At 42.8% G+C, this 288,358-nt stretch overlaps 3 protein-coding genes across 3 annotated transcripts; all 3 read right to left on the bottom strand.

The window, feature by feature from the left end:
* Positions 1-66,498: 66,498 nt before the first annotated feature.
* Positions 66,499-267,138, bottom strand: LOC309385057 (vomeronasal type-2 receptor 1-like; the record flags this gene model as incomplete). Its single annotated transcript, XM_081939130.1, has 6 exons — positions 266,890-267,138; positions 265,754-266,045; positions 182,883-183,101; positions 181,477-181,606; positions 67,020-67,171; positions 66,499-66,543 (listed from the first exon to the last, which is right to left on the bottom strand). Exons 1-6 carry the CDS (start codon positions 267,114-267,116, stop codon positions 66,499-66,501), a joined length of 1,065 nt encoding a protein of 354 aa, XP_081795256.1. The 5' UTR covers positions 267,117-267,138.
* On the bottom strand, positions 155,099-167,366 carry LOC309384028 (uncharacterized protein; the record flags this gene model as incomplete). The annotated part of the gene is made up of 5 exons (XM_081937186.1): positions 166,991-167,366; positions 165,213-165,504; positions 162,043-162,261; positions 161,126-161,255; positions 155,099-155,226 (listed from the first exon to the last, which is right to left on the bottom strand). The coding sequence occupies exons 1-5, from the start codon at positions 167,218-167,220 to the stop codon at positions 155,099-155,101; spliced, it is 999 nt and encodes a 332-aa protein (XP_081793312.1). The 5' UTR covers positions 167,221-167,366.
* Positions 253,549-264,606, bottom strand: LOC309384027 (vomeronasal type-2 receptor 116-like; the record flags this gene model as incomplete). The annotated part of the gene is made up of 5 exons (XM_081937185.1): positions 253,549-253,557; positions 260,685-261,055; positions 262,156-262,285; positions 262,652-262,870; positions 264,472-264,606. 5 exons carry the CDS (start codon positions 264,604-264,606, stop codon positions 253,549-253,551), a joined length of 864 nt encoding a protein of 287 aa, XP_081793311.1.
* Positions 267,139-288,358: the final 21,220 nt, after the last annotated feature.

Genomic DNA, 288,358 nt, shown 5'->3' with positions numbered 1-288,358 from the left:
CAAAGCCAGACTGGTAGCTCAGGGTTTCGCTCAACGTTATCCTGAGGACTACACAAACACTTACTCACCAACAGTCAGAACTGAAAGTGTAAAAATTGCTTTAACCACTGCAACTATTCTTGGTTTAGAAGTTTTTCAATTTGATGTGGACACAGCTTATCTACATGCAGACCTAGATGAAGAGATCTACGTGAGAAGCCCTCCAGGATTCCGAAAGCAAGAAGGGGATACCTGGTTCCTGAACAAAAGTCTTTATGGTCTGAAACAGTCAGGTTTAATGTGGTATTTATGTCTTACTGACAAACTAAATTCAATGGGCTTTATTAAGTCCGAAACTGATGAATGCGTGTTCACAAAAAGATCTAACAATGCATATGAGATAATTCTTGTTTATGTTGATGATATTGTTTATATTGGTCCAAATAAGAAAATGAGTGAGATTTTTGCCAAAAGTTTGCAGAGATACTTCACACTAAAATCTTTAGGACACATTAGCACTTATTTAGGTGTTCAAATTGAAAAGACACAGAAGGGGTTTAGTCTTTCACAAGAGGAGAAAATTGACCACATTCTACATCATTGCAACATGAAAGATGCTAGCACAACAAAGACACCCATGCAAACAGATTTTCACAACTTAACACATGAACCAAGTCCTGAGTTCGAGGATCAAACACTCTATCGTTCAGTCATTGGTTCACTATTATACATTAGTAGTTGGACCAGACCTGACATCGCACTTAGTGTTAATCTTTTATCACGACACGTAGGTAAGGCAACACAATTTCATTGGTCATGCATTAAGAAGTTGTTGAAATACCTAAAACACATTAAACACATGAAGTTATTGCTAGAACCAACACACACTGATCAACCAAAGTTGATTTGTTTTGCCGACGCCGACTGGGCGAGCGACAAGAAGTCACGCAAAAGCACTTCTGGTTACATGATGTTCCTAAATGGTTGTCCTGTTTACTGGCAAGTGAGAAAACAGAGTTTTGTTTCATGTTCATCTACTGAAGCTGAATATGCTTGTGTTTCAGATGCTTGTAATTCTCTAACGTGGTTTGATGCTTTGATCACAGATATCTGGACACGTCCGATTCGACCAATCACCGTGATGGAAGATAATGTATCTGTTGTCTATATTTCTGAGTCACATTTCACAGGTTCTAGGTCCAGACACATTGACATTCGTTATCAAAACACAAAGCAATTAGTTAAGCAAGGTTTTGTTAAATTGCAATATGTTTCTACACATGATCAGATCGCAGACATGCTTAACAAACCACTCGCCGCAAATCAACACGAGTATCTGCGAAAGAAGATGTGCCTTAATTGATGATTTGATGACGTCAGCCCAGACTAGCAAAAGAAGGGGTGTCACGATGTTAAAAAGTTTGCTAGGCCTGAACTGCCTGAATTGACACTCAAGAGTTAAACTAAGAAAGCTTTATTGCGCAGGTCATAAAACAAAAAAAGGGTTCTTATCTGAAAGTGATTTATTGCGCACGCGTTACACATTCCAAAATTCCTCTCTTCTTTGTTCGGCAGCCAATTTTGGCTGACGAAGCTTTCATTATCAAAATGTAACCAATTAGTTACTTCTGTTTTTCATTTACTTTTATTATTTCATTAATTAAAGTTTGTTTATTAATTAGAATATTTTCTTAAAGAGTATTTCTTTTCTAAATATCTCAAAAGATATGCAGAAGGGAATCAGCCACGGTTCATCGATCTCTAACAGGGTGTTTTTCCCCTGACAATGCTATCTCATCTGGCCAAGGGAAAAGTCTTCACCAAACTAGACCTCAGAGAAGCACACTACCGAGTACATATCCAAGAGTGAGATGAGTGGAAAATAGCGTTCAACTACCCCCTAGGGAGATTTCAATTCAAAGTGATTCTTTTCGGACTGCAGGGGCCCCCAGCAGTATTCATGCAGTTAATAAATGAGGTGCTGCATGAGCACCTTTAGAAGGGGGTCCTCATCTTCCTGGTGACATCCTTATCTACACTGACCATGGACGACCACATACCCCTGGTCCGCCAAGTACTGGAAAAACTTCTGGTAGCCAACCTGTACGTTAAGGTATCAAAATGATACAAGCCAGGAGTGTGGTTAGAGCCAGGCGAACAGGTGTGGTCAGGAGGGAAGTGAGTGGAGCGGGGGAAGGGAGGGAAAATAACATTCCTATAGAGGGCTCTGTGATACCTACGGTCGTAGGGAGGGGTGGGCACGAGGACAGTCGAAGAACGTGTAGTCGGTTGGGAGACCGTGGTCGTTGGACGCGCCCGGTCATTTGCACCAACCCCCGCATTCTAGGTGGTCAGGTTCTACAGAGCCAGGGCCTCAGGCTGATGTTGTGTAATGCAAGGTCCGTGGTCAACAAGGCCCCCCTCATTAACGATCTGATTTTAGAGGGGGAGCCAGACCTCGCAGGAATAACGGAAACCTGGTTGGGCCACGAGGGAGGTCTGCCCCTCGTGGAAATGTGCCCACCAGGCTACTGAGTATTCCACCAGCCACGGGCCCAGGGTAGGGGTGGAGGGGTAGCGGAAATTATACGGGAGAATCTGGAGCTGAGAGAATTCACTGTGCCGCAGATATCTGGGTGTGAGTCTCTGGGCGTGAGATGGGGCCCAGGGAGGCAGTTGGGCTTGCTGATTGTATACTTGGCTCCTCGCTATACATCAGCGGCCCTGCCCGAACTCCTCGAGCGGATCACTGAGATGGCGGTTGAGACCCCCAAACTTGTAGTTATGGGGGATTTCAACCTGCCGTCGATGGGAGAAGCATCCGAGGCAGTTCGGGAGTTCATGGCTTCCATGGCAGTGATCTAGGAGTAGGCGATCTAGCCATCACGCCCCTGTCATGGTCAGATCACTCACTTCTCCGGCTCGATTTCCCTGGCGCTACCCCCCTCCACGGGGAGGCGGAACCAGATTATCCTAGATGGTTCCGCCCCAGGCGTCTGATGGAACCGGATAGGTTCCAGGCAGAGCTTGGGCCACTTCCTGTGGACCTGACCCGCTCCCGGATGGAGGACCTGGTGGCCGCATGGAGCAGTGCGGCTGCCGGGGCCTTAAACCGGGTTGCGCCTTTGCGGCCTCTCCGGTGGCAACGAACCGCCCTGGCTCCCTGGTTTAACGAGGAGCTAAGGGCGATGAAACGCCATAGGAGACGCCTAGAGAACAGATGGAGATTTTCTCGCTCTGAATTTGACCGAACACAGGTAAGAACCTACTTAAGGACTTACCTTGTGGCACTAAGAGCAGCCAAATGTCGATATTGCGCCTCCCTTATTGCGTCCGCAGAGAACCGCCCTGCCGCCCTGTTTCGGGTGACCTGCTCCCTCTTGTCACAGAGGCAGCGGGAGCCCCCTTTGCAGGGCAGGGCAGAGGAATTTGGGGAATACCTGCAGGATAAAATCGCTCAAATCCGGAGGGAATGGGCCCCCATCAGTGTTTCAGGGGGGACGTCAGAGGAGAGTCTTGAGAGACCTTGCTGGGAGGAGTTTGACTCTGTTGCCACCGAGGATTTGGACAGGCTGCGCGGGCGACTGCGAGCCATCACATGTTTATTGGACCCGTGTCCCTCCTGGCTTGTACTTGCATCCTGGGAGGTCACACGAGGCTGGCTACTGGGACTTGTGAACACTTCATTGAGTGAGGGGTTCCTGCCAGCCGTCTTGAAAGAGGCGGTTGTGAGGCCCTTGCTCAAGAAGCCTTCTCTGGACCCAATGGAGCTAGCAAATTATCGTCCTGTCTCCAACCTTCCTTTTCTAACGAAGGTTGTAGAGAGTGTGGTGGCTCAGCAGTTCCCACGTCACCTGGAGGAATCTGATTATCTAGGCCTGCGCCAGTCCGGCTTCCGGCCCGGGCACAGCACAGAGATGGCCTTGGTCGCGTTGGTGGATGATCTCTGGAGGGCCAGAAATAGGGGTTGTTCCTCTATCCTGGTCCTATTAGATCTCTCCGCGGCTTTTGATACCATCGACCATGGTATCCCACTGCGCCGGCTAGGGGGGTTGGGGGTAGGGGGCACCGTGTTGCGGTGGGTCTGCTCCTATCTCTCTGACCGGACGCAATGTGTGTTGGTAGGGGAGCAGAGGTCGACCCTGAGGCCGCTCACGTGTGGGGTGCCACAGGGGTCGGTCCAGTCGCCCCTCCAGTTCAACACATATATGAAGCCGCTGGGCGAGATCATCCGTGGTTTTGGGGTGGGATGCCATCTGTACGCTGACGATACACAGCTGTACATTTCCACCCCAAACCACCCCAATGAGGCCGTCGAAGTGATGTCCCGGTGTTTGGAAGCTGTACGGGTCTGGATGGGAGACAACAGACTCAGACTCAACCCCTCCAAGATGGAGTGGCTGTGGCTACCGGCCTCCCGGTTCAACCAGTTTACTCCATCGCTGGCCATTGGGGGCGAGCAACTGGCCCCCGTGGAGCGGGCGCGCAATTTGGGCGTCCTCCTAGACGCCCGGCTGTCGATGGATGACCATGTGGCAGCCGTGGCGAGGGGGGCGTTCTACCAGGTTCGCCTGGTGCGCCAATTGCGCCCCCTATTGGACCGGGATGCTCTTCGCACAGTCACTCACGCGCTGGTGACGTCCCGCCTGGACTACTGTAATGCTCTCTACATGGGGCTTCCCTTGAGATGCAGCCGGAGACTGCAACTGGTCCAGAATGCGGCCGCGCGGGCAATCATGGGGAGAACGAGGTTCTCCCATGTAACACCACTCCTGCGCGAGCTGCACTGGCTCCCTGTGGTCTACCGGGTGCGCTTCAAGGTGTTAGTTACCATCTTTAAAACGCTCCATGGCACAGGACCTAGTTACTTGCGGGATCGCATTCTGCCCCATACATCCCTGCGACCAATTCGCTCTCACAGAGAGGGACTCCTCCGGGTGCCGTCCACCAGGCAGTGTCAGAGGGCTGCGCCCAGGAGTAGGGCCTTCTCTGTGATGGGCCCAGCCCTCTGGAATGACCTCCCCCCAGATATCAGGATAACGACCGATCTCCGCTCCTTCCGCATGAAACTCAAGACCCACCTGTTCCAACTAGCTGGCCTGGCTTAATTAGAACCTCTAACCTCCCTGGCAATTTTAATACTGTAAATATAAATTTTGGGTTTTTTAATTGTTTTAACTGTCTTAACTTATGGCTATTTATTTTAACTTAGTGGCTTGTACTTGCATCTGTATTGTTAAACATTGATGTTACCTCCTCCATGCCACACTTGTATATTTGATTTGATTGTACGTCGCCCCGAGTCCCTTTGCGGAGAGGGGGCGACTGATAAGTCGAATAAATTAATTAAATTAAATTAAAATGCTAATTCCACCAAGCATGGATAGTCTACCTGAGTTATTGAGTGTCAAATGAGGGAATAGAGATGGACCCTGGCAAAGTACAAGCTATTTTAGGCTAGCAACCTCCTCGCACCCCCAGATAGCTACGAAGCTTCCCAGGGTTCGTGAACTTCTACAGACAATTTATCCCCTCCTTTGCAAAAATTGCCAAACCCCTAACAGACCTCCTGAAGAGCCCAGGAATGAAACCTCATCTGGGACAACCCCTACAGTGGGACCTAACCTGCCAAGAGGCATTTGAAACAATAAAAGAAATGTTTGCAAAGGAGCCGGTGCTGAAGCATCCTGACCCCGAACAACACTTTGTGATCCAGACAGATGCCAATGATGTGGCAGTGGGAATTGCTTTTTAAGGTCTATGGGAGACACCAGTTTCTAATTTTCTCCTCTCTGCCATGTGGGTATAAATCAATCAATTATTCCATCAAAAAATTGGTGTTATTGCTCTCACTTATTAGATCACAAGTGACGATTGTGATGTTTCACCACACACTATTAGCATTCATAGTATTCAAACCATCTAAGATATGTGCCAAACTCCATCTTGTATGCAAGTTCTCTTTGCTCCGTTCTCTTCGTTGATGATGTAAAACTATTTAACACCACCCACAATGCTGCTACCCTACAAATACATCTTGGCTATGTGCCAGAATGGTCAAACAATTGGCAACTCCAAATCTCAACCAACTAATGCTCTGTCTTACACATTGGCAACCAAATACACACTAGATGAATATGACCTTGTAGACGGCCCCCACTCTGTCAAGGACCTTGGAGTACTCATCTCAAATGATCTAAGTGCCAGAGCTCACTGTAACAGCATTGCCAACAAGACTTTAAGAGTTGTTAACATAATCTTGTGAAGCTGCTTCTGTTAGATATTAGCATATATCGAGGCAAGTCTCCTCTCTGGTCCGCTGCTACAGCGGGAAACAGGTATCGTTCTGATTGGTCGAGGGGCGTACCCGATCCCTATAAAAGGGGAACCCTCCGACCACAGAGCAAGCTGGATCACTACTACTATTAATAAAGAGCTGATAAGTCACTCCGTGTCCGTAGTCTGTTCTCTCGTTGCCCAGATCCAACATTGGCGACGAGGGTGGGATCGAGAGGCAGATAGGATGAAGAACGCTACTTCCAGAATCTCCGGATTTGATCCAGCCCAGGAATTCGGCAGAAATTCCGGCAGCCATCTCAGGTCACCGCAGCGCGGCAAATTCAAACGAAAGAAGATGGCGATGCACACTCCCCCCGCTCCATTCGACCCAGCAAACGACGAATGGGAAGCCTTCATGATTCGTTTCGAGTGTTTTCTCGAAGCAAACGAATACACGGGGATCACCGACGCCCGGAAGAAAAACATCTTCCTCGGCTACTGCGGGAAAGAAGTCTTCAACACGGCCAGAGACCTCATCGCGCCCACTCCAATACAGGCAGTATCATGGACGGCGTTGCAACAGGCTCTACAGACCCATTACGCGCCAAAACCTTCCTGCCATGTTTGCCGAAAGGAATTCAACACGCGGAACCAGAAGGCGGGAGAATCAATCAATCAATATGTTGCAGCCTACGTAAAGCAGCAACTCACTGCGAGTTCAGGGATCTGGACGAGCACATCTTAGCGCAGCTCATCTGTGGGTTAAGAGACATTTCACTACAAAAGAAGCTGTTGGCAAACCCGAATTTAACCCTACAGATAGCGCTAAACGAAGCAAGAGCGTCAGAGTCAGCAGAGAAATCATCGGTAACCATACAACGAGGCTTCAGCGTAAACCAGCCAGCACCAAGGCAAGCCAGAGTTCACTACGAGGACACAAGCCCCGACTACGAGGATCCCGAGTTCGAGGAGCAGTCACTTGAGGCCTGGGGGGAGACCCGGATTCTGTTTGCCGCCCTGCGCAAGCTGCGGAGGGAATCACCCCAGGTCTACTTGTAGGTTCAGGAACGTTGTTTGTTCGCACTGCAACAAACTTGGGCACATCGCACGAGTGTGCCGGAGCGGAGTCCCTGCCTCAGGGCAGCCACCCATGTACCGCCAACAGAAGCCCAACCCAGGGGCTTGGCGAAATCAAAAAGGGCGCCCAGAGAGAAATCCACAAGTGTTTACCCAGAGAGAAAATTCCCAAAGAGCTGAGCGAGCGTATCCCCAGAGAGATTACTCACAAGGAGCTGAGCGAGCGTATCCCCAGAGAGAATACACACAAAGAGCTGAAAGAGCGTTCTATCAAGACGCTCAACGAGAGTATTTTCAGGACATAGACGATGAGATAGAGTTGACCCAGAGAGAGGAATTGCGAACGTATCTCACAACAATAAGCCAGGTCCGCACCAAGCGGCCTAAAAAGCTGAAAGTCACGGTCCTCTTGGAGGGCTCACCTTGCGAGCTGGAAGTTGACACATCCATGAAACAGGCTATCCCTAGCCTCAAAAAGAGCCAACTACGCGTTCCAGACATCCTGCTACGAGACTACCAGGGGAACCGAGTCCCCATCGTCGGCCAAGACACGTTCCAGATCCGTTTCAAGGACATCATAGCCCAGCTGCCTGTGACCATCGCCAGCGCACCATTACAAAACCTCCTAGGACTGGATTGGTTCGAATCCTTGGGGCTAGAAGTCACCGGAATCAACGCCGTGGAAAACAGCAGTGCTGAACAGATTTTTAAGGAGTTTGAGGATGTGTTCAGCCCCGGTCTTGGTAAGTATGTGGGTAAACCAATATCATTCAATTTAGACCCCAAAGTGGCGCCAATCCGACTTAAACCGAGACGAGTGCCTTTTGCACTCCGCCCAAAAATAGATAAGGAAATAGATAAATTAGTGGAGCAAGGAATCCTTGAGCCGGTGGATCACGCACGCTGGGAAACACCCATCGTGACCCCAGTCAAACCAGATGGATCAGTCCGCATCTGCGCGGACTATAAATGCACAATTAATGTCGCGCTACAACAGAGCGCATATCCTGTGCCTGTAGTACAGCACTTATTGCACTCGTTGGGGCCAGGAAAGGTATTTGCAAAATTAGACATGGCACAAGCTTACCAGCAGCTGCCCGTTGATAGCGCCACAGCGGAGGCCCAAACTATAGTGACGCCTAGAGGAGCATTCAAATGCAACCGGCTACAATTCGGCGTGAGTATTGCTCCAGGATTGTTCCAGAGCGTCATGGAATGACTTTTGCAAGGGATACCGGGCGTCGTCCCCTATTTTGACGACATCTTGGTGTCCGCTGCAAACGAGGAGCAATTAAATAAAAGAGTCAGAACTGTTTTGGCCAGAATCAGAGAAAAGGGTCTCCGCCTCAAAAAGGAAAAATGCCAAATTAACGTGCCTAGCATAGAATTCCTGGGTTATAGAATCGATGGTCAGGGAATACACCCCACTTCAAAGAAAATTAAGGCGATCCAGGACGCCCCCACACCACGAAATCAGACCGAGTTGCAGGCCTTCCTCGGACTACTTAACTTCTACAGCGTTTTTCTGAGGCAGAAGGCGACCGTTGCTGAGCCACTACACCGTCTACTCCAGAGGAACACACCATGGAAATGGGGATGATCCGAAGCTGCAGCTTTCGCCGGAGTAAAGCGCCTGCTCACCACGGACTCACTGCTTGTCCAATACAGCCAGACCGTACCGCTGGTATTGACCTGCGACGCATCACCCTTCGGAGTTGGAGCAGTCCTCAGCCACAGGATGCCCGACAGAAAAGAAGCACCCATCGCCTTCTACTCCAGGACTCTTTCATCGGCCGAGAGGAATTACAGCCAAATGGACAGGGAAGCGCTAGCTGCTGTAGCTGGAGTAAAACGTTTCCACGAATACCTCTACGGCCGCGATTTTGAACTAATTACGGATCACAAACCGCTGTTGGGACTTTTGGCGGGAAACCGCCCCACTCCGGTCTCCCTTTCTCCACGCATGACCAGGTGGACTGTTTTCCTGGCTGCGTACTCCTACAAGTTAATTCATTGACCGGGCTCCACTCTCGGACACGCAGACGCACTCAGCCGTTGCCCATTACCTGACATTCTGCCAGACCCCACTCCAGAAGTACCGGTATTGCTCATTGACTGTTTGGACTCTGGACCGGTTTCTTCATACGACGTTGCAAGGTTCTCCTCTAAAGACAGTTTAATAAAGCAAGTTCAAACTTGGGTTTGGAGTGGGTGGCCGAAGGGAAACGTGGGCCCGGAATTCAAAGTGTTTTGGTCAAAACGGGACAAACTCTCAGTGTTACAAGGTTGCTTATTGTGGGGGGATCGAGTTGTTATTCCGCATGTTTTACGTAGGAATGTATTAGATGCTTTACATGTGGGTCACCCGGGGATTGTTAGGATGAAGGCGTTAGCAAGAAGTTACGTTTGGTGGCCAAACATGGACAAAGAAATAGAGGAGTGGGTGGCCACTTGCGACCCATGTCAGGAATCGAGACCAGCACCCCCAGAAGTGCCCGCTACAGAATGGGAGAAACCTAAAGCACCCTGGTCGCGAATACACATCGACTTCGCAGGGCCATTCCAAGGTCAGACTTTCCTTATAGTTGTGGATGCATACTCGAAATGGCTAGAAGTAGTCCTAATGACTTCAACCACGGCAGAGGCAGTCATTAAGGTTCTACGGCGACTTTTCGCCACTCATGGCCTGCCCGACCTCCTGGTCTCCGATAATGGGCCCCAGTTCGCGGCCATGCAATTTGAGACATATCTAGCAGGTCAGGGAATTCGGCACGCCCTCGTCGCGCCATTCCATCCGGCATCAAATGGACAGGCGGAGAGAATGGTGCGATTCGCAAAAGAGGCCCTCGCTAGGATGGGTCCAGGTGATTGGCAAACACGCATTGATCATTACCTCTTAATTCAGCATATCACCCCAAGTGCAACGACGGGTAGGAGCCCCGCTGAACTACTCATGGGCCGCCGTCTACGGTCTCACCTGGACCGTCTTCACCCAAATTACTCTGCCACAGCTCCCCCAGACTCCACAAGCAAAATTCAGTCTTTTAGCATAGGGGATTCAGTATACGCCCACAACTATGCAGGGGGAACATTGTGGATGCCGGCAAAGATCATTGGCATCACGGGTCCACGATCGTATCTGCTGGAGCTGGAAGATGGGCGGAACTGGAAAAGGCACATCGATCAACTTCGGGGTCGCCTAGCACACTCAGACCTTCGAAACGAAGACGAGAGTTTCCTGCCAACAGAAAGTCAGCCACGCGAGAGCCCCATCATAGAGAACTACGACACCTGCGAACCCAGGTCGGAACAAGAGAGCGAGCACGAAGCAGAGCAAACCCCAGACAAAGCAACCGAGCAGGCTCCGGAACGCCCTAGCAACAAGGGCACGAAACCTTCCGAACGTGAAACAGGAAAAGCATCCGATCCTGCAACCACTTCTAACCAACCAGAACTGCGACGCTCCTCCCGAGTAAGACAAACCCCAACATACCTAAAAGACTATGTTACCAACCGCAACGTTCCGTCTAGGAGGGGAGGGGTGTTAGATATTAGCATATATCGAGGCAAGTCTCCTCTCTGGTCCGCTGCTACAGCGGGAAACAGGTATCGTTCTGATTGGTCGAGGGGCGTACCCGATCCCTATAAAAGGGGAACCCTCCGACCACAGAGCAAGCTGGATCACTACTACTATTAATAAAGAGCTGATAAGTCACTCCGTGTCCGTAGTCTGTTCTCTCGTTGCCCAGATCCAACAGCTTCTCTGGTAATATTGAACTGCAAACTAGGGCATAAAAAACGTTTGCTAGACCAATTCTCGAATACAGCTCATCTGTCTGGAACCTGCACTGCATATCAGACATTAATACAATTGAAGAAGTCCAGAGATATTTCACGAGAAGAGTCCTCCACTCCTCTGCTTGCAGCAGTATCCCTTATGCCACCAGGCTTGAAATTTTGGGCTGAGACACCCTAGAACTTTTCCGACCTTTCGATCCAACCTAAGTGCAGCACCTAAAATTATCTGCTACAATGTCCTACCTGTCAATGAATACTTCAGCTTCAACCACAACAACCCATGAGCACATAATAGATACAAACTTAAGGTAAACCGCTCCAAACTTGATTGCAGAAAATACAACTTCAGCTACAGAGTGGTCAATGCCTGGAATGTTCTACTTGACACTTTGGTTCCTTCCCCAAACCCTCAAAACTTTAACCTTAGGCTGTCCACTGTCAACCTCACCCCATTGCTAAGAGGTCTTTAAGGGGTGTGCATAAGCGCACCAGCATGCCTACCATCCCTGTCCTAATATTCCTTTGTATTTACATTCATTTCATGTATACATAATCATGTTTATACTTATATCTGTTATCTAATTCATGCTTGAGGAAATAAATAAATACATTTTTTAAAAGTGTTCAGTTTCATATAGGTCAGAAACTCAACTTCAACTTGACTGTCAAATCTATCTGGTCTGTGGATTGACAAGAAGAGATACAAACATGTTGCCCCCCACCTGGTGTATGGAGAGTAGCTATTGCAAAGTAGATAGGTCAAATGTTTTTCCATGCAATTATCAGAACAGTATTTTTAATGTATTCCTGGTGGATTTCTACCCACAATAAGTTTTCCAAGATAAAATCTAGTTTAAAAAAATATTTTCTGAGATCTCCCTGCAGAGGTCGAATATGTCACCTGACCTTGTTTGGTGAGACTCAGCTGGTCTTTGTTTTCTCTGTGGCCCAATTCAAATGCAAGGAAGAGGAAGCATGTTTGATATAAATGTGCTTCACCCAGAGGTCATGGCCAGACTCTGCCTACTGTGGCCGACTGTGCTAAAACTCTGCTGAGAGCTTATCTTGGTTCAAATCTTTCAGTCTAGTGGCTGGAGCAATGGGGTTGTGCAGTCAACAGGAACACACAATTGTGGTTGATCAGTTGGAGAGTGCTGGCTCCTGCGGGAGGACATCTGTGTTGTGATTGGTTGTTGTGGGTGTGGAGGACAAGATTCCCTTTCACCCTTTTTCTTCTGTGTGGTCTGTGGGCTCTGTATTTTTCCTCATGATGCTCCTGTTTGCCTGACTGTCTCAATTGCTGTATATACAGATGTTAAATATATTTCTTTATATAAAACTACAAGCGTCTCTGACTTCATTGGGACACCCGCTGGGCAGCTCCTGACAAACTTTGACTGTGCAATTCAGCTTTTGCACAAACCTTGATTTCTCTTCTTGGAGGGAAAGTGACCAGAATGATTGGGCTGTCACACTTGCTACTGCTGCTCTTCTGCCTCCTGCCCCCATTTATTGCTGAGAGGATGCAAACCATTTGTCTGAGGCTACCACATTACAAGATTCAGGAATACTCTTACAGACCTGGCGATCTCCTTATTGGTGGGAATTTGCCTCTGAGAACTGTTACTTTACGCATGAGTGAATTCTTTGTAAAGTATCCACCTCTACTTCCTGATGTAAAATTGTAAGTTTCACCTTGAATGGAAAGATACAGATCATTTTTGCTTTCTTTTTGATTCAGGTACCATGTTCAGAAATATTTGTGGTAGTAATGTTTGAAAATGTGCTAGTTTGTAGTGCTTTTCTCAGTGAAGAACCAAGCTACCAATCTGTCTTCCATTGAGGACCTGTCAAAAAGAGGACTGTGAAAATATCTACAGACCCCTCACATCCTGGACATACATTGTTTCAACTTCTACCCTCAAAATGATGATATAGGGCACTGCACACTAGAACAACGAGACACAAGGGCAGTTTTTTTCCTGAATGCCATCATTCTGCTTAACAACTAATTCCCCCAACATTGCCAATAATTTACTAAGAATGTATTACTATTATTCTTCTCTTCCTTCCTAGCACCTATCTCTTCCCACTTATAACTATAATCATGTTGCTTATATCTTTCAATTTATATTTTTTATTTGTTTCCTAGTATGATTTGATAGCTTATTAGTAAGCTTGACTATCACTAAGTGTTCTATCTTTTTATTCTTGATGAATGTATTTTATTCTCTTATGTTCACTGAGAGCATATGCACCAGAGACAAATTCCTTGTATGTCCAATCACACCAATAAAGAATTCTATTCCATTCCATTCTATTCTATTCTAGATAAGCTAGAATTCTGAATCTTTCCAGCACTCTTTACCAAGAAGAAGATAAAATAAATAAATACAAAGTGAGAAAGGACAATACATTAGAAATTGGGGTAGCCTGGAAAGAGTGCAGAGAAGAGTAAGACAGGTGATTAGGGGACTGGGGGCTAAAGCATATGAAGAACAATTACAGGATTTGGGTATGTCTAGTCTAGTGAAAAGAAGAATTTGGGGAGACATGATAGCAGTCTTCCAATATTTGAGGTGCTACCACAGAGAGGAGGGAGTCAACCTATTTTCCAAAGCACCTGAAGGCCAGACAGGGAATGATGGATGGAAACTGATCAAGGAGAGATTCAACTTAGAAATAAGGAGAAATGTCCTGTCAATGAGAACATTCAACACATGGAACAGAAATTGCCTTCAGAAGTTGTGGGAGCTTCATCACTGGATGTTTTCAAGAAGAATCTGGACTGCCATCTCTCAGAAATGGTGTAGGGTCTCCTGCTTGGGTGAGGGGTGGACTAGATGACCTACAAGGTCCCTTCCAACTCTACCATGTTCTAATCAAGGAGAGCCAGTCTAGATCTAAATAGACATTTCCTGTCAGGGAGAACCATTAATCCATGCAACAGCTTGCTTCCAGAAGTTGTGGGTACTCCAACACTGAAGATTTTTAAAGAGAGACTGAACAGACACTTGTTGTGTCTTTTCTTACTTACTTTCCTTATTTTCCTATAACGTTTCTGAATGCTTTTTTTCCCCACTCTAGTTTTATACCGAAGAACTACCAGAATTTCATGGCCTTGGTGTTTGCAGTCACAGAGGTGAACAAGGATTCCGTTCTCCTCCCAAACATGACACTCGGCTTCCACATGCATAGCAATGACCAGGATGATGGATCCGTTTCCTCAAACAGCCTTTGTCTGCTGTCCACACGAGGCCGAACGGTTCCAGGGTATAAATGTGACAAGCAGGACCTTCTGCTCTCTGCCATTGGAGACCTCACTTCACATTCATCATGGCTGATGGCCTCCATCTTCGGCATCTTCAAGGTCCCACAGGTAAGAGGATTGCCCTGGATACTATTTGGAGCAAGCAAACAGCAGAAATGTGTACAGAAGCTAAAGATGAGACTAAAGGTGTTGAGAGAGGAAGATCCTGAGTTTGTGACTTTGGGAATGCATGTGATAGTTGAATTCATTTTTATGTCTCAAAATAAAATGTTACATAATCCCAAAGAAATTGAGTAATGAGATGATTCTGAAATTAACTGCATTTGCAAAATGGAATCCCTTTGTAACTTATTCTTCTTAAAATTATAGCCATCTTTTCAGTACAGTTTATTCTCTGTATGAGGTTGATTATTTGTTCCCATGGCTTCTTAGAGCAACAACACTTAAATTCACAGTAGTGGCCAAAATTGTGGAAACCTTTTGGGAAAAGTGTATTTTTGAGGTTTGATGGCTAACAACACCACTTTTTGGGGGGAGTTTCAAGATATTTATATTCTATTGCTGGAATGGCCTGGGTGTGGCTCAGACCTTAACCTTATTGAAAATCTATGGAGCCAACTGAAGAAACTTGAAGCAACTAAGCAATAAAACCCAGTTAATAGAAGCCATCATTCAATCTTGGTTCCACATTATAACAGCTGCAGAACTAAAAGACTTGGTTCACTCCATGGGAAGATGTTGTATGGCCGTAATTCATGCTCAAGGTTACAAAACTAAGTATTAACTGACATGGTGATAATTTTTATATATCTCATTTTTTTCTACATGTTTCACTTTTCTTCTTTATACTATAACTGCTATTTTAATTGCAAATCCTTCATAAAAGTTATTGCATTACATTCTTGATTAAATTACCTTTCCTTTGATATATAATTGTATGGAACCACTCCAAAAAAATGGTATTATTAGCTAGTTTTAGAAAATGCACTTTTCCCAAAAGGTTTCCACAGTTTTGGCCACTGCTGTATATACCTCTATTACAAAGCTTCACAGCCCAGTCTAAGCGGTTTTACAGAGTCAGCCTCTTAATCTGACTCTGGGTCCTCATTATACCCACCTCGGGAGGATGGAAGGCTGAGTCAACCTCGAGCCTGGTGAGATTTGAACCGCCCAATTGCAGTCAGCCAGAAGTCAGCAGAAGTAGCCTGCAGTATTCCACTCTAACCACTGCGCCACCACAGCTTATCAATCACAACCAGGCAAAATATGTTATTGGTGGCTCTTCCTAAGAAGCGAAGGCTCTTAAGCTCAAAGTGAATCAGCCTGACTGGTGGGGCAATCAACCAAGCAATCAAGTGGGCCAGCAGAACCTAATCAACCTTTGAGGGAGTTTCGCTTCAAAACTCTGGGTTATTATTTTTGTTCCTAATGGAAGAAAATGTGAGGAAGGCCTCAGTTACAAGCTGTGCAGCTAATATTCAACAGTTAGAGGGGGTTAAAAAAATGTGGAAATTTTCCAGGGAATGGGAGTGTTTCAATAGTGGAGGGGCTGCCACAGAGAGGAGGGGGCCAAGCTGTTTTCCAAGGCACCTGAAGGCCAGGCAAGGAATTATGAATGGAAACTGAACAAGGAGAGACTCAAGCAGGAAAATTTTCTGACAGTGAGAACAATCAACCCATGGAACAGAAGTTGCTTTCAGAAGTTGTGGGAGCTTCATCCCTGGAGGCTTTCAAGAAGAGACTGGATTACCATCTCTTAGAAATGGTGTAGGGTCTCTTGCTTGGGCAGGGGGGTTAGACTAGATGACCTACAAGGTCCCTTCCAATTCTGCTAATCTTTCTGTTAATCACACAATGGTGACCCTTGAAGTCACCATCAAAATGTAGTTTGTCTTTGAAAGATGAATCTCACTTTCTCCAGCTCGGTGTTGGCTCTGAGTTCTCTCAGGAAGACAGGAGAGTTTATCCTTCCTTCTTCAGGATTAATTCCAATGAATTTGCTCAGTATGTGGGTTTAGTCCAGCTGCTCCTGCATTTCCAGTGGAACTGGATTGGTCTTCTGGCCACGGAAGATGAGAGGGGAGGACGTTTCATCTCAACTCTGAAGCCAATGCTCAAGGAGAAGGAGATATGCCTGGCCTTCACTGAAAAGATGAAATCTGATTTTACTATACATATCATCTCAAAATTAGATTATGTTTTGGAAACCTGGTCTAAAACTGAAGTGATTGTTCTGTTTGGAGACTTCAGTAGTATTACAAATGTACAGTATATGTTGTATTTGATTGCATTGAGAAAGACATCACTTTACATCGTTTGGATCTTAACTTCCCACTGGAAAGCTAGTGAACAAGCGCCTGCAAGCTTCTTGGAAATTACAAAGCCCTTCCACGGGGCTTTGCATTTTAGGTACCTCACGGGTGATGTCTCAGAATTCAGCCGTTTTCTCCTGACTTTAGACCCTTTGAATCCACAAGGGGACATCTTTCTGCCCCAGTGGTGGGAAACAGTCTTTCTGTGTAAGATGCACAAGCCAGGCAAAAGGTCTGAAGAGAGGGGGAATACCTGTACAGGAAATGAGGATTTACACAATCTGCCACTTCAGGTGTTTGAAACAAAGATGACAGATGACAGTTACAACATCTACAATGCTGTTTATGCTGTGTCACATGCATTACATGAAATGTGTGGATCAGGATTAAGACCAACCATGATGCGGCTTGGAATGAGGATCTCAAATGTCCAGTCATGGCAGGTAATCTCTGTGACTTTTTATCCAGTCCACAGATCCTGAGAGAGGAAGTTCCTCATATGCAGTTCTTCAATTCCCAATTAAACATTTCTTTGCCATTATATTAAGGTGTACAGTAGTGGCCAAAATTGTGGAAACCTTTGTCGTTTATGTTTAAGCAAGGTAAACCAAATGCACAGGTACAGTATATGTGGTACCTCACTCACTAATAGTAACTGTGAAAGGGATCTTGGAGTCCTAGTGGACAACCATTTAAATAGGAGCTAGCCGTGTGCAGCAGCTGCCACAAAGGCCAACACAGTTCTAGGCTGCATCAACAGAGGGATAGAAACAAGATCACATGAAGTGTTAATACCACTTTATAATGCCTTGGTAAGAACACATTTGGAAAACGGCATCCAGTTTTGGTCGTCATGATGTAAAAAAGATGTTGAGACTCTAGAAATACTCCAGAGAAGAGCAACAAAGATGATTAAAGGACTGGAGGCTAAGGAGGGTTGCGAGAACTGGGTATGTCTAGTTTAATGAAAAGAAGGGCTAGGGGAGACATGCTTGCAGTGTACCAATATCTCAGAGGCTGCCACAAAGAAGAAGGAGGCAAGCTATTCTCCAAAGCACCTGACGATAGGACAAGAAGCAATGGGTGGAAACTAACCAAGAAGAGAAGCAACTTAGAACTAAGGAGAAATTTCCTGACAGAACAATTAATCAGTGGAACAACTTGCCGCCATAAGTTGTTCCAATACTGGAAGTTTTTAAGAAGATGTTGAATAGCCATTTGTCTGAAGTGGTGTAGGGCTTCCTGCCTAGGCAGGGGGTTGGACAGGAAGAACATCAAGGTCTCTTCCAACTCTGTTATTCTAAATTCTAAATTTTTTTTTATTTTTGAATAATTTTTTATTGTTTTTGTCTTTTTATCACATATTACACTCTTTATATCAACAGTTTGTACAATGTTACATCGTCGTATCTATGTATGCTTTCCTCTCTTTACCATATATTACAATCCTTATGTCATTTTATCTATACATTTTTATGATATTTAACATATTTACCTATTTTTATATACAGTTCTATGTTTATTTATGTATATTGTTTTCGGCTTAAATGTTTTTCTTATTATCCAACCATTCATACCACTTATTCCAAATTTCGTAGTATTCCGATTCTTCTTTGTCCTGTAATTTTTGAGTTAGTTTGTCCATCTCTGCGCACTCCAAAGTTTTTTTTATCACTAATTCGACTGGCGGTGTATTGTTTTGCTTCCAGCATTGGGCGAAGGCAATTCTAGCTATAGTTAATATATGTGTTAGTAAATATTTAATTTTTTTTTGTATAGTTCCCTTTAATTATTCCTAATAAAAAGGTTTCAGGTTTATACTTTACTTGTTCCCCCGTAATTTCTTGTGCCCACTTCCAGATTCTTTTCCAGTATTTTTGCGATTCCGGGCATGTCCACCACATGTGGTAGTAGGTCCCTTCTTCTTTTTTACATTTCCAGCATACCGATTTCAGTGTTGGGTACATTTTTGCTAATCTTGTTGGTGGTAGGTGCCAACGATAAAACATTTTATATATATTATCTTTCAGTGCTAAATTCTAAATTTAGTGTTGCTCCTGTTTGATACCTAAGAAACTTCTGTAGGTTCTCAAAAATAGACCCCTCTCCTAAGATGATGGCCATCACTGTAAGAGTGAAGCCATGATGTCTCCTTTGTTACTTTCAGCCAAGTCCTCCAGTCTCTGAACGACTCTTTTCTTCCAGATCCTTCCCTATTTGAAGAATATCCAGTTCAACAACAGTGCTGGAGATGACGTTTCTTTCTCAGGAAATGCACTGGGATTTGATCGTTATGATCTTCTCAACTGGGTTTGGTTCCCCAATCAATCTTTTCTCCCTTTCAAAGTTGGGCGAATAGATCCAAGAGCTCTCCCAGGCCAAGATTTCACCATTAAGTCTGATGCAATCATCTGGGCCACAAAGGTGAGCTGATAGGAAATGTAGATTCAGTGAAAGATTCATTCTCTCCTGAGGATGCAGAATTTCTTTCATGCTGGAAAACACATCTATTTAACCAAAAAACATGCCAGCCATTTGCTGAAAAACCTGCTTTGTATGTAGCACATTTGAGGTCTGGTTTCTAGCAGGTCCATGAAGGGCTGAGGTTGGGAAGAATGTCCTCCAATGTAGGATGCCATTATATGTCATCTCAAGCACTTCTCCTTTCTCTTTCAGAAGGTGCCCTTTGCCAGGTGTGGCAGGAAGAGGTGCCAGGCAGGAGAGAGGAGAAGAGTTCCAGAAGGCAAGCCGGTTTGCTGCTACCATTGTGACCCTTATCCAGAAGGGACCATTTCAAATCAGACAGGTAGCGTTCACTTCTAATGCAGTTCCTTCCTGATTAAGGAAGCCACGTAATAGACCAAAACATTAAAATTATGTTTTGGATTGACATGCCTCAGAGAATCCATAGTTTTCAGCAAAGAGTTTGTGGCTCTTGCCCACACAGGTCACTTCTCTTGATCTTCAGCAATTTAATGCAGGTTACTACCAGGAAACAATTTATGGGTCCCCCTACTAGCCTTTTCAATTCTAATGTCCTAAGAAAATCATGCAACAAGGTTTTCCTAAAGGAATAGGGAGTGAAGTTCAAGCTTCATTTTTAATCATTATTATTATTATTTAGGGTGCACTTCTTCTGTCACCACTAGCAATGTCCCAGGAAATTGATAGACATGCCAGGAAAAGGGAAGATTTGGGTGTTTGTGTTTCTTTTTTCATGCAAAAAGAAAAATAGCTTTTTCCAAAGATATTGGTATACTAAAAAAATAAGTATAAAGCAGAGAAGTTGAGTTCTATTTTGGCTCTGGGTCTTTGTTTCCTTCCTCTCCCTTGGGAACAATTTTCCATAAACCATTTCTGATCAGGAAAATATATATTTCACTCAGTAACATGCAGTGGTCATTTTAATCTCCTCTTCTTTTTTGTGACCCTGTGACCTTTTCAGCACATGACAACAGATAATATACAGAAAGTCGCAGAGTAGCTGTTTCACACAGCAATCTTTCTATCAGGGATTGCAGATAAAGTGTGAAAAAACGGTGTTGGCAATCTCTCTGACACAGAAAGGCACAGCAGTCAAGGAAATGTCCAAAGACTGCAGAGAGATTTTTCCCATAGGCTCTAAGCCTTTTGCAGCTGAACAGATCCTTTTCTCCTGCTAATCTAATCAAAGGATCATCATGAATGGAGCATGACTTGCTCTTTTTGATAGACCATAAAATGCACAATGAATCGTTTTATCAATACATTTGTGGGTTGGTCACAGCAGAAAGGGGAAAGTCACGTAACCTCTGAGGGAGGGATAATGCTCATGGCTCGTGACTCTTAAACGCTGATGTATAGATTCTTCATTTCAGATGCAGCCCAATGTGATCCTTGCCCAGAAGACCAATTTCCCAACAAAGATAAGCACCGCTGCATTGCCAAGAAGCTCCACTTCCTTGCCTATCAGGAGACCCTGGGATATACCATAGTTTTACTGGCACTTTTTCTCTCCATGATACAATACAATACAATAGTAGAGTTGGAAGGGACCTTGGAGGTCTTCTAGTCCAACCCCCTGCCCAGGCAGGAAACCCTATACCGTTTCAGACAAATAGCTATCCAACATCTTCTTGAAGACTTCCAGTGTTGGGGCATTCACAACTTCTGGAGGCAAGCTGTTCCACTGATTAACTGTTCTCACTGTCAGGAAATTCCTCCTCAGTTCTAAATTGCTTCTCTCCTTGATTAGTTTCCACCCATTGCTTCTTGTTCTACCCTCAGGTGCTTTGGAGAATAGTTTGACTCCCTCTTCTTTGTGGCAACCTCTGAGATATTGGAATAATGCTATCATGTCTCCCCTAGTCCTTCTTTCTCTTAAGCTAAACATACCCAGTTCCTGCAACCGTTCTTCATATGTTTTAGTCTCCAGTCCCCTAATCATCTTTGTTGCTCTTCTCTGCACTCTTTCTAGAGTCTCCACATCTTTTTTACATCGTGGCGACCAGAACTGAATGCAGTATTCCAAGTGTGGCCTTACCAAGGCATTATAAAGTGGTATTAACACTTCACGTGATCTTGATTCTATCCCTCTGTTGATGCAGCCTAGAACTGTGTTGGCTTTTTTGGCAGCTGCTGCACACTGCTGGCTCATATTTAAATGGTTGTCCACTAGGACTCCAAGATCCCTTTCACAGTTACTACTACTGAGTATGGTATCACCTATACTGTACCTGTGCATTCCGTTTTTGTTGCCTAAATGTAGAACCTTACTCTTTTCACCATTGAATTTCATTTTATTAGATAGTGCCCAATGTTCAAGTTTGTCAAGATCCTTCTGTATCTTAAGCCTATCTTCTGGAGTGTTGGCTATTCCTGCCAGCTTGGTATCATCTGCAAATTTGATGAGTTCCCCATTTATTCCCTCATCCAAATCATTGATGAAGATGTTGAAGAGTACTGGGCCTAAAACAGAGCCTTGGGGTACTCCACTGCATACTTCCCTCCATGTAGATGCAGTTCCATTGAGAACTACACGTTGAGTGCGGTTGGTCAGCCAGTTACCAATCCATCTGGTGGTGATGCTGTCTAACCCACATTCTTCTACTTTATCTAGTAGTAGGTTATGGTCTACCTTATCAAAAGCCTTACTGAAGTCCAAGTAAACTATATCAACGGCATTCCTCTGGTCCACTAATTTTGTCACATTATCAAAGAATGCAATAAGATTAGTCTGGCATGATCTGTTTTTGACAAATCCATGTTGGCTTTTGGCTATTACTTTGTTTGCTTCTAGGTGTTCGCAAATTCGTTGCTTGATTATTTTTTCCAGAATCTTTCCTGGTATTGAGGTTAGGCTGATAGGTCTGTAGTTTCCTGGATCTAATTTTTTCCCTTTTTTGAAGATGGGAACCACATCAGCTCTTTTCCAGTCCTCTGGTAGTTCCCCGGTGTTCCAGGATCTCTGAAAGATATAATTCAGTGGTTCTGAGATCTCGTCTGCTAGTTCCTTCAGAACTCTGGGGTGTAATCCATCCGGTCCTGGTGATTTGAACTCATCTAGGGTAGACAGGTGCTCACTTACCATTTTCTTCCCTATTTCAATTTGTGTTCCTAATTTTGTGGTGCTGCTTTTGATAGGTTGGACTGTTTTATCCCTTTGTGTAAAGACAGATGCAAAACATGAGTTAAATAGTTCTGCTTTCTCCCTGTTGCTTGTCACCTTCTTGCCACTTTCTCCTAGCAATGGACCAATTGTTTCCTTAACTTTTTTCTTGTTTTTAACATGTTGGAAGAAGCTTTTTTGTTAATTTTTACTTTTGTGGCAAGCCTTTCTTCATTGTGAGCCTTAGCTTTCCTCACTTCATCTTTACAGGCTCGGGCTATTTGCTGATATTCTGCCTTAGTTATGTCCCCCTCCTTCCACTTTTTATACTTACTTTTTTTGTCTTTCAGTTTGTCAGATAGTTGTTTATGCAGCCATGCTGGTTTCTTTTGGGAGCTGTTGTTTTTCTTCTTCATTGGTATTGTGTTAGACTGGGCTTTTCTAATCTCATTTTTCAAAATTTCCCAAGCTTCTTGAGTTGTTTTCCCCTCGAGGATTCTCATCCATGGAATTTTTCCCAAGCTCTCTCTAAGTTTATTGAAATTAGCTTTCTTAAAGTCCAAGACTCTAGTTTGACTTTGTTCTACTACTTGTGTTTGGATAATGTTGAATTCCAATATTGCATGGTCACTTGCCCCCAGGGTTCCTATGGCTTCAACACCTTCTATCATTTCCTCTCTGTTAGTGAGAATTAAGTCCAGTATGGCTGATCCCCTTGTTTCCTTCTCTACTTTTTGGAAAACAAAGTTGTCTGCTAGGTTTGTTAGGAACCTGTTGGATCTTCCACTTGGTGCAGAGTTTGTTTCCCAGTTGATGTCAGGGTAGTTAAAATCTCCCATTACTATTGTGGTGTGCTTCCTACATACCTTAGTTAGCTGACTAGCAAAAAGTTCATCTTCTTCCTCTGCTTGCTTGGGTGGCCTGTAGTATAGACCTATGGCAATGTCATTTCCCCCACAACCTTTAATATTGACCCAAATGCATTCAAGATAGTTCTCATTATTGTTGTGCTCTATTTCTGTAGAGACATAGTTATTTCTTATATATAGTGCAACTCCACCTCCTCTTTTATTTGGTCTATTTCTTTTAAATAATTTAAATCCTTCTAGCTGTATGTTCCATTTGTCAGTTTCATCCCACCAAGTTTCTGTAATGGCAATAATATCATATCTGCCCTCTTTTACTTGAATTTCTAATTCTCCCTGTTTATTCCTCATACTCTGTGCATTGGTATATAGACATTTGAGTCCATTTTGATTGACCTTGTGTTTACTGTCTACATAACCTGTATTATGCCTGACTGCCCCTATTTTCTTGCCACTTGTGTGATTCATGCACATGGTATGACAATCACTATTACATGCTTGGTTTTGCTTGACAGCAGGAGTGATAATCTTACCCACACACACATCTATGTTACATGCATTTATAACCCTATGAATTTTAGTTTGCTGGGGACAGAGATGTTCTGTATCTATTAATTCTCTGTCCCCGCTCTTCAGTTTAAATGTTTATCAAGAAAATCTGTGAATTTAATGCCAAGTAACTCAGTTCCTTTCTTGGATGGGTGCAACCCATCTCTTTTGTACAGTTTTTCATTGGACCAGCTACAGGCTTCATGACTAATAAAACCAAAGCCTTCCCTTTTACACCACTCCTTTAGCCAAACATTAAACTCTGCTACACGCTGGCCCTTCCCTTTTTGTTCCTTATATACAGGTAAAACCTCTGAAAAGATAAGCCTACAACCTATACTATTAAGTTCATACCCCAAGTTCTGGAAATCATTCTGCACAGAAAGTACATCTTTCTGGGATAGATCATTAGTGCCAAGATGTATAATAGCATCAACGTCACAGTCCTTACTTGCATTCTTGACTATCTTAAGAATACGCCTCTTGTCTCTGCTGGCAGTAGCACCTGGCAGACACCTGACCTCTTTTAAAACCTCCTTATCCTCTCCTAAATTAACATCTCTTACGATTGAATCACCAACCAGAAGGTGACTTCTCTTTTTACATACCTTGATCTTCTTCTGCGACTGGTCACATTGGCAGTCCTGGCAATTTTCCTTAAATACTCTGACACACCAATTGTCAAGGCCAGCAATTGAGATCTCACCTACATCCTCCTGATCTCCCTCCTCCTTTGCTTCCTCTGCTCCTTCCTCTTCATTGGTCAACCTGGGAAGTTCACCTGTCTCTTCCGACAAACTGCCTTTGCCATTCTCTTTTCTCTTGCAGTTTCCTCTGTGTTGGCAAAAACAGTGATGGTGGTTCTGGCCTTCATGGCCACCAAGCCAGGGAATAGCAAAAGGAAACTCTTGGGGAAACCTCTGACCAATTCTATAGTCATAGCCTGTCCTCTGGTCCAATCAGTTCTTTGTGTTACCTGGCTGATGATGTCTCCCCCTTTTCCTGACTTGGACTTCCATTCCTTGGTAGGAGAGGCCGTCCTGGAATGCAAGGAAGGCTCAGATTTGATGTTTTACACTGTCCTGGCCTTCCTGGGATTTTTGGCCCTTGTCAGTTTCACTGTAGCCTTTCTGGCTAGGAAATTGCCTGACAGCTTTAATGAAGCCAAGTTCATTACTTTCAGCATGCTGGTCTTTTGCAGTGTTTGGATCTCCTTCCTCCCCACCTACCTGAGCACCAAAGGGAAGTCCATGGTGGCCGTGGAGATCTTCTCCATTTTGGCCTCTGGAGCTGCTCTCTTGGCTTGTATCTTTTTCCCCAAATGCTACATTATCCTACTGAGGCCCCATCTGAATTGTAGAGAGAATATAATGAGGCACAATAATGTCTAATTTATGCATGGTTTGTGAACTTTTATTTTGATTTGAGGGCTTTTGGTATTTGATCTGATTTCTAGAATGTCATGAAATGAGACATGGGCTTGTACATTAAAACACTGGAAATTTCATCATGTGACTAATCAAAAAGTGTCTGTTCATTTCCTGCCCTGTGAATCTTACTATTGATTTAATCTTTCCAACTATTGAGCAGGTGAGGAAGGAATGTGTGATGAGGTCTACTTATTACTGAATAGGTGGGAAAGCACTTTTATATATAGATGGTGTTATGATGTTTAAGGACTCAAATGTTTTGGAACACATGTTCCATAGTCTATCTCTATCTCTATCTCTATCTCTATCTCTATCTCTATCTCTATCTCTATCTCTATCTCTATCTCTATCTCTATCTCTATCTCTATCTCTATCTCTATCTCTATCTCTATCTCTATCTCTATCTCTATCTATCTATCTATCTATCTATCTATCTATCTATCTATCTATCTATCTATCTATCTATCTATCTATCTATCTATCTATCTATCTGTTGTGGCCCAGCAGGAGCCATTGGAGTGGCCACCAGACTCCGACAGCGAGGGTCCCTCTGAGTCGGCTCAGGAGGATGTGGAGGACCCTGGACAGGGCGCAGAGAGGCTGGTTGGCCACCAGGAGGCGCCAGAGGAATGAAGCAGTGATGAAAGCCAAAGGAAGGGGACTCCTGATGTCATGCTTTGGAGCAGTGGGGAAGAGTCACAGGACAGTGAGTCAGACATCAGCAGTGAGCTATTAGATGTTCATTACCAGCGTGCTACCCAGCGTAAGGACCAATTGAGCAATTACAGGAGGTAATTGCTCTCAGCTGCTGATAATTAGACTCCTCTCTAGACTATAAAGGGACTGCTTGTGGACACACCCTTTGCAGGAATCAACTGATCATTGGAGTTGGAGAAGCTCAGATCTGTGTCATACTTTGGCAGGCTGGATTGCTGCCAAAGGTTTTACCTGGATTTCTGCCAATCTGTTCCCTGGACCTTGGCAGGCAGGAGTGCTGCTAAGGTGATTATCTGGAGATAATAATAATAATAATAATAATAATAATAATAATAATAATAATAATAATAATAATAATAATAATAATAATAATAATAATAATAATAATAATAATAATAATAATAATATTTATTTGTTAGCCGCACCCTCTCCCGAAGGACTTGGGGCGTACAATAAAAAACATATAAAATACTAATATGGACAATACATACACAAAATAGACATATACGTGGAGGAGGTAGACAGATGGATGGAACAATTAAAATCACAGTTTAAAATCCCCTAAATAAATCACAAAATTAAAAAACCCGTCAGGAGCGATATCATCAAACTATGGTTGAGCCAGGCCAGCTACTTGGAATAGGTGGGTCTTGGTAGCTGGATTGCTGCCAAGGGGTGTCGCTGTAGCTGGATTGCTGCCCAGAGTGCTATCTTGACCCTGGCAGGCTGGATTACTGCCAAGGTGGAACCTGTATGTCAATAAACATTTTGAAGAGACTTTGTGTGTCTTGGAGTGTCTTGGTGATGAAAGGGGGGGGGGGTCAGAACACTATCTATCGAGAGATAGATGATAGATAGATAGATGATAGATAGATAGATAGATAGATAGATAGATAGATAGATAGATAGATGATAGAGAACATGTATTTGAGTAGATAGATGAATCAGTCAATAAGAATACAGCTTGAAGAGACCTTGGAGGTCCTCTAGTCCATCCCCCTGCTCAAGCAGGAGACCCAATACCATTTCAAAGAAGTGACTGTCTAGTCTCTTTTTAGAAAACCCCCAGTGGTGAAGTACCCACAGTGTCTGAAAGCAAGCTGATCTACTGGTTAATTGTCCTCACTGTTAGGATGCTTCTCCTTACTTCCAGGTTGAAACATCCATTGTTTCTGGTCCTGCTTTCTGGCCCCTTGGTTAATAGATTGACTCACCCCTTTTTCTTTGTGGCAGCCCTTCAAATACTGGAATACTACTATCATGTCCCTGCTAGTCCTTCTTTCCTCAATTCACACTTGTAATGTAATTGATAGAGTGAATTGTCTATGGGGGAGGGGTCTATATAGGGCTATCATTATAGTCCCACCAAAATTGATTGTTTTTGTCTATGGAGATCCTCAGACATCCAGGTCATGGATGTCTGAGAATCTCCATGAAAAAGGCAACTGGACTTTTTGAAGATGTTGCACTTCTAATCCAAGAAGCTTCTTCACTTCTGACTGAATAGTGGAAGATGGAAGAATTTATATTCTTGTGGTCATCTGGTTGTTAGTAATCTTTCTCAGAGTCATTGAGGCAACTTGGAGATTTATCTATGTCCTCAGGGTCCCCTGACTAGTGCAAATTGGTGTGGAATCTTCTTGGAACTGCTGAAAGGATTGGTTGTTGATAAACTATAAAGTCAGTGACAATTCTTAGTGACTACAAAGACAGATTTTCTACCAAAGGATCTGTCCCCAGCCTAGTCCTTGACCTCTTCCAATGAAGCAAAATGTCTTCAAAGAAGAACCGGAAAGTCCAGTTTCCTCTTGAAAAAGCACCCTTGGGGCAACCATGATCTGGTTGACTGAGAATCTCCATTGATATTTAGCTCTTCATTTTGGGATGAACACTCTTCAAATGGAGTGAGGAAATGAATGGATTTCCAGAAAAAATGCAGATTGCAGGAACCATTTGTTCTTCAGGTTGAGATACAGACAACACGGACTCATTCCCAACAGCCTGTGCCTGTCTTCAGCAGGGAAGGGACACAGGGCAGAAAACATCTTGCAGCCAAGAGGACTCTACACACATTTGCACTACTCAGGCGATCCTGATGAGACAGATTAACCTCCAAATGACTCTCACAAAGAATACAAATGACCAGCTGTCTGCAAGGAGTACAAGTCATTCCATTCCCCCCATTCAGTCAGAGCTGAAGAAACCACTTGGATGAGAAGTGAAATGTCTTCAAAAGAAAACAAGAAAGTCCACCTTTGGGACAACCATGACCTGGATGATTGATAATCTCCATAGACATTTCCAGAGTTTAAATTAGGTTTATATCTTGAGTCCCCCACTCACTATTTGTAAGAGGTATAAGAGAAATGAGCTTCTATATCATCCCTAGCCATGTAAGAATAAATAACACATTTCTTCTATAAACACCTGCATTATTGATCACTTATACAAGGCTACAATTCATCACCATGTTTAGCCCTATCTGAAAAAATACTCTGGCACAAGCCAGACTCCATCTTGGATGCAGGTGCTGAGGGGTTTCAGGTAGGCCAAATCCCACCTGGACCCTGAGCCTCAATTCCATCTCCTCTTTGGATGAAGAACAAGAGACACAAACATGTTTTCCCCCTTCTGGTGCATGAAGGAAATTGCTAAGTGGGTAGGATATTACTCTTCCTTGCAATTATCAGAAGTACAGTAATTCATAATGTATCACCCATAGATTTTTACCCACAGAAGTCTTCCAAGATAAAACTTGCTTAAAAGAAATAATGTCTGAACTCTCCCGAGGGAAGCTGGACATGTCACCTTAGGTTGTTTTGCAAACAAGTCATTTCTTTCGATCCATGAAACTGAACTGGGCTCAGTTTTGTCTTCAGTGACAACTCAAGCTAGGTAAGAGAAAGCACACTTGCTATTAATTTGCCTCAAGGCCACCAATGTGGCACAGTCTGCTTCTTCTCTTTTAACGATTTGGTGGGATTTTGTGGGAGTTCTGCTTCTCAACAAAATTTGATATGTAATCTAGGAAGGAAGGTAAGAATTATGAATGGGCTGCCTCTCCTGCTGCTTCTCCTTTGGCTCCTGCCTTCAACAGCTCATAAGATAACGCAAACCGTATGTGTAGCCAAGAACCCTCTGCGAATTGTCAAGGACTACTATAGGTCTGGGGATCTCATTATTGGGGGGAATTTGCTCCTGGAAAAGTTTACTCTCTTTGAAATGATAGAGTTTGACCGTGAGCCATCAAAGACAAGAATTACAAGAAGGTATGTTTCACTTGGAAGGGAATGGATTAAAAGAATTTCTCCTTTGTTTGGGATTCAGGAAACTCCTTTCATAAATTAATACTCTACTGATGTTTGCAGGTTCTGCTACAGTTTAGAAGCCTTGGTGCTTTGATGGATAAAGAAGCATTCTTCTAAAATAGTGTAGAATATTCCAGTTTCTTCAGGAGGTTGATAAACAGCACAATAATTGAGGAAGGGTATACATGTCAGAAACTGCACTGGGTTAGTGAGAAATGTCATTTCCATTATTTATTTGGACAAAAAAGTCCTGTTGGAAAACTCAAAGAAAAGGCAAATCCAGTTACAATGGATAGCTACTCTATGTTGTGGCCTTCAGTGGAGTATTGTGAACTGAGTGGTTTCCAGAGCTGAAACACCCATCAAAGGGTTCATCAAACGGCCAAATCTATTAAAGATATTTCTCATGTGGAGGAGTCATGGCTGTTTAGGGTTGTAAAGGTGTAAATTTCTCAGCCTCTCTCTAATGGACCATGGTTTCAAGTGGATGGTCTATCCATAAAATCTTCTTAATCACATTTGTTTGTCCAAAGGATCATACCAAATATATTCACCACCTCAAAGACTGGGAGAACACACATACAAACGCAATAAAGGAAAGACAACTTCCCTTAGCACACAAAAGCTTCTCTCTAATAGTTCCCAATGTTTTCTCATTATAGCGTTGAATTCAAGAATTATCTGCTATTTCTGGCCTTGGTACATGCAGTCACAAAAATCAACAAGGATTTGGTTCTGCTTCCCAACATCACCCTCGGCTTCCATATTTATGACAATAAGGAGAGTGTTAGGAGGATTTCCTGGAACAGCTTCTCTCTTCTGTCTACGCGAGGTCAAATGGTTCCAGGTTACAAATGTGACAAGCAGGATGCATTGCTCTCTGTTGTTGGAGATGTCAACTCCCAATACTCAAGGCAGATGGCCTCCATCTTCAGCATCTTCAAGGTTCCACAGATAATGTGTGAATTCCGCCCTGTAAATCAACGATGTATGGATCGTGGAATTTCCTTGTAGTATACTTTTGAAATAAGCAAAATAAACCTGAGGCATAATCTAAGAAAAACATTTTAATTGTAAATAAAGTAAAAATACAAACTTACTAAGTTTATTGATTACATCTTGGCAGAGCCCCTTGTCTGCCTAGGACTACAGGAGACATGATAGCAGTCTTCCAATATCTCAGGGTTCGCCACAAAGAAGAGGGAGTCAAACTATTCTCCAAGGCACCTGAGGGTAGAACAAGAAGCAATGGGTGGAAACTAATCAAGGAGAGAAGCAACTTAGAACTGGGGAGAAACTTCCTGACAGTGAGAACAATTAATCAGTGGAACAGTTTGCCTCCAGAAGTTGTGAGTGCCCCAACACTGGAAGTCTTTAAGAAGATGTTGGATGGTATAGGGTTTCCTGCCTAGGCAGAGGGTTGGACTGAAAGACCTCCAAGGTCCCTTCCAACTCTGCTATTGTATTGTATTGTATCGAATCAATCGAACTGGCAGGGCAAAAAGCTACTGATACTGACCCTTAACATCAGTATAAAATATTGTCCTAAAATTATGACAAGGCTCTCCTTTTCTGCAGTTTGGTTTTCACTTCCTCAAGTTCACTCAAGGAGACAAAACTGCTTTTCCTTCCTTTTTCCGGATCAGCCCCAATGAATTTCCTCAGTATGTGGGTTTAGTTCGGCTGCTCCTGTATTTCCAGTGGAACTGGGTTGGGCTGGTGGCCCCTGAAAATGACAATGGAGAACTTTTCATCTCTACTCTGATGCCAATGCTGAAGGAGAAGGAGATCTGCCTGGCCTTCACTCACCTGTTGGAATCTGTATCTGCTTATTTAGCAGCAGAAAAATGTCGTTCTTTAATCCCAACCTGGAATAAAGCTGAGGTGATTATTGTATTTGGAGAATCCAAATGTATTAAAACGATATATCTCTCTCTATATTATTTGGAAAGCAAGTATAGTATCACAGTAAGAGTTGTTTGGATCCTGACTTCCCATTGGGAAATAAGCGCATCTCAAGAAATGTTGGGATTTCTAAAGCCTTTCCATGGTACTTTGCATTTCAGGGATCAAAGCCCTGATATCCCAGAATTCAGGCATGTCCTTCTGTCTTTAGACCCTTTGAACCCTCAAGGAGATGTCTTTCTCCCTCTATGGTGGGAAAGGATATTTGGCTGCAAGATCCACAGACCAGGAGTGATCCTTAAAAAGGGGGGAAAACACTGTACAGGAAAGGAGAATTTAAAAAATGTGCCATCTTACATGTTTGAAACATGCATGACAGGTGAAAGTTACAACATCTACAATGCCATTTATGCTGTGGCACATGCACTACATACAATGCATGGATCAGGATCCCAACCAGCCATGATGAGGTTTGGAAAAAGGATCACAAATGTCCAGACATGGCAGGTAATTTCTCTGAATTTTATCCAGTCCACAGATTTTCCCATAGAATTTCCCATAGACATTTCTTCCTTAATTTATGTCCATGTCATCCAGTTAATTATATCTGAAAATAAAATAAATTTTAAAATAAAACAGCAAACAAGAAGCAATTGTTAAAATATGATAAAAAAACTATAAAGGTTTGATTAAAAAGACAATGCATAACTAAACCAGTTTTCAATAAAATCCACAAAGAAACATTCTTCTTACAAGGTCCTGAAAGATCTTGAATGGTTATCTGATTTTTATGGAATGAAACCCTATTCTAGGTAGGAGGTGTCAACCCAGAGCAAGAGATGTAAGATCTGGCTGCCTTTATGCAAGATGTTTCCATGAAGTCCTGGCCAGATCTGAAGAACCACCAAAGTTTCTTTTTGCATGCTGCCTGCACCGAAGCTGTAATAATATGCAAGGCTCAATTTATTTTGACTTGCTTTGTTTTTAAGGGCTGAGCATCCTATGTGAACAAGGTCCATTTGTTTAGCTGCTTTCTTTGTACTGCTCAGCTTACTGTGTGAATGGAGCCCCTGTGAATCTCAGCACTCACCGAAGGGCTCCACTGTAAAGTGATGAAAAGATCTCCTTTTCCTTTTGAGATTATTAGCAACAGAACTAGCATTTAGACTTATATAAAGCTTCACAGAGAGTTACATCCCTCTCTAAATGGTTTACAGAGTCAATATATTGTCCCCAACAATCTGGGTCTTGGTTTTACCAACCTTGGAAGGAGGGTCAACCTTGAGCCGGTGAGAATCGAACTGTCAAACTGCTGGCAATTGGTGTTCAGGAGAACTAGCCTGCAATACTGCATTCTAACTACTGTGCCACCACATTTCATTAACCTGGGTTCTCTTGTCAATAAATCAGAATAGAGGCGGAAGGCACCTTCCTTGGAGGTCTTCTAGTCCAACCCCCTGGTGAAACATACCATTTCAGATAGGTGGCAGCCCAGTCTCTTCTTAGAAACCTCCAGTAATGAAGCACCCTCAACTTCTGAAAGCAAGCTTTTCCACTGGTTAACCATCCTCACTGTTAGGGGGATCCATCTCTAATTCTCCAATATGAGATTCACATGACTTCATGCTGCTTCGATCACTCAGTTATCCATCAAGCTAACAGGTAAAGCTTCCAAGATTTGTAATTATCTCCTAAAATGATGGTCAGCTGAGAATGATGGAATTCATGATGTCTCATTTTTAATTACTCCATTTTCGAAGTGTCTCTTTTCTTTCAGCTTCTTGCCTATTTGAAGAACATCAGGTTCAATAACAGTGCTGGAAATAAAGTATCTTTCTTAGAAAATGGACCAATGTTTGCTCGTTATGATCTTCTCAACTGGATTTTCCTCCCCAATCAATCTTTTGTCCACATGAAAGTTGGGCAAATGGATTCCAGGGTTTCCCAAGGCCAGGATTTCACCATCAACTCCAATGCAATCATCTGGGCCAAAAAGGTGGGTTGGAGGGAAATGTCCTGAATTCAAAAAAATGGCTCATGTTCTCCTGGACATGCATAAAGCTTTCTTCACAAGGTCACTCATGGTGGTTTACTTCTTGGGAAATAGCCCCATGTAGACAAGAGTTTCCTCCCAAAAGGCCTGGCTGAGATGGCTTCATCCGGAACACAAGTATAGCGAAGGAGCACAGAATTGCAGGGACTTAGACTGCAGGGTGATGATGATGGCTGCAGTTGTGTCTTTGCACCATAATTTTGGCTAGGATGATGGTGGGAAATGCTGGAGCAGAAGGGGCTTCATGCTGCCCTACGATGCTGGGACATCTAAAGCTTTCTGCTGCACTGTAGCTCAAGGGTTAGTGTCTCAATTAGGTTCAGTAAGTGGGGACTACCTTTAGCAATAGCAATACCACTAAGACTTATATACCACTTTGCAGTACTTTACACAGACCTCCAAATGGTTTACAGAGTCAGTATATTGTCCCCAACAATCTGGGTCTTCATTTATCCAACCTTGGAAGGATGGAAGGATGAATCAACCTTGAGCTGGAGAGAATTGAAATGTTGGCAGTCAGCAGAATTAGCCTACAAATTCTAACCTCTGGACCACCAAGGCTCTTTTTTAACTTCTTTACATGAGATAAGTGCCAGTCGCAAACATCAATTGGTTAGCTGGTAATGCCACTGGTCTCAATTCCCCAGGAACTCTTCTGGTTGATGTTTCAGGATGGTGAACCATTTCTCCTAAAGACCTTTTGAAGATGGAGATCTCAGTGTGGAAATTAAATGATGCATGATCTTTGATTAGATCATCTCAAACTTTTCTCTTTTCTCTCTTAGAAGGTGCCCTTTGCCAGGTGTGGCAGGAAGAGGTGCCAGGCAGGTGAGAAGAGAACCATTCCAGAGGGTGAGCAGGTTTGCTGCTACAAATGTGACCCCTGTCCAGAAGGCACCATTTCTAATCAGACAGGTAGAGCAACCTTCAAATGGAGGTCTTCCAGGATCAGGGAAGCCATTGAATACATTAAAATATTAAGAGATTTGGGTGATTTGTGGAAGGTTTGACATGCTTCACAATACAGATGCAAATTGTTGTGAACTCTCTCCCCCCCCCCCAAGTCTAATTTCCCATCTCCGAGGAACTAGGATTGGCAAGATTGCTCTCCTCACCAAATTTTCTACATGGTGCATTCAAGACAAAAAAAAAATAGATTTCCTGCTGTTCTTTCCACTCCTCTTACCTTATGGGAAAACTAACTATGATCATTTCCCTGAATGTATGGTACAACGTGGTTGGGTGTTCAAATTTTGTATTATTCTTAGTGCACTACTTCTATCAAGGTTATCAGTGTCCCTTCAAAATCATATACCTGTCAGAGAAATAAATCATTTTTTCATAATCTCTTAGGCTATCCCTACAAAATAAGTCTGATTGAATGATGGGAGATGCTGGTTTGAAACAGAGAAATTCACTCCCCCAGATCCCATTAAACATGTGTGTTTTTATGTGTGAGGTTGTGTGCATTTGTGTGTCACCTGATGATTTTATAACATTCCAAATGATGATGAAACTAAGAAGCAAAAAGCAGGATTCCTGATTGAGAGAGCCGTCATTCTTCTTAGACTTCCATTAAAAAGTGGAAATAAAATCAGGGGCCAACCCTTCTCTCCAGTGGTGGGTCCCCTACCAATTCAGCCCAGTTTGCCCCATCTTGCTTTTTGCTTCTGCACATATGCAGAGAAATTTTTAGTGCAGTTTGCATGTGTGTGCATGCACACCACCCCAGCTTCTCCCCCTCTTGAAACAATATTGTAACAGGTGATTAGAGAGGCAGAGATCTCAATCTCTGAGCAACTGATCCTCCAGGCTCATTTTGAACAAAGATGTTTTGATTTTTACATTACATAAAAAGTTTCCCAGGGAGTCCTTCCATCCCTTTCTTATTGAATTGACCGATGTGGAAAGGAGTCACGTCTGTGATATGAGGCAGGATGTATAATTCTTACTACGATTGAGCATGAAATATTTAGACAAAGATGCTTCATTTCAGATGCATCTCGCTGTGACCCCTGCCCAGAAGACCAATATCCCAACAAGGCCAAGGACCACTGCATTGCCAAGAAGATCCACTTCCTTTCCTATGAAGATACCCTGGGATACACTTTGGCATCTCTTACTCTTTCTCTCTCTTTAATCACATTGTCAGTCCTAGCAATTTTCCATAGGCATCATGACACACCAATCGTCAAGGCCAACAACCGAGATCTGACCTACATCCTCCTGGTCTCCCTCCTGCTCTGCTTCCTCTGCTCCTTCCTCTTCATTGGTCGACCCGGGAAGCTCGCCTGTCTCTTCCGACAATCTGCCTTTGGGATTATCTTTTCTCTTGCGGTTTCCTCTGTGTTGGCAAAAACTGTCATGGTTGTTCTGGCCTTCATGTCCACCAAGCCAGGAAACAGGGCAAGAAAATTCTTAGGAAAACCATTGACCAATTCCATTGTCTTAGCCTGTCCCCTGCTCCAAGCAGCTCTTTGTGTCACCTGGCTAGCAAATTCTCCCCCATTTCCCAACTTAGATTTCCATTCCTTGGTAGGAGAGACCATCTTGGAATGTAATGAAGGCTCAGCTTCAATGTTTTACACTGTCCTGGCCTACCTGGGATTTTTGGCCCTTGTGAGTTTCACAGTGGCCTTTCTGGCTAGGAAATTACCCGATAGCTTCAATGAAGCCAAGTTCATTACTTTTAGTATGCTGGTCTTTTGCAGTGTTTGGATCAGCTTCCTCCCCACCTACCTGAGTACCAAAGGCAAGTCTATGGTGGCTGTGGAGATCTTCTCTATCTTGGCCTCTGGAGCTGGTCTCTTGGGTTGCATCTTTTTCCCCAAATGCTACATTATCCTATTCAGGCCTCATCTTAATTGTAGGGAAAATATGATAAGGAACAAAAATATTTAATTAATGCATGAATAGGAAACTTTTATCAATTTTAGTATCTGGCAACACTTCTAAAACATGACAGAGGAGGAGTAGCATGTTTATTAAATAATCCCTAATCAAGTTCAAATGGGGGTCACTTGGTTGAATTGGGTGGATATTGAAATTGAATCAATCGGTCAATAAGATTTCCTGTTTTCGGCAACAATCAAGCAATGTTTTTCATCTCTTGTCTTCCAGTTGTCTCCCAAGGAAGCCAGCATCCTATGTAGAAACAAAGCTTGGTGTTAGAGATATGTTCAATATTTCAAGCAGGATATTTTCTCATTTTATTCCTTTTCATTAAATATGTTTCAATTTTCGTGTTTTAAAGGATTTGGCTCCATGTGTTTATTTCCATAGTTTCCTGCTACTTTGTAGAAATCCCTGTTTGTTTGTCTTTTACTGGTAGAATTTAAATTTTCAATTACCCATCAAATGTTGCTGTGCTTCCTCATCAATGTGTTGGATTTTCTAATTAAGTTAAGAAAATAATGTCAGCAGTGTACGTATTGCTTTAACTATTCCTTGTACCATGTCATGTGTGCTCTATGACAGCAGCAACCCCACAGAGTTTGCAGTCAATGAAAGCATAATGGTTATCCCAATTTCTAAGATAAAGGCAGAAGCGTCTCTCAGTCAGAGGTGATACTGCAAATAATTTCAGTCCCTTGACATATATGGACTTTAATAGCCAACATCTGGAATTGCACCTACGTTGAATGTACAAACTGTTGATATAAAGATTGTAATATGTGATAAAAAGACAAAAACAATAAAAAAAATTTACAAAAAAAATGCAGGATTTAAAGTACTTTAATCAAGGCTCACTGCAACATTTATTAGACTCCATCTTCTCCAAGCGGGGGATGTGAAAAAAGATGTGGAGACTGGTTTTGGAGTATTTTTGGCTGGTTTTTAGCTGTTTTCAGGCTGGTTTTTTGGGCCATTTTCAGGCTGGTTTCAGGCTGGTTTTGGCCTAAAAAATGACTTTAAAAGTGGCCTGAGAATGGCCCAAAAAGTGCTTGAAAATGGCACAAAAATAGTCTTTTTCCAGTCCGTTTTCAGGCCATTGTTTGGCACTCCAGCACCCGTGAAGACCAGCAGTCTGGTGCACATGTGCGTGCTGGAAACCAGAAGAGCAGCTGATGCCAGTGTGCTTGCGCACATAGAGGGCTTTGCATGCCAGCTGTGGCACATGTGCCTTTAGTTTGCCATTATGGTTCTAGTCTAATGAAAAGAAAGATTATGGGATACATGATAGCAGCCTTCCAATATTTGAGCAGCTGCCACAGAGAAGAGAGGATCAACCTATTCCACCAGAAATGAAACAATGGATGGAAACTAATTAAGGCAAGCTCCAACCTAGAACTAATAGGGAGAACAATGAACCAGTAGAACAAGTTGCCTCCTGAAATTGGATGCTTTATGAAACGAAGTGGGAAATACTGTCAAGCACTGAATCTCCCTGAAAACCTGATTTCAGGTTCATTGCACACTGACAGGAATCAGATGCAAAGGAAAAGGGAGCTATGTTCCATCATGCCTTCCATCTTGCTCTACACAGGTAGCCTAGAAGAATATCATGATTGATAGCCGCCAGCAGAAAAATTTTCCAGGCTCTAACCAGTTGTTAGGCAAAACTCCTGCAGAGTTTAGGGTTAGGGATGCAAATTGTTCTGCCCTCCCATCCCCCATCTATCTCCCCACTGTGAGAATTGGCAGGACTTCTCTCCTCACCCAAATTGCAACACTGCATTCAAGGCAACAATTTGCAGATTTCTTGCTATCCTTTCCATTCTTTTCCCCCCAAATTTTTCAATTTTATTAACAAACATGTAAAATACACACACACAAAACTTAGACGGACAACATATTTACACAATGCAGTACAAACAGGAGCTTCCTATTCTTTCTAATAGCAATTATCAATGGATACCCTCACCTTAGATTATTTCCCCTTCTATTGTATTTCATTTAGATTTCACCATTCTTAATTCTCGTATTTTACTCATAACTATTATTTTTGAGTTTTGTTATATTCCTTCATTGATTCCTGTTTCTTTCCTCCATCCACCTATACCATTTATCCCATATCTGATACAATTCGGATTCTTCTTTTCCCTGAATTTCTTTAGTTAGTTTGTCCATTTCAGCACAATCCATAAACATTCTTATTCATCTTTGCTTGGAGTTAATTTGTTTTTCCATTTCTGGGCAAAGGCAATCCTTGCCGCTGTAATTATATGTAGTATTAAATAGTGGATTTCTTTTTTGTATTTCGCAAACATTATTCCTAATTAAAAAAACATTCAGGTTTTCATTCTATTTTAACCCCCGTTATTGCCTCCAGCCAATTTTTGATCTTTTTCCAAATTGTTTCCATTCTTATTGTCCTATACATCAATGCTAATTTTTAATTAATCCAGCAAACACCTGCAACATTATGTCTCAATCTTGTACCTCTATATCAACTCTTAATGCTCTTACTGGAGGCCAGATATTCCATAATGTGGGGGAAATAAAAGGAAGAATTTTCTGTTAGCCCTTGCTAGTTTGAATGTTTAATGAACAGGTTCTCTAACAAACCCTTTCTGATATTTGAAAAATATTCAATCTACAATATTTTCTAAAAGAGAGACATTGGTAGTGGATTAAAAATTGCCCAGTATGGTGGGGTCCAGCCACCATTTCTTGAGGAGGGAGCAACCCCAGACTGGGCCATGGTTAGAATGCAGTATTGCAGGCTAAATCACTGCTCACTGTCAGGAGTTCGATGTTGATTGGCTCAAAGTTGACTCAGCCTTCCATCCTCACGAGGTCTGTAAAATGAGGGCCCAGATTGAGCTTCTGGAGGGGAGAATCAGGCTTCAACTAAACCCTAGAAAACTAAATGGATTTGGGGTTTTATCATCTATGGTATTGGATGAGTTTTCACTGCTGCAAACATGCCCAGTGCATAATCTGGGATCCTGTATAACTCCTGATTCCTGCCCAAAAAATACACGGCAGTTGTAGCCAGGAGACCCTTTGTAGATCTGTGTTTTGTGTGCCAGTTGCACCCATTCCTGGTTCATGAGGGTCTCTTCACAGTTCTTCGTGCCCTGGTCACTCCTTGGATGGACCACTGTAATGATGGCTTCCCAGGGCTGATCTTGAACAGCATTTGGACTTTTGAACAGGTCCAAAATGCCCAGCCCACCTCACAGGGTTGTCGTTGTGAGGAAGATAGGAGGAGGAAGATGTGTTGGATATCTTAGCACCTTGCGTTATTTTTGATAAATAATAAACAAATGCATATATAAATATCTATGACAAGCAGAACACCCGATCATCACCCTATGAGACAAATCCTGCATTTTCAGTGACCCAGAGAGATGATAGGTGCCCCATTCTACACCTCCTCCTCCTCCTCCTCCTCCTCCTCCTCCTCCTCCTCCTCCTCCTCCTCCTCCTCCTCCTCCTCCTCCTCCTCCTCCTCCTCCTCATGCATGTGGTGTTCATGCCATCAAGCAGAGCATCCAGCTGGACCACCTAGAAAGGTTCAAGATTGGAGACCTGGCTGTGCTCTGGTTCCACTCAGGGAGAATTTCCGTCTGTGGTGATGGAAGGTGAGAGGTCAGCCCAGGGGGCTCTGCTATGTGGGGTACTTCAGGGTTGACCCTCTTTCCCCCTCTCTATCTCTAAGCATTCTTGTAAGTTCAGGAAACATCTAAGACTATCACACAACATTGTCTTCCTTCCTCTCTGCCCAAGATTGAACAATTTTGTACTATTCCATTAAGTCACACCCATCAATCCATCCCCATAATAATCTGAGAGCATGAAAAATAGCAGGGACAGGAGAACATCCATTAATATCCACTTTGCACGGCCTTGTTTATTTATGGAGCACATTTATCTAATCATAATGAACAGAACACTAGATACAATTTAATCTTTTGCATTCAAACTATACAATGAGAAATACTTGCATGAAAAAAAATGAAAAGAGAATTCTGCAAAGTGTACACGTATGCTGTCAAAATTAGTTTTATTATTTCTGTATGAATTTTCTTTGCCACAGTAACACAACTTGACACTTCTTTTCAAAGATTCTTCATTAAAACAAATAAAGGGACAAAAGTCCTGCTGGAAATCAACGCCCATTTTTTCCCCCAAAATCAATCTGTATTATCAACTTGAGAAGACAGTCTCACTGGGAACAAGTGGCTTTCATGAAAAATAAAAGGGTGGGTGACTTTTGCAGACTCTTTATTTATTATTATTTTATGTTGCCCTACACAAGGTGACTCAGGGCAGCTAACAAATATATTGTGAACAGTCATATCGGTTGAATGTCAGTTGTGAAATGGACAAGTCTCACTTTCTTTTCTTCCCTTTTCCGAAATGGTTTTAAATTCTAAGCAAGCCCAAAGTCAAAACAAAAGTTTCCAATCCTTGCATTAGTCAGAGATATTTTTGTTTTTTGTTACATTTTTTCTGTGATTCTGTTTGGACCTCAGTAGGAAAGGGAACATTTGGGGACCAGATACAAGCCAAAAGGTTGGTTCCCAGGTCAAAAATGCTCGCTGGGGACAATTGACATCCATGAAAAATAAAATAGGGGGTGTTTTTGCTGATCAACAGGCATCCCAAGGATGCTTTCAAGAGGCAACTGGCCTTTTTTCTGTGAAGATGTTTTGCTTCTCATCCAAGAAGCTTCTTCAGCTCTGACTGGATGGTGGGGAATGGAAGGATTTATATTCCTTGCAGACAGCTGGTCATTTGCATCCTTTTAGAAAGTCATTGAGGCCACTTGGAGGCATATCTGTGTCCTCAGGGACACCTGAGTTGTGCAAATGGGTGTGGAGCTTCTTGGAACTGCTTAAAGGACTGTATTGTGGACAGGAGATAAATGATGTCATATCCTTCCCCTCTGTTGAGAGAGGTCTGTTCAATGTTGACATGTTGAAACCAGCAGTCTGAACTGTCCAAAATGTGAGTGTTGCTGTTTTCAAAAGACTGCCCATTGTCTTTCTTCTTCCTTCCACTCCTCACCATCCAGACAGAGCTGAAGAAGCTTCTTTGATGAGAAGCGAAATGTCTTCAAAGGCAAACAAGAAAGTCCAGTTGCCTCTTGAAAAAGCATCTTTGGGACAACTAAAACCTGGATGACTGAAAATATCCATAGACACTAGCAGAGAATTCTCAAAGCCTCAAGAGACTATGGAAACTAATATATATGCTCAAAGCCACTGACACCAAACCTAACTACTTAAAACCCTATAGTAAAAATATAAATTAAATGAATAAACTAACAAAATATCCTGTTTAATATAACAAACATACGTTTAACACCAAGTGTTATTTCCACGGGGGGCACTGGATCTCACTGGGGACAATGGGAAGACATGGGGGATGGGGTGGAAGGCTAGGTGATGGTTGCTGACATCAGATATTTTGTAACCAGTTACAGCACTTTATAAGGTATTATTTAATCAATGTGTTCCTCCTTCTCTGTCATTATTTCTTAGAAATATCATGACATAATAAATATACTCAATATAATTATAAATGTTTTCTATTCCTGCATTACAGATATTTATTCCTTATCATATTTTCCCAACAGTTAAGATGGGATCTCAGTAGGATAATGAATCATTTGGGGAAAAAGATGCAAACCAAGAGGCCAGCCCCAGCGGCCAAAATGGAGAAGATCTCCACAGCCACCATGGACTTCCCTTTGGTGCTCAGGTAGGTGGGAAGGAAGGAGATCCAAACACTGTAGAGACCAGCATGCTGAAAGTAATGAACTTGGCTTCCTTAAAATTTAATTTTACCATAAAAAAGGAATACAAGCAGGAAATTATATAAAGAGTCAGAAGACTATGGAAACAAATATACATACATAAACATTGATACAGCACCTAACTTTTTAAAAGACTAGAATAGCTAATTAAAAGGAATAAAATGGAAAATATACCTTTTGTAATAATGCACTTATCTTTAACAGAAAGCATTTTTCTACATAGGGAATTGGGCCTAACGTAAACAATTGGAAGGCGTGGGATAAAAATGTCTGCATTATTGCTGTTGATAGGAGGTTTATTTGTTTGTTTATTCATTTACTTATTCATTCAATCTCTATGCACCTCAAACAAGCAACTCTTTTTGTAACCAGTTATAGCAATTGATAAGTCATTATTTAATGGACATGTTCCTGTTTCATGGTCATCGTGTTTTAGAAAACTCACAGGATGTGAGTTAATGTGCCTTAAAGATAAATTTAAATCTCTCCCTTTCATGCATCAGACACTTTTGTTCCTTATAATATTTTCCCTACAGTTAAGATGGGGCCTCAGTAGCATAATGAAGCATTTGGGGAAAAAGATGCAAGCCAAGAGACCAGCTCCAGAGGCCAAAATGGAGAAGATCTCCACGGCCACCATGGACTTCCCTTTGGTGCTCAGGTAGGTGGGGAGGAAGCTGATCCAAACACTGCAAAAGACCAACATGCTGAAAGTAATGAACTTGGCTTCGTTAAAGCTATCGGGCAATTTCCTAGCCAGAAAGGCCAATGTGAAACTCACAAGGGCCAGGAAACCCAGGTAGGCGAGGACAGTGTAAAACATTGAAGCTGAGCCTTCGTTACATTCTAAGATGGCCTCTCCTACCAAGGAGTGGAAGTCCAAGTTGGGAAATGGGGGAGAGGTTATCAGCCAGGTGACACAAAGAATTGCTTGGATCATAGGACAGACTAAGACAATGGAGTTGGTCAGTGGTTTTCCTAAGAGTTTCCTTGCCTTGTTCCCTGGTTTGGTAGCCATGAAGGCCAGAACCACCATGACAGTTTTTGCCAACACAGAGGAAACTGCAAGGGAAAAGAGAATGGCAAAGGTAATTTGTCGGAAGAGACAGGTGAGGTTCCCAGGTTGACCAACAAATAGGAAGGAGCAGAGAAAACAGAGCAGGAGGGAGACCAGGAGGATGTAGGAAAGATCTCGGTTGTTGGCCTTGACAATCGGTGTATCGCATTGCTTAAGGAAAATTACCAAAACAGCTAATGTGATCAGAGAAAGGAAGAGAGCCAGAGAAGTTAAAGTGTATCCCAGGATCTCATGATAGGAGAGGAAGTGGATCTTCTTGGCAATGCATTGGTCCTTGTCCTTGTTGGGATATTGGTCTTGTGGGCAGGGGTCACAGCGAGCTGCATCTGAAATCAAGAGTCTTTGTTCTAGTATTTCATGGGCATCCACAGTGCGTTTCATCCTTCCCACTTAGGGTCTCAGGTGGGACTCCCATCTACAGAGGCCAACTCAAAAGGAAAGTGGTGGAAGGACCCCTGGTCAACTTGTGTCCCTGAAAAGGGCAAATCTTCCTGGTTCAAAATAAGCCTGGGCAGCATTTGTCAGAGGTTGTCATTTCTCCCACTCCAATATCTGGGCACTTGCATTGTTATTTTGGCTTTTTTTTGTCAGATTGGCACCTTTTTTCCCCTTTATAGTGGACCTCTCAGTCTGGAATCCTATTTTGTTGACTACTTACTCATTTGGTGCATTATAAGATCATCAGTAGATGCAAATATGTGCAACACAAACAGAGAGAGAGACAGAGAGAAAGAGAGAGAAAGAGAGAGATCTGAAAGGCCTGAATGTTTCCAAGGAGACTGATAGTCCTGACAGAAGCAGCACATGACAAGTAAAACAACTGTCAGGTTCACCATCGTGTCCTGCCCTTCTGCTGGAAGAGGGGGAGAGGAAGCTTGCTGGCATTTTCACTTGCTTTTGCTTTGACTGTAATTGTTTGGGAATTAGGGAGAGGGACTGTCTTTGGAGATGGAGCAGATCCTCTCCCAGCCGGTTAGCAATAGCACTTAGACTTATATACTGCTTTACACTGCTTTATAGCCCTCTCTAAGCAGTTTACAGAATCAGCCTCTGGTCCCGAACAATCTGGGTCCTCATTTTACCCACCTTGGAAGGATGGAAGGCTGAGTCAACCTGGAGCCTGGTGAGTTTGAAATGTCAAATTGCAGGCATCCGGCAGGCGGCAGAAGTAGCCTGTAGTACTACACTCTAACCACTGCCCCACTGTGACTCATTACAGTTTACAGCCTGACTTCAAGGCAGTCATTCCCTAAGAGTGAGCCATTATCTGCCTAACATCTCAGACTTTCCATAACAATCTTGCAACATCACATTGGCTGCCGGTGGACTGGTCAGGGGGGCTGGGTTTGGGGAAACGAATGAATGCTGTGTGCTTTGTGTGGGATTTTTCAGATCTTGCCTTGCTTTTGTGCAATCACTTTCTCTTAGTAAAATTTCTTTTGATTCAACTTAATGGATTCAAGAGCCCTGCTTTCCTGAGGGACTAGCTGAGGGGGGTCTTTACAACAACATCTGAATACTCAACCACCACTTTGTGTCATTCATTCAGAAAAGTGATCAGGAGTTGTCCCCCCATCCCTGGTATGTGACAGGAGGATGGGAAACAGGAACAAGAAATCAGAAAAATGTCTGCCTTGAGTTCACCCTGTGTGAAATTGGGTCAGGAGAGCAGTTCTGCCTATCATTCCTAAGATATGGAGAATTAGACAGGGGTTCAGAATGATTTCCATCCGTGTTTTGAAGCAGGTTATACCTACCCCAATACCAAGAATCCCTTCATATTTGGGTTTATTCCTTGATCCTGGAAGATTTACATTTGATGTACACTCTACCTGTCTGATTAGAAATGGTCCCTTCTGGACAGGGGGCACATTGGTAGCAGCAAACCTCCTTGCCTTCTGGAACACTTTTTTTCTCTCCTGCCTGGCACCTCTTCTTGCCACACCTGGCAAAGGGCACCTTCTAAGAGAGAAAAGAGAAATGCTTGAGATGGTCCATTCAATGATCATGCATCATTCAATTTCCAAAATAACAGAATAACAGCATTAGAAGGAACCTTGGAGATCTTCTAGTCCAACCCCCTGCTCAGGCAGGAAACCCTACACCACTTCATACAAATGGTTCTCCAATCTCTTCTTAAAAACTCCCAGTGTTGGAGCATTCACAACTTCTGGCTGCAACTTGTTCCACTGATTCATTGTTCTAATGCCACAACGGACCTTCCTTCCTGTTCGCCTTGGCAAATTATTATGTCTTTCCTGCCATATGCTGGGCTTTCTAATGTAATAAAGAAGTGTCATCTTGTGCCATGCATCTGGGAAAGCACTGTCATTGCCACAGTGTGCCAAGAGGCTCCTGAGCCACAGCATGTCAAGCAGACCCAGAGCCATAATGCACCCAGATGTCCAAACATTACAGCATGAAGGCTCAGCTATCCCAGCCCAGAAGCATGGTATGTAGGCCCAGTTATAGCCCTGCATTTCACTTGCTGTCATCCAGGACTCCATCACCTCTGCTGACCTTCACCATATTTTGCCTCCTGCTATGGATGAGGCATGTCAGGATGAGCCCTTCACAAGGCAGCTACCCAAGTCCTTATTCCCAAGGTCTCCCGAGTGAACCCCCATGAGCGACTTAGGCAGGCCAGGTGTGTGCATCCTCAGCAGTGGGAGGAAGAAGATGGTGAAGGTCAGCTGGAAGTGGTAGAGCATAATCAAGGGGAGGGTGGGGTTTACCTGATTGGGAGTTATACTATCAGGCAGCTAGTCTGATGTGGATCAAGGAATGGATAATGCTAAGAAATGATAGGCTTTTGAATCTAGAAGGTCATGACTTGCTGTTGGGATGGCATGCATACTTATGGTATAAAGGAACTAAAAAACATGGTTACTTTAGAGACCATTCTATAAGAGAGGCTCTGTTATTAAACTGGCAGAAGGTTAAGAGGTTGCACTACTTGAAAATTCCAGTCTGGATATCAACTATTGAAGCCTTTTCATATCCAATAATATTTAAAAGGGAAGAAGCAGTTAGATATGCTGAATTATTGAATGCAGAGGGTGAACTTAAATCTATACAAGAATTGAAACAAGAAGGTATTGAACTCAATTGGTACTCATATGTGCAAATACATTCTAGATACAATGAAGATCGAAAAAATGAGGGTTTTTATGATAAACTGACTGAATTAGATAAAATTTTAACAGGTAACGATGAAAAATTAATTAAAAAATTTTATGATTATTTATTAGAGGTGAAATTATATGAAGAACAAGTGAAAGGAACTATGTTAGCCTGGGGAAAAAACTTTGGACATGGGATTGATTTAGAAAAATGGCAAAAATTGTGGACTCAAAATTATAAAATGACAATGTCAACTGCATATAAAGAAAATTTGTATAAGATGTTTTATAGGTGGCATTTATCCCCATCGAGAATAGCAAGAATGTCGAAGAATAAGTCTGAAAAATGCTGGAAATGTCAACATACACCCGGCACATATTACCACATGTGGTGGACTTGTCCTGAAGCTAAGAGATACTGGACTAAAATACACATGTGGTTGGAGAAAATGATACATAAACATATAGACTTGAAACCAGAACTTTTCTTATTGGGAATAATACCAGAAACATACAATAAAGACTTGAAATATTTGATCATAAATGTCTTAACAGCTGCTAGAATTGTATTTGCTAAATACTGGAAAAATGAGAAAGTACCAACAGAGGAGGAAATTGTTCGGAAGATAATGAACTGTGCAGAAATGAGTAAACTTACATTTGAAATTAGAGAATTAGAGGATGAGCAATTTTATAAAGTATGGGACTTGTTTTATCAATGGTTGGATAAAAAAACTTGGAAGTGAATCTTTTCTTTTTCTTTACCCTATCTTATATGTAATAATAATAGAAAGTTATACTTAATGTTTTGAAAAAATCTCTCTCTTTTTTCTTTCTTTTTTTTTCTTTTCTCTTTCTATACATATTAAGCCTTTATTATGAAATAGACCATTTACTTATACGAGATAAGAATAATAATGTATTTAATATATAAGAGTGAGATGATTTAAACTGTTAGGTATGATTATGGCTGGTGACTATTTTATAATATAAAATGGAATAATGATGATGTAATGAACAATGGATGTGAATATAGATTAAAATATTTAATGACTACATGGATTGACAAATAATAATGGGAAATTAAATTTGGAGTTGAGGATGATTGGAAACTTTAAGATTAATGGAAAATAGAAATGTCTTATATGAAGTAATGAGTTTCTTTTTTTCTTTGACTTAATCTCCACTTTTATCTTTGAGAGAATGGTGATACAATTTTATAAAGACCTATTGCTACCTAGTACATAATTGTAGAGATAAAGAAATAAGGGTTGTCATAAAAGAAAGAATACTATGGTAACTTGAACATGCAATGCTCAATGAAATATTTAACTATATTTAATGGATAATTAGTGAACGCATCCTTAATTGTAAAAACCATCGCACAAAAACTTGTAACCAAACGACATGCTTGATGAAAATGTGTTTTTTTTTTACTTCCCTGCTCTTGTACCTTATGTGTTGTCTTGTCTTTTTAAAGAAAAATAAATAAACATTTAAAAAAAAAAAAAAAAAAAGAGGCCCCTGAGCCACAGCATGTCAAGCAGGTCCAGAGCCATAATGCACCCAGATGTCCAAACATTACAGCATGAAGTCTCAGCTATCCCAGCCCAGAAGCATGGTACGTAGGCCAGGCCACAGCCCTGCTCTTCACCTGCTGCCATCCAGGACTCCATCACCTCTGCTGACCTTCACCATATTTTGCCTCCTGCTGTGGATGAGGCATGTCAGGATGAGCCCCTCACAAGGCAGCTACCCAAGTCCTTATTCCCAAGGTCTCCTGAGTGAACCCCCATGAGCGACTTAGGCAGGCCAGGTGTGTGCATCCTCAGCAGTGGGAGGAAAAAGATGGTGAAGGTCAGCTGGAAGTGGTAGAACATAATCTCCCTTTGAGCTGCAGCTTTTTCTAAAAGAAAGAATCATAATGCTGCAATCAAACAGGAATGATCCAGGGAGTTTCTTTGTTGCCTTCTCAAATTATACCCTGCATTGCAACCAGGATTCAAGAGGGTTTCAACTAAGATAGAGCCATGGTGCCACAGTTATTAGTATGCACTACTATAGGGAAACTCTGCATTCCACTGCCAGGAGTTTGATCCTGACTGGCTCATTGTTGACTCAGCCTTCCATCCTTCTGAGGCTGGTAAAAGGAGGACCTAAATTGATGGGGACAAGAGGCTGGCTCTGTAAACTGCTTAGAGAGGACTGTAAAGCACCATGAAGCGGTATATAAATCTAAGTGCGAAGGAAAGGAAGGCAGAGAGGGAGAGAGGGAGGGAGGGATGAATGAAGGAAGAAAGAAAGAAATAGCCATGGTGGCTGAGTGGCTAGAATGTATTCCGATTCTGCAAAGTGCCAGCAGCTCAATCCTGACCAACTGTCCTTCCAAAGATGGCAAAAGAAGTACCCAGATTGTTGGGGGCAATAGGCTGACTCTGTAAACCACTCATAGAGGGCTGTAGAGCACTGTGAAGTGGTATATAAGTTTAAATGCTAAGTGGGAAGGAGGGAGGGAGGGAGGGAGGGAGGGAGGAAGGTGGGCTGTGGTGCTATAGTGGTTGGAATGCAGTATGTATGGTGACCCTGCCCACTGCCAGGAGTTCAATCCTGACTGGCTCAAGGTTGACTCAGCCTTCCATCCTTCCGAGATGAGAACCTCCATTGTTGGGGGCAATAGGCTGACTCTGTAAACTACTTACAGAAGGCTGGAAAGCACTGTGAAGCAGTATATAAGTGCTAGTGCTATTTTTTCCTAATCCCAACCCTCCTTGGCCGTGGCACAAATCAGACTTGAATCCATTTCATGAAAAGATCTTTCACCATGTCAGTTTTTCTGGTTCAATCCATCTTTTTTTTCCCCCAATGACAAGGAAATTCTGCATTGCTAGGAGAGAATGAATCATTTCCTGGATTCATAACATTTCCTTCTAGCCTACCGTTCTGGCCCAGGTGATTGCACCAGAATTGATGGTAAAATCCTGGCCAGAGGGAAGCTTGGGATTTTTTTGTCCGACTTTCACGGGGACAAAAGACTGATTGCGGAGGAAAAGCCAGTTGAGAAGATCATACTGAGCTGTTCCAAGCCCATTTTCTGAGATTGTGACTTCATTTCCAAAGCTGTCATTGAATCGGACATTCTTCAAATGGGCAAGAAGCTGAAAGAAAAAATAGATCCTTAGCAACTGGGGTGATTGGAAGTGAGAAACTATGGCTTCTAGCATTCCATGGTGACCATCATTTTAGGAGATAATTGCAATCCTGTGAATCTGGACATCAGGAGCAGTGTCAAATCACAGGAATGTATCATGGGGCATGAGAGAGTGACCCCCATTGCAAAAAGATTCTATTATGGGGTGTTTGTATCATGGTTTCTTAACCCAATTCCAATACAATAATTCGTACAAAGGTTTTCATGCAAAATTCCAAATATTGGTGTTTATCTCAGCTGCTGTCATTCTTGGAGTGCTGCATACAGTTTTGGTCACCACATTACAAAAAAGATGTTGAGACTTTGGAAAAAGTTTGGAGATGAGCAACTAAGATGATTAAAGACATGGAGACTAAAAGATATGAAGAACAGTTGCAGGATTTAGGTTTGGCCGTCTAGAGAAAAGAAGGACTAAGGGGGACATGATAGAAGGATTCCAATATGAGAGGAGCTGCCACAAAGAGGAGGGGGTCAATTTGTTTTCCAAAGCACCAGAGGGCAGGGCAAGAAACAATGGATGGAAACAAAACAAGGAGAAAAGCAACCTGATATTAAGGAGAATCTTCTTAAGGATGAGAACAATTAACCAATGGAACAGGTGGTCTTCAGAAGTAGTAGGCGCTTCGTAACCAGATGTTTTAAGAAGAGACTGGACAGTCACTTGTCTGAAATGGCACAGGGTCTGCAGCTTGAGCAGGGGGTTGGACTAGAAGACCTCCAGGGACTATTCTGATTAATTGATTGATTGATTGGCTACTTTTACAAATGTTTCCCTTGGCCCCAGGTTTTATAAAGGACAAATGCTATTTAAGGTAGGAGTACAGATAGTTCTTGAGTTATGACCATTCATTTAAAGAGTTTTTGAAGTTACAAAGGCACTGCATAACATGACCTCCTACTATTCCAAAAAGATCTGACCCTTATGTCAGCCCCACAGTAAGTCAAAAATATTTGGGAATGCTTATGATTGGTTGTAGCTTTCTGTAGTGATGTGATAACCATTACTGATCTCTGCTGGCTTCCCAAAGAGATCATGCCAGACAAATCCTATTATATATATGTATATTTGACAACATGACTAAATCAGTAGACCAGCCAAAAGCTGTGGACATAATTTACTTGGAATTCAGTAAGGCATTTGATAAAGTAGACCACAACCTACTACTTGCTAAGATAGAAAAAATGTGGATTAGATAGCATCACCACCGGATGTATTAGTAACTGGCTGACCAGCCACACTAAACATGTAGTCCTTAATGGAACTGCATCTACATGGAGGGAAGGATGCAGTGGCTCAAGGCTCTGTCTTAAGTATTCTTCAATACTTTAATAAGTGATTTACTTGAGGAGCCATGGTGGTGCGGTGGTTAGAACACAGTATGGCAGGCTGACTCTGCCCATAGTCTGGAGTTTGATTCTGATAAGCTTAAGATTGACTCAGCCTTCCATCCTTCCAAGGTCAGTAAAATGAGGAGCCTATTGGTCGGGGCAATGTAATGACATTGTAAACCACTCAGAGAGTGCTGTAAAGAACTATGGAGCGATATGTAAGCTGAGTGCTAATGCTAGAAGATGAATTCATCAAATTTGCAGATGGTATCAAGCTGGCAGGAATAGCCAACACTCCAGAAGATTGAATCAAGAGACAGAGGGATCTTGATAGACTTGACCATTGGGCCCTATTTAACAAAATCAAATTCAGGGGTTAGACAAGTAAGTTTCCACACTTAGGCAAGACAAAACAAATGCACAAATATAGAATAGGTGAAACTTTGCAAAAAAGAAGTATCTGTGAGAGAGATCTGAGAGTCCCAATGGACAATTAATTAAATATGAATCAAGAAAGGTAATGGAGTCCTAGGGCTGCATTAATAAAAGGATAGGATCACATGAAATAATACCAACACTCTATAATGTCTTGTTAAGAGTGCATTTGGAATATTACATCCAGTTCTTGTTGCCATGATATACTGTAAACTGATGTTGAGACTCTAGAAAGAGTGCAGAGAAGAGCAATGAAGATGATTAGGCAACTGGAGGCTAAAACATATAAGGAACAGTTGCAGGAACTGGACATATATAATTTAATGAAAACAAGGACTAGAAGTGACATGATAGCAGCATTCCAATATCTAAAGAAGACTGGGTCAATCTATTCTCCAAAGCACCCAAAGGCAGGACAAGGAGCAATGGATGGAAACTAATCAAGGAGAGAACCAACCTAGAACTTAGGAGAAATTTCCTGGCAGTTAGAACAATTAATCAATGGAAAGACTTTCCTCCAGAAGTTGTGGGTGCTCCATCACTGAAGGTTTGAAGAAGAGAAAGGACAGCCACATGTCTGAAATGGTATAGGCTTTCCTACTTGAGCAGTGGGTTGGACTAGAGGACCTCCAAGGTCCCTTTTATTCTGATACTCAAAAAGTACTGAATGTAGCATCTGTGTCTGGTCATCTGCGGTGCAGAGTCTCTGACTTACATATGACATAGTCAGGCGAAAGCAACACCTGGACTGCATTTGTCCCTCCATGACCGAGAAGCAACTCAGGTTAAGCCTTGATGAAGGTCAGAAACCATTTTGCACAAGGGCCCTTTTGTGGGAGCTGAGATTCACAGAGGCTCCTTTCGGCCAGCAGGTTAAGCAGCACGGCAAATACTAAATTAAACAAAAGGTCTGTGCTCACACAGGATGCTAAACCATTAAAAATAAAATGAAAATAAAACGTCCTGCTAGAGATTGGATTCAGGCTACATTCGGAAAGAAACTTTAGTGGTTCTGCAAAAGTGGCCAGAAGGACGGTTTAGTGACCTGCTGAAACAACACCAAGCACTAAGGAACCCATTTTGTCATCTTCCTCCTCCCTGGAATGATGCTTCAGCCCCTAAAACTCAAGCAACCACTGAAGACCTTGTAAGAAGAACTTTCCATTCTGGAACTTACTGACAATTTGTACGGTTACCCTTCCCTTTTTTAAAAAATCAAATCATCAAACTTATTGTGCTTTAATAATTGCTGATTTTGTTTATCTTCATGGGTGGCATGGAATTATTTAAACATCCATGAGGACGTCTAAAAACAAACCTGGATAGAAAGTCCCAGAATTACCTGCCATGACTGCATATGGTGTTAGGGTGTAACCAACAAGTTGGGTAGACAATATATTGTTATATATCTTTAAGAGAGGAGATCTGCTAATTGGTAGATTGCAGCATATAAATTGCAGCTGATGTTCTCTGTCTCTCTCTCTCTTGCCTGATGTATGATAACTGCTGTCTAACTGTTATTACTGTTGCTACTACTTACTGTGTGTAAGTTATTGGACTGTTTTTCTCTGTGTATGACTTTTTGGCTGTGTTTATGGATTATGCTATATTCTTCAGAAAGTAAAGTTTATTTTTGTTACTTTACTATCCATTATTTAGTGTGGTTGCTTTATATATCGCACGCTGCGTATACTTAACAGGGTTGCTCTGTTATAACCTCGACCTGGGGTTCATTGCTAGTGCTTAATCGCACTAGTACCACTAACATATGGGAGATCCTCATCATGGCTGGTCTCCCTCGTGATCCATGCATATTGTGCAGGGCGTGTGCCACAGCATAAACGGCAGTGTAGATATTGTGACTTTCACCTGTCATGCTCGCTTCAAACATATAAGAAGGCAGACTCTGCAAACTCTCCTTTCCGGTACATTCTCTTTTTCCCTTTGCAAGGACCACTCCTAGTCCATGGAACTTGCAGAGAAAGAGCTTTTCCCACCATAAAGGGAGAAAGACGTCTCCTTGGGGGTCCGAGGGGTCTAAAGACAAGAGCAATTGCCTGAATTCTGGGACGTCATGGCTGTGGTCCTTGAAATGCAAAGCTCCATGGAAGGGCTTTAGATGTGGCAAAGCCTTGGGAGATGCACTAATTTCCCAATGGGAAGTCAGGATCCAAACAGTTCTAAATGGACTCGTAGTGCGTTTTTTAAATAACTGCAGACAGGTATATATAGCTTTAATAGATTTGGGTTCTCCAAACAAAATAATCACTTCAGTATTAAACCAAGTTATGATGAAAGGAAACAATTTCCTCACTGCAGTGCTAGCATGTTCATTTTTGAACAGCTGGGTGAAGGCCAGGCAGATCTCCTTCTCCTTCAGCATCGGCATCAGAGTTGAGGTGAAACGTTCTCCACCGTCACTTTGAGGGGCTATAAGGCTGACCCAATTCCACTGGAAGTGCAGGAGCAGCTGGACTAACCCCTCATACTGAGGAAATTCATCGGGATTGATCCGGAAAAAAGAAGGAAAAGCAATTCTGTCTGCCTTAGTGAACTTGAGGAAGTCGAACCCAAGCTGCAGAAAAAGAGAGTCTTGTTTTACAAATGAATTTTTTTCATGAAAAGTTCATACTTTACGCTGAATCTTTATTGACATACTACAAGGCATTTCAGAGGAGAAACCTCTGAAGCTGGTTTGCCAAGAGTTGATACGTCTCAGTGATTCTCTGACTCTGCCTAGCTAACCCTACAGATAGCGCTAAATGAAGCAAGAGCGTCAGAGTCAGCGGAGAAATCATCGGTGACCATACAACGAGGGGCCAACGTAAACCAGCCAGCACCAAGACAAACCAGAGTACACTACGAGGACACAAGCCCCGACTACAAGAATTCCGAGTTCGAGGACAGTCACCTGATGCAGAGCAGTCACTTGAGGCCTGGGGGGAGACTCGGATTCTGTTTGCCGCCCTGCGCAAGCTGCGGAGGGAATCACCCCAGGTCTACTTGTAGGTTCAGGAACGTTGTTTGTTCGCACTGCAACAAACTTGGGCACATCGCACGAGTGTGCCGGAGCGGAGTCCCTGCCTCACGGCAGCCACCCATGTACCGCCAACAGAAGCCCAACCCAGGGGCTTGGCGAAATCAAAAAGGGCGCCCAGAGAGAAATCCACAAGTGTTTACCCAGAGAGAAAATTTCCAAAGAGCTGAACGAGCGTATCCCCAGAGAGATTACTCACAAGGAGCTGAGCGAGCGTATCCCCAGAGAGAATACACACAAAGAGCTGAAAGAGCGTTCTATCAAGACGCTCAACGAGAGTATTTTCAGGATGTAGACGATGAGATAGAGTTGACCCAGAGAGAGGAGTTGCGAACGTATCTCACCACAATACATCAGGTCCGCCCTAAGCGGCCAAAAAGGCTGAGAGTCACAGTCCTCTTGGAGGGCTCACCCTGCGAGCTAGAAGTTGACACAGGATCAACCCTGACGATTATTTCATGGGCATCCATGAAACAGGCTATCCCTAGCCTCAGAAAGAGCCAACTACGCGCTCCAGACGTCCTGCTACGAGACTACCAGGGGAACCAAGTCCCCATCGTGGGCCAAGGCACATTCCACATCCGTTTCAAGGACATCGAAGCCCAGCTGCCCGTGACCATCGCCAGTGCGCCATTGCAGAACCTTCTGGGGCTTGATTGGTTTGAAGCCCTGGGGTTAGAAGTCACCGGAATCAACGCCGTGAGAAACAGCAGCACTGAACAGATTTTTAAGGAGTTCGAGGATGTGTTCAGCCCCGGTCTTGGTAGGTATGTGGGTAAACCAATATCATTCAATTTAGACCCCAAAGTGGCGCCAATCCAACTTAAACCGAGACGAGTGCCTTTTGCACTCCGCCCAAAAATAGATAAGGAAATAGATAAGTTAGTGGAGGAAGGAATCCTTGAGCCAGTAGATCACGTGCGCTGGGAAACACCCATCGTGACCCCAGTCAAACCAGACGGATCAGTCCGCATCTGCGCGGACTATAAATGCACAATTAATGTCGCGCTACAACAGAGCGCATATCCTGTGCCTGTAGTACAGCACTTGCACTCGTTGGGGCCAGGAAAGGTATTTGCTAAGTTAGACATGGCACAAGCTTACCAGCAACTGCCAGTTGATAGTGCCACAGCGGAGGCCCAAACTATAGTGACGCATAGAGGAGCATTCAAATGCAACCGGCTACAATTCGGTGTGAGTATTGCCCCAGGATTGTTCCAGAGCGTCATGGAACGACTTTTGCAAGGGATACCGGGAGTCGTCCCCTATTTTGACGACATCTTGGTGTCCGCTGCAAACGAGGAGCAATTAAATAAAAGAGTCAGAACTGTTTTGGCCAGAATCAGAGAAAAGGGTCTCCGCCTTAAAAAGGAAAAATGCCAAATTAACGTGCCTAGCGTAGAATTCCTGGGTTATAGAATCGATGGTCAGGGAATACACCCCACTTCAAAGAAAATTAAGGCGATCCAGGACGCCCCCACACCACGAAATCAGACCGAGTTGCAGGCTTTCCTCGGACTACTTAACTTCTACAGCGTTTTTCTGAGGCAGAAGGCGACCGTTGCTGAGCCACTACACCGTCTACTCCAGAGGAACGCACCATGGAAATGGGGACGATCCGAAGCTGCAGCTTTCGCAGGGGTAAAGCGCCTGCTCACCACTGACTCACTGCTTGTCCAATACAGCCAGACCCTACCGCTGGTATTGACCTGCGACGCATCACCCTTCGGAGTTGGAGCAGTCCTCAGCCACAGGATGCCCGACGGAAAAGAAGCACCCATCGCCTTCTACTCCAGAACTCTTTCATCGGCCGAAAGGAATTACAGCCAAATGGACAGGGAAGCGCTGGCTGCTGTAGCTGGAGTAAAGCGTTTCCACGAATACCTCTACGGCCGCGATTTTGAACTAATTACAGATCACAAACCGTTGTTGGGACTTTTGGCGGGAAACCGCCCCACTCCGGTCTCCCTTTCTCCACGCATGACCAGGTGGACTGTTTTCCTGGCTGCGTACTCATACAAATTGATTCATCGATCGGGCTCCACTCTCGGACACGCAGACGCACTCAGCCGTTGCCCATTACCTGACATTCTGCCAGACCCCACTCCAGAAGTACCGGTATTGCTCATTGACTGTTTGGACTCTGGACCAGTTTCTTCATACGACGTTGCAAGGTTCTCCTCTAAAGACAATGTAATAAAGCAAGTTCAAACTTGGGTCTGGAGGGGGTCGCCGAAGGGCAACGTGGGCCCGGAATTCAAAATTTTTTTGTCAAAACGGGACGAACTCTCAGTGTTACAAGGCTGTTTATTGTGGGGGGATCGAGTTGTTATTCCGTATGTTTTACGTAGGAATGTATTAGATGCTTTACATGTGGGTCATCCGGGGATTGTTAGAATGAAGGCGTTAGCAAGAAGTTACGTTTGGTGGCCAAACATGGACAAAGAAATAGAGGAGTGGGTGGCCACTTGCGACCCATGCCAGGAATCGAGACCAGCACCCCCGGAAGCGCCCGCCACAGAATGGGAGAAACCTAAAGCACCCTGGTCGCGAATACACATCGACTTCGCAGGGCCATTCCAAGGTCAGACTTTCCTTATAGTTGTGGATGCATACTCAAAGTGGCTAGATGTAGTCCTAATGACTTCAACACGGCAGAGGCAGTCATTAAGGTTCTACGGCGACTTTTCGCCACCCATGGCCTGCCCGACCTCCTGGTCTCCGATAACGGGCCCCAGTTCACGGCCATGCAATTTGAGACATATCTAGCAGGTCAGGGAATTCGGCACGCCCTTGTCGCGCCATTCCATCCGGCATCAAATGGACAGCTGGAGAGAATGGTACGATTCGCAAAAGAGGCCCTCGCTAGGATGGGTCCAGGTGATTGGCAAAAACGCATTGATCATTACCTTTTAATTCAGCATATCACCCCTAGTGCAACGACGGGTAGGAGCCCCGCTGAGCTACTCATGGGCCGCCGTCTACGGTCTCACCTGGACCGTCTTCACCCAAATTACTCTGCCACAGCTCCCCCAGACTCCACAAGCAAAATTCGGTCTTTTAGCATAGGGGATTCAGTATACGCCCACAACTATGCAGGGGGGAACATTGTGGATGCCGGCAAAGGTCATTGGCATCACGGGTCCACGATCGTATCTGCTGGAACTGGAAGATGGGCGGAACTGGAAAAGGCACATCGATCAACTTCGGGGTCGCCTAGCACACTCAGACCTTCGAAACGAAGACGAGATCTTCCTACCTACAGAAAGTCAGCCATGCGAGAGCCCCATCATAGAAAACTACGACACCTGCGAACCAAGCTCGGAACAAGAAAACACACACAAAGCAGAGCATTCCCCAGGCAACGAAACCGAGCAGACTCCGGAACGCCCTATCAACGAGGGCACGAAACCTCCCGAACGTGGAACGGGAAAAGCACCCGATCTGGAAGCCAATGCTGACCAACCAGAACCACGACGTTCCTCCCGAGTAAGGCAACCCCCCACATACCTAAAAGACTATGTTACCTACCGCAACGTTCCGTCTAGGAGGGGAGGGGTGTTAGATATTAGCATATATCGTGGTAAGTCTTCCCTCTGGTCCGCTGCTACAGCGGGAAACAGGTATCGATCTGATTGGTCGAGGGGCGTACCCGATCCCTATAAAAGGGGAACCCTCCGACCACAGAGCAAGCTGGATCACTACTATTACTTATAAAGAGCTGTTAAGTCACTTCGTGTCCGCAGTCTGTCTCTCGTTGCCCAGATCTAACATGAAGGATAACTTAAACTGTGCGGGAGTGTTGCCTAACAACTGGTTAGAGCCCAGGAAATTTGTCTGCTGTCATTGGCAGGGGAAGAACACCATCAAAGACAATATTCTTCTAGGTTTGTTGCGTAGACTGAGATGGAGGACATGATGCAATATAGCTCTCCTTTTTCTCTACCACTGATTCCAGTCAGTGAATATTGAACCTGAAACACAATTTGGGGGATTCCTTAAGGCAGAGCTTGAAGAAGCTTCTTGGATGAGAAGCAAAATGTCTTTAAGGAAAAACCAGAAAGTCCAGTTTCCTCTTGAAAAAAAAAGCAGCTTTGGGAAAACCCTGACCTGGATGACTGAGAATTTCCATAGACATGACAGGGTTCCAATTAAGACCCCCAACCAAAGGAAATGCTGAAGCCAACAATTTCTCAGAATTCTATTTTATTGGAGATGCCACTTTGGACCTTCCCTGCACCCACATGTCCATCACATGGCCTAATCAATAACCATCCCACCCAGAGAGGATCCCCTGTCACGCCTCTCCAGGTGCAGGCCGAATGTCCTTGACTCCCAGGGAAAGGAATGTTATTATGGCTATAGATCTAACTTCATGCAAAACCCCTCCCATTTTCCCACAGCATTGACTGGGGCAGCCCTGATGATTGGTTAGATTAGATTAGATTAACAGAGTTGGAATAGGATAGAATAGAATTCTTTATTGGCCAAGTGTGATTGGACACACAAGGAATTTGTCTTTGGTACAGATGCTCTCAGTGTACATAAAAAGGCAAGATACATTCATCCGGAATCATAAGGTACAACACTTAATGATAGTCTCATAATACAAAAATGCAATCAAGAAACAATCAATATCAATATAAATTGTAAGGATAAAAGCACCAAAGTCTCAGCCTGACACATTTTCTTGGGCGGGGGAGAGCTTGAAATCTCAGGTCAGACATCCACAACTTACTCTCTCGTGAGAACCCAGGTCACCACAACAGGTGCTGGCCAGAGACTGAGAGAAATTACCAAGGAGACCTAATTGGACAATGTGACCTGTGACCAGAAGGAGCTGTCTAATTGTACTGAAAGTATAGGAAATAGCCATTGCTAGTTTTCTTTTATATACATATAAATATTTTTATTGCACATTTTCCATACATGTCTCTATCACATGATTAGCAGATCTGTGACATTATCCATACAACTGGAATCAATATTCAATACATTATATGCATTCTGTTTCCAAACATTGTGACCCTATGTACATTTCCATTTCTTATTTCTATTGTCTATCCATTCACACCATTTCTCCCATGCTGCATAGTATTCTGAATTATCTTTTTCCTTTAACTCTAATGTAAGTTTGTCCATTTCTGCACAATCATATAGTTTTTGGATTACTAATCCCCCTGGCGGAATACTATCATTCTTCCGATACTGCATAAAAGTTATGTAACATCAGGTAGTTTAAGTTTCTCTTGTACTTTGCCTTAATTATTCCCAGGAGAAACATTTCTGGTGTGAATTCTATTTGACACTTAGTTAACTCCTGCAACCTATTCTGTATTTTCAACCAATATCTTTTCTCTTTGGGGCATGACCATCATGAATGAAAGCTTTCTATTTCAACTGTGCCGAAATTATATACTCAATAAAGCAGTTCTTTGAGCAAGTTAAGAGTCTCAGAATTGCTGGATTGGTTGGGTTCATTACTCAGTATCCTGACACTAGAATTAAAAAATGACAACCCTCTAATGCTCAATGACAAAATAGTTGGGAAGTCAGCAAAGACTTAGGAATCTATGTAAACAAACTTGCTTAAAATGCTGGCTATAAACACAGCTTAAGCCATTTATAAAAGCTCTTTTGATTAAAAGAAATAAAATGGGGACTGTCCCACTGTAAACTAATATCCAGATAACTGTTACCAAAGAACAAAGGGAAGGAGATCAAGGGGAGACAAACCCAGCAAAGAATGCAAAATAGAGTAAGAAGACTTTGTGAGGCCTCAGGAGGAAGAAGCTGGACAGAGCTGAAGCCCAGGAGTCAGAGAAAGATGAGAAGAGGCAAACAGGAGGGAGGAAGCAACTGAGAAAAACAGGGAAAGGGAGACATTGATTGCCTCCCCTCAGAACCTGCAGGAGGGAAAAGTCCTTCCAGTAAATGTCTATGGAGATTCTCAGTTATCCAGGTCATGGTTGTCCCAAAGGAGCTTTTTCAGGAGGCCACTGGACTTTCTGGTTTTTCTTTGAAGGCCTTTCACTTCTTATCCAAGAAGCTTCTTCAGTTCTAGCTGGATGGTGGGAAATGGAAGGATTTGAATGGAAGTGGATGGTGGGGAATGAAATCCTTCCATTCCCCACCATCCAGTCACAGCTGAAGAAGCTTCTTGGATGAGAAGCAAAACGGCTTCAAAGAAAAACCAGAAAGTATAGTTGCCTCTTGAAAAAGCGCCTTTGAGTCCTTCCAGTAATTACCCTCAGATGGAGCCAAGAGTTGGAAGAGGAGAATGAAGAAGGAGCAAACAAGTAGAAAAAACAAAGAAAATTAAAGACTTTGACAGAACAGAAATAGAAAATAGAAACCACAAAAAGATTAAAAAAACAGATTGGATTCTGTAGGAAAAAAAGATGATATCTCCCCCCCCAATCAAAATCAATTTACCCAAAGTCAAAATCTTGCCTAAATGGGGGAGTAATGGGATATTTTAATGGGGTTTTATGTTGTGATTTTTAATGTTAAAATCCATCCGGAGTCCCCTATGTGTAAGTTGAGTGGCAATATAACTATGTTTCATAAATAAATAGTATGATCAGAGATTCTTGTGCCTCATTATATTCTCTCTGCAATTCAGATTGGGCTTCAGTAGGATAATGTAGCATTTGGGGGGAAAGATGCAAGCCAGGAGACCAGCCCCAGAGCCAAAATGGAGAAGACCTCCACGGCCACCATGGAGTTCCCTTTTTGGTAATTTGGCAATTCTGACTCAGGGTTTCAAGCAAGAGATCTTCCCAATCTTGCCCCATCTTGGACTTTTCGGAAGTCAAATCTCAAATATGTTAAAATCAAAAGCTGATTTTTCACCAAACCCCTGAATTTAACTGTTTCCCAGTGAAAAGGGTGCTATGCATCCCCTGGAGGAATGAATCTTTTGCTGAATTTACAACTTTTCTTTCCAGCTCACCATTGTGTCCCAGGTGATTGCATCAGAGTTAATGGTGAAATCTTGTCCTGGGGAAGCCTTGGACTCCATCTGCCCAACTTTCCTGGGGACAAAAGATTGATTGGGAAGGAAAAGCCAGTTGAGAAGATCATAACGAGAAGAAACCAATCCGCTTTCTTAGAAGGAGACTTCCTCTCAACACTATTGTTGACTTGGATGTTCCTCGGATAGGGAAGAATCTGAAAGAAAAGACACCTGGATTAATTGACTGAACACCACAAATGAGACATCCTGGTTTCTATCATAATGTGATGGCCATCAACCTAGGAGTCAGGTCTATTTCTGAGAAGGTAAGTGAATTCCCTTGATGGAGGTCTAAGCAATCAGAAGTAACATCCGATATGCAAATCCATCCCCAAAATGATGACACATTCTCTTTATTATTGGACATTTCAATCATGGCTCCTTCAATTCTAGTCTTACAAGAATGATAACTATATACATTTTAATGCCATATTCAAATTACATTGTTTAGTTTTGCTATGTGATACTCGGGAAGTTACATTTTTTTAATTTTATTTGGACTCCTAATTTTGTAAATGGCAAAATGCATTTTAGGAATGATTCAATCACTTTGGAGGGATTCTTGGTGCCCTCTGAGCCTTGTTGTTTTCTTGCAGATATCTCATGACCTAAACTAGGTAACCCTGATAATGATATCACTCAGTTCTAGCATTGATGATACTACCTAGTTGGGTCATGAAAAGTCTGCAAGAAAACAACCAAATTCAAAGAACACCAAGGATCCCTTATTTCAACGCTGAACTATAATATTCTCCTTTATTGGTAAATACTTTCTATCATAACATTCCACTGATTTTCTCTAGCTGATGGTCAAAGAGAACAGAATGAAGAAGGAGATCTGACCAAGAGAGCCATGTGGAAGGTTTGTTGTGCCCTGGTTTGTCACTTCCCTGTTCAGACAGGAATAATTGAGCCTTTGATGTTGAAAAGTCTGAAGAATTTCAGATCAGGATAGGTGCATATATCGAATCTTCTTCTGCATATGCTGAGGTTGACAGAGGATTAACACAACAAACAAAGCAGTAGAAGAAATGGCATAATTTAAAAATGAGGTGGAGTGACAAAAAATTCTAAGACACAGTAACATTGAAATGAATTGAGTATCTTTTTATAGAGTGAATTCAGGCTACTGACTGAGAAAAAAATGAGATTCTGCAAAAAATATTTTAATAGTGCTATCTTAATCTCTTCTTAGATACATTGATAATGTAAAGATATTTAATCGGTAATTGAAGAAATGCATATAGGGAGTTTCCTATCTAGGCATCTGTGGACCAGATAAAAACTCACTGAGATTACCTGACACAACTGGATACTTGAGATCCTCTTTCCAAGCCTCATCATGGTTGGTTGTCCTCTAGATCCATGCATCGCATTTAATGCATGTGCCACAGCATAAATAGCATTGTAGATATTGTAACTTTCACCTTCCACGCTTGTTTCAAAAATGTAAGAAGGTAGATTCTGTAAATTCTTCTTTCCTGTACATGGTTTTACCCACTTTGGAAAGATCCTGCCTGGTTTGTCCACCATGCAGCCAAACAACCATTCCCAACATTGCAGGAGAAAGATGTCCCCTTGTGGCTTCAAGGGGTCTAAAGACAGGAGGAAATGGCTGAATCCTGAGACATCCCCAATGTGGTGTCGAAAATTCAGAGCTCCATGGAAGGGCTTTCTGCTTTCAATGGATCTTGATTCTTTAGCACACTAAGTTTCCAATGGGAAGTTAAGATCCAAACTTTCCAGAATGATGCCTTCCTCAAATGTTCATGGAGACTCTTTGCTGCCTGTACTTTTGTAATACTATTAGAGTCTCCTAATCGTATAATCACTTCAGCTTTTGACCAAGTCTCCAAACTATGAAGTAATTTCACAATTGTAGTACCAAAATAATCTGATTTGAATATTTCAGTGAAGGCCAGGCATATCTCCTTCTCCTTGAGCATTGGCATTAGAGATGAGATGATTCTCTCCCCTCTCATCTTTAGGAGCCAGAAGCCCAACCCAGTTCCACTGGAAATACAGGAGAAGTTGGACTAAACCTTCATACTGAGCAAATTCCTTGGGATTAATCCGGAAGAAGGAAGGATAAACTATTCTGTCTCCTTGAGTGAACTCAAAGCCAACGCCGAGCTGGAGAAAGTGAGATTCTTGATAGAGTAAATTTTAGTGTCACCATTATGTAAATTATTGTCCCGTCAGTGAGATTGAATCACTTTGAGTATCAAATTTAATTTTCTTGCCTTCTTAGGAAGAAGGATGACGTATTAGGAAGAAGAGATTACATATTTTGACTGGTGGTGACATGTCAGAAGACAAGGGAACCATATGTCAACTTAATACAGAGACTACTACACTTTTATGAAGAATAGATTAAAAAGAAATTTTTCTTGTCAAGTACCACATTTCAAAATTATCTCATTATCTATCACTTTGGGCTTCTATAAAAACATATTCTGACACAAAAATTGTTAAGGCTGTTCCTTGATTAATGGCCTTGACAGAAAAGAGAAAATCCTATTTATCCATATCCTAGATCATTTTATACCCCTCCATCCGCCCTCCCTTCACTTTCCTTCAGTGATTGCAATGCTTCCCAATTGGTTTTCTTCCACCCTAATTAATTTGTTTCCCTATTGAAGCAGCTTTTTAGGTCTGAAAACCATTGTTGAGCACAAGACAGATGGATTTTTTTACTCCTCCTCCACACTATAAATGGGTTGACCTCATCATTGAGTTTTTCATCAGGAATTTCTGTTCAAATTAATATTGTATGTCAACTTTTTGCTGGTGCATTTGCTTCCTGATCAAGAGTTCAGGAAAGATGGAGACTTCTAGATTATTTCATGAGTTTGGTTCTTTATTGAGAAAAGCCCAATGATCTGACCTATGCCAGGGCATTGCAAACATCACTAGAACAAGCATTTCTGAAAAGAGTAACTGAACATAAAGCAAACCAAATAATTATTTACATCTTTTCCCTTTGGGTGAAACTTACAAAATATTCTCCAGAAGTAGAGATGTTTTTTTTTTAAAGGACTGGGTGTTGAATTTATGGATAGCTCCCAGGGGGAAATTCCCACCAATAATGAAATCGCCAGGCCTGTAAAAGTCTCTCGCAGTGTGTCCAGCATTTGTCAGCACACACCCAGTTTGCATCCTCTTAGCAGAAGTTGGAGGCAGGAGCCAGAAGAGCAGCAGCAGGAGGAGGAGGGGAGGCAGCCCAGCCATTCTTCTCACCTTCCCTCCTAGATCAGAAATCAAGAGGTTGAATTGCAGGGAGGACTTGAAATCCCAGCAGAGCTTTAGCACAAGAGAGATTATCTGTTCTACCTGGATGGCCCCAAGGCCAAATTATGTGCAACTGTTCTTCCTTTTACCTGTGTTTGGTTTATGACCAAAGAGGATACTAAGGCCAGATGAGTCTCAGAAAACCCTGGAGTTGGATCTTTGTAACACAAGGCAAGGTGACATGTCCTGCCCCCATCAGGAGAACTCCAAGTATCTAATTTAAAGCAGGTTTCATCTTGGAAGATTTTTCTGTGTAGAAATCCATAGGGGATCCATTAGAAATTACTGTTCTTCTGATAATTGCATGGAAAAGCAATTGTCTTATTTACTGAGCAATAGCTACTTTTCATACAGCAGATGGAGAAAAATGAGTTTGAGTCTCCTGTTGTTAGTCAGATGCAGTTGAGAGTCAAGGTGAAGTTGGGTATTTGAGTTGGTGTAACTGAGCATGTGCACACAATGTTGAATAAGGTGGAGCTATATTTGTTCATGGGGCGTGGTGGCACTTGATAGTGTTCATGGGGCATGGTGGCACTTGACAATCAGTTGTCTAACCCTAGATAGCCTGGGCAATCATACCACTGATCAGATGGAAAAAGTACTGTATACTGTAGATACCAATATGGTGGATGATGAAATTAGATTCTAACTTCTCCTATGAAATGTAAAAATTGGCAGGAGGATCTCTGAAGGTATCAGACTAATCTAAAGGTTGTCTAACAACTAGCTGAACCCAACAAATTTTGTCTTCTGTGTTGTGTTGTGAAGCATATCTTCAATATTGTGAACTGGTGTGGGAGGGAAACCATCACCCATAGAAAACCTCTGGACTAACTGGGTTAATAGGAATGTGTACATGGGTGTTCTGTGCTTCTCTCCACTATCTGAAGCTCTTTCCATTCAGTGTTGACTGGAGGGGAGACATTGAACCCAAACTCATTGAGCCCCTCATTTTAAAGTTATCTTAGTGAGGCTTCCTCATTTCAAGGTCAAGTATCACCCTGATAATATTCAATTATACAATCATTGATTGAGCAAGCAATGCTGTCAGGCTTTTGTCCTAGTGCCTGAGGTCTGTTGGATGGAGGAAGAAACTCAATTTTAATGCTAGCAAAATCAAGTAGCTGTGGATGATTGGGCCTCCCAGTACTTGGAACTTTCCTTCATTGGTCCTGCATGACATTGCACTGACTTGCTTTGGACTCCAAATGTCCCTTTGTATATTTATCTCCTCTCAAAAAGCAGATGTTAGTTATGGTAGGTATTTGTAAAGCTTTGGTTTGTTCAACAGGATGAGATTGAGCTGTGGAGAGTCTGAACGTCCAAAGATCAAAGATATTTAACAGAAAGCTTTCTTTCTACACAGAGCAAATAGCAATAGACTTATATACCACTTTATAACCCTCTCTAAGTGGTTTACAGAGTCAGCCTACTGCCCCCACCAATTTGGGTCCTCATTTTACCAACCTTGGAAGGATGGAAGGCTGAGTCAACCTTGAATCTGGTGAGATTTGAACTGCCAATTGCAGGCAGCTGGCAGGCAGCAGAAATAGCCTGCAGTACCACAAACTAACCACTGTTTCACCATGGGAAAATGAGAAAATATCCTCCTTCAAATAATAAACATATATTTAACAAGAAGATGGCTTTCTATCTATTGCACTGGGACTCAATACGGACAACTGGAAGACACAAGATGAAAATGGCTGCATGATTGTTGCGGATAGCAGGTTTATTTATTTAGTTATTAATTGTCTTATTCATTCAATTTCTATATCTGCCCACCTCAAACAAGTGACTCTTATTGCAACCAGTTGCAGCACTTGATGAGGTATCATTTAATGGATATGTTCTTCTTTGTCTCTCAACATGTTTTAGAAATGTCATAACGTATAAACATGCCTCAGTTAGATATTTTTGTGCCTCATAATATTCTCTCGACAATTCAGATGAGGTCTGAATAGAATAATGTAGCATTTTGGAAAAAAGATAAAAGCCAAGAGACCAGCCCCAGAGGCCAAGATGGAGAAGATCTCAACAGCCACCATGGATTTCCCTTTGGTGCTCAGGTAGGTGGGGAGGAAAGTGATCCAAACACTGCAAAAGACCAGCATGCTAAAAGTAATGAACTTTGCTTCATTAAAGCTGTTGGGCAACTTCCTGGCCAGAAAGGCCACTGTGAAGCTGAGGAGAGCCAGGAAACCCAGATAGGAGAGGGCAGCATAAAACATCAAAGCTGAACCTTCATTACATTCCAAGATGGCCTCTCCTACCAAGGAATGAAAGTCCAAGTTGAGAGATGGAGGGGTGGTTACCAGCCAATTGGCACAAAGAATTGCTTGGACCAGGGGACAGCCCACAACAATAGAGTTGGTCAGTGGTTTTCCTAAGAGATTCCTTGCCCTGTTCCCTGGTTTTGTTGCCACAAAGGCCAGAACCACCATGACAGTTTTTGCCAAGACAGAGGAAACCGCAAGGGAAAAGAGAACAACAAAGGCAGTTTGTCGAAAGAGGCAGGTGAGCTTCCTGGGTCGACCAATGAAGAGGAAGGAGCAGAGGAAGCAGAGCAGGAGGGAGACCAGGAGGATGTAGGAGAGATCTCGGTTGTTGGCCTTGACAATTGGTGTGTCATTAAGTTTAAGAAAAAATGCCAAAATAACCAGTGTGGTCATAGCTAGAGAAAGGGTGAGAGATGTTAAAATGTATCCCAGGTTGTCTTGATAGGCAAGGAAGTGGATTTTCTTTGCAATGCAATAGTCTTTGTCCTGGTTAGGATATTGGCCTTCTTGGCAGGGGTCACAGTGGGCTGCATCTGAAATCAAGAATCACCCAAAATAATGGAAATTACCGTTTGAAGCTCACACTCTTTTCCTGCATGAAAAGATTGGTAGCTGGATTTCTGGTAGCTGACTAGTAAGAGAAGAAGTGGAAAGTCTAGTGAGGAACCCATGAATTCTGACCTGAAACTACCCTGTATAAAATTTCTGAGGAACAGGAAAGTGGCCGGGGGAGGGTGGCAGCACAGTTTACATCCATCAACTCAGAGGTTCTGCTGGAAATCATGAATATTTTGAATAATATCAACCCACCAGAATGACAAAATATTTGTTCCTACTTAATGGCTTCCTTGATCCTAGAAGATATAAATTTGACATGAGTTGTACCTGTCTGATTAGAAATGGCCCTTTCTGAACAAGGGGCACATTGGTAGCAGCAAACCTGGTTCCCCTCTGGAACTTTTCTCCTCTCTCTTGCCTGGCATCTCTTCATGCCACACCTGGCAAAAGGCATCTTCTAAAATAGAAAAGACAAATGCTTGAGAGGGCCTCAGCAATGAATATCCTTCATTTATTCATTTCCACATTCTAAGTCCATCTTCTATAATGGTTCACTAAGGTCTACCAGGAACAGCTCCTGGGAAATTCTAAGTGGCAGCCAACCCACTGATGGATGTTGAGATTGGAATTGGGATTGTGGCATGCAAAGGAAGGCTAGTGAAACTGGGCTCCACCTTTTCTAAGGCAAAGAATCATGACAATAGAACTGCACATGAATGATCCATGGAAATTACTGTTATCTTCTCTAATTGCATTCTGGTTTTTTAGGAGACATTTTTCTAAAACCCAACTCTTTGAGAATTGACACAAATCAGACCTCAAGTGTTTTACATACAAACCATTTCATCAAGTGGTTATCATGTTTTCTAATTCAATAGACTTATTGTCAACTGTCCTTGTAGTTAATTCAATACAAGGAAACACATTCGGGAGATTTCAATTCCTCAAAATGAAACATTATTGGATACACCATAGTTGGACTGAAGAAACAAAACCAGTGCTGGTTTTACCATACAAATGCTTGTCTAGTTAAACAGTAACATTCTCTTCCCCCCACTCCTGTGTAATCACATTGTCTAATTATGAGATGTTCTTCTATTATGGAAACAGTCCATCTCTTTCTCAAGACCTGCAATTGTGACCTCTCAATCTCCGCATACATTCTTGGCATTCCCCCTTCCGTTCCCCCCCCCTCCCAGTTCATTGGCAAGTTGAGAAGCATTAGGGTTTGAAAGAAGCAAAGTGATTCAATCTTGAGACCTATTTTCCATGTACAAAGATGTTCTGCATGTCTGGGAGAGAATGAATCTTTGCATAAATTTACAACATTTCCTTCCAGCTGACCTTTGTGGCCCAGATGATTGCATCTGAGTTAATGGCGAAATCCTGGCCTGAGGGGGCCCTGGGATCTATTTGCCCAACTTTCATGGGGATAAAAGATCCATTGGGCAGGAGAACCCAGTTGAGAAGATCATAACCACCAGATCCCAGCCCATTTTCTGAGAAGGAGATTTCATCCCCAGCACTGTTGTTGAACTGGACTTTTCCCAAATAGGAAAGAATCTGAAAGAAACGAGACCTTCAGACATTGGAATACTTGGCTGGAAACCACAAATGAACAGGCAGAGCCATTGAACAAATGGCAAATTAAACGTGGTGTGAAGTCATATGAAATGCTAAGTCATAAAAATATGAACCAAGATTAAAAGGAATTGGGTTGATAATGACAGATTTTACAGGTTGGATTCAGGCTACATAATGAGGGAAACTGAGGTGGTTCTGCAAATGTCTCACTAGGACTTCAATTGACCCGTTGAAGCGCCCAGATTTTCATCTTGCTCAGAGCTGACACCTCCAGTGTGGATTTTTCTCCCTCTCAAACACAGGTAACCACTGAAGGACATTCAGGACCTTGTAGGAAGATCTTTCCTCTAGGGAGCTTATGGACAACTGGTTTTGTTTCCTTTTCTCCTTCTCTCCTCTACCCTTTTTCAACAAAATTTTACACTTCATTGATATTATTTTTTAACAACTGTTCTTTTAACCTGATATGCTTGCGAATGGGAGCAACACATCACAACTGCAAATAAAAATCCAGTCACATATTACAATTACAAATTAGTAATTCGGGAAATACATATGGGACGTTTCCTGTATAAAGATCTGTGGATTTGATTACCTGCCATGATTGGACATTAGAGATCCTCTTTCCAAGCCTCAACTTAGTTGGTTTCCTTCCTGATCCAAACTTTGCATGTAATGCATGTGCCACAGCATAAGCAGCATTGTAGATGTTGTAACTTTCACCTGTCATTCTTGTTTCAAACAGGTAAAGTGGCACATTCTGTAAATTCTCCTTTCCTGTACATTGTTTTTTCTGTACATTCCCATTCCTTGGTATCTGGTGGAGACTGCAGTCAAACACCCATTGCCACCATAGTGGGAGAAAGGTGTTCCCTTCTGGATTCAACGGGTTTAAAGACAGGAGAAAATGACTGAATTCTGGGACATCAGCCGTGCGGTCCCTAAAATGCAGAGACCCATGGAAGCGCTTTATATCTTTCATTATCCCCTGCGATCCTATCACATTAACTTTCCAATGAGAAGTTAAGATCCAAACTTTCAAAAATGGTTTCTTTGTCAATTCTTCATGACAATACAATGCCACCAGTACATTTGCAATACTCTGGGAGTCTCCAAATAGAATAATCACTTCAGCGCTAGAAAACGTTTTGAAAAGATGAAGCATTTTCAATTCTGTTAAAGCATCAATATCAAATTTGTACTTGTCAGTGAAGGCCAGGCAGATCTCCTTCTCCTTGAGCATTGGCACCAGAGATGAGAGGAAACGTTCTCCATCATAATCATTGGGGGCCAGAAGCCCAACCCAGTTCCATTGGAAATATAGAAGGAGCTGGACTAAATCCTCATATTCAGGAAATTCCCTGGGATTAATCTGGAAGAAGGAAGGATAAACTCTTCTTTCTTCGTGAGTGAAGTCAAAACCGACACCAAGCTGGAGAAAGTGAGAATCCTCTTTAAAAGACAAAATAAAGTTTTATGGTGATTTTAGAGGTCACCACTGTGTGGTTGATTGTCATATAACAAGCTGACTCACTTTAAGAGACAACCTGAAGCTTCTTCCCATAATTTCATATTTTGCCTAGTTGTAAGAGATGAGATGCCAAGGGAACAAAGTATCAACCTGATATAGGGAATAAACTGCACTGGAAGGATTGCTAAACTTCAATGAAGAGTAAATTATGAAGGAATTCCTCTTGGCAAGTTCAGCATTTCAGAATTATCTCATTAATCTCTTTGGAGTTATATAAATTAAAACATAAAATATAAAAATGAATTTGACTGTATCATGAATTTTCTAAAACAATGAGTCCTGATGTACACCTGCCCAAGAGACCTCTAGTTCCATCTTTGGCTGCAGTTGTGCTTCAATTATTTGTCTCCTCCATAAGTCTAACCAAAGGAGCCTCCTTACCTGTGGGACCTTGAAGAGGCTGAAGATGGAGGCCATCTGCCTTGAGCATTTGTGGTTGTCACCTCCAATGACAGAGAGCAGAGAGTCTTGCCTGCCACATTTATAACCTGGAAACGTTTGGCGCTGTGTGGAGAGCAGGGAGAGACAGATCCTGGAAATCTCTGTCTCAATTTGGTGATTGTCATAGATGTGGAAGCCAAGGGTGATGTTGGAGGGGAGAACTATATCCTTGTTGACCTCTCTGACTGCAAACACCAAAGCCATGAATTGCTGGTAATTCTTGGTTACGGGTCTACAAGGGGGAAAAATATTGGGGAACATTACAGAAAAGATGGGGTGTGTGTGAGATGGAGTTTGCCTTGCACCTTTTTTTGTTTGGAGCAGCAAGTACAAATGAGTTTTGTTAAAGTTGTTCCTTCATTAAATTTGAACGCCTTTGTCAGAAAGGAGAAGAGCCTGCCCCTCCATACCCCTCTATTGTTCTACCCTTGTACACTTTGCCCAAGTGAATGTAATCCTCCCCAACTGCTCCTCCAGTACCTGAATTAATTTCAGCCTCTCTTGGAGCATCTAGTTCAGCTCGGTTAACTGTTGATGAGCACAAGACTCCAATTGGCATCAGTTTCTTGAAGGCCATCAGTCATGAGCACGGCTGATTCCAAAATGAAGAGACCTTTTACCTGAGTTTTCACTATGATTTTCTCTCCAAATTAACATTATAAGTCAACTTTTTCACTAGGCCAGTGACCGTTTCTCAGGTACCAATAAAGGAGAATATTTGTCGCTCAGGGTTGAAATGAAGGGTCCTTGATGCTCTCAGAGCTTGGTTGCTTTCTTGCAGATTTTTCACTACCCAAACCAGTTCACATTAATAGGGTGTTATCTAGTTTTGGTAATGAAACATCTGCAAGGAAACAACCAAGCTCAGAGAAAATCAAGGATGCCTCAGTTTCTAAGGTTTTGTCCCTCCTTACATTTTATGTTGTTGTGTTGGATGGAAAGAAAGTTTCCTCTGTGGGTTCAGTTTTCCCGGCTGGGAGAGCCTCACTGGTGAGGTGGAAGAATTTAGAACCAAAGCAGCTGCGTTGAAAGCAAGGTGTCTTTATTTTTCCGGAAGGCAAGACCAACAGTGATGTGGACCAGTGAGGGTACATTTTTCCTCTTTGAAGTCCTTTTGTCTTTTTTGTGCTATTGTGCGCTTCCCTTTTGTGTCTGCCCTTGCTAATGGTTCTAATTCTGTCTTGCATTTGTTATTCCTCTGCCCTAAAGTAATCTCCACGGGGCAGGGGTGAGTCCTAGTGTCTTCTGGTGTGTTAATCGTGTGTCCAATGTATTTCCCTCTTAACTGTTTTATGATTAAGTCTTCGCCCTGAGCTAATCAGTTCTTGGTTGACACTCTGACCTTCCGCTATTTCAGAGGTCACTTCTTCCTGCACATCCTAGGCTTTTTGCATCATTTTGTACTCTGCAGCTGTTTCTAGTTATTCTGATACCTTGTAATTCTTCTCAGGAGGTTCTTTTAAAATGTGTTCATCTATTTCTCTGGCTTGGGTATTTGTGAGTCAACGTTTGTATTGCAATTCTAGTGATTTCTAGTCTGGTTCTTGTGACAATACTCTTTCTGAGATTTCTGGCCTGGTCTTCCTGGTACAACACTGTCTTGGCGACGTTCCCTTCCTACAGTTGATTATCTTTCTGATGAAGAGTTGTAGAGAGACGAAAAAGCTTCCCTCTTCATTGAGAAAAGCAAGAAGTAGGAGATTATAAGTATCACTAGAACAAATATTTCTAGAAGGAGACCCTGAACCAAAAACAAACCAAAGAATTATTTACATCTTTCCCACCAGGAGAAACTTACGAAATCTTGAAGGAAAGCTGATATGGGTCTTTTTGAAAGTCTTGGATATTGGATGAAACAATAGTTACCAGGAGCAAATTCCCACCAATAATGAGGTCACCAGACTTGTAATAATCCCATTTTCTCATATTCTGGAAAGGATTTGTGAACAAACATTTGGCTGGCATCCTCTTAGCAGAAGTTGGAGCCAGGAGCCAGAAGAGAAGCAGCAGCAGAAGGAGTTGAGGCAGCCCAGCCATTTTTCACACCTTTCCTCCTAGATCAGAAATCAATTTGTGCAGAAGCTGAACTGCAGGGAACACTCGAAACCTCAGAAGATTTACTTCAAATCACACCCAGATTTCTTCACCACAGGTAGAGAGAGACCAAGCTCTCTCTGATGGCCCCAGGGCAAATTTATATCATCTGTGCTTCCCCTTACCTGTGCTTGTGCTGTGACCAAAGAGGAAACCAAGACCAGCTGAGCTTCACCAAAGCCAGGAGTTGCCTTTTCAGGAGGAGGAAACTCAGAGCATATTTTTAAAAGCTTATTTTACCTCAGAATGTTTTTCTGGGTTGAAATCCATGGGGGTTACATAGAGAATTACTGTTATTCTGATAATTGCAGGGAAGACCAATATCTTACCCACTTAGCAATAGCTTCTCTTCATACACCAGAAGTCTGTTGTTGATCCAAGCAGGAGATGGACTTGAGGGTCAAAGTTCAGGTGTATTTGGCCTCCCTGAAACTGAGCACCTGAGTCCAAGGTGGAGTCTGACCCATAGTTTGCTTGGATAGTATGAATGAGGTAGGGTGGCACATGACAACCAGTTGTACCACAGTAAGTGTGAAAAATCATACCGACATTTGTATTAATTCACTGGTTTATTTAAACCTCATGGCAGGGGATGAAATAAGAAACTAACTTATGTCATAGATATTAAAAAGTAGACGTCAAAGGGATTAGGCTAATTTAAACTTTACAGGAGTTTTGTCTAACAACTACTTGGAGCGAGAAAAGTTTGCTTGCTGTGTTTATCTTGTGAAGTATGACATCAGAAATGGCAGTTGGCATGAAAGGATACCATCTCCCATGGTAAAAATTTGGGCTGGTTGGGGTAACAGAAATGGGTGTATGGTGCTATGTTCTTCTCTCCTTTCTCTGAAGCTGATTCCAGCCAGTGCTGGTTATGAGGAAGAGAAGGAGTTCAAACCCTTGGTATATTAGGATGATTAAGGAATATGGCCAGGACTGCAGATGTCCTCCTACAGAGAGAAAAAGGAGAAGAGTAACTGAAGTGTATTGCATAGTGTCTTGATAGACAAGCAAGGGGATCTTCTTGCAATGCTCTGGTCCTTGCCCTGGTTTGGTTATTGGTCTTCTGTGTAGAAGTCACAGTGAGCTGCAACTGAAATGAAGACTCTTCTTGAAGTGTTTCAGGGGCATCTGCACTTAGCAAGATCCTTCATTGATATGTCTCAATGTGATGTGAATGTTCCATTTTTACAACAGCCAACTCACAAAAAGTTATGCAGTGACCCTTACATGTGGAGCTTATGGTATCCCAAAGAATGTGAATAATTCAAAGAAGTGAAGAAGTCAAGATTTCATCTAGTTCAAAGGGGAGCTACAATCTCAGTTTGTGTTCTGACCCAAGTCTTGCAGAGAAAGGAGGTCTTAGTTAAAGTCAGTTTATTGCTCACTTATACAACATCTAAGAATTCACTAATGGCTCTGGCAAAGCTCCACCTCATTTTCTCTATCTGTAGTCCCATTCCATCATTCCAACTGGGTTCAGGCTGACCCACCAGGCATAAGGACAAGATACACTCCTCCCAAAACTTTAACTCCAAAAACAGAGTCAAAGGTTCCAAAATCCAAAGCACAGCCCAAAATTCCAAAGACAGGAAGGCAGGTCCGAAGTCCACAAGGAAAGTCTGAAGTCAAGAGCCCAAAACAACAGTCCAAAGTTCAAGAAACAGAGTGCCATGGTCAGATCCCTATTGAAATCCCGCTCACAACCAGACATCAGCAATGGGAGGGGAAGGGAAGGCATTGGAATGCAGCGGGGTTAGGGGAGTGTGAAGGAACACAGGTTTTCTGGTTTTAATCCTGAGACAGATCCACCACCTCAAGGTCATCAGCTGCGAAAGTCTAAGGTGAAGAGAGTGTTACCAAAACAATGTGAATATAACTGATTGGCTAGACAAATGGACCTCGGTTGCCCCTCCCCCAGCCCCAGGGTCACCTGATTACTTCTTAGCATGGAGTATCATGCCACATGGGGGGAAGGGTTAATTTCCAGAGCTTCTCCATTCCCAGAGAAGTTTCTTCTGACTTAGAAAACAAACAGACAATAAACCCAAGTAATCATTACCTTCTTTTATTACATCTCTTTCCCTTGTTTTTTCAAGTGTGGATCTCCCTTTTCTAGTGGGGGCAGCATGTCAGGTCCCTATGGAAATGCTGCCATTCTGGAAGGGGGGCAGAGAAGCATCGTGGGCCACATAGTTTGCATGATTTTGCTTTGTTGTTGCTGCAACTGCTTGGGAGATAAAAGGGAAGGGAAAGCTCACACCATCTGCAGTGACTCCCTCTACACCGGTCCGAGCCAGGTATCCGAGGTCGCAGTGCCCTGAAGATGAACTCCTCTCACCATCCATTTTCGAAGATTCTCATAACACCTTTGTGGCATGTTATTGGACACTGATTGACATGGGGTATCAAGGGTTACAAGGGAAACTTTAGCTTTGTGCCTGAATTTCAGACTCCGTTTACTTCACCGTAATCACTATCTTTCAATAAAAATTCGTTTCAAAAAGTAAATGTTTCAAGATTTTTACTTTTTTGAGAAGGTACGTGAGGCAGGTCCTTAAAAAAGGCCTGGCGAGTAAAACATGAGGAATGGTTGCAGGATTTGGGTTTGGCTAGTCTAAAGAAAAGAAGGACTTGTAGGGGGGATGGGACACATGATAGCAGAATTCCAGTATTTGAGAGGCTGCCATAAAGAATGGAATGGAATGGAATAGAATAGAGCTGGAAGGGACCTTGGAGGTCTTCTAGTCCAGCCCCCTGCTCAAGCAGGAGAACCTATACTATGTCAAACAAGTGACTGTCCAGTCTCCTCTTAAAAACCTTTGGTGATGGAGCGCCCACAACTTCTGAAGACAAGCTGTTCCACTGGTTAATTGTCCTTGTTTTAGGACGTTTCTCCTTAATTCCAGGTTGCTTCTGTCTCTGTCAATGGTTCCAACCATTGTTTCTTGTCCTTTCCTCTAGTGCCTTGTAGAATAATACAATAGCAGAGTTGGAAGGGACCTTGGAGGTCTTCTAGTCCAACCCCTTCCTAAGCAGGAAACCCTATAATTTGACTCCCTCTTCTTTGTGGAAGCCACTCAAATACTGGAATACTGCTATCCTGTTGCTCCTAATGAGTCTTTCCTTTAGACTAGCTAAACTGAAATTCTACATCTGTTCTTCATATATTTTGGTCTCCAGGCCTTTGAACAAAATTGGCTGCAGTATTCCAGGTGTGATCTTATTGGGTTTTATAAAGCAGTACTAATATTTCATGTGCTCTTAATTCTATTCCTGAGTTTATACAACCCAGGGTTGTATTAGCTTTTTGGCTACTGCTGCACATGCCTGGCTCATATTCAAGTGATCATCCACTAGGACTCCAAGGTTCCTCTCACAGTTACTCTTTTTGAGCCAGGCCTCACCTAATCTATTCTTATACCTTTGATTTTTCCTGCCTAAATATAAAACTTTGCTTTTCTCCACATTAAAATTCATTTCTTTGGGAGTTCCGGTTCCGGCGGCAGCGGCGACGGGCAGCTCTCTGCCCGCTCCGGCTCTCCGGTGGGCTTCCCCACTCCTTGGGGGGCACAGGACACCCCTCAGAGGGGTCCTGCCGGAGGGGCGGCATCGCGGGGAGCTCCTGCAGCGGCGGCGGCCGGCGGGAGGTCTCTCGCGCGCCCAAGGCACCGGGGAGCAAGATCGGAGGGCGCTTCGCGTTTCTGCGCCTCGCGCCTCGCTAAAGCCGACCGGAGAATGCAACAATAGAAGGAAGCAGCTGCGGTGCGGTGAGGTTGCTTCTCTCTTCATTCCCTATTCTGTAGGAAGAATTATTCAGCTTTTTTAAAAAAAACAACTTTCGGAGTATTCTGGAGGCGCGGCTGGAGGGAGGGGGGTTTCCCCCCCCTTGGACAAGCGGCGAGGAATAATTTTGCTCTCAGCCCCCGGGGAAGGAGGAGGGGGGAGAGCCAACGAATGAAGCCTCACCCAGGTTGAGATGATTTTCTTTTCAACTTAATTTCACTTTTTACTGTGATTTGAGGACTTTTGGAACTTTTTAAAACTTTGTTATGCCTCTGTGCCCAAAACTGGCAGGGCAAGATGGCACACTTCCGTTGTCTTTATGAATTGTGAAACCTGACTCCACCTTTAAAATTCAGGCTTCCGGTCTTTGTCTCCGTGTCTCCCAGAGGAATCTCTTGTGGATTGGTACTTTTTGAACTTTCTAGGGGAAACCTTTCATCTATTGCCAGACTTATTAGAGAGATTCTCTTCTGCCTGGTTCTTCTGCTCCCGGACCTCACCTGCCTACCCTTCTTTTCTAACTGTTTATCTTATATATGGACTGAATTTCTAATGTTATAAAGGATGGCATCCAAAAGACCACCTCCTGGGAAACCTGGCTTTGCCACGTCTGCTCCAACATCTGTAACATCCAGTCCAGCCACACAGTCAAAGATAACAGAACTGATGCAACCTAAGACTATAGAGATGGACTTTCAACAAATGCTTCAACAAATTTTACAGGGCCAGGAGGAAATCAAGAAACAGCTAAGGGAAATGAAAGATGAAATTAAAGAAAATCAAGCCCAAATTTATAAGAACTCACAGAGACTGGATCTTGTGGAAGGGGGGGTGGAGGAGGTGAGGGGGGGGGTGGAAGCTGTGCAGAAAGGGAACAAAGATCTTGACATCCAACAGATGAAATTAGAATTTGAGAGAATGTCCTATTATCTTAGATTTCAAAATGTTATAGAAGAAGATGGGGAAAATATAAGGGACATCATGACAAACATTCTGGCTGACTACACACACAAAGAAAAACAACTGATGGGGTGGGATATAGACCTGGTTTATAGAGTGAACTCAGCTTACGCTAGAACACACAATGTACCCAGGGAGGTTCACATTAAATTCCTTAGAAAAAGCACAAGAGATGAAATTCTGGGTGTACAAAGGGGGCAAGCATTGACATATCATGATATGGAGATAACCATTCTGAAGCAGATCCCTAAGAAGATTAGAGAAAAAAGAAAAAATTATTCGCAATTAGCGAATAAATTATACCAGAAAGGGGTGTGGTTTAGATGGTTGATGCCTGAAGGTATGCTGATATTCTGGGAGGAGACAAGAATTAGAATTAATTCACCCATAGAGGCGCAGGCCTTTATGGAAAAAAATAAAACACTCCTAGAGAAACCACCAGATACTACAACGGGCACGCAGGACACGGGAGGGGCCAGAGCTCTGCCAGTGGAGGGAGATGGGGCAATAGCAAGAAGACTCAGATCACAAAAATAAACAAGAAAATCATATTATTATAAACTGACCGAAAGTGAAAATGGAATTATATTTGGATTTTATACTGTAATGTTTAATTTGATTGAATTTAATAATAGAACTAATATGCTGATTGTAATCAATTATATACTAATGCATTATATATAAATGTATACTATGGGTATGGAGGGAGGGGGGCCACACACACTTTGCAACTGCCAAAATTTGTATACCTGTCCATTTACCCTTTTCCCTATAAATCTTGAAAAACCAATAAAAATTTTATTATAAAAAAAAAAAAAACTGCTCTGGCAGAAAAGAAGAATTGCACATTTCACAGAAGCTGAAGTGGAGGAAGGAAAGAGTGAAGGCAGGATAAGAAGATCTAGTTAGAAGAAAGGAAAAGGGTAGAACCACTTGGGAAACTGAACTCAATGTTAGCCATAAAAATATTTAAATGTTCCCCATTTCAGCAGGAGAAAATCAAGAGGTCAATAATATTTTATTTTGCATCTTATTGTTTCATAAACAAGGTGTACCAAAAGCCATTCCCCTTATAAATTATATAATGTAGTTTGTATAATGAACATATAATGTCTATGGAGCCTGACTTTTTATTTCAAGTACACATTAAACAGGAGAGGAGAAAATACTGAATCCTCTTCCACCCCACACAATGAGGGCCATGGACTTCTCGCTCCCAATTCAACACTGACTGGTATCTTCCTTATAGAAAGGGAAAAATCAGCTCATTACACAGTTGTCCATTCTTGTTCCATGGAACTGATATAGAACGATACTTAGGTTGAACATCTGTAGAGATTCTCCATCCTCCAGGTCATGCTTGTCCCAAAGGTGCTTTTCCCAAGAGGCAACTGGAATTTCTTGTTTTTTCTTTTGAAGATGTTTTGATCTCATCCAAGAAGCTTCTTCGGCTCTGACTGGATGGTGGGGAATGTAAGGATTTATACTCTTTGCAAACAGTTGGTCATTTGCATCATTTTAGAGGGTCTTTGAAGCCATTGGAGGCTTACCTGTGTCCTTAGGGTCATCTGAGTAGTGGTCCTGCAATTTTTCTTCTGGAAATCCATCCCTACTCCCGCACCATTCCAAGGGTGTTCACCCCAAATTGTATAACTAAAAGTCTGTAGACTTTTAAGCAGGTTATGGTTTTCCCAGAGAAAGCAGAACTATTTAACTCATGTTTTGCATCTATCTTTACACAAAGGGATAAAACAGTCCAACCTATCAAAAACAGCACCACAAAAATCAGATTAGGAACACAAGTTGAAATAGGGAAGAAAATGGTAAGTGAGCACCTGTCTACCCTAGATGAGTTCAAATCACCATGACCGGATGGATTACACCCCAGGGTTCTGAAGGAACTGGCAGATGAGATCTCAGAACTACTGAACTATATCTTTCAGAGATTCTGGAGCACCAGGGAACTGCCAGAGGACTGGAAAAGAGCTGATGTGGTTCCCATCTTCAAAAAAGGGGGAAAAAACAGATCCAGGAAACTACAGACCTATCAGCCTGACCTCAATACCAGGAAAGATTCTGGAAAAGATAATCAAGCAACGAATTAGCAAATAGCTAGAAGCAAACAAAGTAATAACCAAAAGCCAACATGGGTTTGTCAAAAACAGATCATGCCAGACTAATCTTATTGCATTCTTTGACAAAGTGACAAAATAAGTGGACCAGAGGAATGCCATCAATATAGTTTACTTAGACTTCAGTAAGGCATTTGATAAGGTAGACCATAACCTCTGATGAGGAAGCAGGATCAGAGGTAGGTGCAGAGCTGGGGTCTTCCATCCACCCCCAGGTGGAGACCAGGCTGTCTTCGAGGCCTTGTTTCTTGTGGTTGGCTTGAACTGACATCCCAATCTCCCCTCCCCTCCCCCCATGTTTCGTGGCAAGCTGAGAAACAGTAATGGCTGTGACCAGGGGTGGGTTCTGGCAGTCACTACTGCCAGTTTGCTCATGGGCGTGCCATGCCCACATGCACAATGAAATAAAATTTGTTCTGTGCATGTGCAGAAGCAAAAAACTGGATGGCGGAGCCTATGGCGGCACCCAGAGAACCAGTTTGAGGGTGTGGCAGGCCTGGGTCGCTGTCGGTTCCAGTGACCCAGACTGCCAATCCACTACCACTTTGGCCAAACCGGGCCAAACCGGTAGGAACCCACCACTGGCTGCGATACTATAAGCACGCTTCAAAACCTGACAAGCAGATTCTGGGGAATATTGAGCAATAGAACATTCATGCTACACGCCAAGTCTAGAAGACTTTGCAGAATGGGGTCGAAATGGTTAGATTAACCTTTAAAATTAAAGATCAGGAAGATACAGATTATGATGGGATTTGGAATAAATTCTATGAACGGATAGAAGCAAGGGGTGGGAATTAGAGAAAAATAAGATCATAAATGTTAGTCCTGAAGGTAAGAAAGTAAATAATGGTAAAACTTTAGTGTAAAAAGAAATTTAGCCAAAAGCTTGTTGGTTATATTGTTACTATTGTTACTATATCAGTATTATTGTTATTAGTTTGTACATCAATATTACCCTGACAATGCACTGTTTTTCAAAAAAGTGTTTATGAATAAAATTTATTTAAAAAAGAAAAGAAACTAACTTTTCCCGTAGAACTTAAAAATAGGTGGGAAGGTCTCCCAAGATGTTACACTAATTTAAAGTAGTTGGACCCAGAAAATCTGTTCTGCTATATTTTGCTGACCAAGCAATGCTGGGAAGGTCCTGTCCCAGTGCTTGAAGGATGTTGGATGCAAAGGAACTCTCACATTTAATCCTAGCACAAACCAAAACAAAGCAACGATGGATGTTTGGTTCTTCCAATATGGGGACTTTTCCTATTTGGTCCTGGATAACGGAATAACAGAGTTGGAAGGGATCTTGGAGGTCATCTAGTCCAATCCGATGCTCAAGCAGGAAACCAATACCACTCCAGTGGCTATCCGATCTCTTCTTAAAAACCTCCAGTATTGGAAAACCCACAACTTCTGGAGCCAAGACGTTCCACTGATTAATTGTTCTAACTATCGATGATTTTGCAGTGCCATGATTAGGATTGCTGTGTATTCTGGATTCTCAGTTCCTGCGTAGGCACATATATTGGCCACAGCACGTAAGGTCTTTATAAAGGCTCAATCTGTTAAGCAAGATGATACTGAGGACTTTCTTTTTCACAGACTGCCATTGCTTCTACCAAAACCATGCAACACCAAATAATTGCCGTTGCTTCTTTCCGATTCCTTTAGAAGACAACCATAATCTCCTTCCAACCATGACTTTCTCAGACTCCCCTTAATCACTTTCAATTCTTCATCAAAGTTCATTTTTTAAAATAGATTGTCCACAATGTTTCTACACACATTTGCACACCTCACAATTCTTCCACCCCTTTCTCAATCTTTACACTCTACCATGATACAAATATTCATCCACCTAATCTTAGACTGAATTTCTCCAGACAGTCATGGGAATAGAGGTTCTGCAGCTCTCTGATAAGGGCTTCTTCTAAATTGGCTGCTTTATTTGAGGGGTCATCGAATTGAATAGAATCAAATAGAATAGAATAGAATAGAATAGAATAGAATCGAACAGAATTGAATAGAGTAGAATAACAGAGTTGTGAGGGACTTTGGAGGCCTTGTTGTCCAACCCTCTGGTTAGGCAGGATATCCTATACCACTTCAGACAAATGGTTATCCAACATCTTCTTTTTTTTTGCAAAAAGTTTTATTGGTTTTAAAAACATTTATAGGGAAAAGGTAATAAGGTACATAGAAAATTTTAGTAGCTCCCATGTTGGCAGTAGAAATCCCCCCAAATCTCACACTTTTACAATTTTAAAAAATAACATGTAAAGGATAGCATAAACAGAATTCTTACTTTATGTCAACAACATGTTCAATCATTTCTTTCTTTGTCACTTTCTAGTATATCAATAATTACAATAATATTTCAGATATGTTTATTTTTGTGACCTGAGGCCTTTTCGATATTGCTTCCTTCTCCCTGCCCCCGGGTGGAGCCGTGCCCCCCCTCCATATCTTGCACATTGCTGCCTTTTTCCCCACCTCTGCTGTCTTCGTCCTCTGGGAGGGAAAGATGTTTTTTAATAAAGGCCTCTGCCTCGTCCACTGTCTTAATTCTAACTCGACTTCCATCCCAGAAAATCAACATTCCTTCTGGCAATAACTATCTGAACCAAATTCCTCTATTATATAGTTTCTTTGATAAGGAAGAGTACTTCCTCCTTTTTTCTCTAATCTTTTTTGGAATTTGCTTTAGAATGGTAATTTCTTTGTCTTGGTATTTTAAAGGTCTCTCCCTTTGGGCGCCTAGTACCTCATCTCTCGCGGTCCTCCTGAGAAATTTAACGTGTACCTCTCTTGGAACATTATGAATTCTGGCATATGCTGAATTGATTCTATAGACCAGGTCCATATCCCCCCACATCTGCTCTTTGTTTCTCTTAAGGTATTCTGCTAAAATTGTGCTCATAATATCTTTAAGATCTTCACTTTCTGTCTCTGGTAGGTTCTGGAACCTGAGAAAAAAAGACATTCTTTCCAATTCTATTTTGGCCATAAAGTTTTCCAGTTCTAAATTTCCCTTTTGGATCTCCTTAACTCTTTCCTCCATCCCAGCTGCACCTTCCTCAAGTACTACAATTCTCTGTTTATTCTCTGCTGTGTTATGTTGTACCCCTGAGTTCATTTTTGAGGTCTGCCACATCCTTCCTCAGTTCGTTTTGACCTCTCATGATTTCCTGAAACATTTGGTTGACAGATAGTTCTTTTGAACTCTCTCCAGCAGCTTCTGATTGAAGCAATGAAGTAATCTTCGGCTGCTGGACACTTGGACTGGAAGCCGTTGAAGCCGGGGCTGAAAGTGACTTGCCCATTGGGGGTTTCTTAGGTTCCATTGTCTAAGTTCAGAGATGGTAAATCTTATGCAAAGAAAATGGCATCGCCAGGGCACGCAGCTGGGCTGGTCCAGGGCAACAGGCAAATCCAAAAGTAAAAAGTCAGTTCTCCTTCACTGTTCCAAGACACAGAGGTACAGCAGGAAGGGAAAAACCAAATAATCAAATCCAGAAGGTCCACGGAGCAGAAGAGGTCCGGAGCACCCTCGGGGGAGGTATTAAAAGATGCCAGAAATCATTTCTTTTTTCCCCAGGGTGGTTTCAAAAAGCAGACTTCATTTATAAGTACAGAAATGAGAGCGGAGGGGAGCCATTTTGACTCCTCCTTTCCACAGGGAGAAGAGCAAAGGTTTTAATTGTTTTAAAAAACAGCTCAGCAAACACTCTTGCAACTGTGATTTTAGTCTTTCTCACATAGTTAATTCGAGTGGCAAGTCAGCCTTTGTTCTCTTTCCATTACGGAGTGGAGAGAGAAAGTTTGAATGTCGCTTTGTCCGAGGGGGGGTTAGAAATGAAAAACTCCCCCCTCCAATCTTCAGTTTAAAATAGATTGAACAAAAACTTATGATAGCCTGCTGCTTATCCGCTCCCAATAATTGAAGAGATTAGGAAGGATCCTCCACAGCCAACTTTTCAGCCACATTCCCTTTGAATAATTTGTTTCCTCCAGAATCCATTAGGCGAAGAGGCAAGCATGCCCCCCCTTCTGCTCCCCGGCTCCTGGGGCAAAGCTGGAAAAAGCCCTGCAGGCTGCTGCCGAGTCTGGGGGGCTCCAGCAAGCCGCCCCTATAGCAGGAGTCCTCTCCAAGGTCTCCTGTGCTCCAAAAGGAGCCCACCGAGAAGACAAGCGGCAGATGAAACGTCCGTCGCCTGCAGGGACCGGAAGTGATCTTGTTATCCAACATCTTCTTAAAAACTTCCAGTGTTGCAGCATTCACAATTTCTGGAGGAAAGTTGTTCCACTGATTATTTGTTCTAACTCTTACAAATTTCTCCTTAGTTCTAGGTTGCTTCTCTCCTTGATTAGTTTCTACCTGTTGCTTCTTGTCCTGCCCTCAGGTGCTTTGGAGAATAGCTTGACTCCCTCTTCTTAGATACTCTCTGAGCTTGACTGTTTTCTTGCAGACATTTCATTACCTAAACCAGGTAACATCATCAGTGCTAGCTCATCAGCCATAGCACTGATGATCTTACCTAGTTTGTGTAATGAAATGTCTACAAGAAAACAGCCAAGATCAGAGAGCACCAACGATCCTTCTTTTCAACCCTAAGCTGCAAATGTTCTCCTTTATTGGTCATTCCAATTCTCTGTCAAACATGACTTTCTTGATGTTTGATTGATTAGATTTCAAATACTTACCACAAGCCTGTATATATATTGCAGTCCCCCTCCTCCCTACAAACTGCACTCCCCCTAACACAGAAGAAGTTACCTAGTTTGAGGAATGGAAAATCTGCAAGAAAACCACCAAGCTCAGAGAGCAGCAAAGACCCCTCATTTCAACCCTAAAAGTGCAAATATTATTCAATTTCTGTCTCAAAGATGACTACCTTGATTTTTGATATGCTAGCTTACAAATGCATCCAATAAAACAAGTATATGTGTATCAAATCAATACAATACAAGAATACAATACAATACAATAGTAGAGTTGGAAGGGACCTTGGAGGCCTTCTAGTCCAACCCCCTGCTTAGGCAGGAAACCCTATACCGTTTCAGACAGATGGCTATCCAACATCTTCTTAAAGACTTCCAGTGTTGGGGCATTCACAACTTCTGGAGGCAACTTCTGTTCCACTGATTAATTGTTGTCACTGTCAGGAAATTTCTCCTCAGTTCTAAGTTGCTTCTCTCCTTGATTAGTTTCCATCCATTGCTTCTTGTTCTACCCTCAGGTCCCTTGGAGAATAGTTTGACTCCTTCTTCTTTGTGGCAACCCCTGAGATATTGGAAGACTGCTATCATGTCTCCGCTAGTCCTTCTTTCTCTTAAACTAAACATACCCAGTTATTGCAACCGTTCTTCATATGTTTTAGTCTCCAGTCCCCTAATCATCTTTGTTGTTTCTCTCTGCACTCTTTCTAGAGTCTCCACATCTTTTTTACATCGTGGCGACAAGAACTGAATGCAGTATTCCAAGTGTGGCCTTACCAAGGCATTATAAAGTGGTATTAACACTTCACGTGATCTTGATTCTATCCCTCTGTTGATGCAGCCTAGAACTGTGTTGGCTTTTTTGGCAGCTGCTGCACACTGCTGGCTCATATTTAAATGGTTGTCCACTGCCCTGTTCTGACCCCCCCTTCCTCCGTTGCCCACACAGTACACACACTCCGGAACAGTACAAGGGAACAAGGTTTATTACACCAAAAGACAAGAGGCTTTGTGGCAGCAAGCCACCAAGACAGAACTCACAAAGACAGAACACACAAAAGCAGCAATCCAGCTTGCCAGGATCCCAGACTAGAGTTGCTGTCCAAAGTCCTTTGTTGATTGCTACGCAGAGCCTGTCCAGAGTCAACCCTTTTATAACCTAAAAAGGGCGTCTCCCAACAGCACCTGAGAGCTCTTTACTGCCTATAATTACGCCCACGCTCCTGGCGTTTGTGGGCACGCCGGAAACGAGCATCCCGAAACGCCCTACTAAGTGCTGAGTCACTATCCTCTCCGCTGCTCCAAGGCAGGGCAACGGGAGTCCTCCTCCTCTCGCTCTCACCGCTGCTCCATGCCTCTGGCGCCACCTGGTGGCCGACCAGACTCTCGGATTCCTGCTCAGCCTCCGAATCCTGTCCAGGATCGCACATTTCTTCTGTAGCTGACTCGTATGGAGTATCACTCTCGGAGTCTGGTGACAGCGGCACCGGCTGGGCCACAACACTATCCCTCACCGCAGGGCCCTTCCCCCGGGCCTGACGCTCAGGATGCGGTCGAGAAGGAAATTGTCCATGATAGGCCCGCACCAAAGCTGGAGCATGCACAGCCGTCGCATCGGTCCAGGACCCCCCGTCCGAGTCCTCGTCCGCCCAGTCGACCAAATACTGGAACCGACCCTTGAGCCATCTCGAGTCACGGATCCGGGTCACTCTGTGCGATGGCCGTGCGTGCATGTCAGGCGACGACGGCAGGGGTGAAGAGGGACGTCGGAGAGGACAATCCGACCGCTCAGGGATCAGGAGCGAGCGATGGAACACCGGGTGTACTCGCATCGAGCGCGGGAGGGTCAGGCGATAGGCCACCGGATTGATAACGGCCTCCACAGGGAACGGTGGTCCAACTTCCTCGTAGGCCGGTGGGATGGAAGATGCCGCGTGGACAACCACACGCGATCACCCACGGCCAATTCCGGCACCGCACGGCGAGACCTGTCCGCCACCCACTTGTAATCCTCCTTCGCCTGATTCAAGTAGCGGCGCACCATCTGGTGAACCGCCTAAAGTTCAGAGAGGAAATCCTGCGCTGCGGGGACCGGAGAGTCCACGGGGGTGAGAGGGAAAAAACGAGGGTGGTACCCGACGTTCGCCATGAAAGGCGTCGTCCGTGTGGAGGAGTGCTGCGAGTTGTTGAACGCAAACTCCGCCACGGCGAGGTACTCCGCCCAATTGTTCTGCTGCTGGTTCACGAAGCAGCGCAGATATTGTTCCAGAATCCCAATCACCTTCTCCGTCCCTCCATCGGTTTCGGGATGGTGCGCCGAGGACAGACAAACTTGAACGTCAAGAGCGGCCATCAGCCCTTTCCAGAACTGGGCCGTGAATTGTGTACCACGATCGGAGACGACCCGGTCAGGTAGGTCGTGCAGCCGGAACACGTGCTGGATGAACATGCGGGCGGTGGCGCGGGCTGTCGGCAATCTCCGGCAGGGGATGAAATGCGCCATCTTGGTGAGCATGTCCACCACCACTAGGACCGTAGTGAAACCGGACGACGGAGGCAGTTCCGTCAAGAAGTCCATGGACACGGCTCCCCAGGGTCTGTCTGGGGTCGGCAATGGTTGTAGCAAGCCTGGAGGAGCTCCCGTCGCTGATTTGGCCTGTCGACACTGCACACATGACATGACGTACGTGTGCACGTCGTGTCGCAGGCGAGGCCACCAAAACGTACGGGAAACCAGGTGCAAAGTTTTGAACAGGCCAAAGTGTCCCGCTGCCGGAGTGTCATGACATTGGGAGAGAACCAATCCACGGAGCGGTCCTGCAGGCACGTAGAGCCGATCCCAATACCTCAAAAGGTCCTCGTCAAAGGTCCACGGGGATGTCGGCCCTACCTCTGCCCGCCGTTGTTCCACCCACTCGTCGTTTCACTGTGCATTCCGTATCAACGACCGTAAATCCACGGGTTCCTGGATTGCAGCGAAGGACTCGACGGGTAGGACCGTCCGGGGGGGCAGGGAGTCAGCAGGGTCTGAGTACTCCGGCTTTCTAGATAGGGCATCCGCCCTCTGGTTCAAGGCACTGGGGATATACGTGACCTTGAAGTGGAACCGGGCAAAAAACAGAGACCACTGGATCTGGCGCTGATTGAGCTTCCGCGCTGTTGTCAAAAACTCCAGATTCCGATGGTCTGTCTGGACTTCGACCTGATGCCTGGCCCCCACCAGGTGATGTCGCCAGGCTTCGAACGCCGCCTTGATAGCCAGCAACTCCTTCTCCCAGATGGTATAATTGCGCTCGGAAGGATTGAGTTTCCGAGAGTAATAGGCGCAAGGGAAAAGGGTGCCATCAGGGGCGTGAGCCTGCAATAACACCGCCCCCACCGCGATGTCGGACGCATCCGCCTCGACTACAAAGGGGCGATGGGGATCAGGGTGTTTCAAGATCGGCTCCTTTGTAAAAGCGCGCTTCAAGGCCACGAACGCTTGTTGTTCTGTGGACCCCCAGTGAAACGGCACTTTCTTTTGCAGGAGTCGAGTGAGGGGCGCGGTCAAGAAAGCAAAGCCGGGGATGAAGGACCGGTAGTAGTTGGCAAACCCGAGGAGTCTCTGAACGTCTTTCATCCGTCAAGGAGATTGCCAACTTCGTAATGCCTCCACCTTGCCTGGCTCCATCGCAATTCCTTCAGGGGATATACGGTGCCCCAGGAACTTGATGGTGGTCTGCCAGAACTGACACTTCTCCAGCTTGGCAAACAAGCGATGCTTTCGAAGGCGCTGCAAGACCTGACGCAAGTGCTGTTGATGATCCTTCCGGGACGTAGAGTAGATCAAGATGTCGTCCAGGTAGATGACGACAAACTGATCCAAAAGGTCCCGAAAGATATCGTTCATAAAATGTTGGAAGACAGCTGGGGCATTGGTCAACCCGAACGGCATGACCGTATACTCAAAATGTCCGTATCGGGTGCCAAAGGCTGTCTTCCATTCGTCCCCCGCCCTGACTCGGACCAGATTGTAAGCTCCACGTAAGTCCAGTTTTGTAAACACCACGGCCTCCCGGAGCCGCTCCAACAACTCGGGAATCAGAGGCAACGGGTAGCGATTATGGATCGTGATGGCGTTCAAGCGCCGGTAATCGCAACAAAGTCTTAGATCCCCGGTCTTCTTTTTGACGAACAAAACCGGGGCAGACAAGGGCGAAGACGAAGGCCGGATAAACCCCCGGGCCAGGTTCTTGTCAAGGAAGTCCCGCAATGCGGCCAACTCCGGTTCAGACATGGAGTATAGGCGGCCCGTCGGGAGTTTCGCATCAGGTACCAGGTCAATGGGACAGTCGTAAGGCCGGTGCGGTGGCAGTTGATCCGCCTCCTGCTCGCTAAACACGTCGGCGAACTCCGCTAAATCCGGCGGCACTGTCACCTCGGCCGAACTGGGCACCTGAGCCGCGCAAACATGACGGGTATGGTCCACGCATTGCAAGGACGGGAACGAGATGCGGTTCTGCGACCAGTGGATCTGGGGATCGTGCACCCGCAGCCAAGCCAAGCCCAACACCACTGGGAAATGCAGACCCGAAGCCACGTAAAATTGAATGGCCTCCTCATGCTCCCCGAGGATCAGGCACAAAGGCTGCGTGGCGTTCTTGATGGGCCCAGACAGAAGCACCCGGCCGTCAATGGTCTCCACTCGCATCGGAGGGTCTACCGGGCACAGAGGGACGTGATATTTCGTGACAAACGCTGCATCCATAAAATTCGTGGTAGCCCCGGAATCGACCAAGGCATGGGCTGGTATTCCCTGCGGACTACCCGACAAGAGAATGTGCGCTGCAAGAATCAGATGTCGTGGAGGCCCCTCCGCCTCTGTTCCAGCCTGTGCCCGACCCAAAGTCTCCCTCAGATCGGGCTTTCCCCGTTTCCCGAGACGGAGGTCCGTCGTTGAGGGGAGGCCGTACACCGTGCAGCCCCTCTACCTCCCTTCTTGGGGCAACCCGTAGCCAGATGTCCCGGATCCCCACAGTAAAAACACAACCCCCCTGCACGCCGTCAATCCATCTCCGTGCGTGACAAGCGGGGTCTGGCTGCACCCAACTCCATGGGCTCCTCTCGTGGGACAGGAGTCTCTTGTGGAACTGGCACTCTCAGCACCTCCCGGGACGCTCGGCGAGGCCTCCGCCTCTGCAGCCGGCCGTCAATCCGGAGGCATAGATGAACCAACGCGTCAAACGTTGGAGGCCTGTCCACTCTCACCAGCTCATCCTGCAGGTCCTCTGACAGGCCATCCTGAAAAGCATCCATAAGGGCTGGCTCATTCCACTCAGAGTCCTGACTGAGCAGCCGAAACTCAGTAATGTAGTCCAGTAAAGAACCACGCCCTTGGTGCAACTCTTTCAGGAGTCTGGTGGCTGTTTCTCCTTTGATGGGGTCTTCGAACGTCAGCCGAAGATGAGTGCAAAAACCCTGGAAGTCATCCAGCAGGGGGCTCGGCTGAGTCAGCAAAGGCGTAGCCCACCGTGCTGCTGTGCCTGAGAGCAAGCTTATCACAAAGCCCACCTTCGTCTGGTCGGTGGGAAAGTCCTCCGCTCTCAAGGCAATGAACAACCGGCATTGGCCCAGGAACGCCGGGAAAAGTTTCGGACTGCCATCAAACTTATCCGGCATGGCCACTGGGCATTTCCTTCGTTGCTGCTGGGGGGGTGGGGGGTTGGCAGGAGCAGACAGCTGTGCAACCTGCGCTGTTAGCAAGGCAAGTTGCTGTGCGAAGAGAGCATTCTCCGCCTGAAGTTGCTCCATCATAGCTGAATGGAGATACGTTTGGGGTAGCAATCAATCTGTTCTGACCCCCCCTTCCTCCGTTGCCCACACAGTACACACACTCCGGAACAGTACAAGGGAACAAGGTTTATTACACCAACAGACAAGAGGCTTTGTGGCAGCAAGCCACCAAGACAGAACTCACAAAGACAGAACACACAAAAGCAGCAATCCAGCTTGCCAGGATCCCAGACTAGAGTTGCTGTCCAAAGTCCTTTGTTGATTGCTACGCAGAGCCTGTCCAGAGTCAACCCTTTTATAACCTAAAAAGGGCGTCTCCCAACAGCACCTGAGAGCTCTTTACTGCCTATAATTACGCCCACGCTCCTTGCGTTTGTGGGCGTGCCGGAAACGAGCATCCCAAAACGCCCTACTAAGTGCTGAGTCACTATCCTCTCCGCTGCTCCAAGGCAGGGCAACGGGAGTCCTCCTCCTCTCGCTCTCACCGCTGCTCCATGCCTCTGGCGCCACCTGGTGGCTGACCAGACTCTCGGATTCCTGCTCAGCCTCCGAATCCTGTCCAGGATCGCACATCTCTTCTGTAGCTGACTCGTATGGAGTATCACTCTCGGAGTCTGGTGACAGCGGCACCGGCTGGGCCACAACAGTGCCCAATGTTCAAGTTTGTCAAGATCCTTCTGTATCTTAAGCCTGTTTTCTGGAGTGTTGGCTATTCCTGCCAGTTTGGTGTCATCTGCAAATTTGATGAGTTCCCCATTTATTCCCTCATCCAAATCATTGATGAAGATGTTGAAGAGTACTGGGCCTAAAACAGAGCCTTGGGGTACTCCACTGCATACTTCCCTCCATATAGATGCAGTTCCATTGAGAACTACATGTTGAGTGCGGTTGGTCAGCCAGTTACGTATCCATCTGGTGGTGATGCTGTCTAACCCACATTCTTCTACTTTATCTAGTAGTAGGTTATGGTCTACCTTATCAAAAGCCTTACTGAAGTCCAAGTAAACTATATCAACGGCATTCCTCTGGTCCACTAATTTTGTCACTTTGTCAAAGAATGCAATAAGATTAGTCTGGCATGATCTGTTTTTGACAAATCCATGTTGACTGTTGACATGTTGATCCATGTTGAAATCTATGAAAATGATTTGAGTTGTATTCTAGTAAATTTGAGCAATCATTCCAAAATGCATACCAAATAACTGATTAACTTTTACTTGTTAGGGGGTGAAATTAGAAATTAATTTCTCCCATAGAAATTAAAAACAGACAGGAAGATCTCTCCAGAGGTTACATTAATTTAAACTAGTTGGACCCAGAAAATGTCTTCTGCTATCTTTTGCTGATCAAGTAGGGCTGCCAAAGGTTTCTCCTAGTGCCTGAAGGTTGGTGGATATGAAGCAACTCTCATATTTAATCCTAGAAAAAAAAAACCCAAAGGACCTGTGGATGCTTGATCCTCCCTCATGGCCCAACCAGGTCTCCATAATGCATGCCAGGTCCGCTCTACCCTCTTGTATGAGGTTGTAAATGAGGGGAGCCTTATGTACCACGGACCTGGCGTTAAGCGACACCGGCCGGGGGCCAGGGTCCTGTAATCCCGAGCATCCGGGGGTGCAAGAAGGGCGATGAGGGTCGGAACGCGCGATCGCTCTTAAACAGCAAACCCGCATCCTCCGAACATCATTTGGCCCTCGGCCCCCACCATATCTGCCTCTCCCACAAACAGTAGAGATGGTGAACCCCCCAAAGGAATGGCTTAATGTCTCCCCCGGAATCCCAACCCTTCCTAGCCCTCCCAACCCACGCCCATTAGTTAGCTCTGGCCTGTGCCCTGGCAGACTCCCCCCCAAGCCTGTCTGAGCCACCCGAATCAACCCCCCCTCCCCCCCTTAAAATTTGGTTTTAAAACCCCTGTAAAAAACCCATATGAAGCAACTCCCATATTTAATCCTAGGGGAAAAAAACCCAAAGGACCTGTGGGTCCTCCCAATATTGGGACTTAACCAGTTTCAAAGTAAATAAACAGAAAGAAAATGCTGCTTTAAAATATGAGCACTTATGAAATTTTGATGAAGTCAGGTTTTAAGGTGGAGAAAAGGGTCAAATACCTTGAGGTGACACTAACCAATGCAAACTCTAATCTTTCCTTAAAAAATTGTGCCTCTTTAGAATGACATGCAAAAAGACTTACTAAAGTGGAATAAACTGTGATTGTCCTTTTTGAGTACAATTCCTGTAATTACAATGAAGGTATTTCCAAAGATGTTTTTTTTATTCCAGGAACTACCAATACTGATGACCGGCATTTCATTGAAGCAATACAAAATGATATTTTTAAGTTTATATGGCAAGGAAAACAAAAATTAAATTGTTGCAAGACGCTAAAGAAAGAGGAAGTTTGAGTAACCAGGTTTAAAACCATATTTTCATCCTTATTTTTTGATCTGGTTGAAAGACGGAGCGGCCCTTAAAAATACAACTCAGGAAACTTTATGTCAGCGTTCCTGAAAACCCCCAACTCCAATGAAAAACTCAGAGACAGACGTTTTCTCAAAGCTCCCATTTATTAGAGTAGGTATACAGGCACATCTGGGAAAAGCAGAATCGGACAGTTCCAGATTTTCCCTCAGTAAGACAAAAGCCCAAACCCAGCTGCTTCACCCATCGGTCCATTCACATGGTCCAACCCCAATCCGTCCCAACTCGAGACATCACTCCAACCACTCCTCCTCCAGGTGCAGGAATGTCATGACCTTGACCGAAAAGAAGAATGCTATTAATATCTAACTACATCCCCTCTAATAAATCCCCCCTCCCAATTTCCCAAGCACAAGAATGTGGCAGCATGGAAGCTTCCGGTGTTAATATGGCTTCCAATGCTGACACTTTATTTGGCAAAGAAATAATGGTGAGATCAAAGTAAAGGACTTATAGAAAGATAATATCTTTTAACCAGCTTAACGTAACCTCAAGTCAAAAGAATTGGAATAAGAATAATGTTCTTGTTACAGACTCACATACTTACAAAGAAAATATTTCAAAAAGGCAGAGAAGTTTAGTGGATTTGAGTCTGTAAAAAAATAAGTTGAAACTGCTATGAACATGATATTGCCAAGGTCTGTAAAATGCTGTTGTAACTGAATATGGAAAACAATTATATTAAACAATATATGATTCATTAGGCAAGAAACTTTGGATATAACAATGTTCTAGCAATGAGAAAATATGTGGATGAATAGTTTAAAATTTGCATTGAATTATAATTTGAAAGAAAACATTCATAAAGATGTAGTGTTGGTATTTAACAGCTGATAAACTGTTATGATGTACATAAGCATTTCACAGTTATGTGGGAAACATAATTCTAAAGAAGGTCCTTTTTACCATTTCTGGGACTTGTGGTAAAGGAGAAATGGTGGGACCAGATCCATGGAGTGCCAGTTTAAACCATGAAAGCCCTGCTGTCATATCTGCCATCAAACCACTTCAGTCCTTCTTCTCTTTGCGTTGATGACAGCCTGCTATAAAGTCTGGGGAGGGGGAATGGGGGATAAGGAATGGGGGTGACAGGAACCAGAGGTGCCAATCCAGAGACAACGGTTGAAAGATCCAAGGACACAAACCTGGGAATGGAATGTGGATCGTCCATCCAATGAGTTGCCCAAATGTGGAACTGTTACCAAAACACCTAATTTGAAATTTATTGCATATCTCCAGGATGACTGTGGGAGGGAGGGAGGACATGGGAGGAGGGGAAATTACTGGGAATAAGAAGACTAAAATCTTCAGATCAGACTTTGCTATGTTGTATCCACTTGGCTTCAGTAAAAGTAAAACTATACATGGAATTGAGGGTTTTTCTTTCCTGAGCACCCAAGCTGAGACAGGTCTCACATTAAGCCATATCTGCAATAGAAGTTCACTTTTGGCCACAATTGAAGAATGTAAAGTGCACAGACCCTGTTTTCCTCATGTGGACCCTATCAGAGGTGGCATTCAGCAGGTTCTGACCTGTTCTTGAGAACCAGTAATGGAAACTTTGAGTAGTTCAGAGAAAATATCACTTGTGACTTGCCCCGCCCCCATCTATTCTCTGCCTTCCGAGTCCTAGCTGATCGGGCGGAAATGGGGATTTTGCTGTAACCTTCCGCTGGAGTGGGGAGGGAATAGAGATTTTACAGTATCCTTCCCCTGCCATGACCACCAATCCACACCCACCAAGCCATGCCCAAAGAACCAGTAGTAAAAAAAATTGAATCCCACCACTGGGTCCTATACTGTAAAATAGCTTCCATCCAAAAATTGAGATCTCCCACGTTCCTCAAGCTATTTGCAGAAGAATTTCTCTGAAATGTATTTGCTCTCAATTTTATTGATACTGTAATTGTTTTTCTAGTTAACTGCAGACTGTTTTGAATTGCAAATGAGCAAAGGAAGCATGGCAAAAACTAATATCCACCATCCCCATTCAGTCTAGTTCTCCATAACTTTCCTTCCTTTAGATGACCATTATTTCAAAAATATCCAAATACTTGTTTTTCCTCCTTTCAGCTCCTTTGAGAGAAAAAATCATCAATTCCCTTTAAGCAAATGTCCTTAGTGACATGTGCTTTTTCTCCAAAATTCATTCCTCACCGAATGTTATCCACAATGTTTCTACATATGTTTGCACATCTCATAATTCTTGCAGCCATTTTTCGATCTTTAGAATTCTGTCCGTCTACAAATTCATCCACCTACTGTCTCCAGAAGTTGTGCCTCCAGAAGTTGTGAATGCCCCAACACTGGAAGTCTTTAAGAAGATGTTGGACAGCCATTTGTCTGAAACAGTATATGGTTTCCTGCCTAGGCAGGGGGTTGGACTAGAAGACCTCCAAGGTCCCTTCCAACTCTACTATTGTATTGTACTCTTAGCATGAATTATTCTAAGCAGACATTGGGAATAGATGTTCTGCAGTTCTTTCTGACAAGGGTTTCTTATAAATTGGTCATTCCATTTGAGGGTCCTTGGTGCTCTCTGAGCTTGCTTGTTTTCTTCCAGACATTTCATTACCCAAAGTAGGTAATGTTATCAGTGCTAGCTCATCAGCCACAGCACTGATGGTGTTTCCTAGTTCAGATAACAAAATGCCTGCATGAAATCAACCAAGCTCAGAAAGCACCAAGAACCACACGTATCAACCCTGAGCTACAGATATTCTCCCTTGGTGGGCACTCCACTTCTCTGTCAAACATGATTATCTTGGTGTTTGATGTCTTGGTATTCAAATACATAAAACAAGTCTGCATATATCACATCAATGGAACATTGGTGGAAATTATTTGAGTCCTTAGATAACATACTATCATCTTTATAGAGAAGTACATGGACAATTGCCTTCCCAAATAGCACATGTCTAAGCATTTTCTGTACTTTTATCTATGTTGTTAAACAACAGGAGAACAACATGTAATCTTGACTTCCTCCCTATTTAATAATAAACAAGTCATGATTTATTCTATTTATTCTCGCACATTCTTCCTTGCTTTCCTCCATCCATTCCTCTTTCCATCCTTCCTTCTTCATAATATTTAGAATGGATAAAATCATTAATAATACCAATGATGAGAAAATATCTATTGATATCTATTTCACATGATCATCTTTATTAATAAACTTCAATTAAGACTTCAACTGTCCTGGAGGCATCTGACACAAATGCACCGAGATTATCCTCTTGTTCCAGGCTGACATTTCCTCCCTGGTCACCCCATGAATCTCAGAGAACTTTCAGAACCATATATGAAGACATTTACTATACTGTTGATATGTATAACTGGTTTAGGTTACTTCTCTTTTGCTCCCTCTTTCAACAAAACATTATAATTAATTCACACTTTTTTTAAAAAAAATGCTGTTTTAATTTGTTCTGTGATGCAATGATTTAGAGACAGTATAGAGATAGTTGATCAGTAATTCAAGAAATATACATGAGAAGCGTCCTCTCTTTTGATCTGTGGACTGGATAAAATATTGCAGAGTTTGCCTGCCATGGCTGGACATTTGAGATCCTCTTTCCAAGCTTCAGCATGGCTGGTCATCCTCCTGATCCATAAATTGCATGTAATGAATGTGCCACAGCATAAATGGCATTGTAGATGTTGTAACTTTCACCTGTCAGGCTCATTTCAAAAACAAAATCTGGAAGATCCTGTAAATTCTCCTTTCCTGTACATTGTTGTTCCCCTTTTGGAGGGACCTTGCCTGGTTTGGGGATACTGCAGTCAAAGAGTGTTTCCCACCAATTCAGGAGAAAGCTGGCCCCTTTTTTGATCAACTGGTATAAAGACAGGAGGAAGTGGCTGAATTCTGAGACATCACCAGTCTGGTCCTTAAACTGCAAAGCTCCTTGCAAATTCTTTAAACCTTCAGAAGGATCCCCAACCAGAGTAAATTTCCAGTGAGAGGTTAGGATCCAAACATTTTGAAGTGCTATCTTTTCATATTTTACACAAAGATTCAGTATTGTCAAAAAATTTGCAATATCAGTGGAGTCTCCAAATAAAAGAATTACTTCAGCTTTAAACAAAATATTGGAAATTAATTCCTTTATTAAAGCAATAATTTCATCAGATTTCAACCTTTCAGTGAAGGCCAGGCAGATCTCCTTCTCCTTGAGCATTGGCACCAGAGTCGAGATGAACTGTCCTCCAGTGTCATCTTCGGAGGTCACAAGCCCAACCCAGTTCCACTGGAAATGCAGGAGCAGCTGGACTAAACCCACACACTCTGGAAAGTCACTGGGATTAATCCGGAAGAAGGAAGGATAAACTGGTCTGTATTCCCGAGGAAGCTCAAAGCCAACACCGAGCTGGAGGAAGAGAGATTCCTCTTTCAAGACAAAGTAAAGTTTGTGATGATTTTAGGGGTCATCATTGGATGGGTTTTTTTTCTTACCCACCATTCAGGCTCATTTCAATTAACAAGCTTAAGCTTTTTCCCTTCCTAGGAAGGCCTGCTAGCTATATAATTTGCCTGGTTTGGACATGTCAGAAGCCAAAGGAAGAAGTTGTCAACCTGATACAGGTAATAAATTGCAGGGAAATTGTGGCTAGACTTTTATGAAAGTCAGGAATTAATTCTCCTTGGCAAGTACAATATTTCAGGATTATTTCATTATTTGTCTGTTGGGGTTATATATCTTGAAACATAAACTATAAAAATGAATTAAACTATAAAATATCCCCTTCAACAACATCATTTTCACCCTTGACTTCTGTGCATGTTTCTGTTGTTTCTCTACTCCACCCTGCATCCTGTGAAGCCCCCTTACCTGTGGGATCTTGTAGATGCTGAAGATGGGGGCCATCTGCCTTGAGGATTTGGGGTTGTCACCTCCAATGACAGAGAGCAGAGGGTCCTGCCTGTCACATTTGTACCCTGGAACCATTTGGCCCCATGTGGAGAGAAAGGAGTGGCTGATTTGAGAAATCCTCCTCTCAAACTGATCATTGTTACAAATGTGGAAGCCAAGTGTGATGTTGGGGAGGAGAACGAAATCTTTGTTGATCTCTGTGACTGCAAACACCAAGGCCAGGAACTGCTCATAATTCTTGAGTATGGGTCTATAGTAAAGACGACATAGGGAACATTACAAGGAAAATGTGTATGTGGTTTAAATTTTCCTAGCCATATTTGATGCTGTTTGGAATAACAAATCCCAGATTTTATTGAGGTTTTTTTTTTAAATAGCTGCTCTTGGATTAAAATTGTATGGCTTAGTGACAAAGGAGAAAGGCAAGCAGTTCCATTGGTTAATTGCTCTCACCATTAGCAGATTTCTTCTTTGTTCCAAGTTGCTTCTCTCCTTGTTAGTTTCCAACCATTGTTTCTCATCTTGCTGCTTTGGGAAATAGTTTGCTGCCCTTGTCTTTGTAGGAGCCCCTCAAATATTAGAACAGTGTTATCATGTCCCCCCAGTCCTTCTTTTCATTAGACTAGACATAACCCAATTCCTGAAACCGTTCTTCATACATTTCAGCATCCAGGCCCCTAATCATCTTTGTGGCTCTTCTCTGCCTGCTTTCCAGAATCTCACAATCTTTTTTTTTATTGTGATGATTAGAACTGGTCACCACAATACAAACTTGGTCTTATTACAATACCATACAATAAAAAGCTTTTCTTTGAGTTTTATATTATGCTTTTCTGTCCAAGTTAACATTATCTCAACTTTGTTTTAGGCCAGGACATTTTCAAATGTGTTGTTTCTTCCTTGGTTTTTTATGTGGTCTATCATCTTCCTGATATCAAGTTCTAGAATGATTGAGAATTCTAGCCTGTTTTATGATCAAAGACAGGAGATACCCTAGGACATTACAAAAGTAGACCAAGGATTTCTGAAAGGAATCCCTGAATCCAGAATACAGGAAATAATTCATGCATCTTTCCCTGCCAGGTAAAACTTACAAACTAGGATAACGAAGTTTGAATGGTTCTTTCTGAAAATCAGGGTTATTGGAGGAAGAGGTTCTCAAGGGTAAATTCCCACCAATAATGAGATCACCAGGCCTGTAATAGTGGTTACCTCCTTGAGGCTTAAACAAGTTCCTCAACACACATTGCCTCCTCTTAGCAGTAGTTGGAAGAAAGAGGCAGAAGAGCAGCAGAAGGAGAGGCAGCCCAGTCATTCTTGTCCCTCTTAAATTAGAAGTCAAGATTTGTGCAGAGGCTGAATTGCAGGCGTAAGCAAAGAGAAAAGTGAGGACAGCTGAGTCTCAACCAACCCAAGAATGAGCTCTTTTCAAGTCCCCTTTGTAAACAAATTACGAGTCTACATAGGCAGATTACCTATCTAGAATCTGTAATCTGTGCTCTCCAAGCAGAAACTAGGTGTCTACGTCAGCCATTCCACTCTATGGTGAAGCCACACTATCAGCCCCCTCTGCCACAAAGATCTTGCAGGAGAAGAGCTGTCTGGACAACTGTGGGATCTGGCAGGTTGAGAGCTGTGAACCATAAACCCAAAGCTTTTGCTGTGACCCAGCAAAACAGACATAGTGCCCTTGCTGACCTTAATGGGGACACTAAAGAGATAGGTCAAGGCAGTTGTGATAATGATGACTCAAATAAGCAGGGGATCGTGGTCCAAAACGAAGAACTTTCTTCGGAAAGGCGAAAAGGGGAACCAGGTATCACACATCAGTCGCAGAAGAAGATCAAGGTATGTAAAAAGAGAAGTCACCTTCTGGTTGGTGATTCAATCGTAAGAGATGTTAATTTAGGAGAGGATAAGGAGGTTTTAAAAGAGGTCAGGTGTCTGCCAGGTGCTACTGCCAGCAGAGACAAGAGGCGTATTCTTAAGATAGTCAAGAATGCAAGTAAGGACTGTGACGTTGATGCTATTATACATCTTGGCACTAATGATCTATCCCAGAAAGATGTACTTTCTGTGCAGAATGATTTCCAGAACTTGGGGTATGAACTTAATAGTATAGGTTGTAGGCTTATCTTTTCAGAGGTTTTACCTGTATATAAGGAACAAAAAGGGAAGGGCCAGCGTGTAGCAGAGTTTAATGTTTGGCTAAAGGAGTGGTGTAAAAGGGAAGGCTTTGGTTTTATTAGTCATGAAGCCTGTAGCTGGTCCAATGAAAAACTGTACAAAAGAGATGGGTTGTACCCATCCAAGAAAGGAACTGAGTTACTTGGCATTAAATTCACAGATTTTCTTGATAAACATTTAAACTGAAGAGCGGGGACAGAGAATTAATAGATACAGAACATCTCTGTCCCCAGCAAACTAAAATTCATAGGGTTATAAATGCATGTAACATAGATGTGTGTGTGGGTAAGATTATCACTCCTGCTGTCAAGCAAAACCAAGCATGTAATAGTGATTGTCATACCATGTGCATGAATCACACAAGTGGCAAGAAAATAGGGGCAGTCAGGCATAATACAGGTTATGTAGACAGTAAACACAAGGTCAATCAAAATGGACTCAAATGTCTATATACCAATGCACAGAGTATGAGGAATAAACAGGGAGAATTAGAAATTCAAGTAAAAGAGGGCAGATATGATATTATTGCCATTACAGAAACTTGGTGGGATGAAACTGACAAATGGAACATACAGCTAGAAGGATTTAAATTATTTAAAAGAAATAGACCAAATAAAAGAGGAGGTGGAGTTGCACTATATATAAGAAATAACTATGTCTCTACAGAAATAGAGCACAACAATAATGAGAACTATCTTGAATGCATTTGGGTCAATATTAAAGGTTGTGGGGGAAATGACATTGCCATAGGTCTATACTACAGGCCACCCAAGCAAGCAGAGGAAGAAGATGAACTTTTTGCTAGTCAGCTAACTAAGGTATGTAGGAAGCACACCACAATAGTAATGGGAGATTTTAACTACCCTGACATCAACTGGGAAACAAACTCTGCACCAAGTGGAAGATCCAACAGGTTCCTAACAAACCTAGCAGACAACTTTGTTTTCCAAAAAGTAGAGAAGGAAACAAGGGGATCAGCCATACTGGACTTAATTCTCACTAACAGAGAGGAAATGATAGAAGGTGTTGAAGCCATAGGAACCCTGGGGGCAAGTGACCATGCAATATTGGAATTCAACATTATCCAAACACAAGTAGTAGAACAAAGTCAAACTAGAGTCTTGGACTTTAAGAAAGCTAACTTCAATAAACTTAGAGAGAGCTTGGGAAAAATTCCATGGATGAGAATCCTCGAGGGGAAAACAACTCAAGAAGCTTGGGAAATTTTGAAAAATGAGATTAGAAAAGCCCAGTCTAACACAATACCAATGAAGAAGAAAAACAACAGCTCCCAAAAGAAACCAGCATGGCTGCATAAACAACTATCTGACAAACCGAAAGACAAAAAAAGTAAGTATAAAAAGTGGAAGGAGGGGGACATAACTAAGGCAGAATATCAGCAAATAGCCCGAGCCTGTAAAGATGAAGTGAGGAAAGCTAAGGCTCACAATGAAGAAAGGCTTGCCACAAAAGTAAAAATTAACAAAAAAAGCTTCTTCCAACATGTTAAAAACAAGAAAAAAGTTAAGGAAACAATTGGTCCATTGCTAGGAGAAAGTGGCAAGAAGGTGACAAGCAACAGGGAGAAAGCAGAACTATTTAACTCATGTTTTGCATCTGTCTTTACACAAAGGGATAAAACAGTCCAACCTATCAAAAGCAGCACCACAAAATTAGGAACACAAATTGAAATAGGGAAGAAAATGGTAAGTGAGCACCTGTCTACCCTAGATGAGTTCAAATCACCAGGACCGGATGGATTACACCCCAGAGTTCTGAAGGAACTAGCAGACGAGATCTCAGAACCACTGAATTATATCTTTCAGAGATCCTGGAACACCGGGGAACTACCAGAGGACTGGAAAAGAGCTGATGTGGTTCCCATCTTCAAAAAAGGGAAAAAACTAGATCCAGGAAACTACAGACCTATCAGCCTAACCTCAATACCAGGAAAGATTCTGGAAAAAATAATCAAGCAACGAATTTGCGAACACCTAGAAGCAAACAAAGTAATAGCCAAAAGCCAACATGGATTTGTCAAAAACAGATCATGCCAGACTAATCTTATTGCATTCTTTGATAATGTGACAAAATTAGTGGACCAGAGGAATGCCGTTGATATAGTTTACTTGGACTTCAGTAAGGCTTTTGATAAGGTAGACCATAACCTACTACTAGATAAAGTAGAAGAATGTGGGTTAGACAGCATCACCACCAGATGGATTGGTAACTGGCTGACCAACCGCACTCAACGTGTAGTTCTCAATGGAACTGCATCTACATGGAGGGAAGTATGCAGTGGAGTACCCCAAGGCTCTGTTTTAGGCCCAGTACTCTTCAACATCTTCATCAATGATTTGGATGAGGGAATAAATGGGGAACTCATCAAATTTGCAGATGATACCAAGCTGGCAGGAATAGCCAACACTCCAGAAGATAGGCTTAAGATACAGAAGGATCTTGACAAACTTGAACATTGGGCACTATCTAATAAAATGAAATTCAATGGTGAAAAGAGTAAGGTTCTACATTTAGGCAACAAAAACGGAATGCACAGGTACAGTATAGGTGATACCATACTCAGTAGTAGTAACTGTGAAAGGGATCTTGGAGTCCTAGTGGACAACCATTTAAATATGAGCCAGCAGTGTGCAGCAGCTGCCAAAAAAGCCAACACAGTTCTAGGCTGCATCAACAGAGGGATAGAATCAAGATCACGTGAAGTGTTAATACCACTTTATAATGCCTTGGTAAGGCCACACTTGGAATACTGCATTCAGTTCTGGTCGCCACGATGTAAAAAAGATGTGGAGACTCTAGAAAGAGTGCAGAGAAGAGCAACAAAGATGATTAGGGGACTGGAGACTAAAACATATGAAGAACGGTTGCAGGAACTGGGTATGTTTAGCTTAAGAGAAAGAAGGACTAGGGGAGACATGATAGCATTATTCCAATATCTCAGAGGTTGCCACAAAGAAGAGGGAGTCAAACTATTCTCCAAAGCACCTGAGGGTAGAACAAGAATCAATGGGTGGAAACTAATCAAGGAGAGAAGCAATTTAGAACTGAGGAGGAATTTCCTGACAGTGAGAACAATTAATCAGTGGAACAGCTTGCCTCCAGAAGTTGTGAATGCCCCAACACTGGAAGTCTTTAAGAAGATGTTAGATAATCATTTGTCTGAAAGGGTATAGGGTTTCCTGCCTAGGCAGGGGGTTGGACTAGAAGACCTCCAAGGTCCCTTCCAACTCTACTATTGTATTGTATTATTGTATTGTATTGTAAGACAGGATGACAGATTCTGCCCCTGGTGGAAGACCTTGGAACGTATCTTCAAAGCAGGTTTTATCTTGGAATAATTTGAGGGACAGAAATCCAGAGGGATACATTAACAACTGTTCTTATGATAATTGCAAAGAAAAGGAATTATCCTATCCACTCAGCAACAGATTTTAACTACACAACAGAGTTTAAGTGAGCCTGACATCTTGAGAAATCTTCCTCTCTTTGTCCGTTAAATAATTGAAGATGACAAGATGTGACTAATCAGAAAATATTTAGTAACAATCACCCTTCTTTTATTCTTCATTCTTTCTTGCTGTACCCAGTATGGCCCCGGTAATAACAATAAAAGTAAACTTTTTCTTAAATATGTGGATATTAGTTCCCAAGAGGACAGTTCCTTGTTTCATTTCTTTTAATCCAGAGAGTCCTGAATTTTTTTTTTCTAATTGGGTTCATTATCCACATTGATAAGCATGTTCCCTAAGAATGTTCTGAATAAGATGCTGAAATGAATGAATATATGAATGAATGAATGAATGAATAAAGGAAGGAAAGAAGGAAAGAAGGAAGGAAGGAAGATGGGATACAAAGATCAATTTGGAGGAAAGGAAAAGAGTAGAACTACTCTTGGAAACTTAACTGGATGTTAGCAAAAAGATATTGCCCATTTCAGGAAGAGAAAATCAAAATTATTTTATTTTTTTCATATACAGGGTATCCCCAAAACTACTTCCCTTTTGATTGTTTCATATAATGTACACAACAAATTATATAAGGGGCCAGACTTTGGAATTGTACAGAAACACAGAGACACATTAAAACACACTGTACATGCAACACTCCATATTTCTATTCTGTTTATGTGCTCCCCTTCCTTTGGGTATTTATTTTCCTTACAGAGTTTTAAAACTCATCTGCACCCTAACCCTACAGAAATTGAATTATTGGATGTCCACCTCAATTACAACACATCCTCTTCCTGTGTCACACAGAACAGATAAACCTTTTCCACTTTGATGAAGCCCAAGAGGGTCTCATCTGATTGAAAGTCTTCTAGGAAATGGGCCAAAGGGTGGCCATGGAAATTGTACATCTGTTATGTGCCAAATATCACTTCTCAGTCAAGTGCAATAAATTAAAACAAATAGAGATTTAGAGGCTTAATGACACAGACTATTATCTTAGTACAACAATCCTATATATTTGCAATAGCAACACCAATAACACCTAGACTTACAGTGCTTTACAGACTTCTCTAAGCAATTTACAGAGTCAGCATGTTTCCCCCAGCAATCTAAGTCCTCATTTTATCAACCCCAAAAGGATGGAAAGCTAAGGCAACCTTGAGCCGGTCAGGATCAAACAACTGACAGTCAGCAAAATTAGCCTGAAATACTGCAGTGTAATCACTATGCCACCTCAACTAAGCTAACTCTGGGCAGCTTACAGACATTAAAAAAAACATATACATTAAAATCTGAATAAATATAAAGCCAAATATTTTAAAAAATTCGAGGACATCTGGAGATGGAGGTGACTATATATGTATTTTGTAACCTGTTACAGCACTTTATAACGTATTATTTAATCAATGCGTTCCTCCTTCTCTGTCATTATCTCTTAGAAATATCATGATATAATAAACATACCTCAATATAATTATAAATGTTTTCTATTCCTGCATTACAGATATTTATTCCTTATCATATTTTCCCTACAGTTAAGCTGGGACCTCAGTAGGATAATGAATCATTTGGGGAAAAACATGCAAGCCAAGAGACCAGCCCCAGCGGCCAAAATGGAGAAGATCTCCACAGCCACCATGGACTTCCCTTTGGTGCTCAGGTAGGTGGGAAGGAAGGAGATCCAAACACTGTAGATACCAGCATGCTGAAAGTAATGAGCTTGGCTTCCTTAAAATTTAATTTTACTATAAAAAAAGGAATACAAGCAGGAAATTATATAAAGAGTCAGAAGACTATGGAAACAAATATACATACATACATACACATTGATACGGCACCTAACTTTTTAAAAGGCTAGAATAGCTAATTAAAAGGAATAAAATGGAAACATATACTTTTTGAAATAATGAACTTATCTTTAACAGAAAGCATTTTTCTACATAGGGAACTGGGCCTAGACATAGACAACTGGAAGGCATGGGATAAAAATGCCTGTATTATTGCTGTTGATAGGAGGTTTATTTGTTTATTTATTCATTTACTTATTCATTCAATCTCTATATCTGTGCACCTCAAACAAGCAACTCTTTTTGTAACCAGCTATAGCAATTGATAAGGCATTATTTAATGGACATGTTCCTGTTTCATGGTCAGCAAATTTTAGAAAACTCACAGGATGTGAGTTAATGTGCCTTAAAGATAAATTTAAATCTCTCCCTTGTGTGCATCAGACACTTTTGTTCCTTATCATATTTTCCCTACAGTTAAGATGGGGCCTCAGTAGCATAATGAAGCATTTGGGGAAAAAGATGCAAGCCAAGAGACCAGCCCCAGAGGCCAATATGGAAAAGACCTCCACGGCCACCATGGACTTTCCTTTGGTGCTCAGATAGGTGGGGAGGAAGCTGATCCAAACACTGCAAAAGACCAGCATACTGAAAGTTATGAACTTTGCTTCGTTAAAGCTATCGGGCAATTTCCTTGCCAGAAAGGCCACTGTGAAACTCACAAGGGCCAGGAAACCCAGGTAGGCGAGGACAGTGTAAAACATTGAAGCTGAGCCTTCGTTACATTCTAAGATGGCCTCTCCTACCAAGGAGTGGAAGTCCAAGTTGGGAAATGGGGGAGAGGTTATCAGCCAGGTGACACAAAAAATTGCTTGGATCATAGGACAGACTAAGACAATGGAGTTGGTCAGTGGTTTTCCTAAGAGTTTCCTTGCCTTGTTCCCTGGTTTGGTAGCCATGAAGGCCAGAACCACCATGACAGTTTTTGCCAACACAGAGGACACTGCAAGGGAAAAGAGAATGGAAAAGGCAGTTTGTCGGAAGAGACAGAGGACCTTCATGGGCCGACCAATGAAGAGGAAGGAGCAGAGGAAGCAGAGAAGGAGGGAGACCAGGAGGATGTAGGAGAGATCTCGGTTGTTGGCCTTGACAATCGGTGTATCACATTGCTTAAGGAAAATTGCCAAAACAGCTAATGTGATCAGAGAAAGGAAGAGAGCCAGAGAAGTTAAAGTGTATCCCAGGGTCTCATGATAGGAGAGGAAGTGGAGCTTCTTGGCAATGCATTGGTCCTTGTCCTTGATGGGATATTGGTCTTCTGGGCAGGGGTCACAGCGAGCTGCATCTGAAATGAAGAGTCTATGTTCTAGTATTTCATGGGCATCCACAGTGAGTTTTATCCTTCCCATTTAGGGTCTCAGGTGGGACTCCCATCTATAGGGGCCAACTCAAAAGGAAAGTGGTGGAAGGACCCCTGGTCAACTTGTGTCCCTGAAAAGGGCAAATCTTCCTGGTTCAAAATAAGCCTGGGCAGCATTTGTCAGAGATTGTCATTTCTCCCACTCCAATATCTGGGCACTTCCACTGTTATTTTGGCTTTTTTGTCAGATTGGCACCTTTTTCCCCCTTTATAGTGGAGGTTGAAGAAGATTGACCTCTCAGTCTGGAGTCCTAGTTTTTGTTGATTACTTACTCATTTGGTGCATTATAAGATCATCAGTAGATGCAAATATGTGCGAGAGAGAGAGGGGGGATCTGAAAGGCCTGAATGTTTCCAAGGAGACTGATAGTCCTGACAGAAGCAGCACATGACAAGTAACACAACTGTCAGGTTCACCATTGTGTCCTGCCCTTCTGCTGGAAGAGGGGGAGAGGAAGCTTGCTTGCATTTTCACTTGCTTTTGCTTTGACTGTAATTGTTTGGGAATTAGGGAGAGGGACTGTCTTTTGAGATGGAGCAGATCCTCTCCCAGCCAGTTAGCAATAGCACTTATATACTGCTTTACAGTACTTTACAGCCCTCTCTAAGCAGTTTACAGAGTCAGCCTCTGGTCCTGAACAATGTGGGTCCTCATTTTACCCACCTTGGAAGGATGGAAGGCTGAGTCAACCTGGAGCCTGGTGAGTTCAAACTGTCAAATTGCAGGCAGCCGTCAGGCAGCAGAAGTAGCCTGTAGTACTGCACTCTAACCACTGCCCCACTGTGACTCATTACAGTTTACAGCCTGACTTCAAGGCAGTCATTCCCTAAGAGTGAGCCATTATCTGCCTAACATCTCAGACTTTCCGTAACAATCTTGTGACATCACATTGGCTGCCGGTGGACTGGTCAGGGGGGCTGGGTTTGGGGAAACGAATGAATGCTGTGTGGTTTGTGTGGGATTTTTCAGATCTTGCCTTGCTTTTGTGCAATCACTTTCTCTCAGTAAAATTTCTTTTCATTCAACTTAATGGATTCAAGAGCCCTGCTTTCCTGAGGGACTAGCTGAGGGGGGTCCTTACAACAACATTTGAATACTCAACCACCACTTTGTGTCATTCATTCAGAAAAGTGATCAGGAGTCATCCCCCCACCCCCAGTATGTGACAGGAGGATGGGAAACAAGCAAGAAATCAGAAAAAATGTCTGCCTTGAGTTCACCCTGTGTGAAATTGGGTCAGGAGAGCAGTTCTGCCTATCATTCCTAAGATATGGAGAATTAGACAGGGGTTCAGAATGATTTCCATCCGTGTTGTGAAGCAGGTTATACCTACCACACATGACCAAGAATCCCTTCATATTTGGGTTTATTTTATGATCCTACAAGATTTACATTTGATGTACACTCTACCTGTCTGATTAGAAATGGTCCCTTCTGGACAGGGAGCACATTGGTAGCAGCAAACCTCCTTGCCTTCTGGAACACTTTTTTTCTCTCCTGCCTGGCACCTCTTCTTGCCACACCTGGCAAAGGGCACCTCCTAAGACAGAACAGAGAAATGCTTGAGATGGTCCACTCAATGATCATGCATCATTCAATTTCCAAAATAAGAGAACAACAGCGTTAGAAGGGACCTTGGAGATCTTCTAGTCCAACCCCCTGCTCAGGCAGAAAACCCTGGTTCTCCAATCTCTTCTTAAAAACTTCCAGTGTTGGAGCACCCACAACTTCTGGCTGCAACTTGTTCCACTGATTCATTGTTCTAATGCCACAACGGACCTTCCTTCCTGTTCTCCTTGGCAAATCATTATGTTTTTCCTGCCATATGCTGGGCTTTCTAATGTAATAAAGAAGTGTCACCTTGTGCCATGCATCTGGGAAAGCACTGTCATTGCCACAGTGTGCCAAGAGGCTCCTGAGCCACAGCATGTCAAGCAGACCCAGAGCCATAATGCACCCAGATGTCCAAACATTACAGCATGAAGGCTCAGCTATCCCAGCCCAGAAGCATGGTATGTAGGCCCAGTTATAGCCCTGCATTTCACTTGCTGTCATCCAGGACTCCATCACCTCTGCTGACCTTCACCATATTTTGCCTCCTGCTATGGATGAGGCATGTCAGGATGAGCCCTTCACAAGGCAGCTACCCAAGTCCTTATTCCCAAGGTCTCCCGAGTGAACCCCCATGAGCGACTTAGGCAGGCCAGGTGTGTGCATCCTCAGCAGTGGGAGGAAGAAGATGGTGAAGGTCAGCTGGAAGTGGTAGAGCATAATCTCCCTTTGAGCTGCAGCTTTTTCTAAAAGAAAGAATCATAATGCTGCTATCAAACAGGAATGATCCAGGGAGTTTCTCTGTTGCCTTCTTGAATTATACCCTGCATTTCAACCAGGATTCAAGAGGGTTTCAACTAAGATAGAGCCATGGTGCCACAGTTATTAGAATGCACTACTATAGGGAAACTCTGCATTCCACTGCCAGGAGTTTGATCCTGACTGGCTCATTGTTGACTCAGCCTTCCATCCTTCTGAGGCTGGTAAAAGGAGGGCCTAAATTGTTGGGGGCAAGAGGCTGACTCTGTAAACTGCTTAGAGAGGACTGTAAAGCACCATGAAGCAGTATATAAATCTAAGTGCGAAGGAAAGGGAGGGAGGGAGGGAGGGGGGAGTGAAGGAAGAAAGAAATAGCCATGGTGGCTCAGTGGCTAGAATGCATTCTGATTCTGCAAAGTGCCAGCAGCTCAATCCTGACCAACTGTCCTTCCAAAGACAGTAAAAGAAAGACCCAGATTGTTGGGGGCAATAGGCTGACTCTGTAAACCACTCATAGAGGGCTGTAGAGCACTGTGAAGTGGTATATGAGTTTAAGTGCTAAGTGGGAAGGAGGGAAGGAGGGAAGGAAGGAAGGAAGGAGGGAGGGAAGGAAGGAAGGAAGGAAGGAGCGAGGGAGGGAGGAGGTAGCTGTGGTGCCATAGTGGTTGGAATGCAGTATCTATGGTGACCCTGCTCACTGCCAGGAGTTCAATCCTGACTGGCTCCAGGTTGACTCAGCCTTCCATCCTTCCGATGTCAGTAAGATGAGAACCTCCATTGTTGGGGGCAATAGGCTGACTCTGTAAACCACTTACAGAAGGCTGGAAAGCACTGTGAAGCAGTATATACAGTAAGAGCTAGTCCTAATTTTTCCTAATCGCAACCCACCTTGGCCGTGGGACAAATCAGACTTGAATCCATTTCATCAAAAGATCTTTCACCATGTCAATTTTTCTGGTTCAATCCATCTCCCCCCCCCCCCCCAATGACAAGGAAATTCTGCATCGCTGGGAGAGAATGAATCATTTCCTGGATTCATAACATTTCCTTCTAGCCTACCTTTCTGGCCCAGGTGATTGCACCAGAGTTGATGGTAAAATCCTGGCCTGAGGGAAGCCTGGGATTTTTTTGCCCGACTTTCACGGGGACAAAAGTCTGATTGCGGAGGAAAAGCCAGTTGAGAAGGTCATACTGAGCTGTTCCAAGCCCATTTTCTGAGATTGTGACTTCATTTCCAAAGCTGTCATTGAATCGGGCATTCTTCAAATAGGCAAGAAGCTGAAAGAAAAAATAGATCCTTAGCAACTGGGGTGATTGGAAATGAGAAACTATGGCTTCTAGCATTCCATGGTGACCATCATTTTAGGAGATAATTGCAAGCCTGTGAATCTGGACATCAGGAGCCGTGTCAAATCATAGGAATGTATCATGGGGCATGAGAGAGTGACCCCCATTGCAAAAGAGATTCTATTATGGGGTGTTTGTATCATGGTTTCTTCACCCAATTCCAATAGACTAATTCTTACAAAAGTGTTCATGCAAAATTCCAAATATTGGTATTTATCTCAGCTGCTGTCATTCTTGGAATGCTGCATACAGTTTTGGTCACCACATTACAAAAAAAGATGTTGAGACTTTGGAAAAAGTTTGGAGAGGAGCAACTAAGATGATTAAAGACCTGGAGACTAAAACATATGAAGAACAGTTGCAGGATTCAGGTTTGGCCAGTCTAGAGAAAAGAAGGACTAAGGGGGACATGATAGAAGTATTCCAATATGAGAGGAGCTGCCACAAAGAGGAGGGGGTCAATTTGTTTTCCAAAGCACCAGAGGGCAGGGCAAGAAACAATGGATGGAAACAAAACAAGGAGAAAAGCAACATAAAATTAAGGAGAATGTTCCTAACAATGAGAACAATTAACCAGTGGAAGAGTTGTCTTCAAAAGTAGTAGGCACTTCATAACCAGATGTTTTAAAGAATATATATATATATATATATATATATATATATATATATATATATATATATATATATATATATATATATATATATATATATATACATACATACATACATACATACATACATACATACATACATACATACATACATACATACATACATACATATATATATATATATATATATATATATATATATATATATGCTGGTTTTGTTGTATTCGGGCCTTTTCCCGTGTACGATTGAGATTGTCTTTGCAACATTTCGGCAAGATCTCACCTGCCATCTTCAAGCTTGGGATTAAAATAGGAACGGAGCTGCCGTCTTTCTGTAAATCTTGGTGGGAGGGGCGGCAGCTCCGTTCCCATTTTAAGCCCAAGCTTGAAGATGGCAGGTGGGATCTTGCCGAAACGTTGCAAAGACAATCTCAATCTTAGACGGGAAAAGACCCGAATATAACAAAACCAGCATACCTACACCCGTGAAAATCTACGAAAACAAACATAGATAGATAGATAGATAGATAGATAGATAGATAGATAGATAGATAGATAGATAGATAGATATAGATATGTATTTGTGTTACAACCCCTGGTATGACTAAATATGGGAGGAAGGTCACTACTCCCTCTTTCTGTCCTTCGGCTTATCACAAAGACCATGCAGGCAGAAAACCATATTTTTATTTTTACTGTTGCCTTTATATTGTTGCCTTTATATTGTTGCTTTTATATATACTGTTGAGAGCTAATTAGCTCAAAATAGATCTATCCTAGTCTCCCTTTATTTATTTATCAGTACAATTACAACATATATATATATATATATATATATATATATATATATATATATATATATATATATATATATATATATATATATATATATATATATATATATATATATATATATATATATATATATATATATATATATATATATATATATATATATACACACACACACATACATACATACATGTACGTCTTTGGTTGTTCGGGTTTTCTCTCGCGTAGAATTGGAAGTATCTTCACGACGTTTCAATGAAGTCTCATTCATCATCTTCAGGCTGGTGCTTCCGGCTTGGTGCTTCCAGGAGCAAAGCACCAAGCCGGAAGCACAAGCCTGAAGATGATGAATGAGACTTCATTGAAACGTCGTGAAGATACTTCCAATTCTACGCGGGAGAAAACCCGAACAACCAAAGTCTTACATACAAACACCCGCGAAAACCTCAGAAAACATATATATATGTTTATAGTATTTGTGCTGATATATATATATATATATATATATATATATATATATATATATATATATATATATATATATATATATATATATATATATATATATATATATATATATATATATATATATATATGCTGGTTTTGTTGTATTCGGGTCTTTTCCCGTGTAAGGTTGAGATTGATCACACCTGCCATCTTCAAGCTGTGGGCTTAAAATGGGAACGGAGCTGCCGTCTTTCTGTAAGTCTTGGTGGGAGGGGATGGGGTGGTGGCTTTGTTTCAGTAAGTGGAATGATTGGTTGTGTGGTTGTATCATGATTGGTAGATTGGTGCTGATTGGTGCAGGTTGTGTGTGCATTGTTGTTTTGTATTTTAACGGCTTGGGTGGTGGGTGGTGTTCGTTTGTTGGCTAGGGCTGGTTTCCAGATGTTTGGTAGGCGGGAGGTATCATCACGTTTGTTCATGCTGTGGGGGTGTTTCTCTATTTCGATGGCTTCCATGATAATTCTCTTGTGGAGGTGCTCTGTTTTGGAGATTAACCTGGCTCCTTCAAAGTTGATTTCGTGTCCTGTAGCTTTAAGGTGCTGGAAAAGGGAAGAAGTTTTTTCTTTTTTTCTTACTGCATTTTTGTGTTCTGTGATGCGTGCATTTATTCTCCTGTTTGTTTGCCCTATGTATATTGCTGGGCAGATTTTGCATGGTATTTTGTAGACTCCTTGGTTTTCTAGCTGGATTTTGTCTTTGGGGTTTCTTAAGATGTTGGCTATTTTTTGGTCAGTGGTGAAGGCTGTCCTGATATTGTGCTTGTGGAGAATTTTGCTGATTTTATCTGTGGTGCCTTTGATGTAAGGGAGGAGGGCGATGCCATTTTCCTGTTCTGTATCTTGGTTTTTTGGGGGAGTCTCCTTTTGGATTAGGTTGGTGATTGTTTTTCTTTGGAATCCATTGGAGATTAATACATTTGTGAGTTTGTGTAATTCAGTTTTCAGGTGGTCTTTGTCGGCTAGGCGTTTGGTTCTGGAGATGAGGGTCTTGGCTACAGAGTTGATCTGTGCAGGGTGGTGATGGGATTGTGCATTTAAGTAGCGGTTGGTGTGTGTTTTTTTCTGGTAGATGGTGTGTCCTAGGGAGCCATTGGGTTTTTTGTAGATTAGGACATCCAGAAAGGGAAGTTGGTTGTTTGCTTCTATTTCCATGGTGAATTGTATTTTGGGGTGTAGGTTGTTGAGATGTGTGAGGAAGTTGTCCAGTTTTTCTTTTCCATGTGGCCAAATCACGAAAGTGTCATCAACATATCTAAGCCAGAGTTTGGGTTTGTGTTCAGATTTGTCTAAGGCATTGGTTTCAAAATGTTCCATGTATAAGTTTGCAATGACAGGAGAGAGGGGTGATCCCATGGGTGCTCCTTCTATCTGTTTGTATCTTTGTCCATTATGGATGAAATATGTGTTGGTTAGGCAGTGGTTGGTCAGGTCTAGGATGTGTTTAGGGGGGTTGTGTTTCTTCTGGATGGCTGTCAAGGCTTCTTTTATGGGCACCTGGGTGAAGAGGGATATGACGTCGAAACTCACAAGTAGGTCACTGGGTTGTAAGTTTTGTTTCTTTATTGTTTCTATGAAGTGGAGTGAGTTTTGTACGTTTGAGGTGATGGATTCTGTGTAGGGTTGGAGTTGTTTGGCGAGGAATTTGGCAAGGTTCTGGAGAGGTGAGCCTATGGAGCTGACTATGGGTCTGAGTGGTGTTCCTTCTTTGTGTATCTTGGGGAGTCCATAGAGTTTGGGGCATCTGGAAGATTTCTCTCTGGGGATGATTCTTTGCTGGATCTCTTCACTGATGGCAGAGGCTTTTATTTTGGATTTGGTGGTTTTTTCCAGGTAGGTGGTGGGGTCTGTGTTTATAGGTTTGTAAGCAGGGTCTTGGAGTAGGTTGGATAGTTTGACTTGGTAGTCAGATGTGTTCATCACCACTGTGGCGTTTCCTTTGTCTGCTGGGAGAATGATTATGTTGTTGTCTTTCTTCAGGTTGGAGAGTGCTTTTTCTTCTTGTTGCTGTAAGTTGCTTCTGGGTGGAATGCTGGAGCAAAGGACGTTGCTGACTGCAAGTCTGATTTTATTGGCTTCATCTGCGTTGATTTTGATGAGTGTAGCTTCAACTCCGCATATGATGTCTTCAGTGGGGATGCGTTTGGGGGCAACTGCAAAGTTGAATCCTCTGGAAAGGACATTGGTTTCAGCTGTGGTGAGGGTTCTGTCTGATATGTTGTGTACTGTTTGTTTCATGAGTTGCTGAGGAGGGGGGTTAGGCTTCTGTCGTTTTTCTAGTCTGTAGAGTTTGTTGGAGTGTTTTTCTGTCTTATAGAAGGTTTCTTTTTCTGCTCTCCAAAGGGCTAGTTGTTTGAATTTGTCCCAGAGTGCTGGGTGGATTTTGTTGCTGAGTTTGAGGTGAAGAGTGAGTAGGTCCCGGTTGGTTTGGTCTAGTAGGAATCTTTTCCTGTGGAGTTCGTTTCTGATTAGAGCTAATTCAGTTCTTTTCAGGATCCTTTCGGTGGCTGAGGTTTGTGAATGGAATTTTAGTTGGAAGCATGTGGGGATCAGGCTTTTGTCTCGGCAGTTGCGTAGGAATGTTAGGTCACATAAGATGGTGGCTCTCCGGACTTCAAGCCTCTCGTAGGATCTGGTGAGCAAGAAGGTTTCCTCCCCGTAGAGGTAAGATATTTGTTTTCGTAGATTTTCACGGGTGTAGGTATGCTGGTTTTGTTGTATTCGGGTCTTTTCCCGTGTAAGGTTGAGATTGTCTTCTTCCCTTTTCCAGCACCTTAAAGCTACAGGACACGAAATCAACTTTGAAGGAGCCAGGTTAATCTCCAAAACAGAGCACCTCCACAAGAGAATTATCATGGAAGCCATCGAAATAGAGAAACACCCCCACAGCATGAACAAACGTGATGATACCTCCCGCCTACCAAACATCTGGAAACCAGCCCTAGCCAACAAACGAACACCACCCACCACCCAAGCCGTTAAAATACAAAACAACAATGCACACACAACCTGCACCAATCAGCACCAATCTACCAATCATGATACAACCACACAACCAATCATTCCACTTACTGAAACAAAGCCACCACCCCATCCCCTCCCACCAAGACTTACAGAAAGACGGCAGCTCCGTTCCCATTTTAAGCCCACAGCTTGAAGATGGCAGGTGTGATCCTGCCGAAACGTTGCAAAGACAATCTCAACCTTACACGGGAAAAGACCCGAATACAACAAAACCAGCATACCTACACCCGTGAAAATCTACGAAAACAAATATATATATATATATATATATATATATATATATATATATATATATATATATATATATATATATGTGTGTGTGTGTGTGTGTGTGTGTGTGTGTGTGTGTGTGTGTGTGTGTGTGTGTGTGTGTGTGTTGCAATCCCTGGTATGCTCAAATATGGGAGGGAGCTCACTACTCCCCCTTTCTGTCCTTCGGCTCATTGAACCAGGGCTCAAATCCCAGTAAGGGTATGGCTAGCTGATGAGAGCTGAATAGCTTGAAATAGATCTATACTAGTCTCCCTTTATTATCAGCACAAATAGAACACACACACACACACACACACACACACACATATATATATATACACACACACACATTATACATACACACACACACACACACACACACACACACACACACATATATATATATATATATATATATATATATATATATATATATATATATATATATATATATGTTGTATTTGTGCTGATAAATAAATAATTTATCATTTATTTGGGCATACCAGGGGTTGTAACACAAATACATATATACATATACATATACATATACATATACATATACATATACATATACATATACATATACATATACATATACATACATACATACATACATATATATATGACAATGTTTCCTTTTAACTTTTGGGATGTGTGTTTTTTAATGTTGTACGCCGCCATGAGACCTTTGGGAGAAGGGTGGCATATAAATCCAATAAAAACAAAACAAACAAACAAACAATGTGATTAAATCAGTAGACCAGCCAAAAGCTGTGGACATAATTTACTTGGAATTCAGTAAGGCATTTGATAAAGTAGACCACAACCTACTACTTGCTAAAATAGAAAAAATGTGGATTAGATAGCATCACCACCAGATGCATTAGTAACTGGCTGACCAACCACACTAAACATGTAGTCCTTAATGGAACTGCATCTACATGGAGGGAAGGATGCAGTGGCTCAAGGCTCTGCCTTAAGTATTCTTCAATACCTTAATAAGTGATTTACTTGAGGAGCCATGATAGTGCTGTGGTTAGAACACAGTATGGCAGGCTGACTCTGTCCATAGTCTGGAGTTTGATTCTGATAAGCTTAAGATTGACTCAGCCTTCCATCCTTCCAAGGTCAGTAAAATGAGGAGCCTGTTGGTTGGGGCAATGTAATGACATTGTAAACCACTCAGAGAGTGCTGTAAAGAACTATGGAGCGATATGTAAGCTGAGTGCTAATGCAAGAAGATGAATTCATCAAATTAGCAGATGGTATCAAGCTGGCAGGAATAGCCAACACTCCAGAAGATTGAATCAAGAGACAGAGGGATCTTGCTAGACTTGACCATTGGGCCCTATTTAACAAAATCAAGTTCAGGGGTTAGACAAGTAAGGTTCCACACTTAGGCAAGAAAAAACAAATGCACAAATATGGAATAGGTGAAACTTTGCTCAAAAGAAGTATCTGTGAGACAGATATGAGAGTCCCAATGGACAATTAATTAAATATGAATCAAGAAAGGTAACGGAGTCCTAGGGCTGCATTAATAAAAGGATAGGATCACATGAAATAATAGCAACACTCTATAATGTCTTGTTAAGACTGCATTTGGAATATTACATCCAGTTCTGGTTGCCATGATATAAACTGATGTTGAGACTCTAGAAAGAGTGCAGAGAAGAGCAATGAAGATGATTAGGCAACTGGAGGCTAAAACATATAAGGAACAGTTGCAGGAACTGGACATATATAATTTAATGAAAACAAGGACTAGAGGTGACATGATAGCAGCATTCCAATGTCTAAAGAAGACTGGGTCCATCTATTCCCCAAAGCACCCAAAGGCAGAACAAGGAGCAATGGATGGAAACTAATCAAAGAGAGAACCAACCTAGAACTTAGGAGAAATTTCCTGGCAGTTAGAACAATTAATCAATGGAAAGACTTTCCTCCAGAAGTTGTGGGTGCTCCATCACTGAAGGTTTTAAGAAGAGAAAGGACAGCCACATGTCTGAAATGGTATAGGTTTTCCTACTTGAGCAGTGGGTTGGACTAGAGGACCTCCAAGGTCCCTTTTATTCTGATACTCAAAAAGTACTGAATGTAGCATCTGGGTCTGGTCGTCTGCGGTGCAGAGTCTCTGGACTTACATATGACATAGTCAGGCGAAAGCAACACCTGGACTGCATTTGTCCCTCCATGACCGAGAAGCAACTCAGGTTAAGCCCTGATGAAGGTCAGAAACCATTTTGCACAAGGGCCCTTTTGTGGGAGCTGAGATTCACAGATGCTCCTTTCGGCCAGCAAGCTAAGCAGCACAACAAATACTAAATTAAACAAATGGTCTCTGCTCACACAGGATGCTAAACCATTAAAAATAAAATGAAAATAAAATGTCCTGCTAGAGATTGGATTCAGGCTGCATTCTGAAAGAAACTTTAGTGGTTCTGCAAAAGTGGCCAGAAGGATGGCTTAGTGACCTGTTGAAACAACACCAAGCACTAAGGAACCCATTTTGTCATCTTCCTCCTCCCCGGAATGATGCTTTAGCCCCTAAAACTCAAACAACTGAAGACCTTGTAAGAAGAACTTTCCATTCTGGAACTTACTGACAATTTGTACGGTTACCCTTCCCTTTTTAAAAAAAATCAAATCATCAAACTTATTGTGCTTTAATAATTGCTGATTTTGTTTATCTTCATGGGTGGCATGGAATTATTTAAACACCCACGAGGATGTCTAAAAATAAACCTGGATATAAAGTTTCAGAATTACCTGCCATGACTGCATATGGGAGATCCTCTTTCCAAGCCTCATCATGGCTGGTCTCCCTCCTGATCCATGCATGTTGTGCAGGGCATGTGCCACAGCATAAACGGCAGTGTAGATATTGTGACTTTCCCCTGTCATGCTCGCTTCAAACATATAAGAAGGCAGACTCTGCAAACTCTCCTTTCCAGTACATTCTCTATCCCCCTTTGCAAGGACCACTCCTGGTCCATGGAACTTGCAGCCAAAGAGCCTTTCCCACCATAAAGGGAGAAAGATGTCTCCTTGGGGGTTTGAGGGGTCTGAAGACAGGAGCAATTGCCTGAATTCTGGGACATCGTGGCTGTGGTCCTTGAAATGCAAAGCTCCATGGAAGGGCATTAGGAGTTCCAAACCCTTGGGAGATGTACTGGTTTCCCAATGGGAAGTCAGGATCCAAACAGTTCTAAATGGAATCCAAATGCGTTTTTTAAATAACTGTAGAGAGATATGTATAGTTTTAATAGATTTGGGTTCTCCAAACAAAATAATCACTTCAGCATTAAACCAAGTTATGATGAAAGGAACTAATTTCAAAGCTGAAATTAAAGCATGTTCAGATTTGAACAGATGGGTGAAAGCCAGGCAGATCTCCTTCTCCTTCAGCATCGGCATCAGAGTTGAGGTGAAACGTTCTCCATTGTCACTTTGAGGGGCTATAAGGCCGACCCAATTCCACTGGAAGTGCAGGAGCAGCTGGACTAAACCCTCATACTGAGGAAATTCATCGGGATTGATCCGGAAAAAAGAAGGAAAAGCAATTCTGTCTGCCTGAGTGAACTTGAGGAAGTCGAACCCAAGCTGCAGAAAGAGAGAGTCTTGTTTTACAAATGATTTTTTTTCATGAAAAGGTCATACTTTATACTGAATCTTTATTGACATATTACAAGGCATTTTGGGGGAGAAACCTCTGAACTTGGTTTGCCAAGAGTTGATACGTCCCAGTGATTCTCTGACTCTGCCTAGCTAATTTTGCTCTGACTGATGAAGTTGCTTGGATGAGCAATGAAACATCTCAGATGAACAAAGTTTGGTCCGGTTGCCATAATTCAAGACAGACACTTTGGCCTGGATGATTGAATCCTCACTGATATATTAACAGAGGGATAGACTCAAGATCATGGTAAGAGTTAGTACACTTTGCAATGCATTAGTAAGACCACATTTGGAACATTGCATCCAGTTTTGGTTGCCATGATGTAAGAAAGATGTGGAGACTCTAGAAAGAGTCCAGAGAAGAACAACCAGAATGATGAGGGGACTGGAGGCTAAAACATGCGGTGAACGGTTGCAGGAACTGGGTATGTCTAGTCTAATGAAAAGAAGAACTAGGGAGACATGATAGCAGTCTTCCAGTATTTGAGGGCCTCCTACATAGAAAATGGAGTCAAACTAGTTTCCAAAGCACCTAAAGGCAAGATGAGAGACAATGGATGGAAAATAGCCAAGGAGAGATGCAATCTAGAACTAAGGAGAACTTTCCATGGTTAGAGCAATCAACCAATGGGAGAACTTTCACCCAAAAGTTGCAGGTGTTTCATCACTGAGGTTTTCAAGAAGAGATTGGACAACCAATTATTTGAAATTATATAGTGTTTCCTACCTGAACAGGAAGACCTGAAAGATCCCTTCCAACTCTGTTATTCTGTTGTTGTTATTATTATTATTCTATTATGAAGAGCCACTACTGGCATAGTTTGCCTGGCTCTGCATGTGAGAAGCTAAGAGAACAACCATCAACCTGATTCACACAATAAACCACACTGAAGCCTGGTTACAATTAGGTAAGAATTTATCCAGGAAAGCATTTCCCAAATACGTTATCACTTTCGGATGGCAGCATAAAGTAACATAACCTGAGACATAAAATATAAAAATAAATGCCACTCTCGCATGAGTTCTGTGTGTGCTTCTGTTCTGTTCTTACCTGGGGGACCTTGAAGGTGCTGAAGATGGAGGCCATCTGCCTTGAGGGTTGGGAGCTGAGTTCTCCGATGACAGAGAGCAGAGGGTCCTGATTGTCACATTTGTAACCTGGAACCATCTGGCCTCGTGTAGACAGAAGAGAGAGGCTGTTCCAGGAAACCCTCCGAACAAACTCTTTATTGTCATAAATATGGAAGCCGAGGGTGAGGTTGGGAAGCAGAAACGATTCCTTTTTGATGTTTCTTACTGCAAGTCCCAAGGCCTGGAAGAGCTGGTAATTCTTGAATGTAACGCTATAAAGAAAAAGAAAACATTTTGAAATATTACAGGGAACCTTTTGAATGCGGGTGGAGTTTGCTTTTCCTGAGTGTGTGTGTGTGTGTGTGTGTGTGTTTGTGTGTGTTCTCCTGGACTTTGAAGTGGTGAATCCATTTGTTGTGAGTCATTGGACAAGAACATGCGATTAAGGAGGTTGTGTGGATGGCGCTGCCTTAAAACCCTGGTCAGTGTGGAGAGAGGTTGAAAGGTACCACATCTGCAACTCTAAGCAGCCATGGCTCATCCATGGGAGAAATATCTAAGGAAGCTTTAGCAGTTTGTTTGTCCTTTTGAAAAGGTGTCTCAGCTCTAGGAACCACTGCTGTTCACAGGACTCCACTGGAGGCTACAAGATAGAGTTGCAAAAGAGGATAACTAAAGACCATTAATAATTCCAAAACACAGTTTGCTCTTTTTTGTACACCAAACCCTGTAAATGAATCAGCCTTTGGAATTTTCCACCATGACTTTCTATCCAAATCAATGTTATGAGTAAACTTCTTCACCCACACCAGTTTCTAAAATGTAAACACAGTTTCTAACAAGACTTGCTCACTTTATGATGAAACTGATGATTTTCCTGATGAAACTGCAACATGGTAGTCTATTTTATTAAAATGGTTCTTTATCTTGCAAAGCACCAAAGTTGCTGAACAGCAGCAGAATCTGCAAACATCACCAGAAGAAGAATTTCTGAAAGGAGTCCCTGAATCCCAAATAAAGCAGATAATCATCTAACACCATCCCCTCCCAGGTGAAACATACCTACTTGTATATAGCGTCTTTGATGGCTCACGGTCAAATTTCAACTCTCCAAACTCATACATCTTTTCCAGGAGCAAATTGCCCCCAATAATGAGATCGCCAGGCCTGTAGTGGTCCTCCATAGTTCGCAAAGGGTTCCTCAGTACACATACAGTCTGCATTTCATTGTGAGTTGTTGAAGGCAGGAGCCAAAAGAGAAGCAGCAGGAGAGGAAGCCCCTTCATTATTTTCACCTTCCTCCATTGACCAAAAATCAATGCTTGTTGAGAAGCCTAACTTCAGCTGCCTCCCATGCAATATCACCAGGGCTTTAGCACAGAAGAAGCAGATGGTGGCACCTGGGTGGCCTTGGGGGCAAATTAATATCAAGTGTGCTTTCTCTTATCTGGCTTGTTGCAGGAGAAAACATTGAGGCCAGTTAAGATTTGTTGATTGCAAGAAGTTACTTCTTTGCCAAGCAACCTAAGGTGGCATGTCTAGCTCCCCTTGGGAGAGCTCAGACCTTACATCATTTAAGCAAGTTTTGTCTTGAAAGGTATTCTTGGCAGAAATCTATGGAAGATACAAGAAGAATTACTGTTCTTCTGATAATTGCAAGGCTGACTGCCATCTGACCCATTTAGGAATATTCTCTCTTCCTATCCCTGAAGGGGAATACATGTTTGTGTCTTTTGTTGTTGATCCAAGGAGCAGGTGGACCTGAGGGTCAAGGTGCAGGTGGCACTTGGTCTACCTGAAACTGAGCACCTGCATCCAAGATGGAGTTCAGCCTGAGCCAGAGTTTGTTCAGATAGAGGGGGGGAGGGGGATAACCATGGTGATCAGCTGTAGCCTTGTAAGAGTGGTCAATAATGCAAATGTGTTTCTTGAAGAAATAGATTATTTATTCCTGCTTGGTTAGGGATGATATAGAAGCTCATTTCTCTTGTGCCACTTAAAAACAGAGAGGTGAAGGCTAACTTAAAATATGTGGAAGTGTTGCCTAGCAACTGGTTACAGCCCAGGAAGTTTGTCTGCTGTCACTTGGTAGGGGAAGAACATCATCAAGCACAATATTCTTCTAGCCTTGTTGCATAGAGTGAGATGGAGGACATGATGCAATATAGCTCTCCTGTTTCTCTACCTCTGAGTCCAGTCGGTGAATATTGAACCTGAAACACGATTTGGGGGATTCCCCAAGGCAGAGCTTGAAGAAGCTTCTTGAATGAGAAGTGAAACTTCTTCAAAGAAAATCCAGGAGGTCCAGTTGCCTCTTGGGAAAAAAAAAGTACCTTTGGTGACAACCCTGACCTGAATGACTGAGAATCTCCATAGACATGTCAGGGTTCCAATTAACACCCCCAACCAAAGGAAACACTGAAGCCAACAAATCCCCAGAATTCCATTTTATTCAAGATGCCATCTTGGCACATCTGGGAAAGCCCAAATCTGAAAGCCCTCAGGTTTCTCCCACCCAAAGGAAAGTCAAAGCTCAATCCCTGCACCCATATTTCCATCATATGGCCCAATCAATAACCATCCCACCCAGAGATGATCCCCTGTCACGCCTCTCCATGTGCAGGCCAAACGTCCTTGACCCCAAGGGAAAGGAATGTTGTTATGGCTATATATCTCTTCTAACTGTGCAAACCCCCTCCTGTTTTCCCACAGCATTGACTGGGGCAGCCCTGATGATTGATTAGATTAAGAGAGTTGGAATAGGATAGGATAGGATAGGATAGGATAGGATAGGATAGGATAGGATAGGATAGAATTATTTTATTGGCCAAGTGTGATTGGACACACAAGGAATTTGTCTTTGGTGCAGATGCTCTCAGTGTACATAAAAAGAGAAGATACATTCATCAGGAAACATAAGGTACAACAGTTAATGATAGTCAAAGAGTACAAATAAGCAATTTGAAAACAATCAATATAAATTGTAAGGATACAAGCAACAAAGTTAGAGTCCTGCAGTTGTAAGTGGGAGGAGATGGGTGATAGGAATGATGAGAAGACTAATAGTAATAGTAATGCAGCTTTAGTGAATGGTTTGACAGTGGGGAGGGAATTATATGTTTAGCAGAGTGATGGCGTTTGAGAAAAAAAAACTGTTCTTGTGTCTAGTTGTCTTGGTGTGCAGTGCTCTATAATGTCATTTTGAGGGTAGCAGTTGAAGGGACCTTATAGGTCATCTAGTCCAACCCCCCCACTCAAGCAGGAGACTCTACACCATTTCTGACAAATGACAGTCCAATCTCTTCTTGAATTTCTCAAGTGATGAAACTCCTACAAGTTCTGAAGGCACATTGTTCCATTAGTTGATTATTTTCACTGTCAGAAAGTTTCTCCTTATTTCTAGGTTGAATCTCTCCTTGGTCAGTTCCCATCCATTATTCCTTCTCTGGCCTTCAGGTGCTTTGGAAAATAGCTTGACCCCCTCCTCTCTGTGGCAGCCCCTCAAATATTGGAAGACGGCTGTCATGTCTCCCTTGGTCCTTCTCTTCATTAGACTAGCCATGCCCCGTTCCTGCAACCGTTCATCCTATGTTTTAGTCTCCAGTCCTCTAATCATCCTGCTTGCTCTCCTCTGCACTTTTTCTAGAGTCTCAGCATCTTTTGTATAGCGTTGTGACCAAAACTGGATGCAGTTCTCTAGGTGTGGTCTTACTAAGCCTTTATACAGTGTATGGAAGCTAAAGATGGCTTCAAGGGCTGACAAGACATTTCCCCCATCTAGGTTCTTCTCTTTCCTTTTAATTTAATTTATATATGTAGCCATCATGTAGATCCTGTTTTGGTTTGAGGTCAGTTATCATGGCTATGTTGCTCACTTGTATGTGTTTGTTCTTCCTTTTTCATCTTTTCTTATTTTAACCTGTTTTATATTTATCATACTTTTGATATTTTCCTTATGTTTGTTGCAAATGACATACAGGATGTCCACAGAAGGAGACTCTGGGAGGGAATTGCCAGCATGGCTGGAGGGAGGAGTCAAGGGAGGGCTGGGCTTGGAGCCATCATTCTGCCATAATCATGACTTCCCCCAGAATCCATGAAACCTTATCTGGGCTTTCCCAGAGGAAGGCAAGGAGGGTGGTGTGATTCTTGTAATGTAGGCGATAAACAATAAAGTTCGGCTATTCACAAGTGGTTCTGGTTGCTTGTGCCTGATCTTAATCTCACCAGATTCATCTCTCGTACTCCAAGGGAAGACAAAATGATACCCCGATGGCAGCAGACCCACAGGCAACTGCTAGGCCTGCCCAGGACATGGTGGAAGCCTCGGTCCAGCATCTGCAGGAGATGGAAAAAGGAACCTGATCTTCATGGAACTTGAATCAGTTCAGCAACAAGCTCCAAATATTCAGTAGCTAGTCTCCAATCTACTGTTTACTATACCATGATACACAAATTCATTCACCTATTGTTAGAAATTGTCCCCCTCCCCAAAGCTCACTTGGGAACATAGGTTTTGGGAATTTCTGAAAGACTTTATTTCATTTCTTCACTCCATTTCTCTGTCAATCCCAACTATATTGGTGTTTATATATTAAATTGGTTATATATTAAATGGTTATCCAATCCCCTCTTAAAAACTTCCAGTGTTGGAGCATTCACAACTTCTCGAGGCAAAATGTACTTTCAAAGACAAAGTACCATTTAATGCTGAGTTTAATGGCCCCCATTGTGTGGTTGATTGCCCCACCAGTCAGGTTCATCCACTTTGAGTGGCAGACTTCATCTTCCTCCCTTCTTAGGAAGAGCCGCCAGCTCCCTATTTTACCTGGTTGTGATACATCAGAAGTCAAAGGAACAAACCATCCACCTGATATAAAGAATAAACTGCATTGAAAGGCGGAGAAAGATGATAAATTTCTATGAATGTCAGGAAGGAATTCCTTTTTCAGAATTGTATCAATATCTCTTTGTGGTATATAAAAATATGTCTTGACATATAAAATCCATAAATCAATTCAACTATAGGGTGGATTATCAAACTCATATACTTTGATATGTCATCCCCCACAACACCATTGTTTTCATCCTTGGGTTCTTTGTGTGCTTCTGTTGTTTTTCTACTCCATACTGTATCCATTGAAGCCCCTTACCCTTACTTCGGGTAATAAGAATGGGAGCAATGTGTTATGTGCTTCTCTCCTTTCTCCAAAGATGGCTCCAGTCAGTGTTGGTTGGAAGAGAGAGATTGAACCCAAACTGCAGATTCTTTAGGTGGCTCAGTGAGGCCTTCTCAGTTCCAGCTCAGAGGTCAACTGTAGGTTGATGATATTCAGTTCTAAAAGCATTGTGTCAACTTCTAAAGTGTTGCCATGACTATTATCAGGTTGGCACTGGAGGGAGGATTCCATGCATACTGGAATATTGCATACTGGTTGCTAAGCTGGCAGCCCCCTCGCACCTGCAGACAGTTGCACAGCTTCCTAGGATTCGCAATCTTCTACAGGCAATTCATCCCCTCCTTTGCGAAGATTGATGAACCCCTGACAGTCCTCCTGAAGACAGGGAGCCCAGGAACGAAACCTCATCTGGGACAACCCCTACAGTGGGACCTAACTTCCAAGAGGCGTTTGAAACACTAAAAGAAATGTTTGCAAAGGAGCTGGTGCTGAAGCATCCTGACCCTGAACAGCCCTTTGTGATCCAGACAGATAGCAGCGATGTGGCAGTGGGAACAGTGCTACTCCAAAGAAACAACCAAGCAAACTTACAACCCTGTGCCTACACCACCTGCAAGGTCACAGACACAGAGAGACAATGGGCCACATGGGAAAAGGAGGCTTTCGCAGTGAGATGGGCACTGCTAACCTGGAGACACCTGTTGGATGGGAGCAAGAAACAGTTTGAAGTTTGGACCAACCACAGAAATCTGGAGGTGCTTAGGACCCCATGGAAACTATCACCCAAACAAGTCCGATGGGCTCAATGCCTTTTGATTTTGTCTTAAAGCACATTCCCGGCAGCAGGAACTTTCTGGCTGATGCCCTTTCCCGCATGCCTCAAACAAATGAGGAGAGCACGTAGTGGATGCCATCATTTCCTCTACTCAAACATCTGCCCAAGTGACCACCAGGAGGCAATGCCATGACCGGCAAGACCAACCTGCAAGTGACCTAACCACAAGACTCAAAACTGAACTGCTATCAGACCCCTAGTTCCAAAACACCCAACACATCTTGATGAAAAGAGATGACCTTGCATGAAAGGGGATGAAACTCTACGTCCCAGAATCCCTAGGTACCCTAGTTCTCCAGAGGAGTCATGATGCCAAACCGGCAGGCACTTTGGGTTCCTAAACACTTTACTCTTAGCCTGGAAGCAATTCTGGTGGCCTGGCATGAAGAAAGATGTGGATAGGTACATGAAAAGTTGCACCATCTGTTCCACAATGAATGGACGACCGGGAAAACCCCCTGGACTGCTGAAAACAGTAGAAGAGCCAATGAGGCCATGGGAGGAGATTGCAATGGACTTTATAGTAGAGTTGCCAAAAAGTGGGGGAAACACGATGATTTGGACTGTAATAGATCTCTTCTCCAAACAGGCACACTTCATACCCCTGTAGCGGACTACCCTCAGCCGACAAGCTGGCTAAACTGTTCGTGAAGCATATCTACCAACTGCATGGAGTACCTCGAAGAATTATCTCAGACAGAGGGGTCCATTTCATGGCTAAGTTCTGGAGGGAGTTCCTGTGGTCCATTGGGTCATCTCAGGGTTGAGTTCAGCTTTTCATCGGAGCACCAATGGGGCAGCAGAGAGACTGAATGCCATGAAAGAGCAGTACCTGAGGTGTTAGGTGAACTATCAGCAGTCCAATTGGGCAGACCTTTTATCTTTTGCTGCAGTCACGTACAATAATGCTGTTCACAGTAGCACTGGACTCACGCCATTCAAAATAGTGAGCGGTATGGACTTTTTCCCAATGCCTGAGTATCCAAGGAATCCCCCCTCCTCAGTTAGCTTGACTGATTGGATGTCGATCCTGAACCTGGGAAAATGTCAAAAAGGCACTGGCTAAAGCGGCACAAACCTATAAAAAACAGGCAGATAAACACCGGGCTCCGCAATGGCCATCCCGGGTGGGGGAGAAGGTTTACCTCTCCACAAAATATTTGAGATTAAAACTGCCTAGCAAGAAACTGGGGCCAAAGTTTATGGGACCATTCCCCATAGTAAAGATCATCAACCCAGTCACAGTGCAATTGAAACTACCTCGATTGTTGGGGAAGATACACCCAGCATTTCATAGTAGTAGCCTCTTAAAACCTGTGATCGGATCCACTCTGAGACCACTACCCCAGGAGTCCTCGAGCCCTATGGTCATAGGGGTCCAAACCCATTATGAAGTTCAACGAAACCTCAATTCACGGTGGCACAGGAGACAATTCCAATACTTAATCAAGGGGAAGGGCTACCCCTTATCAGAGGCATCTTGGGTGAAAAGTAGAAATATCCAGGCTGATCGCCTTATAGCAAAATTCCATGCAGAAAATCCAAGCAAGCTTGGGGGAGGGACTCATGCCTAAGTTATACACCTGTACTCAAATTGTCTTTGCATCACACAGATCGGTTTTGGGAAGTGAGGGGAGCCAAATGTCAACTTCTAAAGCATTGCCATGACTATTATCAAGCTGGCAAAGGAGGGAAAATTCCATGCATGCCTTCGGCAAGAGTAGACTTCTGAAACCTAGTTGGAGAATATGAGTTATGATGCATGACAGAAGAGAAGGGATACAGGGGTAAAGTTCAAACGCAATTAAGCAAAAGCAGTTTTGGCTCCACCGGAGCTCAAGCTAGAATGTTGATCCTAATAAATGATTGGATTTCTTTTTAACTTTGTCTCGAGGCTCGTAAATTAATTAGGTCATCTTCTGGGAACTTCACTCCAGGAGCAGCTCCTGAGGGATTCAGACCAGTGACATTTCCACCCACCATTGGATGCTGGAGATTGAAACCGGGACATTGACCTGCAGTAAAAGGCTTGTGACTCTGAGCTACAGGGTTTCTAAAACAAAAAGTAATGATGATCCAACTGAATCAGTCATTGCTGTATCTCCTGACTGCATCCTGGGTTTCAAGCAGAAATTCTTCACAATCCAAACTCTTTATGGATTGACACAAATTAGACCTCAAATGCGCAACACGCAAAGCAGTTTCTTCAACAAATGACTATCATATTTTCTGACTCAACTGACCATTTTTCAAGTTAGGAAGATGTTGTGCATCTGCTGGAGAGAATGAATCTGTCAACTCTGAATCGAACATGGCTGAAGGTGAGTGGTACTGTGGGCAGGGAAAGTGGAGTGGAGCTTTACCAGCCCCCTTGGTAGGTCTCTGGGTGCTGTGTGAGTTGCATAAAAAGCTGACTTTAATTTACATCTGCTTTGCCAGTGTGACTCCGATCAGAAGAACTGGACTAATGTTATCTCACCCAGCAGCAATGGATTTCTCACCCAGCAACTTCAAGTAGATGTTAAAAAGGAAAGAATATCAAAACCTTTGCTACCCCCATAACAGGGGCCAAAAGTGGAACTCTCACTCCCAACCCACAGGGACAGGTAACTGCCCTATAAAAGGAAAAAGAAACCACAGAATACAGTGCCTCCCACTCCATGGAGTTTATGCAGAGGGATATGATTGTTGATGGTATTGAAGGACACTAAGAGACAATACAGAGATAGGATGGATGCACCACCCCTATCCTGCTCCTGCCAAACTTCATCCAATGGTGCAACCAATTCATCCTTAAGGGGTGGAGGAACAACACTTCCCTCAAGGACGAATCCCTGCTGGCTCCATCTCCACTCCTTGATCTGATCCCAATTAATGGTAGGTTTTCTGCCTCTATTCTTGATAAAACTCCTACCACTCTCCTCTCTGTGTTCCTCATGGGTGTTCAGACTCTCCACAGCTCAATATCTCACTTAACATACTAAACCTTTACAAAGACCTTCTAGATCATAGCTAGTCTCTTTGAGCAGGAGCTGGGAGTTCAGGAAGTCATCAGTGTTGGAAGAAATGTCCATCTGGGTTCAGTCCAAGTGGAGAGAAAGACACTGGAAACATGGAGGCTGCTTGGAAGGATGGTTCAATGGAGCAGACCCATTAAGCACATGACCCTGGTGCAGCTAAACACATGGAGTGGAGAGTGAGAGATATTTATACCCACTACTCCAGACCTTAAACGCAAACTACTTAACGCAAGAAGCCTCGCAAACAAAATGCATGAATTCTTCCTCTTACTAAACACGGTTGCATTTGACATGATATTTGTCTGTGAGATGTGGTTGAATGCATCCTTCCCAGACGCCATTACCACAACAAGAGTCTATCTTGTTTATCGGTCAGATCATGAAATCCATAGAGAAAAAGTCTCTAAATCTAAAAAATATTCAAATTACGCAGAAGCTTGCTCTTCCAGAGACCATCATCTGTGAACTGTCCTTAAAGACCACATTTTGCTTCTTACTTTGCTGCAGAGCCCCTGATTATGACCTCATTCATGCGAAGAAACTAACTTCACTCCTAACGTGGGCAGCCTCCTGCCCACACCTGCTTATTTTCCTTCCGTGACTCTGTGTTTCACCACAGTTTATTGAAACCTGAAACTGTGTCACCCCTTCACCCTGCACATGACCTGCCTCCTGTACCCACTTTGATTGAAGGGGAGCAGCATCTTGAAGTTAAAGGTATTTTAGATTCCAGGAAACATAGAGGGAAAGTCCAATACCTCATTGCCTGGAAACATTCTCCCCCTGCGCAGTCTTTATGGGTGGATGCAAAATATGTCCAGGCACCTAAACACCGCCAGGTTTTTCATAGACAATACCCCTACAAACCCTGAAGAACCCTCACTGTTCTTCATGTGATGTACTGTGTGTTTTTGTATAGATTTCCTCTGTATAGCTAAAGCCTTTATTAGGAGGGGAGGAATATCAGCTAGTCTACTGCTAGCTGCCGGAGAAAAGAGGGAAGGGATCAGGGAGGAATTTTTCATTGCAGGTTTGTAACTACGGCCTGGATTTTGTTCTTCAAGGCCATTCTTGCTGGCTCTGGTATATGATAGCCTTGGGTTGCCTAGCTACAAGGCAGTGGTGAAATTCAAATTTTTGTACTACTGGTTCTGTGGCTTAGTGGGCACAGCAGGGGAAGGATACTGCAAAATCTCCATTCCCACCCCACTCCAGGGACAGCCAGAGGTGGTATTTGCCAGTTCTCTGAACTACTCAAAATTGTGCTACCAGTTTTCCAGAACCTGTCAGAACCTGCTGAATTTCACCAGTGCTACAAGGGGGATTTGGCTGTACAGTTTGTTTCATGTTGATGTTTTCCCATGCTTTGCCTCAGAGCTTGCTTTCAGTGTTATTCCTAGTAAAAATACTTTAAATCCATGGAGTTAAGGATTTTTCCTTCCTAGGAAATGGACAGAGGGAGCCCTGAAGTAAGTATAGAGTCCTGTGGTTGTGTAGAAATCTCTACTATTCAATTTTCTTGAAATGAAAGAGTTTGAATCCTCTACCCATGATATTCAGCTATTGTCCCTCATCAATGTGGATTGTTGGATGAACAAGTAACAGCAATAGCGTGTGCAGTATTATGGTCAACTTTTGTGCTATGTCATCTATTGGCGATCCTCTATCAGTCCTGCATGCATAATTCAGTCCAGGCCCCCACATCACATTCAAGTTTCATTTCTAAGTATGTGTTCCCACCAAGGTCCAATGATTAAAATGATGACTGTTCCTCCCCATTCAATAGGCTTCAGATGCTAGGACAGCATTGCTTGGTCAACCAATTATTGTATAATTGAATAATGTGAGGGTAAGGATGACACTTGACCTTGAAATGAGAAGTCCTCACTGAGATACCTTGAGAATCAGAGGTTTGGGCTCAGTGCCTCTCCTCCAACTAACACTGAATGGAAAGAGCTACAGAGAATGGAGAGAACCACATAACATCATGTGCACATTCCTATTACCTCAGCCAATCGAGAGGTTTGTCATTTGGTGATGGTGTCTTTCCCACATCAGTTCACAATTCTGAAGACCTGCTTCCCAAGACAAACACAGGAGACAAACCTTTATGATTCCACCTCATTTTGGAAGCTCTCCTATAGAGTTTAAATTTGCCTAATACAGTGAGAGATTCTTGTGCCGACTTTTAAGTTCTATGGGAAGAGTTAGTGTCCAATTTCATCACCCACCATGTTGGTATCTATAAACCACTTATTACATCCAAGCGTTGGAATGATTGCCCAGATTTACTATGGCACAACCGATTGTCAAGTGTCACCGTGTCCCATGAAAACTTATACTATCCAAACAAACTATGGAAGAGGCCAAACTTCACCTTGTGTGTACATGTTCAGTTTCACATAACTGAAATACCCAACTTCACCTTGATTATCAAGTGCATCTCATCTGTGGAATAATCATAAGAGACACAAAGTCATTTTTCTCTATCTGGTGTATTGCTCAGTAAATAGGAAAATTGCTTTTCCTTGCGATTATCAGAAGAACAGTAATTTTAAACATATCCTTATGGATTTCTACCCATAAACATATCCTGAGATAAAGCTTGCTATATACTCAGAGTTCTCCCAGTGGAGGTAGGATATGTCACCTTGCCTTGTGTTGTGCAGAGACAACTTCAGGGTTGGGTGAGACTTGTCTGCCATTAGTATCCTCTTTGATCATAAACCAAACCCAGGTGAGAGGAATTTGCCTTGGGGCCATCCAGGTGGGCACATACTGTCTCTCTTTTGCTAAAGCTCTGCTGAGATTTCAAGGGCTCCCTGCCATTCATCTTCTGCACACACAAAAGAGCCTTTTGATTTTTGATCCAGGAGGAAAGGTAAGAAGAATGACTGGGCTGCCTCTCCTGCTGCTGCTGCTTTTCTGGCTCTTGCCTCCAACATCTGCTAAGAGGATGCAAACTGGGTGTGTGTTGACAAAGACTGGACACACTGCGAGAGACTTTTACAGGCCTGGTGATTTCATTATTGGTGCAAATTTTCCCCTGGGAACTACACAAAAATTCTACTTCAAATCCTTTAAAAAAGACCCATCTTTATTTCTGGAGGATGTTTTGTAAGTTTCAACCTAAAGGGGAAACATAGTAAATAATTATTTGATTTGTTCAAGGACTCTTTTCTTAAATATTTGTTCTAGTGATGCTTGCAATGCCCTAGCATAGTTCATTTATTTGTACTTTTCTCAGTAAAGAACCAAACTCATAAAATATGGTAGAATTCTCAATGTTTCCAGAACTCTTGATCAGGAAGCTAATACACCAGCAAAAAAGTGAGGAAGGACAACACCTTAGAAACTATGCTGGCCTAGTGAAGAAGTTGACTTACAATATTAATTTGGACAGAAACTCCTGATGCAAAACTCAAAGATGAGGTCAATCTATTTACAGTGTGGAGGAGTTGTAAAATATCCACCTGCTTTGGAATCATAATTGCTCATCAATGAAGGGCTTCAGGAAAAGTATGCTGTCACCCCTTATTGTTGTCTTGTGCTCAACAATGGCTTCCAGACCTGAAGAGGCTTCTTCAAGAGGGAAACAAATTAATTAGGGCAGAAGAGAAGCAATTGGGAAGGATTACTGAAGCGAGATGAAGAAGGGAGGGATGATGGAGGGAGATAAAATGATTTGTGATATGGAGAAATAGGATTTTCTCCTTTCTGTCAAGGTCATTAATCAAGGAAAAGCCTTAACAATGAAACAACCCCAATGGAATTTGGGACTTCCTGCTACAAAGGACATTCTAAAAAAGACATGACAAACTCCACCAGCACACACAATCTTTCCTTACAATTCCCCAACGATTTTCTCACTGTAGAGTCGTACCCAAGAATTACCAGCAGTTCATGGCCTTGGTGTTTGCAGTCACAGAGGTCAACACTGATTTGGTTCTCCTCCCCAACATCACCCTTGGCTTCCACATCTATAGCAATGCTCAGACTGAGATGGAGATTTCCTCAAATAGCCTCTCCCTGCTTTCTACTCGAGGCCGAATGGTTCCAGGTTACAAATGTGACAGAAAGCCCCCTCTGCTCTCTGTCATTGGAGATCTCAACCCCAGTTCCTCAAGGCAGATGGCCTCCATCTTCAGCATCTACAAGGTCCCACAGGTAAGAGGGGCTCTTTGGATAGAGTAACAACAAAGCACACAGAGAAGCCAAAGGGGGGGAAGGTGTTTTTTGGGGGGTGGGCATAGATTTAGATTGTTTGTGTCAAGATGTGTTTCTATAGAAGCCAAAATTGATATATAATGAGATAATTTTGAAATCTGGTCCTTGCCAAGAGGAATTCATTCCTAATCTATTTTTCATAAAAGTAGTGTAGTTAGTATATTCTCTGTATTAATTTGACATTCCTTTGGCTTTTGACACATCAATACTAGGCAAAATACATAACCTCTTCTTCCTAATATCTAATCGTTCTTCCTGAGAAGGTCAGAAAATTAAGCTTGGCACTCAAAGGGAGCCAGCCAAATAGGTGGGGCAATAATCTACATGATAGTGACCCTTAATATTTACTCTATCAAGAATCTCACTTTCTCCAGCTAGGCATTGGCTTTGACTTCACTCAGGGAGACAGAATGGTTTATCCTTCCTTCTTCTGGATTAATCCCAGTGAATTTGCTCAGTATGTGGGTTTAGTCCAGCTCCTCCGGTATTTCCAGTGGAACTGGGTTGGGCTTTTGGCCCCTGAAGATGACAGGGGAGAACATTTCATCTCATCTCTGACACCAATGCTCAAGGAGAAGGAGATCTGCCTCGCCTTCACTGATAAGTTGAAATCAAATTTTCTTACTACTCCAATGTTGAAAATACTGCATATTTTGGACATTTGGTCTAAAGCTGAAGTGATTGTTCTATTTGGAGACCCCAATAGTATTACAAATATCCAGATAGCAATGGCTGTCCATGAACATTTGAGAAAGACATCATTCTGGAAAGTTTGGGTCTTAACTTCTCATTGGAAACTTAGTGTGCTGAGGAGTCATGACATCTTGAAAGTAGTAAAGCCCTTCCATGGGGCTTTGAATTTTAGGCACCACATAGGGGATGTCTCAGATTTCAATCATTTCCTCCTGTCTTTAGACCCCCTGAAGCCACAAGGGGACGTCTTTCTCCTGCTATGTTGGGAAAGGTTGTTTGGCTGCGTGATGGACAATCCAGGCAGGATCATTCCAAAGGGGGAGAAAAAATGTACAGGAAAGGAGAATTTACAAAATCTACCTTCTTACATTTTTGAAACAAGGATGGAAGGTGAGAGTTACAATATCTACAATGCCATTTATGCTGTGGCACATGCATTACACACAATATATGGATCTGGAGCACAACCAGCCAGGATGAGGCTTGGAAAGAGGATCTCAAATATTCAGTCATGGCAGGTAATCTTGGTCTTTTTATTTGATCCACAGATCAGATTAATGGTAGTTGTCTAGGTAAAAACAATGCATTTCTTGTTTTACTGATTAAATATCTATATATAAAGTATATCTAAGATAGCAATTATTGAAAACTGTCATTTGAATTAATTGAGAGGTTTTTGTTGAAAAGGGACAGATGGAGGAAAAAGAAAATTAAACCAAACTGATTGCTCCTAAGAGCAAAGATCTTCCTAGAAGTTCCTGGAAGGACATCAATGGTTGCCTGAGAAGATGTCATTTCTTGTACTGCTTTGTTTGTTGGGTAAAGCTTCTGTCTCAGAAAAACCTCAGCATATGCAAAAGAGCCCAACACAGTCCTAATCTGAGTCAGTCTCTCTCTCTCTCTCTCTCTCTCTCTCTCTCTCTCTCTCTCTCTCTCTCTCTCTCTCTCTCTCTCTCCCTCCCTCCCTCCCTCCCTCCCTCCCTCCCTCCCTCCTTCCCTCCCTCCCTCCCTACTGTATTTCTCTATCTCTCTTCAAGCGTGGGCTCAAAATGTGGGCTTAAAATGGGAATGAATCCTCTGGAAAGGACATTGGTTTCAGCTGTGATGAGGGTTCTGTCTGATATGTTGTGTACTGTTTGTTTCATGAGTTGCTGAGGAGGGGGGTTAGGCTTCTGTTGTTTTTCTAGTCTGTAGAGTTTGTTGGAGTGTTTTTCTGTCTTATAGAAGGTTTCTTTTTCTGCTCTCCAAAGGGCTAGTTGTTTGAATTTGTCCCAGAGTGCTGGGTGGATTTTGTTGCTGAGTTTGAGGTGAAGAGTGAGTAGGTCCCGGTTGGTCTGGTCTAGTAGGACAAAGACCACCTGAAAACTGAATTACACAAACTCACAAATGTATTAATCTCCAATGGATTCCAAAGAAAAACAATCACCAACCTAATCCAAAAGGAGACTCCCCCAAAAAACCAAGATACAGAACAGGACCATGGCATCGCCCTACTCCCTTACATCAAAGGCACCACAGATAAAATCAGCAAAATTCTCCACAAGCACAATATCAGGACAGCCTTCACCACTGACCAAAAAATAGCCAACATCTTAAGAAACCCCAAAGACAAAATCCAGCTAGAAAACCAAGGAGTCTACGAAATACCATGCAAAATCTGCCCAGCAATATACATAGGACAAACAAACAGGAGAATAAATGCACGCATCACAGAACACAAAAATGCAGTAAGAAAAAAAGAAAAAACTTCTTCCCTTTTCCAGCACCTTAAAGCTACAGGACATGAAATCAACTTTGAAGGAGCCAGGTTAATCTCCAAAACAGAACACCTCCACAAGAGAATAATCATGGAAGCCATTGAAATAGAGAAACACCCCCACAGCATGAACAAACGTGATGATACCTCCCGCCTACCAAACATCTGGAAACCAGCCCTAGCTAACAAACGAACCCCACCCACCACCCAAGCCGTTATAATACAAAACAACAATGCACACGCAGCCTGCACCAATCAGCACCAATCTACCAATCATGATACAACCACACAACCAATCATTCCACTTACTGAAACAAAGCCAGCACCCCATCCCCTCCCACCAAGACTTACAGAAAGACGGCAGCTCCGTTCCCATTTTAAGCACACATTTTGAGCCCACGCTTGAAGATGGCAGGTGCGATCCTGCCGAAACGTTGCAAAGACATTCTCAACTTTAGACGGGAAAAGACCCGAATACAACAAAACCAGCATATATATGCAACGTTTCGGCAGGATCGCACCATATCTCCTTTTATCTACCTACCTACTTACCAAACTTTTAGTAATGGGGGACTTTAACCTGCCGTCGGTGGGAGAAGCATCAGAGGGGGTTCGGGAGTTCATGGCTTCCATGACAGCCATGGACCTGACTCAAATGATTCAGGGCCCGACACACGAGGGAGGTCACACCTTGGACCTCGTTTTTGTCTCTCGCCAGTGGTTGAGTGATCTGGGAGGAGTGAATTTAACCATCACTCCTCTATCATGGTCAGATCACTCACTCCTCCGACTTGACTTCCCTGGTGCTATCCCTCGCTGCGGGGAGGCGGAACCGGAAAACACTAGATGGTTCCGCCCCAGGCGCTTGATGGAACCAGACACAGGTACGAGCCCATTTAAGGACGTACCTAGTGGCATTGAGAACGGCCAAACGTCGATATTGTGCCGCTCTCATTGCATCCGCAGAGAACCGCCCTGCCGCCCTGTTTCGGGTGTCCCGCTCCCTTCTGTTTCAGAGGCCGCGGGAGGCCCCTCTACAGGGTAGAGCAGAGGAGTTTGGGAAATATCTGCTGGATAAAGTCGCTCAAATCCGGAAGGATTGGGTCCCCTTCAGTGGCCCAGTCGAGACGCCAGTGGCGAGTCTTGAGAAACCTTTTTGGGAGGAGTTTGACTTGGTTGCCATCGAGGATTTGGACAGATTGCGTGGACGACTGCGACCTACCACATGTTTGCTGGACCCGTGTCCCTCCTGGCTTGTACTGGCTTCCTGGGAGGTTACGCGCGACTGGCTCCTGGGCCTAGTGAACGCTTCGTTGGGTGAGGGGTCTCTCCCGGCCGCCTTGAAAGAGGCGGTGGTGAGACCCTTGCTCAAGAAGCCTTCCCTGGACCCTACGGAGCTGGCCAATTATCGTCCTGTCTCCAACCTTCCCTTTTTGGCGAAGGTTGTAGAGAGTGTGGTGGCTTCTCAGTTCCCACGACATCTGGAGGAGAATGATTATCTAGACCCGCGCCAGTCCGGCTTTCGCCCTGGGCACAGCACTGAGACGGCCTTGGTCGCGTTGGTAGATGATCTCTGGAGGGCCAGAGATAGGGGTTGCTCCTCTATCCTGGGCCTATTAGACCTCTCGGCGGCTTTTGATACCATCGACCATGGTATCCTGTTGCACCGACTGGAGGGGTTGGGGGTCCGGGGCACCGTTTTGCGGTGGTTCGGCTCCTACCTCTCCGGCCGGACGCAACGTGTGTTGGCAGGGGAGCAGAGGTCGACCCTAAGCCCCCTTACTTGTGGGGTGCCACAGGGGTCGGTCCTCTCGCCGCTCCTGTTCAACACATACATGAAGCCGCTGGGTGAGATCATCCGTGGTTTCGGGGTGGGATATCATCTGTACGCTGATGATACTCAGCTGTACATTTCCACCCCGAACCACCCCAACGAGGCCATCGAAGTGATGTCCCGGTGTGTGGAAGCCGTACGGGTCTGGATGGATGACAACCGACTCAGGCTCAACCCTTCCAAGACGGAGTGGCTGTGGGTTCCGGCCCCCCAGTTCAACCAGATAATTCCATCTCTGGCAATTGGGGGCATTCAACTTGCCCCCGTGGAGCGGGCGCGCAATTTGGGCGTCCTCCTGGATGCCAGGCTGTCCATGGATGAACATGTGACAGCCGTGGCCAGGGGGGCGTTCCACCAGGTTCGCCTGGTGCACCAATTGCGCCCCCTATTGGACCGGGACGCCTTACGCACAGTCACCCATGCGCTGGTGACGTCTCGCCTGGACTACTGTAACGCTCTCTACATGGGGCTTCCCTTGAAATGCACTCGGAGACTGCAGTTGGTCCAGAATGCGGCCGCGCGGGTGATTATGGGGAGTACCAAGTACTCCCATGTGACACCTCTCCTGCGTGAGCTGCACTGGCTTCCTGTGGTCTATCGAGTGCGTTTCAAGGTTTTGATTACGATCTTTAAAGCGCTCCATGGCTCAGGACCTAGTTACCTGCGGGATCGTATTCTGCCCCATACATCCCTACGACCCATCCGCTCGCACAGAGAGGGACTTCTCCAGGTGCCGTCTACCAGACAGTGCCATGGGGCGGCGCCTAGGAGCAGAGCCTTCTCTGTGGCGGGCCCAGCCCTGTGGAATGACCTCCCCCCGGATATTAGGACTACTACTGACCTCCGCTCCTTCCGTGTCAAGCTCAAGACCCACCTTTTCCAAATAGCTGGCCTGGCCCGACCATAACTTCGTAATGCTCCTGATGGGTTTTTTAATTTGGTAATTTTATTAGGGGATTTTAAATTGTATTTTTAACTGTCTTTCACTTAAGTCCATCCTCCTCCATGCACATATGTATATGTCTCTGTTCTCTTGTATATATGTTTGTCTTATGTGTATTTTTTATCTGTTTGATTGTACGCCGCCCCGAGTCCTTCGGGAGAGGGTTGCGGCTAATCAAATAAAATTATTATTATTATTATTATTATTATTATTATTATTATTATTATTATTATTATTATTATTATTATTATTATTACCTACCTACCTAACTACTCTCCCTCCCTCCCTATCTACTGCATTTCTCTCTCTCTCTCTCTCTCTCTCTCCCACTACCTACCATCCTACCTACTCTCTTTCTCTCTCTCCCTCCCTTCTCTCTCTCTCTTTCTATTTCCATCTCTCTATCCCTCTATCTACCTAGCTACACACACAAACACACTCCCTACCTACCTACCTACTGTATTTCTCTCTCTCTATTTCTCTCTCTATCCCTTTATCTACCTACCTACCTAACTACTCTTTCTCTCTCTCCCTCCCTACCTACTGTATTTATCTCTCTTTCTGTCCCTGCCTATCCCTCTATCTACCTACCTACTTTTTTTTAAATTTGCCTCTTCAAAACCTTGGTGCGTCTTATACTCCGAAAATATGGTAATCTGGTGTTTTTTCTTTCAGATTCTTCCTCATCTGAGGAACATCCAGTTCAATAACAGTGCTGGAGAGGAAGTCTCCTTCTCAGAAAGTGGATTGGTGTCTGCTCGTTATGACCTTCTAAACTGGCTTTTCCTCCCCAATCAATCTTTTGTCCCCATGAAAGTTGGGCAAATGGATTCCACGGCTTCCCCGGGACAAGATTTCACCATTAACGCCGATGTGATCATCTGGGCCACAAAGGTGAGCTGGAAGGAAAAATTGTAAATTCTGCAAAGGATTCATTCACTTCAGGGGATGCATAGCACCCTTTTCACTGGGAAACAGTTAAATTCAGGGATTTGATGAAAAAACTGGTTTTGAGTTTAACACATTTCAGATTTGACTTCTGAAATGTCCAAGATGGGGTAAGATTGGGAAGACCTCCTGCTTGAAACCCAGGATGCCATTAAAGCAGGCAAGAATGATTTCCATGGACAGTTTCCATTCAGTTGGATCCTCACAATTCTTTCTTTTAGAAACGCTCCATGTCACTTTGCATTTTGAGGTCTCACGATCTCCACATCCATTCATGGGTCAGGATTGCCACTGGCCTGAATCTCCCCTGGAGCCTATCACTCTGGTAGGCCCTGGTAAACCATTTCTTTTGAAGACATTTTAAAGATGAAAACAGAAATGTAGAAATAGATAAATGAAGCACATTCGATGCTTGGGTCACCTACTGTATTTCTCTTTTTTTAGAAGGTGCCCTTTGCCAGGTGCGGCATGAAGAGGTGCCAGGCAGGAGAGAGGAAAAGAGTTCCAGAGGGAGAGCAGGTTTGCTGCTACCAATGTGATGCTTGTCCAGAAGGAACCATTTCTAATCAGACAGGTAGGGCATTCAAATGTTGACCTTCCAGCCATTCAGTGGGGAAAAGGTGATTAATTTTATTATCATTTGTGTTAGAATTTATCTACTTCAATATATTCATATTTTTCAGCAAATCCTCTTATTCATGAATCTAAACTATTATCTCTACAGGCCACATTTCTTGTTCTTAGAAATTTAATAAATGTTAGTTTGAGGGCACAATTCAAGGGGGATCCCAACTAGACTCTCTACTCCTACTTTTACATCCCATCAGGAAAACCACCTCTCAATCTTTTTGTGAAAGAATGGGATGTATGATTCCAGCTTTAATTTCTAATGAGGATGAAGGATAGTTCTTCTTTCAGAGCTATCAATCTCCCAAGATATTCAAAGGCTTGTTGGAGAAACAGTAGATCCATCTACCCGTGTCTGCTAATCCTTCCCTGCAAAATAATAATAATGAATGATTGGACTTGAAGCAGAAAGTAGAGATAATGAGCCAGAGAACGTTTTTCTCGCTAACATATTCCCAGCATTGTCAATATGGATGGGATGATTTGCCTTTGTTACTTCACCATGAAATTCACAACGAGTCTTGATTTCAGATGCTGCTCAATGTGACCCCTGCCCAGAAGACCAATATCCCAACAAAGACAAGGACCAATGCATTGCCAAGAAGATCCACTTCCTTACCTATCAGGAGACCCTGGGATATACTTTGGCTTCTCTAGCGCTTTTTCTCTGTGTGACCACATCTTCAATCCTGGTGATTTTTCATAAACATCATGATACACCAATCGTCAAGGCCAACAACAGAGATCTCAGCTACATCCTTCTGGTCTCTCTCCTTCTCTGCTTCCTCTGCTCCTTCCTCTTCATTGGTCAACCCAGGAAGCTCACCTGTCTGTTCCGACAAATTACCTTTGGCATTCTCTTTGCCCTTGCAGTTTCCTCTGTGTTGGCAAAAACTGTCATGGTGGTTCTAGCCTTCATGGCCACTAAACCAGGGAATAAGACAAGGAAACTCTTAGGAAAACCACTGACCAACTCCATTGTTATAGCCTGCCCCATGGTCCAAGCAGTTCTTTGTGCCTCCTGGCTAATATCTTCTCCCCCATTTCCTAACTTGGACTTCCACTCCTTGGTAGGAGAGGCCATCTTGGAATGTAATGAAGGATCGGTTTCAATGTTTTACACTGTCCTAGCTTACCTGGGTTTCCTGGCCTTCATCAGTTTCACAGTGGCATTTCTGGCTAGGAAATTGCCTGATAGTTTTAATGAAGCCAAGTTCATTACTTTTAGCATGCTGGTCTTTTGCAGTGTTTGGATCTCCTTCCTCCCCACCTACCTTAGCACCAAAGGGAAATCCATGGTGGCTGTGGAGATCTTCTCCATCTTGGCCTCTGGGGCTGGTCTCTTGGCTTGCATCTTTTTCCCCAAATGCTACATTATCCTATTTAAGCCAACTCTGAATAGTAGAAGGAATATAATGAGGCCCAAATGATCTTTGATTATATTATGTATTTATGAGACATACTTCCATTACCATCTACTTTATACACCAGTAATTCCAACTGGTTTACAACATTAAAAACCACAACATTAAAACCATTAAAATGCCATACTCCACCCACATTTTTGCAGGTATTGAGAGGTATTATTTTGATTTGGAACATTTTTCAATTTGATCTTAATACTAAGAAATGAGAGATGGCCTTCTCCAATTGGAAACCAAGTGGCATGAGTAATCACAGAACATTTATTAATCTGCAATAATCACTCACTTTTTTTATTAATGCTAGCTCTCCCATAGGTCCAAAGATCAACTTGATAATAAATGTTGATATTATATATTTAGATATTAGTTTCCCACCTTATTCAATCAAAGGGATTTTTAAGAATATGTTGGCATTGTTTCACTATTAGTGTTTTAAGCCTATTTCTTTCCATCTTTCTTTCTTGATTCCTGAGGTGTTGCTGAATTCCCTACTAACATTTTCTTTCAATTGATTATTAGAGGGTTTTAAAAAAACCTTCACTGTTGACCTGAACTGAGGACCTGGTGGTTATTTTCTGTCTCCTTGGTTTCTGTCTCCTTGGTTTACTTGGTTGCTGCCTCCTTTTCAGTTGCTTCTTCTAATCAGGAAGTCTTTCTTTTAGTTTGCTTCTTTCTCTGGCCCCTGAGCTTTGGCTCTGTTTATTCAGCCTCTTCCTCACAAGGCCTCACAAACCTTCCTCATTTTGTTTTTATTTCGTCTTGAGCTCCTTCTCTTCATGCTCAATCCTCCTAAGATGCTGACTTAAAGCAAATTTCATGGATGTTTGTGAAGGAACCGTGGTTACTATTGTGGTTGAACAAAAGGACTAGCGAGTTGTGCCAAAACCTCACTAATATCATCAGATTGTAAGAAGAATGAAATATTTTGAAAATATTATATTTCCCCAAAGGGAGAAAAGAAGAAACCTGTTTTTAGTTGCAGGAAGCAGCCACCAAGTCTTTCTTAAAAGCTCCCCCTCCTTGCCCAGCAGATAATTGTTGCCCATTAAGAAAGATTGGGCCAGCCTGATGGGCTGGCTGCTAAAGCAAGGTCGTGGCACACACTTGAAGGTAAATCAAGAAGACTGCAATTGAGGGGTCTGTCTGGCAAGAACAAAGAATGCTTATCAACAGGAAATATGCATGTGTAAAGCTTGTACAAATTATGGATAGTTAGACCACCTGCAGACCTCAGCTAAAAGTTGGGGGTGGCCTGCAGCAAATGAAATGTGAATTAGATAACTCCTGGGGCCCTAATTATCCAAGGCTTAGGAATAGGGACAGCTAGAGACCAATAGAACAAATTGTAGAATTATTACTAAAATGTTTATTAGATGATATTTCTTGTTATCTCACCTTGCCCCACCTTCTCCTTTAGTGAAAATGTATAAAGCTCACTTCATCCTTTGTTCTTGGTTTTTCTTGGCATTTTGACCAGGAACCCTTTTCCTTGGAGTACTCCAATAAAAAGCAATCAGAAAACCTGCCCCTCGTGTCTGGCGTCCATCATTGGCTTTGGCACCAGGCTCAGACCCAAATTGGGGACAAGAAGCCTATCTACAAAACAAAAAGACCTTCAGCTCCAGGATGAAGAACAGGACATGCTCCTTCAGGACATAATAGGATTAACCCACAACCATTTAGAAGAAGAGACAGAGCTCACTCCATTTAACGGGCATTTCAGACATTGTACAACCCCCCTAGCAGCATCTCTAGACTAATAAAATCCATCCACTCATTCAACCATTTTGTCAGCTGCCCCAGAACCATTAAATCTGGCAGTTCTGCTTCATCAATGTTGGAAGAAATGTCCTTCTGGGTTCAGTTCCAAGTGGGAAGAAAGACACTGGAAACATGGAGGCTGCTTGGAAAGATGGTGTAGTGGTGGACAGGGCCACGTGGCTTGAGCTCCTGAAGGGAAAGGGGGGAATCACATGCTTCCAGATGTTGGGTGAAGAAGAAAAGAGAGCGAGATGCTGAAAGTTCCTGATTTTATGCTCTCTCTGGGCTCTGATCTTGATCTTGCATTTGGGTTGGTTATCAGACTCCCATGGAGCCATGCAGGGGCAACTCTGTAGGCTGAGAGTCCAAGTTTGGTTGAGCATTGCTTCTTCCCAGATGCCCTGTGGTGAGATGGGTAAATACTATCATCCCTTAATCCCATCACTCTGGAGCTGAAGTGGGGAGATCCTTGTTATGTAGAATAGACTGACCCAGGCCTTTAATGGCCCATTGACAAATGTGGGGGTTATTAAGAGTGAGTCTGTTTCCTACCTAAAAACATGTTTCCCCATTTCTTATCCAGGGAAATATAATATTCTGCCTTTTTCAATATTTCCCAAGATATTTCATTTTTCTAGGAGAGGGGTGGGTGCGAACTTCTTCCCTCAATAAATGGACCCTTCTTTCCAATCAGCCTCCAGCCTCCATTTTATCTCCAGCACTTTTCTCCCAGCTAGGAACTGAACCAGATGGATTTTTATTTCCAACACTATGTCCTGGCCTTGAACAAAGAAGGCCTCCTGAGGCACCTTGAAGATCAGGGATTTGGGCTCAGTTTGTTCCCTCCAACAAACACCGACCAGAACCAGCTTCAGAGAAAGGAGAAAACCACGTATTTCTGTGGACTCATTCTTCTTATCCTAGCTAGGGCAGAGATATACCATACTTCATAACACAAATAGAAGCACACTTCATAAGACAAACACAACATCATGCCTGCAAGCCATCTTTTCTTTTTGGACTTCAGGCCTGCCATCTTTTCACTGTGGGAAAATGGGAGGGGGGATTATATGGAGTTGGGTGATATGTAGCCATAATAACATTCTTCTTAGAAAGTCAAGGTCATCTTTGTCTCTGCACCTGGCTGGAACTGGATGGGTGGAATCTGTTTTGGTGGCAGTGGGAGTTTGGACCATGTGATGAACTTGTGGGTGTTGGGGCAGGAACTTGAACTTTCAACTAGATGTAAGCTTTCAGATTGTGTTTTCCCAGATGTGCCAACATGGCTCTTTTAACAAATTGCAACTTGGAGGAACTTCTAGCCTTGGAGTGTAATTTGTTTGAGGATGCCATTTGGAACCCTGATGCACAACACACAAACTTGTATAACTTCAGCTAGTTGTTAGACAATATTCCAGTTGGACTGCCTAGTATCTTCATGGATCTCTACAGAGAGGAGGTCAGGGTTGTCCCAAAGGTGCTTTTTTTCCCCCAAGAGACAAGTGGACTTTATCTGGCTTTTCTTTGAAGACATTTTGCTTCTCATATGGACAATAAAGTCTATATTTTGGACAGAAAGGATTATTTAAAAGAGGATCAAAGAGGCCATCTATATCAAAATTGAACAACCATCTCTCAACAGAGGAAGAGGGATATGGCATCATGTATCTCCAATCTACAACACAGTACTTGCAACTGTTCCAACAAGGCTCCACACCAATTTGCACCTCAAAATGGACATAAGGGGTGACCAGCCTGAAATCCATCAGACTTTTCAAAGGATTTGAAACATTGGGCCTCTCTTGACAGTGGCTGAAAAACCAGAGGAGGATTTTCCTTACACAAACATCTACTTGGTCAGGTTCCTGCCTTCTTCTCTCTTTAACCATCAGCTGGAAAAAGTCAATGTGACTGTCAACTGTTGGGATGAAAAATATTTCATCATTCCTGAAAAGCATTTCTCACTTATAGCACTGTGAGGCAAAGCAAATTTTTAAATGTATATAATTAAAATATATAAGCCATTTTGTGCAGCAAAACAATACAATGAAATTCTGAATGTGGGATTAAAATATTTGTATGTAGGAATCATTTGGTAAAACTGGGGTTGAAGAAGCCACAATAGAAATGCCCAGAAACAAAGAGAATCTGTCGTGTTGGAAAATAAATGAAATATTTGGTGTTATTCTTGATTGTTCGGACCTCCACCAAGGGAAATTCTGTAGTTTCTCAGATATAAAAACATCTGCTAAGGTGATGTCCATCACAGAATGATAGAAGCATATGATGTCTCATTTGTGGCTTCCAGTCAATCTCTCCAATGTCTGAAGGTCTCGTTTCTTTCAGATTCTTCCCTCTTTGAGAAAAGTCCAATTCAACAATAGTGCTGAGGATGAAATCTCCTTCTCAGAAAATGGACTGGGATCTGGTGGTTATGATCTTCTCAACTGGGTTCTCCTGCCCAATGGATCTTTTGTCCTCATGAAAGGTGGGCAAATAGCTCCTGGGTCTTCCCCAGGGCAGGATTTCACCATTAACTCTGATGCAATCATCTGGGCCACAAAGGTGAGCTGGAAAGAAATCTTGTAATTCAGAGAAAGATTCATCCTCTCCTGGGGACATCCAACATCCTCCTAACTCGAAAACAGGTCTACTGAATCAGAGAATGTAGCTGATGTTTCATGAAAAACCTGGTTTGAATGTAACACTTTTGAGGTCTCATTTGTGGTAGATAGACATATTTTATATATTATATGTCACCAATGTCACCCATAAGGCAATTCTGACAGCTTAAAAATGACAAAATGATAAATATTAAAAAGAATTAGAATTAAACCAGTGGAATTGCTGGTCTTAGAATAGAATAGAATAACAAAGTTGGAAGGGACCTTGAAGGTCTTCTAGACCAACCCCCTGCTTAGGCAGGAAACCCTACACCCCTTCAGACAAATGGATATCCAACATCTTTTTAAAAACTTTCAGTGTTTGAGCATTCACAACTGGAAGCAAGTTGTTCCACTGATTAATTGTTTTACCTGTCAGGAAATTTCTCATTTGTTCTAAGTTGCTTCTCTCCTTGATTAGTTTCTGCCATTGCTTCTTGTTCTACACTCAGATGCCTTGGAGAATCGTATGTGTTTCTTGCCCAAATGGGACCATCACTAATCAAACAGGCAAGTTGTTCAAGAAGTCCCTCAAAGCCGAATGAGGAGGTCTAGCAAGGCTGAATGGAGAGGGTTGAAGGAGAACCTGAGAGATCAAATCAGTTTAGCCAAATCAAGATGATGCAATGTAAAGAGTGGCCCATTGAACTCAGCCTTATTTAAGGGTCTTCTGCTTGAATGGGGGTTGGACTAGAAGACCTCCGAGGTCCCTTCCAACTATATTATTCTTTATTCTGTACATTATTAGCAGCAGTTTTTTCAAGATTATGGGGGTAAATTTTCCATGTCTTTTAGGGGAATGGCCAGTCTTAGCCCTAAATGAAGGACTGAGTGAATGAATGAACCAGCAATCACATATGACCCCAAGGTGGAAGGAAGTTGACTCTGCAAATCAGAAGAATTGCATTGCTCTTCTGAGTTTTCTGCCTTGCAAGCTTTCTTTGCTAAGAAAAAAGAAACAATTATAACCATCTTGCAAAAGGAGAAGTGATGGGAAAGTTTTAAACAGCTTTTGATAGTTTCTAGGGTTTCCACAGTAGGCTTTGGAAAGAACCCAAAATAACTTTGATCAAAGTTAATCAACCTAGTTAATTTACTTAATTTACCTAATCAAACTTTATCAGCCTTAATCAACCTGTTCATAGGTCTCAGCAGAACTTTTAGTTTATGGTTCTGACCCGTCTTAACTCCAAGGACCATCTTCCCCACCTCTCAGCTATTTATGCAGGGTAGTTTCATGCCAAAATCTTTAGTTTCCCTACTAGAATTCCCAGTCCTGCTGTCACATCACATTGAAAAAAAATTCAACTACCCATCTTTTCCTGAAGGTGTGTGGTATGGGGTTTAAGCTTCAAGTTTTGCTGGGTGGGAGTTGCTTGTTCTTTCAGTATTATGAATTTGCCAGGAAATTGTTAGAAGTTTTGGAGAAAATCGAAGGCCCCACTATCTATGTCTGCTAAACTTTCCTGAAAAAATCTCTGAAGGTGAACCAGATAATGCACATATAAACAAATTAGCAGGATTGCTGGCTGACAGGACTATTGGTCTTTTGTGGGTTCCAGTAGAAACTGGGGAAAACAACAGTTGGCAATCTGTCTCCCAGTAAAAGCCACAGGAATCATAGAAGTGTCTAAAGACTGGAGGGAGCTTTTATTTTGCTCCACCAAATTGACCAGCTGGAGCTGAATAGATCCTTGTCTCTTCCCAGCGTAACCCCAGGGTCATCCTGAGTGAAGTTTAATTTGCCCTTTATAATGCAATACAGTTAGCACAATGGGTCATTCCATCTTTATCTTTGAGGGTTGGCCATTGCAAAGAGGGGGAAATCATGTTAGATGCTTCTGAACTGCTCAGACAAAGACTTTTGATTTCAGATGCAGCCCACTGTGACCCTTGCCCAGAAGACGAATATCCAAACAAGGAGAAGAATTGCTGTGTTGTGAAGAAGGTGCACTTCCTTGGCTATCAAGATAAATTGGGATATGCTTTAGTTTCTCTCACTATTTTTGTCTTTGTGATCACATCTGCAGTCCTTATGGTTTTCCTTAAACATTGTGACACCCCAATCGTCAAGGCCAACAACCGAGACCTCACCTACATCCTCCTCGTGTCTCTGCTGCTCTGCTTCCTCTGCTCCTTCCTCTTCATTGGTCGACCTGGGAAGCTCACCTGTCTCTTCTGACAAACTTCCTTTGCCATTCTCTTTTCCCTTCTGCTTTCCTCTGTGTTGGCCAAAACTTTCACGGTGGTTCTGGCCTTCATGGCCACAAAGCCAGGGAATATGGAAAATAAACTCTTAGGAAAACCTCTGACCAACTCTATTGTCTCAGTCTGTCCCCTGGTCCAAACAGTTCTTTGTGCAACCTGGCTGGTAACCTTTCCCCCATTTCCCAACTTGGACTTCCACTCCTTGGTAGGAGAGGCCATCTTGGAATGTAATGAAGGATCAGCTTCAATGTATTGTGCTGTCCTTGCCTTCCTAGATTTCCTGGTTCTCATCAGTTTCACTGTGGACTTTCTGGCTAGGAAATTGCCTGACAGCTTTAATGAAACCAAATTCATTACTTTTAGCATGCTGGTCTTTTGCTGTGTTTGGATCATCTTCCTCCCTACCTACATTGCCAGTTGTCCGGTTTGTGCTGCCGCGAAGCACCCACCAGGAAAACCCCAAGGCCTTCTCCAAGGTGTGGCCCATCTGGAAGCTCCGCGGAAGGAGATATCAATGGATTTCATTGTTGAATTGCCGGAAAGTCTGGGAAATACCATGATTTGGGTTATCGCAGACCTGTTTTCCTAACAAGTTCATTTTGTACCCTGTTCCAAAATCCCTTGGGCTAAGGCTTTAGCCAAAATGTTTATTTCATATGTCTACCGGCTGCATGGAGTCCCTGAACACATAATTTCGGATAGAGGGGTCCAGTTCCCACCTCTTCTGGAAGGAATTTCTCAAGTTAATTGGCTCCGCCCAGGGATTAAGCTCCACCCACCATCCTCAAACTGACAGAACTTGCGAACGGACTAATTCTGTTCTGGAACAGTATCTCCGGTGTTTCATTAATTATCAGCAAGATAACTGGGCTGAACTGTTACCACATGCTGAAGTGACGTACAAGAACTCTGTGCACAGCAGTACCAGCTTGACCCCTTTTAGGGTTGTGTATGGACAGGACTTTGTACCAATTCCTGAATTATCTCAGGAAAAACCGAAAATATTGTCCCTCTCCGAGTGGAGTGACTGGCTCAGCCAAATTTGACCCCTGACCCGCAAAGCATTGGAGGCTGCTCACTGGGCGCACAAGAAACAGGCTGACAAGAAAAGGGCATTGCAGAGAGACTACAAAGTGGGAGATTGAGTGTTTTTGTCCACCAAGTTTCTCCAAGCTACCCAGAAATCAAAGAAGCTCGGGCCGAAATACGTCGGTCCGTTCCCTATAGTGAAAATTATTAACCCTGTTTCTGTTCGATTGGAGTTACCGAAGCATCTTAACTGGATTTATCTGGTATTTCATGTAAACCTCTTGAAACCAGAACACACTTCTTCTTTCCGTGCGCCCCTACCTCCCTACCCTGCCCCTCTTCTGTTTGAGGGGGAACAACATTTTGAGGTTAAGGAAATTTTGGACTCCAGGAAACACAGAAATCGAATCCAGTATCTCGTCTCCTGGAAGCATTTCCCCCTCTCCCATGCTGAATGGGTTGATAAATCCCATGTCAGGGCTCCTAGACTCTTGCAGAAGTTCTATGCTGCATACCCTGATAAGCCTTGAGCACAAATGAATTTTGCATTTCTTATGTTGTCTTGTTTTATTATTCTGTTTCCTTGCAGGGATGATTTCCTTGCCTGAAGGAGGGCCGGATGTCAGCCTCTGTATTGCTATTGTTTTCGGCTGCCATTGAAACGGGGGGGGGGGGAGCATGGCATTTGGGAAGGGAAGTTTTAAGTACAGGAGGGAGTTTTGTTCTCACCATCTACTGCGCATGCTGGAGATAGTGGAGGAGCCCGCCAAGGCCAACTGTCCTGCATACCAACATGATGATGTTTTTTGAAGATGGATCCCACATGACACCTGAGGGATTTTCACATTGGACAAGGGATGGGGGTTACCAAGGGGAGGGGGTTGGGTTATACATTGATATCAGTGATTATGTGCACTTTTGCCTCAGATCTTGCTTTGCTTAGCTGCTATCTTTTCATAACCAGTAAAAGTTCTCTTAATTCTGAAACATGGAGTTAAGTGTTTTCTTTCTTGGTTACTGATGGAGGCTGCCGTGATATCCAGGCTGTGGGCAGAGTTTGCCTGCAATGCTGCATTCTAATCACTGTGTCACCAGGTTTCGGGAGCACCTGCACTCAAGTCTGGCCTGCACCATAGTTTGTTCAGTGAGGGCTAAGGAGCAAAGTGCTAGCACAGTAATCTGTTGTAGCCTTGTACAGTTAGTGTGATCAGTAATGCAGGTATTTGTTTGAAAACACTGTTTTATTTATTCTTGCATGGTCACAATTGAAATTAGCTCATTTTTGCTACAGCCCTTAAAAAGTTGTTTTTCGTGAGATGGACATCAAATAAATTCAATAAATAGAGAGGTCATGTGAGGTTAATTTAAACTCTACAGGAGTGTTGCCTAACAACTGGTTAATATCTGAGAAATGTTTCTGCTTTCAGCTGATGGGGGAGGGATACCATCAACCGTGGTGTTCCCGACTCTGTGTGTAGGGCAAGATGGGGGACATCTTGCCTTTCCAGATAATTTCAGCCACTATGGGTAAAGATCACTTGGGGGTGAGAGATTCTTCCAATGTAATTTACTGAATCCCCTGCATGGATTACCCCTGTGGCTATGTAAGATAGGCAGAGATGAAGCTAACCACCAGATTGCAAGAACGCAAGCAAGTGGTTAGATAAGAAAGCTCAAACTCATTGGTAGCCTCCTACAGCAATGAACAAGGATACACATTCAATTTTGCAGCTACTAAGATTGTTGGGTGAGCAGGCACAAAAACAGCCAGAGAAGTGATTGAAGCCTGGGAAAGGGGCCCCTCGTCAGTCAACAGGAGTGCTGATTTACCACCAGCCTATCAAGTATTTCGAAGTCAAGGGATGGGCAGTACAAACAAGAGACAGTCAGTGACTTAATAGCCAGACAACAACACAACCCAATAAACATCTAAAAAGTGACATAAAACAGATACCATACAAATACCACTGACAGCACAGCACACACTCTGCTAGAGAGAAGTTCCCTGAAGAAGGCTCCAGCATGAGTCTGAAAACTCAAAAGACAAAACCTCTGGTCCTGGTGACTGACCCAGATTGGGTCCTACAATATGGGTTGACCCTGAAACACCATTCTGGGGATCTTTGAAAGCTTGACATTCTCTCCACTCCTGTTTAAATTCTACATGTCATCACTGGGCTAGGTCATTTCCATTAGAAGTCACATATCAGCAAGCTGCTCTCTTGTGCATGTCAACACAAGGCCAACCAAGTGATCCTGACAAGGTCTCCATTGCCTAGAAGTGGTTGGCATCCAGATGGGGAGGAAAAGGCTCAGTCTCAAACCTTCCAAAGGATGGGTGTCCATCCACAGGGGGGGAGAAAGTGTTTCCTATTTTACATGCTGATTTTGTGAATATTACCTTCACTTACTACTAGATCAAATCACTCTGTATAAATGTCAGCCCTGAAGCCAATTTCCCTGGATTCTGTTGGATATGTTACTTGGAACTCTGACAATACATTTCATTGGGCTCAAATAAAATCACACATTTGCTTAATTACTGTCTTTGCATATATGTTTCAACATCAACACACACCCTCTGAAGCAATGCCTGGCAAGGCAATATCAGCATTGATCCAGAATGACGTCAGTGTCATTGATTGATGTATTAATGTGATTGATTCTCAACTGAATTGCAATTCCCTAAAAGAAGCAGATTCACAGTCTGGGGTTTTTTCTGGTCTCCACTGGAACAATTGGTGGATTCAGTACCCAGGAGATGCTTTGTCCAACTTGTAGTGCTGTTGGAGTTTGCAAATGCCTTTCTTTCTTTCTTTCTTTCTTTCTTTCTTTCTTTCTTTCTTTCTTTCTTTCTTTCTTTCTTTCTTTCTTTCTTTCTTTCTTTCCTTCCTTCCTTCCTTCTTTCTTTCTTTCCTTTCTTTCTTTCATTTCTTTCTTTCTTCCTTTACTCCATTCCTTTCTGTCTGTCTGTCTGTCTGTCTGTCTGTCTGTCTGTCTGTCTTTCTTTCTTTTCTTTCTTTCCTTTCTTTCTTTCCTTTCTTTCTTTCTTTCTTTCTTTCTTTCTTTCTTTCTTTCTTTCATTTCTTTCTTTCTTTCTTCCTTTACTCCATTCCTGTCTGTCTGTCTGTCTGTCTGTCTGTCTGTCTGTCTGTCTGTCTGTCTTTCTCTTTCTTTCTTTCTTTCTTTCTTTCTTTCTTTCTTTCTTTCTTTCTTCCTTCCTTCCTTCCTTCCTTCCTTCCTTCCTTTTTTTGCTAACTTTTATCTTTTGGAGCCTTGAATACATGTGTTTTCTTGCCTCATAAGACTTGACTTTAAGCCTAATTTGGTTTTCAAAGACTCTTACAGTTAGCCTGTTAAGTTTCTTTTTCTCGAATCCTTTGCCAGAATAGACTGCTGTTTTACAAGATGCTAAGGATGTGTTGATTGCAGAAGAAGAAGATATAGTGAATTCAGAACAAATTACAGCTTGCTTACCTTCAAGTTAAAGCCATGTAATAACTCATGGATATAGAGCTATTAATCCAGTGCAGATTCAAGATAGCTAAGGTCTTTGATTGAAAAAGTGAACTACTGTAGGTGACTACAGAATTCCAGCCACTTTATTAAGCTGAAACATTTCGATTCTGCCAAGCCCAACCACAGGCATTTGAGCAATTGAAGGCAGTTCCTTATTTATGTGCAACAGCAACCACAAATTACTCACTGATCCATGTACATCATGCCTCTTTTCAAAATTCAAATATTTGGATTTTTCCTGCCTCACTTGACAGATCATCAATATTTTTTTAATGATAATAGCAACAAAGCCCAAAGAGGTTTTTAAAAAATACATCTTATTCCATGTAAAACTACATGTAAAACACATACTAAAATCTTATTAAATTCAAAATATTCCGCAATAGTAAATATAAATGTGGTCTATCCCTGCGTTAATTAGAAATTTTTATTTCTTATGATATTTTCTCTGCAATTCAGATGGGGCCTCAGTAGGATAATGTAGCATTTGGGGAAAAAGATACAAGCCAAGAGACCAGCCCCAGAGGCCAAGATGGAGAAGATCTCCACAGCCACCATGGACTTCCCTTTGGTGCTCAGGTAGGTGGGGAGGAAGGAGATCCAAACACTGCAAAAGACCAGCATGCTAAAAGTAATGAACTTTGCTTCATTGAAGCTGTTGGGCAATTTTCTAGCCACAAAGGCGACTATGAAACTGATGAGGGCCAGGAAACCCAAGTAGGCAAGAACAATATAAAACATTGAAGCTGAGCCCTCCTTACATTCCAAGATGGCCTCTCCTACCAAGGAGCGGAAGTCCAAGTTAGGAAATGGGGGAGATGTTCCCAGCCATGTGGCACAAAGAACTGCTTGAATGAGGGGACAGGCTATGATAATGGAGTTGGTCAGCAGCTTTCCTAAGAATATCCTTGCTTTGTTCCCTGGCTTGGTGGCCATGAAGGCCAGAACCACCATGACTGTTTTTGCCAACACAGAGGAAACTGCAAGAGAAAAGAGAATGGCAAAGGTAGTTTGTTGGAAGAGACAGGTGAGCTTCCCAGGTTGACCAATGAAGAGGAAGGAACAGAGGAAGCAAAGCAGGAGGGACACCAGGAGGATGTAGGTGAGATCTCGGTTGTTGGCCTTGACGATTGGAGTATCACGATGTTTAAGGAAAGTTGCCAGTACTGCAGATGTTATCATAGAGAGAGACAGAGTTAAAGATACTAAAGTGTATCCCAGAGGCTCTTGATAGGCAAGGAAGTGGATCTTCTTGGCAATGCAGTGGTCCTTATGCTTGTTGGGGTATTCGTCTTCTGGGCAAGGATCACAGTGGGCTGCATCTGAAATCAAGACTCGTTATCTAAAGGTTTTCAAGCACATCTGCCATGAGTATCATTCATGAATGTCCACTTTCTACTGTGGCCAACCCACAAATATAATGATGGAATGACCCATTGTGCACTTTATGGTGCATCAAAAAGTAATGATGACCTTGCTAGAGATCACTATCTGTTCAATCTGAGCTGACTTGGTCAGTTTGCTTTGGGGGAAAGAATACCCTCTCCAATGACTAGGAAGTTTCTTAATTACTGTATTGAGATTGTCTACTGTAAACCATAACCATGAGTAGTTATGTGTATGTATACTGGAACCCCCAAAGGAATCATAGATATGTCATCCAGAGAGCCTGCTACAGTGGTACCTTGGTACTTAACTGGTTTGAAACTCAGCAAATTTGGTACTCAACACATTTTGATGCAAAACTTTTGTCTCAGTACTCATTGTTTGTTTGGTACTCAACACATAAGCTTGATGTCAGGCCTGCAATTATATTCCTTTTAGAATCTTTGGCCTGCCACACTTTCTATTATTTCATTATGCTGTTTCATTAGTGTACTAATTGGGAGGGGAAATAGAAAGGAGTAGAATTGTAGAATGGGTTGTTGTCATTCCTTTCTAGAAGCCCAAGGTCATCTTTTGTCTCCGCACCTCGACACCTGACCAGAACCAGCGAGGTGGAGATGCCAGCGTGGAAGAAGAAGATTGGACCATGTGATGGATTTATGGGTGTGGGGACAAGATCATTAACTTTCAACTGGGTGGATTCCCTGGAAGCTTTTAGATTTGGGATTTCCACAGATGTACCAACATGTCTGTCTTATTAAAGTCTGTCTTATTAAATTGGAACTTTGATTAAAGTTATGTCTTCAACTCTGATTTAATTCTGCATGATATATGGAACGCTGACACGTGAACCTATCAGTTTCAGTTGCCTTATCGCTCACTACATGGCGGTCGCCTTCCTAAGCTCCTAAGCTTACCATGGAGCGTCCCGACTGGGTAGGAGGTTGCTGCCGGCCCTCATGTCATCGGAGGGCCGAGAATTGGGTAGCCCGACCACCCTGGCTTGTTTTGGGCTCGTTTTAGCCCACCAGGGTTGGTCGGAGAAGAACGGAGAGTGGAAGGAGCGGAGCGGCTGTGAGCAGCTGAGGAGGAAGCCGGGAGGCAATGGCGGCGGTGCGCGCAGCGGCGCGAAGGCGCGAAATTTGAACTGTGTTGCGAAAAAAATGCAAAAAAATGGGAAAAAAGCAAGAGAATGGCACCAAAGAGAACAAGGTTCTCCCTACGACTCCAGAGAAGACAACGAGGCACTGGAGGCTCCGGAGAGGTGAGCAGATCAGGGAGACAGTCAGGAACGGCAAAGGGAGATGGCTGCAGCGTTGGAGGTGTGGAAAGAGCTGCAGCCAGGGACTCCTCTAGGACATTTGGCTGTAGCCTGGCTGCTCCCATGCTCTCAGGAACCTGGAGAACCTGGAGAATGTTCCTATAATTTTTGAGAGCTTCACCAAAATTGCAATGATTACTGAGGCGCCGGATGGGGACCAAGATGAATGTGTTGGGGAACCAGAAGTGAGGAGAGGAACTAAAATAATGGCTGGGGATGGCCTAGAACTTCAGAGGCCACTGGAGGCCCGTTTCAGGGCTATGGATGGGCCTGACTGATTGCCTAGATTAAAAACAGCTGGGCTCAGAATGCCCCCCCCCACCCACTAAGGATCCCACATCTGAAATTATATCTATCCTCAACCACCTTAGACTGTTTCCCATTTTTTATGACATCTCTGCCTTGCTCCACTTTGGGAATATTTGAACATTTCCCCCCCGCCCTCTTTCCAAGTACTATCTGGATACTAAAGCCTCCAGCTTTAGTATCCCATTAAGACCTTAGTCCTCCGGCTATTGACTTTTACTACCCGCACCCTTACCCAATTGGGCTTTAATATTCTATCAATTTATTCAAGGTTAGACCTGCTCCGCCTGCGGGAGGCCCCTCTCTCGCAGGTATGGCCCTTGGCTCTTACAAGGGCCTGCCTTGATGACGGGTTTGTGAACCCCGAGAGGTGGAAGAAACGGAAGCTGAGGGGATTTTTAGTCAAATGTTTTACATTGTTTTTAGGGGGTTCCAGGGAGGGGGGGTGGGTGGGTCAGACCAGGAGCGATGTGAGAGCCGGGCCTCCAGGTGTGGTCACGAGCAGAAGGGGCGGAAGGGAGGAGGAGGGGGAGGACACCATTCCTATACAGGGCTCTTTAATCCCAACGGTCGCAGGGAGGGGCAGATACGAGGACAGCTTAAGAACTTACAGTCGGTTGGGAGACCGTGGTTGCTGGTTACACCCGGTCGCTTGTACCAACCCCCGCGTTCTAGGTGGTCAAGAGTTACAGACCCAAGGCCTGAGGCTGTTGTTATGCAATGCGAGGTCCGTTGTTAACAAGGCCCCCCTCATTCACGATCTAATTTTAGAGGGGGAGCCGGACCTCGCGGGAATAACGGAGACCTGGTTGGGCCACGAGGGAGGTCTTCCCCTCGTCGAAATGTGCCCACCAGGCTACCGAGCATTTCACCAGCCCCGGGCCCAGGGAAGGGGAGGTGGGGTGGCAGCAATTATTCGGGAGGACTTAGAGCCGAGGGAGTCTACTGTGCCACAGACGTCCGGATGTGAATCCCTTGTTGTGAAATGGGGGCCTGGGAGACAGTTGGGCCTGCTGATAGTATACCTGGCTCCTCGCTATACATCAGCGGCCCTGCCCGAACTCCTCGAGCTGATCGCATCGGTGGCGGTTGAGACCCCCAAACTTTTAGTGATGGGGGATTTTAACCTGCCATCGATGGGAGAAGCATCAGAGGGGGTTCGGGAGTTCATGGCTTCCATGACAGCCATGGACCTGACTCAAATGATTCAGGGCCCGACACACGAGGGAGGACACACTCTGGACCTTGTTTTTGTCTCTGGCCAGTGGCTGAGTGATCTGGGAGGAGTGGACTTAACCATCACTCCCCTGTCATGGTCAGATCACTCACTCCTTCATCTTGACTTCCCTGGTGCTACCTCTCGCTGCAGGGAGGCGGAACCGGAAAGTTCCAGATGGTTCCGCCCCAGGCGCCTGATGGAACCTGATAGGTTCCAGACGGAGCTTGGGCCACCTCCTGTAACCTTGACCCGCCCCCGGGTAGAGGACCTGGTAGTTGCGTGGAATAATGCAACTGCCGGGGCCTTGAACCGGGTGGCGCCTTTGCGGCCTCTCCGGCGGCAACGATCCACCCTAGCCCCTTGGTTTACCGAGGAGCTAAGGGTGATGAAGTGCCGCAAGAGACGTCTAGAGAGTCGTTGGAGATCCTCTCGCTCCGAATTTGATCGAACACAGGCACGAGCCCATTTAAGGACGTACCTTGTGGCATTGAGAGTGGCCAAACGCCAATATTGTGCCACTCTCATTGCATCCGCGGAAAACCGCCCTGCCGCCCTGTTTCAGGTGTCCCGCTCCCTCTTGTTTCAGAGGCCGCGGGAGGCCCCCCTACAGGGCAGGGCAGAGGAATTTGGTAAATATCTGCAGGATAAAATCGCTCAAATCCGGAAAGATTGGGTTCCTGTCAGTGATCCAATGGAGACGTCCATGGCGAGTCTTGAGGTATCGATCTGGGAGGAGTTTGACTTGGTTGCCATCGAGGATTTGGACAGATTGCGTGGACGACTGCGACCCACCACATGTTTATTGGACCCGTGCCCCTCCTGGCTTGTACTGGCATCCTGGGAGGTTACACGAGACTGGCTCCTGGGCCTAGTGAATGCTTCGCTGAGCGAGGGGTCTCTCCCGGCCGCCTTGAAAGAGGCGGTGGTGAGACCCTTGCTCAAGAAGCCTTCCCTGGACCCTTTGGAGCTGGCCAATTATCGTCCTGTCTCCAACCTTCCCTTTTTGGCGAAGGTTGTAGAGAGTGTGGTGGCCTACCAGTTTCCACGACATCTGGAGGAAAATGATTATCTAGACCCGCGCCAGTCCGGCTTCCACCCCGGTCACAGCACGGAGACGGCCTTGGTCGCGTTGGTGGATGATCTCTGGAGGGCCAGAGATAGAGGTTGTTCCTCTATCCTGGTCCTATTAGACCTCTCGGCGGCTTTTGATACCATCGACCATGGTATCCTGCTGCGCCGGCTGGAGGGGTTGGGGGTCCGGGGCACCGTTTTGCGGTGGTTCGGCTCCTACCTTTCTGACCGGACGCAGCGTGTGTTGGCAGGAGAAGAGAGGTCGACCCTACGCCCCCTTACTTGTGGGGTGCCACAGGGGTCGGTCCTCTCGCCACTCCTGTTCAACACATATATGAAGCCGCTGGGTGAGATCATCCGTGGTTTCGGGGTGGGATACCATCTGTACGCTGATGATACTCAGCTGTACTTTTCCACCCCGAACCACCCCAACGAGGCCATCGAAGTGATGTCCCGGTGTGTGGAAGCCATACGTATCTGGATGGATGACAACCGACTCAAGCTCAACCCCTCCAAGACGGAGTGGCTGTGGGTACCAGCTCCCCGGTTCAGCCAATTAATTCCATCATTGGCCATTGGGGGCATTCAACTTGCCCCCGTGGAGCGGGCGCGCAATTTGGGCGTCCTCCTGGATGCCCGGCTGTCCATGGATGACCATGTGACAGCCGTGGCAAGGGGGGCGTTCCACCAGGTTCGCCTGGTGCGCCAATTGCGCCCCCTACTGGACCGGGACGCTTTACGCACAGTCACTCATGCGCTGGTGACGTCCCGCTTGGACTACTGTAACGCTCTCTACATGGGGCTTCCCTTGAAATGCACCCGGAGGCTACAGTTGGTCCAGAACGCAGCCGCACGGGTAATTATGGGGAGTACTAGGTACTCCCATGTGACACCGTTCCTGCGCGAGCTGCACTGGCTTCCTGTGGTCTATCGGGTGCGTTTCAAGGTTTTGATAATAATCTTTAAAGCGCTCCATGGCTCAGGACCTAGTTACTTGCGGGATCGTATTCTGCCCCATACATCCCTGCGACCACTCCGCTCGCACAGAGAGGGCCTCCTCCAGGTGCCGTCCACTAGACAGTGTCGGGGGGCGGCGCCTAGGAGTAGAGCCTTCTCTGTGGCGGGCCCAGCCCTGTGGAATGACCTCCCTCCGGATATTAGGAATACCTCTGACCTCCGCTCCTTTCGTATTAAGCTTAAGACCCACCTATTCCAAGCAGCTGGCCTGGCTCAACTTTGATCTAACCATATCGCTCCTGACGGGTTTTTACTGGGTATTTTAATTATATTTACTTATCTAGGGGTTTTTAAATACTGTATTTTAATTGTTTTATTTATCAGCCGACCTCCTCCTTGTGTATGTCTCGGTATATGTCTCTGCTATATGTTTGTTTTGTCCACATATTTATTTCATATGTTTCATTGTACGCCGCCCCGAGTCCTTCGGGAGAGGGTGCGGCTAAGAAATAAATATTTATTATTATTATTATTATTATCATTCCTAATGGAAAAAAACATTGGTTTGGTACTCATCATTTTTAGTACTCATCACGCCTCCTGGAACCAATTAATGATGAGTACCACTGTATTTCGTTTGTTTGTACATTATATTTTGATTATCTCTGGGTCAATTTCTCTGCTTTGTACTTCACTTCCAGTCTTTTTTATTTACAATACAATACAATAGTAGAGTTGGAAGGGACCTTGGAGGTCTTCTAGTCCAACCCCCTGCCTAGGCAGGAAACCCTATACCGTTTCAGACCAATAGCTATCCAACATCTTCTTAAAGACTTCCAGTGTTGGGGCATTCACAACTTCTGGAGGCAAGCTGTTCCACTGATTAATTGTTCTCACTGTCAGGAAATTCCTCCTGTGAGAACAATTAATCAGTGGAACAGCTTGCCTCCAGAAGTTGTGAATTTTATTTATTTATTTATTTATTTTTTGTAGGGAAGAGTTAAGAGATTGGAATGGGACAACTCACCCACAGCCAACTTTCTGTGGGACAACTTGCCATGGACAGCTCACCATTCAACAATTCAATTTAATTATTTTAAATAATTAAAAAAATATTTTAATTTTTGCCATTCACATTTCATTTTGTCCCTCCTTTGGCATCCTTTCTTTAATTATTCTATTTCACTATTTCTTTGATATTTCTCATCTCACTGTGAGTTGTCCTGTGATGAGTTGGCCATGGTGAGTTGGCCGTGGCCAGTTGTGGCCAGTTGTTGATGACCCTAGGAGATTTAGACAGACAGATCTTCTTTCTCAGATAAGTCTAATAATTTCCTGGAAAATAATAATTTTCTCGGAAGACAAAAGAAACACATCTGAAAAGCTTGAAGCACAAACTTCACTTCTTTGGGAAAAGACTGTTAATTTGTTTCCCCAATTTGATTTGACAACAAACAGACTAGTAGGGAACCAATGAATTCTGCCCTCAAATTACCCTGCATTGAATTCTAGTTGAGACTCTGGAAAGAGTGCAGAGAAGAGCAAAAAAGATGATTAGGGGAAAGGAGGCTAAAGCATAGGAAGAATGGTTGCTGGAATTGGGTATGTCTACTTTGATTGAAACAAGGACTAGGGGAGACATGGTAGCAGTCTTCCAATATCTCAGGGGCTGCCACAAAGAAGAGGGAGTCAAGCTATTCTCCAAGGCACCTGAGGGTAGAACAAGAAGCAACGGGTGGAAACTAATCAAGGAGAGAAGCAACTTAGAACTAAGGAGAAATTTCCTGACAGTTAGAACAATTAATCAGTGGAACAGCTTGCCTCCAGAAGTTGTGAATGCCCCAACACTGGAAGTCTTTAAGAAGATGTTGGATAAGCATTTGTCTGAAGTGGATTATGGTATACTGCTTAAGCAGGGGGTTGGACTAGAAGACCTCCAATGTCCCTTCCAATTATGTTATCCTATTCTATTCTAAATTGATGAGAGATGAGAAAGTGACCTGGGGAAAGGGAGAGGAGAGTTTAGATAAATAAACTGATAGGTTCTGCTCAAAAATATGAATACTTTGAACCATGTCAATCTTACCAAAATGACAAGAAAAGCAATAAATATTTTGATCTATTGAATGGATTGCTTAGTTCTGAAAGATCCACATTTAAGGTCTGCTTTACCTGTCTGATTAGAAATTGTCCCTTCTGGACAAGGGTTACATTGGTAGCAGCAAACCTGCTCTCCTTCTGGAACTTTTCTCATCTCTCCTGCCTGACACCTCTTCCTGCCACACCTGGCAAAGGGCACCTTCTGAAAGAGAAAGCAGAAATTCTTAAGATGACTAAGCGATTTGAAAGGGTTTATTTATTGCTCTCCACAATCCTATTTCCATATTCAGAATGTCTTCAAAAGAAGACAGTTCACCAGGGTCTACCAGAAGCCAAGAACAGCTCATGCAGGACTATGGCCAGTGCCACTCCTAATCCACAAATGGATGATGGCAATTGGAACTGGGACCTCCACATACAAAGGAAAGCTTGTAACGCTTCAGCTACAGCTAAGACAAAGAATTTTGAGGATCTGTTTCAACAGGAACAGTCCCTAGAAATCACTGTTTCTGTCTCTGATTACATTTTGAGCTTCAAGCATAAATTCTTCCAAATCTGAAACGTTTGTGCATTGATATAAGTCAGAATTCAAATATGTTACATGCAAAGCAGTTTTTATTCACCCAATAGCCATCATTATTTCCTGAGTCAATAGACCTGTTGTCCAGTTGATAGGATGTTCTGCATCCCCAGGAGAGAATGAATCTTTCCATGAAATTATATCTCCTTACAGTCAGGGGTGAAATTCAGCAGGTTCTGACAGGTTTTGGAGAACCGATAGCGGAAATTTTGAGTAGTTTGGAGAACCGGCAAATTCCACCTCTGGCTGGCCCCAGAGTAGGGAGGGAATGGGGATTTTACAGTATCCTTCCCCTGGAATGGGGTGGGAATGGAGATTTTGCAATATCCTTCCCCTGCCACGCCCACCAAGCCATGCTCACAGAACCAAAGGTATAAAAAAATGAATTTCACCACTGCTTCCAGCTCACCTTTGTGGCCCAGATGATTGCATCTTTGTTAATGGTGAAATCCTGGCCTGAGGGAGCCCTGGGATTGATTTCCCCAACTTTTATGGGGAAAAAAGATTGATTGGGGCAGAGAATCCAGTTGAGAAGATCATATTGAGCTGATCCCAATCCATTTTCTGAGAACGAGACTTCATCTCCAGCACTGTTGTTGAATTGGACCTTCCTCAAGTAGTAAAGAATCTGAAAGAAAAGAGACCTTCAGAAATTGGAATACTTTCCTGAAGGACATCCTGGCTTCTGTCATTCTGTGCTGGCCAACATATTAGGAGATATGTGTATGTCTAAGAAGCAAGAGTTGCCTTGGTGGAGATCTGAGTAATCAGGACTAACAACAAATATTTGACTCTTTCCTTAACAGTACAAAATTGTCCCTGTACACTGGTCATTTGTATGATGGTTTCTTCAAGTCCACTTTTACTGAAACCTAAACATGAAAATTGAAATGCATGCTACAAAATTCATTGTATGGTTTTATTCCTGGGATAATTGGCTATGTACATTTTTAAATGTTTACTTTGGACCAAGGACTTGGGAAATGATTAAATAATTTCTATCAGAACAGTGATAGAATTGGAACTGTTCCAATTTGACTGACTTTCCCTATCTGACAATCAGGTCTGACCGGAGTGTGTGACGGGGGAGGGGGGGAGGGCACGTGAAAGGAAGTGCCTGCCTTGATTTGTCACTTCTCTGCCCATAGAGGTTCAATGTCCAATGTTTAGCCTTTGTCTGACAAACGTCTGATGAATTTCAGACCAGGAACCCCAGTGGACCTGTTCAATTCTCCCCGTGTGTATTGAAGTTGTTTTCACACAATCAAAAGAGAAGCACTACAAATGGCAAACTGAACAAATGTGGTTTTATGCAATTTCTTTCTTTTTGTATATCCAAACTTTTTTGGATGCCCTATTTGGATATGCTGACATTTTCTGGATATACCACTTCTGCCACCATTTTGTCAGGGGTTCTGTTAAATATACCTAAGTGAGTGGGCTCCAAAATCCAAAAGAGCCAACGCAACCACGCAAGTCCCTTGGCATCCATACAAGCACTCAAGGGAGAATACTCACTGCCCACTACTCCATTCTTTCCCACTTCAGCTATAACTCTTTCACTATTCCTACAACTATTGCTTTTTGTGAGTCTTACTGCTGAAGAACAGTTTCTCTACCTGATTCAAGCTGCTTTATTTCCCCAGACAGTCATGCACCAACCACAACACCTAACCCTTAGCTGCCTCTCCACTCAGTTTTATAGCCACTGTCAGGGTTCCAAGTTCCAAGTAACAGACCCAATGTAATCAAAACTCTGAGGATTGGAGTTTCCTCAAAGTAAGACTTTATTAGGAATGTGATATTGGCACAGCTGGTGAAAACTTGACTCTGAAGGGCCTGAAGTTTTCCCCACTCAAATCAAACCCCAAAGTTCTTGCCCCCAGGTCACACGTCCATCACGTAGTTCAGATTACAGTCCAAACTCCAGCTGGCTTTAATCCAGGCATTTCCAGCACCTGGTGAGAAGATCCTTGGCTCCCACGGGAAAGAATGCTGTTTTGGCTACACATCCCACAGCTTTCTATCTCCCCCCTCACAACACAACAGCAGCAACCGGCCTCATTGTGGCAGCCCTAAAGATGCTGCAAAATAGCTTCTGGGCTGATGGCCACCAGTTGCTCTGCTGGTTAGGGAGAGACCTTTAAAAGCTGTTATAGGCAATCTGCCTTCTCATAATAACTTCTCATAGTACAGATATTTAATCAGTAATTCAAGAAATCCATATAGGAAGGGCCTGGGGACTGGATAAAAGCCATAGAAATTACCTGCCAAGACTGGAGATTTGAGATCTTCTTTCCAAACTTATTCACAATTTGTTGGGTTACTGATCCATATCTTGCATGCAACGCATGCGCCACAGCATAAATGGCATTATAGATATTATAACTTTCACCTGTCATGCTGGTCTCAAAGATGTAAGCCGGCACATTCTCTAAATTCTCCTTTCCCGAGCATGTTTTTTTCCCCCTTTTAGGGCTCTCTCCTGGTTTGTGAATCATGCAGCCAAAGAGCCTTTCCCACCATGGAGACAGGAAAAGATCCCCTCGTGGGTTCAAAGGGTCTAAAGACAGGAGGAAGTGGCTGAATTCGGAGACATCTCCAGTGTGATGCCTAAAATGCAAAGCCCCATGGAAGGGCTTTAGAAGTTGCAATATGTTTTTAGATCCCACCACATTCAGTTTCCAATGGGAAGTCAGGATCCAAACTTTCTGAAATGGTGTGTTTCTCATGACTTCATGGCCATACACAGCCACCTGCACGTTTGCACTGCTACTGGAATCTCCAAACAGAATAATCACTTCAGCTTTAGACCAAGTCTTGAAGACATGAAGCAATTTTGACTGTGTAGTAGCAAAGATGTTGGATTTCAACTTTTCAGTGAAGGCCAGGCAGATCTCCTTCTCCTTGAGCATTGGCACCAGAGACGAGATGAAATGTTCTCCCTGGTCATCTTCAGGGGCCAGAAGCCCAACCCAGTTCCACTGGAAATGCAGGAGCAGCTGGACTAAGCCCACATACTGAGGAAATTCACTGGGGTTAATCCGGAAGAAGGAAGGATGAACTGTGCTGTCTTCATGTGAGAACTTAAAGTCAACACCAAGCTGAAAGTGTTTAGGGAGATTTAAGGGGAAATCACTGTGTCCTGTCTTGCCCCATGAGTCAGGTTCAATGATTTTGTGAGTTTTAGGTTGTTCCTTTCTAAGGAAGAACCACAAGTTACATATTTTGTCTAGTTGTGACATGACAGAAGTCTAGGGAACAAATGCATTCAAATTGACTCAAATCAATCTGGCTGAATCAAATTCATTTAAAAAGTTTCACTTTTATGAAGAATAATTTAGGAAAGAATTCCTGTTGTCAAGTGCAGCATTTCAAAAACATATCAGTACCTTTTGGGGTTAAATAAAAATATGTCTTGACAAATAAAGTACAAAAATGAATTCAACTATGGTGTAGATTTGTCTGAGTCACGTACTCTTCAAATATCCACCCCAATGCTTTTGTTTTTATTGTTGGCTTCTGTGTCTGTTTCTGTTGTTTGTCTACACTAAATTGCATCCAATGGAGCCTCCTTACCTTTGGGACTTTGAAGATGCTGAAGATGGAGGCCATCAGCCTTGAGGATTTGGAGTTGAGACCTCCAACGACAGAGAGCAGAGGGTCCTGCCTGTCACATTTGAAACCTGGAATCATTTTCCTTCGAGTGGAGAGCAGGGAGAGGCTGGTTGAGGAAATTGACATCTCAATCTGGAAATTGCTGTAGATATTGAAGCCAAGGGTGATGTTGGGCAGCAGAACCAAATCCTTGTTGATCTCGGAGACTGCAAAGACTAAGGCCATGAAGTGCTGATAGTTCTTGGCTATAAATCTACAGTAGGGAAGAAAAATACCCACGAGAGAAAGCATTACAGGGAAGTGTGTTTACTAGCAGAGGTTGCCTTTTGAATGTACTATGGAGCAGGAAGCCTTCAATTGATTGAACTTGCCTGATTTTTACACAAAGGTCCTTGATTGAACTTGGATGGTTTTGTGAAAACTCAAAAAAGAAACCAGTCTATATCCCAGACCATTTTATACCCCTGTGTCATTCCTCACTTCTTTATTTTGCCTCTGTGTTGGCAAGAAGGACTAGGGGTGCCATGATAGTAGTATTCCAGGATTTGAGGGGCTGCCACAAAGAGGAGGGGCTCAACTTATTTTCCAAAGCTCCAAAAGGTAAGACAAGAAACAATGGATGGGAACTAATCAAGGAGAGAAGCAACCTGGAATTAAGGAGATACTTTCTAACAGTGAGGACTATTAACCAGTGGAACGGAAGTTGCCTTCAGACGTTGTGGGTGCTCCATCACTGGAGGTTTTTAAGAGGAGACTGGACAGCCACATGTCTGAAATGGGGGAGGGTCCTGCTTGTGCAGGGGGCTGGACTAGAAGACCTTCAAGGTCCTTTCCGGTTCTATTCTGAGTAATCCTTCCCAATTGTTGAACATCCAAACCAATGCCGAGCACAAACTGGAGTTGCAGCATAAATTTCCTGAAAGCCATTATTCATGAGCTGATTCCAAAAACTGAGTTTTGTCCTTTTTTTCACATTGGAAAAGAATTGAGCTTTCATTTTACTTTTCCAGTGGATTTTTAATCTATTATTATAAGTATTATTTTTAAAGTAATATTATAAGTCAATTTTTTAAGGAAACCAGCATAATTTCTAAGCTGTTGTCCTGCCTCACTTTTTACCTGATTTATCATCGTTCCATTGTAGAGTTCTGGAAAGATTGAGAATTATATCCCTATTTTATGAACTTGGCAGGCTATAGAGAAAATCACAAAGATTTGAAGTATGCTAGGATAGAATAAAAGCAGGAGAAAAAGCAGTGGATAGAAACTAATCCAGGAGAGAAGCAGCCTAGAACTAAGGAGGAATTTCCTGACAGAACAATTAATCATTGAAATGACTTTCCTCCAGAAGTTGTAGAGACTCCAATACAGGGAGGTTTTAAGAAGAGATTGGACGACCATTAGTCTGAAATGGTATTGGGCTTTCTGCCTGGGTAGGGGGTTGGACTAGAAGACCTCCAAGATCCCTTCCAACTCTGTTATTCTGTTATTCTGCTAACTGAGTTGGGAGGGAGCCTTGGAGGTCTTCTAGCCCAACCCACTGCACAAACAAGGGACCCTACACTATTCCAGACAAGTGGCTGTCCAGTCTCTCCTTAAACCCCTCCAGTGATGGAGGCTCTTAAGGATATTCATGGAGGACATTAGAAACATCCCCAGAACAAGGATTTCTGAAAGTAGGCCCTGAGTCCAAAACAAAGAGTTATTTATATATTTTCTCTCCATATAAAAAAACTTACACAAGTTGAAGATGAAGCAAAGTTGGCCTTTTTTGAAAGTCTGGGATGTTGGATGAAATCATGGTTGTCAGAAGAAAATTCCCACCAATAATGAGTTCACCAGACCTGTAATAGTTCAATTTTTCCTGTATCTGGAAAGGGGTTGTCAGCACACATTCAGCCGGTATCCTCTTAGCAGCAGGTGGGGCCAGGATCCAGAAGAGCATCAGCAAGAGAAGAAGCCCAGTCATTATTGTCACTTTCCCTCCTAGATCAGAAATCCAGGTTTGTGCAGAAACTGAATTGCAGATAGCACTGAAAATCTTACAAAAGCTTTAGCACAATGGATGCTGGCTATGCCACCTGGGTGGCCTCAGGACAAATTTATATCAACCATTTTTCCTCTTATCTCTGTTTGGGCTGCGACCAATGAGAAAACTGAGGCCAGCTGAGTCTGGTCAAACCCAGGAATTGGCTGTTTGCAAGACATGCTAAGATTACCTGTCCTGCTCCCACTTTAAGAACTTAGAGCATATTGTTTAAAGCAGGTTTTATCTTTGAAGGTTTGTGGGGGTAGAAATCCACAGGGGATACATTAAGAATTATTGCTCTTATGATAATTGCAAGGAAAAGCAATTGTCCTCCCTATTTAGCACTAGGTTGTTTTTTTTTAACACACCAGAAGGGGAAAATTATGTATGTGTCTCTTGTTGTCAATTCACAGAACAACTTTACTTTAGAGACAAGGTGAAATTGGGTTTTGGGCCTACAGAAAACTGAGCAACTACATGCAAGATGGAGTTTGGCCTGGGTGTTAATGGGGATGGTGGCACGTGACAATCAGTTCTTCCCCACTATGTGCGAATAATCGTATCAATTTTCAATGGGAAAACTGTCTTATTTACAACTACATGGCAGGGAAAGGAATTAAAAACTAACTTCTCACATAGATCATAAAAATAGGTAGGAAGATCTCCCAAGATGTCAGGCTAATATGAATTATATAGTGTTGTCTAACAACTAGTTGGAGCCAGAAAATGGAGTCTTCTATGTTTGTCTTGTGAAGTACTCATGGTAAACCGTTGAACTGGCTGAGATAATAGGAATGAGTATTTCATTTTATGTGATTCTCTCCATTCTCTGAAGGTCTTTCCATTCAGTGTTGGTTGGACCCCAAATCCTTCATGTTTTTCATTTCGAGGCCATGTATCATCCATATCCTGAGGACGTTCAATTGTACAACCAGTGTTTGACCACTCAATGCTGTCAATGTTTTTGTTTTCAGGGCTGAAGACCATTGGATGGGGAGGAACAGTCTCGATTTTAATCCTAGTAAAGTCAAGCACCTATGGATGGTTGCAGAGGTGGCATTCAGCCGGTTCAGACCAGTTTGGGTGAACTGGGAGCAGGGATTTTGAGTAGTTTGGAGAGCCGGCCAATACCACTTCTGGCTGGCCCCACCCTCCCGCCTCCATTGTTCCCTGCCCTATATTCCCTTGTTTTTTTTTTAGCTCAGCTGATTCGCATGGCAGAGTGGATTGTCATGCCTCATCTGAGCTTAAACAGCTCAGCTCACAAGCGCTGACACTGAGATTGGTCACGTGTGCAAAGCACGCTCTCATGGAACCAGTAGGAAAAGATTTGGAATCCCACCGCTGGATGGTTGGTTTTTTCAGTTCCCTCTTTGGTCAAGAAGAGACTGAAGAGTCACTTGTCAGAAATGAAACAGGATCACCTGCTTGAGCAGGTGTTGGACTGGATGACTTACCAGGTCTTACTCTGTCATTCTCAGGACATAAATGTCATTATATGACATTTTGCCTCAGGACATTATGGAAACAAACACATATTCTCAAAACCACTGAAACGGAATCAAACATGGAAATTCTAAGATATTTAATTAAAAGGAATAAAACGAGAAAATATCCTTGAAATAATGAACACATCTTTAACACCAAGCTTTATTTTTACTCAGGGCACTGGACTTCACTGGGGACAATTGGAAGACAAGAGATGGAAAACACTGCATGATTGCTTTTGAAAACGGGAACATTTATTTATTTGTTTACTTATGTATTTCTATTATTTACTTATTTATTTATATTATATTATTTATTGGATGTTTCAATTTCAATATCTGCCCAACTCAGCCAAGTGACTCTTACTATTACCAGTTATAGCATTATTAAATTGATGTGTTCCTTCTTCTCTGTCTTGTTTTAGAAATGTCATCAGATACAAAACATGCCTCAAAAATGTTTCCCATTCATGCATTAGTTAGAAATTTTTGTTTCTTGCTATATTTTCTCTACAATTTGGTCCTCAGCAGAATAATGTAGCATTTGGGGAAAGAGATACAAGCCAAGAGAGAAGCTCCAGAGGCCAAAAGATCTCCACGGCCACCATGGACATCCCTTTGGTGCTCAGATAGGTAGGGAGGAAGGTGATCCAAACACTGCAAAAGACCAGCATGCTAAAAGTAATGAACTTGGTTTCATTAAAACTGTCAGAAAACTTCCTTTTAAGATATAAAGTGGAAGAAGAAGCTGTAAAAGAGACAATGATAATCTGGGCCAGAAACTTTGGAAATAACATAGAATTAGAAGACTGGGACAAATTGTGGGAAAGAAACTATAAGCTCATGATGGCAGTAAGCTATAAGGAGAATTTATATAAAATGTTCTACTGATGGCACTTATCACCAGCAAGATTGGCCAAGATGTTCCCAAACCTATATTTTGAATGTTGGAGATGTAGACATAAATCTGGAATGTTCTATCATATGTGGTGGATATGCCAAAAATATTTGCCATGTCTGGACTAGACATACCCAGGTGCTTTGGAGAATAGTTTGACTCCATCTTCTTTGTGGCAACCCCTGAGATGTTAGAACACTGTTATCATGTCTCCATTAATCCTTCTTTTCATTAAACTAGACATACCCAATTCCAGCAACCATTCTTCATATGTTTTAGCCTCCATTCCCCTAATCATCCTTGTTGCTCTTCTCTGAACTTTTTTTAGGGTCTCCACATCTTTTTTCACATTTTTTTCCCCTTGGAGAAGATGGAGTTTAATAAACGTTGCAGTGAGCCTTGATTAAAGTATTTTAAATCCTGAATTTTGATTCAACATGGGTGCAATTCCAGATGCTGGTTATTAAAATGCATACATGTCAAGGGACTGAAATTATTTGCAATATCACCTCTGACTGAGAGACCCTTCTAGGATAACCATTATGCTTTCATTGACTATGCAAACTCTATGGGGTTGCAGCTGTCAAAGAGCACACATTACATGGTACAAGGAGTAGTTAAAACAATGCGTACACTGCTGACATTATTTTCTCATCTTAAGTAGAAAATCCAACACATTGATGAGGAAGCACAGCAGCATTTGATGGGTCATTGAGAATTTAAATTCTACCAGTAAAAAACAAACAAACAGGGAATTCTACAAAGTAACAGGAGACTATGGAAACAAACATATGGAACCAAATCCTTTAAAACATGAAAATTGTAAAATATTTAATGAAAAGCAATAAAATGAGAAAATATCCTGCTTGAAATATTGCTTTGTTTCTACATAGAATGCTGGCTTCCTTGTGAGACAACTGGAAGACAAGAGATGAAAAAACATTGCTTGATTGTTGCTGAAAACAGGAAATCCTATTGATTGATTGATTCAATTTCAAAATGCACCCAATTCAACCAAGTGACCCTCATTTGAACTTGATAAGGGATTATTTAATAAACATGCTCCTCCTTCTCTGTCATGTTTTAGAAGTATTGCCAGATACTAAAATTGATAAATGTTTCCTATGCATGCATTAATTAAAGATTTTTGTTCCTTATCATATTTTCCCTACAATTAAGATGAGGCCTGAATAGGATAATGTAGCATTTGGGGGAAAAGATACAAGCCATGAGACCAGACCCAGAGGCCAAGATGGAGAAGATCTCCACGGCCACCATGGACTTCCCTTTGATGCTCAGGTAGGTGGGGAGGAAACTGATGCAAACACTGCAAAAGACCCCGGGAGAGAACAAATCTTTCCCTGTCTTTGACTGAACAAGCCTTTCCCTGAATTCAGAACATTTCTATCTAGCCCACCTTTCTGGGCCAAATGATTGCATCAGAGTTGATGGTCAAATCCTGGCCTGGGGGAGCTCCGAAATCTATTTGCCCAACTTTCATGGAGACAAAAGATTGATTGGGGAGGAAAATCCAGTTGAGAAGATCATACTGAACTGATCCCAGTCCATCTTCTGAGAAAAAGATTTCCTTTCCAACACTGTTGTTGAACCGGACATTCTTCAAATAGGCAAGAAGTTCTAAGTTCCTTAGAAAGTGGAGCAAGTAGCAATGAGACATCCTGGCTTGTATCATTCTCGGGTGACCATCATTTTAGAAGATAACTAGCTGATAACCCAGTGTTGCCTAGGTATTTATTTATAGGGGGAAAATGTCTGGACCAAATGTAATTTCTAATGTTGGATTTTCCCCCTTACCAGAGGGAGCCCCTTGTGGAGTACTGTGAAGCAATTACCATGGCAACTCCACTGTGCTGCACATTAGAAGCCATTTTAAGGCACAACATGCTGCATCTTAACCGAACACACACCCTTGGGGGTTTAGGGGTGTCCTGCCCCCACAGTATTTGTTTCCAGAGAGTAATTCATCTGTGTACCAAGTTTGGTTGAAATTGCGTGAGGCGTTCCAGAGTTATGTTGAAATATACACACCCACAGCCATTTTTATATATACGTATATAAAAGATTACAAATATTTAAAGCTAGGCATGGTTGGTGGATATCTGAGTGATCAGGAGCAGCATCAAATCAGAAGAATCTATTCATGGGGCATGAGAGATTGACCCCCAACACCCTAAGATATTTTGTCATCTAGTGTTTTTATCATGGCTTCTTTAATAAATGTTTAATAGAATACACATATTTCACAGAGTACACAAATGTTTAATAGAATACACATATGTAGGCCATATAAAAAAACCGAGGAAGGAAAAACACATTTGAAACTGTGCTAGCCTAAAACAAAGTTGAGATAATGTTAACTTGGACAGAAAAGCATAGTAGAAAACTCAAAGAAAAGCTTTTTATTGTATGGTATCATAATGAGACCAAGTTTGTATTGTGGTGACCAGTTGTGATCATCAAAATAAAAAAAAAGATTTTGAGATTCTGGAAAGCATGCAGAGAAGATCCACAGAGATGATTAGGGGCCTGGATGCTAAAATGTATGAAGAACGGTTACAGGAATTGATTTATGTCTAGTCTATTGAAGAGTAGGACTATGGGAGGGGCATGATATCATTGTTCTAATATTTGAGGGGCTCCTACAAAGACAAGGGCAGCAAACTATTTCCCAAAGCAGCAAGATGAGAAACAATGGTTGGAAACTAACAAGGAGAGAAGCAACTTAGAACAAAGGAGAAATGTCCTAATGGTGAGAGCAATTAACCAATGGAACAGCTTGCCTTTCTCCTTTGTCACTAAGCCATAAAATTTTAATCCAAGAGCAGCTATGAAAAAATAAACCTCAATAAAATCTGGGATTTGTTATTCCAAACAGCCTCAAATATGGCTAGGCAAATTTAAACCACATACACATTTTCCCTGTAATGTTCCCAATGTTTTCTTTACTATAGATTCCTACCCAAGAAGTACCAGCAGTTCCTGGCCTTAGTGTTCTCCTATCCACTTAGCAATAGATTTTATCTACATACCAGAATGGGAAAAACATGTTTGTGTCTTTTGTTGTTAATCCCTAATGCAGATAGACTTGAGAGTCAAGGTGAAACTGAACCCCTGGAAACAAGATGGAGTTTGGCTTGAGGCATAGTTTTTAGGATAGTATTGAGTCCTAATAGGGCATTGTGGCACAGGACAATTGGTTGAATTCTAGTAAATTTGAAAAATCATTCCAAAGTTTATGCCAAATAACTGGTTTACTTATACTTGTTAGCGGGTGAAATTATAAATTACTTACTCCCATAGAAGAAGGTAGATTGGAAGAACTCTCCAGATTTTATGCTAATTTAATAGAGTAACAGCGATAGAGTTGGAAGGGACCTTGGAGGTCATCTCATCCAACCCCTTATTCTTGTAGGAGACCTATACTATTTCTGATGGATTGCTCTCCAGACTCTTGGCATATTAAGAGTTGGAAGTGACCTTGTGGGTCATCGACTCCAATCCCCTGCCCAATTAGGAGACCTTACCCCATTTCTGACAGATGGCAGTCCAGTCTCTTCTTGAAAGCCTCCAGTCATGAAGGTCCCACATCCTCTGAAGGCAACTTCTCTTCCATTGCTTGATTGTTGATTGCTGTCCTTAAAAGGCTTTAGCAAATTGTTCCATTGGTTAATTGTTAAGTAATTTGTCCTTAGTTCTAACTTGCTTCTAGTTTCCATCCATTGTTTCTTGTCCTCCCTTCTGGTACTTTAGTAAATAATTTGCCCCCCTCTTCCTTGCCCTTCAAGTATTGGAAGACTGCTATCATGTCATCCCGGGTTCTTCCTTTCACTAGACCAGGTATACCTCCAGTTATCCCCTGATCATCTTTGTTGGTTTTTCCAGAACATTTTCAAAAATTGGGCAACCAAATACAAAAAAGATGTTGAGACTTTGGAAAGAGTTTCAACTAGTTTCAACTAATTTAAAATTAGTTTAAAATAACTTAAACTATTTGGAGCCATAAAAAGTGTTCTGCTATATTTTGAAGTCGAAGCAATGCTGTGAAGGTTTTGTCTTAGTGCCTGAAGATTGTTGGATATGAAGAAACTCTCATATTTAATCCCAGCAAAAACCCAAACAAGGGATCTGTGGAAGCTTGGTCCTCCCAATATTGGGACATAGCCAGTTTTAAAATAAACAGAAAGAAACATGCTGGTTTTAAAAAGGGCTAAGGATTATGAAATTTTAGCATAGAATAGAATAGAATAGAATAGAATAACAGAATTGGAAGGGACCTTGGAGGTCTTCTAGTCCAACCTCCTGCCTTGGCAGGAAACCCTGCATTACTAAAAAAACTAAAGCCATCTCTATCTATTGGCCCTAAAGGATTATGTTCCTACTTCTTAAAAAAACTGCCATAGCTGAACCTCTATGCACAATCTGTGAGGTGTCTTTCAGAACCAGCTCCTTGCCTGACCTATGATAATTAGCTAAGGTCATACCTATCTTTTAAAAGGGAGACCCTAGTCTAGTAGAGAATTACAGAGCAATCTCCTTGTGCTGCGTCACCTGTAAAGTCATGGAATCAATCCTAAACCAATCCATCACCCTCCATCTAGGGACAAAAAAACCCTGCTCTCTAACAAGCCATTTCGTTTCAGAAAACAATTGTCCTGTAATCTGCAATTCCTACAGAAACATTTGGACTGCACATCTTGACCAGGGTAAAACAATAGATACAATTTACATAGACTTCTGCAAAGCCTTTGATTCAGTGGTGCACAGCAAATTACTGTTAAAACTAAGTTCTTACGACATTTCTGTATCCCTACACAAATGGATATCTGCATACCTGACAAATAGGCAGCAAGTAGTCAAAATAGGGAGGGCCCTAACAAATCTGGCACAAGTTAACAAAATAGAATAGAAAAAATAGAATAGAATAACAGAATTGGAAGGGACCTTGGAGGTCTTCTAATCGAACCCCCTGCCTAGGCAGGAAACCCTATACAGTTTCAGACAAATGGCTATCCAACATCTTCTTAAAAACTTCCAGTGTTAGAGCATTCACAACTCCTGGAGGGAAGTTGTTCCACTGATTAATTGTTCTAACTGTTGGGAAATTTCTCCTCAGTTCTAAGTTGCTCCTCTCCTTGATTAGTTTCCACCCATTGCTTCTTGTTATACACCCAGGTGCTTTGGAGAATAGTTTGACTCCATCTTCTTTGTGGCAACCCCTGAGATGTTAGAACACTGTTATCATGTCTCCATTAATCCTTCTTTTCATTAAACTAGACATACCCAGTTCCTGCAACTGTTCTTCATATGTTTTAGACTCCAGTCCCCTAATCATCTTTGTTGCTGTTCTCTGCACTCTTTCCAGAGTCTCCACATCTTTTTTACACCATGGTGACCAAAACTGAATGCAGTATTCCAAGTGTGGCCTTACCAAGGCATTATAAAGTGGTATTAACCCTTCACGTGATCTTGATTCTCTCCCTCTGTTGATGCAGCCTAGAACTATGTTGACTTTTTTGGCAACTGCTGCACACGGCTGACTCATATTTAAACGGTTGTCCACTAGGATACCAAGATCAAAAAGGCAGCATTCTATGACCCACACTCTTTTTCTTTACATCCATGACATATGCGGTCATATTAAAAGCAGCTTCATCCTCTTCACTGGTGACGTAAAATTATACAACACCACTGACAACAACACTACTCCACAAAGTGACCTTGACCATGTGTCTGAATGGTTGCGAGACTGGCAACTCCAAATCTCAACCAATAAATGCTCTGTCCTACACACTGGCAATAAAAATCAGAACACCAAATGCAAACTGGGTGGATACAACCTCGTAGATGACCCTCATTCTGTCAAGGACCTAGGAGTACTCATCTCAAGTGATGTAAGCCCCAGAACCCACTGTAACAGCATTGCCAAAAAGGCATTAAGAGTTGTTAACCTAATTTTGCAAAGCTTCTTCTCCAGTAACATTATATTGCTAACTAGGGCATACAAAACCTTTGCCAGCCCAATTCTTGAATACGGTTCAATTGCCTGGAATCCACAATGTATATCGGACATTAACATGATTGAGCGGGTACAGAGGTACTTCATAAGAAGAGTATTCCACTCCTCTACTCACAATATAATTCCCTAAGCCACCAGGCTTGAAATTTTGGGCTTGGACAATCTGGAATTGTGCCACCTGTGGTATGATCTAAGCACAGTAGACACAATTGTCTACTACATTGTCTTGCCTGTCAATGACTTCTTCAGCTTCAACCGCAATAATACATGGGCAAACAATTGATACAAACTCAAGGTAAACCATTCCAAACTTGATTGCAAAAAATACGACTTTAGCAACAGAGTGGTCAACGCCTGGAATGCTCTACCTGACTCCATAGTTGCACCCTCTGACACTCACAGCTTCAACCTTAAACTGTCTACTGTGGCCCTCACCCCATTCCTAAGAGGTCCCTAAAGGGGGCATGCACCAGCGTACCTACAATTCCTGTCCTACTGTCCCCATTGATTTGTATTCACCTCTTTCATTCATGTCCATGTTTATATTAATACCTGCTATCTTGTACATGTTTGACAAACTAATAAAATACAAAAAAATAGGCAGCAAAGTTGGATTTGAGTCAGTAAAAAATAATTTGAAAATGCTAACGAGGTCTGTAAAATATTGTTGAAACTGAATCTGGAAAACAATTACGTTAAACAATGTGTGATTTATCGGACAAGGAACTTTGAATATAACAATGGTAGAGAAATGGAAAAATAGGCAGAAAAATGGTTTAAAATTTGCATTGAAATATTATTTGACATAAAACATTCATAAATATGTATTGTTGGTATCTAAGAGCTGATATACTGTTATACATACATACATACAAGTTTAGCTAATGGTTGCTGATTAAGAGATTGTGATTAGTCAATTCACTTGATTTCAATTTAATGGCGAAACCATGCCCTCATTTCATCTCATTTGTTTAGAAATCAGATCAAACATACAGACAAAAATCAAATTTAAAGTCCAAAAATCAAAATAAAATTCACAATTCCCACATCAATCAGAGGTTCTTGTGCCTCATTATATTCTCTTTACAATTCAGATCAGGCCTCAGTAGAATAATGTAGCATTTGGGGAAAAAGATGCAAGCCAAGAGACCAGCCCCAGAGGCCAAGATGGAGAAGATCTCCACAGCCACCATGGACTTCCCTTTAGTGCTCAGGTAGGTGGGGAGGAATGAGATCCAAACACTGCAAAAGACCAGCATGCTGAAAGTAATGAACTTGGCTTCATTAAAGCTGTCAGGCAATTTCCTGGCCAGAAAAGCCACCATGAAACTGACAAAGGCCAAAAAACCCAGGTAGGAAAGGACAGTGTAAAACATCAAATCTGAGCCTTCCTTGCATTCCAAGACAGCCTCTCCTACTAAGGAGTGGAAGTCAAAGTTGGGAAATGGGGGAGAAGTTAGCAGCCAGGTGGCACAAAGAATTGCTTGGATTAGGGGACAGGCAAAGACAATGGAGTTGGTGAGAGGTTTTCCTAAGAGTTTCCTTGACTTGTTCCCTGGTTTTGTGGCCATGAAGGCCAAGACCACCATGACTGTTTTTGCCAACACAGAGGAAACTGCAAGTGAAAAGAGAATGGCAAAGGCAGTTTGTCGGAAGAGACAAGTGAGCTTCCCAGGATGACCAATGAAGAAAAAGGAGCAAAGGAAGCAGAGCAGGAGGGAGACCAGGAGGATGTAGGTGAGATTTCGGTTGTTAGCCTTGACTATCGGTGTGTCATGATGTTTACGGAAAATCACCAGTACTGCAGATGTAATCAGAGAAAGGAAAAGAGCTAGAGAAGTCAAAGTGTATCCCAGGGTCTCTTGATAGCTGAGGAAGTGGATCTTCTTTGCAATGCATTGGTCCTTCTCCTTATTGGGATACTGGTCTTCTGGGCAGGGGTCACAGAGGGCTGCATCTGAAAATAAGAATTTTTGTGTAAGGATTTTAGCATCATCTGCCATGATCATTATGCCTCTGCAAGGATTGACATAACTGTCTCCTTTTTGCTCTGGCCAACCCACTAATGATATTGGTAGTGATACAGTGTAATTGATGGTGCATCAAAAAAAAACCCATCCTTCATTCAGGATGATTCTAGGGCAAGGTAAGCCAGAGAATAGAATCTGTTCAGTTCCAACTGGCCTGGTCAATTTTTGTGAGAAAGAAAAGGCCATCTCCTGTCATTGCTAAAATATGACTGCTGTGGCTTTCAGTGTGAGAGACGTTGCAAACTCTTCTTTTCCACTTTAAACTGGAACTCCAAGAAGATGAATGGATCTATCAGCCAGGAATCCTGTATTTTATGTGTGCACATTGTTTATTGGCTTAGGTCTAGGCTGAGGTAGGGATAAATGCATCATCAGTCTTTTTTTAATTTTTATGTTTAACCACTTACACACATCAACAAAGATAGACATGTAACTAAAAACAACACAGGAACTAAACGTTACATCTTAAAGCAGATACCGTATTTTTGGAGTATAAGATGCACCATTTTCCCTCTAAAAAGAGGTTAAAAATCTGGGTGCATCTTATACACTGAATACAGCATTTTTGACTTCCTCAAACCCCACCCCCTTTGCAAAAATTGCCATTTATAGCCTTTAGGAGGCTGGGGAGGGCAAAAATGTGTGAAAAATGGGCCATGTTGTGCTCATTTTTGCCCCCTCCAGCCCCCAGGAAAAACAATAAAAAAACAGCTCCTTTTTGTTTGTTTTGGGGGGCTCCCAGCCCCCAGGAGCACTTTACAAGCCTCCCAAAGGCTATGCATGTCACTTTTTCTTACAATACACGGGGCCGTTTTCACGAGAAATGGGCTGTTTTTAGGAGGTCTGCAGACTGCAAAAACTTTTTTTAAAATTTGCCTCTTTAAAATCTTGGTGCGTCTTATACTCCAATGCGTCTTATATTCCAAAAATATGATACATATCAGTGAATCTTTACAGTTATTGTTTCCCCTCCTATACATTCCAAATTTTACGTTTGTGGTTTCTTACTCATTTTTGTGTACAATTTCTTAATTATTCATTTTTAACCATTTATATCAGATTCTCATACTACCTACATTGTATTGTATATACTTTTCTTACATTGATATATCTTAACTTATTTTCCTACCCCCCATTTTATCTCTATATCCTAATTACTCTACTATACCTTAATTTTACAGTTCCTAATTTCTTGTTTCTATTCTCTAGCCATTTGTACCATTTTTCCCAAACTAAATAACATTCTGACTCCTCCTTTCCTTGTATTTCCTTTGTCAATTTGTCCATCTCCGTACATTCTAAGATCTTCCTTACCTCCTTGTCTTTTTTCGGTACTATATTGTTTTTCCATTTCTGTGCATATGATATTCTGGCCACAGTTGTAATATGTAGGATTAGGTATAATATTTCTCTACTGTACTGTGTTGTGGTTAAACCTAATAAAAATAGTTCTGGTTTCCAATCAATGCAGTTCCCGTTATTTCCTCAAGCCACTTTTTAATTTTGGTCCAGTATTTTTTGGCTGCCTCGCATATCCACCATGTGTGATAGTAAGTCAGTAAGAGAGGGCTGGGCTGAGGTTGGGATGAAATGCATCATCAGTCTTGAGTCCCTTCACACCCACAAGAGATCTAAATCCAGCCCACCTTGAATTCCATTGACTCTTATCCACCACCAATTCACTTTGACTGCTAGTAGTTCAGATTCTTGAATGGAATTTAAGATTAAAATAATCCTTTAAATTTATTTGAAATTCCTCAAATTTCTGATTTCCTCATTCTTGATAGGGTTAGGGTTAAGGAGACAGAAAATGCTAACAGAAGAAGGATCCCTAAAGAATGTGTGCTAAACCTTGACTCTCAGAAGCCATTCTTTCAGAGATTTGGCAAAAGTTTTTCCTGATGAGATATGACAATAGGTAATAGACAATAGGTATAGGGTTTCCTGCCTAGGCAGGGGGTTGCACTAGAAGACCTCCAAGGTCCCTTCCAACTCGTATTGTATTGTATTGTATTTGTATTATTTGCATTATTGGTATTATTTGCATTATTGGTATTATTGGCATTATTGGTATTATTGGCATTATTGGTATTATTGGCATTATTGGTATTGGTGGCGTTATTGGTATTGGTGGCATTATTGGTATTGGTATTGGTATTGGTATTGGTATTGGTATGGTATGGTATGGTATGGTATGGTATTGTATTGTATTGTATTGTATTGTATTGTATTGTATTGTATTGTATTGTATTGTATTGTATTGTATTTATTGTATTGTATGGCTGGTAGGGGGCCCATACACTGTGTCCTTATCCTGCATCAAATTATTGAGGAGCAGAAAAATGGCTTGTCAGGGCAGGATCCATAAACAGACAGTCTCTGCTGAAAAGTATGAATACTCTGATGTAGTGTATTCCCAACAAAAATAATAAAATTAACATCTTTATCTACTCAATGACCTCTTAGATCCTGGAAGATTTGCATTTGAAAAGTGCTCTACCTGAAGGAGGAGCCAATGTCACGACGAGACGACGTGCAATCTCAATGCTCTGAGATCGCAGTCGATACTTTTGCTGCTGGGTGGTCCAAACGGATCTAAAGCATCCCGCAGAGACGGTGAACAGGAAGAACACGTCTTGCTGATCTCAGGGACATCGCAAAGTCCCTGATTGATCCAAGAGAAGTTCTTCAATCCGATGACAAAAAATCCAGCCGTTAGGCTGATGAAGTCGGGGTAGCTCCAAAATGAAAGTATACGGAAAGAGAAAGTGTTTCCAGCTGGTGAGGAATTTTTACCATTTTAAAAGAGACTGCCTATAAAAAACTTAAAATTAATTTAAATTGGAGAACAGAAGAAATAAGCAGCGGAATTAAGTTTGGAATGGTTTTGGACAGTGGATTATCTTACTTTTTAAATGCTATCTTCACGGACGGAATTTATGGAAGCCTTTTAAAATGAATGGATTAAGTTTTGTTCTATTTTTTTTCTTTTACTATTCTTTGTAACCTATGGACTAAAATTCATCTCTTTCATTACTGTGGGTGTTCTTCTAACTCATTCAAGAATCAGACTTTTTAAAACTTGAAATACAAAAAAGATACAAAAAGAAACAAAGAAAATTGCAACACTGCAACAATAGCACTGCTACTCAGAGGCTGGAGGTTTGTGTGAAACGAAACACTTTTACTTTTCTCACTGATTATCCTGGTTTGGCACTTCAAGGTCTCACTGCTTGTTTATAGAGAGTGATAAGAAGAAAAGCATAAAGATGTCCCTTTGAAGTATATCTTTAACCAGAGAAAGGTGAAAATAAAACGTTATTGTGAATCTATGCTTAATCTTGTTAAAACCTTCTAAGATAGAGGAGCAGTGTTTGTTAGCTGGAGATAATGGCACAATTTCAACAGCAGAAAGAAGTTTTAAGTCTGCAAAAGATATTCTCAGAAATGCAGAAATTATCAAACACACATGAGAGGATAGAGAAGAAGTTGGAAGACTTAGTGGATCTAACAGCAAAATATGATGAAAAAATTGAAGATGTTTATCAAGTGGAAAAATGGTGGTTAAAATCCAAAAAACCGAACAGGAAAATGAATATAAAGAAATTAAAATTGCTGATATTTATGGTTTTTGTAACCAACTGATACACTTTCTACAGTATCTAAAGAAGGATGTGTTGTGTTTGTTTTGAAAATAGAAAATTTAAAAAAAAATATTTAAAAAAGAAAAGAAAACTGTTCTACCTGTCTGATTTGAGATGGTTCCTTCAGGGCAAGGGTGACATTGGTAGCAGCAAACTGGCTCTCCCTCTGGAACTCTTTTCCTCTCTCCTGCCTGGCACCTCTTCTTGCCACACCTGGCAAAGGGCACCTTCTAAAAGAGAAAAGAGAAATATTTGAAGTGCCTTGGGCAATGAACACAATTAATTTATTCATTTCCACTTTCCCATTTTCCTGTTGAGAATGTCTGCATAAAAAGGTGTTCACCAAGTTCTAATAGAAAAAGAAGGAAAAAGAAACACTCCTGGGGGGATCAGTGCCGTTAGTAATACACCAAGGGATGCTAAAATTTGGATCTTGAACTTCAAAGTTGCTACATTGAACTATGGTTTTTCTAAAAGAAAGAATGATGACAATCCAACTGAACAGAAACAGTCCATGGAAATCACAGCCTGATCCAATCTAATTTAGGCAACAAAAACGGAATGCACAGGTACAGTATAGGTGGTACCGTGCTCAATAGTAGTAACTGTGAGAGGGATCTTGGAGTTCTAGTGGACAACCATTTAAATATGAGCCAGCCGTGTGCAGCAGCTGCCAAAAAAGCCAACACCGTCCTAGGCTGCATCAACAGAGGGATAGAATCAAGATCACGTGAAGTGTTAATACCACTTTATAATGCCTTGGTAAGGCCACACTTGGAATCCTGCATTCAGTTTTGGTCGCCACGATGTAAAAAAGATGTGGAGACTCTAGAAAGAGTGCAGAGAAGAGCAACAAAGATGATTAGGGGACTGGAGACTAAAACATATGAAGAACGGTTGCAGGAACTAGGTATGTCTAGCTTAAGAGAAAGAAGGACTAGGGGAGACATGATAGCACTGTTCCAATATCTCAGGGGTTGCCACAAAGAAGAGGGAGTCAAGCTATTCTCCAAGGCACCTGAGGACAGAACAAGAAGCAATGGGTGGAAACTAATCAAGGAGAGAAGCAACTTAGAACTGAGGAGAAACTTCCTGACAGTTAGAACAATTAATCAGTGGAACAGCTTGCCTCCAGAAGTTGTGAATGCCCCAACACTGGAAGTCTTTAAGAAGATGTTGGATAGCCATTTGTCTGGAACGGTATAGGGTTTCCTGCCTAGGCAGGGGGTTGGACTAGAAGACCTCCAAGGTCCCTTCCAACTCTACTCTTGTATTGTATTGTATAATAGCATCCTGGTTTTAAAGAGAAGTTCTTCCTACTCCCACCCATTGTTGGACCTTTCACAAATTAGACTTCAAATTTGTTAACCTCAAATGCAAATAATTCACCAAATACCAAAGTGCTTTTCTACATATTTAGACCTCTTTTCATCTGAGAAGGATGTTCAGCATCCCCAGGAGAGAGTGATTCTTTTCCTGAATTTACAACATTTCCTTCCTGCTCACCTTTGAGGCCCAGATGATCGCATCAGAGTTAATGGTGAAATCCTGGCCTGGGGCAGCCCTGGGATCCTTGTGCCCAACTTTCACAGGTACTAAAATTTTAATGGGGTGGACAACCCAGTTGACGATATCATAACGAGCAGTTCTCAGTCCAGTTTCTGAGAAGGAGACTTTATCTCCGGCACTGTTGTTGAAGTGGACATTCCTCAAATTGTCAAGTATCTGAAAGAAAAGAGATCTTCAGAAATTGAAGCAATTAGCTGAAAGGCAGAAACGAAACATCATGGCATCTATCATTTTGTGGTGGCCATCATCATAGGAAACAGGTATAAATCTGAAAAATTAGAGTTGGGTCTTGGTTGAGATATGAGCAATGAGGAGTAACACCAATATTTGGATCCTTTGACATAACAATGCAAAAAGTTCTCTTTATCACTGGGCATTTGTATTTTGACTTCCACAACTGCACTTTTAACCAAATGGCAGAATTACAGGTAGCCCTCAATTTACGACCACAAGAGAACCCAAACATTCTGTTGCTAAGTGAGATATTGGTTAAGTGAGTTTCGCCCTTTCTTGCCACAGCTGTTAAGTGAATCAGTTCAGTTGTTAACTTAGTATCATGGTTGTTAAGTCAATCTGGATTCCCCATTGATTTAGTTTGTCAGATAGTCACAAAATGAAATCATGTTGTTGTGTACTGAGCCGATCCACCAGTAGGTGGCGCGGGTAGACCTTCCTTTAATTGGTTCCCCGACTGTCGGCGTTTGTATAAATTGCTGTCAGCCGCAGATTGTGTATCTTGGCTTAGTCAGTTACTGTTGTTTTTAAATAAAGATTAACGTCTAGCAGCCGTCTTTTACTCCCTGCCTTGGAACACAAAACTGGCGACGAAGGTGAGCGAACCTGAACCTCACACCATAAGAACTATGGCTAATACAGCTTTCTTCGCTTCATTCCGCATTGAGGCCGAATCCTGGGAGGCGTTTATGGAACGGTTTGAATGTTTTCTTCAAGCCCATGACCTGCTGAATCTCTCGCTTGAACATAAGAGGGGTATTTTCTTGAATTACTGTGGCCCAGAAATGTTTGCCACGGCAAAGGCACAATCTGCCCCCACCCCTGTTCATATCATGCCATGGGAGCTTCTCATGGCAAAACTTAAAACACACTATGAGCCAGCGCCCTCACGTTTTGCCAGGCGCCAAGACGTTCGCCACTGCGTTCAACGAGATGGACAATCTATAAGTCAGTACGTAGCCGCGCTTAGAGCTGCCGCTATTACTTGTGAATTTGCCGACCTAGACGAAGCGCTCCTCGAGCAATTCATCTATGGTTTAAAGGATGTTAATCTCCACCGGCGCATTCTCTCCCACTCGGACCTCACATTGAAGAATGCTGTCGATGAGGCTCGCGCTTACGAAATGGCAGGTCAATCCACTCCTGACCAGAGGCATTTTCCTCCAGCTATTTCTTCAGCCACCAACCAGCTTGTCGCCTCTAACTCTTTTCAAACTGACTTAGATTTGGTGATTGACCGCCTGCAATCTTTGAGCCATAAAGATACACGGAATTGCCTCAGCTGCGGCGGCCACCATTTGCGCTCAGCCTGCCGTTTCTGCACTGCTGTGTGCCGAAAGTGCGGTAAACGGGGCCATTTAGCAAATGTTTGCCGCTCTACTGTTCCTGGTTCCCGTCCTGCTACGGTGCCTTCTATCTACCGGCCAGCGCCGCCGCCTCTCCCTGCCAGGCGCCAAAATTTTCTCTCCCTAGGTGACATTGACGACTCTTGTCCGGAATGGGTCGTCGACGCTTCCTCCTCCTCCCAGGGAGAACGTGGTAAGATCCATCTCTCGCTTCAGATCGAAGGCAGCCCGTGCTCCATGGAACTGGACACCGGATCTGCCCGTTCTATCATGTCCTGGAGCACCTTCTCTTCTCTTCTGCCTAACTTCCGAACACATGACCTAACTCCTGCCTGCTGCCGTCTTCGAGACTACCAGGGCAACCCAATTCCGCTGCTGGGTTGCGCGACGCCTACTGTTACCTACGGTTCTTTCAATGGGCGTCTGCCATTATTAATTGTAAAAAAAAAACCTAGCTTCTCTACTAGGGATGGACTGGTTCCGTGCTCTCGGTCTATTTGTTTCGGGGATCCACTCTACCCGGTGTTCTTCTTCCCTTGGGGATGACCTTTCTTCCCTTCTTTCTGAATTTTCTGATGTTTTCTCTTCTTCTCTGGGCTGCTATACGGGCTCTCCTATTTCCCTCAACCTTGATCCTACTGTTGCTCCTATCCGTCTCAAAGCCCGACGTCTGCCTTTTGCCTTAAGGGCAAAGGTAGACGCTGAAATTGATAAGCTTCTTGCCCAGGGGGTGCTTCAACCTGTGGACTTTTCTTCGTGGGAGACTCCTATAGTAGTCCCCTTGAAGTCCGATGGATCCGTAAGGATCTGCGCGGACTTTAAGTCAACTGTCTATAAGGCCCTTCAAGCCCATCCCTATCCTGTTCCAGTTGTGCAACACGTCCTGCACACACTCGGCCAGGGCAAGATTTTTGCTAAATTGGACCTTGCGCAAGCGTATCAGCAGCTCCCTGTTGACGACGCCACGGCGCTTGCGCAAACAATCGTGACCCACCGCGGCGCTTTTAAATGCAAAAAGCTCCAGTTTGGCATTAGTGTTGCTCCTGGCATATTTCAAAGTCTCATGGAGCGGTTGCTCCATGGGATCCCTGGCGTCACTCCCTACTTCAATGATGTCCTGATCGCTGCTCAGGATTGATCAGGACTCGCCAAAGTTCTTCGCTCCGTCCTACAGCGTTTCCGTAAAGCTGGCCTCCGCCTTAAACCCTCCAAATGCCAGCTTGGTGTTCCCTCTGTTGAATTCTTAGGTTTCCTCATTGACCGGCATGGCGTCCATCCCTCCCCTTCCAAAATAGACGCCATTCTCTCCGCCCCCACTCCCTCTAACAAGGTTGAGTTGCAGGCCTTTCTTGGCCTCCTCAACTTCTATTCCTCTTTCATGCCTCATAAAGCTTCCCTCACAGAGCCTCTCCATAGGCTTTTAGATAGCTCTGCCGCCTGGACATGGACTAGCCGCAAAGCACAGGCGCTCATGGCTGTCAAGGAATCTCTCACGCGCCCACCTGTCCTGGTACAATACGATCAGTCCCTTCCTCTGCTCCTTGCTTGCAACACCTCCCCCTTCGGCGTCGGGGCTGTTCTGAGCCACGCTTACCCTGATGGCTCGGAAGCCCCTATTGCCTTTTACTCCCGCACTTTGTCCAAGCCTGAGCGAAATTACAGCCAGCTGGACAAAGAGGCGCTGGCCGCCGTTGCGGGGGTAAAACGTTTCCACCACTATCTCTACGGCCGTCCTTTCTCCCTCCTTACGGATCACAAGCCTCTTTTGGGCATCCTCACAGGGGATAGCCCTACTCCTCCCATCCTCTCCACTCGCATGTCGCGCTGGGCGGAATTTCTCTCTGCTTACAATTACTCCCTCATTCATAAGCCCGGCCGCCACATGGGCCACGCGGACGCTCTTAGCCGCTGCCCGCTTCCCCTGCTTCTTTCCGACCCAGCTCCCATTGAGTCCATCCACCTCCTGGACGAACTCCATCTGCCCATTACCGCCTCCAGTATAGCCCTGTCCTCTCTCTCTGATTCCACCATTTCTGCTGTCCTTAACTATGTTCGCAGGGGATGCCTCCCTCCTCTGTCGAACCCCGTTTTCTCCCTTTTTACCGGCGCTGCACAGAGCTCTCCGCGCTTCAGGGTTGCCTCCTATGGGGCCATCGCGTGGTCATTCCTGACCGTTTGCGCCAGTCTGTGCTTGCACGCCTCCATGAAGGGCACCCAGGCATAGTCCGGATGAAATCCCTGGGCAGGGGGTATGTCTGGTGGCCCTCGATGGATGCAGACATTACGGCTTGGGTGCAGCGCTGCACCCCATGCCAACAGGTCCGTCCCGCCCCTCCCTCCGCCCCTGCTCACGAGTGGGAACATCCTAGGGCTCCGTGGAATCGTCTCCATATAGATTTCATGGGCCCCCTCGCAGGCACTTCCTTTTTCCTTGTCATAGATGCCTGGTCTAAGTGGGTGGAACTTTTTCCTATGCCCTCTACCACCTCCGCAGCCACTATCCGCATCCTTAATTCACTGTTCAACACCCATGGGTTGCCGGACATCATTGTCTCGGACAATGGCCCCCAGTTCACTTCCCAGGAATTCCAACAATTCCTTGCAGTTTTGGGTATTCGCCATGCCCCAGTCGCTCCCTTTCACCCTGCGGGGAATGGCCTGGCTGAACGTGCTGTGCGTTCCGCCAAGGAATCACTTGCCCGCATGGTTAATCTTCCTTTATCCTCCCGGATTACTACCTATCTGCGTTCCCAGCATTCCACCCCGTGCCCCCTCACAGGCAAAAGTCCTGCTGAACTCCTCTTGGGCAGGAAAATCCGGACCACCCTGGACCGTTTACACCCTCTGTATTTCTCTTCCCCTCTTCCTACCTCTCCCCCTCCTAGGGCTTTTCGGGTGGGTGAGAGGGTTTTTGCACGGAACTTCGCGGGTGATCCGAAGTGGGTACCTGGAAGTATTGCGGACATAACGGGGCCCTGCTCTTACAGGGTCCTACTCGGCGACGGACGAATGTGGCGGCGCCACATAGATCAGCTGCGGTGGCGAATTGACGATGGGTCTCCGGATAGACCATCAACTCCGAGTAGACTAGGCCCTAGCGACGTCGCCTGCCGGCCCAACGACAACAACGCAGCTAGCTCCGAACCCGTGTCCCCCACCACGTTTAGATCTGCAGACTTATCTTGTAACTTTGGTGCACCTCCCGGGGCGGGGCCTCTGGAACCGCTCCACCTGCCTTCTGGACCGAGCCATCCTCCTACGTCAACCACAGACACTCCTCCCCTGCGAAGATCTCTGCGCGTGCGCCAGCGTCCCGGGTATTTACGGGACTACGTCTGCACGAACCAGGGGAAAGGGGTGTTGTGTACTGAGCCGATCCACCAGTAGGTGGCGCGGGTAGACCTTCCTTTTATTGGTTCCCCGACTGTCGGCGTTTGTATAAATTGCTGTCAGCCGGAGATTGTGTTTCTTGGCTTAGTCAGTTACTGTTGTTTTTAAATAAAGATTAACGTCTAGCAGCTGTCTTTTATTCCCTGCCTTGGAACACAAAACATGTGATCAAAAATATGAGTCAGTTGCCAAGCATCTGACTTTGATGACATGTCCATTTGGATACTGAATGGTTGCAAGTGTGAAAAATGCTGTTGTAACTTTGAATGGTCACTAAATGAATTGTTGTAACTCGAGGACTACCTGTACTTACACACAAAAGTTTTAACACCACATTCTAAATTTTTATTTTATGGTTTTCCTCACATGACATTTGGAAGGCAGGACAAGAAGCAATGGATGGAAACTAACCAAGGAGAGAAGCAACGTAGAGCTAAGGAGAAATTTCCTGACAGCTAGAACAATGAATCAGTAGAACAACTTGCCTCTAGAAGTTGTGAAGCACTGGAAGATTTTAAGAAGATGTTGGATAACCATTTGTCTGGTGTAGGGTTTCCTGCCTAAGAAGTGGGTTGGAAGACTTCCTTGGTTCCTTTCAACTCTGTTATTCTATTCCATTCTAAATTATTGAGGGGCAGAAAAATGGCCTTTTGGGGCAGGACTGCTCAGATCCATAAATTGACAGTTTCTGCTGAAAAGTATGAATACTCTGTGTATTCTCAACAAAAAATGACAAAATTGACATCATTATTTACAGAAGATATTCTTGAAAGGGCACTATGCAACATAAAGCCATCTCTATCTATTGGCTCTGATGGATTATGTGCCTACATTCTGAAAAAGCTTTCCACTGCCATAGCTGAACCTCTAAATACCATCTACGAGGTATCTTTCAGAACCAGCTCCTTACCTATGGACATTAGCAACAGTCATTCCAATCTTCAAAAAAGGAGACCCCAGCCTAGTTGAAAATTACTGACCAATCTCACTTCCTTGCATCATCTGTAAAGCCATGGAATCAATCATAAACCAATTCATCACCCTCCAGTTAGAGACAAACAACCTACTCTCTAACAAGCAATTTGGATTTAGAAAAAATGGCTGGTGATTGGAGCTGCTGGCTGGAAGGGGGGAAGCAGAGAGAAAAAGAGGAGCAGGTAGTGGCCCTTTAACTCCATTTCATTTGAACTTTCCTGTGGCTGGTGATTGGAGCTGCTGGCTGGAAGGGGAGAAGCAGAGAGAAAAAGAGGAGCAGATAGTGGCCCTTTAACTCCATTTCATTGGAACCTTCCTGTGGCTGGTGATTGGAGCTGCTGGCTGGAAGGGGGGAAGCAGAGAGAAAAAGAGGAGCAGATAGTGGCCCTTTAACTCCATTTCATTGGAACCTTCCTGTGGCTGGTGATTGGAGCTGCTGGCTGGAAGGGGGGAAGCAGAGAGACAAAGAGGAGCAGCAAGTGGCCCTTTAACTCCATTTCATTTGAACTTTCCTGTGGCTGGTGATTGGAGCTGCTGGCTGGAAGGGGGGAAGCAGAGAGAAAAAGAGGAGCAGGTAGTGGCCCTTTAACTCCATTTCATTGGAACCTTCCTGTGGCTGGTGATTGGAGCTGCTGGCTGGAAGTGGGGAAACAGAGAGAAAAAGAGGAGTAGGTAGAGAGGGGAGGAGCCACGTTGCGATGACACCTGAAATAGTGAAAGTGAAAAGTAGCAACATGGCCACTCGGAAGTCGGAAGCTGGAGATTTTGAAACAATGTATCTCTTATTTTTTTCTCTCCGTTTTCACTGACTTTGTAGTTGAAGGGTTTGTAATTTGTTTATACAAACTGAAAAAGAGCCAAGGGCACGAATTGTTTTTACAGGTGCCTGTGAGAACTATTTTGGCAGGGGAAAGAAAGGGGGAAAAAAACAAAACAGAACAGAATTCTTCTCTTTTGAAGAGCACAAAAAAAAACCCTTGTGCTTAAATCAACCTAAAATTAAAAAATAAAAGAGGCTTGAAAGGCTAGAGTGGCAGTGGCTATTTGTTTTTTTCTCTTTCTTTCTTTCTTTCTTTCTTTCTTTCTTTCTTTCTTTCTTTCTTTCTTTCTTTCTTTCTGAAACATGGATCAATATTCAGATGAGGAAACCTTAAGATTTGAAAATATTTTGCTGGATTCAAAATTTGTTGGAAGGGTATGGGAGAATTGAGAAGTTGGAAAAACTAGTATTCTTCATAGCAAAACATGAAGGGGTTGGAGCCCCAAAAACTAAAGTGGAGAATGAAGATATAGAAGATAAAGACAAGACAACCGATGAATTTATTAATGGAGCAAATGTGGGTGAAAGTGGAATGAAGGGAACATGAAAGAGGGATTTCGACGAATTGGAGCTCTACCCCAGATTTCAAGATACAGAAGAAGAAAAAAGGGTAATGATGATGGATTTAAGAAGAGAAACTCTTTCAGAAACACGATTGATAACCAAAAACAAGCTAACTTTAAAAATAATTGGAGGGCAACGAGATTACCTGAGAAATCCTTCAAGCAGCAAAGTGCGGAGAGAAATCTATAAAAACCTTATAAAGGTGATAAAAAGAAGACTGACACCACAATTGGCAAGAGAGATAAGACTGTTTTGTTACTGGAAAGATACAGGTTGACAATGAAAGTTGATAATAAAAAATTAGTTAATTTTGGTTGAGCAATAAGTAGGAATTTAGTAATTTTAGATTGTTTTAGATTGTTATTAAATGTTTATTGGTCAACAATTAAATAACTATAATTAACAATAATGGAATGATAATGGATACAACTTAATGATATATACTATGTACTCTTAAACTAGTAAAAGAAATCTGGATATAGATTGCGACCTGGGAAAAAGACCTATAAATTTTAGTAACAAATTTCTATTTAGGTTTTGTCATAAAAGTGTAATGTTTTTTTTTTGGGGGGGGGGGTTGACAAGAGGAGTTGGGATATAAATAGTAAATGACTTTTAGCTAATTATAATAACAACAAGGAAATGTTAATGGATATTGTTTAATCATATATACATGCTCTGGTGTTGGTAAAAGCAACTTGGATATAAATTCTAAACAGTGAATTTGGGGGAAGGGGGGAGGCTTAGCTACTTTATTAATTGACTTTTACTCAGAATATGTTATAAAAGTGTAATGTTATTGGAGGATTTTTGAAATAGCTAACAAATGCCATTATGTGTTTGTGTTTTTAAGTATGAATAAATTCAGGTAGAAGCACGTTCAAATAATTGTAGTCAAATGAGAATTGTGGTATATTGATAGTAAGATACATAAAGATTTTTGATTTAAAGTGTATAATCTAATATGAACTACAAGTAATGACTATGGAAGAAATGCACGAAAGTTATTGTAAACAATCGACACGCTTTCTACAAGATGTAATGAAGGATGATTCTTTTTTGTGTTTTTGTTCAATTAAAATAAAAAAAAATCTTTTTTAAAAAAGAGGAGTAGGTAGAATCATATGTCCATAAACCAAAATAGTAATAATACATTCTGGGTTACTGTGCTTGAAATTGTGATTTTATTTTATTTCAAAATGACCGGTTTAGTTCAATGTAATAGCTATCTTGCACCTGTCTTTTGCAGTACTCTTTTCAAATTTGGATACTGTCCCCTTTGAAAACAAATTAATAGTCTGTCAGGCCTGCAAATATATTCCTCTTTAGGATCTTTGGCCTGCCACACTTTCTATTATTTTCCTATGCTGTTTAATTAGTGTAGTAGTTGGGAGGGGGGAATAGAAAGGAGTAGATTTGTGGAATGGGTTGTTGTCATTCTTTTCTAGAAGCCCAAGGTCATCTTTTGTCTCCGCACCTCGACACCTGACCAGAAGCAGCTGGGTGGAGATTCCAGCGTGGAAGAAGAAGATTGGGCCATGTGATGGATTTATGGGAGTGGGCATAAGATTATGAACTTTCGACTGGGTGGAATTCCAGGAAGCAAATCAGAGTTGGGATTTTTCACAGAGGTACTAAGATGTCTGATTTATTAAATTGGAACTTTAAGGAAAGTTTTGCCTTTGATTCTGATTTAATTCTGCATGATACTTGGAACGCTGACATTATTCCAACTCTGATTTGAAAATAAATATTCCAACTCTCCCTTTAAAATAAAACACCAGCAACCCCCCTCACACGGGTGGTGGTGGTGAGGGAGTGCTGAATTCCCAATGCTGAGTGGGACAGCATAAAATATCAGCGAACAATTATGAGAAAGCTTTTTGAGATAAGAAGCTGAGATGAGATGCTTCTCTGCAAATCTTCAAAGAAGGAATTCCTGTTTAAAATTTATAGCATCTGGAGGGGGGGAAAGATTCTGCACACAGCTGGAAACGACAAGATGTTTGGAATCCCAGACCAACTTCTTCAGCCAAACGTGAGTCAATCTCCCCCCCCCCCTTCACTAATAAATGCTGCAATGGACTGGAGGACTGGAGTGGAGATAATTACTTCTTCCATACAGCGATAAATGAAATGACTTATTACAATGCAACTGAGTTGAAGACAGATTCCCTATCAAAATGGGAAATTCAACCCAGACAGCAAGAAGGGATTTGGCCAGCATCTTTCACTTGCAGGCCACAAGAAATTGGGCTGCAGCTTGTGAATGAAGCACCACCAAAGTGGGCATACTTCCCTGGGCATGGATGGAAAAGATTCCAGTGGGCAAATCCGTGGCCATCAGAAATGGGAAAAGTCTCCAAGCCAGCGGAGGGCACCTACTTGGCCCATAACTCCTCCAAGCCAGCAGAGGTGTCCTTGGCACATAACCCCCCCTAGCCAGCCATCATTGGTTGAACTGCAACCTGTGAATCAGGCAACCCTGGGATGGGTCTTAACCCCAGGTCATGGATGGAAGAGATGCCAGTGGGCACCTGTCCTCCCTCAGCAGATGGCACCATGGCAGATAACTGGGCAGTGGCCAACCGAGGGATTGACCTCCCCACCGGTTCCAGTCTCCCCTGTAATGCTGTAGGAGGTTCTTACCCCACCTTCCTACAGAGAAGCAATCTCCACAATGGAAGAAGGGAATACCAAAGGGAAGGCTGCAGGATGGGAGGCAGGACCATGTGCACCTGAAATGCCCCAACAGGTTCTTACCCACTTTCCTACAGAGAATCAATCTGCACAATGGAAGAAGGGTTTACCAATGGGGAAGCTGCAGGATGGATAGCAGAACAACGTGAAGTGGTGGTTCCTAAGTTTAGAGATGTAACTAGGTTCCTTCCTTCGTGGGGGCCAATAAAATGCCACCGTTGCTGTCAACTTGGCCACAGAGCATCGGAGTGCTTGGCTCCAGCCCCAATGCCACAAAGGTGCACACCAACCACCACGGCGGTAAAGAGAAAGCCCCAGATGCCACCAGAAAAAAGTCATCTGGGCCAACAACCTCTGGAAGAGGACCCCCAACTTAAGGTGACGAAGAGTCCTACCAAGGGGGAGGCCTCGGAGGAGGAAAAGGGCCAACAACCTCTGGAAGAGGATCCCCAACTTAAGGTGACAAAGAGTCCTACGAAGGGGGAGGCCTCGGAGGAGGAAAAGGCCAAACAGCTGCTGGAGAAGTCCCCTGGACTGCTACAAAGAGTGGCCAGCCCTAACCGACCATGGGAAGAGGTCGCAATGGACTTCATCGTGGAACTCCCAGACAGCAGTGGGAACAGAGTAATCTGGACAGTCATTGATTTGGTTTCCAAGCAGACGCACTTCATTGCTTGCTCAGGATTGCCATCTGCAAACAAATTAGCGGAAATGTTTATGAAGCACATTTATCGCCTGCACGAAGTACCCAAGAGGATCATTTCAGACCGTGGAGTCCAGTTCACAGCCAGGTTGTGGAGAGAGGTCCTGAGATCAATTGGGTCCACACAAGAACTGAGCTCAGCAGTTCATCCCAGCATGAACTGCGCAGCAGAGAGAGCCAATGCGGTGGTGGAATCCGGTATTATGTGGACTATCAGCAAGACAACTGGTCGGACTTGCTACCCTTCGCCAAAGTGGCGTACAACGATGCAGTCTACAGCAGCACTGAATTAATTCCTTTCCAGATTACCAGCGGCATGGAATTTGTTGCCATGCCTGAGTTGCCTAGAGAACCTCCTTTCTCCATGTCTTTGAATGAATGGATGGACATGCTAAAGAAAGGATGGGAGAATACGAAAAAGGCTCTAGCAGATGCGGCAGACGCCTACAAGAAGCAAGCTAAGAAACATCGCTCGCTTCAAACCCCCTTCCGTGTGGGGGACAATGTTTTTGTATCTACCAAATACATAAGATTAAGAATGCCTAGCAAGGAATTTGGTCCAAATTTCTAGGTCCATTCCCAATAGTGAGGATAGCTAACCAAGTTACAGTTCGACTCAGTCTACCCAGAAGTCTAGGGAAAATTGACCCAGAATTTCATTGTAGCTTGTTGAAACCAGTAATTTGGTCTAACATAAGAGCATCCACCCAACCTTTCTCTCCTCCTGTAGTGTAGTGATAGAAGGGGAAACACAATCTGAGGTGGAAAAAATTGTAGACTCCAGGCTGAATAGGGGTCACTTGCAGTACTTAGTGCATTGGAAAGGTTACCCTTGGTCTGAAGCTACGGGGGTGAAAAGTTGGAACCTAAAAGTGGAGAGGTTAGTAAAACAATTCCATGAGAAGTTTCCCGATAGGCCTGGGTGAGGAAGAGGTGGTTAATTTTTGTTATGTTAACTTTTATGTTGTTCTTTTTTCAGGAAACATTTTTCTTCCTCTTTAGGATCTTTGGCCTGCCACACTTTCTATTATTTTCCTATGCTGTTTAATTAGTGTAGTAGTTGGGAGGGGGGGAATAGAAAGGAGTAGATTTGTGGAATGGGTTGTTGTCATTCTTTTCTAGAAGCCCAAGGTCATCTTTTGTCTCCGCACCTCGACACCTGACCGGAAGCAGCTGGTTAGAGATGTCAGCGTGGAAGAAGAAGATTGGGCCATGTGATGGATTTATGGGAGTGGGCATAAGATTATGAACTTTCGACTGGGTGGAATTCCAGGAAGCAAATCAGAGTTGGGATTTTTCACAGAGGTACTAAGATGTCTGATTTATTAAATTGGAACTTTAAGGAAAGTTTTGCCTTTGATTCTGATTTAATTCTGCATGATAATTGGAACGCTGAAATAGTCTACATAGACAGATTACCTATCTAGAATCTCTAATCTGTGCTCTCCAAGCAAAAATTAGGTGTCCAATTCGGCCATTCCACTCTATGGAGATACCACGCTATCAGCCCCCACCCCCGGAAAGATTCTGCAGGAGAAGAGCAGTCTGGACAACCGTGGGATCTGGCAGGGTAAGAACTGAGAACCATAAACACAAAGCTTTTGCTGTGACCCAGCATAATAGATATAGCGGCCTTGCTGACCCTACTGGGGACACTAAAGAGACAGGTCAAGGTAGTTGTGATAATGATGACTCAAATAAGCAGGGGATCGTGGTCCAAAATGAAGAACTTACTTTGGAAAGGTGAAATAGGGAACCAGGTATCACACATCAGTCGCACAAGAAGAGCAGGGTATGCAAAAAGAGAAGTCACATTCTGGTTGGTGATTCAATCATAACGGATGTAAATTTAGTAAAGGATATGGAGGTTTTAAAAGAGGTCAGGTGTCTGCCAGGTGCTACTGCCAGCAGAGATAAGAGGCATATTCTTAAGATAGTCAAGAATGCAAGTAAGAACTGTGATATCGATGCTATTATATATCTTGGCACAAATGATCTGTCCTAAAAAGATGTACTTTCTGTGAAGAATGATTTCCAGAGCTTGGGGTATGAACTTAGTAGTATAGGTTGTAGGCTTATCTTTTCAGAGGTTTTTCCAGTATATAAGGAACAAAAAGGGAAGGGCCAGTCTGTAGCAGAGTTTAATGTGTGGCTAAAGGAGTGGTGTAAAAGGGAAGGCTTTGGTTTTATTAGTCATGATGTCTGCAGCTGGTCCAATGAAAAACTGTACAAAAGAGATGGTTTGCACCCAACCAAGAAAGGGACTGAGTTACTTGGCATTAAATTCACAGATTTTCTGGATAAACATTTGAACTGAACAAATGTTTGACAGAGAATTAATTGATACAGAACATTTCTGTCCCAAGCAATCTAAAATTCATAGGGTTATCAGTGCATGTAACACAGATGTTTGTGCGGGTAAGCTTATCACTTCCACTGTCAAGCAAAACCAAGCATTTAATAGTGAGTGCCATACCATCTGCATGAATCATACAAGTGGCAAGAAAATAGGGGCAGTCAGGCATAACACAGGTTATGTAGACAGTAAACACAGGGTCAATCAAAATGGACTCAAATGTCTATACACTAATGCACAGAGTATGAGGAATAAACAGGGTGAATTAGAAATTCAAGTAAAAGAGCGCAGATACGATATTATTGCCATTACAGAAACTTGGTGGGATGAAACCGACAAATGGAACATACAGCTAGAAGGATTTAAATTATTTAAAAGAAATAGACCAAATAAAAGAGGAGGTGGAGTTGCACTATATATAAGAAATAACTACGTCTCTACAGAAATAGAGCACAACAATGATGAGAACTATTTTGAATGTGTTTGGGTCAATATTAAAGGTTGGGGGAGAAATGACATTGCCATAGGTCTATACTACAGGCCATGCAACCAAGCAGAGGAAGTAGATGAACTTTTTGCTAGTCAGCTAACTAAGGTATGTAGGAAGCACACCACAATAGTAGTGGGGGATTTTAATTACCCTGACATCAACTGGGAAATAAACTCTGCACCAAGTGGAAGATCCAACAGGTTCCTAACAAACCTAGCAGACAACTTTGTTTCCCAAAAAGTAGAGAAGGGAACAAGGGGATCAGCCATATTGGACTTAATTCTCACTAACAGAGAAGAAATGATAGAAGGTGTTGAAGCCACAGGAACCATGGGGGCAAGTGACCATGCAATATTGGAATTCAACATTATGCAAACACAAGTAGTAGAACAAAGTGAAACTAGAGTCTTGGACTTTAAGAGAGCTAATTTCAATAAACTTAAAGAGAGCTTGGGAAAAATTCCATGGATGAGAATCCTCAAGAGGAAAACAACTCAAGAAGCTTGGGAAATTTTGAAAAGTGGGATTACAAAAGCCCAGTCTAGCACAATACCAATGAAGAAGAAAAATAACAGCTCCAAAAGAAACCAGCATGGCTGCATAAAGAACTCTCTGACAAATTGAAAGACAAAAAAGATAAGTATAAAAAGTGGAAAGAGAGGGGGCATAACTATGGCAGAACATCAGCAAATAGCTGATATTTTACACACACACACACACACACACACACACACACACACACTTTGCTGCCGCGTGAGGCGAGCGCTGCCAGGGAGAGATCTGGGGGAGAGGGGGGAAGAAGACATCCCTAGCAGAAGTTTGTGTTCTTCTCCCCCTCCTGCTGATTTCTCCCCAGCAGCTCTAGTCTTGCGCCAGGGCAAGCATGGTGGCTCCCAAAGAGAATGAAACGGGCGCAGCGCTCTTCCAACAGCCAAGGAAGGAAGAGGCTGGAGAGGACAAAAAAAGGTCCCAAAGGATCTGTTTCTGGCTTCCAGAGGGCATCAAGGAGGGCGGGGGAGGCCATTTTTGCCGTCCCCAGGCTTCAGGAAAGACTCTGGAGCATGGGGGAAGGGGTGCATGCGGTGTGTGTCTGTGTGTGTGTGTGTGTGTCACGTGCGCATGCGCAGTTGGGTGGGGAATTGAGTGGGCACGTGGGGGGGGTGCAGTAGCGAGCATGCACGCAATTCTGGCACACGGTAAAAAAAAGGTTCGCCATCACTGGTATAGGTGGTACCTTGCTCAACAGTAGTAACTGTGAAAGGGATAATACAATACAATACAATAGTAGAGTTGGAAGGGACCTTGGAGGTCTTCTAGTCCAACCCCCTGCCTAGGCAGGAAACCCTATACCGTTTCAGACAAATAGCTATCCAACATCTTCTTAAAGACTTCCAGTGTTGGGGCATTCACAACTTCTGGAGGCAAGCTGTTCCACTGATTAATTGTTCTCACTGTCAGGAAATTTCTCCTCAGTTCTAAGTTGCTTCTCTCCTTGATTAGTTTCCACCCATTGCTTCTTGTTCTACCCTCAGGTGCTTTGGAGAATAGTTTGACTCCCTCTTCTTTGTGGCAACCTCTGAGATATTGGAACAATGCTATCATGTCTCCCCTAGTCCTTCTTTCTCTTAAGCTAAACATACCCAGTTCCTGCAACCGTTCTTCATATGTTTTAGTCTCCAGTCCCCTAATCATCTTTGTTGCTCTTCTCTGCACTCTTTCTAGAGTCTCCACATCTTTTTTACATCGTGGCGACCAGAACTGAATGCAGTATTCCAAGTGTGGCCTTACCAAGGCATTATAAAGTGGTATTAACACTTCACGTGATCTTGATTCTATCCCTCTGTTGATGCAGCCTAGAACTGTGTTGGCTTTTTTGGCAGCTGCTGCACACGGCTGGCTCATATTTAAATGGTTGTCCACTAGGACTCCAAGATCCCTTTCACAGTTACTACTACTGAGCAAGGTATCACCTATACTGTACCTGTGCATTCCGTTTTTGTTGCCTAAATGTAGAACCTTACTCTTTTCACCATTGAATTTCATTTTATTAGATAGTGCCCAATGTTCAAGTTTGTCAAGATCCTTCTGTATCTTAAGCCTATCTTCTGGAGTGTTGGCTATTCCTGCCAGCTTGGTATCATCTGCAAATTTGATGAGTTCCCCATTTATTCCCTCATCCAAATCATTGATGAAGATGTTGAAGAGTACTGGGCCTAAAACAGAGCCTTGGGGTACTCCACTGCATACTTCCCTCCATATAGATGCAATTCCATTGAGGACTACACGTTGAGTACGGTTGGTCAGCCAGTTACGAATCCATCTGGTGGTGATGCTGTCTAACCCACATTCTTCTACTTTATCTAGTAGTAGGTTATGGTCTACCTTATCAAAAGCCTTACTGAAGTCCAAGTAAACTATATCAACGGCATTCCTCTGGTCCACTAATTTTGTCACTTTATCAAAGAATGCAATAAGATTAGTCTGGCATGATCTGTTTTTGACAAATCCATGTTGGCTTTTGGCTATTACTTTGTTTGCTTCTAGGTGTTCGCAAATTCGTTGCTTGATTATTTTTTCCAGAATCTTTCCTGGTATTGAGGTCAGGCTGATAGGTCTGTAGTTTCCTGGATCTAATTTTTTCCCTTTTTTGAAGATGGGAACCACATCAGCTCTTTTCCAGTCCTCTGGTAGTTCCCCGGTGTTCCAGGATCTCTGAAAGATATAATTCAGTGGTTCTGAGATCTCGTCTGCTAGTTCCTTCAGAACTCTGGGGTGTAATCCATCCGGTCCTGGTGATTTGAACTCATCTAGGGTAGACAGGTGCTCACTTACCATTTTCTTCCCTATTTCAATTTGTGTTCCTAATTTTGTGGTGCTGCTTTTGATAGGTTGGACTGTTTTATCCCTTTGTGTAAAGACAGATGCAAAACATGAGTTAAATAGTTCTGCTTTCTCCCTGTTGCTTGTCACCTTCTTGCCACTTTCTCCTAGCAATGGACCAATTGTTTCCTTAACTTTTTTCTTGTTTTTAACATGTTGGAAGAAGCTTTTTTTGTTAATTTTTACTTTTGTGGCAAGCCTTTCTTCATTGTGAGCCTTCGCTTTCCTCACTTCATCTTTACAGGCTCGGGCTATTTGCTGATATTCTGCCTTAGTTATGTCCCCCTCCTTCCACTTTTTATACTTACTTTTTTTGTCTTTCAGGTTGTCAGATAGTTGTTTATGCAGCCATGCTGGTTTCTTTTGGGAGCTGTTATTTTTCTTCTTCATTGGTATTGTGTTAGACTGGGCTTTTGTAATCTCATTTTTCAAAATTTCCCAAGCTTCTTGAGTTGTTTTCCCCTTGAGGATTCTCATCCATGGAATTTTTCCCAAGCTCTCTCTAAGTTTATTGAAATTAGCTTTCTTAAAGTTCAAGACTCTAGTTTGACTTTGTTCTACTACTTGTGTTTGGATAATATTGAATTCCAATATTGCATGGTCACTTGCCCCCAGGGTTCCTATGGCTTCAACACCTTCTATCATTTCCTCTCTGTTAGTGAGAATTAAGTCCAGTATGGCTGATCCCCTTGTTTCCTTCTCTACTTTTTGGAAAACAAAGTTGTCTGCTAGGTTTGTTAGGAACCTGTTGGATCTTCCACTTGGTGCAGAGTTTGTTTCCCAGTTGATGTCAGGGTAGTTAAAATCTCCCATTACTATTGTGGTGTGCTTCCTACATACCTTAGTTAGCTGACTAGCAAAAAGTTCATCTTCTTCCTCTGCTTGGTTGGGTGGCCTGTAGTATAGACCTATGGCAATGTCATTTCCCCCACAACCTTTAATATTGACCCAAATGCATTCAAGATAGTTCTCATTATTGTTGTGCTCTATTTCTGTAGAGACGTAGTTATTTCTTATATATAGTGCAACTCCACCTCCTCTTTTATTTGGTCTATTTCTTTTAAATAATTTAAATCCTTCTAGCTGTATGTTCCATTTGTCAGTTTCATCCCACCAAGTTTCTGTAATGGCAATAATATCATATCTGCCCTCTTTTACTTGAATTTCTAATTCTCCCTGTTTATTCCTCATACTCTGTGCATTGGTATATAGACATTTGAGTCCATTTTGATTGACCTTGTGTTTACTGTCTACATAACCTGTGTTATGCCTGACTGCCCCTATTTTCTTGCCACTTGTGTGATTCATGCACATGGTATGGCAATCACTATTACATGCTTGGTTTTGCTTGACAGCAGGAGTGATAATCTTACCCACACACACATCTATGTTACATGCATTTATAACCCTATGAATTTTAGTTTGCTGGGGACAGAGATGTTCTGTATCTATTAATTCTCTGTCCCCGCTCTTCAGTTTAAATGTTTATCAAGAAAATCTGTGAATTTAATGCCAAGTAACTCAGTCCCTTTCTTGGATGGGTGCAACCCATCTCTTTTGTACAGTTTTTCATTGGACCAGCTACAGGCTTCATGACTAATAAAACCAAAGCCTTCCCTTTTACACCACTCCTTTAGCCACACATTAAACTCTGCTACACGCTGGCCCTTCCCTTTTTGTTCCTTATATACAGGTAAAACCTCTGAAAAGATAAGCCTACAACCTATACTATTAAGTTCATACCCCAAGTTCTGGAAATCATTCTGCACAGAAAGTACATCTTTCTGGGATAGATCATTAGTGCCAAGATGTATAATAGCATCAACGTCACAGTCCTTACTTGCATTCTTGACTATCTTAAGAATACGCCTCTTGTCTCTGCTGGCAGTAGCACCTGGCAGACACCTGACCTCTTTTAAAACCTCCATATCCTCTCCTAAATTATCTTGGAGTCCTAGTGGACAACCATTTAAATATGAGCCAGCCGTGTGCAGCAGCTGCCAAAAAAGCCAACACATTTCTAGGCTGCATCAACAGAGGGATAGAATCAAGATCAGGTTAAGAGTTAATACCACTTTATAATGCCTTGGTAAGGCCACACTTGGAATACTGCATTCAGTTTTGGTCGCCACAATGTAGAAAAGATGTGGAGACTCTAGAAAGAGTGCAGAGAAGAGCAACAAAGGATTAGAGGGTGAAACCTATGAAGAACGGTTGCAGGAACTGGGTATGTCTAGTTTAATAGAAAGAAGGACATGGGGAGACATGATAGCAGTGTTCCAATATCTCAGGGGTTGTCACAAAGAAGAGGGAGTCAAACTATTCTCCAAGGCACCTGAGGGTAGAACAAGAAGCAATGGGTGGAAACTAATCAAAGAGAGAAACAACTTAGAACTGAGGAGAAACTTTCTGACAGTTAGAACAATTAAGAAGATGTTGGATAGCTATTTGTCTGAAACGGTATAGGGTTTCCTGCCTAGGCAGGGGGTTGGACTAGAAGACCTCCAAGGTCCCTTCTAACTCTGCTATTGTATTGTATTGTATTGATATACCCATTAGGACTTCAACTGTCCTGCTGAAGCATCTTGCATGTTGCACAAATCCCCCAATTTTATCAATTTGTTCTGAGATGTCACCTCCTCCCTGTTCAGCTGATGAATATCAAGGAACTGTTGGAGATCTCCCAGAACCATATATGAAGATGTTCTCTGTATGGATATTATGCTCAAATCGTTTGGGTTACATTTTTTGCCGTTTCTTTCAACAAATTAATTCATATTATTGGTTTTTTTTTTAAAAAAGTCATTGCTGTTTTATCCTGTTCTGAGATGCAATGATATGATACCCTTTCATATGATATCAAGAAATGCATATGAGAATCTTCCTTTCTATTGATCTGTGGACTGGATAAAATATCGCAGAGATTACCTGCCATGGCTGGACATTTGAGATCCTCTTTCCAAGCTTCAGCATGGCTGGTCGTCCTCCTGATCCATAAATTGCATGTAATGAATGTGCCACAGCATAAATGGCATTGTAGATGTTGTAACTTTCACCTGTCATGCTCATTTCGAAAATAAAATCTGGAAGATTCTGTAAATTCTCCTTTCCTGTGCATTGTTTTTTTCTTTTTGGAGGGACCTTGCCTGGTTTGGGGATACTGCAGCCAAAGAGTGTTTCCCACCAATCCAGGAGAAAGCTGGCCCCTTCTTTGATCAACTGGTATAAAGACAGGAGGAAGTGGCTGAATTCTGAGACATCGCCAGTCTGGTCCTTAAACTGCAAAGCTCCATGCAAATTCTTTAAACCTTGAGTAGGATCCCCAACCAGAGTAAATTTCCAGTGAGAAGTTAGGATCCAAATAATTTGAAGTGGTATCTTCCCATATTTTACAGAAATATTCAAAACTGATAAAAAATTTGCAATAGCAGTGGAGTCTCCAAATAGAATAATTACTTCAGCTTTAAACAAAATTTTGTAAATTAATTTGTTCATTAAAACAGTAAATTGATCAGATTTCATGGTTTCAGTGAAGGCCAGGCAGATCTCCTTCTCCTTCAGCATTGGCACCAGAGTCGAGATGAACTGTCCTCCAGTGTCATCTTCAGAGGTCACAAGCCCAACCCAGTTCCACTGGAAATGCAGGAGCAGCTGGACTAAACCCACACACTCTGGAAAGTCACTGGGATTAATCCGGAAGAAGGAAGGATAAACTGGTCGGTATTCCCGAGGAAGCTCAAAGCCAACACCGAGCTGGAGAAAGAGAGATTTCTCTTTCAAAGACAAAGTAAAGTGTGTGATGACTTTAGGAGATAACGTCACATGATTTTTTTTTAACCTACCAGTAAGGCACACTTACTTTGATTAAAGTAAGAAGCTTCTTTTCTTCCTAAAAGAACTGATAATTATATATTTTGTCTGGTTGTGACATGTCAGAAGCCAAGAAATTATCAACCTGATACAGGTAATAAATTGCAGTGAAATGGTGGCTAAACTTTTATGAAAGTTAGAAATTAATTCTTCTCGGCAACTACAGCATTTCAGAATTATTTCATTATCTGTATGTTGGGGTTCTATATCCTGAAGTATAAAAATGAATTCAACTGTAGGATATCCCCTTTAACAACATTGTTTTCATCCTTGATTTTTCTGTGTGCTTCTGTTCTTTGTCTACTCCATATTGTATCCTTACCTGTGGGATCTTATAGATGCTGAAGATGGGGGCCATTTGCTTTGAGGATTTGGGGTTGTCACCTCCAATGACAGAGAGCAGAGGGTCCCGCCTGTCACATTTATAACCTGGAACCATTTGGCCCCATGTGGAGAGAAAGGAGTGGCTGATTTGAGAAATCATCCTCTCAAACTGATCATTGTTACAAATGTGGAAGCCAAGTGTGATGTTGGGGAGGAGAACCAAATCTTTGTTGATCTATGTGACTGCAAAAACTAAGGCCAGGAACTGCTGATACTTCTTGAGTATGGGTCTATAGGAGAGAAAACATTGGGGACATTACAGGGAAAATGTTTATGTCTATGTGGTTTAAATTTGCCTAGCCATATTTTTGATGTTGTTTGGAATAGCAAATCTCAGATTTCATTGAGATTTTTAAAAATATACTCTTTGATTAAAATTGCATGGCTTGGTGACAAAGGAGAAAGGCAAGCTGATCCATTGGTTAATTGCTCTCACCATTAGGTAATTTCTCCTTAGTTTTAAGTTGCTTCTCTCCTTCTTAGTTTCCAACATTGTTTCTTATCTTGATGCTTTGGAAAATAGTTTGCCCCCCTAGTCTTTGTAGAAGCCCTTCAAATATTGGAACAGTACTATCATGCCCCCCCCTACTTTTCATTAGACTAGAATAACAGAGTTGGAAGGGATCTGGGAGGTCTTCTAATCCAACCCCCTGCTTAGGCAGGATACCCTACACCACTTCAGAGAAATGGTTTTCTAATCCCTTCTTTACAACATATAGTGTTGGAGCATTTACAACTTCTGGAGGCAAGTTGTTTCACTGATTCATTGTTCTAACTGTCAGGGAATTTATCCTCAGTTCTAGGTTGCTTCTCTCCTTGATTAGTTTCCACCCATTGCTGCTTCTCCTGCCCTCAGGAGCTTTGGAGAACAGCTTGACTCCATCTTCCTTGTGGCAGCCTCTGAGATACTGGAAGACTGCTATTATGTCTCTGCTAGTCCTTTTCATTAAACTAGACATATCCAATTCCTGTAATTGCTCTTTGTAGGTTTCAGCTTCCAGCCCCCTAATCATCTTTGTGGCTCTTCTCTGTATGCTTTCCAGAGCCTCAAAATCTTTTTTATAAGGTGATGACCAGATCTGGTCACCACAATACAAAACTGGTATTATTACAGTACCAGACAGTTAGGCCAGCACAATTTCAAGTTTGTTGTCCCTTCCTCACTTTTTATATGGTCTATCATCTCCCTGATATAGAATTTTAAAATAATTGAGAATTCATCCTGTGTTATGATCAAAGACAAGAACTACACTAGGACATTAGAACAGTAGAACAATGATTTCTGAACAACAAATAATTCATGCATCTTTCCCTGCCAGGTGAAACTTACAAAGTATAAAAACCAAGCCTGAATGGTTCCTTCTGAAAATTTGGGACACTGGAAGACATAAGAGTTCCCAAAGGTAAATTCCCACCAATAATGAGATCACCAGGCCTGTAATAGTGCTGTTTTCCTTGAGGCTTGAAGAAATTCCTCAACACACATTGCCTCCTCTTAGCAGTAGTTGGAGGCAAGAGGCAGAAGAGCAGCAGCAGGAGAGGCAGCCCAGTCATTCTTGTCCCTCTTAAACCAGAAACCAAGATTCATGCAGAAGCAGAATTGCAGGCATGAACAAAGAGAAAAGTGAGGACATCTGAGTCTCAACAAACCCAAGAATGATTCTTTTCAAGACAAGGCAAGCTAATTTGACAGATCCTGCCCCTAGTGGAAGATTTTGGAACATGTTTTCAAAGTAGGTTTTCTCCTGGAATAATTTGTGGGATGGAAATCCAGAGGGATACATTAAGAATTACTCTTATGATAATTGCAAAGGGAAGGACTTCTCCTATCCACATAGCAATAGATTTTATTTACCCACCAGAATGGAAAAAAACTTGGCATTAAATTCACAGATTTTCTTGATAAACATTTAAACTGAAGAGCGGGGACAGAGAATTAATAGATACAGAACATCTCTGTCCCCAGCAAACTAAAATTCATAGGGTTATAAATGCATGTAACATAGATGTGTGTGTGGGTAAGATTATCACTCCTGCTGTCAAGCAAAACCAAGCATGTAATAGTGATTGTCATACCATGTGCATGAATCACACAAGTGGCAAGAAAATAGGGGCAGTCAGGCATAATACAGGTTATGTAGACAGTAAACACAAGGTCAATCAAAATGGACTCAAATGTCTATATACCAATGCACAGAGTATGAGGAATAAACAGGGAGAATTAGAAATTCAAGTAAAAGAGGGCAGATATGATATTATTGCCATTACAGAAACTTGGTGGGATGAAACTGACAAATGGAACATACAGCTAGAAGGATTTAAATTATTTAAAAGAAATAGACCAAATAAAAGAGGAGGTGGAGTTGCACTATATATAAGAAATAACTATGTCTCTACAGAAATACAGCACAACAATAATGAGAACTATCTTGAATGCATTTGGGTCAATATTAAAGGTTGTGGGGGAAATGACATTGCCATAGGTCTATACTACAGGCCACCCAACCAAGCAGAGGAAGAAGATGAACTTTTTGCTAGTCAGCTAACTAAGGTATGTAGGAAGCACACCACAATAGTAATGGGAGATTTTAACTACCCTGACATCAACTGGGAAACAAACTCTGCACCAAGTGGAAGATCCAACAGGTTCCTAACAAACCTAGCAGACAACTTTGTTTTCCAAAAAGTAGAGAAGGAAACAAGGGGATCAGCCATACTGGACTTAATTCTCACTAACAGAGAGGAAATGATAGAAGGTGTTGAAGCCATAGGAACCCTGGGGGCAAGTGACCATGCAATATTGGAATTCAACATTATCCAAACACAAGTAGTAGAACAAAGTCAAACTAGAGTCTTGGACTTTAAGAAAGCTAATTTCAATAAACTTAGAGAGAGCTTGGGAAAAATTCCATGGATGAGAATCCTCGAGGGGAAAACAACTCAAGAAGCTTGGGAAATTTTGAAAAATGAGATTACAAAAGCCCAGTCTAACACAATACCAATGAAGAAGAAAAATAACAGCTCCCAAAAGAAACCAGCATGGCTGCATAAACAACTATCTGACAAACTGAAAGACAAAAAAAGTAAGTATAAAAAGTGGAAGGAGGGGGACATAACTAAGGCAGAATATCAGCAAATAGCCCGAGCCTGTAAAGATGAAGTGAGGAAAGCTAAGGCTCACAATGAAGAAAGGCTTGCCACAAAAGTAAAAATTAACAAAAAAAGCTTCTTCCAACATGTTAAAAACAAGAAAAAAGTTAAGGAAACAATTGGTCCATTGCTAGGAGAAAGTGGCAAGAAGGTGACAAGCAACAGGGAGAAAGCAGAACTATTTAACTCATGTTTTGCATCTGTCTTTACACAAAGGGATAAAACAGTCCAACCTATCAAAAGCAGCACCACAAAATTAGGAACACAAATTGAAATAGGGAAGAAAATGGTAAGTGAGCACCTGTCTACCCTAGATGAGTTCAAATCACCAGGACCGGATGGATTACACCCCAGAGTTCTGAAGGAACTAGCAGACGAGATCTCAGAACCACTGAATTATATCTTTCAGAGATCCTGGAACACTGGGGAACTACCAGAGGACTGGAAAAGAGCTGATGTGGTTCCCATCTTCAAAAAAGGGAAAAAATTAGATCCAGGAAACTACAGACCTATCAGCCTAACCTCAATACCAGGAAAGATTCTGGAAAAAATAATCAAGCAACGAATTTGCGAACACCTAGAAGCAAACAAAGTAATAGCCAAAAGCCAACATGGATTTGTCAAAAACAGATCATGCCAGACTAATCTTATTGCATTCTTTGATAATGTGACAAAATTAGTGGACCAGAGGAATGCCGTTGATATAGTTTACTTGGACTTCAGTAAGGCTTTTGATAAGGTAGACCATAACCTACTACTAGATAAAGTAGAAGAATGTGGGTTAGACAGCATCACCACCAGATGGATTGGTAACTGGCTGACCAACCGCACTCAACGTGTAGTTCTCAATGGAACTGCATCTACATGGAGGGAAGTATGCAGTGGAGTACCCCAAGGCTCTGTTTTAGGCCCAGTACTCTTCAACATCTTCATCAATGATTTGGATGAGGGAATAAATGGGGAACTCATCAAATTTGCAGATGATACCAAGCTGGCAGGAATAGCCAACACTCCAGAAGATAGGCTTAAGATACAGAAGGATCTTGACAAACTTGAACATTGGGCACTATCTAATAAAATGAAATTCAATGGTGAAAAGAGTAAGGTTCTACATTTAGGCAACAAAAACGGAATGCACAGGTACAGTATAGGTGATACCATACTCAGTAGTAGTAACTGTGAAAGGGATCTTGGAGTCCTAGTGGACAACCATTTAAATATGAGCCAGCAGTGTGCAGCAGCTGCCAAAAAAGCCAACACAGTTCTAGGCTGCATCAACAGAGGGATAGAATCAAGATCACGTGAAGTGTTAATACCACTTTATAATGCCTTGGTAAGGCCACACTTGGAATACTGCATTCAGTTCTGGTCGCCACGATGTAAAAAAGATGTGGAGACTCTAGAAAGAGTGCAGAGAAGAGCAACAAAGATGATTAGGGGACTGGAGACTAAAACATATGAAGAACGGTTGCAGGAACTGGGTATGTTTAGCTTAAGAGAAAGAAGGACTAGGGGAGACATGATAGCATTATTCCAATATCTCAGAGGTTGCCACAAAGAAGAGGGAGTCAAACTATTCTCCAAAGCACCTGAGGGTAGAACAAGAAGCAATGGGTGGAAACTAATCAAGGAGAGAAGCAATTTAGAACTGAGGAGGAATTTCCTGACAGTGAGAACAATTAATCAGTGGAACAGCTTGCCTCCAGAAGTTGTGAATGCCCCAACACTGGAAGTCTTTAAGAAGATGTTGGATAGCTATTTGTCTGAAACGGTATAGGGTTTCCTGCCTAGGCAGGGGGTTGGACTAGAAGACCTCCAAGGTCCCTTCCAACTCTACTATTGTATTATTGTAAAACATGTTTGTGTCTGTTCTGCCTCAAGAGTTTTAGGCTTGCTCGGGGCATGCAGTTAACTCCACGCTTAGGAATCTCTTTCAGATCAAGTTTATTATCAGGCACTCTTAATAGCAAAACTTACAGTGTTAAGATAGTTCTGACTTTCCATGCTCTGACCCATCACGTAGTGTAAAAAGAGGATGATTTATCCCCATGCTGAGCGGAGATGTAGAAAGAGATCCAGTTCACAAAATCATTTAAACTGCCCGGCTATAAACTTTGCACGTGGGCAAGATGCTCCAGTGGCCAATCACAAACAGAGATGTGATCACATGTCATGGAACTACATTTCCCATAAGGGGAGTCTCTGCCTACATTTCCCATGAGGTAGTTTCTTAAAGGAGACAGTTCTTAATTCCTACACTAGCTATATACTGTGGGGCAGCACAGTGTCTTTTGTTGTTGATCCCTAATGCAGATGGATTTGAGAGTCAAGGTCAGTGGTGGGTTTCAAAAATTTTTGGAACCTACTCTGTGGGTGTGGCCTCCTTTGTGGGAGTGGCTTGCCAGCCATGTGACCTGGTGGGAGTGGCTTGCTGGCCATGTGACCGGGTGGGAGTGGCTTGCCGGCCATGTGACCAGGTGGGAGTGGCTTGGCAGTCATGTGACCGGATGGGAGTGGCCAAGACAATGTCACTGAATTTTTTGCCCCAATGAATGATCTACAAAAAGAAGATATCAAAAAGGAAATTTATTATTTTGTGCACTTACTACTTAAATAAGATTAAAATAAGTACACAAAACAATAAAAGAGATACTTACAGAAGGTAAGTAGCTTACTACTTACTACTTGCATTTCAAAGGAAATAAATACATATTTAATTTTACACATGTTAACAGCTGTTGGAATTGTGTTTGCACAACAGTGGAAAAAACAAAGATATGAAAATGAATAAATATTAGAATGTGCAAGAATGAATAAATTGACAATTAAAACCAAGAAGGCTTTGAATACTTTTTCATGTGGAATTTGTTTTATCAATTGCTAACTAACAGAAACAGCAATTAGAAATCTAAAAGTATGAAAGAAAACACCAATTATGAAAGGAAAGGTCATTAAAATGTATAAGGAAATATTATTAGTACTTGATCATTATTAATATGTAGATAACTGCAGGACATTACATACCCACAAACACAAACTATGACAGTGCCAGGAAAACACACACACACAAACAATTTCCCCCCAAAAGACTGCAGATGAAACCAGTTTTTTTCCCTAACCCTAAGAACAGGAAAGACAAAGCCACAGGAATAAAAACCATCAAGGCATTGTGGGAAATTATAAAGGACAGTGCCAGGAAGCTCACAGAACCAGCAACCACTTCTCCTCCTCCTCCTTTCCCCACAACCCCATCTAGCACTGATGATGTTACCTAGTTTGGTAGTGAAATGTCTGTAAAAAAAACCACCAAGCTCAGAAAGCAGCAAGGATCCCACTTTCCCCCACCTCCTCCCTCTTTCTCCTTTTTGTCCCCCCCCCCCAAAGACTGCAAATGAAACCAGTGTTTTTTCCCCCCTAACCCTAAGGACAGGAAAGACAAAGCCACTGGAATAAAAACCATCAAGGCATTGTGGGAAATTATAAAGGACAGTGCCAGGAAGCTCACAGAAACAGCAACCACCTCACAATTACCTAAACAACCAGGGTGAAACACATTAAATGTGGCAAAGCTGCCTTGCACCAACCTGGCCTGCCCATAGAAAAGCACCCACTTTGAGATATATAAACCTGGTCTGGACACTTTTAAGCAACATATTGCACCACAAATAAAACATTTGCAAAAAGGAATAACATTTCTTGTAGTAAATATATTTTATAAACAATTAAAACATAAAAATTCCCAAACAATAATTTAAAAAATTTCATTCATTTCATTTCATTTATTAGCACTTATATACCGCCCCCTCTCCCGAAAGGGACTCGGGGCGGTGTACAGTCCATATTAAAAAACACCAAATAAAATACATGTATGCATAGGAGGAGGATAAAATAGGCCAAAACTGTACAGCTAATAAATAAACAATATAAGAATTTAAAATATCATACAATTTATGCACTATCCCTCTAAAAACCCGTAAAAAATATATGCCAGGGGGGCAGACGTTGTAAATTATGCCAAACCAGCCAGTCGGAACAGGTGTGTCTTCAGTTTCTGTCGGAAGGAGCGGAGGTCAGTAGTGGTTCTAATGTCGGGGGGGAGGTCATTCCAGAGGGTTGGGCCCATCACAGAGAAGGCCCTACTCCTCGGTGTCGCCCGTTGGCATTGCCTCGTGGACGGCACCAGGAGAAGGCCCTCCCTGTGAGAGCGGATTGGCCGCAGGGATGTGTGCGGGAGGATGCGATCCCGCAGGTAACTAGGCCCTATGCCATGGAGCGCTTTAAAGATGGTAATCAGAACCTTGAACCGCACCCGAAAGACCACAGGTAGCCAGTGCAGCTCGCGCAGGAGAGGTGTTACGTGGGAGTACCTAGTACTCCCCATGACTACCCGCGCGGCTGCGTTCTGGACTAGCTGCAGTCTTCGGGCGCGACCCAAGGGAAGCCCCATGTAGAGAGCGTTACAGTAGTCCAGGCGAGACGTCACCAGCGCATGAGTGACTGTGCGTAGGGCATCGCGGTCCAGAAGGGGGCGCAATTGGCGCACCAGGCGAACCTGGTGGAACGCCCCCCTTGCCACGGCTGCCACATGATCATCCATTGACAGCCGGGCATCTAGGAGGACGCCCAAATTGCGCGCCCGTTCCACAGGGGGCAATTGCTCGCCCCCTATGGCCAGTGATGGAATTAACTGGCTGAACCGAGGTGCCGGTAGCCACAGCCACTCAGTCTTGGAGGGGTTGAGTTTGAGTCTGTTGTCCCCCATCCAGACCCCGACGGCTTCCAAACACCGGGACATCACTTCGACAGCCTCGTTGGGGTGGCTTGGGGTTGAAATGTACAGCTGCGTATCATCAGCGTACAGATGGTACTCAACCCCAAAGCCACGGATGATCTCACCCAGCGGCTTCACATATGCGTTGAACAAAAGGGGCGAGAGGACCGACCCCTGCGGCACCCCACAAGAGAGTGGCCTCGGGGTCGACCTCTGCCCCCCAGTCAACACATATTGCATCCGGCCGGAGAGGTAGGAGCCGAACCACCGTAAAACGGTGCCTCCGACTCCCATCCCCTCCAGCCGGCGCAATAGGATACCATGGTCGATGGTATCAAAAGCCGCTGAGAGATCTAATAGGACCAGGATAGAGGAACAACCTCTATCTCTGGCCCTCCAGAGATCATCCACCAACGCGACCAAGGCTGTCTCGGTGCTGTGCCCGGGTCGGAAGCCGGACTGGCGTGGGTCTAGATATACGGATTCGTCGAGGTGCCGTGGAAATTGCTGCGCCACCACATTCTCAACAACCTTCGCTAAAAAGGGAAGGTTGGAGACTGGACGATAATTAGCTAGCTCCATTGGGTCAAGTGAAGGCCTCTTGAGCAGGGGCTTCACCACCGCCTCTTTCAAGGCAGCCGGTAAGAAGCCCTCACCCAACGAGGCGTTCACCAGGCCCAGAAGCCAGCTTCGCGTCACCTCCCAGGATGCCAGTACCAACCAGGAGGGGCACGGGTCCATTGAACATGTGGTGGGTCGTAGCCGTCCCCGTAACCCGTCTAAATCCTCGGGGGCAACAGAGTCAAACTCCTCCCAGAGTGGACTCACAAGACTCACTGATGTCGGCTCGTCCGGACCACTGGGGGGGGCCCATCCGCTCCGGATCTGAGCGACTTTGTCTTGCAGATATTCTCCAAACTCCTCTGCTCTTCCCTGCAAGGGCGCCTCCCGCGTCTCCTGCAACAGGAGAGAGCGGGTCACCCTAAACAGGGCGGCAGGGCGGTTATCCGCAGACGCAATGAGAGCGGCACAATGCCTACGTTTGGCCGCTTTCAATGCCACAAGGTAAGTCCGTAAAAAGGCTCTTACCTGTGTTCGGTCAGATTCGGAGCGTGAGGACCTCCACCTGCTCTCTAGACGTCTCCTATGGCGCTTCATCACCCTGAGCTCCTCGGTATACCAAGGGGCCCGGGTGGCTCGCTGCCGCAGGAGAGGTCGCAGAGGCGCGACCCGGTCTAAGGCCCCCGCCGTCGCCCTATTCCAGGCGTCGACTAGGTCCTCCGACCGAGCGCGGGTTAGGGCTACAGGTAACGGCCCAAGCTCCGCCTGGAACCTATCCGGTTCCATCAAGTGCTTGGGGCGGTACCAGCTTGAACATACTGGTTCCGCCTCCTCGCGGTGGAGGGTAGCGCCAGGGAAGTCGAGCCGGAGATATGAGTGATCTGACCATGACAGGGGCATAATCTCTAAATCCCCTATTCCCAGATCACTCGTCCACTGTTCAGATACAAAGATAAGGTCCAGTGTGTGGCCGCCTTCATGTGTGGGGCCCTGAATTAGTTGGGTCAGGCCCATGGCTGTCATGGAAGCCATGAACTCCCGAGCCACCTCAGACGCTGCTCCCGTCGACGGCAGGTTGAAATCCCCCATAACCAAGAGTCTGGGAATCTCAACCGCCGTCTCCGAGACCAGCTCGAGGAGCTCGGGCAGGGCCGCTGACGTATAGCGAGGAGCCAAGTATACAATCAGCAGACCCCACTGCCTCCCTGGGCCCCATTTCATACCCAGCGACTCACACCCGGGTATCTGAGGAACAGTGAACTCCCTCGGCTCTAGACGGTCCCGTATAACTACCGCCACCCCACCACCCTTACCGAGGGCCCGAGGCTGATGGAATGCACGGAAACCCGGTGGGCACATTTCCACGAGGGGTAAACCACCCTCGTGGCCCAACCAGGTTTCCGTTATCCCTGCAAGGTCTAGCTCCCCCTCCGAGATCAACTCGTTAATGAGGGGGGCCTTGTTGGTCACAGACCTTGCATTGCAGAGCATCAGCCTAAGGCCCTGGCTCTGTAGTTCCCGACCACCTAGGCTGCGGGGGTTGGTACAAGCGACCGGGCGTAGCCAGCAGCCACGGTCTCCCAACCGACCTTGCGATCTTTTCTTGTCCTCGCATCCCCCCCTCCCCGCGACCGTTGTAATAAAACAACCCTCTACTGGAATTACTTGTTCCCTCTCCCCCCTCACCCCGCTCACTTCCTTCGTAGACTCACCTGTTCGTCTGGCGTTGGCTTCCCTCCTGGCCTGGTTATCCCCCCTCCCTTTCCTAGAACCCCCTAAAAACACAATAAAACATTTTGATAAAAAGCCCCTCAGCTTCCTTTTCTTCCACCTCTCGAAGATATTCTATAAATAAAAAAAAATCCTTAAAAACCATTGTTAAGTATTCCACCAGCAATAATTTATACTATAACTATTTTAAGGTATTGTACCAACTGTAACCATTATTCCACCAGCAATAATTTATACTGTAACCATTTCAAACTATTCCACATACAATAATTTAAAATGAAACCATTAAAAACATTCAATACACAATAAATTACAATAAAACGATTTAAAACAATTCTACACACAATACATTTTAAAGTATTGAGTATAGAATATTTTAAAATGGTTTATTTTAATTTATTTTGGATAGAATCTTTTTTAAAATAGTCTGAGACAATTTAAAAAAAGAATCCATACACAATAAATTGAAGTAAACCATTTTAAAATATTCTATACTCAATACTTTTAAGTAAAATTATTTAAAAAAATTCTATGCACAATAAATAAAATATTATTTTAAAATACATTAAAAAAATAAAAGAAAAAAAACCAGGTTACTTACCAGCAGGCAGAATCAGCAGCTCTCCGATGCGATGGATGGATGCAACAGGCAGCAGACAGGCAGAGAGGCAGGAGGACAGGTAAGACTGTTTAAGACTGCTTAGGGCTTAGCCAGCCAGGCGAGGCTGGAGAGGGGAGGGTGGGGGGCTTTTGGCCTAGCCTCGCAGAGGCTTGCTGCCCACGCCAGCCCGGTGCTTCATCGAGGAAAGGCCCAGGGGCCTTTCCTGGCCGAAGCTAGCTTCCCGGCGGCCGTGCGTTCCACGCGACGCCGGTGCTTCATCCCGGAAAGGCCCAGAGGCCTTTCCTGGGTGAAGCTAGCTGCCCGCCGCCCGCACGGCCCACACCAGCCCGACGCTTCAGCGAGGGAAGGCCTAGAGGCCTTTCCTCGCCAAAGCTAGCCTCCTGCCCCCCCTCGCGCTTAGTTGCTTACCTGAGGGAAGCAGCAAGCTCCTGGAAGGCGAAGAGAAGGGAGTTTTGAAATGGAGGACCCGCTTTTAAACGGGTCGCCTCCAGCCCGCTCACTGATTGGCTGGACTCCAGCCAATAAGTGAGCGGCTGGCTGGGCTAGCTAGTTTAGTGCGGATGGGCGGAAGAGCGAGCGAGCTGCATTGGGACGGCAAGGGCGATTGAGCGACAGGACCGGTGCCGGTTATTACATCCTTTTTATGTAAAATATTCTAAATTTAAAATAAATTTATATTATGGCATTTCATTACCTCATCCTGAATTCATCCAATAGTATTACATCTTTATATTCTATTCTATGTAGAATTGTTTCTTTTATAACAAAGCTTTTCAACATCCTCTCCATAGTCCTTGCTTACAATTTGTATAAAATTTCATATTATCCATCTAGTGTATATATGCATTATTTACCATTGTTAATCATTTTTTAGCTATAACTATTATTACTTTATTTTATACATAATACTCCAAATTTAATTAAATTTAAGTTATTTTTTATTCTAACATTTCATTTCATCTTCCTGTATCCTTCCAATAGTAGTGCAGTCCTATATCTCTTGCCATTTGTGGTATTTGCATTCTAATTGTTTTCTTGATAGGTCTTATGTGGACTTTTCTTGGCACCTTGTTGTTCATTGCATATCTTGTAAAGATTCGAAACTCTCCATCTGTTCCTTCCATCCACTTATCTTTAGTTATCACCGATGCTTCTGCCAGAATTTCTCTTATTGTTTCTGCCACATTTTCTCCCTTTTCTTCTTCCATGTTTTGAAATTTGAGGCGAAGTTCCAGTTCATTAATCATTCCTTTCAACATTTCACTCCTGTCATTTCCAACCACGCTTGATTTACTGTCAATATCAACAATTTTCTTATCACTTTGTTCATATTTTTCTTCAATTTTTTGAACTCTATCCTCAAATTTCATCATCATTTTGTAAATATTCTCAACTCTTCCCTCCATTTTTTCTTTTTTTGTTCTATGTTCTCCATTCTCTTTTCAATGTTTTCTTAACTTATTTGTACTTTTTGAATTTCTATCATAATGATATGCAACGTTAATTCTTTTTCTTTTTCAACAAGAAGAAAAATTTTACAAGTTGCTTCATACCAAATTCATACAATGGAATTATAGATTGTATATATTACTGGGTGATTGGAACGGAGTATTGGACACCATGAAGGACAAGAAGAGACTTTTGCAAAATACTCAAACATGAGGAAGATTGCCTAAGTCTTTTTTGACATAATAGATGATAAGGAATTGAGAGATATTTGGAGAGAATGGAATCTTAAAGAACGGGACTTTAGATTTTTTCCAATAGGCATCAATCCTTCTCTAGAATTGATTTTATACTAATTACAAATGATTTCCTTTCCAGGGTGAAGAAGACGAAGATATGCCTGAGAACTCTAACAGATCATAATCCGGTTTGGATGGAATTGGAATATGGAGAGGGATCTAGAAGGTCTTGGAGGTTAAATGAAAATTTACTTAGATACGAGAGAAATGTTACAGAATGCAAAAAAACAATTGAAAGAATATTTTGCTTTTAACATGCATAAGGGGACATCAATGGAAATGGTTTGGGACACAAGTAAAGCATATATGAGAGGTGTTTTAATACACTTAAATAACCTATATAGATGTAGACAGGGAGAAAAATGAAGGGAATTGGAAGAGGAGATAAAAAAAGAAAGAGTAGGTGCTAATATCTAACCCAGATGATAAGAAGACAAAGGAAGCAATCACTTTACTGTGAGGGCAGTTTAACATGTTGATGTCAGATCAAGTAGCCACTAATCTGCTATACGCTAAACATAATACTTTTTGTAATGCAAATAAACCAGGCAGGTGGTTAGCATACATGTTAAGGAAGAAACAAAAGTTTCGTACTATAGAGAAAATAGAATACAAAGGTAAAGAAGCCTATCAACAGGACATGATTAAAAAGGCTTTTTTAGAATTCTATACTAGACTGTATGCTGGTGATAAAATACAAGGTTTAGATATAGATAGATATTTGGAGAAAGGGAAAATCCCTATAGTTACAGATGAGCAAAGGGAAAGACTGAATCAACTGGTAATCACGGAAGAAATTCTCCTGGCTATTAAGCAGTTAAAAATTGGCAAGGCCCCTGGTACAGATGGATTGACAGCGGTTTATTACAAAAAGTTACAATTAGAAATGGTAGAACCTCTTAAGGAATTACCGTATTTATCGGCGTATAACACGCACTTTCCCCCCCGAAAAATAGGGGGCAAATGATGTATGCGTGTTATACGCCGATACTGGTTTTACAGTAGCCTGAGGCTGCCTCAGCCTCAAGCACACGTGACCCCATTACCCCGCCTTCCTGAGCGCGCTTCGCCGGTTCGCGTTCTGCGATCCCCAACAGCAGCTGCTTTTCTGTGTGCCTGTTTTATCATACAATCTTTAACTAACTCTGTTTCAGACTCTATTTCTATCAGTATATTATACAACCTTTTTATATGCATTTGACCCTGGTCCCTAATTTGTTTTACCAAATTATCCTCATTTTGCATGATACCAATTTTCTGATCTTTTTTCCATCTTGCCTGTAACTGTTCCTACTGAAACCATGTTTGAATTACCCTTTCCTCTCTTAGTACATTCAAAGGCTTTAGCTGTAATACACTTTAGCTGTTCATTCTCTTCACTCCTGCACTTTCTTAGGTGCTTCGGCTGGCCCCAGCTTCACGGCAGCCATGTTGACTTCTGCTGCTCCTCATCTTCAGATGTAATTACATATAGAGAGCTTCTTAACATAGAGAGAGGTGTATTACAGCTAAAGCCTTTGAATGTACTAAGAGAGGAAAGGGTAATTCAAACCTGGTTTCAGTAGGAACAGTTACAGGCAAGATGGAAAAAAGATCAGAAAATTGGTATCATGCAAAATGAGGATAATTTGGTAAAACAAATTAGGGACCAGGGTCAAATGCATATAAAAAGGTTGTATAATATACTGATAGAAATAGATTCTGAAACAGAGTTAGTTAAAGATTGTATGATAAAATAGGCACAAAATTTTTCCAGCAGATATTAATTTCAATCAAAAGCCATTTATTTAAAAGCAAAGTCATTTATGGGCCAGTTCCAACATTTACTCCATATTCTAATAATCCAAGCTATTTTCCAAGTTCTTTGAATCTGCTCTGTGATTTTGGTCTTTTATTCTGGTTTCCCAGAGTTTCTTTTATAAAATGCCTTTCTTATTTCCACCTCTGGTAAGTGTAAGGCAATAATCGGTTAACAATCACATCCCTCCACTGGATATCAGATATTCCTTTCCTCCTCTGTATATTTCCAGGAGTCTAGTAGTCACTTTTCCTTTCAAGAGTAGATGGTGCTCATGACTTACTTTTCAATTATCTTTTTAGATTCTCTTAGCACAGATTTTTTTTATTTTCCTTGGGGTTAATTTTTAAGTAGAAGAAGAATTCTCTCACCCAGAAACAAGTATTGTTCATTCTCTTCACTCCTGCACTTTCTTAGGTGCTTCGGCTGGCCCCAGCTTCAGGGCAGCCATGTTGACTTCTGCTGCTCCTCATCTTCAGATGAGGGGGATTTTCCAAGCTAGGGAGGAGAGATGCGGCTCTCCTCAACCTGCAACCCCCTTTGTTTCACCACACCTACAGGGTGGCTATTGCTCCTTTTGGAGCCCTCCGATGGGGAGAGCTCAAAGTGGGGCTGCAGAGCTTGCAGTCCTTGACTCTGATGCCACTGGAAACACAGCCGGAAGTCCATGTGCCACAGATTAAGATGGATGCTTCCTTGTGCTTCTGCATTCTCCAAATGCTAAAGGAAATAGAGTTCTGGCTTCCCAACATGCACTTGTTTGAGAGTGTGAGCTGATGGGTAAATGGGTGTAGTTAGCTTCAAATAATATACTTGGGCCATATTTGTCTCTCTGGCCACTAGATCAGACTAGTGAGCAACAACAGTAGATAAAGATTGTATGGTGTGGCATGATAATTCCTCTATTGAAACTCCATCTTGTCTGTAGAAGCTCAGTTATATGTAAGTCAAAATATCCAACTTCACGACTTCTGGTTCCAGCGGCTGACCATGACGGGCAGGCTCTGCTCGCCCCGCAATTTCCCAGTGGGCCCCTCACTCCTTGGGGGACACAGGACGCCCCGTAGAGGCTCCTGCCGAAGGGGCGGCACCGTGGGGATCCCCTGAATTGGCGGCGGCCGGGGGGCCCCCGCATCACCCTAGGCATCGGGGAGCATGATGGGGAGGTGCTCTGGTGTCTTCGCAGCGAGGCAGCTGGAAGAATGAGCAATCAGAAGGACGCAGCTGCGGTGCGGTGAGGCGGAGACTTCTCTCCATTCCCTTTGCTTGCTTGGGGAAAAAAATTGCCAGCTTTAAAACTTTTTTTTTGACGTGCTTTGGAGAAGCGCGGCTGGAGGGAGGGGGATTCCCCCCCCTCGGACAGGCGGCTGTAAACTATTTCTGCTCTTGGCCCTAGGGGAGGAGGCAGGGACAGAGCCAACTAATGACGCCACGCTTATAGCAAAGGTGAATTTCGGATTTAACCTTACAATGGAATGATGATCTGGAAACTTTAGAAACTTTGAAATTTTTTGTTATGCCTCCTAAACCCGAAGCTGGCAGGGCAAGATGGCACATTTCCGTTGTCTTTATAAACAGTGAAAATTGACTCCACCTATAAAACTTCAGGCTTCCGGTCTTTGTCTCCATGCTACTCAGATAAATCTCTTGTTGATTGAGACTTTTTGGACTCCCTGGAGTGAAAAACTTTACTCTGCTGCCAGTGTGATTAGAAAAACCTCCTTCTGCCTGGACCTTTAGTCTCCTGGACTCTCTTGGAGGTTCTACCTCTCTGTCTGATCATTCTCTGCATTGACTGAACTCTTTATTGCATATACAATGTCACGTAAAAAAACCACCTCCTGGGAAGCCTGGCTTTGCTGCCTCTGCCCTGACATCTACAACATCCAGTCCCAGTACACAATCAATGATAACAGCTCTGATGCAGCCTAAAGCAACTGACACTGAATTCTAACAAATGTTTCAACAAATTCTACAGGGACAAGAGTAGATAAAAAGACAATTAAAAGAGATGAAAGAAGAAATTAAAGAGAACCAGGACCAGATCAGTAAAAATTCACAGAGACTGGATCTTTTGGAGGGGGGGACAGCTGAGATGAGGGGGGAGATGGAAGGGGTGCAGAAGGGGAACAAAGAACTTGAGACCCAACAGATGAAAACAGAATTTGAGAGAATGTCCTTTTATCTTAGATTTCAAAATGTGGTAGAGACAGATGATGAAGACATAAGGGACATTATGACAAGCATTTTGGCTGAATACACTCAGAAAGAGAAGCAACAGATGGGGTGGGAACTAGATATGGTTTACAGAGTGAATTCAGCATATGCTAGAACACACAATGTACCCAGGGAGGTACACATTAAATTTCTCAGAAAAACCACAAGAGATGAAATTCTGAGTGCACAAAGGGGGCAAGCTTTGAAATACCAAGATAGGGAAATAACCATTCTGAAACAGATCCCCAAGAAAGTGAGGGAGAAAAGGAAAAATTATTCGCAATTAGCGAAGAAACTTTACCAGAAGGGGGTGTGGTTCAGATGGCTGATGCCTGAAGGTATGTTAATATTCTGGAAGGACACAAGAGTTAGAATTAATACACCTATAGAGGCGCAGGTCTTTAAGGAAAAAAATAAAGCACTCCTAGATAAACCAGATGATCTCGCAACAGACACACAGGACACGGGAGGGGCCGGAGCTCTGCTGGTGGGGGGAGAAGGGGCAATACCAAGAAAACTCAGATCACAAAAATGAGTAAGAAATCTGCTTGACATAAATTGATTGAAATTATTAACTTAATTTATATGCTGACTATATATTGCTTTTTAGTACTGAACTTTGTGTAAATGTATACTATGAGTATGGAGGGAGGGGACACCTGCCGCACACTGCAACTGCCAAAATTTGTAACCTTTCCACTACCCCTTTCCTTTTTTATTTCCTAAAAAAACCAATAAAACTTTGTTCAAAAAAAAAGATAATATCCAACTTCACCTTCATGTCCACGTCCATCTCTGGGGATTACAAGAAGAGACACAAAAATGTTTTTCCCTTTCTAGTATGCAAACCTAATAATAATTGGGTAGGACAATTGCTCTTCTTTGCAATTATCCATGAAACTGCAATTCTTATTCCCTGTGAGTTTCTATCCACAAAAAGCTTCCAAGAGAAAATTGCTTTTAAAAAATCATGCCTGGAGTTCTCCCAATGGGGCCAGACGTGTCACTTCACCTTGTCTTGCAAAGAGCTCACTCCTGGGTTTGATGAGACTCAGCTGGCCTTATCTTTGCCCTTGATCACAACCAAAACATAAGGGGAAGGATGGATGATGTAAATTTGCCACAAAGCCATCCAGGTGGAAAGGCCAGTCTCTATTGTGCTAAAGCTGTGATGAGGTTTCAAGTGCTACCTGCAATTCACCTTTTGCACAAACCGAGATTTCTGATCTAGGAGGGAAGGTGAGAAGAATGGCTGGGCTGCCTCTCCTGCTTCTGCTGCTGCTCTTCTGGCTCCTGCTTCCAACTTCTGCTAAGAGGATGCAAACCGTATGTGTGTTGACAAGGTCTTTGCAGCTTCTGCAGGACTATTACAGGCCTGGTGATCTCATTATTGGTGGGAATTTGCCCCTGGCAACCATTGTTGTATCCTTCAACAGCTTACATTTTCAGAAAGACCCATTCCAGCATCGTTTACCAATTCTGTAAGTTTTACATGGAAGCAAAAGATACAGAATGAATGTTTGCTTTCTTTGGGATTCAGGAACTCCTTTTAGAAATAATGGTCCTGATAAGGTTTGCAATGTCCTAAATAAATCTTTGCACTTTTTCAATAAAGAACCAAGTTAATAAAAGAGGATAGAATCCTTACTCTTTCCAGAATTCCACCTGATGAAATGGATGAAGCATAAAAATGAGGAGGGACAATACCTTAGAAATTGTGATGGTCTAGTTATTAATTTGGATAGAAATTCATGGTGGAAAAGTCAAATAAAAATCCTTATCCAGTATGAGATACGAGTCATTGGATACAAGAGGGTTGGCCAATAAATTTCCTAAATAAATTAAAATGATTAAAAATACAAAAGCAAAACTCAGTGTTGGAATCAGTAGTGCTCATAAACAATGGCTTTTAAGAAATCTATGGTGTGACCCCTCCCACCGGAGTTTTGGGCTCAGCAATAGTTACTTGTCCTGAAGAAACTTCTCCAGGAGAGAACAAAATAGATTACCTGCTAGAGGTCAAATTGGGAAGGATTACAGTCACTGGAGCAAAGTAAGGAAGGGAGGGATGATAGAAGGGTATTAAATTATCTGTGATTGGGATAGATAGTTTAACTAAGGGAAATTCTTTTTAAAAATCCAAAGCCAATGAAACTTGAGTGTTGCTCCAAAGAACAACACAAAAGACAAGACAAATTCCAACAGCATATATGAAATTTCCTATAATGTTCCTCAATGTTTTTCTCACCATAGAGTCAGGCCCAAGAAATACCAGCAATTTCTGGCCTTGGTGTTTGCAGTCACAGAGGTCAACAAGGATCTGCTTCTCCTCCCCAACATCACCCTTGGCTTCCACATCTATGACAATCACCAGATTGAGAGGGAGATTTCCTTAATCAGCCTCTCCCTGTTCTCCACAAGAGGCCAAATGATTCCAGGTTACAAATGTGACAGGCAGGACCCTCTGCTCTCTGTCATTGGAGGTGACAACCCCAAATCCTCAAGGCAGATGGCCTCCATCTTCAGCATCTTCAAGGTCCCACAGGTAAGGGGGCCTCTTTACATATAGTTATGGAGTAGACAAAGATCAGAAGCATACACAGAACCCAAACACGAAAGTAAAGATATTTTGGGGGGACAAATCATGAGCTTGTGATTCTTAGGTTATTCTTCATGAAAGGTAGCCATTCTTTTAGTGCCATTTATTCTCTACATCAGATTGATGGTTTCTCCTCTTCTGACATATCACAATCAGTCAAAATGTGTAACTGGTGGCTCTTCCTAAGAAGGGAAGAAGCTTAAAGCTCAGTGACAGAGTGGTTAAAGTGCAGTGCCACAAGCTACTTCTCCTGGCTGCCGGTTTTCATGCAATTTGACAGTAAAATCCAAGCAGGCTCAAGGTTGACTCAGCCTTCCGTCTTCTGAGGTGGGTGAAATGAGGACCCAAATTGTTGGGGGCAATATGTTGACTCTGTAAAGCACTGTTAGGCAGCATATAAATCTAAGTGCTATTGCTATTAAACCTACCACTCAGAGTGTGTCAGCCTGACTAGTGGAGCAAAAGCCACACAGTGGTGACTCCTAAAGTCAGCATAATACTTTACTTTGTCTTTGAAAAAAGATTTTATTTTTCTCCAGCTTGGTGTTGGCTTTGAGTTCTCTCAGGGAGAGAGAAGAGTTTATCCTTCTTTCTTCCGGATTAATCCCAAGGAATCTCCTCAGTATGTGGGTTTAGTCCAGCTGCTCCTGCATTTCCAGTGGAACTGGGTTGGGCTTATAGCTTCTGAAGATGACAATGGAGAACGTTTCATCTCTACTCTCATGCCAATGCTCCAGGAGAAGGAGATCTGCCTGGCCTTCACTGAAAAGTTGAAATTCGATTTTCTCGTTTCTACAAAGTTGCAATTTTTTCATATTTTCAAGACTTGGTCAAAAGCTGAAGTAATTATTCTCTTTGGAGACTCCAGTAGCATTACAAATGTACTGGTGGTAATGGATGTTCATGAACGATGGACAAAGACAAGATTTTGCAAAGTTTGGATCTTAACTTCCCATTGGAAAGTTAGTATGATGGGATCTCAAGACATATTGAAAGATATAAATCCCTTCCATGGGTCTTTGCATTTTAGGGACCACACCGGGGATATCTCAGAATTCACCCATTTCCTCCTGTCTCTAGATCCTTTCAACCCAGAAGGGGACGTCTTTCTCCCACAATGGTGGGAAAGGGTCTTTGAATGCAACTTTTACAAACCAGGTGAAATTTCTCCAGCCCAGCAAAAACCATGTACTGGAAAGGAGAATTTGCAGAATCTGCCAATATATGTATTTGAAACAGGCATGACAGGAGAAAGTTACAATATTTACAATGCTGTTTATGCTCTGGCACACGCATTACATGTAATGTATGGTTCAGGACCACAACCAGCCCTGATGAGGCTTGGAAAGAAGATCTCAAAAGTCCAGTTATGGCAGGTAATTTCTGTGACTTTTTATCTAGTCCATAGATCTTTAGACAGGAAGCTTCCAATATGCATTTCTTCAATTGCTGATTCAATGTCCACATGTTGCCATCTCAGTACAGATGAAAAGAGCATTTGCAAACCATAATACAAATTAAGTGTTTCTTGAAAGGGGGCAGAAGAGAGAAATGACCCATGGAGGAAAGATTTTCCTATAAAACCCTGAAAGTCTTTCTTGGGTGTCCAGGAGTGGACATTTCAGAGAGGACTTGTCATTCCAGAGCAAAATGACAATATGTGTGCATTTGTGTGAGATGCTTCATGATGTCAGTTGAAGTCCTAGTGGATATATTTGCAGGAATGACTCTGTTTCCCTCAGTACATTGCCTGAATCCCATCTGTAAACATAAACTCAACTCTATTCCTTTTAACTGTGGTTTATGTTTCTATGGCTTATCATCCCATATGACCTCACCCCATTTGTTTAGTCTGCCATTTATTCTATTGTTCAGCTTGATGTGTGAAAACACCCTCTGTCAACCTCAGCACATACAGTAGGACACGACATGATCCAAAAGGGCTCCTGATTTTAAATTCATCAGAGGTTTTTTTTTTTTTTGCATCAAAGAATAAAGGTTGAATCTCTCTGGACAGTGAAGTGACAAACCAGGACAGGTGCTTCCTTCCACATGGCCTCACCTGGTCAGACCTGCTTCCTGCATTCTGCTGTCTTTGACTATGAACTAGAGAGAGTTAGTGGGGTTTTAATGTATTTGTGATAGGAATTATTTAATCACTCCTAATCTGTCATTTACAAGAACTGGAGCCAAAGGAAACGTTTAAAAATGCATGTAGCCAAGTATCACAGGAGCAAAAACATGCAATAAAATTTGGCATTAAAATCTTTCAATGAGGGATCATTGTGGTAAAACTAGAGTGGAAGAAGCCATGATCAAAAGGCCCAATCATAATGCTTCCTCTTTCATGGAGAAGGAGTAAAAAATTTAAATTGGAACTCCTCTAGTTTCTAAGCAGATGTCCTCAGCCAGTGGTCGGCAAGCCGTGGCTCACAAGCCACATGCGGCTCTTTACACCCTTTAATGCGGCTCTTCTGTGTGCCGGGCGCCCGCTCCCCTCCCTCCTCTCGGGCTTCGGAGGGAAGCTTCTGCAAAAGCCCGGGCGAGTGACAACAAGTCCCTGCCGTTACGAAGTCTCCGAGGCTGTAATTTTCTGAGCTGTGCGCGCGCGCCTGTTTTCCATGGCGTGGAGCAGCAGCGAGGTTCTGCGTGGCCAGCAATGACTCCGGATGCCATCCGGGAAGACGAGGAACGTGAGGGGGGACCGTTGACGGCCTCCATAATCATCGCTCGCTGCGCAGAGCCTCGCTGCTGCTCCACGCCTTGGAAAACAGGCGCCCGCGCACAGCTCAGAAAATTACAGCCTCCGAGACTTCGTAACGGCGGGAACTTGTTGTCACTCGCCCAGGCTTTTGCAGAAGCTTCCCTCCGAAGCGTTCTGAGGGAGGAAGGGCCAGTTGGGAAAGGGGCTTTGCTGTAAGCTTCCCTCCGAAGTCTTGGGATTTTCTGAGGAGCCCCCCAAGGCAAAACGCCGCTGCCAGGTAGTTAAAAGTACCTCTCTGATTCTGTCAGACTCTGTCAGTCTCTCTCTGATTCCGTCTCTCACTCCCTCTCTCTGTTCCTCTGTCTGTCTGTCTGTCTGTCTCACTCACACACACACACACTGTGGTCACCTTGTTGAGTGTTCCAATCCCATTTGAAACACTCAACAACTGGCCTGCATTTATGGTATTTTGCAGCATTCTGCAGTTGGTCCTATGACTGCAGAATGCTGCAAAATACCATAAATGCAGGCCAGTTGTTGAGTGTTTCAAATGTGATTGGAACACTCAACAAGGTGACCACAGTATGTGTTTGTGTGTGAGTGAGACAGACAGACAGAGAGAGGAACAGAGAGAGGGAGTGAGTGAGGGAATCAAAGATAGACTGACAGACACACACACAGAGAGAGACAGAGACAGAGAGGGGGAGGGAGGGAGAGAAAGATAGACAGACAGAGAGAGACACACACACAGAGTGAGTGATTAAGTGAATTAGTGAGAGACAGACACACCCACATACACAGAGTGACCGAGAGAGAGGAAGGGAGGGGAGAGAGACAGAGGGAGAGACAGACACACACACACACAGAGTGAGTGAGAGACAGACAGACAGACACACACACACACAGAGTGACAGAGATGGGGGAAGGAGGAGAGAGAGACAGAGATACAGAGAGAGAGACAGACAGATAGACACCCAGAGAAAATGACAGAGGGAGACAGAGAGGGAGGGAGGGAGAGAGAGACAAAGAGCCAGAGAGAGAGAGAGAGAGAAAAAAAAAGAAAAAAAGAAAGAAAGTGGGAGAGAGAGATGAAATTAAAAACAACAACATACAAACCTGACTTACTCAAACTATCCAAGGAAATGCAAGGCCAATGTTCACATTAGTGGTTGTGACTTTGTCAGTCATTGTCAGGATGTAATTTTCTCTACATTGTAAGGCAAATTTTACGGAATTTAACGTTATCGATAAATAATATCGTTCTAAAGTTTTTGTTTTATTAGTTGTGTTATTTGTATCCTCCCGACCTATGTGGATACTTGCATGCAGAATATTCTCAATAAAAACTTATTGAAACTAAAAACAGTGTACCATCCTATGTATTTTCGGTTTTAAAAATGTGGCTCTCAAAATAAATTTCAATCGTGGTTTTGGCGAGATTTGGCTCAGTTGAAAAAAAAGGTTGCCCACCACTGTCCTAAGCTGGTGGCCAACAAAGAACGATAGAAGCCAATGATATTTCATGTTAAGCTTTCAGCCAATTTTTCCAATTTCTGAAGACTTCTTTTCTTTCAGATTCTTTACTATCTGAGGACTGTTCAGTTTAACAACAGTGCTGGAGATGAAATCTCTTTCTCAGAAAATCAACTGGGTTCTGCTAATTTTGATCTTCTCAACTGGGTTTTTCTCCCCAATAAATCTTTTGTGCCCATGAAAATAGGGAAAATAGATCCCAGGGCTCCCCCAGGCAAGGAGTTCACCATAAACACTGATGACCTCCTCTGGGCCACAAAGGTGAGCAGGGAGGAAATGTTGTAAGTTTAGGTCAACATTGATTCTCTCCTAGGGATGTAGAACATCCTTCTAACTTGAAAAATGGTCAGTTGAGTCAGAAAATATGGCAGTAATTTGGTGAATAACCTGCTTTGCATGTAAGACACTTGACGTCTGATTTGTGTCAAGCCACAAATGGTTGCGATTGGGAAGAATATCTGCTTGAAACCCAGGACACAGTTAGAAGATGAGTCGCTCCAAAGAAGAGGGAGTCAAGCTATTCTCCAAAGCACCTGAAGGCAGGACAAGAAGCAATGGTTGGAAACTAATCAAGGAGAGAAGCAAACTAGAACTAGGGAGCAATTTCCTGATAGTTAGAAGAAATAATCAGAGGAATAACTTGACTCCAGAAGTTGTGAATTCTCCAACACTGGAAGTTTTTAAGAAGAGGTTGGACAACCATTTGTCTGAAGGGGTATAGGGTTTCCTGGCTAAACAGCGGGTTGGACTAGAAGACCTCCAAAGTCCCTTCCAACTCTGTTGTTTTAGATTCTAGATTCAAGATGCAACAATAAGTTCCCAAGACCATTCCCATTCAGTTGGAGCCTCATGACTCTTTGTTTTACAAATGCTGTAGCTCAATGTCACAATATTTCTTTTGTAGGTCCCACTTCCAATCTCCAGCATCTATTCATGGGTCAGGAGTGCCACTGGCCTTAATCACCAGGGGCTGCTGCTGGTTTCTGGTAGACAATGTTGGACTATTTCATTGGAAAAACATAGATATAGGAATAGGGAAAGGAAATAGGAATTTGGAACCAATAAAAGAGACTATTTGTAGTTCAGGGTTAACATGAGGAGTCCTTGGTGCTCTCTGAGCCTTGTTTACTTGCCAACGTTTCATGACCCAAACTTGGTAACATTTAGCAGTGATGATGTTACCTAATTTGGATAATGAAACATCTGCAAGGAAACAAGGAAGCTCAGAGAGTACCAAGGACCCCTTAATTAGGAAATGAATTAATGAAGCATGTTCATTGCTTAGGTCATCTCAAGAATTTCTCTATTCTCTTTCAGACCATCCCCTTTGCCAGGTGTGGCAGGAAGAGGTGCCATGCAGGAGAGAGGAGAAGAGTTCCAGAGGGCGAGCCGGTTTGCTGCTACCAGTGTGATGCTTGTCCAGAAGGGACCATTTCTAATCAGACAGGTAGACCAGATTTCAAATGTGGACCTTTCTTTCTGCCAGAGCAGAAAGAGGACAGTCATATCATATCTGCAGGAAGGATAATCTCATGGCAGATGTCCCTGAAATCCTTAGACAAATGTTCTTGATTTCAGATGCAGCTCACTGTGAACCCTGCCCAGAAGACCAATATCCCAACAAGGACAAGGACCAATGCATTGCCAAGAAGATCCACTTCCTTGCCTATCAAGACACACTAGGATGCACTTTAATTTCTCTCACACTTTTTCTCTCGGTGACCACATCTGCAGTCGTGCTGATTTTCTATAAACACCATAATACACCAATTGTCAAGGCCAACAACCGAGATCTCACCTACATCCTCCTGGTCTCCCTCCTGTTCTGCTTCCTCTGCTCCTTCCTCTTCATTGGTCGACCTGGGAAGATCACCTGTCTCTTCCAACAATCTGCCTTTGCCATTCTCTTTTCCCTTGCGGTTTCCTCTGTTTTGGCAAAAACTGTCATGGTGGTTCTGGCCTTCATGGCCACCAAACCAGGGAACAGGACAAGGAAATTCTTAGGAAAATCCCTGACCAACTCCATTGTTATAGCCTGCCCCCTGCTCCAAGCAGTCATTTGTGTCACCTGGTTGGCAACTTCTCCTCCATTTCCCAACATGGACTTCCACTCCTTGGTAGGAGAGGCCATCTTGGAATGTAATGTAGGCTCAGCTTTAATGTTTTACACTGTCCTCGCTTATTTGTGTTTCCTGGCCCTGGTCAGTTTCATGGTGGCCTTTCTGGCTAGGAAATTGCCTGACAGCTTTAACGAAGCCAAGTTCATTACTTTCAGCATGTTGGTCTTTTGCAGTGTTTGGATCTCCTTCCTCCCCACCTACCTCAGCGCCAAAGGGAAATCCATGGTGGCCGTGGAGATCTTCTCTATTTTGGCCTCTGGAGCAGCTCTCTTGGCTTGTATCTTTTTACCCAAATGCTACATTATTCTTCTGAGGCCCCATCTGAATTGTAGAGAAAATATAATAAGAAACAAAAATCTCTAGCTAATGTAAGGATTGGCCTCATTAGATTTGTTTGAGGTAGGTCAGGATGTTCTAACCTAGGTTTCACAGAATAACAAAACAGACTCCTTTTCCCGCAAAAATCCATTTTTATTTGGTTAATGTAAATCCCTAGCATTCACATCAGGGATGGGTTCTAGCCAGCATTACTGCCAGTTTGCTCATGGGCATGCTCATGGGCATGCTTCACATGTGCGTGCTGGATGCACGTTGCACTCTGATGCGCAGTTCAATAGAAATTGTTTTGGGCATCCTGCAGAACTCAAAAACAAGATGGCGGTGGTGACTGAGTTGACTGGGGAACCAGTTTGGAGGCATGGCTAACCTGGGTTGCTGCCAGTTCTGTGACCCAGGCTGGCATACCACTACCGGTTCAGGCGAAGCAGGCTGAACCGGTAGGAACCCACCTCTAATTCACATCCAGAAATGTCCTGGCGATAAGCCTTTCAAGGTTTAAATGCAACAACAGACCTTATCAGTCTTTGGATAGTTGCCAGGCCGAGAGCTTCTAGTAACAATGCTGTACAACAAAATACCTGGGAAAGAATCTCTGTGAGGCACAAACTCAGATAAGCAAAACTTCACAATAATAAGCAGACTAATTGTCTTGTGCCAACACCAATCCCCTTTTGCTCCTATTTATTTCCTATGGGAGGAGCCATTCAGCATCCAATTGTGCCTTTAATCCTGAGTCGACCCCAGTTCCTTAATTGTTCTCTTCTCCTGACCGTTCTGCACATGTGCACATCTGGAACAGGCTCCAGCTATTATTCTGCCCCACTTATCTCTGACTCCGAAGGTAGCTGATAAAGGTCAGATGGCCCTGGCCCCCTCTCTGCCTACGACACATAGCACTCATAAGAGCCTTCTCCAAACTCCAGGACTGGCCCAAGTTACTCCACAACCTTCTTCTTGTCCGAGTCTGCTGCCAGTGGAGCTGGCAGATTGCAGGCCACAATAAAGGAGACACCTGCAAATCACCCACTCCTTTGACATGTAGTGGTTTTAAAGCAATAAACAGCACATTGAATTGTTTTGCTTCTCATCCAAGAAGCTTCTTCAGAACCGAAAAAGCTTATTGGATGAGAAAGTGAACTGAAGAAGTCTCTTGGATGAAAAGTGAAACGTCTTCAAGGAAAAACCAAGGAAGTCTGAACTAGGTAAAATCTTAACAGGTAACGATGAAAAAGAAATTAAAGAACTCTATGCCTACCTATTAGAGGTGAAATTACAGGAAGAACAAGTCAAAGAAACTATGTTAGCTTGGAGAAAAAACTTTGGGCATGGGATTGATTTAGAAAAATGGCAAAAACTGTGGACTCAAAACTATAAAATGACAATGTCAACTGCATATAAAGAGAATTTGTATAAGATGTTTTACAGGTGGCACTTATCCCCATCGAGAATAGCAAGAATGTCTAAGAATAAATCCGAAAAATGCAGGAAATGTCATCAGACGCCGGGCACATATTACCACATGTGGTGGACTTGTACTGAAGCTAAAAGATACTGGACAAAAATCCACATGTGGCTGGAAAAAATGATACATAAACACATAGACTTAAAACCAGAACTTTTCTTATTGGGAATAATACCAGAAACATACAACAAGGCCTTGAAATATCTGATTATAAATGTTTTAACAGCTGCTAGAATTGTATTTGCCAAAAATTGGAAAAATGAGAAATTACCAACACAGGAGGAAATTATTCGGAAAATAATGGAATATGCTGAAATGAGTAAGCTTACATTTGAAATTAGAGAATTAGAGGATGAGCAATTTTATAGAGTATGGGATTTGTTTTATCAATGGTTAGATAAAAGAAACCTGGAAATGAAATTGTTTTCTTATGCAATAATAGAAAGTTATATTTACTGTTACGAAAGTTTTTTTTTTACTTTTTTATTCTTTATTTTTTATTATGCAATAGAGTACTTGTTTACACAATATATGAAGAACAATAATGAACCTAATGTATAAGAGTGGGATGATTTGAACCTCTAGGTATAACTGTAGATAGTGATCATTCTATACTATAAAGATTTTTGCTATACTAAATGGACTAATGATGATGTAATGAACAATGGATACATATACGAATTGAAATACCTAAAGACTATATGGATTAATAATCAATAATGGAAATTTATATTTGGAGTTGTGGATGATTGATGACATTATGGTTCATTGAAAGTATAAATGTGCAATATGAATTAATGGGAATCTTTTGTTTTAATCTTTGTTTTTACTCTCTAGAGATAGGCGATATTATAATTCTATAAAGACTTATTGTTACTTAGTAGATAATTATGGATTTAAGGAAATAAGGGCTGTCACAAATGAAAGAATATTAATGGTAATTTGAACACATAATGCTCAATGAAATATTTAGTTATGTTTAATGGATAACCAGTGACTTTATTTTTAATTGTAAAAACTGTTGCACAAAAACTTGTAACCAAACGACATGCTTGATGAAATTGAGGAAAGTTGTTTTTTTTTCTCCTTGCTTTTGTATGTGTTGTCTTTGTTTTTTAAAGAAAAAATAAATAAATAAATAAATATTTTTTTTTAAAAAAAGGAAAAACCAAAGAAGTCCAGTTGCCTTTTGAAAAAGCACTTCTGGGACAACCATGACCTCTGAAAATCTCCACAGACACTTTGCAAAATTGCGGCACATTGTGAAACTTGAGAAACACCCTTCTGGTCTTGGCTGCTACTTAATCCTTGAACACTAGCCACAAGTCTAGAAGGTCCCCAAAATTGGAGTCCTGGTTTTAATTAGGCTATAATAATAATATCATAATATTTAATGCTTCTAGACCGCCCCCTCTCCCGCAAGGGACTCGGGGCGGTGTACAGTTCATACAAAATATAACAAGATACAATAAAATTAAATTAAATATGTACAGTTGACAATTGACATGGAGGAGGTTAAAATGTAGTTAAAAGAACTGTACAAAGCAGATATAAAATAAATTCAAACCCCTAAAAACAAATACAGTAAATTAAAAAACCCCTAAAATAACCAGATATAATACATTTGCCAGGAGGGACAGTTGAATTATGCCAGGCCTGCCAGTCGGAACAGGTGGGTCTTCAGTTTTTGCCGGAAGGAGCGGAGGTCAGAAGTGGTTCTAATGTCGGGGGGGAGGTCATTCCAGAGGGTTGGGCCCATCACAGAGAAGGCCCTACTCCTCGGTGTCGCCCGCTGGCATTGCCTAGTGGACGGCACCAGGAGAAGCCCCTCCCTGTGTGAGCGTATTGGCCGCAGGGATGTATGTGGGAGGATGCGATCCCGCAAGTAACTAGGTCCCGTGCCATGGAGCGCTTTAAAGATGGTAATCAGCACCTTAACCTATCACTAGCACTTAGACTTATATACCACTTCACAGCACTTTCTAGCCCTCTCTAATTGATTTACAGAGTCAGCACATTGCCCCCAACAATTTGGGTCCTCATTTTACCCACCACGGAAGGATGGAAGGCTGAGTCAACCTTGAGCCTGGTGGGATTTGAACTGCCAGATAGCAGGCAGCCGGCAGTTAGCAGAGGTAGCCTGCATTACTGCACTCTAGCCACTGCCCCATCGAGGCTTTAGAGCCCCCTCTAAGAGGTTTATAGAGTCAGCATATTGCATATGCTTTAGGCAAGAAAACCTCAATGTAGAGATATAGATTAGGTGAAACATGGCTCAATAGCAGTAACTGTGAGAGGGAGTCCTAGTGGAAAATCACTTAAACATGAACCAGCAGTGTGCAGCAGCAGCCAAATGAAGTGTAGAAAGTTAGCACCCAGTCCTATCATAAAGAATGAAATATTCTTTGTTGTTGCTAGTCACAAAGTTGTGTCCAACCCATCGCAACCCCATGGACAACGTTCCTCCAGGCCTTCCTGTCCTCTACCATCCTCTGAAGTCCATTTAAGCTCATGCCAACTGCTTCGTGATTCCATCCAGCCACCTCCTCTCTGTCATCCCCTTCTTTTGTCCTCAATCATTCTGAGATATTCTAGGAAACATTAAGAAAGGCAGAATATTCTATTTCCCTTGATGAGAAAAGCAGCAAACATGTTTTTAAAGACAAAAAAAACAGCTCCTTGCCCCCAACAGATATTTGGTGCCCATTGAGCAGGATTGGGCCAGCCTATTTACAAGACAATTAGACCTTCTGCTCCAGTGTGAAGGGATTAAGATATGACCTTCCAGGACATACCGTATTTTTCGGAGCATAAGACGCATCATGGCTTTGAAGAGGCAGATTAAAAAAAAAGATTTTGCACTCTGCAAACCTCCCCAAAATGGCCAGTTTTTTGCGAAAATGGGTCTGTTTTTTTTAAAAAGGGCATGAATAGCCCTTAGGAGACTTGTAGTGTTTGGTGGGGGGGGGGGACCGACACAAACATGTTTTCCATTCTGCTGCATGAAGAGAGGCTGTTGCTAAGGGGGTGGAATATGGCTTTTCCCTGCAATTATCAGAAGAGCAGTCATTCTTCATGTGTCCCCTGAGGATTTCTAGACCCAAAGATCTTCCAGGATAAAACCTGCTTTAAAAAATATCTCTGAGTTCACCAGCTGGGGGGCAGAACATGTCACCTGAGCCTATCTTGCAAAGAGCTGACTCCTGGGTTAGAAGAGACTCATATGCCTTTTTCCCCTCTATGGTCACAGCCCAAACACAGGTAAGAGGAAATATTGTCTCTATAAGTTTGTCCTGGTGCCATCCAGGTGGCACAGGTGGCGTCTGCTCTGCTAAAGTTCCAATGAGATTTCCGAAGGAACCTTGAAATCAGTTTCTGCATAAACCTTGATTTCTGTCCTAGGAGGGAAAGTGAAAAGAATGACAGGATTCATGCCACTATTGATGTTTATGCTGCTCTCCTGGATCCAGGTTCCAACTACAGCGAAGAGGCTGCAAACTATATGTTTGTTCAGGGATTATATTGAATTAAAGGACAGCCATTATAGGCCTGGTGATTACATTATTGCTGGGAATTTGCCCTTGGGAACCATTTCAAAATCTCCTGTCCTAGATTTTAATAAGGTGAATCGTCATCTACATAATACGTAAGTTTCAGCTGGAGGGGAAACATAAATTTGGGATTTTTTTCAGAAAAAATCTTCTAGTAACTTGTGGTAGAAAATTTAAATAAAATCTCAACACTCTTCAAGTGTTCAGAAATTACAAAAATTCCTCTCAGTGTTGGAATCAGAATTGCTCATGATTAATGGCCTTCAGTAAATCTATGAGGTGACCCCAACTGTAGTCCTGTGCTCAGCAATCCTTACCCCACCCCCCAACCCCGAAGAAGCTGTTCCAAGAAAGACCTTAAATAACTACATTGAAAGGGGAGTAGTTGGAAAGGATTACAGTCACTGAAGCAAAGTGAATATGGCAGGGATGATAGAGAGGATAAACGGTCCATGAGATCTATGGACATGCTTGTCTCCTTTCTCACAAAGTCATCCAAGTTTAGCCAACGGAAATCCTTTGTAAAAAAAAGACAAACCCAATGAAATTTGGGACTCTCTGCCCCCAAAAGTGGTCCCCTCAAACAGTGAAACAAATTCTGCAGCCATGCACAAATTTTCCTATAATTTTCTCTGATGTTTTTCTCACTACAGAGTCACTACCAGTAACTACCAGCAGTTCCTTGCATTGATGTTTGCTGTCTCCAAAGTCAATAAGGATTTTCATCTTCTCCCCAACATCACCCTTGGCTTCTACATCCATGGGCATTACCAGAGGGAGATATTTATTTACTTAAACAGTTTCTCCATGCTCTCTTCACGAGGCCAAGTTGTTCCAGGTTACAAATGTAACCTGCAGGACACTCTGCTGTCCATCATTGGTGGTCTCAGTGCCAAGTCCTCAAGGCAGATGGCCTCCATCTTCAGCATCTTTAAGGTCCCACAGGTAAGAGAGCTCTCTTGGATACAGTATGGAATAGGCAAAGATCAAAACCACAGACAGAAGCCAAGAGGAAGATAAAACTATTTTTGTGGGGTGGGGGGAATATAATGAGCTTGCGACTCTTAGATTACTCTTTATTAAAGGGTAGCTACCATTTATTCTTTGTATCAGGTTAATGATCTTACTTACAATAGCAGAGTTGGAAGGGACCTTGGAGGTCTTCTAGTCAAACCCCCTGCCTAGGCAGGAAACCCTATACCGTTTCAGACAGATGGCTATCCAACATCTTCTTAAAGACTTCCAGTGTTGGGGCATTCACAAGTTCTGGAGGCAACTTCTGTTCCACTGATTAATTGTTCTCACTGTCAGGAAATTTCTCCTCAGTTCTAAATTGCTTCTCTCCTTGATTAGTTTCCACCCATTGCTTCTTGTTCTACCCTCAGGTGCCTTGGAAAATAGTTTGACTCCCTCTTCTTTGTGGCAACCCCTGAGATATTGGAAGACTGCTATCATGTCTCCCCTAGTCCTTCTTTTCATTAAACTAGGCTCTTCTCTTCTGATTTATCACAACCATTCAAAATGAATAACTGGTGGCCATCAACCACACAATGGTCACTACTAAAGTCAGCATAAAATGTTTACTTTGTCTTTGAAAAAAGAATCTCTTTTTCTCCAGCTCGGTGTTGGCTTTGAGTTCTCTCCAGGAGAGAGAAGACTTTATCCTTCCTTCTTCCGGATCAATCCCAAGGAATCTCCTCAGTATCTGGGTTTAGTCCAGCTGCTCCTGTATTTCCAGTGGAACTGGGTTGGGCTTCTGGCCCCTGAAGATGAGAGAGGAGAACGTTTCATCTCAACTCTGATGCCAATACTCCAGGAATAGGAGATCTGTCTGGCTTTTACTAAAAGATTGAAATTAGAAGAAACTCAGATTACACCGAAAAAGATTTTTCGCAATTTCCTTGCCTTCCAGAAAACAGAAGTGTTTATTCTGTTTGGGGACTACACTGTTATTAACAGTGTAGTAGGGACAGTACTTTTGTCTGAAAAAATCACGAAAGTATCATTTAGGAAAGTTTGTATTTTCACTTCCCATTGGAAATTTGGCGTGAAAGAATCTGAACACACATTGCAATGTATAAAGCTTTTGCATGGGGCCTTGCATTTTAGGGACCACTCCGGGGATGTCTCTGAATTCAGTCACTTCCTCCTGTCCTTAGACCCCTTGAAGCCCCAAGGAGATGTCTTTCTCCCTCTATGGTGGGAATATGCCTTTGGCTGCAAGATCCATAAATCAGGAAAGATCCTTCCAAAAGGGGAAAAACAATGTACAGGAAAGGAGAAGGTGCAGAATCTACCCAACTACACATTTGAAAAAAGAATGACAGGTGAAAGTTACAATATCTACAATGCTGTTTATGCTATGGCACATGCTTTGCATGCAATGCATGGATCCAGAGCTCGACCAACCATGATGAGGCTTGGAAAGAGGATCTCAGATGTCCAGTCATGGCAGGTAATTTCTGTGGCTTTTGACTCAGTCCACTTAGTTCGGAAGCTTCCCATATGAATTTATTCATTTCTTGATTAAATGTCTGTATACTCTCAAATCAATTCATCTGAGACCCTGCCCTTTTTTTAGTTTACCATTTGTTGTGCTACTCAGCTTGATGTGTGAAAACAGCTTCCGATTAATAATGGATGGAAGCTAACCAAGGAGAGAAGCAACCTAGAACTAAGGATAAATTTCTTAAGGAACGGTTTACCTTGAGAAGTCTTGGATGCTCCATTGCTGGAGTCATTTAAGAAGAGACAGGACGGTCACTTGTTTAAAACTGTAGTCTGTTGCTTGAGCAGGGGGTTGGACTTGAAGACCTCCAATGTCCCTTCCAATACCATGATTCTGTTTCTATGACAACCATAGCACAGAGCAAGATTCAAAGTGGTCCTAATGGGTTCCTGGTCTGAAATTCATCAGAATTTTCTTTGATCAAAGGCTAAAATTTTGGACCTCTCTGAATAGTGAAAGTGACCAACTAGGTCAGAATCTTCCTTCCACGTGGCCCAGTTGATCAAACCTGGTTCTTGCATTCTGATGTCTTTGACAATGAGCCAGGGTAAATCAGTGGAATTTTCCATGGTTCCGGTAGAAATCATTAATTCATTTCAAACATTCATTTATCAGGTAACAAGAATTTGGGCCAAAGTAGCTGTTGGAAAGTGCATGTAGCCAAGTAGCACAAGAGGAAAATCCTAAAATTAAATTTAGATTGTGGAACTAAAATTCTTGTGTTTTGGTGAAATTGGAGTGGGAAGCCCAGTGACAAAGGGAAAACGTTTAGTTTCAGAATTAAATACACCTGATTCCTCAGATCACCACCAAGAGATAGAACTAGTTTCTTAAATATAAAGCCATCTTCTCAAGATGGCCATTATTGATGATAGAAGCCATTATGTCTCATTTGTAGTTGTAGCCCAAATACTCCAATGTCTGAAGGTTTCCTTTCTTTCAGACTCTTGCCTATTTGAGCAATGTTCAGTTCAATAGCAGTGCTGGAGATGAAGTCTCCTTCTCAGAAGATGGACTGGGATCTGCTCGTTATGAACTTTTCAACTGGGTTCTCTTCCCCAATCGATCTTTTGTCCCCATAAAAGTTGGGCAAGTAAATCCTGAGGCTCCCCCAGGCCAAGATTTTACCCTTAACTCTGATGGAATCGTCTGGGCCACAAAGGTGAGCTGAAAGGAAATGTTGCAAGTTCAGGGAAAGATTCATTCTCTTCCTGAGATGCAGAACATCTTCCTAACTTGAAAATAATCGAGTCAGAAATTATGGCAGTCATTTGGTGAAAAATCTGCTTTGCATGTAACACATTTGAAGAATGGTTTGTGTCATTAGACAAAGGGTTAGGCTTGGGAACAACATCTGCTTGAAACACAAATGCCATTAGACCAAGCAAGGGTGATTTCAATGGATCATTTCCATTCAGTTGTATCCTCATGGTTCTTTCTTTTAAAAATGTTCTAATCCCATCACAATTCTTCCTCTGCAGGATGAGATTCCAGATCCAGTCTCCCACATCCATGGCTGTGTCCAGAATGCCTCAGGACTGTTCCTGATTTCTGATAGACGATTTCAATAGGAATAGGAAGTAGAAATAAGGATGGGAAATAGGAGGGAGGAGAAGAGTGAATGCAGCAGTTTTCTTAGGTCATCTCAAGAATTTCTCTTTTCTCTTTCAGAAGGTGCCCTTTGCCAGGTGTGGCAGGAAGAGGTGCCATGCAGGAGAGAGGAAAAGAGTTCCAGAGGGCGAGCAGGTTTGCTGCTACCAGTGTGATGCTTGCCCAGAAGGAACCTTTTCTAATCAGACAGGCAAGACTTCAAATGTTAACCTTCCAGGATCAAAGAAGACATTCATTAAGTCATTTTTTGTTATTGTTGTTATTTTTTATAAGATTAACATGAAATCATATTTTTCAGCAAAACCTTTCTGCTCTGTCCACAGAGGCCACCTTTCCTGATCCTCAGAAGTTCCATGCAGCTTTAGGGCAGAATTTATGAATGTCCAAGTAGGATTTTCACTGCTACTCTATTCTAACCCAATTGCAAAAACCACCTTCCAATCTTTCCTGAATAAATGGAGTGTGTGGTCCAAGCTTTAATTTTTATTATTCAGAATATTTATTTTACTTTTTATTTATTTAGTTTGTCAAAGATTACGAGATAACAGGTATAAGTATAAACATGGACAGGAACACAGGAATGGGTATGAATAAATGGTGGCTCTGTGGTTAAGACACTGAACTTCTTGATCAGAAAGGTTGGCAGTTCAGCAGTTCAAATACCTAGCCCCGTATAATGGAGTGAGCTCCCGTTACTTGTCCCAGCTTCTGCCAAACTAGCAGTTCCAAAGCACATAAAAATGCAAGTAGAAAAATAGGAACCACCTTTGGTCGGAAGGTAACAGTGTTCCATGTGCCTTCGGTATTTAGTCATGCCGGCCACATGACCATAGAGACATCTTCGGACAGTGCTGGCTCTTTGGCTTTGAAATGGAGATGAGCACTGTCCCCTAGAGTTGGGAATGACTAGCCCAGATGTGCGAGGGGAACCTTTACCTTTACCTAAACGGGGACAATAGGATAGGGACGGTAGGCACACTGGTGCAGTTATGCACACCCCCTACAGACCTCTTTAAAAAGGGGTGAGGTCCACGGTAGACAGTTTAAGGTTAATGTTACGGGAGGTTTGAGGCTGTAACAACAGAGTGGGGTAGTGCATTCCATGCATTGAGCACTCTGTTGCTGAATTCATATTTTCTGCAATCGAGTTTGGAGCTGTTTACCTTTAGTTTGTACCTATTGATTGCCTGTGTATTATTGTAGTTAGTTTGTATCTATTATTTGCCTGTGCATTATTGCGGTTGAAGCCTAAGTAGTCATTGACAGGTTGTATTTGTGTATTACGCTTAGGTCAGACGTTAGTCCCTTCGGGGAGAGGAGGTGGTCTAGAAATCTAATTAATTAATTAAATAAATAAATAGTCGACATAGTTCTAGGTTGTCCAAGCCCAAAATTTCAAGCCTGGTGGCATAAGGGATTCTATTGCGAGCAGAGGAGTGGAGGACTCCTCTCATGAAATACCTCTGACCTTGTTCGATTGTATCTATATATACAGTGTGGATAATAGGCAGACAAGCTGTATTCAAGAATTGGTCTGGCAAAAGTTTTGTATGCCCTATTTTGCAGTACAATGTTACCAGAGAAGAAGCTTCACACAATTAGGTTAACAATTCCTAATGCCTTCTTGGCAATGCTTTTACAGTGAGCTCTGGGCCTTAGATCATTTGAGATGAGTACTCCCAGGTCTTTGACTGAGTGAGGATCGTCTACAAGGTCATATCCACCCAGCTTGTATTTGGTTTTCTGATTGTTGTTACCAATAAGTAAGACAAAGCATTTGTTGGTTGAGACTTGGAGTTAACAATTGTTTCACCATTCTGACACATAACCAAGGTCGCTTTGTAGGACAGAAGTATTGTCAGTGGTTTTAAATAGTTTCATGTCATCAGTGAAGAAGACACAGCTGCTTATAATATGATTGCAAAGGTTATTTATGTAAAGCAGAACGAGTGTGGGTCCTAAAATACTGCTTTGGGGGACACCACTGTTAACTGGGGCAGGGCGCTCATTATTTTGACTACTTGTTGCCTGTTTGACTAGAACCTATCTATCCACTTGTGCAGGGATCCAGAAATGCTGTAAGAGCTTAGTTTTAACAGTAGTTTGTTGTGTGCCACTGAATCAAAGGCTTTGCAGAAGTCTATGTAAATTGCATCTATTGCTTTACCCCGGTCGAGTTGTGTAGGCCTTTTTTTTTTTTTTTTTTTTTTGCAGTGTAGGAGTTATACATTACAAAAAAAAATCTGAAACCAAACTGCTTGTTAGAGGGTAGGTTGTTTGTCTCTAAGTGGAGGGTGATGGATTGGTTTATCATTGATTCCATGACTTTCCAGGTGATGCAACATAGTGAGATTGGTCTGTAATTTAACTAGGCTGGGGTCTCCTTTTTTGAAGAGGAATGACCATGGCTAATGACCATAGGTTGGGCAGGGAGCTGGTTCTGAAAGATACCTCATAGATAGTGAATAGAGGTTTGGCTATGGCAGTAGGAAGCTTTTTCAGGAAGTACGCACTAATCCATCAGGGCCAATAGATAGAGATGGTTTTAGCTTGCGCAGTGCCTTTTCAACATTATCTTCTGTAAAATCAATATGTAGCAGATTGTTGCAATTAGTTGTGGTATGACTAGGAAATGTGGGACATGAGCCATTGCTGTTAACAAAAGACTGAACTGAAGAACATGTTGAAGAAGTTGGCCTTAATGGCTTCATCATTACAGTCTTCCCCATTGGGACCTTTCAGGGTTGGTATGGTTTTGGAGTCTTTAAGTTTGGTATTTACGAAATAATGGAATGTTTGAGTGGATTTCATGTGTAACAGCTCTTCCTCCTGTTTCCAGTGGTAATTGGTACATTCTGCTTTTATTTGGCAGCATAAAGTTTTGTATCGGCTTTTAAAGTTAACCACATAGCTAGTTTTGTTTTTTTCGCCAAAGGGATTTTTTATTGTAGTTTCCTTAGGTCTCACTTGCCATCTTCAGGCTGGTGTTTTCAGCTTAAAACGTGGTCGGAGCTGCCGTCTTTCTATAAATCTTGGTGTGTGTGTGTGGAGTGCTGGCTTTGTTTCAGTAAATGGATTGATTGGCTGTGTGGTTGTATTATGATTGGTAGATTGCTTTGGTACATATAGTTTAATGACTCTTTTGACTTCAAGCAAAAAAGTGTTATAATGGTTTTCTGTAGTATTACAGCCAGTGAATAGAAGGTGCCAATCAAGAGAAGATAGGTCGGCAGCTATGAGATCATAGTTTGCTTTTTTAAAGTTATAATTTGGTGTCCCATCATTATGACCCTCTTTGTAGAGGCATAAATTGAGACAAAAGTCAATCATGCTGTGGTCACTGTGGGAAAAGAGTTCTCTTATTTGTAGACCATAAATTGAGTTTAAGCTGTGGTGGAAGATGGGATCAAGGCAGTTGTTGAGCCTAGTGTTGTTCATTACCAATTGATGCAGTCCCAGAGTGGTAATGGTATTGCACCCTGTTGTACGTATAGGTTCAGTTGTACATTCATGTAGGGTCCAGTTAATAAGTGGTAAATTGAGGTCACCAATAAGGATAAGAGGGTGAGGGCAGGAGGCTGCTCACATTAGTAATGAAGTTAGCTTGTTCGCATGAATGAGTTTGTAATCAGGGGCTCTATAACATAGTAAGAAAGGAAATGTGGTGTTTAGGAACAGTTCTCAGGTGATGGTTTCAGGAAGAGCAAACTCCTGTGTAACTTGAATCTTTTTTTTAGCTCTAGGGACTTTTTATGGAAGATGGCAACACCACCCCCTCTACGGATTTCACAGTTCGACCAATAAACATGATAGTCACTTACTGTGTGGTAATGGAGTCAGGGAAGGATGCATTCAACCATGTCTCGCAGACAAATATAAGATCAAATAAATCTGTATTTAGTAAGAGAAGAAATTCAGATATTCTGTACATGCCTAGTTTTGGTTCAATAATCACATGGGGAGTCCACAGCTGCTTATTGGCTTTAGGGTGGCATGTCGTACAAACGCCACTGCTTCCTTGTTGGCCTGGGAGGAGTGTGTGTGTATGTGATCGCCGCTGCTACGCTCTCCTCCAAAGGACAGCTCCTGGCTTTTTAGTGTGCCAGAGCGGAATGGTCATTTATGCGGGAGACATAATGTGCATGGTAGTTGCTCAAGTAATCCTTAGACAAAGACTTTTGATTTCAGATGCAGCTCACTGTGAACCCTGCCCAGAACACCAATTTCCCAACAAGGACAAGGACCAATGCATTGCCAAGAAGGTCCACTTCCTTGCCTATCAAGACACCCTGGGATACATCTTAGTTTTTCTTGCTGTCTTTTTCTCTGTGATCACTTCTGTAGTCCTGGTGATTTTCTATAACCATCATGACACCCCGATTGTCAAGGCCAACAACAGAGATCTCACCTACATCCTGCTAGTCTCCCTCATGCTCTGCTTCCTTTGCTCCTTCCTCTTCATTGGTCGAACTAGGAAAATCACCTGTCTCTTCCAACAATCCACCTTTGCCATTCTCTTTTCCCTTGCGGTTTCCTCTGTGTTGGCAAAAACTGTCATGGTGGTTCTGGCCTTCATGGCCACCAAGCCAGGGAACAGGACAAGGAAACTCTTGGGAAAACCACTGACCAACTCCATTGTCATAGCCTGTCCCCTGATCCAAGCAGTTCTTTGTGCCACCTGGCTGGGAACCTCTCCCCCATTTCTTAACTTGGACTTCCACTCCTTGTTTGGAGAGACCATCTTGGAATGTAAGCAAGGCTCAGCGGTAATGTTTTACGGTGTCCTCTCTTACCTAGGTCTTTTGGCCCTTGTCAGTTTCACAGTGGCGTTTCTAGCTAGGAAATTGCCTGATAGTTTTAATGAAGCCAAGTTCATTACTTTCAGCATGCTGGTCTTTTGCAGTGTTTGGATCTCCTTCCTCCCTACCTACCTGAGCACCAAAGGGAAGTCCATGGTGGCTGTGGAGATCTTCTCCATTTTGGCCTCTGCGGCTGCTCTCTTGGTTTGTATCTTTTCCCCCAAATGCTACATTATTCTGCTGAGGCCTGATCTGAATTGTAGAGAAAATATAGTAAGAAACAAAAAATTTTAACTCATGCAAGGACTTTCCTCATTTATATTTGTCTTTGTGGCATGTTTAGAATGTGATAAGTTTTCTAATAAATGATGATGTGAAGGAGGAATTTGTCCATAAAAGAATTACTTATCAAGTTCTGCAAATACTTACAATATTCCTATGGTCAGTTTTTTGTTTTTCATGTTTTCAAAATGCCTTATGAGGTCCAATGCCCTGTACGGATGGAAAATTTGTTATTAAAGGTATGTTTATTATCTCCGATATCTCTAAGTTTATATGGTAAAGGAAAAAAAACCAAGAATTAGATAAAAACAACTGCAAGATGCTAAGGAAAAAGGGGAGTTGGATTTATCAGACCTGAAATTGTATTTTGAGGCATGTTGTCTAGCCTGGTTAAAAGAGTCGGTGAACCTCCAGAATAAGAGGCTACTTGAATTAGAGGGCCACAAATTAAGGTTTGGGTGGCAAAGTTATTTATGGTATGATAGAGAAACATTGTATGATTCAGTTGGATATAATATGATGCTTGAACAATGAAAAAATATGTGGATGAAAGGTTTAAAACGTACACCAACTTATAATCTAAAAGAAAAATTGTATAAGATGATGTATCCCTAGCATTTAACACCAGATAAGTTATCCAGAATGTATAAAGATATTTAAATGAATGTTGTAAAAGAAAGAAGGAACTTTTTACCATTTGTGGTGGATATGTGATAAAGCAAATACATTTTGGAGTAAGATTCATATTATAATAAAGAATAGTCTTAATATGAAAATAAAAATGTAACTAGAAACTTTTTGTTTGGGTTTAATGGAAAAAGACTTGGAGAAAAATTTTGTTCTTATATATGTTGACAGCAGGAAGACTATACGCACAAAAATGGAAGGACTCTTAGGTTCCCACTATGGATGAATGGCTACAGAAGCTGATGGAGTTGGCAGAAGTGGCAAAATTGATTGTTTTGGTTAAAGGAAAAAATATAAGTTTCCACATGGAGAACACTAGTGGCCTCATTCCATGTGGGGTCACATGGAATATGGGGGCCGCTTCTGTAATTGCACCATGTGGCCGTGTGAGAAAGTCATTCGTTCTGCTTCCCTCTTGCTCTTTGTTCAGCATTGCAGAAAACTCTGGAGCTCCAGGGAAGATGAAGTTTCAGGTGGAAGTCAACAACAGTGATTTCATTTAACAAAGATGGTTAGGGGACTGGAGGCTAAAATGTATGAAGAACAGTTGCAGGAACTGAGTATCTTTAGTTGGATCAAAAGGAGAACTAGGGGTGACATGATAGCAGTGTTCCAATATCTCAGGGGCTGCCAGAAAGAAGAGGGAGTCAAACTATTCTCCAAAGTTTTTTTTAACTTTCCTGTGGCTGGTGATTGGAGCTGCTGGCTGAAAGTGGGGGAAGCAGAGAGACAAAGAGGAGCAGGTAGTGGCCCTTTAACTCCATTTCATTTGAACTTTCCTATGGCTGGTGATTGGAGCTGCTGGCTGGAATGGGGGAAGCAGAGAGACAAAGAGGAGCAGGTAGTGGCCCTTTAACTCGATTTCATTTGAACTTTCCTGTGGCTGGTGATTGGAGCTGCTGGCTGGAATGGGGGAAGCAGAGAGACAAAGAGGAGTAGGTAGAATCATATGTCCATAAACCAAAATACTAATAATACATTCTGGATTAGTGCGCTTGAAATTGTGATTTTATTTATTTCAAAATGACTGGTTTAGTTCAATGTAATAGCTGTCTTGCACCTGTCTTTCGCAGTACTCTTTTCAAATTTAGTTATTGTCCCCTTTGTAAACAAATTTCTAGTCTACATAGACAGATTACCTATCTAGAATCTCTAATCTGGGCTCTCCAAACAGAAATTAGGTCTCCAATTTGTCCATTCAGCTCTGCGGAGATGCCACGCTATCAGCCCCCCCCCCCACCTCAAAGATCCTTCAGGAGAAGAGCAGTCTGGACAACCATGGGATCTGGCAGGGTGAGAATTGTGAACCATAAACACAAAGCTTTTGCTGTGACCCAGCAAAACAGATATAGCTCCCTTGCTGACCCTAATGGGGACACTAAAGAGACAGGCCAAGGTAGTTGTGATAATGATGACTCAAATAAGCAGGGGATCGTGGTCCAAAATGAAGAACTTACTTCGGAAAGGCGAAATGGGGACCCAGGTATCACACATTAGTCGCACAAGAAGAGCAAGGTATGCAAAAAGAGAAGCCACCTTCTGGTTGGTGGTTCAATCGTAAGGGATGTAAATTTAGGAGAGGATATGGAGGTTTTAAAAGAGGTCAGGTGTCTGTCAGGTGCTACTGCCAGCAGAGACAAGAGGCGTATTCTTAAGATAGTCAAGAATGCAAGTAAGAACTATGATGTTAATGCTATTATACATCTTGGCACAAATGATCTGTCCCAAAAAAATGTACTTTCTGTGAACAATGATTTCTAGAGCTTGGGGTATGAACTTAGTAGTATAGGTTGTAGGCTTATCTTTTCAGAGGTTTTACCAGTATATAAGGAACAAAAAGGGAAGGGCCAGCGTGTAGCAGAGTTTAATGTGTGGCTAAAGGAGTGGTGTAAAAGGGAAGGCTTTGGTTTTATTAGTCATGATGCCTGAAGCTGGTCCAATGAAAAACTGTACAATACAATACAGGAAAGCCTATACCGTTTCAGACAGATGGCTATCCAACATCTTCTTAAAGACTTCCAGTGTTGGGGCATTCACAACTTCTGGAGGCAAGCTGTTCCACTGATTAATTGTTCTAACTGTCAGGAAGTTTCTCCTCAGTTCTAAGTTCAGAAACTTCCTGACAGTTAGAACAATCAATCAGTGGAACAGAAGTTGCCTCCAGAAGTTATGAATGCTCCAACACTAGAGGTTTTTAAGAAGATGTTGGATAACCATTTGTCTGAAGTGGTGTAGGGTTTCCTGCCTAAACAGGGAGTTGGACTAGAAGACATCCAAAGTCCCTTCCAACTCTGTTATTCTATTCTATTCTATTCTATTCCATTCTATTTATTTTATTTTTATTTATTTTATCATCTTACATTAAAAGGAGAAAATATGTTATTTCAAATTAGTTATTATTGTCTCTCTCAGGAAATTAATCCCTACATTCTACGTTGGGTCTCTGATAAGTTTCCAGCCATTACTTCTTGTCATTCCTTCAAGCGTTGTGGAGAATAGGCTGATCCCTTCTTCTCTGTGACAATCCCTCAAATATTGGAGGACTAAAATCCATGCACTTTTGTGGTCTAGGCATAATGGCCACATCACCATGGAAATTGTTTTCAGACAACATTGGTTCCCTTGGCCAAGAAACAGGGATGAACGCCATTCGCAAGAGTGGAACACAACCTGGTAACAGCTCTCCTGGTCCAAGACCATGGAGGACTTTCCATGCGATAACCCAAACCTTCAGTTGGAGACGGATGCAAAGCATAAACCAAGGCAGCTTGTAAAACAGGGCTGTTACATGGGCCATTCTAGGGGAAGATGACATTGTCCACCCTGCTTCGTTCAGCATCAACTGCAGCTTCCAAATACTCTTCAAAGGGAGCCCTATGGAGAGCACATGGTATGGATTCAAAGGGAAGAGTGACTGAGTATTGAGACTCCTGATTCAGGAAAAGGTCCAACTGGTATAATATAATTAACGCAAATGACCACTGAGTCACAACTAGAAAGAGGGCTTCCCTGAGTCCTGCTAGGCCCAAATCGGGGAATGGGGGAAGTCTGTTTTTGCTCCCAGGAGGCTTATCTGAGGCCTGATATGCCTCAGAAAGAGAGAGAGAGAGGAAGTAAGTGAGTGATGGGAGAAAAAAGGGAGTGAACGAATAAATAAATAAATGAATAAAGAAGAAAGAAAGAAAGAAAGAAAGAAAGAAAGAAAGAAAGAAAGAAAGAAAGAAAGAAAGAAAGAAAGAAAGAAAGAAAGAAAGAAAGATGGGAGAAGGGAAAATAAAGACAGAAGGAAGGAAGGAAGGAAGGAAGGAAGGAAGGAAGGAAGGAAGGAAGGAAGGAAGATGGGAGAAGGGAAAGTAAAGAAAGGAGGAAGGAAGGAAGGAAGGAAGGAATAGGGAGGGAGGGAGGGGAAAAGGAGAGGGAGGAAGCACAGCAATCCAGGGCTGGAAGGCACCAATGCTTTGGCAAGAAGATCTTCCTTGACTATCAAGACACCCTGGGATACATTTTAGTTTTTCTTGCTGCCTTTTTCTCTGCAATCACTTCTTCAGTCCTGGTGATTTTCTATAAACATCATAACACAGCAATTGTGAAGGCCAAAAACCGAGATTTCACTTACATCCTCCTGTCTCCCTCCTACTCTGCTTCCTCTGCTCCTTTATTTCCATTGGTAAACCTGGGAAGATCACCTGTCTCTTCCAACAATGGCAGTTTCTTCTGTATTGGCAAAAACTGTCATGGTGGTCCTAGCTTTCATGGCCACCAAGCCAGTGAACAGGACAAGGAAACTCTTGGGAAAACCACTGACCAACTCCATTGTCTTAGCCTGACCCCTGATCCAAGCACTTATTTGTGGCACCTGGCTGGGAACCTCTCCTCTGTTTCCCAGCTGGGACTTTCAGTCTTTGTTTGGAGTGAAATACCTTGAATCGCACCTGGAAAACAACCGGCAACCAGTGCAGGCCGCCTAAAAGGGGTGTAACATAGGAGCACCTAGGTACCCCCATGATAACCTGCATGGCCGCATTCTGGACCAGCTGAAGCCTCCGGGTGCTCTTCAAGGGCAGCCCCATGTAGAGAGCATTGCAGTAGTCCAGGCGAGAAAGGACGAGGGCATGAGGGACTGTGCACAGAGCATCCCAATCCAGGAAGGGGCGCAACTGACGTACCAGGCGAACCTGGTAAAAGGCCCCCCTGGTCACGGCCGTCAGGTGTTCTTCTAAACTAAGCCGAGTATCCAGGAGGACTCCCAGATTGCGAGCCTTCTCTGAGGGGGCTAAAATTTCTCCCCTATCGTCAAAGATGGAACAAGATGTACAAATCGGGATGACGGAAACCACAGTCACTCAGTCTTGGAGGGATTGAGCTTGAGCCTGTTCCTCCCCATTCAAATCCGCACAGCCTCCAGGCATTGGGACATCATGTCGAGGGCATCGTTTGGGTGGTTTGGGGTAGAGATGAAAAGTTGGGTATCATCAGCATATTGATGATACCATACCCCAAAACCACGGATGATCTCGCCCAGCGGTTTCATGTATATGTTGAACAGGAGGGGTGAGATAACCGACCCCTGGGGCACCCCACAAGTGATGCACCTGGGGGTCGATCTCTGCCCTCCAGTCAACACAAACTGCGACCGATCCGACAGGTAGGAGGGCAACCACCGTAAAATGGCAGCCCCCACTCCCAACCCCCCGAGTTGTCGCAGTAGGATACCATGGTCGATGGTATCGAAAGCCACCGAGAGGTCTAATAGGACCAGGACAGAGGAACAGCCCCTGTCCCGGGCCCGCCAGAGATCATCGACCAACGCGACCAATGCCGTCTCCGTGCTGTACCCGGCCCTGAAACCCGACTGAAACAGATCCAGGTAGACAGCTTCATCCAGGAACTGGGGAAGCTGACATGCTACCACACTCTCGACAACCGTTGCTACAAAGTGAAGGTTGGAGACCGGACGATAGTTGGCTAAAGAAGCTGGGTCCAGGGAAGGCTTCTTGAGGAGGGGCCTCACCACTGCCTCCTTCAAGGCGGTGGGAAAGAACCCCTCTCTCAATGAAGCATTGGTAATCGCCTGGAGCCAGCCTCGTGTCACCTCCCGGGAAGCCGAAACTAACCAAGAGGGACACGGGTCCAGCACACAAGTGGCAGCACTGAGTCTCCCCATAATCCTGTCCATGCCTTCGGGGGTCACAGAGTCAAACCCATACCAGATTGTCTCCTCAAGATTCATCTCTGTCGGCTCGCCCGAATCTACCCAGTCAGAGTCCAAGCCTCTCCGGATCTGAGCGATTTTATCCTGCAGATACTGAACAAAGTATTCAGCCCTACCCTGCAAGGGGTCTTCCCCAGTTCCTTGGTTAAGTAAGGAGCAGCTCACCCTAAGCAGGGCGGCTCAGCGGTTATCGGCGGACGCGATAAGAGCGGAAAAATATTGCCATTTTGCCACTTCTATCGCCACTAAGTAGGATTTAATATGAATTCTTACTAGTGTTCAATCAGATTCGGACTGGCTGGCCCTCCAGCCACTCTCTAGGCATCTTTTCTGGCGTTTCATCTCCCGGAGCTCCTCGATAAACCAGGGAGCCACCCAGGATCGACACCGGGTCAGAGGCCGCAAAGGCACAATGCGATCCAAGACCCCAGTGGCAGCCCTATCCCAGGCTTCCACTAGGGCTTCGGTCAAGTTCTGAGCAAGGGATTCAGGAAAAGTCCCAAGCTCGATCAGGAACCATTCGGGGTCCATCAGGTGCCTGGGGTGGAACCATCTAGTCGGTTCCGCCTCCCTGCGGCGAGGGGTAGCGGTATGGAAGTCAAGCCGGATGAGGAAATGATCAGACCATGACATGGGTTGAATATAAATATCCCCTAAATCTAGATCATTCATCCACTGCCAATGGAAGGCAGATTGAAATCCCCCAGGACCATGGGGAAATCAACTGCCAGTCCGGCTAATACAGCCAGCAGCTCCGGCAGGGCTGATGACACGTAGCGGGGAGACAGGTACATAACAAAAAGGCCCACCTGAGCTCCAAGGCCCCACTTCACAAAGAGGGACTCACACCCGCCTATCTGAGGCACAGTGACCTCCTGAGGTCTGAGACTTTCCCTGATAACCACCGCCACACACACACACCACCCCTGCCCTGGGCTCTCAGCTGGTGAAACGCCCAGAAGCCTGGTGGGCATAGTTTGCTAAGGGGCACACCCCCCTCATGGCTCAACCAGATCTCCACAATGCACGCCAGGTCCACTCTACCCTCTTGTATGAGGTCGTAAATGAGGGAAGCCTTATGTAGCCCGGACCTGGCGTTAAGCGACACCAGCCGGGGGCCAGGGTCCTGTAATCCCGAGCATCCGGGGGAGCGAGAAGGGCGATGAGGGTCGGAACGCGCGATCGCTCTTAAACAGCAAACCCGCATCCTCCGAACATCATTTGGCCCTCGGCCCCCACCATATCTGCCTCTCCCACAAACAGTAGAGATGGTGAACCCCCCAATGGAATGGCTTAATGTCTCCCCCGGAATCCCAGCCCTTCCTAGCCCTCCCAACCCACGCCCATTAGTTAGCTCTGGCCTGTGCCCTGGCAGACTCCCCCCCCAAGCCTGCCTGAGCCACCCAAATCAACCCCCCCCCTCCCCCCTTAAAATTTGGTTTAAAAACCCCTGTAAAAAACCCAAAAAGACCCACTCGCTCACACAGGGAGGGGCTACTCCGGGTGCCGTCCTCTAGAGAGTGCCTGGGGACGGTGCCCAGGAGTAGGGCCTTCTCTGTGGTGGGCCCTACCCTTTGGAATGACCTCCCCCCAGACATCCGGACAACAACCGATCTTCGCTCCTTCCGTATGAAGCTGAAGACCTACCTGTTTTGTCAAGCCGGCCTGGCATAACGTTACTATCTTGCCACCCCAGGTCATTTTACAATGGGAAATTTTGTTTTTAATATTTTTGGGGTTTTAAACTTTGTAAGTATGCTTATTTATGGACTTATTTTTACCTCCTCTGCACGATTTTATGGTGCTATCTTGATTATTGCTCTGTACGTCGCCCCGAGTCCCTGTGGGGAGAGGGGGCGACTAATAAGTTCAATAAAATAAATAAATAATAATAAATATGAAGCAACTCCCATATTTTATCCTAGGAAAAAAAAACCAAAGGACCTGTGGATCCTCCCAATATTGGGACTTAACCAGTTTTAAAGTAAATAAACAGAAATAAAATGCTGCTTTAAAATATGAGCACTTATGAAATTTTGATGAAGTCAAGTTTTAAGGTGGAGAAAAGGGTCAAATACCTTGAGGCGACACTAACCAATGCAAACTCTAACCTTTCCTAAAAAAAAAATGTGCCTCTTTAGAATGACATGTAAAAAGACTTACTAAAGTGGAATAAATTGTGATTATCTTTTTTGAGTACAATTCTTGTAATTACAATGAAGGTATTTCCAAAGATGTTCTTTTTATTCCAGGAACTACCAATACTGATGACCGGCATTTCATTGAAGCAATACAAAATGATATTTTTAAGTTTATATGGCAAGGAAAACAAAAATTAAATTGTTGCAAGACGCTAAAGAAAGAGGAAGTTTGAGTAACCAGGTTTAAAACCATATTTTCATCCTTATTTTTTGATCTGGTTGAAAGACAGAGTGGCCCTTAAAAATGCAGCTTAGGAAACTTTATGTCAACGTTCCTGAAAACCCCGAACTCCAATGAAAAACTCAGAGACAGACATTTTCTCAAAGCTCCCATTTATTAGAGTAGGTATACAGCAGTGCTTCTCAATTATTTTCTGTCATGCCCCCCCTAGGAAGAAGAAAACATTTCGCGCCCCCCGCGCGACTGTAAATAGTATCATTTGTCTATAAAATTGTTATAAGTACACCTCTGCATAACACTGTATCCTTATTAACGTATAAGAGAATAAAAAAAGAAAGAAATGTGGATCAATTTACAACAAAGAATAGCTTTATTAACTGTAGCAGAAAAGATTTAAAGGAGCACAGGATTTAAAGGAACACAATATAAAAAAAAACTTTAACCTGCAAAACAAAAATATATAAAATAATTTGAGCTGAGCCCCCCTTTACGGAGCCTCGCGCCCCCCCTGGGGGGCCCGCCCCACTATTTGAGAAGCACTGGCATACAGGCACATCTGGGAAAAGCAGAATCGGATAGTTCCAGATTTTCCCTCAGTAAGACAAAAGCCCAAACCCAGCTGCTTCACCCATCGGTCCATTCACATGGTGCAACCCCAATCCGTCCCAACTCGAGACATCACTCCAACCACTCCTCCTCCAGGTGCAGGAATGTCATGACCTTGACCGAAAAGAAGAATGCTATTATGTCTAACTACATCCCCTCTACTAAATCCCCCCTCCCAATTTCCCAAGCACAAGAATGTGGCAGCATGGAAGCTTCCGGTGTTAATATGGCTTCCAATGCTGACACTTTATTTAGAAAAGAAATAATGGTGAGATCAAAGTAATGGACTTATAGTCAGATAATATCTTTTAATATCTTTTAACCAGCTTAACGTAACCTCAAGTCAAAAGAATTGGAATAAGAATAATATTCTTGTTACAGACTCACATACTTACAAAGTAAGAAAATATTTCAAAAAGGCAGAGAAGTTTAGTGGATTTGAGTCTGTAAAAAAATAATTTGAAACTGCTAACTATGAACATGATATTGCCAAGGTCTATAAAATGCTGTTGTAATATGGAATATGAAAAAAAATTATGTTAAACAACGTGTGATTCATTAGGCAAGAAACTTTGGACATAACAATGTTCTATCAATGAGAAAATATGTGGATGAATAGTTTAAAATTTGCATTGAATTATAATCTGAAGGAAAACATTCATAAAGATGTAGTGTTGGTATTTAACAGCTGATAAACTGTTATGATGTACGTAAGTGTTTCACAGTTATGTGGGAAATATAATTCTAAAGAAGGTCCTTTTTACCATTTCTGGGACTTGTGGTAAAGGAGAAATGGTGGACTAGATCCATGGAGTGCCAGTTTAAACCATGAAAGCCCTGCTGTCAGATCTGCCATCAAACCTCTTCAGTCCTGCTTCTCTTTGCATTGATGACAGCCTGCTATAAAGTCTGGGGAGGGGGAATGGGGGATAAGGAACGGGGGTGACAGGAACCAGAGTGTCAGCATTCCAAATATCATGCAGAATTATTTATTTATTTATTTATTTTATTTTATTTCTAGACCGCCCCCTCTCCCCGGAGGGACTCGGGGCGGTGTACAGGTACCAAATTAAAACCATACAAATAATAATAAATCTAATTAAAATCGAATTAAACTTTAAACCCCTGTACAAGTTTATAAAAATTAAAAACTTAGCCTTAAGACCAACCCGTGAAATTAAATCATTGTCCAAGGCAAAGTTATCCTTAAAGCTCTAATTTAATAAGACAGACATGTTGGCATTATGCTATGAAATTTCAACTCTAATGTACATCCTGTGGGTTCACCCAGTTGAAAGTTCATGATCTATCCCCACACCCCAAAATTCATCACATGTTCTAATCATCATCTTCCACGCTGGCATCTACACCCCTCTGCGTCCGGTCAGGTGTGGAGGTGCGGAGACAAAAGATGACCTTGAGCTTCTAGGAAGAATCACAACAATACATTCCAAAAATCCTACTCCTTTCTATTCCCCCCTCCCAACTACTACACTAATGAAACACATAGGAAATTATAAGAAAGTGTGGCAGGCCAAAGATTCTTAAAGGAACCTCTGCAGGCCTGACACCAGAGGTGCCATCCAGAGACAACGGTTGAAAGATCCAAGGACACAAGCCTAGGAATGGAATGTGGATCATCCATCCAATGAGTTGCCCAAATGTGGAACTGTTACCAAAACACCTAATTTGAAATTTATTGTATATCTCCAGGATGACTGTGGGAAGGAGGCAGGACATGGGAGGAGGGAAAATTACTGGGAATAAGAAGACTAAAATCTTCAGATCAGACTTTGCTATGTTGTATCCACTTGGCTTCAGTAAAAGTGAAACTATACATGGAATTGAGGGTCTTTCTTTCCTGAACACCCAAGCTGAGACAGGTCTCACATTAAGCCATATCTGCAATAGAAGTTCACTTTTGGCCACAATTGAAGAATGTAAAGTGCACAGATCCTGTTTTCCTCATGTGGACCCTATCAGAGGTGGCATTCAGCAGGTTCTGACCTGTTCTTGAGAACCAGTAATAGACATTTTGAGTAGTTCAGAGAAAATATCGCTTGTGACTGGCCCCGCTGCCATCTATTCTCTGCCTTCCGAGTCCTAGCTGATCGGGCGGAAATGGGGATTTTGCTGGAACCTTCCGCTGGAGTGGGGAGGGAATAGAGATTTTACAGTATCCTTCCCCTGCCATGCCCACCAATCCACACCCACCAAGCCATGCCCAAAGAACCAGTAGTAAAAAAAAATGAATGCCACCACTGTAAAATAGCTTCCATCCAAAAATTGAGATCTCCCATGTTCCTCAAGCTATTTGCAGAAGAATTTCTCTGAAATGTATTTGGTCTCAATTTTATTGGTACTGTAATTGTTTTTCTAGTCAACTGCAGACTGTTTTGAATTGCAAATGAGCAAAGGAAGAATAGCAAAAACTAATATCCACCATCCCCATTGAGTCTAGTTCTCCATAACTTTCCTTCCTTTAGATGATCATTATTTCCAAAATATCCAAATACTTACTTTTCCTTCTTTCAGTTTCTTTGGGAGAAAAAGTCATCAACTCCCTTTAAGCAAATGCCCTTAATGACATTGGCTTTTTCATCAAAGTTCATTCCTAATTGAATATTATCCACAATGTTTCTATGAATGTTTGCACATCTCATAATTCTTCCAACCAGTTTCCATAAAGTTTTCGATCTTTATGCTTCTCTCATGATACACAAATTCATCCACCTACCCTTAGCATGATTTTTTCTAGGCAGACATTGGGAATAGATCAGTTGTCTCTGATAATGGTTTCTTATAAATCATTCCATTTGAAGGTCATTGGTGCTCTCTGAGCTTGTTTTTCTTCTTCCAGACATTTCATTACCCAAAGTAGGTAATGTTATCAGTGCTAGCTCATCAGCCCCAGCACTGATGGTGTTTCCTAGTTCAGATAACAAAATGCCTGCCTGAAATCAACCAAGCTCAGACAGCACCAAGCACCACACATATCAACCCTGAGCTACAGATATTCTCCCTTGTTGGGCACTCCACTTCGCTGTCAAACATGATTATCTTGGTGTTTGATGTCTTGGTATTCAAATACATAAAACAAGTCTGCATATATCACATCAATGGAACATTGGTGGAAATTATTTGAGTCCTTAGATAACATACTATCATCTTATATAGACATACACAGACAATTGCCTTCCCAAATAGCAAATGTCTAAGCATTTTCTGTACTTTTATCTGTAAGTTCTTAAACAACAGGAAAACATGTAATCTTGACTTCCTCCCTATTTAATAATAAACAAGTCATGATTTATTGTATTTATTTTGGGGAATATCTGCAGGACAAAATCTCTCAGATTCGCAGCGAATGGGTCTCCGTTAGCGGTCTAGAAGAGACGTCGGAGGTGGGTCTTGAGGTGCCATCCTGGGAGGAGTTTGACTCTGTTACTTCCGACGATATGGACAGGTTACGTGGACGACTGTGAGCCACCACATGTTTACTGGACCCGTGTCCCCCCTGGCTTATACTGGCATCCTGGGAGGTCACACGAGGCTGGCTCCAGGAACTAGTGAACACTTCATTGAGAGAGGGGTCCTTGCCGGCCGTCTTGAAAGAGGCGGTGGTGAGGCCCCTACTCAAGAAGCCTTTCCTGGACCCAACTAATTTAGTTAATTACCATCCCGTCTCCAACCTTTCCTTTTTGGTGAAGGTTGTAGAGAGTGGGTGAGCACTGGGTGAGCACTGGGTGAGCACTGGGTGAGAGCCTGGACTACTGACCCTTTAGGTGGGAGCCAGAACAGAGTGGGAGAGGATGGTGGTTATGGTGGCTGAGGGGGCCTGGATCATCTGAGGCCTCTGGAAGATCTGGCCTAGGGCCATGGACCGGGCCCATGACCATGGAGAGGCTGGAGAGGCTGGAAGGCTGCCTAGGAGTATGGTTATTTGGAGCCAAGACTGCCCCCCCACCCACCAAGGACCCTGAATCTCTGTTCCTGAGCTTATCCCCACCTAGGACCATCTAAGATCATGGAGGGTTTTTACCAACTTTACTGCTGGGGCTATCACCCATTTTTTCTACCATCTTTTCCACCATTTCTACCATCATTTCTACCATCATCGCCACATCCGTCTACTTCTATCATCTAGACATCTACTCCCCCCCCACTCATTACTGAAGAACTATCCAGGATAATGCCTCTTACCCCCCACATTGATATTGACTTTTGGGACTAATGCCTTCTACCTCCCCCCCATATTGCCTTTTTTACCATCTACAGCACCTTAGCCCCTACTGGAATTTTGTCAATAATAACGTATTCGAGGTTAGACTTGCTCCGCCTGCAGGAGGCCCCTCTCTCGCAGGCTTGGCCCTTGGCTCTTTCAAGGGCCCGCCTCGAGGACGGGTTCGTGGACCCCGAGAGGTGCAGGAACCGGAAGCTAAGGGGATTTTTAATAAAATGTTTTTTATCTTTTTTAGGGGGTCCCAGGGCGGGGGGGAGGGCTAATCAGATTGGGAGGAAAGCCAGTGCCGGACAGACAGGTGAGTCCAGGAAGGACGGGGATGCGGTGGAGGGGGGGAATATAAAGGTCACTGTCAATGGAGGACCATGTGGCAGCCGTGGCAAGGGGGGCGTTCCACCAGGTTCGCCTGGTGCGCCAATTGCGCCCCCTACTGGACCGGAGTGCCCTGCGCACGGTCACTCATGCGCTGGTGACGTCTCGCCTGGACTCCTGCAATGCCCTCTACATGGGGCTTCCCTTGGGACGCATCCGGAGACTGCAGCTAGTTCAGAACGCAGCCGCGCGGGTTATTATGGGAAGTACACGTTACTCCCACGTAACACCTCTCCTGCGTGAGCTGAACTGGCTACCTGTGGCCTTTCGGGTGCGTTTCAAGGTATTGATCACCATCTTTAAAGCGCTCCATGGCATAGGACCTAGTTATCTGCAGGATCGCATCCTACCACACACGTCCCTGCGACCTATCCGCTCACACAGGGAGGGGCTCCTCCTGGTGCCGTCTGCTAGGCAATGCCAGCGGGCGACACCTAGGAGTAGATCTTTCTCTGTGATGGGCCCAACCCTCTGGAATGACCTCCCCCCAGACATTCGAACTACCACCGACCTCCGTTCCTTCCGGCAAAAGTTAAAGACTCACCTATTTCAATCAGCTGGCCTGGCACTTTCTTAGTTTTACCTCCCAGGGATTTATTTTATTTTAGGGTTTGGGGTTTTTATTGTGATGTTTTTAGGATTAGAATTATTTATTTCTTAGTACAGCCTATCTCCCCCTCCATATGTATCTTAAATGTATCTTAATTGTATTTAATTATTATGACTGGTTTTATTGTATTGACTGTACACCGCCCCGAGTCCCTTTCTGGGAGAGGGGCGGTCTAAAAATCTAAGAAATAAATAAATAAATAAATAAATAGTGTGGTGGCGCAACAGTTCCCACGGCACCTGGAGGAAATTGATTATCTGGATCTGCGCCAGTCTGGCTTCCGGCCTGGTCACAGCACGGAGACGGCTTTGGTCGTGTTGGTGGATGATCTCTGGAGGGCCAGAGATGGGGGTTGCTCCTCCGTCTTGGTCCTGTTAGAACTCTCGGCGGCTTTCGATACCATCGACCATGGTATCCTATTGCGTCGCCTGGAGGGGCTGGGGGTGAGGGGCACCGTTCTGCGGTGGTTCTCCTCCTACCTCTCTGGTCGAACGCAATGTGTGTTGACAGGGGGGCAGAGGTCGAGCCTGAGGCCGCTCACTTGTGGGGTGCCGCAAGGGTCGGTCCTCTCGCCTCTCCTGTTCAACACATACATGAAGCCACTGGGCGAGATCATTCATGGGTTCGGGGTAGATTACCATCTGTACACTGATGACACGCAGCTGTACATCTCTACCCTGGACCACCCCAACGATGCCGTCGAAGTGATGTCCTGATGTCTGGAAGCCAATTGGATCTGGATGGGAGGTAACAAACTCAAACTCAACCCATCCAAGACAGAGTGGCTGTGGCTACCGGCACCCCGGTTCAAACAGTTACGTCCCTCACTGGCCATTGGGGGCGAACAGCTGGCCCCCGTGGATCGGGCACGCAATTTGGGTGTCCTCCTGGATGCCCGGCTGTCAATGGATGACCATGTGACAGCCGTGGCAAGGGGGGCGTTTCACCAGGTTTGCCTGGTGCGCCAATTGCGTCCCCTATTGGACCGGAATGCCCTCTGCACAGTCACTCATGCGCTTGTGACGTCTCGACTGGACTACTGTAATGCTCTCTACATGGGGCTCCCCTTGAGATGCACCTGAAGGCTGCAGCTGGTTCAGAATGCGGCCACGCGGACAATTGTGGGAGCCACTAAATACTCCCACGTAACACCTTTGCTGCGTGGACTGCACTGGATACCTGTGGCTTTCCGGGTGCGTTTCAGGGTGTTGGTTATCATCTTTAAAGCGCTCCATGGCACAGGACCTAGTTATCTGCGGGATCGTATCCTGCCCCATACGTCCCTTCGGCCGATTCGCTCTCACAGAGAGGGACTCCTCCGGGTGCCGTCCACTAGGCAATGCCAGCGGGCGACGCCTAGGAGTAGGGCCTTCTCTGTGATGGGCCCGACCCTCTGGAATGACCTCCCCCCGGATATTAGGACTACCACCAACCTCCGCTCCTTCCGTAAGAAGCTAAAAACCCACCTGTTCAATTTAGCCGGCCTGGCCTAATTCCCAATTTTAGTCCCTCAAGCCTGCATTTTTAAATTTTTTAGGGGTATGCTTTTTAGTTGTTTTTAATTTTTACTTTTCTGTACAGCTGTATCAGGTTTAATTCGTTTTTAAGGGTATAGGATATTTATCCTTTGTATTTGTTTTAATGAGACGCCTGTACACCGCCCCGAGTCCCTTCGGGGAAAGGGGGCGGTCTATAAATCCTGAAAAATAAAAATAAAATAAAATATTCTTGCACATTCTTCCTTGCTTTCCTCCACCCATTCCTCTGTCCATCCTTCCTTCTTCATAATATTTGGAAGGGATAAAATCATTAATAATACCAATGATGAGAAAATATCTATTGATATCTATTTCACATGATCATCTTTATTAATAAACTTTTTTTCTCCTAGTATGTTAATAGAGAATAAAACTCTAGAATCACCTAATACTCAATGAAATGGAATAGTAAGTAAAGAACTCAGCAAAATATCAGGGATAAATGCAAACAATCATGTTTAAAAACATTGACAATAAAGACAACATGACATTTTCTTTAAAAAACCCTCATATGATTAAAATAAATAGAGAAATGGGCATGCTAGAAATTAATATCCATATCTTTAATATTAAAGTTTTTGTCTAAACCTATCATGGAATTTCTTTGGAGAAAATTAGTATTTAAGTAAAATGAAAGGGAGGATGATTGTTGCTCATTAACAGACATATTGTCCTCAGAAATAACGTCAGGTATAAAAATTTCCCAAAGTCAAAATAAAGTTCCCAGTCCCCATATCAATCAGAGATATTTGTGCCTCATAATATTCTCTCGACAATTCAGATGAGGCCTGATTAGGATAATGAAGCATTTGGGGGAAAAGATGCAAGCCAAGAGACCAGCCCCAGAGGCCAAGATGGAGAAGATCTCCACAACTACCATGAACTTCCCTTTGGTGCTCAAGTAGGTGGGGAGGAAGGAGATCCAAACACTGCAAAAGACCAGCATGCTAAAAGTAATGAACTTGGCTTCGTTAAAGCTGTTGGGCAATTTCCTAGCCAGAAAGGCCACCATGAAACTGACAAGGGCCAGGAAACCCAGGAAGGCAAGGACAGTATAAAACATCCAAGCTGAGCCTTCATTACATTCCAAGATGGCCTCTCCTACCAAGGAGTGGAAGTCCATGTTGGGAAATGGGGGAGAGCTTACCATCCAGATGGCACAAAGGACTGCTTGGATCAGGGGACAGGCTATGACAATGGAGTTGGTCAGTGGTTTTCCTAAGAGTTTCCTTGTCTTGTTCCCTGGTTTGGTGGCCATGAAGGCCAGAACCACCATGACAGTTTTTGCCAAGACAGAGAAAACTGCAAGGGAAAAGAGAATGGCAAAGGCAGTTTGTCGGAAGAGACAGGTAAACTTTCCAGGTCGACCAATGAAGAGGAAGGAGCAGAGGAAGCAGAGCAGGAGGGAGACCAGCAGGATGTAGGTGAGATCTCGGTTGTTGGCCTTGACAATTGATGTTTCATGATGTTTACGGAAAATCACCAGTACTGCAGATGTGATCAGAGAAAGGAAAAGAGCTAGAGAAGCCAAAGTGTATCCCAGGGTCTCTTGATAGGCAAGAAAGTGGAGCTTCTTGGCAATGCAGTGGTCCTGGTCCTTGTTGGGATATTGGTCTTCTGGGCAGGGGTCACATTGGGCTGCATCTGAAATTAAGAATTTGGGTGTAAGGATTTCATCATGATCATTATCCCTCCTCAAGGATTGACATGACTATCCCCTTTCTGCTCTGGCCAAACCACAAATGATGCCAGTAGTGATACAATGCAGTTTATGGTGCATCAAAAAGGGGAAATCAACCTTCATTCAGGATGATCCTGGGGAAAGGGAAGCCTTAGATTAGGATCTGTTCAGTTCCAGCTGGCATGGTCAGTGTTTGTGAGAAAGAAAGGCCATCTCCAGTCACTGCTAACTTGTTATTGATGTGGCTTTCTGTGCATGAGAGATTATACACTTTTCTTTTCCACTATAAACTGGAACCCCAACAAAATAGATGAATCTATCTGCCAGAAATCCAGTATTTTGTGTTCACGTTGTTTGTAGGTTACCCCTGACACTTTTGAAGATGGCCAGCCTGAGGTTAAATACGTCATCAGTCATGAGTCCCTTCACACCCACAAGAGATCTAAGTCCAGACCATCTTGAGTTCCATTGAATTTGTATTTAACTTCCTGAATTTCCTGATTTCCTCATGATTGACAGGCTCAGCTTCTCTGCCTTCTGCTTCAAATCTGCTCATTCAGCCCTTTTTTTTCAGGGAAGGATTATTATTTATTAAGGGTTAATATTTATTATTATATATTATATCCCTCCGCTCTCTTATAAGGTGACTGTTGGCAGCTATCAGTCATAGATGGAGGGATGTCCTCATTCTCTAATGGGTGTATCTATTCTGTTGGAGATGGAAGATGCTGACAAAAGAAGGACGCCTTAAATAATGAGTGCTAAAGCTTGACTTGCATAAGCCACTCTTTCAGAGAACTGGCAGAAGGGTTTCCTGATGGGATGTGACAGTAGATAAGGTTGGAAGGGGACCCATACACTGTAGTCTAAAACTATCCTGCATCACGTTATTAAGGAGCAGAAAAATAGCCTGACAGGGCAGGACAGCTCAGATCCATAAACTTATTGAAAAGTATGAATTCCCTAATGCAGTTCATTCCCAACATAAATGACAAAATTAACATCTTTATCTACTCAGTGACTTCCTAGATCCTGGAAGATCTGCATTTGAAAAGTGCTCTACCTGTCTGATTTGAGATGGTTCCTTCTGGACAAGGGGCACATTGGTAGCAGCAAACTGGCTCACCCTCTGGAACTCTTCTCCTCTCTCCTGCCTGGCACCTCTTCCTGCCACACCTGGCCAAGGGCACCTTCTAAAAGAGAAAAAAAGAGAAAGACTGGAGATAGTGTTATTTCATCATGTGATTGCAGGGGTTCTCCAATGGCCATTATATTGAGAACCAGACATAAGTATCATTCATTTAGTGCTGTCATATCTTGAAATCTCACCTGGCAAACGGCATCTTCTAGCAGGTTTCAATCAGTTCTTCTGATTCCCACCCATTATTTGACCTTTTACAAATTAGACCTAAAATTTGTTAACCTCAAATGCAGATAATTTACCAAAGCCAAAAGTCTTTTTGGATTCAATATACCTGTTTTCACTTTAGAAGGATGTTCAGCATCCCGAGGAAAAAGTGATTCTATTCTTGAATTTACCACATTTTCTTCCAACTCACCTTTGAGGCCCAGATGATCGCATCAGGGTTAATGGAGAAATCCTGGCCTGAGGCAGCCCTGGGATCCTTGTGCCCAACTTTCACAGGTACTAAAATTTTATTGGGGTGGAAAACCCAGTTGACGATATCATAACGAGGAGTTCTCAGTCCATTTTGTGAAAATGAGACTTCATCTCCGGCATTGTTGTTGAAGTGGACATTCCTCAAATTGTCAAGTATCTGAAAGAAAAGAGATCTTTAGAAATTGGAGCAATTACCTGAAAGGCAGAAATGAGACATCATGGCTTCTATGATTTTGTGGTGGCCATCATCATAGGAAACAGGTATATATCTAAAAAATAAGAGTTGGTCCCTTGGTTGAGATATGAGCAATCAGGAGTGACACCAAATATTTGGCTCCTTTGATATAACAATACAAGATTCTCTTTATAATTGGGCATTTATATTTTGGCTTCCACAAGTTTTAGCCAAAATTAGAATTAGTTACATACAAAGAAGTTAAGCCCAGATTCCAAATTTTAATTGTATGGTTTTCCTCATGTGATATTTGGCTGTACAGTATATTTTTAAATGTACATGTAGTGGCTTCTGCATAAGCCACTTTGCATTTTGTTGAATGGTTAAATAATTTATATCAGAAGAGTGCATAATTCTGCTGACTTTCTCTAGTATCCAAGAGAAAATAATGCGGAAACCAGGTGTGACCAAGTGAGGACAACTGCAAGGAACTGCCAGGCCTGAATTCTCTCTTCACTGCCTAGAGAGGTCCAGTGTTTAGCCAAAACAATGCAGGACATTTTGAGGAATTTCAAACCAGGAACCTCTTAGGTCCACTTTGAGACTCTTCTGTTGATTAAAGTTGATGAAGGCTGATGTCACCAAGAACACAGGACAAGAAGCAATGGATGGAAACTAACCAAGGAGAGAAACAATATAGAACAAAAGTTAGAATCAGAATAGAGCTGGAAAGGACCTTGGAGGTCTTCTAGTCCAGCTGAAGCAGGAGTTCCTATACCATTTCAGACAAGTTGCTGTCCAATCTCTTCTTCAAAACCTCCAGGGATGAAGCACCCACAACTTCTGGGGACCATCTGTTCCACAGGTTAATTTTCCTTACTGTTAGGAAGCTTCTCCTTAATTCCAGCTTTCTTCTCTCCTTGATTAGTTTCCATCCATTGTTTCTTATCCTGTATTAATTACTGGAATGACGTGCTTCCAGAAGTTGTGGGTTTCTCTGAAGGTTTTAAAGAAAAGATTGGAGAGCCATTTGTCTGAAATGCAATGGGGTCTTCTGCTTGAGCAGGGGATTGGACTAGAAGACCAATCTTGTGAGGTCATATAGGATCCTGACTCACAGAAACATAAAAGAAGGTGAAAATTAACTGAGCTGAGTATCTTTTTGCAGGTTGGATTCAGATTAAATACTGAGGGAAAATAAGGAGGTTCTGCAAATATGCCCATTAAGACCTCAATTGTCCTGGAGGCATCTGGCACAAATGCACCCAGATTATCATCTTGTTCCAGGCTGACATTTCCTCCCTGATCACCCCATGAATCTCAGGGAACTTTCAGAACCATATATGAAGATATTTCCTATACTGTTGATATGTATAACTGGTTTAGGTTACTTCTCTTTTGCTCCCTCTTTCAACAAAACATTATAATTAATTCATACTTTTTTTAAAATGCTGTTTTAATTTGTTCTGCGATGCAATGATATAGAGACAGTATAGAGATAGTTCATCAGTAATTCAAGAAATATACATGAGAAGCTTCCTCTCTTTTGATCTGTAGACCGGATAAAATATCGCAGAGATTACCTGCCATGGCTGGACATTTGAAATCCTCTTTCCAAGCTTCAGCATGGCTGGTCGTCCTCCTGATCCATAAATTGCATGTAATGCATGTGCCACAGCATAAATGGCATTGTAGATGTTGTAACTTTCACCTGTCATGCTCATTTGAAAAACAAAATCTGGAAGATCCTGTAAATTCTCCTTTCCTGTACATTGTTCTTTCCCTTTTGGAGGAACCTTGCCTGGTTTGGGGATACTGCAACCAAAGAGTGTTTCCCACCAATCCAGGAGAAAGCTGGCCCCTTCTTTGATCAATTGATATAAAGACAGGAGGAAGTGGCTGAATTCTGAGACATCACCAGTCTGGTCCTTAAACTGCAAAGCTCCATGCAAATTCTTTAAACCTTCAGAAGGATCCCCAATCAGAGTAAATTTCCAGTGAGAAGTCAGGATCCAAACATTTTGAAGTGCTATCTTTTCATATTTTACACTAAGATTCAGAATTGTCAAAAAACTTGCAATATAAGAAGAATCTCCAAACAAAAGAATCACTTCAGCTTTAAACAAAATATTGGAAATTAATTCCTTTATTAAAGCAATAATTTCATCAGATTTAAAGCTTTCAGTGAAGGCCAGGCAGAGCTCCTTCTCCTTGAGCATTGGCACCAGAGTCGAGATGAACTGTCCTCCAGTGTCATCTTCGGAGGTCACAAGCCCAACCCAGTTCCACTGGAAATGCAGAAGCAGCTGGACTAAACCCACACACTCTGGAAAGTCACTGGGATTAATCCGGAAGAAGGAAGGATAAACTGGTCTGTATTCCTGAGGAAGCTCAAAGCCAACACCGAGCTGGAGAAAGAGAGATTTCTCTTTCAAAGACAAAGTAAAGTTTCGTGATGATTTTAGGGGTCATCATTGGATGGTGTGTTTTTTTCCCCACCATTCAGGCTGACTTCAATTAACAAGCTTAAGCTTTTTCCCTTCCTAGGAAGGGCTGCTAGCTATATAATTTGCCTGGTTTGGACATGTCAGAAGCCAAAGGAAGAAGTTGTGAACCTGATACAGGTAATAAATTGCAGGGAAATTGTGGCTATATTTTTATGAAAGTCAGGAATTAATTCTCCTTGGCTACAATATTTCAGGATTATTTCATTATTTGTCTGTTGGGGTTATATATCTTGAAACATAAACTATAAAAATGAATTAAACTATAAAATATCGCCTTCAACAACATCGTCACCCTTGACTTCTGTGCATGTTTCTGTTGTTTCTCTACTCCACCCTGCATCCTGTGAAGCCCCCTTACCTGTGGGATCTTGTAGATGCTGAAGATGGGAGCCATCTGCCTTGAGGATTTGGGGTTGTCACCTCCAATGACAGAGAGCAGAGGGTCCCGCCTGTCACATTTGTACCCTGGAACCATTTGGCCCCATGTGGAGAGAAAGGAGAGACTGACTAAAGAAATCCTCCTCTCATGCTGATGATTGTCACAAATGTGGAAGCCAAGTGTGATGTTGGGGAGGAGAACCAAATCTTTGTTGATCTCTGTGACTGCAAACACCAAGGCCAGGAACTGCTCGTAATTCTTGAGTATGGGTCTATAGTAAAGAAGACATTGGGAACATTACAGGGAAAACGTGTATGTGGTTTAAATTTGCCTAGCCATATTTGATGCTGTTTGGAATAACAAATCCCAGATTTTATTGAGGTTTTTTTTAAAATAGCTGCTCTTGGATTAAAATTTTATGGCTTAGTGACAAAGGAGAAAGGCAAGCTGTTCCATTGGTTAATTGCTCTCACCATTAGCAAATTTCTCCTTTGTTCCAAGTTGCTTCTCTCCTTGTTAGTTTCCAACCATTGTTTCTCATCTTGCTGCTTTGGGAAATAGTTTGCTCCCTTCGTCTGTGTAGGAGCCCCTCAAATATTAGAACAGTGTTATCATGTCCCCCCAGTCCTTCTTTTCATTAGACTAGACATAAACCAATTCCTGTAACCGTTCTTCATACATTTTAGCATCCAGGCCCCTAATCATCTTTGTGGCTCTTCTCTGCCTGCTTTCCAGAATCTCACAATCTTTTTTTTTATTGTGATGATTAGAAATGGTCACCACGATACAAAATTGGTCTTATTACAATACCATACAATAAAAAAGCTTTTATTTGAGTTTTCTATTATGCTTTTCTGTCCAAGTTAACATTATGTCAACTTTGTTTTAGGCTAGGACAGTTTCAAATGTGTTTTTCCTTCCTCGGTTTTTTATGTGGTCTATCATCTTCCTGATATCGAATTCTAGAATGATTGAGAATTCTAGCCTGTTTTATGATCAAAGACAGGAGATACCCTAGGACATTACAAAAGTAGACCAAGGATTTCTGAAAGGAACCCCTGAATCCAGAATACAGGAAATAGTTCATGCATCTTTCCCTGCCAGGTGAAACTTACAAACTAGGATAACGAAGTTTGAATGGTTCTTTCTGAAAATCAGGTTTACTGGAGGACGACATTCTCAAGGGTAAATTCCCACCAATAATGAGATCACCAGGCCTGTAATAGTGCCGTTCTTCTTTAGGCTTGAACAAATTCCTCAACACACATACGGTTTGCCTCCTCTTAGCAGTGGTTGGAAGAAAGAGGCAGAGGAGCAGCAGCAGGAGAGGCAGCCCAGTCATTCTTGTCCCTCTTAAATGAGAAGTCAAGATTTGTGCAGAATTGCAGGCGTGAGCAAAGAGAAAAGTGAGGACAGCTGAGTCTCAACCAACCCAAGAATGAGCTCTTTTCAAGACAGGATGACAGATTCTGCCCCTAGTGGAAGACCTTGGAACATATCTTCAAAGCAGGTTTTATCTTGGAATAATTTGGGGGACAGAAATCCAGAGGGATGCATTAACAACTGTTCTTATGATAATTGCAAAGAAAAGGAATTATCCTAGCCACTCAGCAACAGATTTTAACTACACACCAGAATGGGAAAACATATTTGCCTCTCTTGTTGTCAATCCCTAGTGCAGATAGACTTGAGAGTTGAGGTGAAATTGGGCATTTGACCTACATGAAACGGAACCCCTGGAAACAAGATGGAGTTTGACCTGAACCAAAGTTTGTTTGGATGGCATTGATAGCTAATGGGGCCTACAGGCACAGGACAATCTGTTGCATTCTAGTAAGTTTGAATAATCATTCCAAAATTTATACCAAATAACTGGTTTGCTTATACTTGGCAGGAGGTGAAATTAGAAACTATCTTCTCCCACTGAATTTAAAAACAGGTAGGGAGATCTCTCAAGTTGCGACAGAAATTTAAACTAGTTGGACTCAGAAAATGTGTTCTTCTCTATTTTGCTGATCAAGCAGGGTTGTCAAAGTTTTTCCTAGTGCCTGAAGGCTGTTGGGTGTGCAGAAACTCTCATATTTAAGCTTCCTGTGGTCTATCGGGTGCGTTTCAAGGTTTTGATAACTATCTTTAAAGCGCTCCATGGCTCAGGACCTAGTTATTTGCGGGATCGTATTCTGCCCCATACATCCCTATGACCAATTCGCTCGCACAGAGAGGGACTCCTCCAGGTGCCATCCACCAGACAGTGTCGAGGGGCGGCGCCTAGGAGTAGAGCCTTCTCTGTGGTGGGCCCAGCCCTGTGGAATGACCTCCCTCCGGATATTAGGAATACCTCTGACCTCCGCTCCTTCCGAGTTAAGCTCAAGACCCACCTATTCCAAGTAGCTGGCCTGGCTCAACCATGATCTAACTATATCGCTCCTGACGGGTTTTTATTAGTGTAATTCAATTGAATTTATTTATTGGGGTTTTTAAATATTGTGACTTTTTAAATTGTTTTTTATCTATCAGCCTACCTCCTCCTTGTATACGTCTTATATACGTCTTTGTTATATGTATGTCCTGTCCAGATTTGTATTTGTATTTTGTATTTTATTTGTTTTATTGTACGCCGCCCCGAGTCCTTCGGGAGAGGGTGCGGCTAAGAAATAAATAAATATTCTAGAAGAAACCATGGGAATAGAGGTTCTGTAGCTCTCTGATTAGGGCTTCTTATAAATTGGCCATTCGAAGCGTTAGTAGAATAGAATAGAGTAGAATAGAATAGAATAGAATAGAATAGAATAGAATAGAATAGAATAGAATAGAATAGAATAGAATAACAGAGTTAGAAGCAGCCTTGGAGGTCTTCTAGTGAAACCCTCTGTTTAGGCAGGAAACTATACCCATGATGGTGAACCTATGGCATGCGGATCCATTGTCCATTGCTCTTCCGGGTTCCAGTGTGCTGGCCAACTGGTTTTCACATGAACAGGCATGCCATAACCTGGAAGAGCAGCCTCCCAGTGTACATCCACATGTCAAATCTGCCTTTAAGGATGGGAGAGGGGAGATAGGGAAGGGTTGGGGTTAGGAAACAGAAGAGGCAACCAGAAACAACGATTGAACAAGCCAACTACACAGGCATGGGACCAGAATGCAAAGGGCCACCAAACAGGCAGCAAACTTTAGAAATGTAACCAAAACAAGTAATTTTAACTTCATTGGACACAAACATGATTACCAACGGTCCGGGAGAAGGGAAAATGTGGGAATCTTCAGATCTGGCTGTGCTTAACTAGATGACTTTCAGTCAAAGTATACCCAACTCTACAAGTAGAGTCATGGATTTTTCTTTCCTAAATGTCTGAGCTGGGAGAGAACTGACTGTCAAGCCGGCCTCCCTCAGCAACCAAGAAAGAAACCACTTAGCTCCATTTTGCAAAATTAAGAGTACTTTTACTGGTTATGGAAAGATAGCAGCTAAGCAAAGCAAGATCTGAGGCATAAGTGCAAGAAATCATACATATCAATATGTGGCCAAACCCCCTCCCCCTGGTAACCCTCACCCCAGTGTCCAATCTGCAAATCCCTTAGGTGTCATGTGAGTTCCACCTTCAAGGAGTATCATCAGGTTGGTATGCATGACGGTTGGCCTTGACCGACCCCAAGCACTGATCTCCAGCATGCGCAGTAGACGGTGAGACCAAAACTCCCTTTTTACAATCTCTCCTGTACTTAAACTTCCCCTCCCAAATACCAGTCCCCCCTCCCTGTTTCAATGGCAGCCGAAAGCAAATAGCGAAACAGAGGCTGACACTGACATTCTGTCCACCACCAAGACCACCAAGGCCAACTGTAACCTTTGGTCCCAGCTGGAGACCCATGGATGATGCTTCCTAAATCATAGACACTGTCATTCCAGGAGAATTTGAGAATTTTCTCTCCCCAGATAGTTGTACAGAGAGCACAGTCCTGCCCTGCATTGACAATGTTACAGCTTGAGAGCATCTCTTTGCAAACTGGCCATGGAATTGATCACTGAATTGAAGTGCTGGGTTGGCTGCACATAGGGGGAGTAAAAGCTGTCTGGTCCATATACTGTCTCTACACACTTCAACCAAAGTGGGGCAGCACACAGGGAGTCAAAGGGCAAGCATGATCACTCCTGCCATGGCCTGGGGTGACTAATTTGCAAAGAGGGGTGTATGAACTGTAGCCTATTGTGGACAGGACTGTGCTCTCCATATAACTATATCAGGGGAGCAAATTCTCAATCACTCCTGGAGTGAAGGAAACAATTCTGAGGCAGGGCAGCTGAGAGGGAGTTGAGGGGTTCCCCCTCTTTGGAAGGAGCCTCTAACCTATCAAGCACCCTGTGGGTGTTTCCACTGGGACCACCATTCACCTCCTACATTTTCTGGCTTTTCTGGTGGACAGAGCCCTTTACTTACTCCAGCTCACCTGGCCCCAATCCCTCTTCCACTAGATCAACTAAACATGGGAGTAGGCAAAAGGAATGGGGAAGGGACCCCAATTCGAAGCAGGCAGCAGAGGAAGAGAATGTCGGTGCAGTGGGAAGGAGCTTCTGGGTTTTGGTCTAGGAACAGTTGAGATATGTGTGGCTAATTGTCCCATGTGGCAATTGTCCCACAGTGACTCGCCCAAGAAGGGGTAACGGGGGAGGAGCAGATGGGAATGTTCACCAGGGTGGGGCAGCTATGGAAAGAAGGATGCCAAGGCTTGACTGGGGTGGGTGGGGGGGGGGGTGAGGTGGCAATGATGAGGTGGGTGCAGGAACATTTGGTGGACCATATATTGAGAACGTTCGTAGGTCTGTAAAGAATACAAAAGCTGATGTCATTCCATAAGTGTTGGGACAGGTTCATCTACCAAGAGAATCAGTATGCAAGCATGGCCCAAGATGTCAGCCTGTCTCTGCTCTCCAACTGGGGAAAATTGTCTCCTAACTATAAGTGTGACACACAGGACAACTTTCTTTCTGTCCTTAGGGGTCTCAATTCCAGACTCTCATACCAGATGGCAATCATGTTTGGCAATTTCAAGATTTCTCAGGTAGGTGGACATGCAACATGATGAAAGGGGGAATGCTGTAAGCTCTATCTTGTGTACTTACTGCCAATAACTCCCAGAGTCAATTCTGTGAACAGAAGAAAACATCTAATGAAGGTACAAAGTTGTGGGGATTGAAGGTCTAGAATAGGATACCCTGTTAGTCTAGATAGTCTGAGGTTAGTAATAAAAAATACAGGTTCCATTTTCCTTGTTTCATGTCTTCCTTTTCCTCCACCCTCCCTTCAGCTAGGGTATCGTTTTTCTGACCCTGTTTTGAGGGATAAGACTCAGTTCCCCACCTTCTACCAGATCGATCCCCAGTATCACATACAGAAAGCAGCCATTGTCCAGCTCCTTCTGTATTTCCAGTGGAACTGGATTGGGATGGTTGTTCAGAAGTCAGAGAGCAGTGACCACTTCATCCGGATTTTTGATGCCACCCTGTCCCAGAATGACATCTGCGTACAATTTGTGAAACAGATCTTTACCCAAATCTTGTTGTTCAATGAATTACACAATGATCAGGTAGATGCGCTTTGTACCATTTTGAACAAAGATGCTCAAGTTGTGATTGTCTCAGGGGGGTCAAATACCCTGCAAAGCCTTATAGCAGCCCTTTATATTTATGAAGAAGAGAACCAGGCTTCTTCTGGGAAGGTCTGGATTATGACCACCCAATGGGAATTCTCAGCTATTGGCTATCACTACGAGTGGGTGAAATTAAAATCCGTCCATGGCGCTTTGTCTTTCACAGTTCACACAAAGCCGGTGCCAGGATTCAAAGATTATCTCTGGGCTCTGAATCCACATGAACCCCATGGAGATGTCTTTCTCCCTGAATGGTGGGAAGTTGTATTTGACTGTGAGGTTTTGAAGGCAGGTGTGGCCTCACCTGATGTCCCAAGGGTTTGCACAGGGGAGGAGAACCTGGACACCCTCCCAGTCTCCCTCTTTGATGGGAAGATGACCGGTTTCAGCTACAGCATCTACAATGCTGCCTATTGTGTGGCACATGCCTTACATGCTGCGTATACATTGGAATCACAACGGGCATTGAAGAGGGGCAGAAAGAAGCCACACCAGCTCTCTATGAAGCCATGGAAGGTAACTCTTGAAATCGTTCTTCTCATCAAGAAATCCTCCCTTCTCTTGCTTACTTTCACTTTGCACTGTTTTAGGATTGATAAACTTTTGCCTGCAATGTCTGTTATCTTGTCTAGCTGTACTTTTCCCCTCTTTTATTTAAATGTCATGCCTTGGCATTTGCCAAAATTTCAGCAGAGGATTCATAAGAAAAACAATGAAGTAAGCGAGAATGAGAAATAAGAGATACATTAAGAAAACAAAATGATCTCATTTCAATGTAGGGAAAATATCATTTCTCATGGGTCCCAATTCCAGCACTGTAGGTTGTCATTTTAGACTGGACTGGAGAGGAGAGGAGAGGAGAGGAGAGAAGAGAAAATAGAATAACAGAGGTGGAAGAGACCTTGGAGGTCTTCTAGTCCAACCCCTTGCCTAGGCAGGAAATCCCACACCACTTCAGAAAAATGGTTATCCAACATCTTCTTAAAAACTTCCAGTTGGAGCATTCACAACTTCTGGAAGCAAGTTGTTCCACTTATTAATTATTCCAACTGTCAGGAAATTTCTCCTCAGTTCTAAGTTGCTTCTTTTCTTGATTAGTTTCCACCCGTTGCTTCTTGTCCTGCCCTCAGGTGCTTTGAAGAATAGTTTGACTCCCTCTCCTTTGTTGCAGCCCCTGAGATATGGGAAGACTGCTATCATGTGTCCCCTAGTCCTTCTTTTCATTAAACTAGACATACCCAGTTCCTGCAAATCTTATTTATATGTTTTAGCTTCCAGTCCCCTCATCATATTTGTTGCTCTTCAAATTTTGATGAAGACATCACATTTTAAAGTGAAATAAAAGGTCAAATACCTTGAGGTGACATTTGCAAATGCAAACTCTAACCTGTTCCAAAATAATTTTGTGTCTTTTGGAATGAAATGCAAAAAGACTTACTAAGGGGAAATAAATTGTGATTATCATTTTTGAGTAGAATTTCTGTCATTACGATGAAGGTTTTACCAAAGATGTTGTTTTTATTCCAGAAACAACCATTACCGGTGACCGATATTTCATTGAAACAATGGCAAAAGACTATTTCTAAGTTTACATGGCAAAGGCCAAAAAATATGGAATATGAATAGTTGCAAGATGCTAAAGAAAGAGGAAAGTTTGTGTAGCCAGGTTTAAAACCATACTTTGATCCTTCTGGTTTGATCTTGGTGAAAGACCGGGTGGCCCTTTAAAACAAGATGTCAACTCAGGAAACTTCCTTTAGAAAAGAAAAAATGGTGAGACCAAACTAATGGACCGACAGTCAGACAATATATTTTATCCAAACTTAACCTAAACTCAAGTCAAAAGAAGAATTGGAATAAGAAGAAGGTGTTTCTCACAAACTCACATACCTACAATGTAAGAAAAGATTTAATTTGGGCAGGAAAGTTTGAGGATTTGAGGAAAAGTATAGAACCAGAGGTGACATTCAAATATTTTCCCTAACGGTTCTGTGGGCGTGGTTTGGTGGGGGGGTCCTGTGACCGAGTGGGCATGGCCACGGCCCCTCAGTCACATGATTTGTCAGAAATGGTGTAGGGTCTCCTGCTTGGGTGGGGGGTTGGACTGGATGACCTACAAGGTCCCTTCCAACTCAGTTAAGCTGTTAAATTTAGTAGCTGGAGCAATGGGGTTCTGCTGTGAGCAAGAACACACACTGATGGTTAATTGGCACCAGAGGGCTGGTTCCTGCATGAGGCGATCTGCACTGTGATTGGTTGCTCTGGGTGTGGAGGGGGAGTTTCCCTTTTCCCCTGCCATTTTCTTCTGTGGGCCTGATTTAAATGTCATGTCGGAATGCACAGGTACAGTATAGGTGGTACCATGCTCAACAGTAGTAACTGGGAGAGGGATCTTGGAGTCCTAGTGGACAACCATTTAAATATGAGCCAGCAGTGTGCAGCAGCTGCCAAAAAAGCCAACACAGTCCTAGGCTGCATCAACAGAGGGATAGAATCAAGATCACCTGAAGTGTTAATACCACTTTATAATGCCTTGGTAAGGCCACACTTGGAATACTGCATTCAGTTCTGGTCGCCACGATGTAAAAAAGATGTGGAGACTCTAGAAAGAGTGCAGAGAAGAGCAACAAAGATGATTAGGGGACTGGAGACTAAAACATATGAAGAACGGTTGCAGGAACTGGGTATGTTTACCTTAAGAGAAAGAAGGACCAGGGGAGACATGATAGCAGTGTTCCAATATCTCAGGGGTTGCCACAAAGAAGAGGGAGTCAAGCTATTCTCCAAGGCATCTGAGGGCAGGACAAGAAGCAATGGGTGGAAACTAATCAAGGAAAGAAGCAACTTAGAACTGAGGAGAAACTTCCTGACAGTTAGAACAATTAATCAGTGGAACAAAAGTTGCCTCCAGAAGTTATGAATGCCCCAACATTGGAAGTCTTTAAGAAGATGTTGGATAGCCATTTGTCTAGAACGGTATAGGGTTTCCTGCCTAGGCAGGGGGTTGGACTAGAAGACCTCCAAGGTCCCTTCCAACTCTACTATTGTATTGTATTTACCTCAGTTGCTCCCATTTGCCTAAATATCTAATTTTCTGTACATATAGTTGTAAAATATATCCATTTTTAAAATATTTTCAAACATACAAAATACACAAAAACAAAATGTAGACAAACTACATTTACACAATACATTGGAACTTCATGTTCCTTCTTATAGCAGTTTCAAATCGGTACAATTCTCCTTCTGTTAATTCCCCTTTTAATATATTTCATTTGAGTTTCACCATTTTTAACTCTCTTTTATTTTACTCTTCTATCTGATATATTGGCTGATTACCTCTAATCAGTTTAAACTCTCTTGAGTGCATATATACAAGGCAATCCTCCTTAACTTCTACTTTTGGGCTTTATTGGCTTCTTTCATTGACCCTTGTTTTTTTCCTCCAACACCGCCCCCTAGAGTCAGGAACGACTAGGACATATGTGTAAAGGGAACTTTTACCTAAAATATATTCATTTCTATAAAGCTAAAAGTTTGTGTCAGCATTTCTGACTCCATTGGGACACTGGCTGTGCATTTCCCTGACATATACCAAAAAACCCTCCCCTTATAAATTATGTAATGTAGTTTATATAATAAATTACCTATGGTGACTGACTTTTAAGCTACATACAAGCACACACACACAGAGTATATATAGCATTCTATGTTTCTATTCTCTTGCTACATTCCCCTTTCTATGAGAATTTATTTCCCTGATAATGTAAAACTCATCTGCAGCTTCTCCACATGCCAAAAATGTCAGTCTCAGAGCTTTATGTGGGATCCCAGGACTATTATCAAAGCTGCCTCCTATGAGGTTATCAGCTCATCTGATACATCAGGATATCTTTATCAAAATAATAAAGGCAGGATACAAACTAAGACATACATTTGAAGTGCAGTTTTTCCCCAGTGCTCAGCTTCCTAAAGATGCTGATTTTGGCTCAGGGGTTTCTCTGTTGATGAAAATGTAACAAAATTTGGGTATCTCATCAAAAAGCTCTCAGTGCCATTGTGCCTTTGATTCTTTCTTTCCTTTCCCCCTGTAAATCATGAAACTTTTCCCATTCAGAACACTTGGTGCATGATTCTATGTCCTTCTCTTTGTAAACGATTTCTTTGTAAATTAATTTGCATCAGGAAAAGTGACCATTTTCTCTCATGATGTTCAGTGCATGTTTTTTTCCTTCCTCTGCTACATTGTTGACATTCTCAGCACATATGAAAATATAATGTACACATACAAAAGAGCAAGATTTCTGGCTGATAGATGTATCAGTCTTTCTATAGTTCCAGTATAAAGTGGCAGAAAACCGTCACTCTGACATTGAAAGTCACAGTAATCATGCAAGTGTCCAGTGAGTAGACAGGGCCTTTTTTCTGCAGCAAACTGACCAGGCCAACTGGAGATGAATAGATCCACGTCTCTTGGAAACCCATCCTGAGGTCATTAATAAGGAAGAATGATTGGCCTTTTTTGAGCCCTAGAACAAAGCACATTTGTCTGTTCTGAAAATCTCGTTGAAAGTTGGGAAAGTGACATGATCTCACGTCACCAATTTTTGTAGCCAAATGATTTTTCCCAGAGTTTCTAATTCTGGTTGTTTGCTGTAGGTGGGTCAGATGCAAAGGGGGGGGGGAGTTGGTGAGGAGTTTTAAAGGATGTCAGGTACCAGGCTTGATGTGAGAAAGGCAAAAACAATCCTGCAGCACAGTCACCCCCAACTTTACAAAAGTGCTGGACAGAAATTCCTTCAAAAAGGGAATTAAATCTTCACAAACATCCATCTTAATATATTCACGTAAAGCTGCTCCAGGAGAAAAGAAGAATTGCAGATGTCACAGAAGCTGAAGTGGAAGAATGAAAGACTGGAGGCGGGATAAGAAGATCAAATTGGAGGGGAAGAAAAGGGTAGAACCACTTGGGAAACTGAGCTCAATGTTAGCCATAAAATCATTTAGATGTTCCCCATTTCATCCGGAGAAAATCAAGAGGTCAATAATATGTGTATTTTATTTTCTCATTTACAGAGTATACTGTGAAGATGTTTAAATTTAGTAGCTGGAGCAGTGAGGGGTTCTGCAGTGAGCCAGAACTCAGTGATGGTTGATTGACACCAGAGTGCCATCTCCTACGTGAGGCAATCTGTGCTGTGATTGGTTGATGTGGAGGGGGAGTTTCCCTATTTTCCTACTTTTTTCTTCTGTGTGCCCTGATTTACCTCATGATGCTCCTGTTTGCCTGGCTATCTAATTAGCTGCATATATAATTGTAAAATAGATTCATTTCTATAAAACTACACGTTCTTTGCCAGGTCAAGAGGTTTATGTTGAGTGATTATATCTTTCCCACAACAGTCAACAATGAAGAAAACCCACTTCACAAGAAAAATAAAAATAATAATAATAATAATAATAATAATAATAATAATAATAATAATAATAATAATAATAATAATAATAATAATTTATTTCTAAGCCGCGCCCTCTCCCGAAGGACTCGGGGCGGCGTACAATAAAACAAATAAAATACAAAGTACAATACAATACAAGAAAATGTGCAAGAAAATGCAGTAGAGAAACTTTTCTGGCTCTTACTAGTTTTTGGATAACTCTCCTTGAGAGTTTAAGTGAGCCTGACATCTTGAGAAATCTTCTGCCTCTTGTGCAAGAAAAACATAAATAATTGAAGATGACATGATGTGACTAATCACAAAATATTTCTTAATCAGTAAAAATCATCCATCCTTTTGTTCTTCATTCTTTCTTGCTGTACCCAGTATGGCTCCAGTAATAACAATAAAAGTAAACTTTTGTATTAAATATGTGGATATTAGTTCCCAAGATGACAGTTCCTTGTTTCATTTATTTTAATCCAGAGTCCTCAATTTTTTTTTCTAATTGGGTTAATTATCAACATTGATAAGCATGTTCCCTAAGAATGTTCTGAATAAGATGCTGAAATGAATGAATGAATGAATATATGAATGAAGGAAGGAAGGAAGGAAGGAAGATGGGATACAAAGATCAATTTGGAGGAAAGGTAAAGAGTAGAACTACTTGGAAACTTAACTGGATGTTAGCCAAAAAAAAATATTGCCCATTTCAGCAAGAGAAAATCAAAATTATTTTATTTTTTCATATACAGAGTATACCAAAAACTACTCCCCTTTTAATTGTTTCATATAATGTACATAACAAATTATATAAGGGGCCAGACTTTTGAATTGTACAGAAACACAGAGACACATTAAAACACACTGTACATGCAGCATTCCATATTTCTATTCTATTTATGTGCTCCCCTTCCTTTGAGTATTTATTTTCCTTACATAGTTTTAAAACTCATCTGCACCCTAACCCTACAGAAATTGAATTATTGCATGTCCACCTCAATTACAACACATCCTCTTCCTGTGTCACACAGAACAGATAGACCTTTTCCACTTTGCTAAAGCCCAAGAGTGTCTCACCTGATTGAAAGTCTTCTAGGAAATGGGCCAAAGGATGGTAACAGAAATTGTACATCTGTTATGTGCCAAATATCACTTGTCAGTCGAGTGCAATAAATTAAAACAAATAGAGATTTAGAGGCTTAATGCCACACCCTATTATCTTAGTACAACAATCCTATATATTTGCAATAGCAACAGCAATAACACTTAGACTTATATACCACTTTACAGTGCTTTTCAGACTTCTCTAAGCAGTTTACAGAGTCAGCATGTTTTCCACAGCAATCTAAGTCCTCATTTTATCAACCCCAAAAGGATGGAAAGTAAGGCAACCTTGAGCCGGTCAGGATCAAACAACTGACAGTCAGCAAAATTATCCTGAAATACTGCAGTGTAATCACTGTGTCACTTCGACTAAGCTAACTCTGGGCAGCTTACAGACATTAAAAAAACATATACATTAAAATCTGAATAAAAACAAAGCCAGAGTTTAAAAAAAAATCAAGGACATCTGGAGATGGAGGGGTGGAGAATGGGGGGAAGTGAGAGCTGATATTACTCAATCAACCACCTCCACAGTGCTGTTGTCCCACTGGGACCACAGGCCAACTGGCAGAGCCAGGAAGTAAGAACTTCCTGACAGTATTTATTGTTTATTTATTTATTTATTGAATTTATATTGCCACCTATTTGCACATGGTGACTCAAGGTGGCTTACAGAATATAAAACCTCATTTAAAACAATAAAACTAATAAAAAAGAATCAAATAAATTAACATAATATAATAAGATCAATAAGAATGATTAATGAATGGAACAGCTTGCCTCCTGGACGTGTGGGTGCTCAATGGCTGGTAACTATTTAAAAAGGATGGGCAACAATTTATGCAGGATTGTATAAGGATTCCTGTCTTGGGCAGGGAGTTGGAGTAGATGATCTCCAAAGTTCCTCCCAGACCTATGATTCTAATAATTGAAATGGCTTTCCTCCAGAGGTTGGGGGTTGTCCAATCACTGGAGGGTTTCAAGAAGAGATGGGAAGGGACATTTGTCTGGAATTTTATAATATCTCTTGGATGGGCTAGAAGACCTCTAAGGTCCCTTCCAGCCCTATGATTCTGTGTATATGTCTTACTAACATGCTCCTTACTCATCCAAGAATGTGTTTTCCACACAGATATCATCTCTATGCTAATGATATTCAGGTGTACAAGCAGTCATGTTTAATGCGCTCAAAGTTTTTTGTCTGATAGTGCCTGAAAACTCTTGGAAGTGAAGGAACAGTATCAGGTTGAATCCTAGAAAAACCAAAGACCATTTTATTTATCATAGTCAATCTCCTCTCCTTCCTTATATCATTTTCTCTTAATTTTTGAAATGTATAAAATATGAATGCATCTCATTGTCTCTTTATCTGCAGAGGTATGTCTTCCACTATTCTATTGGAAAAGATCTATTTCCAATTTAACACAATAGGAACATCCATCCATCCATCCATCCATCCATCCATCCATCCATCCATCCACCCATCCATTATCTGCTGAACTCAGCAAAGAGGCATACTGTAACCAGTTATCACATTTCATAAGCATTATTTATTGAGCATATTCCTCCTCTATCATCATGCATTCAAAATGTCACCAGGTAATAAACCTGTCACCAAGATAAATATGAATGTTTCCCATGGATACATGAATTAAAGATTTTTGTTTCTTATCATATTTTCTCTACAATTCAGATCAGGCCTCAGTAGAATAATGAAGCATTTTGGAAAAAAAATACAAGTCAAGACAGCAGCTCCAGAGGTCAAAATAGAGAAGATCTCCACGGCCACCATGGACTTCCCTTTGGTACTCAAGTAGGTAGGGAGGAAGGTGATCCAAACACTGCAAAAGATTAGCATGCTAAAAGTAATGAACTTGGCTTCATTAAAGCTGTCAGGCAATTTCCTAGCCAAAAAGGCCACTGTGAAACTGATGAGGGCCAAAAAAGCTAGATAGGCAAGGACAACATAAAACATTGAATCTGAACCTTCATTACATTCCAAGATGGCCTCTCCAACCAAGGAGTGGAAGTCCAGGTTAGGAAATGGGGGAGAAGTCGCCAACCAGGTGACACAAAAGACTGCTTGGACCAGAGGACAGGCTATGACAATGGAGTTGGTCAGTGGTTTTCCTAAGAGTTTCCTTGTCTTGTTCCCTGGCTTGGTGGCCATGAAGGCCAGAACCACCATGACAGTTTTTGCCAACACAGAGGAAACTGCAAGGGAAAAGAGAGTGGCAAAGGCAGTTTGTCGTAAGAGACAGGTGAAGTTCCCAGGTCGTCCAATGAAGAGGAAGGAGCAAAGGAAGCAGAGCAGGAGGGAGACCAGGAGGATGTAGGTGAGATCTCGGTTGTTGGCCTTGACAATCGGTGTGTCACGATGCTTATGGAAAATTGCTAGGACTGACAATGTGACAAAAGAGAGAGAAAGAGTAAGAGATGCTAACGTGTATCCCAGGGTATCTTCATAGGAAAGGAAGTGGATCTTCTTGGCAATGCAGTGGTCCTGGTCCTTGTTGGGATATTGGTCTTCTGGGCAGGGGTCACAGCGAGCTGCATCTGAAATGAAGAATCTTTGTCTAAATAGTTCAGTAGCAATCATAGTAAGAATTATAATTCCTGCCTCATATCTCAAAATGGGCATGGAGGATCAATAGCTGAGAGATTGAGATCTCTGCCTCTGTAATCACCAGGCACCTGTACCAAATTTTGCATATTGTTTCCGAGAGGGAGGGAAGGTTGGCATTTGGATTTTTTTTCGCTTTGTATTGGAAGTCTAAGAAGATTGACTGCTCTCTCAATCAGGAATACTGGTTTTTTTTGTATTTTTGTTTAATTAAAACAATAAAAAAATTTCAAAAAAAAAGAATCCTGCTTTTTACGGCTTAGTTTCATCATCATTTGAGTTTTATGAAATCATAAGGTGACACACAAATGCACATTAACTCACACATAGAAACATTCATGTGTAACGGGATGTGTAGGAGTGAATTTCTGTGTTTGAAACCAGCATCTCCCATCATTCAATCAGAGGTTTTGTTGTAGAGAGAGCCTAGCTTCAATCCATGGTTGATTTCTCTTACATGCTTATATTTTCAAGGGAGACTGATAATCCTGACAGAAGCACTAAGAGTAATACTATGTTTGAACACCAAACCAGGCTGTATCATTCATTTAGGAAAATGATCAATGGTTGGTTTTCCCATTGGGATGAGATAAGAGGAATGGAGAGGACAGCAGAAAATCTGCAAATGTTTGTTTTGAATGCACCTTGTGGTAAATTTGGTGAGGAGAGGACAGCAATCTTGCCAATCCTAGTTTCTCAGAGATGGGAAATTAGACTGGTGGGGAGACAGGTGTGACAACAACTTGCATCTGTAATGTGAAGCATGTCAAACCTACCACAAATCATTAAAAAGTCTCTTAATATTTTAATATATTGAATGGCTTCCTTGATCCTAGAAGATCTCCATTTGAAGTTTGCTCTACCTGTCTGATTAGAAATGGTGCCTTCTGGACAAGGGTCACATTTGTAGCAGCAAACTTGCTCACCCTCTGGAACGGTTCTCTTCTCACCTGCCTGGCACCTCTTCCTGCCACACCTGGCAAAGGGCACCTTCTAAGAGAGAAGAGAGAAAAGTTTGAGATGGTCTATTCAATGGTCATGCATTATTTGATTTACACATTAAGATCTTCATCTTCCAAAGTGCTTTACCATCCACATCAACAAGGAAGAGCTCCTAGGGAATTGAGACTATATCATTGCCAACTATATCAAGAACCAGAATAGAGCTGGAAGGGACCTTGGAGGTCTTCTAGTCCAACCCCTAGTCCAACCCCTGCTCAATTAGGAAACCCTATACCATTTCAGATAGGTGGCTCTCCAATCTTTTCCTAAAAATCTCCAGTGATGAAGCACCTACATCTTCTGAAGTTAAGTTAATTTTTCTCACTGTTAGGAGGTTTCCCCTTAATTCTAGTTTGCTTGTCTCTTTGATTAGTTTCCATCCATTGTTTCTTGTCTTGCCTTCTTGTGCTTTGGAAAATAGGTTGACCCCATTCTTTGTGGCAGCCCCTCAGATAGCAATAGCACTTAGCAATAGAACTTAGACTTAGTGTATATACCACTTCATAGTGCTTTACAGCTCTCTCTAAGTGGTATACAGAGTCAGCCTATTGCCCCTGACAATCTGGGTCCTCATTTTACCCATGGTTAGAGTGAAGGATTGGGCCGTGTGATGGATTTGTGGGTGCAGGGGGTGGATCATTGACTTTCTGTTGGGTGGGGAAAACCTGGAATTCTCATATTCATGTTTTCCCAGATGTGCCAATATGACATCTCTAATAAAATGGAGCTTTGAGGAATTGCCAGCCTTGGAGTCTTCTTCCGTTAGGGGTGTTTCTTGGAACCCTGACACAGTATTCCAGCTGTGATCTTACTAAGGCTTTATAAAGCAGTACTAATATTTCATGTGATTTTGATTCTATACTTCTGTTTATACAAGCAAGGATTGTATTAGCTTCTTTTTGTCTGCTGCCTCACACTGTTGGCTCAGGGTTAAGTGATTGTCCAGTAGGGCTACAAGTTATTTCTCACAGTTACTCTTTTTGAACCAGATTTCACATAATCTTTACTTGTACCTTTGCTTTTCCTTCCTATGTGTAAAACCTGGCTTTTTTCTACATTACATGTTGTGTTGTTGGATAGGGCCCATTGTTCAAGTCTGTCAAGATGTTTTTGAACCCTGAGCTTGTCTTCTGGGATGTAGGTTATTCCTGGCAGCTTAGAGTCATTTACTGTTCCAGTAAATGGTTGCCTTTGGTTGCCAGGCTGTCAGTCGTATGTTGAGGAGAAAAAAAGAGGAATTTTTCTTCTTCTTTCTTCTAGCTCTTCGAGCAGGGAGTTCCTCAGTATCCCATCCTCATCGCCAGTGTAGAAGTCTGGACCGACAGAAAAGGCGACAGACTGGCTGAGGTAAAAAGGAACTTTGCTCTGCTTGACAGCTATTTATACGGGAGCTGTCAAGCAGAGCAGCCAATGATAACAGAGTAAAAAGCCTGCTTCCCATCAGGCACGTCTTATCCAATAGGCATGAGCCTTTGGTTGCCGGGCTGTCAGTCATATGCCAAGGCCTTTTGGCTGGTCGTAAGTTGAGGACTTAAGACCGATCACAAGTCAAGGACATTACAGTCATAGTGCAAAGCCCAAACTGCAGCCACCATCATCACCCTGCAGTCTCTATTCCTGCAATTATCTGTTCCCTCAGCTGACCTTCACCATATTTTTGCTCCTGATGAAGCGAGCCCAGCCAGGCTATTCGGGAGGGAACTATTGTCTATATGAGGCTTTTTCTGAAGAAGTAAACCACCACGAGTGACCTTGGGAAGAAAGCTTTATGCATGTCCTGGAATAAAGGAACCTTTTTTCTGAATTCAGGACATTTCCTTCCAGCCCACCTTTTTGGCCCAGATGATTGCATTGGAGTTGATGGTGAAATCCTGGCCTTGGGAAACCCTGGGATCCATTTGCCCAACTTTCATGTAGACAAAAGATTGATTGGGGAGGAAAATCCAGTTGAGAAGATCGTAACGAGCAGACATTGGTCCATTTTCTAAGAAGGAGACTTCATTTCCATCACTGTTATTGAACTTGACATTCTTCAAATAGGCAAGAAGCTGAAAGAAAAGAGACCCTTGGAAAGTGGAGTAACTACAAATGAGCCATCATGGATTCTATAACTTTCTGCCGACAAATATTTCAGGAGATAATTACAAATCTTTAGAGCTAGGCATGTTAGCTTAATGGTTAACTGAGTGATGGGGATCAGCATGAAATCATAGGAATCTCACATTGGAGAATTATAGATTGACCCCACCACTTCAAAAATACTCTATTATTGGGAGAAGAGCCAATGTCGCAATGACACAACATGCGGGCTCAACAGTCCGAGACCGCCGTTGATTCTTTTACCGCTACACGGTCCATATGTACCTAAACCATCCCGAAGAGACGGTGACAGGGAGACAAATCCTTGCTGGTCTCAGGGACATCACAAAGTCGCTGATTGACCCTAGGGAAGTTCTCAAGCCGGCGGTAAACAGTGAGCCTTCAGGCTGACAAAGTCAGAGATGGCTCCGGAAAGAAGGCAGTGAAAGTGAGTCCATCTGGTGAGATTTTTTCTTTGAGAATGATTGGCCAAATAATTTTTTTTTGTTAAAGATAAATTAGTCCGTTAAGCAAAAGAATAAAGTGGTGAAATTTATCTCTATGGGACTGCCCTAGAAAGTTTTTTCCCCTTTTTCTTTGTAACAATACTTTGTGGATTGAAGTGATTGTAACGCTTCCCATTTCTCCTCTTAAGTGAATGAATTGATTTTTTCTCCTATTCTTTGCTACTTTAATTTTTGGCTGAACTAAAACCTTTTTTATTTTAATAATCCTTCCTTCTACTGTTTATTAAATTTTATAAAAGACATCTAGAGACTTTTGTTTTCCTTAAGCCTGAAATGAATAAGAGAAAGTTGAATCTGCCATTCAAAAGCCAGAACTTGGTCTTTTTTTGAAACAATGTATCCTTTGTTCTATTTTTTTTATTTTACTGATGTTGTAACTGGAGGATTTGCAGCTTATTTGTGGAGACTGATAAGACTCAAGGAAATGGACTGTTCCTTTGCAGGTGTCTTTGTGAAATATTTTGGCAAGGGAAGGAAAAGAAAAGAAAAGATAGAACCCCTCCTTTTTGAAAAAAAATTAAAAGAATGTTGTGCTTAAGTAAATTCAAAACAAACATATTTTTATACATAAAAATACATAATTTTATACATAAAAGAGACATTGAAGGTGAGAGTGGCAGTGGATTTTGGACTTTTTTGTTTCTTCTTGGAAATATGTATCTATATACAGATGAGGAAACCCTAAGTTTACAAGATTTTTTTGGATGGAATTCAAAATGTATTGGAAGGATTTGAGAGATTTGATAAGAAGTTGGATAGACTATTGTCTTCCACAGCAAAAGATGAAGGGGTTGGAGCCCCAAAAATTAAAGAAGAGAATGAAGACATAGAAGATAAAGACAAGATAACAGATGAACCTACTAATGGAGCACTCATGAGTGAAAGTGGAAAGAATGGAATATGGAAAAGTGAATTTGATTATCTGGAGCTCTACCCCTCTTGTCAAGATATGGATTTCATGATGGAATTAAGAAAAAAAAACAGCTTTAGAAATATGTCTGATAATCAAAGACATGTTAATTTTAACACCAGCTCAAAGGCAACAAGACTATATGAGAGATCTTTGTGCAGAGAGAAGTCTTTAAAAACCTTATAAAGAAGTTAATAAGAGAATTGATGCAACAACTGGCTAAAGAGATAAGATTGCTTTGTTACTGGAAAGACACAGGCTGATAATGAATGTTGATAATTAAAAACTTAGTTAATTTTTTTGGTGATTAATAAGTAGGATTTTGTAGACGCTTTTAGAATGTTTTTTTAAATGTTTATTCGTTAACAAATAATTCATTATGATAATAATAATGAAATAATAATTTCAACTAGTAAAAACAATTTGGATATAAACTATAAATCAGGACCTGGGAAAAAGATTTATCAGTTTTACTAATATATCTTTGTTTCGATTTTGTTATAAAGATGTAATCTTTCTTGGGTCGGATGAGAGGAGATATGATATAAATAGTAAAAAAAAAAATTTCTACATAAGTACAATAACAATAAGGAAATGTTAATGGATAATGTTTAATGATTTCTACATGTCTTGGCATGGGTAAAAACAATCAGATATAAGCCTTAAATAGTGAGTTGAGGGGGAAAAAGGGAATATGTTATAAAAGGGTAATTATTGGAGATTTATAGAAATAGCAAATGAATGCCAATAGGTGGTTGTGTCTTTAAATACAAATGATTCTAGATAAAAGCACATTTAAATAATTCTAGTGAAATGAGAATGATGGTACTTTGATGGTAAAATACATAAAGATTTTTGATTTAAAATGTACAATTCAATATGAAGTATGAAGAATGATTGTGCTAGTAACGCACGAAATTTATTTGTAACCAATCAACATGCTTTCTACAAGATGTAATGAAGAATGATTCTTTTTTGTGTGTGTGTTTCTGTTTAATTAAAACAATACAAAAAATCCCCCCCAAAATACTCTATTATTGTGTGATTTTTCTGGCTTCTTCAAGTTCACTTTTAATAGAATAATTATGACATATAAATATTTTAATGCCCTACTCCAAATGCAATTCTATAGCTGCTGAGATACTTATGCTTCCATTTTTAATCAAACCATTAATTGTTTGCTATTTCATAATTTAGTTTATTTTCAGATGTAATTAGAAGGGCAATAGAGACCTATTTAATAAATTAAGGAAGAAATGTCCATGGAAATTTCTAAGGATCTGTGGACTGAATAAAATTCAGAGAAATTACCTGCCATGACTGGACATTTGTGATCCTTTTTCCAAGCCTCATCATGGCTGGTTGTGCTCCTGATCCATGCATTGTATGTAGTGCATGTGCCACAGCATGAATGGCATTGTAGATGTTGTAACTTTCACCTGTCATGCTTGTTTCAAACATGTAAGATGGCACATTCTTAAAATTCTCCTTTCCTGTACAGTGTTTTTGCCCCCTTTTAAGGATCACTCCTGGTCTGTGGATCTCGCAGCCAAAAACCCTTTCCCACCATACAGGGAGAAAGACATCTCCTTGAGGGTTCAAAAGGTCTAAAGAAAGAAGGGCATGCCTGAATTCTGGGATATCAGGGCTTTGATCTCTGAAATGCAAAGTACCATGGAAAGGCTTTAGATATTTCAACATTTCATGAGACGCACTTATTTCCCAGTGGGAAGTCAGGATCCAAACAACTCTAAGTGTGAACATTCTTCTGATTTCCAAAAAATCAAGAGAGATATATACAGTTTTAATACATTTGGATTCTCCAAATACAATAATCACCTCAGCTTTATCCCAGGTTGGGATTAAAGAAATACATTTTTCTGCTCCTAAATAAGCAGATACAGATTCCAACAGGTGAGTGAAGGCCAGGCAGATCTCCTTCTCCTTCAGCATTGGCATCAGAGTAGAGATGAAAAGTTCTCCATTGTCATTTTCAGGGGCCACCAGCCCAACCCAGTTCCACTGGAAATACAGGAGCAGCCGAACTAAACCCACATACTGAGGAAATTCATTGGGGCTGATCCGGAAAAAAGAAGGGAAAACAGTTCTGTCTCCTTGAGTGAACTTGAGGAAGTGAAATCCGAACTGCAGAAAAGGAGAATCTTGTCATAATTTTTAATGACAATATTTTATACTGATGTTGAGGGTCAGTATCAGTAGCTTTTTGCCCTGCCAGTTTGATTGATTCACTTTGAATGGAGTGAGAGGCTTCCAGTTACAATGACAAATTCAGATTTCAACAGGTGTGTGAAGACCTTAGCAATAGCAATAGCACTTAGACTTATTTACCACTTCACAGTGTTTTACAGCCCTCTCTATGTGATTTACAGAGTCAGCCTATTGCCCCCAACAATCTGGGTCCTCATTTTACCCACCTCAGAAGGATGGAAGGCTGAGTCAACCTTGAGCCTGGTGAGATTTTAACTGCCAAATTGCAGGCAAACAGCAGGCAGCAGAAATAGCTTGCAGTACTGCACTCTGCCACCGGGGCCTCTGCAGCTGAATGCTTTTTCTTTGCTATATGTAAACAAGATTGGTTCATTCTACAAGTATACTTTGCTAATGCACTAATACATGCAACTTTTCTTTTTATCTATCCCTTCCCTTTAACTGAGCTGTTTCTGGACCCCCGCAGTTCCTTGTGACCAGATGGCTGTAGCTGGTCTGCTTCTTTGGAAGACTTGTGTGGCTACATGTCTCAGCTACACCCTCAGCTGTGGTGGCCTTTAGAGTCCTCTTGCACATTCCATCAAATTGTGCTTAACATTATGACAAAACCTTGTAAAGAGTATAACTGATATAATCTGGCACTGGCACTGGCACATGAGAAGCCAAGGAAATGTACCATCAACCTTATTCACACAATAAACCAGATTGAAGCATGGTTACGTTTACAAAGAATCTGTTAGGAAAGAATTCATCCAGAAAAGCATTTCAGAAATTCCTTATTCACACGAAAAAACCAAACACCTAGTCCCAACTTAATTTGGTTTCATTTTTTTTCATTTTGCATCTCTTCTGTCTCCGCTCTGAATTGGTATCCTATGGAACCTCCCTACCTGTGGAACCTTGAAGATGCTGAAGATGGAGGCCATCTGCCTTGAGTCCTGGGAGGTGAGGCCTCCAACGACAGAGAGCAAAGGGTCCTGATTGTCACATTTGTAATCTGGAACCATCTGGCCTCGTGTA

This window comes from Natrix helvetica (assembly GCF_964273705.1).
Source record: "Natrix helvetica genome assembly, chromosome: 1".
Classification (NCBI taxonomy): domain Eukaryota; kingdom Metazoa; phylum Chordata; class Lepidosauria; order Squamata; family Natricidae; genus Natrix; species Natrix helvetica.
The sequence above is the reverse complement of the archived record's forward strand: the minus strand, read 5'-3'. Positions and strand labels throughout refer to the sequence as shown.